The 270,878-nt window shown below is 52.3% G+C and overlaps 10 protein-coding genes and 1 long non-coding RNA gene across 61 annotated transcripts; 6 read left to right on the plus strand and 5 right to left on the minus strand.

Moving 5' to 3' along the window:
- The first annotated feature begins 225 nt into the window (after positions 1–225).
- PRRC2B (proline rich coiled-coil 2B) lies at positions 226–88,826 on the plus strand. Of its 10 annotated transcripts, none has more exons than XM_084797852.1 (32): positions 226–510; positions 29,439–29,608; positions 30,102–30,279; positions 32,557–32,659; positions 34,374–34,446; positions 37,753–37,896; positions 39,927–40,168; positions 40,556–40,677; positions 44,035–44,174; positions 50,055–50,145; positions 52,402–52,594; positions 57,076–57,394; positions 60,364–60,608; positions 62,290–62,485; positions 66,299–66,515; positions 67,127–69,202; positions 70,241–70,440; positions 70,823–70,968; positions 71,458–71,599; positions 73,045–73,127; positions 73,579–73,770; positions 73,882–74,079; positions 74,410–74,496; positions 75,427–75,531; positions 75,676–75,868; positions 76,594–76,691; positions 77,722–77,849; positions 78,252–78,492; positions 80,490–80,645; positions 81,202–81,293; positions 83,581–83,662; positions 84,913–88,826. In XM_084797852.1, the coding sequence occupies exons 2-32, from the start codon at positions 29,494–29,496 to the stop codon at positions 85,042–85,044; spliced, it is 6,729 nt and encodes a 2,242-aa protein (XP_084653978.1). In that variant the 5' UTR covers positions 226–510; positions 29,439–29,493; the 3' UTR covers positions 85,045–88,826. The 10 variants fall into 10 exon arrangements, with proteins under 10 accessions (XP_084653978.1, XP_084653981.1, XP_084653984.1 ...); XM_084797855.1 differs by having other exon boundaries at positions 73,582–73,770; XM_084797858.1 differs by having other exon boundaries at positions 62,305–62,485.
- A 3,399-nt stretch (positions 88,827–92,225) lies between these two features.
- POMT1 (protein O-mannosyltransferase 1) lies at positions 92,226–111,058 on the plus strand. Of its 3 annotated transcripts, XM_084797903.1 has the most exons (20): positions 92,227–92,398; positions 92,985–93,136; positions 96,202–96,308; positions 96,442–96,492; positions 97,677–97,823; positions 99,188–99,299; positions 99,936–100,001; positions 100,090–100,183; positions 100,435–100,590; positions 101,822–101,952; positions 102,294–102,389; positions 103,776–103,868; positions 104,866–104,962; positions 107,025–107,117; positions 107,307–107,427; positions 107,766–107,863; positions 108,382–108,498; positions 109,252–109,378; positions 109,498–109,675; positions 110,351–111,058. In XM_084797903.1, exons 1-20 carry the CDS (start codon positions 92,363–92,365, stop codon positions 110,523–110,525), a joined length of 2,247 nt encoding a protein of 748 aa, XP_084654029.1. In that variant the 5' UTR covers positions 92,227–92,362; the 3' UTR covers positions 110,526–111,058. The 3 variants fall into 3 exon arrangements, with proteins under 3 accessions (XP_084654030.1, XP_084654031.1, XP_084654029.1); XM_084797904.1 differs by lacking the exon at positions 97,677–97,823 and having other exon boundaries at positions 92,226–92,398; XM_084797905.1 differs by lacking the exon at positions 109,498–109,675 and having other exon boundaries at positions 92,226–92,398; positions 110,351–110,526.
- On the minus strand, positions 111,052–118,366 carry UCK1 (uridine-cytidine kinase 1). Its single transcript, XM_084797912.1, has 7 exons — positions 118,155–118,366; positions 117,831–117,990; positions 116,827–116,923; positions 116,520–116,662; positions 116,335–116,429; positions 113,059–113,107; positions 111,052–112,260 (listed from the first exon to the last, which is right to left on the minus strand). The coding sequence occupies exons 1-7, from the start codon at positions 118,260–118,262 to the stop codon at positions 112,079–112,081; spliced, it is 834 nt and encodes a 277-aa protein (XP_084654038.1). The 5' UTR covers positions 118,263–118,366; the 3' UTR covers positions 111,052–112,078.
- Positions 118,367–125,389: 7,023 nt separating this feature from the next.
- SWI5 (SWI5 homologous recombination repair protein) lies at positions 125,390–136,165 on the minus strand (the record flags this gene model as incomplete). The annotated part of the gene is made up of 5 exons (XM_084798965.1): positions 125,390–125,724; positions 127,543–127,637; positions 128,744–128,865; positions 135,683–135,731; positions 135,975–136,165. Coding segments are annotated over 5 exons (522 nt in total), but the record flags the coding sequence as incomplete, so codon positions are not given.
- On the plus strand, positions 136,163–156,909 carry GOLGA2 (golgin A2). 7 transcript variants are annotated; one of them, XM_084797870.1, is made up of 27 exons: positions 136,163–136,475; positions 140,008–140,130; positions 141,164–141,244; positions 145,297–145,407; positions 145,635–145,678; positions 145,773–145,836; positions 146,173–146,229; positions 146,408–146,488; positions 147,430–147,468; positions 147,706–147,768; positions 147,848–147,941; positions 148,219–148,325; positions 150,481–150,539; positions 150,781–150,922; positions 151,531–151,620; positions 151,721–151,828; positions 151,952–152,039; positions 152,393–152,730; positions 152,974–153,087; positions 153,563–153,808; positions 153,888–153,963; positions 154,148–154,233; positions 154,426–154,644; positions 154,722–154,824; positions 154,922–155,028; positions 155,105–155,261; positions 155,363–156,909. In XM_084797870.1, exons 1-27 carry the CDS (start codon positions 136,392–136,394, stop codon positions 155,575–155,577), a joined length of 3,096 nt encoding a protein of 1,031 aa, XP_084653996.1. In that variant the 5' UTR covers positions 136,163–136,391; the 3' UTR covers positions 155,578–156,909. The 7 variants fall into 7 exon arrangements, with proteins under 7 accessions (XP_084653996.1, XP_084653998.1, XP_084653999.1 ...); XM_084797872.1 differs by lacking the exon at positions 146,408–146,488; XM_084797873.1 differs by lacking the exon at positions 145,297–145,407.
- A 521-nt stretch (positions 156,910–157,430) lies between these two features.
- Positions 157,431–203,686, minus strand: DNM1 (dynamin 1). 19 transcript variants are annotated; one of them, XR_014782366.1, is made up of 23 exons: positions 203,405–203,685; positions 191,139–191,212; positions 190,723–190,872; positions 190,282–190,485; positions 188,566–188,664; positions 188,328–188,488; positions 186,347–186,489; positions 186,095–186,230; positions 185,917–185,984; positions 183,015–183,153; positions 177,903–177,989; positions 171,977–172,047; positions 171,703–171,754; positions 171,487–171,498; positions 169,074–169,187; positions 165,471–165,580; positions 164,358–164,469; positions 164,091–164,102; positions 163,604–163,774; positions 161,866–162,081; positions 161,293–161,508; positions 159,610–159,646; positions 157,431–158,025 (listed from the first exon to the last, which is right to left on the minus strand). XR_014782366.1 is itself a non-coding variant. In XM_084797880.1 (23 exons), exons 1-22 carry the CDS (start codon positions 203,563–203,565, stop codon positions 159,625–159,627), a joined length of 2,556 nt encoding a protein of 851 aa, XP_084654006.1. In that variant the 5' UTR covers positions 203,566–203,685; the 3' UTR covers positions 157,431–158,025; positions 159,610–159,624. The 19 variants fall into 19 exon arrangements, 13 of the variants coding, with proteins under 13 accessions (XP_084654006.1, XP_084654015.1, XP_084654004.1 ...); XR_014782367.1 differs by having other exon boundaries at positions 157,431–158,606; XR_014782368.1 differs by having other exon boundaries at positions 157,431–158,609.
- Positions 199,804–207,013, plus strand: LOC311606587. The gene is made up of 3 exons (XR_014782370.1): positions 199,804–202,902; positions 204,129–204,367; positions 206,876–207,013. It is a non-coding gene; the product is annotated as an uncharacterized lncRNA (long non-coding RNA).
- A 6,763-nt stretch (positions 207,014–213,776) lies between these two features.
- CIZ1 (CDKN1A interacting zinc finger protein 1) lies at positions 213,777–230,347 on the plus strand. 13 transcript variants are annotated; one of them, XM_084797897.1, is made up of 18 exons: positions 213,777–214,089; positions 214,735–214,870; positions 215,093–215,208; positions 216,991–217,062; positions 218,527–218,747; positions 222,202–222,295; positions 222,410–222,506; positions 222,918–223,278; positions 223,378–223,540; positions 223,848–223,969; positions 224,492–224,689; positions 225,847–225,971; positions 227,371–227,458; positions 227,870–227,983; positions 228,115–228,273; positions 229,407–229,476; positions 229,617–229,738; positions 230,018–230,347. In XM_084797897.1, the coding sequence occupies exons 2-18, from the start codon at positions 214,740–214,742 to the stop codon at positions 230,234–230,236; spliced, it is 2,472 nt and encodes an 823-aa protein (XP_084654023.1). In that variant the 5' UTR covers positions 213,777–214,089; positions 214,735–214,739; the 3' UTR covers positions 230,237–230,347. The 13 variants fall into 13 exon arrangements, with proteins under 13 accessions (XP_084654023.1, XP_084654024.1, XP_084654025.1 ...); XM_084797898.1 differs by having other exon boundaries at positions 222,918–223,269; positions 223,369–223,540; XM_084797899.1 differs by having other exon boundaries at positions 222,918–223,269; positions 223,381–223,540.
- Positions 230,348–231,350: 1,003 nt separating this feature from the next.
- On the minus strand, positions 231,351–234,694 carry BBLN (bublin coiled coil protein). The gene is made up of 2 exons (XM_084797918.1): positions 234,476–234,694; positions 231,351–231,789 (listed from the first exon to the last, which is right to left on the minus strand). The coding sequence occupies exons 1-2, from the start codon at positions 234,552–234,554 to the stop codon at positions 231,617–231,619; spliced, it is 252 nt and encodes an 83-aa protein (XP_084654044.1). The 5' UTR covers positions 234,555–234,694; the 3' UTR covers positions 231,351–231,616.
- Positions 234,695–237,436: 2,742 nt separating this feature from the next.
- LCN2 (lipocalin 2) lies at positions 237,437–241,551 on the minus strand. 2 transcript variants are annotated; one of them, XR_014782510.1, is made up of 7 exons: positions 241,330–241,551; positions 240,745–240,881; positions 238,926–239,005; positions 238,698–238,812; positions 238,407–238,508; positions 237,732–237,758; positions 237,437–237,615 (listed from the first exon to the last, which is right to left on the minus strand). XR_014782510.1 is itself a non-coding variant. In XM_084798531.1 (7 exons), exons 1-6 carry the CDS (start codon positions 241,474–241,476, stop codon positions 237,739–237,741), a joined length of 606 nt encoding a protein of 201 aa, XP_084654657.1. In that variant the 5' UTR covers positions 241,477–241,549; the 3' UTR covers positions 237,437–237,615; positions 237,732–237,738. The 2 variants fall into 2 exon arrangements, 1 of the variants encoding a protein (XP_084654657.1); XM_084798531.1 differs by having other exon boundaries at positions 238,693–238,812; positions 241,330–241,549.
- A 13,595-nt stretch (positions 241,552–255,146) lies between these two features.
- Positions 255,147–262,073, plus strand: PTGES2 (prostaglandin E synthase 2). 3 transcript variants are annotated; one of them, XM_084798851.1, is made up of 7 exons: positions 255,148–256,001; positions 256,805–257,002; positions 259,536–259,594; positions 259,846–259,971; positions 260,360–260,560; positions 260,900–261,017; positions 261,485–262,073. In XM_084798851.1, the coding sequence occupies exons 1-7, from the start codon at positions 255,726–255,728 to the stop codon at positions 261,611–261,613; spliced, it is 1,107 nt and encodes a 368-aa protein (XP_084654977.1). In that variant the 5' UTR covers positions 255,148–255,725; the 3' UTR covers positions 261,614–262,073. The 3 variants fall into 3 exon arrangements, with proteins under 3 accessions (XP_084654978.1, XP_084654977.1, XP_084654976.1); XM_084798850.1 differs by having other exon boundaries at positions 255,157–256,001; positions 259,846–259,995; XM_084798852.1 differs by lacking the exon at positions 259,846–259,971 and having other exon boundaries at positions 255,147–256,001.
- The last annotated feature ends 8,805 nt before the right edge of the window (positions 262,074–270,878 follow it).

Consider the following 270,878-nt stretch of genomic DNA (forward strand, 5'->3'; position numbering starts at 1 on the left):
CAGTCCTCTCCATTGCACCCCTTTTCCAACCGGGCCCTTTTTTTTCCTATCAGGGCTTCCTTTCTCCACCGAGGCCCCTTCTCCGCCAAGGTCCCTCTCCAGCCCAGCCTCCTCTCCGTTGACGTCCCGCTCTCCGCAGCCCCTCTGCACCGCCGCCGCCCCAGCTCGCTCCCCGCGCCCTCCCTCCCGAGACAGGGGCGGCGCGGCAGGGGGCGCTGCGCGGGCCACCGTGCGGGCGGCGGGCGGGGGCGGCGCGGAGGCGGGGGCGGCGGCGGCGGCGGTGGGGGGCGGGGAGCTAAGCGCGGGCGGGAGGCGGCGGCGAGCCACAGCGCCGAGGCTCCAGCGAGCGCCGAGGAGCGGGAGGAGGAGGAGGCAGGAGCGCAGAGCGCAGAGCGCCGAGCCCCGCGCCGCCGCCGCCGCCGCGCAATCCGCCGCCATCCACCGCCCCCGCGCCCGGCCGCCGCCCGACCGCCATCGCCCGGGCCCCTCGCGCGCGCGGACGCAGACCAGGTGGGCCGGGGCCGGGGCCGGGGCTGGGCTTTGTTTCCACGGCGGAGCGCTGCGGCGGGCGCGGGGCTTGCGGCCTGGGCGGCCTGCTCGGGCGCTCTCCAGCTCGCCATTGTTGTGTTTTCGGCGGCCAGGGCGGGAGGACGGCGGGCCGGGCGGGGCCCGCGGTCGGAATGGAGCGGGAGGGCCTTCCTGCGCCCGGGGACGGCGGCCTCGTAGGCCGGGGCGCTGTTGGGGGCGGGGGGGGGGGAGGGAGAACACGGGACCCCGAGGCCGCCCGGAACCGCAGGCCGAGCGCCGCCCCGGCTCGGGTGGGTTCGGCTGCGGGAAGCGGGGTAGTGCTTTTACGGTACCCGGGAGCCGCTGCTAAAAATGTTTAATAATAAACAGGATGTCGTTGCGCGGGGCCTGCCAGATTGATTTTTTTTTTCCTTCGCCTACCTATTAAGAGAGGAATGCAGACCTATTGAGATGGTGGGCCTTCTTCTCTGTCTCTAGAGAGGATCTGCCTGCACAAAAGTGGACGCTGCTTTCCTTTCTTCTTTGTAAATATCGTGGGGAGACGTAGCCCACTGTTAGGCTAGAATAGGTGTTGTCCCTGTCCCCCACCCCCCCAGGCAGTGGTGAGCTTAAAGGAAGTGGGAGAAGGGGGGCGCCGATGCTCTCCGGAGTATGTCATTTGCTAAATGGCTGCTTGGGAGAAACCTTTATAAAAGCTTGTCTTTTTGCAGGATAGTTAAATTTCACCTACGGCTTTCCGTCCTGGAAAGGTTAGCGTGTATTTCGGTGTGCTGTCTGTCTGTCTGTCTGCGTTATGTATCTCATTTGGGCTTTCAGTCCGTCATTCTGAAGCCTTGGCGTCCTTTCTCGGCAGTACAACCGCAGGGGCTCGTGTTGTATCGTAATGTCTGCACCGTCGTGGTGCAAGCTGGGACCTGAGGGTGCGTACGGTACAGGCTGTGGAGTGCGATACCTGCTGCCGCCACCTCCAAACCGAGGGGACGCATGACTTGGCATGCGGTAGTCGGTGCTCGGTAGTTACCACCGTGCTGTCAACCTAGGACAGAAGGCTGGCCACTTGTGGTGTCGTCCATGCTGGGGCATGCATGCCACAGGTGCTGGTTTGAAGTGGCCACGTCGGAGGAAGGGCTTCAAAACGTTGGGTGGGGTAGGACTGCTGGGAGTTCCAGGCCAGCACTCGTTACGGGAGGCAGGAACCGGGGGAGTCTTGTCTTTGGAAGGTTAACTGCCTTCCTTGGGGATGGGCTAGTAATTGTTTGGGGAGCCTTTAGCTTGTTCGGGCAAGTGTGCCTCTTGGAGCCCTGTTCAGAGTCTCCTGAGTTACTGTTACCCAAGTCTCTCATCCCCAGCGCTTGCGTCTATAAAATAGGAAGAATCAAGACTGCTTCCAGCGTCTCTCCTGGGAGCCTCAAATAAGATCCGCAGCAGAGTGTTTCTGTCCTGGGAGGGTTGGTAGACTTGTTAGTTTCTTGATTTTTGCTGGTCCCCCCCTTTTTTTGTAAATTTTTTTGTTATTTTTCAATTTTTTATTAATTTATTCTTGTTACATCTCAATGGTTATCCCATCCCTTGTATCCTCCCATTCTCCCCCCCCCCTTTTAAAAAATTCCCGACTTTTCCTCCTATTGTGGCTCATGGAAGTGTGGGCCCCCTCCCAATGCTACCACCAGCAACTGTTTTGATATTTCATTGTCGCCCTCATGCCTAAAAGCGGGGCTGGCTTAAAGGTCTAGGGAGTTCAGTTAGATTCTGCTTCTAATGGGAGACCGTGGAAGAGCTGAGGATAATGAACGGAGAGGGAGGTCAGGATTGGTCTCACCCTGGGTGATGCCTAGGTAACTTGTGGTCCTTACTTGGGTACAGTGACCTGCAGTCCCCGGTGGGGTGTGGGTGGGTGGGGGTATTGTCTCCCTTCATTAGAACTTCCATGCCCCCCTCCAGACGTTTTTATTCTCATCCTAGCTGTCTGGTCTCCCTCAGCAGTCTGGTCCTGGCCTGCTTGTGGCTGGCGGATTACAGAGGAAGATTGGAGCCTGCTGTCCCTGCCCCCAGGATTTTAATTCCTGGGGCGTTCCAGCATTCACGGGAGCTGTTTGTGTGGCGCCCTGGTGGGGCCTGGCCTAGTCCATCCCACTGTTACAGCGGCCTGGGATGGGTGAGGGGAAATCCCAGGGTGCCTAGAGTCAAAAGCCTTGGGAGAGTGGAGTTTCTGGAATGGCTGGTCAGAACTGGTTCCTGAGCCTTGGGCTCCGCTGAGGGTTTTTTTTTTTCTTAACCACCCTCCATCCTGTTTGAATTTCAGCTCCCCTGCTGTTTCTTTTTCTCTGAAAGATTATTTTATTGTATTTTAAAGCCCCCCCCCACTCCCTTTGCCTCACACAAAGCACCAACTCATGTTGCTAATGGCAGTGGTTGGTTCTGCCTCCCATTGTTCTACCATCTAAGATTGATCATTTCGGTGTTAGTTTCTATTTCAAACCAGAACAGACCAGTACATGTATTCCTAAATTCTATAATGAGGCTCCTCTGCTGTCAAATGCTCGGATCGTGTTACAGGCCAGCAGGTATTAATAGGACCTGCCCATAGCGGGTCTTAAAACAGTATGTTTTTCTTAAAAAAAAAAAAAAGAAAGAAAGAAAATTGCCAGCAGACATCTGTTGGGCTCTGCTGTGAGTGTTGGGTTTTGTTTTGTTTTTCGGTTTTGAACCGAGTGTTCTCTACAGGCAGGGCATAGTACATTTAAGGCTATCCTTTTTCGAATTATAGTCGATTATATTTACTCTGTGTGTGTGTGTGTGTGTGTGTGTGTGTCTGCTCCTGTCCCGAGGTGGTCCTGGAACAACCTGTGAAAGTTGGTTCTGTCTTTCTGTGGTGTGGGTCCTCAGGGTCAAACTGAGGTGGTCAGGCTTGGTGGCAGTCACCCTTACTACTGAGCCTCTCACGGCCTTCAATGGATTATTATTATTATTATTATTATTACTATTATTATTATTATTATTATTATTATTATTATTATTATTATTATTATTTGGGTTTGCATAATCTTGGGAACATTTGGATGGGACCACACACTGGCCGCTAAGAGCGGCGGGGAATAGGTGGCTAGCTTCTTGGAGCCAGTGACTTGTTTACCATGAGCCTTCAGGTTTCACAGGGGCCCTTTGGCCTCCTCACCTGGGAGCTGACAGACCTGGGCCTCACCACAGGTGATGCTGCTGTTTACACCAGCGGGCCCAGGGGAAATCTGTGTGCCAGAGGGCGTTTGCCTTGGTGACTTGAGTCTTTGCTGTACTGTTTTCCCTCCTGTTGTAACCCGAGGAAGGCGCTTTCCAGAGAGCTTCCTGGGTCCCATAGCCACGCTAGTGAGTGAAGCTTCTCACGCGGCCATGCAGGGGGAAGTTCACCTATTGTCTGGCGTGTTTACCTCTGTCCCTCCTCCCTCACCATTGGTTTCTTCCTTTGGGAGAAGCTGATACTTATTTTTCCTTGCCATTGTGCAAAGCCTTTTAAAATAACCTTTCCAAAACCCTGCGGCAAAAGTGATCCCTGAAGAAAGAAAACACAGCCAATACAACAATACAACAATACAAATGTACCTTCACCCACCCTCACCAGCTAGACCAGAGAGAGCTACCGCGACTGTGTTCGCATCTTTACCTCTGGACCCATTCTGCGTACGTGCACTGTGCTCAGTTGACAACTTGTTTTTTTCCTGTGAATGTTGTATTTCATGTATCTGACATGATTTATTTATATATCTTTCAATTCGTTAGGCGATTTGGTGGTTGTTACCCATCTCTCCCCTCTTATAAACAAGACACACCTGTCTTTTTTTTTTTTTTTTTAATCTCTGGCTACCTTCCTGCAGTGACATTCCTCAGGTCAAAGGGTATGAGGCCTATTCTGGTTTTCTTTTCTTTCTTTCTTTTCTTTTTTTTTTTGAGACAGGGCTTCTCTGTGTAGCCCTGGCTGTCCTGGACTCACTTTGTAGACCAGGCTGGCCTCGAACTCACAGAGATCTGCCTGCCTCTGCCTCCCTGCCAAGTGCTGGGACTAAAGGCGTGCAGCACCACATCACCTATGCCCTTCCTCTTTTGTCTGGAGCCTGAGATGGCTTCTGTCATGAACCTCTGGGTTCTGGGTGGTTCCGTCGGGTTCAGGGTCTTTTTATTTCTATTATTTTTAGTTATGTTTATCTGTGACCATGCGCAGGACTCTTGGATACACCAGAGCTGGAATTACAGGTGATTGTTAGCCTGATGTGGGTGCTAGGAGCCATCTCTCGTCTCTGGTTCTTCAGTCCCTGGTTAAAGGTCTTCATCACCTGGTGGAGTGAGTGTAGACAGGCACGCATCTCAGACCCCTACTTGTTCTGGAGGTGGTGGTGGGGGCACCTGGCAGGAAGCCCCTCCCGAGAGAGGCTTTGTTGGGGACCATCTCAAGCCTGTCATTACTTACTTTCTTTTTTGATGTATGCAGATTAAAGTCATGAGCCACCACCCCAGCCAGAGGGTGCGTGTGGTTTCTATTTGAGGCAGAATCTCTTTTTGTAGCCCTCGATGGGACCTGGAATACCCTGTGTAGTCCAGGCCAGCCTCAAACGTTTCTGCTTGTTGAGCGCTGACTAAATGTGTGGGCCACTGGCTTGACTGTAACCCAGGCTGGCCTTGAAATGGCAATCCCGTTTCCACTTCCCAAGTACCAGGATTACAGTGTGTGCGGCCATCTTGGTTCTGCTTTTCTTTTTATCTTTTTATTATTTATTTGTTTTTTTTTTTTCCCAAGAGATGGGGTCTCTCTGTGTAGCCTTGGCTGTCCTGGACTAGCTTTGTAGACCAGGCTGGCCTCGAACTCACAGCGATCCGCCTGCCTCTGCCTCCCAAGTGCTGGGATTAAAGTCCTGCGCCACCACGTCCGGCTCTGGTTCAGCTTTTCTTTATCACTCATTTACAACTTGTAAATCATGTTTTTTAAAGGTACTTTTTACTTTAAATGTGTGTGCATATGTATGTGTACTGTGGACACACATATGTATGTGTGTGCGTGCTTGTGGAGGTTTGAGTTTGGTGTCACTCTGCACCTCAAGTGAGGCAGGGTCTCACTTGAACTCAGAACTCACTGCTCTGGCTAGCCTAGTTAGCCAGCCTGCTGCCTCCTGTGTGCACTGGAGTGCAGGTGGGCTGTTGTGCCCACCTGACCTTTGTGGGGTGCCCACTGGCCATTTGAACTCTGGTTCTTAAGCCTGTGCAGCAGGCACTGTATATACAGAACCATCTCCCTGGCCCCTAAAACAAAATTTTTGTTTTTTTTGTTTTTTTTTGTTTTGTTTTGTTTTTGGTTTTTTTTTTTTAGACAGGGTCTCTCTGTGTAGCCTTGGCTGTCCTGGACTCGCTTTATAGACCAGGCTGGCCTCGAACTCACAGAGATCTGTCTGCCTCTGCCTCCCGAGTGCTAGGATTAAAGGCATACGCCACCACACCCTGCTAACAAATTTTATTGTGCAAAAAAATGTATTGTTTGTAAGTGTCCGGTCAGTGGCACGAGGCGACACTACCAGCCATCTCCAGGTGGCATCATCCCCGGGAACTTAAAAGCCATCTGTTTAACCATTCCTCTTCCTCTAGCCTCAGGCAGCCATCAGCCCCCTTTTGTCTGCATTTGGCCATTCTGGGTACCTTGCATAAGCAGGATCACCCACCAGTCAGAATTTTATTCCTGGCTTTATTTATCATGCTTGCAAGGCTCATTCCATGTCTGTGGTGTGTTTCAGAACTTCCTGAGGCTGAGGCAGGAGGATCCAGAATTGGAGGATAGTCTGGGCTGCAGAGGCAGACCGTTCGGTTAAAAACAAACAGGACAGGCAGATGGCTCAGCAGGTGAACACGCAGGCCACCTGACAGTGCTAGCCGGATGACCTCAGTTTACGCCTTAGAGTCCAAGGAAGGCTAGGAGAGAACCAAGCCTCAGTAGTGTGTACACACACACACACACACACACACACACACACACACACGTACATATGTGCCCTACATTTTCTTCATTTGTCTATCCGTAGATGATGACCAGTAAGCAAGCACAGTTGTTTTTAATCTGCAGAACCAGCTTGCCCCAGTGTGTGTTGGTGTCCCAGGGTCACCCGTAAGTGGGTGAACTAGAGAGTTTTAAGAGGGTCTCACAAGAGGCCACCAAAGTCGGGTTCATTCAGCCTGGGAAGTTAGGGTGGTGTCTGGAGTTTGTGGCAGAATCGAAATCAGTACCCACGTGGAAGTAATATGCCGAGGCCTTGGGGTCTGTGTTGGGACCAGAACTGCGGGTCTCTGGAGACAGCTCATGCTTTTCAGGGTCCTGAGGCCCTTTGAATGTGGACATTTTGTAAATGCTCAACCTCCCAGCATGCCTTGAGTCATGCCTTTGTGCAGATGAAGGGGTAGACGAAGGGGCTGTGGCCAGCGCCCTTCCTTACCCAAGTTCCTTTGTGTTCTCCAGAGCTTTTTTTGGGCAGGTGGTGTTTACAGACAGTCCAGAGTTTAAAGAACAGCTCTGTTCCCACAAGGGCAGAAAATACAGGCCTGTCTGGGAGGGACCAGGTCCCTCTTGTCTGGGTGACCTGTCAGTGGGACTCAATGGGCGCAGTGTTTAGAAGCCACTAGGGAGAGTGGAGGGTTGTTTTGAGACACAATATGACATTTTCTCGTGTTTGTTTTCCTGATAAATTAATTATGAAAAAGTATATGTATACATACAGTACAGATTTGAACAAAAGAAGGAGTAGTAATGTGCAGAGAAATGCCAGCCTATTCCTCCCCAGCAGTAAGCACTGTTTACAGTTTGCTTTGTTTGCTCTGCCAGATTCAGTGCACTGGTAAGTGTGTGCTTAAGGGACTCAGGAAAAGGTGGTTTCAGAAAACAAATGGAGGGTTGCAATTGGGGGCTGGGGTGCAGCTGAGAGGCTGGGGTGCAGCTGAGGAGCTAGGGTGCAGCTGAGGGGCTGGGGTGCAGCTGAGAAGCTGGGGTGCAGCTGAGAGGATGGGGTACAGCTGAGGGTCTGGGGTACAGCTGAGGGTCTGGGGTGCAGCTGAGGGGCTGGGGTGCAGCTGAGGGGCTGGGGTGCAGCTGAGGGTCTGGGGTGCAGCTGAGAGGATGGGGTACAGCTGAGGGTCTGGGGTGCAGCTGAGAAGCTGGGGTGCAGCTGAGGGCCTGGAGTGCAGCTGAGGGCCTGGGGTGCAGTTGAAGGGATGGGGTGCAGCTGATGGCTGGAATACAGCTTAGCAGTAGAGCACACACAAGGTCTTCGGTTCTGCATCCAACACTGTGAAAAACAAACAGATCAGCAATGGAAATTGCCTGTCTACATATTAGTGTGTTATCTTCAAACATTATCCTGAGGGTTTCTCGTCATTAATAGAAACAGATATGCAGACATGACTTATTAATATTTTAGAAGTAATGCTTATTAGGTTTTTAAAAATGTACAAATATATAAAAACAAAATAGCTCAATCATCTAAAAAATAGCTCAATCCCATGGCCCAGGTATTCCCAGTAGATTTTTTTTTAAAGGTCTCACTGGCTTTGTAGACCAGGCTACCTTCAGCTCACAGAGGTCCCCCTGCCTCTACCTCTTGAGTGCTGGGATTAAAGACATAAGCCGCCACGCCTAGCTTAATACAAGTATCAATAGGCATGGTAGCAAGAGCCTTTAGTCTCAGCACTCAGCAGGCAAAAGTAAAAGTTGTTTAAAAAGCTTTATTTACAAATTATAAAGAGTATAGTGAGCTGGGCAGTGGTGGCGCACGCCTTTAATCCCAGCACTCAGGAGGCAGAGGCAGGAGAATCGCTGTGAGTTTGAGGCCGGTCTGGTCTACAAAGTGAACCCAGGACAGCCAAAGCTACACAGAGAAACCCTGTCTGGAAAAACCAAAAAATAAAACTTAAAAAAAAAAGTATAATGAAGAAGAAAAGCAGAACCAAGATGGTAGCACACAGTGTAATCTTGGTACTTGAGAAGTAGAGGCAGGAGGATTGCCATTCAAGGCCAACCTAGGTTCCCCCCCCCCCAAAAAAAAAACAGGGCTTCTCTGTGTACCCTTGGCTGTATTGGCCTTGCTTGTAGACCAGACTGGTCTTGAACTCACAGAGCTCTGCCTGCCTCAGCCTCCCGAGTGGTGGCACTAAAGGTGTGCGCCACCACCGCCCAGCTAAACCAGGTTATATAATCAAGTATGGTAGTGCACAGCGTTGACACCAGCACTGGGGAGGCAGAGGCAGGTGTTTCTCTGTGAGTACCAGGCCAGCCATGGCTACATAGTGAGAACTTGTCTCAAAAGTTGTGTGTGTGCAAGTGTGTGTAAGCATGAGGGAATGTGCCATGGTGCTGCAGTTATGGAGAGCAGAGGACAGCTCTCTTCAAAAGCATGACTTGTATTTAGTAGCCTTGAAGGGTATTTGCTGACTCCGCCCTTGAGCAGTGTTTTGTTAAGACCTAACCTGCCCTTTGTGCAGGTGAGGGATAGTGTGAGGGGTGGCTCGGGTGCAAGGAGTTTTGGGCCTTTTTGGGTGGTAGGTTTAGAGACTGTGCCCTGCTGGTCTGTTGCTCAGAACTGATTTGTGAATGTGGGTCTGCAGTGTACAGCCAAGGCTGGAGCTGCTCTGGTGTCAGGTGAGAGCCCATGTGAGGCCAGGAGAAGGGTGCAGGGGACACAGGGCCAGGGCCCAGTTTGATCTTGTTATGGGCTAAAAAGATGATCCTTGATGTTAACTTCTGGCCCGTACGGAGCCTGGTGCAGGCAGTTCAGAGGCAGCCGCTCTTAGGAGTGTTCCATGGCTCTTCTATGTCTTGTGGTCCTGATGCTGAGCCTTTTTGGAATCTCCTATACTGGCTGTTGCACAGACTTTTCCCAACTCTTCTAATTTCTATTATTAAAATGACTACATGCACGCGCGCAAGTGTGTGTGTGTGTGTGTGTTTGGGCCATGTGTGCCACTGCGCATGTGTAAGAGGACAACTTGTGGGAGTTGGTTCTCTCCTACCATGTAGGCTCCAGGGATTAACCTGGAGTTGTCAGGTTTGGCGACAAGTGCCTTTACCTGCTGAGCCATCTTACTGGCCTCCATTTTGAAAAAAATATATAATTTTTTGGAGACAGGGTCTTGTGTTGCTTCGGCTGGCCTTTTTTCACTAGGAAGCCGAGAGCGATCTTGGCTTTGGCTTGCTCTACCTAAATCGCTCTCACCCTCGGAGGCAGCAGAGCTGCTGGTGGTTGTCAAGGCAGCTGGGAAGGGGCCGGGCTCCAGGCTGCAGGTGCCCAGAGGAGGCAGTTGAGACTTCAGTGCTGTCAATCCCTGTGTTCTGTTCTTGTGAACGCAAACCTAGAAGTTTACTGGAAGAGAGAGGCATGGCTGCTAGCCCACCTGCTGCCCTCTGTGGTGGGTGGAAGACCTGCTTTCCAGTCCAGAAGTTCACTCCGTTCTGCTTGCTTGCAGAATGCTGTAGCTGCATCAGACCTTCCTAGAATGGAGGAGATTTGAAAGGTCAGGCACTTAGGACTTCAGAAGGCACCTGGCACGAGGCACGCAGGCTCTCAATAAACAGGAGCGCTATTAATGGCCCTGAACTCAGCACTCAAGGAGGGCCTAGGGGTTTGGAGTAGGCAGGCTGCTCACTTGGGACTCATTTGTTTACTACACGCTGAGGCGTCTAATTGTGCTAAGGTCCACTTCAGGCTCTCTCCTCTTCCATGAGCGCTGACCCCTCAGCCAACCTTGGCCTTCAAGGAAGCAGATGCCCCAGGCTCTTTCTGCCATTCACGTCACCAAGAACTGCACTGCCGTCTTCTCCGCCCAGTAAGGGCGCATGCCCAGGGATGGCGCCCTCCCTTCATGGAACCTTTTCTCTTGGGAGGGCTGAAGGCAGGTGTGAGGGCTGTAGCTGTGCGGAGGCTCTGCAGCCAGCTGGCCACAGTTCGGATTTGGTCTTAGCCCTCTCACCTACCTGCAGTAAGACCATGACTACATGGCCTCCTCGTAGTTCTTGGGGACTCAGTTTCCTTTGCCTGCTCTGTGTGAATACAGCCTGTGTCATTTCTCCGACTGTCACATTGTGCTGCTCTGCACACTGACACAATGCCTGACGTACTGGCACAGGCGGGGAACCCGGTCAACCAGCAGTGGTATATGCTGTGGGTTCACTGAGACCCCAAAAAACAAGGCATCAATGAACATCCAGGTTTGTTACAGAAACCTAAACACTTGCATAAAAAGGGAAGTAGAAAATGAAAGTCGTGGCTTCCTCCTTTCGTCCCTCTTCCATCCAGAGGACCACTGTCCTGAGAGCCGTGTCCAGCAAGGCCTTTAACTCTTGAGCCTGTGACACCCAGCATGCTCTGCCTTCATGTAAAATGCGTGTGGGATGTGGCTCCCTTGGGAAGAGGCCTCTGTGCTTCTTCGCATCCTGGACGAATCGCGGTGCCGGGCTGGCTAGGTTTACTGGGAGCAAAGACTAGATTTAATTAGCTGATGAGTTCTGCTCTCTTGAGATCGCAGGGCTTTCCATTTGATGCTTGACAGTCAGGTGTGGGGACAAGGCGGACTGGGTCTCCGAGATGCAGACTAGTTAGAATAAGATCTCATTGGCTCACTCAGGTGTGCTGGGGTGCTCTGTTTGTGCAAGACGTCTATGTGAACGCTGTGGTCTTCCTGCCTGCCTTCCTTCCTGCCTTCCTGCCTTCCTTCCTGCCTTCCTTTCCTTCCTGCCTTCCTTCCTTCCATTAAGTTTTGGTCTTTCTTTCTTTCTTTCTTTCTTTCTTTCTTTCTTTCTTTCTTTCTTTCTTTTTTGGTTTTTTGAGACAGGGTTTCTCTGGGTAGCCTTGGCCGTCCTGGACTCACTTTGTAGACCAGGCTGGCCTCGAACTCACAGCAATCCGCCCGCCTCTGCCTCCCGAGTGCTGGGATTAAAGGCGTGCACCACCACGCCCAGCTTAAGTTTTGGTTTTTCGAAACAGGGTTCCTCTGTGTAGCCCTGGCTGTCTGGAACTCACTTTGTAGACCAGGCTGGCCTCTAACTCTTAGTGATCCACCTGCCTCTGCCTCCCAAGTGCTGGGATTTTTTTGTTTGTTTGTTTGTTTAATGTTTAATGTGTGAGTGCCCTGTCTGCATGTACCCCTGCAGACCAGAAGAGGGCATCAGATTCCAGTATAGATGGTTGTGAGCCACCATGTAGTTGCTGGGAATTGAACGCAGGACCTCTGGAAGAGCAGACAGTGGACTATCTCTCCAGCCCCTCTTTAGGGATATTTAAAAATTTAAAAGTCTGTGAAACCATGGCTGGATTCATACTCAAAGCAGTTGTCCTTGGCTCTGCCTCCCTAGTACTGAGGTCACAGGGGTGTGCCTCTACTTCTGATGCATTGGGGTCCCATGGCAGCGCACTGCTAGCTTCTGCCTCTTTCAGCAGTCCAAGGTGCAGAAAGATAAAGTGGACTTTGTTTTGAGTGGAGGGGACGATGCAAAGCCTCCGGGGTTTTGCCTGGCCTCAGCACCATTCTGCACGTTTTCCTGCCCTTCAGTTCTTTGAACGCAAACTAAGAAAATGTGGTTTGTTGAAATGCCAGATGGTACACATGTACTGGTCCAGGTGCACAAGGTGTGGGGTGGCCTTTCATGGCTCCCAAGCTGTCCAGAAGCCAAGTGGCTCAGCAGGGGAGGTGCTTGCCTCTGGGCATGGTGTTGGGACTGAGTGAAATCCCAGGACACACATGGAGAAAAAGCCAATTCCCACAGGTTATGTGCTCTGACCTTCCAGACAAACACAGACAGACAGACACACAAGCACCTCCCCCAATAACAAACAAATAAATAAAATATAATACCAGTTATTATAGATTTTGAGACAGGGTCTCAGTGTGTCTCCCGAATTGGTCTGAAACTCACTGTATGGATCAGGCTGGCCAGGAACTCAGGTTTTGCCTCCTGAGTGCTGGGATTAAGCTGTGTGTTACCATCCTGCTTGTTTGCAAAAAAACTTTTTTTAAGCCACAAGAATTTTGTTGTTGTTGCCTCACAGGACTGAACCTAGGTCAGGCGCCTTGGGCCGTAGGTAATCAATCGGCCCCGCGCCACACCTCAGCCCTGGCCTCAGCTTTTGCTCTACACATGTAGGAGGTTACCACATTATCCCACAACTGGAATATTCTATAGTCATCTGAGGAGTAGTGGTCCAGGGTCAGCAGGTAAAGGCTCTTACAGCGAGTGAGCCAAGGAGTGGCTCAGACGGAGGACTTCCTGGTGGGGGCAGCCTGATCTTGGCAGTGCAGGTCCCACTGCGAAAGGCATGACCTTTATCTAGGGCCCCAGGAGCACTCGGAACTGGCCGCACTGTGGCCCAAGGCTGTCTTGTCCAGCACTTCCTCAGCGGATCAGCGTGTTGGGTTGACCTCATGGTTTCCCAGTTTCCTAAGTCCCGTGCCTGTGGAGCTCAGAAAAGGCTGGGCCCTGTGGAACTGGAGTTACAGAGGGATGTGAGCCACCACATGGATGTTGGGAGCTGAACCTAGGGCCTCTACTAAAACAACAAGTGATTGTCGCCACTGAGCCATCTCCCCAGTGCTTTTCCCTGACTTTTTAAGAACTGGGTGCTTGACATAATGCATTCTGTTAGGGCTTTTACTGTCTTGAGGCCATGACCCTTTCTCTGAGTTCACATGTGTTCTTAAGCTTTGTTGTATAATACCCTGTCCTGATGTGTAGCATTTTCTAGGGCTTCTGCAGGCCATGGCTTTGATTTTCTTTCTCTAATCGAGCCTGGGTGCTCAAGGAGCCTGGGAGACAACTGGACCCCCTGGAGCTGGAGTTACAGGCGACTGTGGGCTGCATGCTGTGGCTGATGGGAGTCAATTCTAAAAGCAGCCGGGGCTCTTACCTGCCAGAGTGCCTCCCCTTCATGTGGGTTTTGTGAGAAAGGGGTTGATACGTAGGTCAGTCAGGCTGGTACTCACAGCCCCCCTGCATCTCCTGAGTTTAGGATTACAGGTGTGACTGCACTACCAGGTTGTTTAAATTCTCTACTTTGAAATCTTTTTTGTTTGTTGAGAGAAGGTGTCTGTCTGTTGATGCCCTTGGTAGCGTGGAACTAACTCACTGTGGAGGCCAGGCGGGCCTTGAACTTGGGGTGGGTCTCTTGCCTCTGCTTTTCACTGACTCAGAGGTGTTTAGGAGCTGGGGGTGGAGCTCAGTGGTAAGGGGCGTGTCTAATATGTGTACCCTGGACACCAGCCACCCTGGGCTCCCCAGAAGGCTATAAAGAATTTTAGGTTTTCTGACTTCCTGCGGCTTTTCTGTTCTTCCGTGTGTAGCCCAGGCTAGTTTGGGGCTCATAGCAACCCTGTTGCCTTGGTCTCTTTCAGTGCTAGGACCGTGGGCAGGGCCAGGACACCCAGCTTAGTTCCTTATTTTAGGCCCCGTGGACGGAGATTTTGAATTTGGACTTTCCTTCAAGTCTGACAAATGTCTTTCTGAACACGACTGTGTTCTGCCTTGGTGAGCTGATATCTTTGTACCACTTTGAGTTGGCTTCGAGTACCAAGCTGTGGACATTTCCGTATATTTTCCTCTTTCCTGTTTATGACTCTCATCTTCAAATTGCTCTATTTAGGCCCATGTCAGCTATATTCTTTCCCGTGCATAGTGTTTCTCTGCTTTTTACTTAGGTCTCTCACCCAGCGTCACAGGGCTTTGAGTTCACTTGTTCTCACTGCCGAGTAGTATTTGGTTCTGTGAATACAGTGTTTACCCACTGCAGGGGTGGTGGGCGTCTGGCCTGTTTCCGTTTAGATCACGAGGCATCCACAGTCTCCGGTCTTCAGTGCGTGCGCATGTATGTATGTTCTGTCAGTCACAGGCGGGTGTGGCAGTGATGCAGTGCGTTTCCAGTCATGGCTTGATTAGCACAGCACTGGAGCTGTGGCCAGCGGGCCCCACAGGCTCGGCTGCCCGTGATCCTGACAGGCTGTAATTTTTGCCTAGACAGATCTCTAGATTCATGTAATTCCACGAACACTCTTCAGTCTGGTGGTCTTTTCTTGTTGGTATTTGTTTGTTTGGAAATAGACAAAGCCATTTCTTAAATTTCTTTGAAAACGCAAAAGGCCAAGAACGATCAGAGCATTCCTGAAGAACAGAGCTGAGGGGCTGTTCCTCCAGGTATGAAGGAAGTGACAGTAATGACGGCAGCGACATGAGGGCAGACGGAGAGGAATGTCTGGAAACCGACACACTGCTTTAGGTAGTCAGTCTCTGCCCGTGTGCTGGTCAGCTTCCGGTCACTGTAACACATTCCTGTGGTGAGTTGCCTCACAAGGACAAAGGTTTCTTTTTGGCTACACTTGTGCAGCTTCCAGTCCATGGCTGGTTGTCCCTGTGACACCAGCATGTGTTGATGGGAACATGTGACACGCGCCTCATTACCAGGGAGTAAAACGAGGAAGCAAAGCCAGCTGGTAGTGGCACACACATCGGAGGCAGTGCTGTGAGTTCTAGGCCAGCCTGGTCTACATAGTTAGTGCCGGGACAGCCTCGAAAGAAGGGGGGGCGGGGAAGACTGGGGCTCCACAGTCCTCTTTAAGGGCAGGGTTCCTTTGACCTGAAGACTAGCTGCTAAGCAGTACTTATTAAAGTGACACCGTAGTGTCACCTTGGGGCTGGGGGGGAGAGAGAGAGAGAGAGAGAGAGAGAGAGAGAGAGAGAGAGAGAGAGAGAGAGAGAGTGTGTGTGTGTGTGTGTGTGTGTGTGTGTGTGTAGGCTTTGATTCCTGCAACCTTGAGTGCCTTTCGAGGACAGTGGTCTCACACCCTGGAGCCTCTGTCCTGGTCTTCCTGGGCACTTTGTTTGCAGTACTACTGCCTTCTCAGGTGTCTCGTAGCTGTCATTCTGGGGTCTTCTTTGAGTATCTTCCTGAGCCCTCATTTTCTAGATCCTGTGCGCATGGGAAGATGTCTCATTTTCAGAAACTCAGGCATCCACAGGCAGCAACTGTCTTAAACTGTGAGAGTGATGTTCGCCCGATTGAGGCTAAGTCCAGAAGCAGGCAGCACTGGATTCGCTGGCCCAGTGAGTGCTTCTGCCCTCTAGGGTACCGAGTTAGCCATTGGTGGGCTGCGCAGCAACAGTCTGGTGATGTTTGTTGTTTGTTTAGAGGGCACCCCTGAGGGGGTGGAGGAGCCTCTGAGTCCTTGCACAGGAGTCTGAAACGCGTTTTTCTTCTCCCCAGTCAATCCTCATAACCCCTGCTGACTGTTGGATTCTAGGTTTGTATTTGTGACTGCACTGGTGGCTGCACCAACAGCAACAGGATGCATTTGTTGTGGCTCCCAGTTCAAGGGTGATGTGTTAGGTGAGACAGTCCTGATGTTTTAGGGTCACTGCTGTGTAGCCAAGACAGAAGAGAAGGAGATGACCGCTGCCGCCAAGCTCGCTTCCTCCTTCTCATTCAGTCCAGGACCCCAGCCCATGGATAGTGTCTCACCCTAATCTAGAATCTCCCTCAGACACGCCCAGAGGCTAGTTTCCATGGTGACTAACTGGCAACTGTCACAGGTTAGGAGTCATTGCTTCCTTTAATTCTAAGAGGGCCCATCTGGGTGGAGACAGACTCCAAGAAAACATGTCAGCTCTTACCTTTTCTCTTTACGGCTAGGAGTGTATGTGCGAGTGTGTCCCTGATAGTCTCTGATTTCTCAACTCTGGCAATTTTTCTTGAATTTTTAATTTTATGATTTTTTTCCACTCTTGGTTTGAGAGAGAGAGAGAGAGAGAAGAAGAGGAGGAGGAGAGAAACGAGAGAGGGAGGGCAGGGGAAGAGAGATTGATTGATTGATTGTGGTAGGTTGCATGTTCTGCTGGTGCAGACCCCGCCTTGCTGGGATGCTGGGGTGTGGGGGCGGACACAGGGTGTTCTCCCAGCTTCTCTGGCTTAGCTTCCTGTCTTGTTTAGTACCTCACCGCTTCCTGCCCCCAATGCCCTTTGGCCTCTCTTAACCAGTCTACTCAGTGGGGAATCTGGCAGACAACACTCGCTTGACCTCTTGCTTTCAGAGGCAGCCACCACTTCCTGGCACCCCAGGGTGTTCCCTCTCTTGAGCAACAGGGCCGTCCCTCTGTAAGCCCTCACCTTATAGCCACCAAAATTGTTCTTTATTCATCTTCCTCTTAGAGGGTTCTAGAGGAGTGTGTGGTCCTCCAGGGGAACACCCCGGGATGACTAGATGGTGTTGCTCTGAGTCCAACAGAATTCGACATGAGCGCACATGTGTGGATGACGCAGAAATTGGAGTTTCCCTCATGCCCCTGCTGCACTTCCCCTCCGTTCACGGAATGAGAACGTCTACCGTCTGCCGCCACCAGCATCGAGTTCTGTGGCCTCCTTACAAAGCTTGCCCTGCCCCTCTCAGGAGAGCCTAGGCTCTGTTCATTTGGGGTGCTGGCATGTCACCTGGCCACCGATTCTGAAGTAGCCATCTGTCCCATCTCCCTGGCTCCTCTTCGCTCTGTGTTCTGGTGAGATGCCTTTGCAGGAGCTAGTCCCCTGCCTGACACACCGCTTCATCTCTGTGGCATGGGAGTTCCTAGGGCGGCCAGGTTGTTTCTGTTTCTGTGGGTAATGGGGCGCTCCTGGGTTCTGCCCTCCTGTGCTGGATTGGGCTGAACTGAGGAGGCAGGGACCGTGTGACACACAGGACTGCTTTCTCCCAGGCTGGAGAAAGTTGCTTCCTGCCTGAGGCCCATAAGCCTCATGCCTGTGTGCCCAAATTCCAGCTTGCTTTGGATGATGTCATCCTCCGAGAGGCTTTGGGTGTAAACAGTCACAGCTGGGCTGCTCAGGGACAGCTGCAGCTGGCAGGGCTGAAGCCTCTGTTCCTCTGCTGTGTCTCTCTAGTTTCTTTTTTAAATTCCCCATATATACATGTACACACAAATAGCAAATCCTATTTAGAGCTTGGGTACAATGCTTTGTGGATGATTTTTTTTTTCTTTTAAAATTTTTCCTTTTTTTTTTTTTTTTCAAGACAGGGTTTCTCTGTGTTAGCCTTGGCTGTCCTGGCTTTGTAGACCAGGTTGGCCTTTAACTCACAGCGATCTGCCTGCCTCTGCCTCCCGAGTGCTGGGATCAAAGGTGTGTGCCACCACGCCGGCCCTTAAAAATTTCCTTTTATTTATTTATTTTTGGTTTTTCTTTCTTTTTTATTAGTTTATTCTCTCATAAATTACTGCACTTCCCCTCCCTCTCTCTGCCCCTGACCTCCTCCATCCTTCTTACCTCACCCCTACCCATTTACTCCTGTTGCTCTCCAGAAAAGGGCAGGCCTCCCAGGGATATCAGCCAAACATGGCCTATCAAGTTGCAATAAGATTAGGCACCTCGCCTCATATTAAGGCTGGATGAAGCAACCCAGTAGGAGGACAAGGGTCCCAAAAGCAGACAGAAGCTTCAGAAACAGCCCCCCCCCCCCCCCCCGTTAGGAGTCCCACAAGAACACCAAGCCACACAACTGTAACATACACAGAGGGCCTGGGTTAGACCCGTGCAGGCTTCCTGATTGTCCAGTGAGCCTCAGCGAGCTCCTGTGAGTACAGGTTTGTTGATATACTTATGTTTGTTTGTTTGGTCTGGTTTTGCAAGACAGGGTTTCCTCTGTGTAGTCTTGGCTGTCCTGGACTTGCTTTGTAGACCAGGCTGGCCTTAACTCACAGTCACAGTAACCTGCTTGCCTCTGCCTCTCGGATGCTGGGATTAAAGGCATGTGCCACCACGCCCAGCTCTGTTTGTTTTTTGTTCTTTTGGTTTTTTGAGACAGGGTTTCTCTGTGTAGCCCTGGCTGTCCCAGACTCGCTTTGTAGACCAGACTGGCCTTGAACTCACAGCGATCCACCTGCCTCTGCCTCCCAAGTGCTGGGATTAAAGGCGTGCGCCACCATGCTCTGCTGCTTTTTGGGTTTTTGAGATAGGGCTTCTCTGTACAACCCTTTGTGAGCCAGGCTGGCCTTGAATTCAGAGGTTTTCTTCCCTCTGCCTTCCAAGTGCTAGGGCTACAGGGGTGCACTACCATGCTCAGTTAAATCGCTTAGGGTTTGTTTGGTTGGTTTTGGCAGTTTCTCTATGTAGCCCCAGCTGTCCTGGAACTTGGTGGCTTCAAACTCAGTGATCTGCCTGCTTCTGCCTCCCAAGTGCTGGGTTTAAAGGTGTGCGCCACCACTGTCCTTATTTATTTATTTTTTTCACTTATATATCTTTAGAGATAGTTTCACTCTGCAGCTCTAGCTAGCCTGGAACTCTTTTTTTCTTTTCTTTCTTTCTTCCTTCCTTCTTTTTTTTGTTTTTGTTTTTGTTTGTTTGTTTGTTTTTTTTGAGACAGGGTTTCTTTGTGTAGCCCTGGCTGTCCTGAACTCGTTTTGTAGACCAGGCTGGCCTTGGAACTTAGCCTGAAATTCTGGAATTCTTTATGTAGACCTAGTTGGTCTTGGGCTCAGAGATCTGTCGAATGCTGGGATTAAAGACATGAGCCATATTCCCAACCTATAAATTTTTTGTTTTGAGTTTTGGTTTTTTTGAGACAGGTTTCTCTGTATAACAGCCCTACACTTTGTAGACCAGGCTGGCCTCAAACTCACAAAGATTCGCCTCCCGAGTGCTGGGATTAAAGGCATGCACCACCACACCTGGCTCCAACCCATGATTTTTTAAAAAAATTATTATTCTTGTTGTGCTAGGATGGAACTTGAGGTCGTGTGTGTTCTTGGCAAGCACCCTACCCCTGAGCTGCATACCAGCCCTCACTGACCTCTTCAAATAGGAACCCAAACCTTCAAATAGGAACCCAAACCGTAGTAGAACAGAGAGTCATAATTGGAGGCAGGTAACTTACATCATGGCACGGTGTTCCCGAGAGTCCAGATGGCTTTGCTGGAGATGGGAGATTAGGCCATGTACCTGGGAGCTGCTTCAGGGTCTGTGTGTGTGTGTGTGTGTGTGTGTACACATGTGTGCGGCTGTGTTACGTATTGTATAGTGCATGCATATAATTGTTGTGGGTTTCTGCTGTGACTGGTGTGAAAGCCAAGAGCGTGTTGAGCATGTTTTCCGTCATGTCTGCCTTAGTGCATTGCGTCAGTGTCTCTCACAGGTGGAAGGTGGGCATGCTGGTCAGGTTGGCTGGTTACCAAGCAATCCTAGTGCTGGGATTGCAGCGTAGGCATGTACAACCATGCCTGGCTTTTTACACGAGTGCTGGGAACGCCACAAGTACGTGGAGACTTTCATGCTATACTAAGTGCGCCCAAAGAAGAGCGATGTTATGGAAAGGAAGCCAGGCAGGGCTGGTGAGTACCGGCCTTCTTGTCCCTGTTCCGTGATGTGGGAGCCTTGGACCGACAGCAGCCTGGTGTTTACAGTGTGGCCACAGGGGCCTGCTGAGCCTAAGAGAATGTGCTGGCTTACAATACTCTCCTCTCCGCGGGCTCCTCCAGGGCTGACCCACAGGTCCCGTACAATCGCAACTTGGTCCTCAGGAGTTCTGAAGGTGTACACTAGTGTGGGGAGGGGTCTTGTGTGTTTGGAGGAGCAGGGGTGGGGGTAGCCAGAGCAGGTCTGCCCAGCACAGTGGGGCCGCAGGTTGGGCAGAAGCTGTCTTAGGGAAGCTGAGGCGGCATTGGCCGCACAAGAGTCTGGAGAGATGAGAGCTGCTGTGGGTGCACAGGGCAGGTGCTGGCAGTCTAGACAGAAAACAGACTCAGGCCATCTGCTGAAAGCCTAGAGCCAGAAGGTGGTGAAACCTGGGTTGTGCGTGGTGTTTATGCTCTGTATAGCTCACGGTTGCCTGAACCTCCATGTTTTCCTGCTTCAGGGCTGGGCTTTGTAAATCTCCACACCCAGCTCATTGTCTTGTTCCTTAAAGCAGACCTGTCAAGTTCATCGTGCATGGGTGTGTGTGTGTGCGCGCGCGTGCTTGCTGTGCTCAGTGCCCAGTGCAGGCCAGGCAGGCCCCCCGTCACTCAGCTGCACTCCCGGCCCCTTCCCTCTTCCTGAAGAATCTGGCCGTAAGTCTCAGCAGGTGTAAAACGAGTCGAGCTGCAAACCCAGTGTTTCAGGTACTGTGTTAAGATAAGGCTTGGCAGTGGGCTGCTGGACCAGGCAGTGGGATGGTGGACTGGACAGTGGGATGGTGGACTGGACAGTGGGATGGTGGACGGGACAGTGGGACGATGGGAAGATGTGTATGCAGTGTTAAGCGTGAGCTGCAACCCTGGTGGAAGAAAGACCCAGGATTGGAGATTGATGTGGTCAGACATGCTTGTGAACTCAGAGTGCAAAGAGGCTTTGTTGTCTCCTCCTCCTCCTCTTTCTCCTCCTCTTCCTCCTCCTCCTTTGTTCTCTTCTTTTTTCCTTTTTCCGAGACAGGGTTTCTCTGTGTGGCCCTGGATGGCCTGGATTCACTTTGTAGACCAGGCTGGCCTCAAACTCACAGCGATCCACCTGTCTCTGCCTCCCAAGTGCTGGGATTAAAGGCGTGCGCCGCCACACCTGGCTAGACTTTGTTTATTTTAGGTTTTGGTGCTTCTTTGGGCTCAGAGTCCTCTGGTGGTATCTATCATCTCCTGTAATAAACCCTGGCTCGTTAGAACTTGACTTTCAGACCTGTTTCCTCTAGGCTTATTATATGTCATCCATCCATCCATCCATCCATCCATCCATCCATCCATCCACACCAACATCCATACATCCATCTATTGAGACAGGGTTTCTCTGTGTAGCCCTGGCTGTCCTAGACTCTTTTGTAGACCAGGCTGGCCTTGAACTCAGAGATTTACTTGACTCAGCCTTTCAAGTACTGGGATTAATGGCATGTGCCACCAAGCCTGGCCTTACTTTTATGTATTCTTTTGTTGTTGTTATTGTTTGTTTGTTTTTTGTTTTTTTTGAGACAGAGTTTCTCTGTGTAACAGCCTTGGCTGTCCTAGACTCGCTTTGTAGACCAGGCTGGCCTCGAACTCACAGCGATTCGCTTGCCTCTGCCTCCTGAATACTGGGATCAATGGTGTGGGCCACCACGCCCAGCCTTACTTTTTTTGTTTGTTTGTTTATTTTTTGAGACAGGGTTTCTCTGTGTAGCCTTGGCTGTCCTAGACTCACTTTGTAGACCAGGCTGGTCTCAAACTTACAGAGATCCGCCTGCCTCTGCCTCCCGAGTGCTAGGATTAAAGGTGTGCGCCACCATGCCTGGCTGTAGCCTTACTTTTATATATTCTTGAACCTGATTATATCCTGGATTGCAACCAGATATGGAGGGGTGGTGTTGTGTGTGTGTGTGTGTGTGTGTGTGTGTGTGTGTGTGTGTGTGTGTGTGTGTGTGCGCGCGCGCGCAGAAATTAGCATTTGAATTATGTCTAATAAAAGGCTCTCTTACAATATCAAACTATATGTAATAACAATTATGACAGTTATTAGGTAAGATTTACATTTGTATATTTGGCACCCTTGGATACAAGTTTGCTACTATTTATCAATTTCTAGCATCCTAAACAATTTAAGCTTAACAGTGAGACTAGAACTATCTCAGAACAAGGATTGCTGGGAGACTTGCGGAGGAGGGGATTCAGAAGTCAGCATATGAATACAAAACAGCCTTATGCCTACAGTTTTTTTCAAGCAGGGTTCATATATGTAGCCCAGGCTAGCCAGTGTATGTAGCTGAAGATGGTCTTGAATGCTTTTTCTGTTTCTACCCCCTAACTGCTGGGATTACATGCATCACCACTCTGGCTCTGAGGCCTTACTTAGGCAGTAGCGCTCAGCGGCACGTCTTCTCCAAGTGGCCACTGTAAGGTCCTTCATCAGTCTGGGTGATGCTGTCCCCAGGACCTGAGGCGAAGACTGGGAAGGCAGTAGGTGGTACCAGCATCAGGGAGGCTGTGGAAAGAATGGGCTTTCCCTGATGAAAGTCTGGCTTGTGAAGTCAGGGTGTGAATTAGAGCGCTGTCATCCAGCACTGACATCTGTAGGCGGCCAGTGCAGCATCCGGGGTGACGGCTGTCACAATCCATCCGTTCTTTCCTGCCTGCTGTACCCACACCAGTGTAGCAGCAGCCACAGCCTGGAGTCTAGGCCCTGGGCCCTTCGACCTTGGACAAGATCTCTCTGTCTTGACAACTGGATATGAATGCCCTCATCTGTCCAACAGGCTGACACAGGGCTATCTTCTAAAAAGGGTGTTGTGTCGAGTCGGCACGTGAATCCCGTGGGTACCCACGGCTGCTGTGATCAGCTTGAGTGTGCAGCTGTTGCCTTCCCCCACCAGTCAGGCCGTCCTGGATTGCCTGGCCTGTCATCTGACGCTGGCTTATGCCCAATTGCAGAGTGGAGTTAATCCTGTTACCCGGAAATGGCTTTTGATAAAATAGTGTGCAGGGAGATGGACCCTGTGAAGGATAGACAGCCAGACCCTGCTGGACGGGCAGGCCTGTCTGGAGAGGCGTGGCCTGCGCGTCAGTGCCTTTGTTGGCCAGAATCTCCCTGGTGGCTTTTGTTTCAGCAGAGCCTGGGCCTCTGCTGTTTAGATCATGTGCCAAAGTGTGTGTACTTCTAAATGGCTTGTCTTTATTAGTTCTTTTCCAGAGCTGTCTTCGTGGGGATATTTTTTTTCCCCTCATCTGCCTAAAAGCAGTATTTTCTCTTCTCTTTAGTTGGTGATTTTCGCAGTGTATCTGGGCCCCATAGAAGTGCCTCAGGTGGCCGCTGTGGGACAGGACAGTCGCAGGTGGGCCACAGCACCTGCGGTTTCTAATTTTCTCTACGGTACTGAAGTTCCATATTAAATTTTGTTTGGAGACAAAACAACAGAGAGCAGCAGGCGGCTATGGCTGAGTGCCAGGCCAGTCCACACTCCCAGCCAGGGCCTGGAGTGTCTGGGCCAGTCCTGTCCATAGACCCAGGTGTGACTCAGGCTGTGAGGCACTGGGCCCTGACCTGCCCAGCAGGCCTCAGCAGCTGCCTGAGTGACAGGCACGGCCTGCCCAGGCTTGCTTCCTGCCATCCTGGCTTGCAAGCTGGGGGTGGGGGAGAGTGTGTGTGGATGAGTGGAAGATGGACAGATATCCGGAGCACACTGCCAGCCAGTGCTTCTGGCCTGTGCTGTGAAAACCAGCTGGTGGGCAGAAGAGCCAGGTGGGTGTGGCTTGGGCCAGGCCCCAAACACGGAAGGCTTTGGGGAAGGATGTGCAATGGAGGAATTCTAAAAGCTACAGTGGATGATGGCTGACTGAAAGAGTGTTCTAAGCAGGGGCTGTCAACATACTTTATAAAGCGCCAGACGTAGAGTGTTTCACCTTTTGGGGCGCACATGGCTCCTGTTGTCGATTCCTCTGGTGCTGTGTGCCTGGGCAGACCACCTCCCACCAGTGTGGTCTCCACCTGTGACTGTTGGAGGAGCACATGCCAGGCCCCAGCCTTGTGATGTGAGGTTGTTCCCATAGCACCCCCAATGCACGGGAAGAGATAGCTGATTTGACAGGAAAGTAAGAGTCACGTGGCTGTGCTTGGCTAGGGTTGGCCTGCAGTTGAGCGTTCTTGACCAGTAGTTGTTTGACAGTGAGGTGACGGAAGTCTGGCGATTCCAACCATGTGGCCAGCATGGGGCAAAACTAAGTGAAATGTGTAGCTGTGGTGGTGGCCTCGGTGTGGCCTGAGTTATGGCGACCAAGCACCCCGCTCCTCATACTCAGCCCATTACAGGGACACAGTGCCTCTTGAGTGGTTGCGTTTTCTGGAAACAATAGTTCAAGAAGCAGTTTGGGACAGACCATCACCTCCCGGATACGCTTTCAGTTCCCAAGAGGGGCCTGTGCCTTTCTCCTGCAATGGTGGATGAGTGGCTCCTCGCCTCAGTGATGCATACTGAGGGCACAGTGGCCTAGCCAGTGCCAGATCAAAGTTGTGGAGACAGACAGATGGCTGTGCTCATAAAGGCACTTGCGGTCAAGCCTGAAGACCCAAGTTCAGTCCCTTTTAGTTGTCCTCTAACACAAAAATATTTACCTTAGTGGGACAGTGGGCGCACGCCTTTAATCTCAGCACTTGGGAGGCAGAGGCAGGCGGATCTCTGTGAGTTCAAGGCTGTCGTGGTCTATAGAGTGAGTTTAAGGCTGTCGGGAGTATACAGAGAAACCGTCTCGAGCAAACAACATTTACCTTGGAACCAAAACCAGCCATGCTCACACAAGAATGGGTGCAGAGGCCTGTGTTCCCTTCTTGCCAATGCTCACTTTGCTTCTGTGTTTTTGTTTTTGACATAGGGTTTCACTGTGTGGCTCCGTTTTTAATGAATTCATTTGAATTTAAGCTAATGGTGCTAAGTGTAGCCCTGCACACATTGTTACTAGGAAGGAGGTGCCAGGACAGGGCATCACTTGTCATTGTGGTCAAGGACCACAGAAATGTGGCTGCCATTTAGTGTGTGTGTGTCCCTGTACCAGGGCCAGAAATTATGGCGTAGCCCTAAGCTGATTGTGAGGTTGGCCAAGGCCAGTTTGACCTCTGCTGTGTCCGAGGCTTAGCCTTGTGTTGGCTGTGTGGTAGGGTTAGCACGTGCATGTGTTGCCTTCTGTTTCTGAGGTAACTCGCTATAGATATTGAGAGGCTTGAAACAGATTTCTTCTCGGTCAGCTTCTGATGTTTAGAAACCTGAGCTGTGTTTCCCAGGGCTAACGCCAGGCTGCCAGCAGGGTTGCCGTGTGCTGAGGGCTGTGGGAAGAATGCATTTCCTGTCCTCGTCCAGCCTTTGGAGGCCTGCGTTGTGCGGCGCACAGTGCCTTCCTCTGTGTTCCCAACTGCCTCCATCTACCCACATCTCTGACTGGCCCTCCGCTCCTGTTTTAGGGCCCGTCATAACTTCATGGGACATCTCACGTCATGCACGCTGTTCTGCCACCCTTGGCCACATCTACAGCATTTTGTTGCCTCCAGGCTCTGGGAGTGAGGACTCTTGTTCTTGGTTGAGGGACCATAGAGCACTAAACAATCCCTGTTTCTAATCCATCTTGCTGCCCCTGGGCAGGTCCCCACTTCACCCTACCCTTGGCATTTACATTTCTTTAAAACAAATATTACCAAAAAAAAAAAAAAGCCACCATTTTAGGTTTGAGCGCACAGATAGATTATTGCTTTAAAAAACATTAATTTATTATTACGTATACAGTACTCTGGCTGTACATACACCTGCCGGCCAGAAGAGGGCATCAGATCACATTATAGATGGTTGTGAGCCACCATGTATGTGGTTGCTGGGAATTAAACTTAGAACCTTTGGAGGAACAGTCAGTGCCCTTAACCTTTGAGCCATCTCTCCAGCCTGTTCTTTTTTTTTTTTTTTTTTAACATACGTCTCATCACTTTAAAAAAAAGATTTATCTCTGGACACGGTGGAGCATGCCTTTAGTCCCAGCACACAGACTCACAGAGATCTACCTGCCTCTGCCTTAAATGTTTTATTTTATGTGTATGAGTGTTTTGCTTGTATGTTTGTCTATGTATGATGTGTCTTCCTGGTGTCCGTGGAGTCCAGAAAAAGGTGTTGGATTTCCCCTGGAACTGGGGTTAGAGCTGGTTTGAGCCCCCATGTGGGTGCTGGGTTTGAACCCAGGTCCTCTGGAAGAGCAGTCCATGATCACAGTCACTGAGCCATGCCTCCAACCCCGACATCTTTATTTTTGCCAGGGCAGCTGTGTGTTTTTCTAGAATGTGGCATGGCATCTCATGTGCAATGTGCGGCAGTTACATCAGGGTGGCTACCAGATCTGTCGCTGCAGAAGTTTATTTGGGTAGGAACATTCCATATCTTCTGTTTGCCGTTTTCAAATATTCCATTACTTGTTGTCCACCCTGGCTTTCCTGTTCCACTCTAGACTGCTAAGACTAACAGCCCAGCAATCTTCGTTTACTCCTCCCCCTCTCCTGCTCGTCCCCTCCCGCTTGCCAGCCTCCAGGAGGCTCTTCTCTTCCTTCTGCCTCTCTGAGGGCAACTTTTAAAAACCTCATGTGTGGGCTGGAGAGATGGCTCAGTGGTTAAGAGCACTGACTGTTCTTCCGGAGGTCCTGAGTTCAATTCCCAGCAACTACATGGTGGCTCACAACCATCTATAATGAGATCTGGTGCCCTCTTCTGGAGTGCAGATGTACTTGCAGGCAGAGCACTGTATACATAATAATAAATAAACAAATCTTTAAAAACAAAAACAGAAACCTCATGTGTTCATTTTACATGTGCATCGGGTGGGGACGTGTAACCCAGAAGGCACTTGGTGGGAGTTGGTTCTTTCCACACCGAGGGTTCCGGGTCTAGAGTTCAGGTTGTCCATGGCTGCAGGCACCATCTCGTCTCTATGTATAAGTCACCACGTGTGTAGTTTGCACACTTAACACAGTGACTTCCTTTTTTATTTGTGATGCTGCGAATGACAGCTTTTTTTTGTTTTTTGTTTTTTCGAGAGGCAGAGGCAGTCGCCTTGATGTGAGTTTGAGGCCAGGCTGGTCTACAAAGTGAGAGCTGAGCCTTCTCCCTGGTTTGGGGCCAGTGAGCGTTCTGGCCCTGTGCTGTCTAAGTTCTGTGCCCCGTAGTTCTCTGAGTTTGCCCACGAGTGGGTGTGGCCCTCCTTGTACTGAGTCCGTTTACTTTCAAATACCCTGCTCTTCCCAGACTGCTCTCCGCTTGATCACGGCAGTGGGCGGGGGTTAGGGTTAGGGTTAGGGGTGAGGAAGGGAATGGCTGTGATCACGTCAGGAGAAAGGGCTGTCTTTCTCTGAGGGGAGAGAGCCAAGATGGCCACAGAGGTGTCTGTATACATGAGCACCAACCTTCCATGTGCACCATGTGGTTGGTTGCTGGGAATTGAACTCAGGACCTCTGGAAGAACAGCCAGCGCTTTTAACCTCTGAGCCATCACTCCAGCCCCTGCACTCAGGTGTTTTAGGCTTGTTCAGGAAAGGCCTTTACCCACTAAGCTGTATCTGTAGCTGCCACACACAGTGATATTATTTCTTCTTCTTCTCCCCCCGCCCCCCCTTTATGGTTTTTGATACAGAGTTTCATTGCATAGTCCTGGCAGTCTTGGAACTCACTCTGTAGACCAAGCTGGTCTCCAACCCAGAGATCCACCTGCCAGCATCTCCTGCCTGCTGGGATTAAAGGCACGTGCCGCCACCACCTCCACGTCCAGCCCACTTCTTGGTTTTTCAAGACAGGGTTTCTCTGTGTAGCCTTGGCTATTCTGGACTCACTTTGTAGACCAAGGTGGCCTTGAACTTAGAGAGATCCACCTGCCCGCATCTCCTGACTGTGTGTTCGGTCATTCACCCCTGCTGCACCTGGCCAGTCTCAGGTATAGCCAGCGTTGGCTAAACGAATGAAGGATGTTAAAACCTGACTGCGTCAGAGCTGACACCTGTGCCTTTGATGTTTGGGTGGGGTGGGGGTGGGGGTGGGGGCCAGGGACACTCAGTGGGGTCCGCACACGTGTGATGTCAGTGGCTCTGTCTCTGCTCAGTTTGGTTTTGGTGCCTGTTGGAATTGATCATTGCAGCCGGGCGTGGTGGCGCACGCCTTTAATCTCGGGAGGCAGAGGCAGGTGGATCGCTGTGAGTTTGAGGCCAGCCTAGTCTACAAGTGAGTCCAGGACAGCCAGAGCTACACAGAGAAACCCTGTCTCAAAAAATAAAAAACCCAAAACAACAGCTTCCTGTGCTGTATAGTCGAAGGTCGTGGTGTAGGGACTGGATGCCGCGTGCCTCCCAGGGACACCGCTGCGTTCTCCTGGCCTGAGTGGCTTCAGGACAGAACCACAGAGTGGCAGGCCTCACGTGACGGTTGCCTCCCGGTCCCTTGTATTAGTCGCCCTGGGAAGCCATTAAGGACACGTGGCTGCGATGCTCGGTGGGTGCTCTTGCTTTCTGCTCCAGACCTCGCTGCGGTGTTAGGAAGCCGTGGTCCCTGCGCAGGCGTCAGGTTCAGCTCCTCTAGTCAAGCTGAGTGTGGAGCAGGAGGCAGGCGGTGAAGTCTGTCTTGGTCTCAGGGCCGTTGAGCAGAGCTCACAGATCCGGGAGGGCACTTAGTGTTGAGATGAATGAATGGGTGAATTAATGAGCAGATGGGGGGGGGAGGGGAGTGCTAATAGAGCCATTGAAAGGATGGAAGCTTCCAGGCTTCTTGAATGAGGTCTGAGTGGAAGGAAGGTGCTGGTGTGGATCCCAGGTCACGGGCTGTGGTGGATTTCCCTTGATGGGGTTTGCTCCTCCCTGACGTGGCATCTGTGGCTCAGGTGGGCTGTGCACCTCCCTTTGTCTAGTTTGCCACCTTTTTGTGTGAGCTAGAAGCCAGGAGTACCGTTTTCTGTCTTAAAGAGTTGTCCTTGGGGGCTGGAGAGATGGCTCAGCGATTAAGAGCACACTGTCTGTTCTTCCAGGGGTCCTGAGTTTAATTCTCAGCAACCATATGGTGGCTCACAGCCATCTATAATGAGATCTGGTGCCCTCTTCTGATGTATAGGTGTATATGGAGACAGAACACCGTGTATGAAATAAATAAATATTAAAAAAAGAGTTGTCTTTGACTTGGAGTGAGACTGAGTGTGTCAAAATCTATTTATAGTGTGGCGTGCCAGCTTGTCTCACCAACAAGTGTTTAATGGGGGTGGGGTAGCCCAGGCTATCGGCAGAGCCCGCCACCTGGAGCAAACACCTGTGGGTAAATGCTGAGGGCATTTCCCTCGGGACAGTCCAGAGCTGTCCTGCATCTTCAGGGTATCCTTGGTTCCTGAAGGTTTCGCTCCTCTGAGTTGGAGGACTGGTCACTGACCTTGTATTTCTATTCTAAAGGCAAATCGGGAGTGGTGCCGAGAAAAATTTCCTTACTAGATGACATTTCATCGCGATGTCCGATCGTTTGGGGCAAATAACCCAGGGCAAGGATGGGAAAAGCAAGTACTCGACTCTCAGCCTGTTTGACAAGTATAAAGGGAGATCAGTAGGCGCCGTCAGATCCTCAGGTAAGGCCCGCCCAAAGGCCCCCTTTACAATTCCCCGGCTGGGCAGCTGTGTGTTCCCATAGACTTGTCGGTTGGGGCTGGTGGGTGGAATGGCATGGCATTTGCTTGGCCTTCCCCCTTTTAGTTTTCTGGTTCTGACTTTGTGGAACCTGCTGGAACAAGTTGATGTAGGACTTGTTGCCACCCACAAGACCCTTCTGGGAGTTCTTGGCACAACCAGGGCCATGTCATGGTGTGGAGGTGGTCACTGTGGGCTGAGCTTCCTGAGCCTGGCTCCCTCCCTGGCGTGAGCACCTCCAGCTGCCTCCTGCCACAGTAGAAAGGGAGCCTGTGCAGATCCCACGGGCCTCTGTCTGCAGTCCTGCAGGAGGTGGCAGGCCTGGGGCTGGGCTTCCAGGCACTTGTCTTTCCCCTCGGAGTCTGAGCAGGGCTGTGAGTTGGCCTCTTTCCTCCTGTGAGGTGTGTGCTCTGTCCCGTGCACGTTTCCTTGCAGTTATTCCTAGACATGGCTTACAGAGTCTCGGGAAAGTTGCCACAGCCCGGCGTATGCCACCGCCTGCAAACCTGCCAAGCCTGAAGTCTGAAAACAAAGGAAACGACCCCAACATCGTGATAGTACCCAAGGACGGGACAGGATGGGCCAACAAGCAGGACCAGCAAGACCCAAAGAGGTGAGCAGCAGGGGAGTGGTGGCCAGGGGTCTGGGGGTCTGGGATGCCAAGGCATCATGCATCTTCTGTTCCTTGGGCGGCAGATGTGGCCCTGCAGAGGGAGAGCTGGGAGTAAAGAGTATGACGGCTTCTCTGTGACGTGTGCGCTCTTTGCTCCTTGGTTGTGCTTGGCTGAGCTGATAGCTTTTTTTTTTTTTTGATGACCCAAGGGAACGTGTGCAGGGATTCAGATCTGTCCCCACTCAGTTGGGGCAGAGCCCTGTGTGCTCCATGTTAGGAGAATGTAGCTTGGCAGCCTCGGCGTTAGCAAACACAGTCCTGAGCCATGAGTCTCTAGAGAGGCAGCAGGCACCTGGCCTGCACAGGCCCCTCACACGATGAGCCTTCTTTGCTCTGAGTCTCTGCGATCAGCCTCTGTTCCTCTCAGGGAGGAATCCGTGTCCTGGGAGGGGGCTCCAGAGGCAGAAGCCTCCTGGGGAGCTTGCTGCTGCTGTGCCCTCTTCATGCTGACTTAGGGAACTAGACAGTGAGTGACATTGTTCAGCCTGCCGTCCAGTCCCCATCTTACAAGCCTGTATTGGAAATGACTCTGAAGCTTTGGGAACGCTGCCCCTACAGCGTGGCGGAAAGGTGGTACAGTGTGAGGGACCATGCAGTCAGTTGATATGCTGTCGGAGTGTTTGAAATGGGTCCTGGGCTATTTAACAGCCTCGTGTGCTGTTTCCAGTCAGATCATTTGTGGCTTGTTGGGACTTCTGAACCTCAGGGTCTCACCTTCAAGGAAAAATAGTCCCTAACTCCAGGGTGTCTACCAGGGCCCTTTGAATCCATGGGATAATAGCCTGGCACAAAGGACATGGCACATGTCAGCTGTTTGTCACTGTCCACTTGAATTGCACCCACCAGCTCTGTGGTGAAACATGTGGTACAGTTCAGTGGGAATTCTGGTGCAGAGAGAAGACACCAGAAAGTGTTGCCCCTCCTCTTTGGTCTCCCAGCAGTGGCAGAGGCAGTGTGGGCCTGGTGTAGGCCACCTGCCAGGAGGAAGTGGGGATGGAGCAGTTGAGGAGGCTCCTTCTTGCCCTGGCCTGGTCTCCCCACTTGGAGCCACTACCTGGACGCTTCCATTGTAGGTTAGAAGGTGATGTGAGAGGAGGGCCTTCATTTTGTCATTCTTGTGACTGCTGAGTGACTGGCCTTAGGTGTATTTGGAGCAGTGTGTCTGGGGTTTGGCCATCAGGTGAAACCCTGGTAATGAATGCTTCTCACCAAGTGGGCTGTCAGGTGCCAGGCGCTGAGGCAGAGCGGAAGGCTCCACACAACCCTTTCCACTGTCCTCTCAGATAGGTGGGCACATGCTGCAGCCTGCGTGGAAGGCTCGGTGGTAGCTTTTTAAAAAAAATTTATTTATTTTTTATTATGTATACAGTGCTCTGCCTGCATGTACTCTGCGGGCCAGAAGAGGGCATCAGATCACATCGTAGATGGTTGAGCCGCCATGTGGTTGCTGGGAATTGAACTCATGACCTCTGGAAGAGCAGTCAGTGCTCTTCACTGCTGAGCCATCTCTCCAGCCCGGGTGGTAGCTTTTAAATTTCAAGACATCTTGGTCTGACAGCTTCATTTCTATGATCGTATGACTGAGTTCCTTACAGAGGATACCCAAAGACCCAAGTCCGTGTGTGTAAAATGTCTGCTGAAGTTCTGTCTGTAATGGGGATGAGGGAGGAGCAGAAACTAACCAGCTTACTGCTCACCCAACTGCAGTTAGAGTAAAGGTAGCTTATATCTAAAACGCTCTAACAGACTGGAAGGAGAGAGTGTGGAATCATATGCATGGGGCTATCTTGTGTTAAAAATATTATAGGCGCATATGTATAGGGAAGTCTGTGGGAATCTGAGCTTATGTCTGGGGTGATGAGATGGTAATGCCTGTTATTTATATTTGTATATTTATTTTTATTGAGAGCATGCATTTCTTTTATATGCTGAGGTAAGGTAAGAAGTCCATTTAGTGTCAAAGCAGTTGCCCTGAGTAGGTGGAGCAGAGCTCAGGACCTTCACAATAGCGACTCAGTTTCCCCATTGGCAGATCTTTTATTGCTTCTTTCAAGTTCATTTGACAACTGTTGGAAGCAGGCAGCAGATGGCTCCACATCCTGGGCAGCGTCATTGAGTCAGCCCAGACCACGGGACACGGTCTCGTCACTTTCACTGTTGTAGCAGGGAGATGACAATGCAAAGTCTGACCCCACTGTGCATCCTGCCCTTTTGTAGTTCCAGTGTGACAGCCTCTCAGCCGCCGGAGTCGCAGCCGCAGCCGGGTTTGCAGAAATCTGTCTCCAATTTGCAGAAACCGACACAGTCAATCAGTCAGGAGGTAGGTGCTGGGTCCCGTCCTGACTTCCCCAGGCAGCCCTCTTGCTGGGGACTGGTGGGTGCTGCTTGGAAAGACACAGAGTAGAGCACAGGCTAGCTCTGCTTCCTAATGTGCTCTGTGGACTGTCCAGAGAGCACAAGAAGTGTCAGGCTGCAGAACCGCCCCCCTTTTTGGGTGTGCTTGAAAACACAGCTAGCTGGCAGTGATGCCCCACGATTTTTGGGGGGGGGGCCCAAGGTGTTACTTAACTGTGTAGCTCTGGCTGGCCTGGAGCTCACAGAGACCCACCTGCAACTGCCTTGCTTTGCTGGGATTAAAGACAAGTGCCACTATGCCTAGCTCTGACCAGCTGTCTTGACGCCTTGAGTCTGCTTGGTGTCCCCTGGGTACAATGCTGTCATCTGCTGTGACTGGAAAGGGTGTGTGTCCGGGAGCCTTTGGCTTCTCCTGGACACCTCCCTCTCCAGTGCCAAAGAGTGCCCTTTAGACATACTGGCCGCAGTCCCCTGGCCTTGGGTCACAGTCGGCCTCATGTTTCCCAGATTTAAGGCTAAGTGATGACAACTTCAGGCTTAGCCATTTGGTAAACACACTTGTGCCCAGATCCCAGCTCTGGAACCCGGGAAGGGTCCTGGGGAACCTCGGTAATAAGGCCTGGGCTTTGATGGTTTTGGCCAGTGGAGGAAAGAGTCTGTCCTACACAGATCACTCAACTCTCCTTAGAGGCTCTGGGGTTACCCCGCTAATTGAGGGGAAAGGAAGAGGGGCACCCTATGACTCGTGACTTTCAGAAGGTCTTGAGAGCCTTTGTAACAGAAATCACCATCAGTATTGGCATCCCACCGCCAGTGTTCCTGGGAAGGGCTGTGTCACCCTGGGGCTATAGACACAGGTGAGGTTTTCCAGCATGGGGAGGGGAATGGAATGGCACCAGCTTTGGTGCGCCTCTGCTCACAAGACGCCATAGGCCCAGCGGCAGTGCCCGTGAAGAAGCCCTTGTTGTCTGTGCTCAGGACTAGGCAGACAGTGTCTGCATAGGGAGCAGTGGGTAGGCCTGGCTCACGCTAGTGCCAGGGTCCTATTTAGAATCTGACTAGACCCTTCCAGAGGCATGGTGGGATTTTGCTAGGTTCACACTTCACGCTTCACACTTCATGCTTCCCGGGTCCCTAGCCTCACCAACTTTCAGCAGAGGTTGCCTGTAGGGCGGAGCCTGAGCAAGTGTGGATACGTAGAAGAGGAAGACCAGCACTTGCTACAGAGTGGTCAGGCGTGTGTCACACTTACCAATGGTGCAGATTGGAAATATGTACTGAAACTGGGGTCGGAGCTTTGTCTCTGGAGTAAAACAGCACAGCTCTATGTGGGCATGGGACCGCCTGGCAGCGTTTGCAGAGTTCTGCATGAGGGCGGGCGTGGGTTTGAGTCTTCAGTGCTTGCTCATCTGCCGTGCAGCTCTGGGCTCCAAGCTCCAGACTCCGGCTGGGACTGCTACACCAAGAGTCCTGAAAGTGGCCATCTGCCCTCCACATGAGGCTTGAGTCTAAAATGCAGCTCTCACTCCGCCCTCTCTTCTCTTTGTGGTGTTGGGGGTAGAACCCAGTCCCATGCACACCAGGCCATGCTCTGCCGCTGAGCCCTGCCATGGTGCCACATTCCAAGGCATAGCATAGCATGTTGGCTGAGCTGACTCTTGTTTCCTTCCTCTTCCTAGAACACAAGTTCAGTGCCAGGTGGACCAAAGTCATGGGCACAGCTGAGTGGAAAGCCAGCCGGACACGAAGGTGGTAAGTGGGTGGGCAGGATGGGTCCGTCCTTTTCCAGACTATTCCAGTTGGGTTGGGGTCCTAGGAGCTGTGGCATCTTCTACAGAGGGCGCATGTTGGTTGTTGTACTGTCTCTTTTGGGTGGAGGTGGCTGCCAGTTCTGTGATGGTTAGTATTGGTTATTGGATGTGGTCTTCTTGAGCTGGGCAGAAGAACCCAGCCCTGGCCCTGGTGGTCCTGCTGGGGTAATTACTGCCAGTGTCATGCTGCCACCCGGCTGCTTCTCCCTCACTGGCCTGGCACGAGCCCCAGCTCCAGGCTTGAGTAGGGATGGAGCAGCTACACACAGACATTCACCCAAAGCCTGTGGAGGATTAGCTGGGCTAGGAAGAGCTGAAAAGGCCAGTCCACCACGGTCATGGAGACACAGGTGGGGGCACGATGTGCTGCAGGGAGCAGTGTTGAGAGCAGTTGCAGCAGCTTCCAAGGCCAGCTCTGACTAGGTGAAGAGGTTTGTGCGCAGTTCCTGTGGCTTGGAGGTGAGGCCTGAGTCAGCAGGTAGTCTTTTGTTTGTTTGGTTACATTTTAAAGATTGATTTATTTTTATGTGTATGGATGTTTTGTCTGCATGTATATCAGTCTGCACACCAGAAGAGGTCACCCGGTTCCCTGAGACTTCAGTTGTAGATGGTTGTGAGCTTTCCTGTGGGTGCTGGGAATTGAACCTTTGAAAGAACAGCCAGTATTCTTAACCTCTGGGTCAACTCTCCGGCCTCCAGCAGGTGGTTTTGAGAACATCATGCATCCAGAAGACTCCATGGGTCTTAAGTTTTCCACGTTTGCTGCTGTGTTTCTGACGCACAGTGCTGACCCGGCTCAGCAACCCGGCCTGTGAGGGAGTGATGAGGTGCCAGACATAGCTCCAAGGTGCAAACTGTTGGAACCTGAAGTTACTCTTTATTTGGGAAAGCAGCTTTGGCAGCCTGTTGTACTCTGCTTGTCTGCTGCCCTGGGGATGCTTTCCTACTCCTGTGTGCCCTTGTAAGCCAGGGATTTGTCACACTTGACCTCCAGTGGACATGGATGGCCAGCACGTGTTTCTGGCTGGACTCTATTGTGATGGAGAGGAAAGCTCACACTGGGCTACAAGTTGGTGCCCAGTGGCTCCCAGGGCTTCACTCTGCATAGTCGGCTCAGCTGCATGCTGTGAGAGCACTTTGCTGGTGGAGGTGAGGTGGATGGTGACAGCAGGGAGGGCCAGTGACTGGAGGGCGTCAGAAAGGCTGTGTGCGGGCAGAGCAGCTGCTGCACGGTCAGCTGGGTCCTAGCTGCCTGTGTTCTCTGTGAAGGTTCAGTGTTGGTGTGTGTGCGTGTTTCCCTGCTCATGTCGGGGTGGGTATGTCATGCTGTATGTAGGCACGTGGTGTGTGTACATATGTATGCATGTGAAGGTCAGAAGATAATTGTGAGTGTCGTTCTTCCTGAGTGGTACACCTCGTTTTTTGAGACAGATTCTCTGGCTTGAAGCGCACTGTCTTAAGTTACTTCCTGTCGCTGTGACAAAATACCAGTACCAAAAACAACTTGGAGAGGAAAGGGTTTATTTTACCTCACAGACCCGCATGGATAGAAGTCTGTACAGGTACTCCAGGCTGGCAGGGGGCAGGCACCGAAGCAGAAGTCATAGGAGGATGCTGCTTACTGTCTTGGTCGCCTGGCTGTTCAGTTTGCTTTTTTATATATGATCTGCCCATAAGTGGCACTGCCTCTAGTTGCCTGGGCCCTATACATCATCGGTAATCAAGGAAACGCCCCACAGACTTGCCTACAATCCTATGGATGCATTTCATAAGTAGAACTCCCTTTTCCGATTATAATTGCACACCATGATGCCTGCTGTTGACTTTTGTTTTTCAAGACAGGGTTTCTCTGTGTAGCCTTGGCTGTCTGGACTCACTTTGTAGACCAGGCTGGCCTCAAACTCACAGTGATCCTCCTGCCTCTGCCTCCCGAGTGCTGGGACTAAAGTTGTGCGCTACCATGCCCGGCTCTGCTGTTGACCTTTTAGAAGAAAGGGGGGGGGGAGTGTGTGTGTGTTTGTGTGTGTGTGAGTGTGTGAAGTGCCCGTGTGTATGTGCCACAGCGCACCTGTGTGGAGGTCGGAGGACAGCTTCCTGCAGTCAGTTCTCACCGTCCCCCTGTGAAAGCGGGGTCTTGTTTCTTCCTGTTCCCTGCATGCACCAAGCCAGCAGGATCATCCTGCCTACCTCCTCGGGGGTGCTGGGGTTACAGATCCTGCCATTGTGTCCAGCTTCTTGCCTAGACGCCAGGCTTCCACACTCAGTTCATCAGGCCTGCATTACCAGTGCTGGGGCAGAGGTCAAAAGCCATCTGCCCTCCCCTTGTGTGGCCTGACTGCCTTAGTGTCACGGGTTAACTGTCAGTGGGTGATGAATGTAAAGAGCTGCAACCTTAGAGATACTAGTGTGCTGCTGTGGGGTTGTGAGTTATCATAGTCTGCTTGTTCGTTCTTGTTGCTGTGATAAAATAATTTTGATAAAAGTGACTCTACAGGGAGCCAATTGGCAACACTGGGATAGTGGTGTGGTGCCTCAGTTCAGTTGTGGCTCAGCACGGGCTGCATAGTTGAAAGAGGACCAGTTCCCACCAGGGACCTCACAGGGCCTTTCCCTTCTGTTCATCCATGAAGCAACAGGATCTATGTGTCAGAGATGAAGTTAAAACAGGCCTGCTCTGCCGGGCGTGGTAGCGCACACCTTTAAGCCCAGCACTCGGGAGGCAGAGGCAGGCCTGGTCTACAAAGTGAGTCCAGGACAGCCAAGGCTGCATAGAGAAACCCTGTCTCAAAAAAACCAAAAAACAAAAACCAACCAGGCCTGCTCCTTGCAAGGAGTTTATAGTTGAGCAGCGAGTGACAGTTGAAGAAGGAGATGGTCTTGGGGTTACACCAGGAACACGCTTGGCTTTGCAGGGCTGGAGAAGGTTGAGGAGGTGAGCTTCAGTAGGGAGGTGAGCCTCGGAACTCTAGGCCACAGCCCTGTGGGGCGTCTGTTGGTGCAGCCCCATGTGATGCAGTCTACCACCCTGGACAGGCACCAGGTGACATCCTATTTCCTCATCCTGTGTGACTGCCCGCCAGCTCCTGAGGACAGCTAAGGGAGTCAGTATCGCTGCCTGCAAGTGCAGATGCCCCAAACACCGCCCTGTAGGCATGCCGGGCCATGTGGAGCTAGGAAGGCAGGCAAGGGGGGGGGGCTGGTTGGCTGTCTCACTCGCCCCTTGTGTCCTCTCTGCCTCTCTTGACAGGTTTAAGGGGCTCAAGCCGACTATTATCCTTCTCTCCCGAGGAATTTCCGACGCTGAAAGCAGCTGGAGGGCAGGACAAGGCTGGCAAAGAAAAGGGCGCCTTAGATCTGTCGTATGGGCCAGGACCAAGCCTCCGCCCTCAGAGTGAGTGAACATGGGCACCAGACCCCTTTCTTCCTTCAGCTCTTCCAGGTGGCCCCGGCTACTGGGCCTAGGTGTCAGAGCGTGGGAGCAGGTAGCTGGTTTGACATGTGGTCCTGAGTGCCTCTGGCCTCTCCCTCACCTCTGTCTCTCATCCCTTTGGCTGAGCCGGGTCTTGCCACCGTCCATTTATTATCTTTCATTACTTCCGCTAAGCGGGGTGGTGCTTCATGGATACATACAGGGTGCAGCGAACCTGACCAAGTCCCTGGGTCCGTAGCCTGTTCCCATGGCCCTCCACATGCGGATTGTAACCCCAGGAGCTTGTTCGAGTCTGGCTTCCACCCTTCCCCAGGTGGGTGTGCAGCAACCAGCACTGTTGCTCTCTCTGGTGTCAGGGTTAGGACAGGCCTGTGTGTAGTGCCTGGTGTGGGTGCTTGGCCAGCAGGCCCTGGCTGCGGGGGTTCTGTCTGGCCTGACCAAGGAAGCTGAGCTACCTTCTTTGTTCAGCTCTTGAAATTCAAGGGGCTTTTGCCTGCCTGTCTTGTTCAGTCCTGAGGCCGCTCCTGTTGATGGCGTACTTACGGCGAGTCAGGGGCACTGTCCCAAAGCTGAGTGACCACCGTGCCACTCTGCCGAAGCTGTGCTCAGAGTGGGTAGTCAGCCTCAGAGGAGCCCGGCCCTGACTAAGACGGCCACCCATGGGACTAAAGTGTGGGATGGTGAGAAGCAGACGGCCTAAGGGGTGACCCCTGGCTTCCCAGGATGCAACAGAAAGGGAGCGCCTGGCTGCCTGGCCTTCACGTGGCCGTCTTCTCTCAGGGTGGCAAGTGCTGGGTCCTTTCCTGTTTCAGCTCCTAGCCAGAAGTGGATGGAGAGGGATCTGGTTCCTGTGTGGTCCCCACCCTGTCTGTTGTTGTACATGGTGGCACTACAGTTTGAGTTACCCGCAGTGAGCCACACTTGACTACTTTCCTATACTTTTATTAAAGCAGGGCGTGTTCACACCATTAGTGTTTGTCTTCTTGTGCAATTGATTTATAAATTAATTTTAAGTGTGCCTAAGAAAAATTAATCTGGGCAGGCATGGTGACTCCTGCCTTTAATCTCAGCACTTGAGAGGCAGCGGCAGATGGATCTCTATGAATCTGAGGCCAGCAAGCTCTAGGCCAGCCAGCACTATATAGTGAGACCTTGTCTCAAAAAAGAAAAATCAGCCTGTTGGGTCTGGGAGTGTCCTTCCTGGTCAGTGAGCTCCTGCACTGACTGCCACCATGTGGCTATGAGAAGCACAGTCTCACAGGGATAGAGAGCGGTCAGGTTTTTAAGTTTTTAAAATACGTATTTTGTGTGTTGTTCATCGGGTAGGGGAGCACCATACTGTAGCATGCGTGTAGAGTCTGGGGACAGCTTGGGGAGGTTGCTTCTCCCCTTCTACCACAAGGGTCATCAGCTTAGCAGCAACCCACTGAGACACCGCCCCGGAACCTGTGAACCGAGCGTGTGCTCCATGCATGCCGCACGTGATGCATCACGTGGCACCAACACTCAGCCTGAGGCTCTTTGGGCAGTACTGCAGCTCAACCCAGAACGAAAGCATAGTGTCAGACTGGCCGTGGTTCCAACGTGAGCCCATGCCAGGAGTCAATGCTGCCCTTCATGGGTGGGCCATGGTGGCTGGAGGAGCAAGTCAAGCTGTCCTGGTGTCCCCATGTTCTGCCCTTGGGTAGGTGTCAGCCTTAGGGAGCCAGTTCTGTCATCTATTGTATCTCTCTGAAGCGGAACTCACTTTGTTCTTTTCAGGCATATATCTGATGCCCCTCAAGAAATTTTAGCTTCCTGCTCCCCACTTGCCCTGACAGCACTTAGTTTTTTGTTTTTGTTTTTTCTGTTTTCATTGTGATTGTGTGTGTGTGTGTGTGTGTGTGTGTGTGTGTGTGTGTGTGTGTTTCAAGAAGGGTTAGTGTCCATTGACCACCAGAACTTTACAAATCTCCCTCCCCTTTCTTCTTTTGTCCCTTTCCACTTTACAGATGTGACAAGCTGGAGGGAGGGCGGTGGGCGAAACATCATTTCTGCCACGTCTCTGAACGCCTCCCCAACAGAGCTGGGCAGCAGGAACTCCAGCGCAGGGGACGGAGCCCCCTCCTCTGCATGCACCAGCGATTCTAAGGACCCCTCTCTCCGCCCAGCCCAGCCCATCCGCAAGGGGGCCTCACAGTTCATGGGACATGTTTACCAGCCTCCCACATACCACGACATGCTTCCTGCTTTTGTAAGTCTTCGGAGCATCTTGCCCACAGCTGGCTGCTCCTTCTGGTCAGCAGAGCTGGCTCAGCAGCCACTCAGCCTGGGTAGCAGCCAGAGAGCACCGTGGCCTGCAGTGGAGTCCCACTCCTGCCCTTGTCCAGTCCACTGCCCCTGGCTTCTGCCCTTGAGGTGGGGATGCCATTATAGCTGTGGTTCTTCAGAAAAAGGAAAAGACAGGTGTTCCCAGCCTTACTGAACCCAAGGCAGATGGGGGTGCTGTGATTCATCAGAAAAGCTCTCCAGCCTTTGCTGTGCCCCTCACCCCCATTTTCCACTTTCCAAAATGAATTCTCATTTAGCATGTAATTGGGGCCGTTGCCAGAAAATCTTACTCATTGCTGTTGTATTTCAGATGTGTTCGCCGCAGTCATCAGAGAACCAGGGTACGGTGGAACGAAGCGCCTTCCCCCTTCCTCAGCTCCGCCTGGAGCCCCGTGTTCCTTTTAGACAGTTCCAGATGAATGACCAAGATGGGTAAGGCTGTGGCCCTGTGGTCATGTGTGTCAGTGTGTGGCGGCTCATGCATGGGTGTGCTTTGTGCTCTGGAGACTGTAGAGAGCATCCTGGCACGGCCGGGTGGGCGGCAAGGGTTGGGCCTGGCAAGGAGCTCAGTTTGCAGCGCTAAGTCTCTGCAGCGCCTGAGTTTGATAATGCGGTGGTGGGGCAGCATTGTGCATGTGGCACTGTGGGCTGTGGTGGGGCAGCATTGTGCATGTGGCACTGTGGGCTGTGGTGGGGCAGCAGTGGGCATGTGGCGCTGTGGGCTGTGTGGGTCAGCACTGGGCATGTGGCAGTGTGGACTGTGTGGGGCAGCAGTGGGCATGTGGCGCTGTGGACTGTGTGGGGCAGCATTGTGCATGTGGCGCTGTGGGCTGTGGTGGGGCAGCAGTGGGCATGTGGCGCTGTGGGCTGTGTGGGTCAGCACTGGGCATGTGGCGCTGTGGACTGTGTGGGGCAGCAGTGGGCATGTGGCGCTGTGGACTGTGTGGGTCAGCACTGGGCATGTGGCGCTGTGGACTGTGTGGGGCAGCAGTGGGCATGTGGCGCTGTGGACTGTGTGGGGCAGCAGTGGGCATGTGGCGCTGTGGGCTGTGTGGGTCAGCACTGGGCATGTGGCGCTGTGGACTGTGTGGGGCAGCAGTGGGCATGTGGCGCTGTGGGCTGTGTGGGGCAGCAGTGGGCATGTGGCGCTGTGGACTGTGTGGGGCAGCAGTGGGCATGTGGCGCTGTGGACTGTGTGGGTCAGCACTGGGCATGTGGCGCTGTGGACTGTGTGGGTCAGCAGTGGGCATGTGGCGCTGTGGGCTGTGGTGGGGCAGCAGTGGGCATGTGGCGCTGTGGGCTGTGTGGGTCAGCACTGGGCATGTGGCGCTGTGGACTGTGTGGGGCAGCAGTGGGCATGTGGCGCTGTGGGCTGTGTGGGGCAGCAGTGGGCATGTGGCGCTGTGGGCTGTGTGGGGCAGCAGTGGGCATGTGGCGCTGTGGGCTGTGTGGGTCAGCACTGGGCATGTGGCGCTGTGGACTGTGTGGGGCAGCAGTGGGCATGTGGCGCTGTGGACTGTGTGGGGCAGCATTGTGCATGTGGCGCTGTGGGCTGTGGTGGGGCAGCAGTGGGCATGTGGCGCTGTGGGCTGTGGTGGGGCAGCAGTGGGCATGTGGCGCTGTGGACTGTGTGGGGCAGCAGTGGGCATGTGGCGCTGTGGGCTGTGTGGGGCAGCAGTGGGCATGTGGCGCTGTGGGCTGTGTGGGTCAGCACTGGGCATGTGGCGCTGTGGACTGTGTGGGGCAGCAGTGGGCATGTGGCGCTGTGGACTGTGTGGGGCAGCAGTGGGCATGTGGCGCTGTGGGCTGTGTGGGGCAGCAGTGGGCATGTGGCGCTGTGGACTGTGTGGGTCAGCACTGGGCATGTGGCGCTGTGGACTGTGTGGGGCAGCAGTGGGCATGTGGCGCTGTGGGCTGTGTGGGTCAGCACTGGGCATGTGGCGCTGTGGGCTGTGTGGGGCAGCAGTGGGCATGTGGCGCTGTGGGCTGTGTGGGGCAGCAGTGGGCATGTGGCACTGTAGACTGTGTGGGGCAGCAGTGGGCATGTGGCGCTGTGGGCTGTGTGGGGCAGCAGTGGGCATGTGGCACTGTAGACTGTGTGGGGCAGCAGTGGGCATGTGGCGCTGTGGGCTGTGTGGGGCAGCAGTGGGCATGTGGCGCTGTGGGCTGTGTGGGGCAGCAGTGGGCATGTGGCGCTGTGGGCTGTGTGGGGCAGCAGTGGGCATGAGGCGCTGTGGGCTGTGTGGGGCAGCAGTGGGCATGTGGCGCTGTGGGCTGTGTGGGTCAGCACTGGGCATGTGGCGCTGTGGGCTGTGTGGGGCAGCAGTGGGCATGTGGCGCTGTGGGCTGTGTGGGGCAGCAGTGGGCATGTGGCACTGTAGACTGTGTGGGGCAGCAGTGGGCATGTGGCGCTGTGGGCTGTGTGGGGCAGCAGTGGGCATGTGGCACTGTAGACTGTGTGGGGCAGCAGTGGGCATGTGGCGCTGTGGGCTGTGTGGGGCAGCAGTGGGCATGTGGCACTGTAGACTGTGTGGGGCAGCAGTGGGCATGTGGCACTGTGGACTGTGTGGGGCAGCAGTGGGCATTGGCGCTGTGGACTGTGTGGGGCAGCAGTGGGCATGTGGCGCTGTGGGCTGTGTGGGGCAGCAGTGGGCATGTGGCGCTGTGGGCTGTGTGGGGCAGCAGTGGGCATGTGGCGCTGTGGGCTGTGTGGGGCAGCAGTGGGCATGTGGCGCTGTGGGCTGTGTGGGTCAGCACTGGGCATGTGGCGCTGTGGGCTGTGTGGGGCAGCAGTGGGCATGTGGCACTGTAGACTGTGTGGGGCAGCAGTGGGCATGTGGCGCTGTGGGCTGTGTGGGGCAGCAGTGGGCATGTGGCGCTGTGGGCTGTGTGGGGCAGCAGTGGGCATGTGGCGCTGTGGGCTGTGTGGGGCAGCAGTGGGCATGTGGCGCTGTGGACTGTGTGGGGCAGCACTGGGCATGAGGCGCTGTGGGCTGTGTGGGGCAGCAGTGGGCATGAGGCGCTGTGGACTGTGTGGGGCAGCAGTGGGCATGTGGCGCTGTGGGCTGTGTGGGGCAGCAGTGGGCATGTGGCACTGTAGACTGTGTGGGGCAGCAGTGGGCATGTGGCGCTGTGGGCTGTGTGGGTCAGCACTGGGCATGTGGCGCTGTGGACTGTGTGGGGCAGCAGTGGGCATGTGGCGCTGTGGACTGTGTGTGGCAGCATTGTGCATGTGGCGCTGTGGGCTGTGGTGGGGCAGCAGTGGGCATGTGGCGCTGTGGGCTGTGTGGGTCAGCACTGGGCATGTGGCGCTGTGGACTGTGTGGGGCAGCAGTGGGCATGTGGCGCTGTGGACTGTGTGGGTCAGCACTGGGCATGTGGCGCTGTGGACTGTGTGGGGCAGCAGTGGGCATGTGGCGCTGTGGGCTGTGTGGGGCAGCAGTGGGCATGTGGCACTGTAGACTGTGTGGGGCAGCAGTGGGCATGTGGCGCTGTGGACTGTGCGGGGCAGCAGTGGGCATGTGGCGCTGTGGACTGTGCGGGGCAGCAGTGGGCATGTGGCGCTGTGGGCTGTGTGGGGCAGCACTGGGCATGAGGCGCTGTGGGCTGTGTGGGGCAGCACTGGGCATGAGGCGCTGTGGATGACACTGAGCCCGATCTAGAGTGTCTTTAACTGCTCATTGCATATTTCTTCTAACATGGGCTCTGCAAGGTGGATCTTACTTGTGGGAAGTGACTGCTTCCACCTGTAAGTCAACATGAGCTCGTCATTCTTGTGTGTCTCACCAGGAAAGAAAGGCCAGGCGTGGCACGGCCAGTGCGCCCATTGAGGCAGCTGGTGGAGCGGGCACCACGGCCCACCATCATCAACGCAGAAAACCTGAAGGGCCTGGATGATCTGGACACCGATGCAGATGATGGCTGGGCAGGTGGGTGACAGGAGGGACAGCAGACTGTGGCCCCAGTGTGTACTGTTCTTGGACAAGGCAGGCTCACTCACCATGCCTTTACGTGCAGCCAGACCAGAGGGCGCTCCCTGAACAAGCGGAATCTTCATTTGGTCTCTTCCCTTAATTGGAAAGCATGGGAGATTGTGCTACTGAGTTTTAAAAAGAACTTTCTGGAATTACAGTATGGTTGGCTAGAAATCCCCCATCCCATGCTGAGGATCAAACCCACATGTGCTAGGTTGTGTGCTTACACAGCCCCAAGGGGCTCCCCTTATTTGAGATTTTTTTTCCTTATGGACATTCATTTATTTACTTGGTATATATGTGTGTGTGTGCTTGTGGGCTTGCATGCGGTAAGAGGATGTCTTTTGGGAGTTGGTTCTCTTTCTGCCGTGTGTGTCCTGGGAATTCAACTCGGTCATCAGCCTTGGGAACAGGCACTTTTATCTTGCTGGACCAAGTCCTGGCGCCCCCTCCCCCCCCCCCCCCTTTTTTTTTTTTTTTTGAGGCAGGGTCCTGATACATAGTCCAGACTGACCTTGGCTGCTGTGCTTACTTCAGCCTTCTAAGTGCTAGGAGTGTAACTAAGAGGTTACACCTACATGCTCTTACCCCTGAACCATGGCTCCAGTCCCTGTTTGTGTTATGTGCTACGGGCTGGCCTCAGCGCCTGCGCTTTGCTCCACCACCTCCTGAGTGCTAGGATGACGCCATCCTACCTGCTCCAGTGGCTGTGGCAGAGCGTCAGCTCAGTGCGGCCGGCGTGTTCTGCTCTCAGCTGACATTTTGATATTCAGCAGCATTTATTTATTTATTTATTTTAATTTTTTGGTTTTTCAAGACAGGGTCTGTCTGTGTTAGCGTTGGCTGTAGACCAGGCTGGCCTCGAACTCACAGAGATCCTCCTGCCTCTGCTTCCCGAGTGCTGGGATGAAAGGCGTGTGCCACCACGCCCTGCTACACTGGCTGCTCTGTTCCCAGCACCTATATGGCAGCTCATAACTATCTGGAACTCTCAACTGACACCTCTTCTGTCCTCCACAGATGGGCAAAACCACACATTAAAACAGAAAAAAGGCAGCCTAGCCTAGTATGGAGCAGGCCTTTAGTCCCAGTACTCAGGAGGCAGAGGCAAGCAGATCTCTGTGAGTACCAACCAGGCCAGCCTGGTCTCAGAGTGAGTTCCAAGACAGCCAAGGGCTAGAGAAACCCTGTCCTAGGAGAGGGGTGTGTGTGGGGGGGGCGGAATTTAAGGTACTGATATACACCTGAGTATTAATCCTAGTACTCAGAAGCCAGCCTGGGCTACAAAAGTGAGATCCTGTCTCAACAAAACAAAATAAGAAACAAACAAACAAACAAACAAACAAACAAACAAACCCTCAAACAGAAGTAGGGGCCAGGCATGGCTAGAGAGATAACACCAGTTAAGAGCACTCACTGCTCTTGCTGAGGACCTGGGTTCAATTCCCAGCACCCATGGCAAGTGGTTCACAATGACCAGTAACTCCTGGGGATCTGAATCCTGCTTGGACTTCATTTAGGCACACATATGCACACATAACAAATAATTAAAAATAAAGAAATGAACATTTAATAGGCTGCAGAGGTAGTTCAGTGGTTAAGAGCATCTCCTGTTGCAGAGGACCCACCTGTTACCTCAGCTCTGGGGAATCTGATGCCCTCTTCTGACTTCCATAGGCACTAGATACACATGACATTCACTCACAAAGACACATGCATACATATGAGTAAAAATAAAACAAGTTTTTCTAAACTGCCCTTTGCATCCAATCCAAATATTCTTTGCTTCTCTTGAGGATAGTGACGTTCCCTGGTCCCTAACAGTCCTGTTGCCTTTGCTGTTGGCCCACCCACTGTTTCCACTTATTGAGACGGTCCCGTTGAATTGGTTTGGCACCATGTAAATCCTTGTGTATTTCTGGATGCTGTTATTTCTGTGGAACTGTTTGTTCAGCTGTTGCAGTTGTAGTAAAAAACTCAGATGCTGTGAGCTTGTAACCTTGGGTCCTTGTACGTTTGACTGCTCAAATTATTTGTGGGTCTGCAGATTTGGACTCAGCCCTGCCAGTATTTAGAAACAGCCTGCATCTGTGTCAAGGTCAGCTGCTCAATGTTGACTCTTAAGTCCCAAGATCCTGGTGAATCTCTCTAGGTCCCTCCTTTACTCTCATCAATATTCTGTAGTTGGTCAGTGCAAAAGTTTTTTTTTTTTTAAAGACTTTATTTTTAAGTCTATGTACGTGGCTATGTGCACATGAGTGCAGATGCCCTCTGAGGCCAGAAAAGGGCGCCAGATCCGTTGGAGCCATAGTTACAGTTCTTGGAAGCCAAACTTAAGTTCTCTGTAAGAGCTGTACATACCTTAACTGCTGAGCTCTGTCTCAGCTCCCGTGGAGAGGATCGCAGTGTTTTCTGGTAATTCTATTCATGGATAGAGGGCCTGCTTAGCACATGCAGGGGAGGTGCTGAGTTTAACTGCGGGTTAGATGCTCACCCGACCCCAGCGCACACACAAGCTGGAAGTGCAGGTTCATCCTGTACTCCTGGCCTCAGGCTCACTTTACCAGCCTGGGCACTATACACAAAACCTGGTCTGTTTTTAACAGTGGTAGTGGGGGCCGGGTGTGTGGCTCAGTTGATAGAGTGCTTGTCTGGTGTGCAGAGACCCTGGGTTCAGTCCACCTCCAGCATGTGATGGGCTGTGGTGGCAGGGGCATGGCATTTTGACTATATAGAAAGTTCAAGTCCAGCCTGCAGCACATGGAAAATGTCTCCTTCATAAATAAATAGATATAGTTTTCAGGTACTTTATGTTTTAGATACTACTGTAAATGCAGCTTGCTTGCTTATTTATTTACATTGGTGTTTAGCTACATGTATGTCTGTGTGAGGGTGTCAGAGTTATAGACAGTTATGAGCTGCCATGTGGGTGCTGGGAATTGATCCTGGGTCCTCTGGAAAAGCAGCCAGTGTTATTAAGCGCTGAGCCATCTCTCCAGCCCTAAATGCAATTCTTTGTATTTTTCAATCACTTTCAGGTTTTTGAAGATTTATTTGTTTATTGTATGGGTGTCTGTATGTACATATGCACATCAGGAGAGGACATCAGATCCCTTGGGACTACAGTTGCAGACAGTTATGAGCCACCATGTTGTTGTTTTTTTAATTAATAAATTTATTTATTGCATATGAGTGCTTTATCTGCAGAAGAGAGTATCAGATCACATTATAGATGGTTGTGAGCCACCATGCGGTTTCTGGGAATAGAACTCAGGACCTCTGGAAGAGCAGCTGGTGTTCTTTTTTTATTTTACTTTTTTTTTTTAATTTATAACAGCCATATTTTATGTTTTTATTATCAAATTGTAATTATATATCATAATATTTTTTATTAATTTATTCTTGTTACAGCTCAATGGTTATCCCATCCCTTGTATCCTCCCATTCTTCCCTCCCTCCCGTTTTCCCCTTACTCCCCTCCCCTATGACTGTTCCCGAGGGGGATACCTCCCCCTGTATATGCTCATAGGGCATCGAGTCTCTTCTTGGGCAGCTAGCGTTCTTAACCACTGACCCATCTCTCCAGTTCCCCCTTCTACCCTTTTTTTTCTTAAACAGTTACCAGCTGGGTTTTCCACCTGACTTTGAAGAACATGCCTGTTAGTCTTACTATTTTGCTGGACCTAGACTTTCTGTATGAACTCTCATGTCACTTGCAGATGAAGGCAGTGTGGTTTTATGTCGCTGGAGAGCAAACCCAGGACTATGCTTGTGGTGGACTGACGCTCCACCACCAAATTACATCCCTGTTCCTTTAGAAATACATTGCACATGCCTGGTGCCACGTGCACGCCATCAGCCCAGTGCTTAGTGGCACACCGGTGGAGCTCTGAGTTCTGGCCAGCCTGGTCTAGCGTGAATTCCAGGACAGGCAAAACAATCAACAGACATAACCTTGTTCATATTAATTAGTTGCTGGATTTTCGTGTTACCTTTTCTGTGGTGTTGGGGCTGGAACTTGGCTTCAGGCATGCCAAGCAGATGCTCTAGCTGAGAGCCTCACCATAGCTATCATTTTTGCCAGTTTTTCTGCCTTTTTCTTTTTCTTGTTGTACACTGTGGTGTTTCTAGGGTAGTGCTTGACTCAGCGTCTGTGCCGCTCAGAGGTGAGATGCCGACAAGTCAGGGTGGTGATCTCCTTTTTGGTTCTGGTTTGCTGAGCATTTTGGGTTTTGTTTCTTAACAAATTGGTAAATGGTAGGTCCCGTGCTCGTGTTCATAGGACTTTTCTTCTTTGTTTTGACAGCATGTCAGATGCGTTAATGACCCCCCACCTTTTATGTGCCCAGAGTCAATTTGCTAATGTCCTATTAACATCGCAGTGTTTGTGAAGGTCTTTAATTTTCTTTTCATATCTTTGAGATGTGTGTGTGTGTGTGTGTGTGTACTGTTTGCTGGGGGGGGAAGAGGCCAAGGTGACATAGGATGTCTTCCTCACTTTTCTACTTCTTTAGTTTTTTTATTTTTTATTATTATTATTTTTTTTAAATTTATTTATTTATTGTATATGAGTGCTTTATCTGCAGAAGAGGGCATCAGATCACATTATAGATGGTTGTGAGCCACCATGTGGTTGCTGGGAATTGAACTCAGGACCTCTGGAACAGCAGGCGGGACTCTTAATCACTGAGCCATCTCTCCAGCCCCTAGTTTTTTTATTTTATGTGTATAAATGTTTTATTGGGAGCTGGAGAGATGGCTTAGTGGTTAAGAGCACTGCCTGCTCTTCCAATGGACCCCGGTTCAATTCCCAGCACCCACGTGGCAGCTCACAACTGTCTGTAACTCTTAAGATCTGACACCAACACACATAAATTAAAAAATTAAATAAAAAATATTTTTAAAATGTTTTATTGTCATGCATGCCTATGTACCATGAAGGTGCTTGTTGGATTCCCCTGAGAGCTGGGGTTACAGATTGTTTTGAGTCACCATATGAATGCTGGGAACTTTTTTTTTTCTCCTGAGACAGGGTTTCTCTGTGTAGCCCTGGCTGTCCTGGAACTCACTTTGTAGACCAGGCTGGCCTCGGACTCACAGCGCTCCTCCTGCCTCTGCCTCCTGATTGCGGGGATTAAAGGTGTGTGCCACCACCGCCCGGCTCAAATGCTGAGAACTTAATCCTGGTCCCATGAAAGAGCAACAAGGCCTCTTAACCTCTGAGCCAGCCCTCCAGCCCTCCCTGAACTGGAAGGCCACCCCCGGGGTTCCAGCTGTGTCCACCCCTCAGTGTTGGGGTTACAGGCATGCACTGCTATGGCCGACACTTACTCGGATACCACTAGTTCATCGTGTTTGTGCGCTGACCTCACTGAGCCATCTCCCTGGTCACCCACGCTCATTTGGATGATCCAGTAAAGCTCTGCTGTGTGGACCTGCCATATTTCAGTGTCCATCAGTTACGGGCGCTTTCCCTGCCTGTGCCAGTCGGCGCTTGGGGCACGGGCCACTAGAAGTCCCCGCAGCTCTGCCTGGCTCCCCTTCTGTTGCTCTGAGTTAGTTCCAGGCTGGCTGTGGTGATGCACGCCTGCAGACCCGGCGCTCTGAAGGCAGGGCAGCAGAGTCTGGCTACCTGTGTGTGAGAGGGTTAGTGTTGCCAGTTCATCTCTTCCAGGAACCCAGGATTCTTGAAGGGGCGGCAGGTGGGTGGGGTGAGCAGTCCCTCCCCACAGTGGGGGGCACCACAGGCTGGACTCTCAGACGGTCTTGGGGTGCCCCGAGAGACACTGTGGTCCTCGTGTTTTCTCATCTTCCTGGGTCCGTCTGATGTTGCAGGCCTGCATGAGGAAGTGGACTATTCTGAGAAACTAAAGTTCAGTGACGATGAAGACGAGGAGGAGGTCGTGAAGGATGGCCGGCCAAAGCGGTAAGTCCCCCGGCCCCAGCTCCTAGCACGGGGCTGCCAGAAACCCACACAGGCCTGTTAGTGCTGGTGTACTGTGCTGGGGCCATTCTTGGTTTCCATAGCAGCAAGGACCAGGTCGGCTGAAGTCAGCATGCAGGAACGGTCAGGCTTTGCATCCAGGCTTGACCGTCTGGGTCCTGTGCCCTGGTCCTTAAGCCCTCTGCACCTACTTTCTCACTGATTGTTGATGGGTGTGGCACCCTGAAAAGCTCTTGTGGGATGCCACCACAGGGTCATCTTTTGATCCAGGAACTCTCAGAGGCTGGGCTTTTCAGCTGTACACTGTGGCGTGCACGCCAGACGCCCTGCGTTCATTCCACGTTCTCTCTCTTCTTGGATCATTTCCATTAGACTCCTTTTACTTTTAATGTCCTTTGGGAAATACAACATTATACTGCCTTCCTTAGATTTTTATTTTTATTGTTTTAAAAGTGTGTGTGTGTGTGTGTGTGTGTGTGTCCCTGTAGAGGATAAAGGCATTGGTATCCCTGGCGCTGGAGGTACAGGTGCTTGTGAGTCACCCTGTGGTGTGGCAGTGCTTTTAAATGCTGAGGCATCTCGTCATCCTGTCTTTATCAGTGGCGGCTCCTGGCCTGGCATTTCTGCACATGACTGCATGCCCTGCTTCCAGGAAGCACTTGCAGCTTCTGAGTCCCTGATGTCTTTCCTATGCCTCATTGTTGGCTTCTGGAACCTCTTCCGCTTTATCTCTAGGGCTCTTGGGGCCCTTTCTGTCTGGAGCGTGGGTCAGTGCCTCCTTCTGATTGGCCTGCCTCTTAGCGCACATCCTTCACGTTGCCGTTCTCATCGTCTGAGATCCCAGGTTGGTTCTAGGCCAATACCATTTCTCAAAAGTCAAGTCATAGGTCACTAGCAGGTTTTGTTTTTTTAAGCAGTTCCTTTGGTTTTGTTTTGAGGCACAGAAAGGGTCTCACGGTGTAGCTCTCCCTGTCCTAGACTTCACTGTGTGTAGACTGGGCTCTCCATGAACTCAGAGTTCTGCCTGCCTCTGTCTTCTGAGTGCTAGGATAGTGCTGTGCTACTATGCGCAGCTCCATTAGCAGTTGTTAATCTTTCTGCCTTCTTTCTTTTTCTTTTTCCCATGTGTCGTGTCCAGTCCCGTCCCCCCCACCTCCCCCCCCCCCCACAGGGTTTCTCTGTGTAGCCTTGGCTGTCCTGCACTCACTTTGTAGACCAGGCTGGCCTCAAACTCACAGTGATCTGCTGCCTCTGCCTTCCTTAAAGGCGTTTGCCACCACGTCCGGCACTTTTTCTGCCTTCTTGTGTGCTTCTCTAGCCACCAGTCACAGAGGGTGTGTGTGTGTGCGTGTGTGCGCGTGCGTGCGTGCGCGCGCGCAGGTGTCATATGGTTAGCTCTCCTGCCTTCCTGAATACTGATCCTGAGTGCCTTCCTGACACCAGTGCACGTATGGCTGTGCTGTGTTTGGCCCCAGCTCTTTGCTCTGCTCAACAGACACTTCCTTCCACAGCGCCTTCCCTGCAGCCCAGTTGGGAACCGTCTCCTTTTGTACAGTGGTAGGCTTTCTGTATTCTCGCTGTTCACTGTGGTAGGCTTTTAGCATCTCCCTTTGTTCCTTTGCAGAGCTCTCTTTGGGCACCTGTCTGGTAGAGCCAAGGAGGGAGATGGGGTGCCCTGAGGTAGAGTCCCCATTGTCTGCCCTCTGTCTCCTGCTGCAGCAGCTCCCTTCAGGTGTCTGAGGCCAAGTTCCCAGCTCTCTTTTATCATTTTTTATTTTATGTGTGTAGGTACTTTGCCTGCATGTATGTCTGTGCACCACATGTATCCAGTGTCTGGGGAGGTCAGAAGAGGGGTGTTGGATCCCCTGGAACTGGAGTTGTAGGCAGCTATAAGCCACAATGTGGGCTGCTGGAAATTGAACATAGGTCCTCTGCAAAGGCAGCCAGTGCTCTTAACCACTGAGCGAGCTCTCCAGCCCCGACTCCCAGCTCTTTAAGTGCGAGTGGGCAGGCCTGGTCAAGGCTGGGGGCTGAGTTCCGTGTCTCCCAGCAGCTTTATGACTGATAAGCGCTGGGCCTGAATTTTGTAGTTCACACATAGGGTGTAAGTGCAGTGTTGAAGGAAATTGTCTATAAATTGGTGTAATAACTGGCTTCCAAATTCCCAGAGGCCCCTGACCAGTGAGGTCAGACGGGCCTGACTATCTGGGGAAACTTAACAGGTGCCATTTGTCCTAGGAACAGCTGGGACCCAAGGCGGCAGCGGGAGTTGTCACTGAGCTCTGCAGACAGCACTGATGCCAAGCGCACTCAAGAGGAAGGAAAGGACTGGAGCGAAGCAGCAAGTGTGTCCCGCGTTGTCAGGAAGGTGCCAGAGCCTCAGCCTCCTTCCAGGAAGCTTCACAGCTGGGCATCTGGCCCCGACTACCAGGTCTGCGCATGGCTGTTTTCCTGGAGCCTTGGTACATGCATGTGAACTTTAGCGTGCATGCTCGCGCGCTCTCCCCCCCCTTCTCTCTCTCTCTCTCTCTCTCCCTCCCTCCCTCACTTCCTCTCTCCCTCTCTCCCATCCCCTCTCTCCCTCTCCCTCCCTCCCTCCCTTCTTTTCTCCTTTTACACATACACAGCAGTCCTCTTGAGCATTCCTGAAGGCAGTGGGCCCTCCAGACACTGCCCTGAGTTTATGCTATGTCAATGTCAGTGGCTGGGTTTCCAGAAAGTGCTAGGACATGTTTCTTCTCCTCCTTTGCATTTTAATTTCAGCGTGGTATGTCACATATGTCATAGCATGCATGTGGAGGTCAGAGGACAAGTTGAGGAAGTTGTTTTTTCTCCTTCCACCTTTAAGCGGTTTCTAGAGACCCATCTCCCGATGTCAGGCTTCAAGACAAACGTTCTAGCCCTCCCTTCTTTGAAACAGTAATAAAGGCTATAGGGAACTTGGAATTAGACAGAAGATGGATTGGGTGTGGTGACACACCTGTCATCCCAGGACCCAGGAGGCAGAGACCGGTGATCTGTGAGTTCAAGACTAGCCTAGTCTAAATAGTGAGTTCCAGGCCAGCCAAGGGCTGCATAGTAAGACCCTGCCCCCACAAGAAATAAACAAACAAGTGGGCCACCGCCTGGCTAGGCTCTAACCGCAGGCTGCGCTGGTTGCTTCCTACTGCACGGGCAGAGCCAAACCTGGAAACATGTGGTGCTGCCTCACTGGCACATCGCCAGGCAGCCATCCCACAGAAGTCCTTATGCATGATGCCACCTGTGACTCATTTGGCACCTTGCTCATGGTCAGGTCTAAGGCTTCCGTCTTTGGCCAGATTCTCTGGGCCATTTTCTGGACTTCTGGCTCCAGTGATTGGCACTTGGGTCTCTTGGTGAATGGGATGTTGCCAAGGCTCACACTGACAATCCTTTTCTCCACTGTGACTGGTGAGAAACGTGGGGAGGACGTTGACTGGCTAGCCTCTTATCATATTTAAAACTGTGTGTGTGTGTCAGAGAGAGAGAGAGAGAGAGAGAGAGAGAGAGAGAGAGAGAGAGAGCGAGAGAGCGCGCAATATGTGCGAAGGTCAGAGGACACTTTACAGAGTCAGTCCCTTATTTGCACCGTAATGTGTATCTGGGGGTTGACCTGGGATCGCCAGGCGTGTGCAGCAAGCACTTTTGCGCCTGTGCCATCTCGCTGGCCCCCACTCATCACACTCTCAATCTAGTCATTTCAGCACTTGATAATCTTTCCTCGTCTGGTCTAAGGATGAAATTAGGCTTTTCCCCCCGTGCCTGGCGTGGGTCCTCTGTAGTCTCTGATCTTACTTTGAGCTCTTCCTTACTGTCTAGGGAAAAGCTCCTTCAAAGCTCGCCAGGCCTGGCTCTCCTGCTGTGCCGGGCGACCCTTGGTCACTGTTAGGAGTACTCGTTACTACTGCGGTGTCACTGGGCTCGGGCCTTCTCAGCGGGGAGAAGCGGGGCTGACACACAGGCGTCTGTCTTGATTCTGCCCTATCTCCATTCCTATCTGCCAAGAAAACCTGAAATGTAAAGGGCTTTCTCTTAGTTCTAAGGAACATGTTTCAGTGTTTTCTCATATTGTATGTGCGTGCTCGGGAGCTCAGGTCCCACTGTCTGCCTGTGGAAGCTGGTGGACGGCTTTGGTGTCCATCTTTCCTTTCCGCCCCATTTTTAAGATAGAGTCTTTGTTGTTTTTGTGTCACTAGCAGGCCTGAGGGATTTCTCCAGTCTCCGGTTCACCTCTCTCCTGTGGGCACACTGGGGTCACGGGCACTCTTGCTGTGCATCTGGCTTTTACATGGCTTCTGGAGTTTGGACTTGGCTCCTCACACCTTTTTGCCCTTTTACCCGCTGAGCCATCTCCTCAGCCTGCGATGGTGTGTGCGCCTCCTTCCTCCACCAGAAATCCTGCTGTCCTAACCCTGATGCTTCTTTGGTCAGCTGCTGGGTGTGAACAGTTTGCCTTGCACAGATATCCTCCCCAGCCCTCAGAGGTGTCACCTTTACTCCACAGTGCCCTCCCTGCATTCCTGTGCCATGCCCTTACCCTAGGATAGTCGCCAACCAAGCCACCACTCACACTGCAAACCTTGCACCCTGCAGTGCTCTGGCCACCCACACTGAGACTGTGGCTCCCTGGCAGCTGACACACACAGTGATCTGTGCGTTAGCAAGTGCTGGGGAAGAGCAAGGCAGTGTTGGGAATTCTCCTGGGAGATCCGTGGTTTGGGCTTGCGCTTTCCCCTCCTCTCTTCACTGTGTTCCTGGGCTCTGGGCTGGCCACACAGGACACAAGGGAAACAACATGGTACCTTCCCATGTGGAGACCTTGTCACTGAAACCTCCACAACGAATGTGGCCCCTTTGAGTCTGTTTTAGTTCTGTGGACAAGAGATAGTCAGGTTTAAGAATACATAAAAGTATGGCTAGGCTTGGTGGCGCACGCCATTGATCCCAGTATTCAGGAGGCAGGGGCAGGGGCAGGGGAACTCCAGCTTCAGGGAGAGCTGGGTATCCCTGGCTTCTCCTGGAACATGCTCTCAAGTGTACATGCCCAGCCCAGACATGAACAGAGATCAACAAAAATACATCTTTAAAAAATTTTATAAGTGTGTGCATACATGCTTGGTGCCATGGATGCCCTGGAACTGGGCTTACAGACAGGTATGTGCTGGGAATTGAACCTGGGTCCTCGAGAGGAGCACCCAGTGGTCAAATTGCTGAGCCATTTCTCCAGCCCCATACAAATAAAACTTAAAAAAACAAAAAACCAGAATGAACAAAATTGGGTTGTCAGGATGGTCTGCTATCAAGCCTGATAACAGTTCTTAATGGCCCAGATGGTGGAAGGAGGGGGTGGACTCCCCAAAGTTCTGACATAGAACGTACACACAAATAAATTGTGTGTGTGTGTATACATACATACATACATACATACATACATACATACACACACACACACACACACACACACACACACACACACACACACATTTACATGTAATTTTAGTGTAAGGTCCCGGAGAGATGGCTCAGGTGTTAAGAGCGCTTTCTGCTCTGCCAGAAGAACTGAGTTCAGTTACCAGCTCCCATGTCCAACAGCTCACAGCTGCCTTCAGGAGACCTGATGGCGTCCAGGGGATCTGATGGCCTCCAAGGCACCTGCACTCACATGCAGATACACACATAAAAACTTTTTTTGAGGGTTGAACAAGGGTTTATCTGTGATCAGGTGGCCTATGAGGTGAGCTGTGAAATGGTCAGTAGGCAGCCATCTCCAGAGCATGGGCAGTTGTTCCGTTTAGTTGCAGAGTGAAAGAAAAGTTCATTCTTGGTCCATTGAATAGTGTGTGAGATGGTACTGGCCCTTGTATTTATCCTCCTTAACCCTCACAGATGTGCATATCTTATCTAGAAGTATGATTAGCCTACAGGAGAAGGAGGGGCCTTGCCATTTCTGTTTGATCATCTCGGACTGTGGCATTCACCTGCCTGGCCTAGGAATCAGCTCCCCCACTGCGGTGTCCTCCCCTCTGTGCCTTCAGCAGCATTGGTTACTCCCTATAGTGGACAGATGTCTGGTGTTGAGAGGTTTCCCTAGGGCATCTCCACACCTGCTTATATTGGAACTGACAATCAGCAGGAGACTCAGGGATGGAGAAAATAACCAAAAGAGGCGTTTGCAGTCACGCCTTCTTACTACTTCAGAAGCATTGATTTGAAGTCACAGTGTAGGGCTTATGTATTCTCACGGGAGCCCTTTTGTGCCTTGGGAATGAAGCATGTTGCATTCTCCTCCGGCGGACTCACAAGGTCTATGCCCCTCGGAGACCCTGAGAGCATCATTTACAGTCTTCCTAGCCTCAGCCCCTGTGGGAGGGTGACGGAGACCAGCTCTGAGAACATCTTGAGTACAGGCGGACTACTGCTCTGATGGCAAGTAGCCTTGAACAGGCGGACTATTGCTCCGGTGGCAAATAGCAATGGTTTATTTCTTAAGTACAGCTTTTATACTATTCTAAAGTAGCATATTTTTGGCTTGGCGCGTAACGGTAGTTATTCATTAATATTACCAATAACGAACTTGGTTACCATACCTATTAGACTAAACACATTCTGAGAATCAGTCAAGGGAGAAAATTTCACCAACAAGAAAGAAGATAACTATAAGCCTTCCCTCACCTTGAACCAACAACTGTTTGACTTTATCAAGAAGTTCACAAGGAGTTACTGCCAAGACTTCTGGGAGCAGAGCCAGAGCCACCCAACCCTTCCAGGAGGGGCAGCCCCTGAGCTCTTCCCCAGAATCCTTAGTTAACCCTTTCAGGCCGATACTAAGTAGCAGTTCTCCTCAGGAGGGAAGCAGCCGTTGACCCACACCTCACTCCCTCCCTCTTTCAGCAGAAGCCCACCATGGGCAGCATGTTCCGCCAGCAGTCTGTTGAGGACAAGGAGGACAAACCGCCCTCACGGCAGAAGTTCATCCAGTCAGAGATGTCCGAGGCTGTGGAACGAGCCCGAAAGCGCAGGGAGGAAGAGGAACGCCGGGCCCGTGAGGAGAGGCTGGCTGCTTGTGCGGCCAAACTGAAGCAGCTGGACCAGAAGTGCAAGCAGGCCCAGAAGGCCAGCGAGGCCCCCAAGTCGGTGGACAAGGAGGTCCCCCGATCTCCTGGCATGGAGAAGGCCTCCCCACCAGAGAACGGCCCTATTGTCCGCAAAGGTAAGAGACTCCCTATCCCACAGCTGGGAGTCTTGAACTATTGTCCCCACATCACTGGCTATGAGGTAGCAAAACATGTGGCTGAAGGCAGACACTGGGAAGCATCGGTCCTTGGCAGTGTAGGCCTGGCCGGGAGTGGTGGCAATCACTTACCTCAGCACATGGGAGGCAGAAGCAGGATCACCTTGGTCTATATAGAGAGCTCCAGGACAGTTAGATTGTACATAAAGAAACCCTGTTTTGCAGGCGGATCACTGTGAGTTCGAGGCCAGCCTGGTCTACAAAGCGGGTCCAGGACAGCCAAGGCTACACAGAGAGACCCTGTCTCGAAAACCTTAAAAAAAAAAAAAAAAAGAAACCCTGTTTTAAACACATGCACACGCACACCTGTGTACGCGTACCACGTGTGCACTTAAAACTGTAGACCTGGGTACTTATTTGGTCCCAGCTCAACTTTTTTTCTCTCTGTAATGTTTAATTTGTGTGTTTGTGCCACAAAGCATCTATGTGGAAGTCAGAGGACAACTTTGTGCAGTTGACTCTCTCCTACTTTTACATGGGGTCAGAGGCTGGACTCAGGTCCCTAGGCTTCTGTGCTAAACTCCTTTACCTACTTAGACGTCTTGCCAACCCCATCTCAACTTTTTTGTTTTGTTTTGTTTTTCAAGGCAGGGTTTCTCTGTGTAGCCCTGGCTGTCCTGGACTCACTTTGTAGACCAGGCTGGCCTCGAACTCACAGCGATCCACCTGCTTCTGCCTCCCGAGTGCTGGGATTACAGGCGTGCACCACAGCGCCTGGCCAATCTCAGCTTTTTAAATTAGTTGAGTAAATGTCTTGCATATCTGGAAATTGTGCGTTCCTTTATCAGGGAGGCTGGGCTGAGGATCTGGTCATAGAGTTTTCTTCAGCCTTTTGGAGGCTAGCTGAGAAAGGCTCCTTCCTGAGAACCAGTCACGAAGAAGGCCTCTGGGCAGGGAGGGAGCGCAGGGCAGCTGTGCACAGCTGGATTGAGACAGTGGGCATCTACGTCCCTTCCAGCAGGGGTAGGGAGCCTCTGCCTTGTGAAAAGCCAGGTAACTGACCACACTTGATTAAAATAAAGACAGTCAAGAGTCAAAGAGCTAGATTTTAATTCACTAATCTTAATCATAAGAAAAAGAAACAAGGGCAGAGAGCTATGGAGGGAGAAAGGGAAAGTGCGCCCCAAACCTTCACTCTCTGGGGTTTTAAACCAGGGTACCTGACTAGCAGGAGACACTCCCAGGACACATCTTATCTCCAGAGAACCTTTGATATGTTTTTCTTGAAAGAGCCAGCTTTTGACACCTTTTCTGTGTGTTAGTAGAGTCTGCAAGGAACTAGGCTTTTAACACATTTGGGTCTGGTAGGTTGTTATTAGCAGGGAGACGCTCACCTACATCCGATCACTAAGCTTACCTGGAGGGAGCAGCTCCTCCGCCTGCAGACAAGGACCCACAGCAAATCATGTCAAATGTAGTAGGGTGGCCAGGTGGCTCAGCAGGTAGAGTGCCACCAAGCCTGACAGACCAGTAGTGAAAGGGGAGGACAGAGAGGTGAAAGTTGTTCCGGTTGCCATTGCTGTGGTGGTGGTGGTGTGTGTGTGTGTGTGTGTGTGTTTGTACTCACGTACCTTTGCGCCTGCCCGTACCCATGAGCACGCATCATCTTACACAGAACATGAGAATACATTTATTTGAGAATGTGACGGCTGGAAACACAGCTCAGTGGCTTAAGAGCCCTAACTGCAGCCAGGCGTGGTGGCGCACGCTTTTAATCCCAGCACTCAGAGGCAGAGGCAGGCGGATCGTTGAGTTCGAGGCCATCCTGGCGTACAAAGCAAGTCCAGAACAGCCAAGGCTACACAGAGCCCCAGCTGCTTTCATAGGGGACCTGGCTTTAGTTCCCAGCACTCACATGGTGGCTCACAACCATCTCTAATTCCGATGCTTTTTTTCTGATCTCCTTGGATACCAGGTGCACACACAATACGTGCAGGCAGATGAACTCGTACTCATAAAATAAGTGAATCCCCTCGGATGTTTATATACATGTGTGTGTGGAGGGCCAGTGTCAGGTGTCTGCAGAGAGGCAAACTTGCCATCACTGCTGCTACTGTCACTTCCTGTCCTGCCCAGACAAACACAGGACCTAGAACCTACCAAGAAAGGAGAGCATTGTTTTACAGGAAATGAAAAGAGGTCTTAACAAGTGTTGGAGTATACTCCAGCTGGCAGCAACAGTCGCACAAGGAGTGGCCGATGTGGCTTCTGTAGAGCATCGAACAGTCTGTGTAGTGGGCACCGCACGACAGGCACTCTCCAGAGAAGCCATCAGCTCAGTCACCTTTGTTAGGAGATGCCAGCCTCTGTATATGTGGCAGTCTGAAGCTCCCAGTGCCCGTCTTATGTCAAGGAAAATGCAGCTGTCCTTGTGATGTCATCTCTTTACAACTTGAGGGAGACTGCCAGCCTCATGGTGTGTATGGAGTTGGCAGGACAGAAACCGCTTCAGACATAGTTAGTCAGTCCCTGTTGAGTGCGCGACCACGTGTGAATTCTCACAGCAGCTTCGTGGAGCAGGCGTGGCTGTCAGTGCTTACAGCAGCATTGGACAGGGGAGGCTGAGGGAAGGGCCGTCAGGTTGCCCGCCTGTGCTTGCCCAGTTCCTTCTGTTTGGGTGGTCACTGCCTTATCCCTTATCCCAGGCCTTACTCCACCTCTCACGATCGAGTACAGTTCTGAGCTGACTCAGCATCCTCATCTATTTTTTGTTTGTTTGTTTGTTTGTTTGTTTGTTTGTTTTAACCTGTGCTTTGTGGGGATCCACAGTCTGGTCCCCGCCAGTGTAGTGCACATAGTGGCACAGGAGCACTTGCTGTTCACCACCACATGGTTGGCCGAGCTCCTGTGAGCTCACTGTAACGTATCTTTGCCTGCCTGTTCTCTAGGCTCCCCAGAATTTCCTGTCCAAGAAGCACCCACTATGTTCTTGGAAGAGACACCTGCCATGTCCCCTGCAGTGGCTCAGAGCAACAGTAGCAGCAGCAGCAGCAGCAGCAGCAGTAGCAGCAGCGAGGAGGAAGCCAGGGAGGCTGGGTCACCCGCACAGGAGTTCAGCAAGTATCAGAAATCCCTCCCTCCCCGTTTCCAGCGCCAACAGCAGCAGCAGCAACAGCAGCAGCAGCAGCAGCAGGTAACCTGATGGACATGACCACAAAGCCTACTTAGCTCCAGTTTGAAGAAAAGCAGTACCCTTAATTGTCAGTTCTGAATTTTCCTTCCTTCCTTCCTTCCTTCCTTCCTTCCTTCCTTCCTTCCTTCTTATGACAGGGTTTCTCTGTGTAGCCTTGGCTATCCTAGACTCGCTTTGTAGACTAGGCTGGCCTTGAACTCAAAGAGATCCTCCTGCCTCTGCCTCCTGAGAGCTAGGATTACAGGCATGCACCACCACACCCAGCTCCAGTTCTGAAACTTTCAAAGGGACCTGCATTTTTGCTCTGTGTCTTGGAGATGCCCTCTGCTGGTGGTACCCATCAGCAGCTGTGTTCCCTGGAGAGTGGTAGTCAGTGGGACTGGGGTTGTGGCTGAGTGGTAGAGCTTGCCCAGCATGAATGAGACCTCGGTGTAGTTTTTGGTACCCAGCAGAGGAAATGGCAGTGTTCCTAGGAACCGTGCATTTTGATGGGGACTGAGATGGTGGGACTATTACTTGGGAGCCCAGCAGCTGGGTGTATAATGTTTTCATCTAAAATTGGTACGCTTGGAGACCAAGGATCTCCTTTAGTTTCCTATGACCCCACCCCGGTTTCTGTGCTTTGGAGTCTTGTGATTCCCGTCAGTCAACTCCGTTTATGGTATTGGTCTGTGAGTCACTGAGTCTGGGAGTTGGACGTACAGTGTTAATGGGCAGTGTTAGTGGTTGCACCTGCTGAACAAAGCGGTTACTCCAGCAGCTCTTTCTAGGGACAGGGAGGCAGCGGGGCTGCAGGGCCTGGCTGGTCTTCAGGGCCTGCGACTGAGCCAAAGGGTGTGGTGACCTCCTCCGTTCTTTCCATCCCTGAGCGGCCGTGACTGTGTGTTCCTCAGAGAGATGCTCTGAGCGCAATAGAGCCACCCAGATGAGTTGCCACCCAACAGCAGGCTGGAAGGTCCTGCTCTTCTCGGAGTGGGGCGGACAGGCTCAAGGTCTCATACTGAGCCTATCCTTGAGCCTGACTTAACGCATTGGTACTGTTTTAAAGTTGGGCTGGGTGGGTGGACTGAGTGTCTCCTTGCTGAGTAGTCACTGATGACTTGTGTGTTCAGCACAGTGCCCTAGCCAGCTGCTGTGAGAGCAGTGAACAGAGCAGTGCACATCTGGTGGCTACTTTCTGGAGGGACTGTGCTTATGCTGAGAACTCACTTGTAGACGAAGGAGAGAGGAGGGAGCATCATAGTCAAGGCTCAGGGTCTCCCATAGTCTGCCAAGGGCCCAGTGTCATGGAGGAGTGGCCAAGGAGGCAAGATCTAGCAGAACCCCGTAGGCCCCGCCGGTAGCCCTGTGGTGTCAGGTCATTGGGCACAAAGCTGGGAGGCACTAATCCTTTAAATCTTGGGGCCAACAAATATAACATGTACGGGGTGGCTGTAGACAGAAATCGGCCGTGTTCCTGGGTCCAGTTCTGTGAGGTGTTCAGTCAAACTGTAATCCTCACCTGATGGAGGTGGCACAGGTGCACACAGCTCTTGTGGTGACACCACCATGGCTGTCCATCCAGCTCAGAGGGACCTCAGCCTAAAAGCTGTCACATACCTCGGACATCCTTGACGCTGGCCTTCTCTTAGGGCCTTTTTTTGTGCCCCGCCCTCGTTCACTACTTGCCTTCTTCCACCAGGAGCAGCTATACAAGATGCAGCACTGGCAGCCCGTGTACCCCCCGCCCTCCCACCCGCAGCGCAGCTTCTACCCACACCACCCCCAGATGCTGGGCTTCGACCCCCGGTGGATGATGATGCCCTCCTACATGGACCCACGCATCACACCCGCCCGGACACCTGTGGACTTCTACCCCTCAGCCTTGCATCCTTCAGGTGAGCATAGGGGACGCCAGTGATTGGACAGTGAAGGGAGGAAGTCACCAGGAGAGTTAGACCCACTGTAGTCCGCTCTGGCCTCTTTGTCAGGTCATTCAACTCGTCTTCAGTTTTACAAACTTAGATATAATTTTGCTCCTGTCAGAAGTCACTGGGACCTGAGCGTGGGGTGGGAGACACGTCTGTAATTTCAGCACTTGAGCGGTTTTGAGACAAGAAGATGGTGAAGTTGAGAGCCACCTGGGCTGTGTATTCAGACTCTGTCTCTAAAAGAAGCAAAACAAAACTAAAGTTGTTGGGATGAGTATGAGCTCATGTGTTGTAAGTGGCCTGAATTCCGCTCACGTTTCTCACAGCCACTGGCCCCTTGCATCCTTGCTTCCGGGTTTTTTCTAGCCATGATTATTCCTTCCCACAGTTTGTCTAATGCCTTTAATTAAAGCCATATTTGGAGTTTGATCAGCTCTTTGTCTTACTGTACATTCCTTTAGTAACTAGCACTGTTGGGTGCTCATCTGTTTGTTTTTCCTCACTTACATATAACATGCTCTTTATAGTGTTGTCCTCAGCATTGCCTTGCTGGGGTCAGGGATGCCGTCTTCTATTTACCTCTCTGTCAGGTGGTCCATACCACAGGCTAGACTGTCAGGTGGTCCATACCACAGGCTAGACTGTCAGGTGGTCCATACCACAGGCTAGACTGTCAGGTGGTCCATACCACAGGCTAGTCTGTCAGGTGGTACATACCACAGGCTAGACTGTCAGGTGGTCCATACCACAGGCTAGACTGTCAGGTGGTACACACCACAGGTCTAGACTGTCAGGTGGTCCACACCACAGGCTAGACTGTCAGGTGGTACACACCACAGGCTAGACTGTCAGGTGGTACACACCACAGGCTAGACTGTCAGATACATACTGCGGGCTAGATGACCAGGTGGTCTCAATGTCTTCTCTCTAGTCATATTGAAGTAGTCCATAAAGTTGGACTTGTCAGTTGTGTTACACAAATACATATATCACTAGTTTTCTAAAACCCCCTGCTCAGTTACTGACAGGTGTTGAAATTGTTTGCCACATGGTTGGAAGGTTAACCTGGTGGTAGAACACTTCTATAGTGTTCTCCACTCCAGCACAAACTTGTTAGTAAATAATTATCCCCGTGTGGCTGGGGCTATATAAACTTCTTATAAGCAGAGGTGCTTGTTTGTTTTTGTGTTTTCTGTTTTGTCACTGTGTAAACCAGGCTAGCCTCTAAGTCACAAAGATCCACTTGTCTCTGCATCTTGCTGCTGGGATTAAAGTTGTGAGCCACCACACCTGTTTTTTTGGTTATTGTTGAAATATGATCTCTCACTGCAGCTCAGACTGGCTCAGGACTCACCATGTATCTCAGGCTGCCCTCACATTCACTTAGGTCAGTTTTCCACATGATCAGGAATTGCCCCTCCTTCTTGCCATCACTGTTTCTGCTCAATATTTGGTTGTGTTTTCTGTTTTTGCTACTTTGGCTGGAAGTAACATAATTATTATTGGTTTCTTCACTATTTATTTGATACTTTTTATTCCCGCGTTTTATGGTTGACTTTTCTGGACCTTGATTTTTGCTAGTGTATCACTCTGAAAGTCTTTATCTTTTTATTGCCATAGCTAGCTCCTTTAGGTTTATTGGGATGTTGGTGTGATGGCATGCAAATTTAATCTCAGCACTTGGAAGGCAGATGCCGGGGGATCTCTGACTTGGAGGCCAGCCTGGTCTACATAGTGAGTTCCAGGACAGACTCAGCTACATAGTGAGACCTTTCCTCAATTGCTTTCCATGCCATCCCCCTTCCCCCCCAAAAAGGATCACTCTCTTTGTAGGCTGGAGAGGTGGCCTAACAGTTAAGAGCGCTAGCTGCTTTTTCAGTTCCCAGCACACACATGGTAGCTTTTAGCTGCCGTAACTCCAGTTCCAGGGAGTCCAATGCCCTCTTCTGTTCAGGCCTTTATAGGCACCAGGCAAGCATCCATGTTCATATGTACATGCGTGCGTGCATGCATACATATATGCAGTACCTAGGTACATATATGCAGGCAGAAATAACAAACTTTTTTTTTTCTTTTAAGCTCTTCTGTTTGTCTTTGGTCCCTGTGTTGGTTAGGTGTTCATCCCCCCTGCCCTGCCTTCATCCCCACCTTACTATGCTATTGAGTTTGGTCCAAAACTCGTTACCTTGTGTCATCCCTGCTCGTCCTCTGGCTGGGATGTAGTTGATCCTTTCTGTATTTACTTTGCTTAGTGTCCATTTCACGTAAAGGTACCAGCACTGTTGCAGGGTGCGTTTGCTCCCAGCAGGAGAGACAGGAGAGAGGAGGGAGCGCACGAGTGGGAATGAGGAGCTTGCCTCCAGGAAGCGGGCTGGGCCCTGGCTGCAGCTCAGTTGTCCCTTCACCAGCATCTAATCTGACATTTTACATTTTAGTGACTGTAGATTTTTGGAAAAAGAATTTGTTTCCCAGGTTGTTGTCTTGTTTCATATTTTCTGTTTTCCTCCTCCATTTTTTTTTTTAACATTCATTTACCCACTTTGAGAGCAGCACGTGCACAGCACGTTTGTGGAGTCAGAAGGTCTTCTTCTGTCATCTGGGTTCCAAGGAACTAACTCAGCTTGGGAATGAGCACCTTTACCCTGTCAGCCATTTCACAGCTCCCATTTTAAAGTTTTTTTCTTTGTTTTTAAAGCCAGGGTCTCTCTATTACATAGCCCTGGCTGTCCTGGGTTTGTAGACCAGGCTGGCCTTGAACTCACAGAGCTCTCTGCCTCTGCCTCCCGAGTGCTGGGATTAAAGGCGTGCACCACCACATCCGGCAGGAGCTTCATTCCTTCTTCTACACCTTTGATCATTTAAATAACAATTTTTAGTTCTAGATTTTGCTAGGAAGTATCTAGCCACAGTATGCTACATTCCACACACATCTGGATGTTTAAGTTCAGGTTCAAGATCTGGTAAGGAAGGACCTTTTGCTGGGGGCTTTATGGGACTCCCGGCCATCTTTCCAGAGCATTCTCGCTCTTACACCCGGTTAGTTTGAGAGATGTCTGCATCATTCTGGGAGGCAGGAATTTGAGCACACCTCTCCTCTAAACCCAAACAAAGCAAGCGTGTTGTTCTGTTCTTACCACCCCTCCCCCAACCCCCTAGCCTGGGCTGAGATAGGCGTCCAGGTGGGAATCCCCTGTACACCACAGGACTTTCTCATGTTTAGTGGTATTTCAGATTCCTGGTTCTGGAGGGTGCAGAGGCCAGGGAAGCTCGGTAGAGCTGGTAGATTCACATTGTCCATATCCCAGTCTGTCTGGGCCACTCACTCCGCGCTCTCCCTCCCCAACAGCCAGGGTTCCCAAATGCTGACTGTCCGTCTTCCCTTAGGGATAGCAGGTAGTGAAGCCATTCCCATGTCTAAATCTTCCTGGGAGGGTCTGGATCAACTGGACGCTGCCTGGCTGGTGGGTGGGTGCCATCGGGGATGTGGCTCATCTCCAGTCTACGCAGCTAAGCAGTGTCGGGGTAGGCTCACTGTCTGAAATCTGGCTTCCACTTACTGTTTTCGTTACCTCCCCAGTGGATTCTTGTTCCGGGAATCAGAGTCGGCTCCTAAGGCTGTAAACAGGTCAGATGGTGTGCCTGTGTGCCAGCAGGGCCCCCATCCCCTGGAGCGAGGACTTCTGCTGTGTCCGTGTAGCGTTAGGACACTTAGGCTTTGCTTTGAGGCTGTTGCCAGACATCGTGTGTTAGATGAGAGAGGTTGATCTTTGCCTTCTTCAGGACTGATGAAGCCCATGATGCCCCAGGAGTCCCTCAGTGGGACTGGCTGCCGCTCTGAAGATCAAAACTGTGTGCCCTCGCTCCAAGAGAGAAAAGTGACCACCATCGACCCGACTCCTGTATGGAGTCCAGAGGGCTACATGGCACTGCAGAGCAAAGGCTACTCACTGTCCCTCCCGAAGTCTGCTGACACTCTGGCCATGGGCATGCACATCAGGTGAGCTTCCCTTTGCAGCCGAAGGAAGACTCCGCAGTTCCGCAGGAGGGCCCTAGGAAGAGGCCCCATCTCAGCAAACCCTGCCTGGGGTGGGCGGGGCGGGGTGTAAGCAGGTATGCTTGAATGTTTGGTACGAGTGGCTATTTCCGATGGTCAGGCCGAGACGCAGGAGGAACCCTGTGGTCGCCGAACTGAGGGCATGGGGTAAAGGGGCAGCGGGGTGGGCTCACAGGCCGGTGGCTCGAGATTGGGGTCTGGGTTCGCTCCTCTTGTGCACGTACAGGAGCTAGCCCTGCCACCCCAGGCCCAGGCTCCCAGCTCCCAGGCTCCAGCTTGTTCACTGCTCCAGGGGACCGCCAGCTCCTCTCTGTCTCCAGGGTGGTGCACTGAGCTGCCACTGCCATCTCCACGCTTATGGACTCCAGGGGCCACCGAGCAACGTGTCATAAGCTAGAGCAAATGTTTTCTTGTGTTTTCTTTTCTTTTTTAAAAAAAAAAACTTTTTTTTTTTCTTTAAAAAAACTAAAGAAAGCAAAACTAAGCCGTGTTCAGCATGGAGACCAGGAACCAAGCTCCAATCACATTGACTGATTTTTCTGGTTCCTTTTCAGGAATGAAAGGTCTTACTCTGCCTCCCCCGGAAGGTCAGGGGGCATAAGTGCCCAGCGCGATCTCTTTGAGGAGAGAGGGGAGGAGTACTTGAGTGCTTTTGACAAGAAGGCCCAAGCAGACTTTGACAACTGTATTTCTTCTCAAAGAATAGGCCAGGAGCTTTTATTTCCACCCCAGGAAAATGTTCAGGAGGTGGGTGCTCCTGGGGGTCGTACCCCAAACCTCAGGTGTTCCCCATTGGAGCCTGACTTTGTCCCAGCTGAGAAAAAGCCAGAATATGGCAGTTGGGATGTTGGCCACCAGCCAAAGGCTGCCGACACAGCCACCAGTGCCGAGCTGGAGGCACCCCAGGAGGAGCCATCCTTTTGTGTTTCCTCCTGGGAGAAGGAAGGGAGCCCCAAGAAACAGCCAAACCCAGAGCCTGAGTGGACGCCTGAGCCTGAGCCCCGCAGCTCCAGCAGCCAGCACCAGGAGCAGCCGGGCCGGTCCCGGAGGTCGGGGCCCATCAAGAAACCCGTCCTCAAGGCCCTGAAGGTGGAAGAGAAGGAGAAGGCACTGGAGAGGGTCAGGCAGGGCCCTGGAGAGGAGAGCTCACAGCTGGCCACAGAGAAAGAACCCACGTGCAGGGCCGAAGAGGACGAGGACGAAGAAAACAACCCTGCCCTGGCCAATGCCTCCTCTGCCCTGGAGGATAAGGCCACTGCCCGCGCTGGGTTTGGCCACGAGGCCAGCAAGCTGGATGAAGATGCCAAGGCCGATAAGACCTGGGAGAACAGGCCCTCAAGGGAGGCCAGTGACATTCCTCCAACCAAGAGAAACAACTGGATCTTTATTGATGAGGAGCAGGCCTTTGGGGGCCGGGGCCAGGCCCGTAGTCGAGGTCGTGGCTTCAGAGAGTTCACCTTCCGAGGCGGCCGGCCTGCGGGAAGCAACACAAACGGTCTTTGCGGCACAGGTGTCCTCGGGGCTCGCAGCATGTACAGCAGTGGCCAGCGCAGCAGCCGAGGCAGGGGCCTGCGCGACTACCCTCCGCCAGAAGACTGCCCCAGAGCCAAGCCCAGGCGGCGCATCGCCAGTGAGACCCACAGCGAGGGCTCGGAGTATGAAGAGCTGCCCAAGAGGCGCCGGCAGCGGGGCTCAGAGCCTGGCCACGAGGGCGTGCTCATGGAAAGGGACGACGGTGCCCTGAAGAAGGACTCGTGGCGTTCCAACAGGACTTACACTGAGGACCAGGGTGGCCTAGACGCCCGCAGCCGGGGACCCCGGACCTGCGGGAGAGCCCTCCCCCCTCGCCTGAGCAACTGCAGCTATGGCCGCAGAACCTTTGTTGCCAAAGAACCTCCTCACTGGCAGAGCAGGAGCCCCGGCAGCTCCTGGCAGGAATATGGCCCCTCTGACCCGTGTGGTCCAAGGCGAACCACTGACAGAGACTACATCCCAGACTCCTACCGACACTCTGACGCACTCGGCAGCAGGGCCTTTGAGGACAGCCGCATGGAGGACAAGAGGCCCTTTTTCCAAGATGACCACGGGGCAGATTCTGAAAGCGCAGAAAACAGGCCCTTCCGTCGGAGGCGACCCCCTCGCCAAGACAAGCCCCCTCGCTTCCGGCGCCTCCGTCAAGAGCGGGAGTCCCTGGGCCTGTGGGGACCTGAGGAGGAGTCCCACCTGCTGGCAAGCCAGTGGCCAGGCCGGTCCAAACTCTGTCCTGGGGACAAGAGTGGTCCTGGAGGTCACAGATCCCCAGAGCTCTCCTATCAGAACTCTTCTGACCATGCCAATGAGGAGTGGGAGACGGCCTCCGAGAGCAGCGACTTCAGCGAGCGTAGGGAGCGGCGAGAGGGCCTTGCAGCTGAGCCCGAAGCACAAGGGGACGGTGGCCTGTCTGGGGCTGGCTTGGGTGAGAAGAAGGAGCTGGCCAAGAGGAGCTTCTCCAGCCAGAGGCCCCTGGCTGACAGACAGAGCCGCAAGCTGGAGCCGGGAGGGTTTGGGGAGAAGCCTGTTAGGCCAGGTGGGGGTGAGACTTCCCCCCGCTGCGAGAGCCAGCAGAGTGGGACACCTCTGAAAGTCAAAAGGTAACGCGGCAGCACCACCTCGGGTCCTTGTCATTGTCCTGTTTGCAGCAGCACCACCGAGTCCATGCATGCACGCCCCGCCAAGCCAGGCGGCCCCAGCCGCTGTGTGTGAGAGTCTCCATCACTCGCTCCCGCATTGCTTGTCTGCTTCCTCATGGTGTGTCATTGTTGATGTTGTTGTTGTGGCTTGATCAACTAAACCCAAAGTTCCTCGTGCCCTATTCCCCAGAGGCCTTCTTGTGACTGCTGTTATAGCCCATGTCCCTAGAGTCCAACCTCCAGATGTATTCTTAGCCTGCACTGATGGCTGTTGCCTGTGTTGGTGCCTGGTGAGCTCTGGCCAGATTACCCACTTGTTCCTGCTTGGGGCTGGCCAGAAGGGACCGCTCACCTTTTGGTTATGTGAAGGTAGCTCTTGCCCTTAGTGGCCCTGCTTCCCTCTTGCCACCTGGGCATGGCTGGAGCCACCAGGAACAGAGGGGACCAGGCTGCTTACAGCCCATGAGTCTGCTTTTCTAGAACTGGAAGCTTTCAGGGTAGACGGGTCTGTAGGGTGTTAGCCCATCGCCCAGGCTGTCTATAGGGAGAATATGGGCTTGCTGCCCAATCGTTTCCTCAGATTTGGGGTTCAACCCCTCCTGTCTTTAGAATTCAGGATTCACACCTCGGGTACACATACCCCAAAGTTGACTCAGGAAAGTTTCTGTTCTTTTAAGTGCTTGTGTGACCATACTCCAGCCCCAAAAAGGCATCAAGGATGTGCTCAGGAGCCCTGCAGCTGAGAAGTCCTGTGCTGCTCTGTTCTCTGGCTCAGTGCAGGAAGGCTGGTAGCCCTCTCTTGGACGTGTCCACAGAACTGGCCCAGCACACGGCACGCACGCTCGGCAGGCTCTCCTGCCCCCTGATGGCTCAGTAGAAGGAGCTGGAACTTATAGCTGCTGTGTCTGTGTGTGGGCCTTGTGCATTCAAACTTCTTCCTCATCCCTCCTTCCTAGCCTTTGAGTGCTGGCAAATTCACGGGCCTTCCTTCCTTTGCAGGGCTCCAGATGAGGCCTTGCCTGGGGGCCTTGCTTGCAGCACTGGAAGCCACTCATCCTATACCTTGGAGCGGACCCCTCATGCCAGCTCTGATGGTCCTGAAACCACCAATACGAAAGCAGAGAAGGAGGCTTCTTTGGCCGCACAGAGGGCTGGTGAGCAGGATGAGGCCCGGAAGCAGTTTGACTTGGCCTACGGAAGTGAGTCGGGGCTAGGTTCTGGGACATGTTTGTAGTGGGAGCGGGGATGCAGAACGGCTCAGACTGCTGTCTTGTGATGCTTCCAGCCTTGCTGAGCCCCCATGACATCTGTACAGCTTCCCAGATTTAAAGGGGGTATCCAAGGCCACGTGGCCAGCAAGAAGCAGAACTGCATCTTCAAAGGCTGTTATCTCCGCCGTGGTGCTGCCTGAGCACCACTGGGTTGTGCCTAGAACGTCCCGGCTCACATGGGCTTGTGAAGGGTGGGGCGCCATAGGTAGATTGCTATAGGCTCCTTAGTAAGCCGACTTCTGAGCCAAGCACCTGTTGGATAGCGGGTGCCTGTTGTCTCCTGCCTTATTCTTTCTGTGGCTTCGTTCAGATGCCATCATTGACAACTGTGGATCCAGCCCTGGGGAAGAGAGTGAAGTAGGCCCCATGGTGGGTGAAGGTTTCATTGAAGTCCTGACCAAGAAGCAGCGCCGCCTGCTGGAGGAGGAGAGAAGAAAGAAGGAACAGGCTGCTCAGGTGAGGGCCTTAGGCCAGGGGACAGCCCTGGGTGGAAGGGAGGAGTACCTGTCAGGCACGCACTGTCTCCCAGTGCCTGGTACCTGTCACTACTGTCCTGCAACAGACAGACAAAAATGGAGTCACAAAGAGGCTGACCTGTCCAGGATCCAATAGCCAGAATGTGACCCACTAGGTCAGAGATCAGCCTCAGCACCCTACACTTCCATTTTCCTCAGCGCCCTAGCCTGGCTGGATGATACCTGTTCCTGCAAGTCTCAGGAACCCTGTGCAAGGAAGGCTTGAGGCTGGACACTGCATTCAACCACTTCTGTCAGCCTGCTCTTAGGGCCAGTCTGGCTGCCTGGCAGTACACCTTGAGCCGTTGAAGACAAGCGTCCGGCATCTCAAGCTAGTTCGGGTGGTGGTGTGAGCCAATATCCTTTCCCTAGGAGACTTATGTCATCAGTCGTGTCTTAGGCCAGCCTGCATCAGCTCTTCTTCCCTTAGGTGCCTGTCAAAGGTCGAGGCCTTTCGTCACGAATTCCTCCTCGATTTGCTAAAAAGCAGAACAGCCTGTGTCTGGAGCAAGGAGACGTGGCTGTGCCTGGCAGCAGCCTGGGCACTGAGATCTGGGAGAGCAGCAGCCAAGGTGAGGTGGGTGCCTGGCTCAGTAGAGGTGGGACTCTTCCCAGAGAGTCACGCCTTTGAGCCAGGAATATAAGTGGATCGTTACCTATGTCCTGGGCCCCAGCCAGAGCCAGCGTTGAGCAGTCTGAACTGACTTGCTGTGGCAGTCAAAGAAGGGTGGCACCCGAGGGGAAGCATCACATTGCCTTACCTAGGGGAAGAATGACCTGTGGCCAGTAGGGAGTGAGGGGTGGCCTTCCCCAACACAAAGAAAACCCTGGGAGTCCCTCCCTGATGTTTTCTGTGGAAGGGCAAAGGTCAGGCTAATTCAAGTGTTCCTTCTTGAACATTTTATTTCCTTAAAGACTTTTTATTTGCTTGTTTATGTCCACGCAAAGCTATGCTTCTGCTGAGCTTCTGCTTTAAAACACAAAGCCATTCCAGTTGACCAAGTTCTTCTTGAAGGTCGGCTGTGAGGGGCCTGCGCTGCAGCCCTGGAAGGTTGTACTGTTGACTGGCATGTAGAGGAATGTTAATTCAGAGCGCGGCTGCTCTAGCAAGAGATCAGTGCAGAGATCTAGGTCTGTGTGGTCTGGCTGGATTACAAACACACCTTTAGGCCGGGCGTGGTGGTGCATGCCTTTAATCCCAGCACTCGGGAGGCAGAGGCGGGTAGATCGCTGTGAGTACGAGGCCAGCCTGATCTACAAAGTGAGTCCAAGGCTACAAAGAGACCCTGTCTCGAAAAACCAACCAACCAACCAAACAAACAAACACACCTTTAATCCAGGAGTCGTGGCAAACAGATACAAGTTCAAGACCAGCCTAGTATAGAGCAAGTTTCAGGTCCAGGCATGGTGGTACATGCCTTTGATCCCAAATGAGGGTAAAGTTAGTTTGTAGAAGGAAACACCCATGTTTGAAAGTGATGTCCAAGTCTAATTGAGTGGCAGAAAGGTGACAAATCAGCCAGTATGTCGTGGCACATGCCTGTAATCCCAGCACTCAGGAGACAGAGGAATTCAGTGGATCTCTGAATTCAAGGCTAGCCTGCCTGATTTACCGATTACGTTCCAGGACAGCCAGGGCCACACAGAGAAACCCTGTTTCAAAAAAGCAAAACAACCCAAAAGAAAGAAAGAGAAAGAGAGAAAGATGATAAATCAGAGAGGACTTGACAGACTAGGATATGCCCAACTCTCACGAGAAGAGAGAGGAAAGGGAAGCTACTTAAGAGGCAGTCTACCAGGACAGTACTAGAGAGATGGGTTGCAGAGAGAGAGAGAGAACCCAGGTGAAGATGGGATGAGACAGAAAATGAAAAGAAGCCAAAAGATTAGAGCTTTCCGCAAGCTTGTCTTTTCAGTTGGTGTTCATTCCAGTGGAAAGCAACTCACAAGCTCGTGTCTTCCCAGACTGCTTGTCCCTCGTTGATGCTCTGACCCTTGTCTCTCTCTTCCTTGGCAGCCCTCCCTGTGCAGGGCGCTGCCAGCGACTCATGGAGGAAAGCTGTCACTGCCTTCAGCAGCACAGAGCCTGGCACCTCAGAGGTGAGTGCCACCATGCATGCCCGGTACTGCAGCTGGGCTTGTACAGGACGCCCTACTGTGGTCCCTAGCTTGCCTCCTCTTCAGCCTTGGTCTCTTGGTTTATGTGTGGTGCCTGCATGAGCACAGAGACAAGGGAGAGACCCAGGATAGGGAGTTGGAGTGAGAGCCACCTTGGAGCTGGTCTTGGCTGGCACCTGTACGCTGTTAGTGAGATGAGTTTGGTAGCCTTGGCTGAGGTCCATGCAGTGTCTGCTAGTCGTGATAGGGTAGGCTCGGTGCATTCATTAAGCTGGCTGTGTGCCGTGGGCCACTGTCAGGAGGTCAGGCCTGGAGTTTGGAGTGGAGATTGGTGGCTCAGAGGAATGCTGGTGCTGCCCACAGGCTGGCCTCCTGGATGCTTGGGTTTGGCAGTTTGGCGGCAGGGCTCTAACCCCTTTTGTGCTCTGCACAGCAGGGTTTTAAGAGCAGCCAGGGAGATAGTGGCGTTGACTTGAGTGCTGAGTCTCGGGAGTCATCTGCAACCTCCTCACAGCGCAGTTCCCCATATGGTACTCTCAAGCCAGAGGAGATGAGCGGGCCTGGTCTGGCGGAATCCAAGGCCGATGGCCACAAGGACCAAGCTCAGAAGCAGTCTGAGCACAAGGTAACCTGGAAATCCCCTCCCCGGCAGCCGGGGCCCGGGCGTCTTTGTCTTGTCTTGATGCCCGGTGCACGTTGGGAACAAGAGTGTCTCAGCCTCTGTTTTCCCACCAAGGATGCAGAACAAGGCTCTGGACAGAGTAAGGAACACAGACCAGGACCCATCGGCAATGAGCGGTCTCTGAAAAACAGAAAGGGCTCGGAGGGTGCCGAGCGGCTGCCAGGGGCTGTCGTCCCACCTGTTAACGGGGTGGAGATTCATGTGGACTCCGTGCTGCCTGTTCCACCCATTGAGTTTGGAGTCAACCCAAAAGTGAGCTTCACTTCTTGTTTTCTTTCTTTTTTGTACTTAGGTGGGCACCTGGGGTTGTCTTCTTAAAAAAGGAAGGTGGGAGCTGAGCATTATTTTATATAGAGTATTAGTACGGCGTCAGGGATGGACAGGAGCTATTGGGTTGCTTTATGGATGGCCTTTCTGGCTCTGGCTAGGCTCAAAGAGACAAGTCAGGTGGCTTCCTTTTGTGTGTGTTCATCTCCATCTGCTATGGCTCTGGTGAGCGTTGCTGGTGGACAGTCGCATTGATGTGGGGCCCAGTGACAGGAGAGCTGGGCGAGGCTTACGCTGTGTGTCCTTCTCTTCCAGGACTCTGATTTCAGCCTGCCACCTGGTTCTGCTTCTGGTCCTGTAGGGAATCCAGTTGCCAAGCTTCAGGATGTCTTGGCTAGTAATGTAAGTCAGCACATCTCTGCCTGTGCTCCCATGCTGGACGTCCTCCCCCAGCTCTGCCTGTGCTCCCAATGCTGGACATCCTCTCCCAGCTCTGCCTGTGCTCCCAATGCTGGCAGCTCTGTGGTTTTGAGACCTTTGGCTGGAGGTGATAATCAGTCCTTTTAAGGTCTGGGTCATTTGGTTTGCTTTGGCTCCAGTCTCCAAGCTGTGGTGCAGAATACTCTTCCTAGGGAGGAAACTGAGGGCAAGCACTCTAACCCTGAACCACATCTCTCACCCCCAGAGGATCCTTTCAAGGCCAGTGGGCAACCCTGTTTAAGCAGGAGGTGCCTCCTGGAAGCCAGTATGCCTCAGCCAGTGTGTGAATGCCATGGTCCACTGGGTTCTGTGCACTCAGGAGAGAGATTCAGCATTGTGAGCCACTTGGAAAAACAGCCAGCAGCTCCATTCATTGATCTGTCCTCTGTAGTCTGGTGGATGAGGGAGGACATCCAGGCAGCATTCCCAAGAGGGCCTAGAGGAGAGCGGCTCGTGCTTCAGAATGTTGCCAGGCACTGAAGGAAAATAGCTGGGGTTTAGTGTCTTTGAAAAGCCGAGTTAGCCAGGCTGTTACAATTGGCAAATTAGCCTGGTGCTCTAGGGTCCAGTCTTGGCATTGCCCACCTGTGTCAGGAGGGACAGCCACCAACCACTCTTTCCTGTCTGGACCTGGCTATCTCCAAGCCAGGCGGTAGGTTTCTGCCAAACCAGGTGCTTCCTTCTTGCCAGCTGGTCCTTTTGTGTGGAGTGTGTGTGTGGAGGTGAAGTCTGTCGTGGACATTGGCCTAGGCAGCCTGCTCTATCTGGGTCCTGCTTGTGGGGGTGTATTTGGATGAGCAGTTGTGCCTGAGCCCAGCCTGTGCCCCCTGACTTTCTTCCTCCCGTCTCCAGGCAGGACTGACGCAGAGTATCCCCATCCTCCGGCGAGATCACCACATCCAGAGAGCCATTGGCCTCTCTCCCATGTCTTTCCCCACCGCAGACCTCACGCTGAAGGTAAAGGCAGGCCTGAGCCGGGCTGGGCCCTCACCAGCACCGCAGAGGTGGAGGTGGACCTCCTGTCCCCGCAGCTTAGACCGCTGCTCTCCCCTTTCGTCCCTGGTAGTAATTTGCATCCTTCCCCTCCTCTTGCTTCCAAAGATGGAGTCTGCACGCAAGGCTTGGGAAAACTCCCCCAGTTTGCCGGAGCAGAGTTCTCCAGGAGGTGCAGGCTCGGGCATCCAGCCTCCATCCTCTGTGGGCGCCTCCAGCGGCGTCAACTACAGCTCCTTTGGAGGAGTGTCCATGCCACCCATGCCTGTGGCTTCTGTAGCGCCTTCTGCTTCGATGCCAGGTATCACATCCCCTGAGCCAGGCTCGGGAGCCTTCTCCATGCACTGTCGAGAGAAGCTGGATTGACAGCTCTGTGCTTTTCACTTACAGAGCGTGACACTCGGTCTAGGTCAGGGACTTACAGACCCCACATGCTATGGACAGCCTCAGTCCTGCCCTACTGTGGGAAGCAGGACTGCCGCGCCATAGGGAGGCACTTGGAACCGCCAGAGCGGAGTGAGCCAAGATGGCTTTGAGCCAGACTCTAGTCAGTGCCAGATCCCTGGTGAGCACTTATCTCTCAAATAAGGCAGGCCAGCGACACTGTGCTGTGGGCAGCCGCGCCCACCGTCACTGTAGCGGTCTCAAGTCTTCCAATCACCATGCTTGTTACCGGGATTCTGAGGGCCCAGCTGCCGAGGTCTCAGTGATGTGGTTCCAATAGATCCTTCTGACCCTCCACTGTGGACTCAAAGCAGGGACATGAGGAGGACAGTGACTGAGAGACCCAGGCAGCTCTCTTCCATAGTAACTAGCCCACCCAAAGGCCCAGCACAGCTGGTGAGCGGTTAAGTGCTCAGGTGCTTTGCTCTGCACCTTCCTAGGTTTCCTGAGGTGTGTGCTGTAGCAGAGAAACATGGCCTCTGCTCACACATGCCCTTAGCCCCACCGAGTCCCCAGGGAAACACCCCTGTGTGCAGTGGAGAGACTTGACCCTTTTATCCTTTGTCTGTGTTCTGTCTCTAGGCAACCACCTCCCACCTCTGTACTTGGATGGCCACGTGTTTGCAAGTCAGCCCCGACTGGTTCCTCAAACGATACCTCAGCAACAGAGTTACCAGCAGGTGAGGGTAGCAAGCCAGGAGACCAGAGGTCAGAGGCAGACCACAGCTGTGGTCACTCTGCTTTTCTTTTGCTGGTGATCTTCCTCCTGCCCCATGTGATGCCCACTACTGGCAGACATGGCACCTAGAGAGTGTTTGGAGAAACAGACATGAAGTGGACACTGTTTCTCCGTTTCAGAGTCCTCGCTTCTCTTAGTTAAAAATCAGTTGTAGTGGGGTCACACTGGTAACTGGGGTCCCCAATTACAGGTGCATTAGAAACAGACAGTTTTAGAAGCAAACAGGGTGTTGTCTTTGCACGAGATTGGAATTCTGTCTGTCTGGGGCTCCCTCAGAGGCTGGTGCTGGCCTCCCACACACCCTGGCAGTGTTTTTCCTACTGCCAGGTCTCCAAACCAGACGTGATGGGGCTGCTCTCAGCTCTTAAGACGTGGTGGTGTTAGTTTTCTAAGATAATGATCCAGCTAAGTGGATCTTAGTGTCCCCCCATTTTGTTTGTGTTTCGTGTGTATGAGTGTTTTGCCTGTATTTATGTCTACGTGCTATGTGCATATACTACCCCCAGAGGCCAAAATGTGTGGGATCCTGTGGAACCGGATTTAAAGATGGTTGGTAGTGGGTGCTGAGAACTGAACCTAGGTCCCCAGCAAAAACAAGTGCCTTTAACCACTGAGCTAGCTTGATTTTCCAGTTTCACTCTGTAGTCCAGGCTATAGTAAGTGTGAGACACCACACCCAGCTTACATATATCCTAAAAAGGGTACTCAAGGATTCACCTCCGTTGACATGGGTGGATGGACTCATTTCTACTGTGCAGCAGTCCTGTGTTCAGGCGACACCGTGCCTTGTTCTCACCACTGATCTTTTGCTGTGCGAAGCCAGATCAGATGTGCTGTGAGGTGGCAGCCATGTTCTGAATTAACATTCTTGTACAGTGTGGAGCTGTGGCCTTGGCCCACCGGGTCAGGACCGGGTGGAGGTGGGGAGGCATGTGTGGGCAGTGCAGTCATCACCTGGCTCCTGTTCACAGGCTGCCACTGCCCAGCAGATCCCGATATCCCTGCACACATCTCTGCAGGCCCAGGCGCAGCTTGGGCTGAGAGGCGGACTCCCCGTCTCCCAGTCCCAAGAGATCTTCAGTTCCCTGCAGCCTTTCAGGTGAGTTAGCCCCGGTGCCACACCTCCGTGCCACCCTGCTGTGGTTGTGTGTGCTGCTCTGGGGCCATGGACCAGGTCATCAGATGCCCTGCACTCCTCCCCAGCCCACCACAGGCTGCTGGGGGTTCCTGTTCCCTCTGCCCGCTACACTCTCCCCAGCTTACTCCTTCAGTATGCGAGACGGCTTCAGCCTTGGGCATCATTGGGTCTTCGGAGCCTGCCACAGCTTGTGTGAGCTCATGGTCCCCAGGACAGCAGTATCAGGGCCATGCAGACCCTCTGAGTCGTTCTCTCTGGGGAAGCAGGGATCTGTTAGCAAGTCCTCGGTCCCTGTGCTCACCGGTGTTGAAGACAGCTATGTACCTTATTCACCTGATGCTGACCTCCATCTGGCTTTTTCAGGTCTCAGGTGTACATGCACCCCAGCCTGTCACCACCCAGCACTATGATCCTCTCTGGGGGCACGGCCTTGAAACCCCCGTACTCTGCGTTTCCTGGCATACAGCCCTTGGAGATGGTGAAGCCACAGTCTGGCTCACCCTACCAGCCCATGAATGGAAACCAGGCCCTGGTCTATGAGAGCCAGCTTGGCCAGGCTGCCGGGTTGGGCACCTCCCAGATGCTGGATTCCCAGCTCCCGCAGGTCAGTTTGGTTTCTCGCTAGTCTCCTCCTTCCTCTTGTGTGTGCTGGTGTTGAAATGTGTATCTCAGCTGCAGAGACTCTTCTGGTAGTCCCCACACCACTGTGCTCTGCTGGCCTTCCCTTCTTCCAGAGCTGTTTGCAACCCCCAGATGGTAGCTGTGGAAAGGGAAGTGGGCAGGTGTCTTCTTGTGCCCACTTCAAAGCCTGAGGCAATGCCCTCTCCACATGTTGGCGCTTCCCACTGCCAAATCTCATTGCACCCTTCCTTCTGTTGGTCCCCTGGCTTGCCCTCTTACTGCATCTCCATGCCTTTGTCCATGCCAGTAGTGCAAGAATCATACGGTCACCAGCTCTGCCTAACTAACAACTCTGCACTGCTCCTAGAACCTGTTGTTGTTTCCTCCTCAGAAGCAGACCCTCGGAGCCATGTGCTCTCTCTCTGTCTCCCATCTGTTGTCCCCCTTTCCTCCCCACTCCCACCATTGCCTTTCTTCCTGTCGTCAGTGAAGCAGGCCTTGATGGTCCACAGAGCCCATGGCCACATACCCCTGCCTGTGTGCTTCTCACAGGATGATGCCCCTCATCCTGCAGGCCACCCTGGCAAGTACCTTCTCTTTCCTATCAGTATAGAAGTAGGCTCAGGTCTATCCTCTTCAGCCACCCCATCACAGCATCACCTAGTTACCCCTGACTCTTAAGATTTATTTATTTAGTATACAATGTTCTGCCTGCATGTGGACCTGCCCGCCAGAAGAGGGCACCAGATCTCATAGATGGTTGTGAGCCACCACGTGGTTGTTGGGAATTGAACTCAGGACCTCTGGAAGAGCAGCCAGTGCTCTTAACCTCTGAGCCATCTCTCCAGCCCTGCCCCTAACTCTTAAAATCAAGATGTTATTCCCTGGCTCTCCTGTCCCCTCAAACCTTCTTCCTTCCTGTTGTGTATTGTCCCTCCTACGCCCCATCTAATTGTGGGCGTCCCTTCGTTCCTATCTTTGCTCTCCTTTCTGGTCACTATCATTCCTAGATTTCTTCTGCTGTGGGGCCCCTGCCCAGCACCCTTGCTTTCTCTGTCATGGCCGCTCCAGCAGGCTGGTTCTAAGACATGGATGGTTTCCCTCCTCTTCTGTTCATCTAATCTACACTATCCTCTGTCCTGCTTCTCCCACTCCTCCTAATTCTGGCCCTTCAGCTGCTCCCGTTACCTCTGCCTCCCATCCTCACTACCCTGCCCCATGTTGTGCTGGCTCTGCCCCACTTTTGCCCTTGGTCCTCGATAGCCTGGGCACAGTAGCCCAGGCTGCCCTGTAAGGCTAAGAGCCAGGCCATACCCTGCCCAGGCATCGCTCCCACCTGGCCTTACTCTGTCCCTGCTGCACCCCACTCTGAGGTCCCGCTGCCCAGGTCTCTGTGATGTGGTTCCAATAGATCCTTCTGACCCTCCACTGTGGACTCAAAGCAGGGAGATGAAGAGGACAGTGACTGAGAGACCCGGGTGGCTCAGGCTGCCCTGGCGCTTAACCCCCTCCCCCCAGTGTTGTTCTGGATCTGGGAAATTTGGGCCCTGTGGCTGCTGCTGTTCTGCTGTTTGGCGTGCTCCACTAGGGGCTCTGAGGCGCCGGTTTGGTCTTGTTTTCTGCCATCTTTGATGCAAAGAGTATTCTTCCCATCTTTGTGCCACACAAAGGCTGGGAAGAGAGACTTCCTGTGCAGCTGTCATTTGGGGGAGCTCTGCTGTCCAAGCCCACACCCTAAGTGGCATACAGCTGTGTGAAACATGTCACACACCTTGCTCTGGCATTTCCACTGCTCACGTGTGATGACACCCTGTGGCTTCCCCAGCACCCTTTGTTTGGTGAAGGCTCAAAGGCCTGCGGACACAGAGTTACCTGCAGGTGCAGAGACAGACTCAGGAATGCTGTGTAAACTCTCGGAAGCGTGTTTTAGCTTTTTCTCCTGTGCCCCTTCTGCCCCCTGACTGTCCTGTCACCCAACAGCTCACAATGCCGCTGCCTCGGTATGGATCTGGGCAGCAGCCACTGATCCTGCCACAGTCCATTCAGCTGCCTCCAGGACAAAGTCTCTCAGTTGGCGCCCCCAGGAGGATTCCTCCACCTGGCTCCCAACCACCAGTCCTGAACACCAGCAGAGAGGTAAAGGTGGTCCCAGAGCGGGGGCTTTGTCCAGCCACAGAGTTACCATTAGAGAAAGTGCACACTCCCGGTCTCAGTGGACTGTGGTCCCTCGCACTGTAAAGGCCTCAGATGCCCAGATGCCAGAGACTTCTTGCTTATGTGTAGTCAGGAAGATAGGTGCTGGCATGTGCCACACAATCAGGCAGCAAGGAAGATATGCAGCCAGTGCCTTAGCCAGTGGAGCCACCACAGACGCAGGGCCCAGACTCTAGAATAAGGACAGGAGTATGCAGGTCACTGGGGCGCTGATGTGACTGGTATCTGGGTATCCAGTCCCCCACAGTTGCACACAGTTACCTCTCCTGTCCTTTCAAGGCAAGAGTCTTTGTACTCTTTTTACACTCTTGTCATCCTGAGAAAGCCGAGATGAAGGGATTGGAAGTTTAAAGACAGCCTTAACTGTGGAGTAAACACTAGGAAGTGCCCTCCCCTTGAGCCTGGGGTGGGGCCCGGGCCACTGTGGGGTAGGCTGCCTGGGCTGCTGAGTGACTGTGTTGCTTCTTGCCCACTCTAGTCCGCTCCGATGGAGCTGAAAGGCTTCCATTTTGCCGACAGTAAACAGAATGTTCCTACCGGAGGCTCCGCACCATCCCCGCAAGCCTACAGGTACAGATGATCCGTGGGAGTTAGGGTTCATTGCTGACTATTCCATGAGTCACTCCAGAGAGCCCCGGGGAGGACTGTGGAAGGGCACCGCAGCGTGCCTGAGCGTTACCGAGGCGTCCCTGTAGCATGCTTCTGCTTTAGTTAGCCATGGCAGAGGGAGTCCACGGGAAACTGGATTTGTTTCTAATTGCAGAGTAAGATGCTCTTAGGTGGGAGAGAGCTATCTAGGGTGTCAGCCACAGCCCCATGGTCTCATGCATCCACTTACCCCTATCAGAATATTTTAAAGCTGGGCATGGGTGGCCTTTCTTCCCAAACCTTAAACTGGTCCCTGCTGCTTGCTTCCTTGGTGTGGGTCCTCTACCTCTAGTAACCGTCCTGGCTCTCTTTGGCTTGATTCAGAGGTATCTGATGGCTCATGGCAGGGGCTCTTGGTCCCCCATGCTTGGCTGGGGGAGCAGCTCTGTGCCTGAGCCTGAGGGTATGTACAGCCTGATACCTTCTGTTTTGAGTGGGGCCAACAGATCTGCAGTGTCTTTTTAGAGGTCACCCAGCAGCACACACTGTGTGTCGAGTCCTACTGTCTGTGTCCCACCTTCACTCTTCACCCAGCCTGGGGTGCTGGGCTGCGGCTGCCCATCCTGTCCCTCGTGCCACTTTCACACAGAGGATTATTCCTGAAGACCCCTCAGTTCGTCTTATTTTATGCCCTTGCTGTTGTGGCGTTCATTTGTGCATGAGTACATTCCATTTTGCTGCCATTTACATACCAGAAGGCCCGTACAGCAGAGCTGCGTGGAGGGCAGCACAGCACAGTGTGCATGGGGAGGGAAGGAGGAAGCTTCAAGAAGGAGCACACACCGTAGTTCTGCCCGCCCAGTGGGATTGCCATAGCCTGGGCTCAGTAGGTTACATGGAGAGAAACAGTCTTAGAAGAAACTGTTGGCACTTTGTCCACAGATTGACAGATTTGGGAGTACAAAGGGACCAAATATGGGGTTTGTTTTTTTGTTTGTTTGTTTTTAAAGATTTATTTACTTATTAGGTATATAGTACTCTGTCTGCATGTACCCCTGCAGGCCAGAAGAGGGCACCAAATCTCATTAAGATGGCTGTGAGCCACCATGTAGTTGCTGGGACTTGAACTCAAGACCTCTGGAAGAGCAGTCAGTGCTCTTAGCCGCTGAGCCATCTCTCCAGCCCCAAACATGGTTTCTTGTTATCATTCCTAAGCAACACAGTGTAGCTACTATCTGCATAGTGTGTGTAAGCAGCCTAGAGAGGGAGCTGAGAGTGGATCTGTTAGAGAGTGCATGCTTACTTAAACTTATAAGGCCCCTGGCTTCATACCCAGAACAGTAGGTAGGTAGATGGACGGATATATAGATGATTTGGGAGGTACGGGAGCGGGGGGGGGGGGGGGAGGGGGAGAGAAGCAAGCCACAGAAACACAAATAAATAAGTAAATAAATAAATAGGCCATGCTGGAGCACATGGCTAGGTCACATGTAAATACCATGTTACCTGTCTATGAGGGGTTTGAGCCTCCATAGTTGTCTATCTGTGAGGTCATGGGAACAACCTGCCACAAGATGGCAGGGTTGCTGGGTGTAGGAAACACAAGCATCACGGGGATTAGAGCGATCGCTATCTCTTTTGTTATATATAGTTTCCCAAGATTCTCAGGAAATGGGGAATGGGGCAACTGAGATACGCCTTGCAAAAAGGAGTCCTCGATCAGAAATTCTGGGGATGTGCTGTCCCAAGATCGCCTCTAGGGGTACAGTGGTACCTAGCACTATAGAGCCCCACACCCAGGAAACTCGCCGACCTCTGCACAGTACTCTTTCTGACGTGAGACCTTTTTCTTATGAAACATATAAAGGTCCTGGGACTAAAGTCAGTTGTAGATTCTCTTCTTCCCCCGTGAGTCCAGATGAGAAGACCCTGGTGTAGTTCCTAGTGCTGTCTGCAGGCCTTCATCTGGGCCCCGCATCCCCCTAGTCCAGATGCTGCACAGCCCCGCGGTGGCCACTGTCTGTCTGTCTGTCCACAGCAAGGACGGCAGCCCCTCTCCTGGGTGTGTCTCCTACAAGTGCTGAGGGGCACTGGTGAGCACGCCCCTCCCGTTTGCATTCTTAGCTGTCTCGGGTCTGTGTTCTGTCTGCTAGGGTCTCTGGCCAGAAGGCCCTTCCTGGCTCCGTCTGCCTCCATGTGCTGCTAGGCTTTGACCCCCATCTTTGTGGTGACACACGTGTATTCTCAACCCTGCCTTTGGTTTTTTCAGGCCTAGCTCTGCTAGCCCCAGTGGGAAGCCCTCTGGATCAGCAGTTAACATGGGCTCTGTGCAGGGACACTACGTTCAACAGGTAGAAGATGGCTTTCCACACCCTGTAGCCCTGGACACTTAGGCCTGTCTCCCAGCGCCAAAGGAGAGGGGACTGTCCAAACTGATGGATGCTTTTTATTAAGGGAAACATGCCCTAGTGCTTACAGCTGGGCCACCTGAGTTTCTCCTGGCAAAAGCACTTCTCTTGATGAGTGTCTGGATCCTTCCTTGTCCTGCGGAGAAGGGAGGAGACTGGTTCCCACAAGAGGTGATGCCAGGAGTACCATCCCCAGCCGTGTGGGGCTGCCATGGCGCTCTGGGAGACACAGTTAGGCCTGGGTTAGCTCAGAGGCTGGGGTGCACGCGTGCTAGCTCTAGTGAGTGGTGTGGCATGCCTGTCTGCCAGGGTGGGATCAGAGGCAGGTTACAGCTCCCCCACTGAGGGTGAGGATTTCTCAGTGTCTTTCCCTGGAGGCCCTTTTCTCTTCCTATAAAGCTGGGCTGGGGCTCCACAGCTCAGGACCTCGGTCGGGCTTGGGGCTTAATAAATTTGTCACTGGCAAGTGGCGACTGTGAGGGTAATGACTCTCTTTTTGCCCCCTTTCCCAGTGTTCCTTGGGGGGAGGGTCACTGGTCCAGCTGTGGGATGGGTTTCTAACCCTTTCTCCTAGAGCTGAGGGCATAACTCAGGAGCACAGCAGCTGTCTAGCATGTGTGAGGTCCTGGATTCCATCCTCAGCTGACAGAAAAAAGAAAAGTCGCCTAACAAAGCTTCCCCCAGTGAGGAGCAGAATGGTGCTGGTTACCCTATGCTGGCCTCCACTGTGCAGGGCTGCAGGCTAGCAAAACCCTGACTGGGAAGCCTGGCGTCAGATGAGGTCCTGGGGAAATGCAGTTGTTCAGAGGCACTTGGGATGGCGCCAAGATCTAGGAGGTCCAAGTTGACCCTACCCTGTACAATAGGTGGTACCCAGGCCGGTGGGGTAGATTGGTCTGCTGAAGGGGCTGTTGGCTTGCCAGTGGGGCACAGGGTGCACTGATTTGAAAGGGCCCTTTCCATCAGCCTTGGGACCTGAGATGCTTCACCCAGGATGTGCTTCTTCTGATCTCTGATGAGGACCCACAGTCTGACTGCCTCTCTGAATCACTGCACTCAGTGCCCGTGGGAGCAACACCAGGCTCGCCCTAATCTTCTGTGTGTAGCTTTTAGTCTGACTCGGGCAGGGAGGGAGTGATCTCTACGTATTTTGCCTTGCAGTCATTTTGATTTTCCTGTCCATCTGTCCAAAGGCAAAGCGAGTGGATGAAAAACCTGGCCTGGGAGCCGTGAAGCTGCAGGAAGCCTCTTCAGCCACCTCCCAGATGAAGCGAACAGGAGCAATCAAGCCTCGGGCAGTCAAGGTGGAGGAGGGCAAAGCCTGAGGGGAAGAGAGTAACCTGAAGGTGCCTGCATCTCCTGCCTCACCCTAACAGAGATGGTGCGCCACCTCCAGCTTGGACAGCCACCACCTGGCCTGGACAGAGCTCTCTCCCACTCCCGAAAGCTCCTGAGAGTTCCATCGTCAGCCAGCCCGCATCGTGGACATGTGGCATTGATCTGCTTGCTTTGGTACACAAGAGCAGCCTCCCTCCTCCGCCCCTCTGCCCAGTGACTGTGGAGTGAGTCTCCTGTGCAGTGCAGACCTGCCCGCCCACCCCATTCCCCAGGCACAGTGGTTTGGCAGCAGTGTCGTTTTAGCTGGAGGCTTTTTGTTTTAAAAAGCAGCTAAGGTTTTTACAGAGGGGGAAGGAGAACAAAATGCTGGCTACGTCTGTATAGCTAAATTTTATATGTTCCTTGCTGTCCTCTCTGCTCTGCCTTCCCCAGTGGTCTCCTTCTATCTCTGTCCGGTTAGACATGTCACAGCACTACCTTAAGAGGTGATTCTTAAGAGTCACACACACACACACACACACACACACACACACACATTTGGCTAACCTTTGGGGTTATTGAGGATGTGACTGGACCCTCTGGTTGGCCCCTCACCCACTGCCTTGGTCACCATGAGGTTGGTGTCTGAGTTCAGTTCCAGCCCCTGGCCTGGAATTAATGTTTCGGCGTAAGAATTGCCTGTTCTGGGCCCTTCTGCTGTCAGTGGACACCCAAGTATTGGGAATCAGAGAGAAATTGTGGAGTTAACACAGATTGGCTGAGGTGGCCAAGCCACAGACCCCACTCGGGGACTGTGCACCTGAGGCTCCAATCCCTAGCCCTCTGCGTGGCTATGTGCCCCACTCACTTCTCTTCCTCTTCTTTCTGGAGCCTTCTGTGTCCCTCTGGATCCCTGTCCATCCACCTGTCACAGCTTATCACCAAAATCAATACAAGGACATAGATGGACACCCATTAGTCAAGTTTGCAACAGGAAAGGCTATGGAACATTCATCTATGTCCTTCATGCCTAGCATCAGAGCAGGGTGTTGGGGGTAGGGTTGCCAAGCAACAGGGATGTTCCTCATCCTTAGGGAACTGGGCAGGGTCAAGGTCTAAGTGGCCTGCAGTGCAGCCTCCGTAAAAGGGTGGTCTCAGGACTGTCCTTGCGAGTTTGTGTGAGCTCCTATGTGCTGGGCTTCTTGTTTTCACTAAGAATGAGGAGATTTTTCCATCACTAAAAGGAAAGTGCAGGGGGGATTCCAGGCTGCTCTTTAGGATCCCCACAGTGGTGGCAGGGCTAGGACAAGCCTGTGGGTCTTGTCCTCAGTGTGACCATAGGTGTGAGGCAGGGAAGCAGCACCTTAGGAGCTCTGATGGGGCTTCTTGCTGACTTGTTTGTTAGAAGGGAGCAGAGTGCGCTTCCCCCAGCAGGTAGTGCTACACTGTTCCCAGGGTTACCTGGACCGGGCAGTCTTAGTGGGAAGCATCATGGCGCCTGCAGCACTCTGCTCCACTCCCTTCTTAAGCCTCTGCGCGCCATCCTTTATCCATGTGTCGTTGTCCCATCTCTTTCTTGCCCCGCCCCCAAAAGCACTGCCCACTTAGGAGTCCCTGTGCCCCTCATCTGCTGTTCCACTCCCCTGAAGTGTCTGGTCCCAGGGATTGAGTCCTCTGCCCCACTGCCAAGCTCTACCCTGATAAGTCTCAGTCAGAAAAAGCCACACACAGTCACCTCTACCCATCCTCGCTAGAAATGCGGTCAGACCCACCTTACCTAATGCTTGGTGGGCGTATGTGTCAAAAGAAACAAACATTTTCTCCTTCAGAATTTCACAGGATGCTGTTACAAACTCAAATGTGCCCTTTAGGTGAACCTGCTGTCGGATGGCAGTACTTCCTGTTTGAGATGAAAAATTAGGTCACCTGTTTTCAGTCCTTTCTCTCACCCTGTACTTCCCTCCTGCCTCCCACCCTAAATAAAAACAAGAAACACTAGAATTTATTTATATGTATTGATGTTGTAGGTCTAGATGGAAAAAAAAAGTAAACGTCCCACTGCTCTGTCTATATACTGTCTGAGTTCCCTGTGCAGGGAAGGCCAGGGAACTGCATGTGGAGTTTGGTGTGTGCACACCTCTGCCATCTCGGCTGTGGGCTCTGCCCTCTGAGATGCACATTTGCAACTAGACTCTGGGGCCAGAGGGCACGCTTAGAGCCAGATGTCCCTCCCCTCAGATGATCTGGTCAAGCCAAGTTTTAGTGCAGAGATGTTTAAAAGGTGCAATATCTCTTCATGTGGTTTTTAGAGTCAGGTTCAAAGTGTAATAGGACTTGGGGTCTTATTTTGGTTTCAAACCCCCATCTTCAGATCACAGATAAAAAACACAGGAGCGTCTGTCAAGGTGCCATGGCCTTTGGTGGGAACAGGTAAAACCCAGCACCTGCCCTTTCTACTACTGCTGAGATGGATGGAGATGGGGCAGAATCTTTTACTCTTGCCTATAGAGGTCACCTCCTGCTGGGGGCTTTGTTGGGGGCCACCGATGGTGCAGTCCGTGGTCTGGCAACCATGGACTCTTCGGTACTGGTGGTTTATGTTCAGCATGCAGCATCCATTGGCTAAAGACTTCTGCCAGCTGCATTAAGTCCAGTTTCTTAACAGTTACTTTCCACGTCTTATTCCCAAGTTCACCATTTTCAAATTCAGAGTTCACAGAGCACTTCTGGGTCTCAGATTCCTTAAGGGGGAAAGCAAAGGATGACTGCATTACACATTCAGGAAAGTTGGCTCATTTCCAAAGCCACGGTCACTCTGCTTCCTCTAGAGATGACACTTGGATAGTGCGTCAGAAGCAACTTGGCTGTCTTGTCCTCGGGAGCCACCTTCCAGATGGTCAGAGATGAAGTGGTGTATGACTGACACTCAAGAGCCCAGGGCACCAGCATGTGTCCGCTGAGGCCATGAGGGAGCTCTGGCTAAGCTGCCCCCTGACAGCTGTTGGGTTCCCCTCTGCCAGGTACCTGCATGTTGCCTTTCAGGTCCATTTTGCCCACATTCCAGCAGTGCAAGTCCAGGTCAGAGGGTCTGTTGGGAATCTTTTTACAACCAAGGGCACAAAGGTGTGTCTTCTGTTGTACACTCTGATGAGTGGGAAATGGAGCCGTCCAAGTGAGATGGCTCTAAGGCAGGTTAGGTCGTTTGGAACAGAGCGGCTCAGTGTCAGGGTGAGCGGTCGCCCAGCTGCGCTGTCCACCTACCAGCTCTGGCTGGTGGTCTTCCAGGCGCATGTCACCTGCAGCTCCCAGTTGCCCGCTTCAGACCTGCAACATCCCCAGGCCTCATCTTCGGCATGTCACGATCCTGGAGCAGCAATGCTGTGAAGGCTCTGCAAGGCTCCTCAGTTGTTGAAAGGGGCCCTGTGCCCTCAGCTTTCGACCTCATACCTTTTATAGAAAAGGATTTGGGGGGGGGGTTCTTTCTTTTTGAGGGTCATTTTGTTTCTTTTTGCTTTTGTTTTGGCCTTTCCTCTGTCTTTTCACTTACACCAGATATTTGAAAGGGCAGACGATGCTAAAGGTGTACTGTGCAGCTTGTTAGACGTGATTTGGAGAACCTCTTACCTCGGATGGGAAATGGAATAGTGAATACACCCTCCCTTCCCTCCGGTTCAGTCCCTGTTGTTTCTCCTTTCAAATATGTGATTGTACTAGCTCTTTCCATATGAAAGAACTCTCCTTATTTAAATAAAAAAAGTATAAAAAAAATAAAGCCAAACATGCTTTCTCAGGTTGTGTCAGTTTTGTTTCTCAGTCATTGGGAAGAAGTGAGAGTTCTACTATTTTTATAGCTTACGTGGGAACTGGGGGCAGCTGATATGCCTTAGCTAAGTGGAGCAATGTGGTAGGGTTCCAAGGGGACAGTCAGCCAGGCAGGCATCTTCAGAAAAGCTGCTTCTAATTACACTAGCAATTTCTGTGGGACTCTTTTATGGCTTTTTATATGAGACTTTTGCTTCTTTGTCTCCCATAATAATTGTATTGGTTATTTTAAAACCTTAAGATAGGATTCTAAATATATCCCCAAAGTAGACAGAGACTACAACACATGACAGTCTCTGTCCTTCAAGGTCTCTGGGAAGGCATACTAAACAAGGAAGGGATTGCAGATTATACAAAGTAATGTATATTCAAGGACATTAGTTGGCCTCCATGGAAATCTCTTTTCCCCAGGACCGAGGGACCCTTACCATAGCATTGAGGGCTGCAGTTAGGTGTGTCTTGAAAATGGGCAGCACCAAGAAGCCCTTTCCTCTCCCTGTGGGCCAACCCATCATGTGGAGCCTGTACCTCCCTGCCTGCCTCCTATCTGGATTTCTACAGGGACTGGAGGAGGAGTGGTACCCAATGTGGGGCTAAGCGGCATGGGACGTTTGATTTCAAGTACCGTAGGTCAGAGGCTGGAAGAGGAGGGATGGCTGTTGCGGGGATGGATATACACCTCATGGTTTTCAGCAGAAGTTTTTGTTTTGTTTCTCTCCTTTTCCTTATTTTGGGCTATTTTGTTTATGAAAAAGTTCAAACACTGGCTGGACTGGAAAAAAATACAGGTAGAGATAGAGAAACTTGGGGGGGAAAAAAACAAGAAAAAAGGAGTGGGGGAGAATAGGTTCATTCTCTATGACAGAACCAGATGGAGGGGAAGGAACTATATCAAAAGGCATCCATGTCAAATAACTGGGAAAGCAGAAGGGCGTTCAGATGAAACAGAGTAAACCTACAGACCCCATTGAGACAGACAGTCCTGGACACGAAATCACCAACAGCATTCCCAGTAGTTACACAGCATAGGCCTGCTAATGGCGATAATCCACAAGGTTATGACAAAATAGGATGACGTCCTATAGAAATGACATACTTAAGGCATTTTAAAGAGGCAGTGATGGATGTCTTACCGGATGCACTCACCCAATGTGAAACAACCTCTAAATAACTGGGCTACTCCAAATAGTATTCCCCAAGAGTGGAGGGGATTGGTAACAGCTGCACTAGAGTCTAGTCCTCAATTGCAATGGTTGGTATGGAGAATCTGGGATAGCACAGTAGAGTGAGGGGAATTAATATAGTGAGGGACCGGTTAATAATAGGGGGAAGTCAGTATGATTATGTACAAGAACAAGTTCAGTTTGAAGACACAATCTTAGGACAATGTCTTTTAAGAGCTTGGGAGAAAGTTGAGCCAGGAAAGACGTCCATGTCATTTATAAAAATCATACAAGGCTCTGGAGAGGCCTTCAGTTACCCCCCCACCCACCCACCCAAAGATTGGTCTCATCTGTGAACAAGACCAATTTCTGACCCTGATATGAGACAAATGCTAATTGAGACCTTGGCATTTGAAAACTTAAATATGGAAAATGAAAAAAACATTATTAGGCCATAAAAGGCAAGGGCAGTACCTACAGAAGAGTGGATCAAGGAGACGACAGAGATTGGTTTCAGCGAGTAAAATGCCGCAATAACTGGGCAAGCCATAGCTAAAGGTTTTAGATCTCCAAATGCATGGTGCTTTAACTGTGGAAGATATGGCTGGCTCAACTTTGGAAAAAGACTGTGACCATGCCACTACTGGTCTCAGAGCTCAAAATGCCCAGTGCTTTAATTGTGGAAAATATGGTCATTTGCAACAAGATTGTGAACAAGGATGTCTAAGGGCAATGGTTTTTCTAAATACAAACCAGAAGGAAAGCCTAGGCTTCCAGGGGTGTGCAGGAGATGTGGCAAGGGTTGCCATTGGACCAATGAGTGTAGGTAGGCCCAAGAGAGCATCCAAGGCAATTTCTTGACCTCGGGGAAACAAAATGTGGGCCTAGTTCAAGGCCCTGCAGCAAAAAGTATGAGTCTCTTGTTTGCCTTTTGTCAACACAGAAATAAGAAACTGGGGGGAAAGCCTCCTCAACATATACTGCAGCTCTAACGCACGCCACTGCGGGCAGTGCTGCTCTAGACTTGGCCACAGATAAACATCTTACTCTATCCCTGAAAACGCAATGTTATAAAATAACCACTGGAGTTTATGATCCTTTGCCCTCAGGGACAGTATGGACGATCTTGGGAGGGACCAGTTTGATTTCACAAGGATCCATTGTGTATCCAGGAATTATAGATGAATAGTTCAAAGGAGAAATTAAAATAATGGCTTACATGTTTAAAAAAAAAAATAAGCACGTTAACGCAGGTGATAGGATTGCTCAGCTGTCACTGTTTACCTGTATTAAAGGCAAAGCTGCTCCAGCAGAGAGAACAGGAGGGTTTAGAAGGTATTGGCAAACAGTTGTTAATGATCAGAGACCAAAGTGAAAGTTGCAGATGAGTGACACTGAAATAAAAGGTTTGGTGGATACAGCAGCTGATGTAAACTATCACTTCACACACACACACACACACACAAAATCTTGGAACTCAGAACAGCCACTTCAAAAGGTTCATACCCGGTTTCTAGAAATTGGAAAGTTTATCTCAGATAAAACAGTGTGCGGTGGGTTAAGTGTGTGGGCCCAGAAGGTCAACGAAGAAAGTTAAGGCTTTATGCAGCTGACATAGGCATAAAGTTAAGGCTTTATGCAGCTGACATAGGCATAAAGTTACGAGGATGAGCAGCGGGGGACAAGATTTATTTGCCAGCTAAGCCCTTCCTGAATTTGATCCCGAGAACCCACCTAAAAAGGCATGCTTGTAATTAATATCTGAGCTGGAGAAGCAGAGGCGGTGGAATCAGAAAATCAAGGCCATGCCCCGCTACAGTGTGAGTAAGAGACCCTGGGGGAAGAGTTGAGGGAAAAAGCCGATCCACCATTCCCTCTGCCCGAAGCCCTAGGAGGCTTCGTGCACTCAGGCTTGAAAGCGCTTACCGGTGCCCTTCATCAGCCAGCGCGCTCCGTAATGAGAACGCTGCGGTCGGCCTGAGGCCCGGAACCGAGAGCTCCAAGCACGGGAGGAGCTTGTGGGAACCCGCTGTGCTTTTTTTAAAAACCGCAACGCGAGCGCTTAAGCCCGCTGAGGGAAAGACGGTCGCCGCTTCCCACATTCACGCCGGCTGAGCTTGCCGCCACCTTCGCGCTCCTGCCGCGCACGCGCGCCGCCACCTTCGCCCTCTTGCTGCGCACGCGCGCCGCCACCTTCGCGCTCCTGCCGCGCACGCGCGCCGCTGGTTGTAAGCCGCGCTGGAGCAACCAGTTGAACGTGGATCGGTGGGCGGTGCGGAGTGTCGAGCGGCCTCGCCCCCAACGGTCGAACCTGCCAGGCGGTTTGCAGGCGTGTCCCCACATGGAGAGCCGCTCAGCGGGACTCGAAGAAACGCTAGTAGGTTTTTGGAGAGCCAGATTCGAGAGTTCCTGCCAGGGCTCCGGGATCCGGATCGGGGGCGGCGCGCTAGGGTCGGTGGATGTTCCGGTCTTGGCTGAGCATGGGCGGTTCCAGGGCGGCCTCCAGATGGAAAAGAGCCGGGGTGTGCAGAGCTCTAGAGGAAAAAAGGGGCTCGGGGCAACTCTGGGAGGAGAAGAAAGCCCCCGGGAGAGGACGGGAAGATCCGTCTAGGTCACTGGGCTGTAACGGTGCCCAGAGCTCACCGGAGTTGGGGTTAGTTTTCGGCCACTGTAGGACGGCATAAGAGAGGCCACATCTTTCATTAGCAGCCTCGCTCCTAGCAAGAGCCCAGCAGGTGTTAATGGAATGGCTTGTACAAGTTCTGAGATTCCTCAGTTCATCCCTCAAATGTTTTTAAGGGGACCCTGTGCTTGAACACAACATTAATCCTCCAACAGGTATGTTCTAGAAGAGTCGTTCTGTCTGACCCTTCAGGCTGCTTTAGGATCCTTGTAGCGTCTTTTGGACCTTTGCAGGCTGCTATCTATTTACTGTTCATGGTAGCTCCTCCCCTCTTTTCCAGGCTGTCCTCCCAGGCTTGCTTTTCTGCAAAATGTTGAGATTTTTGAAGCGGCCTCTAGTGGTGACTGCTGACATCAACTTGAACTTGGTAGCTCTGACTGCCCTGGGACTACTTACCCGACTCTGGCAACTCTCCTACCCTCGGGCTGTGGTGTAAGTAGAGATGGGGGAGGAGGGTGTGCGATCCAAGAGGCGTTGTTCTCAGTGACCCGAAGCGCCTTGCTGAGGAGAGAGAAATTTTTTTTTAAATTTATTTATTATTTGTTCCGTATTCTGCCTGCGTGCCAGAAGAGGGCGCCAGATCTTATTATAGATGGTTGAGAACCACCATGTGGTTGCTGGGGATTGAACTCAGGACCTCTGGAAGAGCAGCCAGTGCTCTAAACCTCTGAGCCATCTCTCCAGCCCCTCTGGGCCTCTTGGTGATGGATGTTTTAGCAGAGTATCACTCAGGGTTCTCTAGAGTAACAACTTATATGTTGGGGAGGGAGGGCAAGGGGGTTGCTGGAATGATTTAAAAGGCTGCAGTCCAGCTAACCCAACAATGGCTGCCTGTGAATAAATGGAAAGTCTAAGGATCCAGTACTTGCTCAGTCCACAAAGCTGGACGTCTCCGCTGGTCTTCAGTATATGCTAGAATCCTGGAGAAGTAGGCTCTGATGCCAGTGAAGGAACGGAGTGCTGGCAAGGCGGGGGCAAGCAGGCAAGGAGGAAAAGCCTCCTACTTCTGGGGCCTCATACAGACTTTGAGCAGAAGATACGGCCCCAATTAAAGAGCCGGATTAAAGGTGGGGGTCTTTCCTGACCCGAAGGTCGGGACTAGAAGTGGCTTCACCCACCTCAGAGCAAGCAAGACCTCACAGGTGTGCCCTCAACTTCTGCATGGTAGTTCATTCCAGATGTAGTCACAGTGATAACCAGGGACGGTCATCTCAGGCAGTGTGGGCGTGGGGCCCTGTGGCCTGTACCTTTTAGGTCTTGCATTGAGGACTGTAGTAAGAGTGGCTCAAGTCAGGTGCAGTTTCCTTCTAAATTTGAAAGGAGGGGGTTTGGTGGATTTGGACGGGAGCCTTGCTTGGTTCATAGGGGAAACATACTATTACTGAAAGGGTGTTTATTAAGTAATTTGTTACAGATGTTAGATATGTTTACAAATAGAATAAGATCCTTCTGTCAGTACAGTTGTTACCCAGCCTCTACCCTTAAAACAGATTAATTTGAGGCAAATCCTAAGATACTATATTTCATTTATGATTAATTCAATATATACTTCTGGAAGATGAGAATTATTATTATTTTTTATTTTTATTATTATTATTATTATTATTATTATTATTATTATTATTATTATTATTATTATTATTTTGGTTTTTTGAGACAGGGTTTCTCTGTGTAGCCTTGGCTGTCTTGGTCTCACTTTGTAGACAAGGCTGGCCTCGAACTCACAGTGATCCACCAGCCTCTGCCTCCCAAGTGCTGGGATTAAAGGTCTGTGCCACCACGCCCAGCCAATAATTATTTTTTAAGAGAGAGAATGTGTGTGTGTGTGTCTTTGCCTGCCTGTCTGTCTGTCTGCGTGTGCCTTCAAAACCAAAAGAAGGCTTTCGATCCTCTGGAGCTGAACACACAGGTCTTTGAGAGCATCCTCACTTGAGTGCTGGTAGCTGGGGAGAGGGTGAGGTGGAATTAGCCTCAAGACGCATGAGGTAGTTCAGTAGCTTGGCCAGGACATCCCTAAGTCAAAAGCTGTGAGGAGGACTGGGCAGGTGCCGCGCCAAGTGTGAGGACCAGAGTTCAAATCCTAAGCACTCACTCAACTGCCATGTGGGCATTGTGTCTCATCTGTAATCCTAGTGTCCTGCCAGCTCAATCAAGGACTCTCTGAAGCAGGCTAGCTAGCCAAACCAGCCAAAGGGGCAAGCTTCAGACTGAATGAGAGGCCGTCTCAGGAGATAAAGTGGAGAGTGACCAAGAAAGACATTAGATGGCAACCTTGAGCCTCCACATATATGTACGCACACATAGGTATGAACCTCCCCACATGTACTCTCACACACATAAACATGAATACATGTTCTGTATACCACATACATGTCCATGCAGGGGAGAAAAAACTAAAGAAATAGATGCCACGCGTGGTGGTGCACGCCTTTAATCCCGGCACTCAGGAGGCAGAGGCAAGCAAATCATTGCAAGTTTGAAGCCAGCGTGGTCTACAAAGCAAATCTAGGACAGCCAAGACTACATAGAGAAACCCTGTCTCAAAAAGAAAAAAGAAGAAAAAAAGGGCTCTGCACAAGGCAGGCAACCCTAGTGCTCACTCGGCCTGGTGAGTTTTCCACCACGCTCCTGCGGGTTCTGGGATGCTGTATTGGTTATTTTAACATTTGTGATGCTAAGTGTCTTAGTGTTTGGGGGCTGAATGCAGGTGGAACAGGATCTGACCTTGGCTTTTCACTCACCTGAAGTCAGTGGAAACATGAGGTTTTATTCTCCTGTCTGTGTTTATAGTTAAGATTGTTAGCTGGCTGGACACCTGGCTCAGCACTTAGGAGCACTGGCAGCTCTTGCAGAAGACCTGGGTTCAGTTCCCAGCATCTGTATGGGACTCACAACTGTCTCCAACTCCAGTTCCAGAGGATCTGATGTGCTCTTCTGCCATCTGTGGACACTGCACAAGTGTGTACAGACATACATGCAGACAAAATACATGTTTAAAAAAAAAAGTAATTTTATAGGGCTGGAGAGATGGCTCAGAGGTTAAGAGCATTTGCCTGTTCTTTCAAAGGTCCTGAGTTCAATTCCCAGCAACCACATGGTGGCTCAGAACCATTTATATTGAGATCTGGTGCCTTCCTCTGGCCTGCAGGTAGACGTGCAGGTGAAAAACTATACATAATAAATATTTTTTAAAAATTAATTTAGGAGCAAGTCCAGGGCAGTTAAGGCTACACAGAGAAGCCCTGTCTTGAAAAAAACAAAAACAAAAAAAAATTTTTTTTTATAAAGCTTAAGTACCAGTTAAGATTTCTATTTGGGCCTAGTGTGGTGGTGCACACCTTTAATTCCTGAAGGCAGAGGCAGGTGGATCTCTGAGTTCAAGGCCAGTCTGATCTACAAAGTGAGTCTAGGACACCTAAGGCTACACAGAGCAGAAACCCTGTCTTGGGGGAAAAAAAAAAAAGATTTCTAGTGGGTGGTCTTGTGTTTGTTTGCAGCTTTGATGAAGTGTATTATGGGCAGTACATTTCCTTTTACATGAAGCGCATCTTCTTTCTGGATGACAGTGGGCCACCATTTGGCCACATGCTACTAGCCTTGGGAGGTAGGTAAGAGAAACAGTCTTTTAGGTCCTGAAATATATTAAGTTTATCAAGTAAAATTTCTCAAGGGCAGAAATCGTGTCTTGTTTTCTCACCTTGTTTGGTCTGGTCTGTATTCCAAATTTTTTGTTTTAGGTTACTTAGGAGGATTCGACGGTAACTTCTTGTGGAACCGTATTGGAGCAGGTAAGGGTTTTCGCTCTCCTCATTAGTCTGTACATGAAAGAATAGAGACGCGGTGCCTTCCAGAGACCCAACAGTTACCTCTTACTGGTCTGAACCGGGTTATAACTGGTTATTTGGGTACAAGTGAACGTCTTTTCAAAGCTCTGGATGAAGGAGCTGGAGTGATGACTCAGCAATTAGGAGCACTGACTGTTGTTGCTGAGAACCAAGATTTGATTCCCAGCACCCACATGGCAGGTCACAGCCATCTGTAATCTAGTTCCCGAGGTTTGACACCTACTTTTGGCTAAACATACACAGTCATATATGCAGACGAAACACCCATAAAATACAGAAAGAAAAATGACAAAGAAGCCGGGCATGGGGGTGCACACCTTTAATCCCAGCACTCAGGGAGGCAGAGGCAGGCAGATCTCTGAGTTCAGGGTCAGCCTGGTCTACAAAAAAATGAGTCTAGGACAGCCAGGACTGCACAGAGAAACCCTGCCTCAAGAAACTAAAACAACAAACAAAAAAATAAAAAGAGAGTAAGGTATGGTAAAGTGTGTTTGTGTGATTGTTAATTATTTTGTCCCTGGCTCTTGGTACTTGTATCCTGTGGCATTTGATAGCCACTGGCCCTTATATGCATAATCTTTGTATGTGGCCATAGCTACTTGGGGTAAATATTATATTAAGTCACCATTAATTTCAGAATCCTTGCTTATCATTCCCGTGCTCAGTGAGAGCTGGTCCCTAGACGGCAGAGCTCATTTCAAAGCAGTTTGGGTACATGGTAGTTTATGTTTATAGTCCTAGCTTCCCAGGGAGGCTGAGGCCAGAGGATCACTTGAACTCCCGAGTTTGAGAACCTAACTTTTTTTTTCTGAGATAGGGTCTCACCAGGTAGTCGTGACTGTCCTAGAACCCACTATGTAGACCAGGCTAGCCTTGAACTCACAGCAGTCCTCCTGCCTCTGCCTCGCTGGGATTTACAGTGTGCATCACCATGCTCAGTGGTGAGACCCCGTCTCTGAATCTACCCACCACAAAAATGCTAAGGCTGATTTCAGAGTCTTGACCCCGTGTTTGCACCCTCAGTTGCTTATGTGCCTCCTAGCTTTATAGAGTTACATTTGAGTGTCTGTGAGCGGCTGTGTGTCAATACGCATGCTCTCACCTCTGCTGTGTCATGCCCTTTCCAGAATACAGTAGCAATGTGCCCGTGTGGTCCTTGCGTCTGCTGCCAGCCCTTGCCGGGGCCCTGTCAGTACCCATGGCCTACCAGATAGTGTTGGAGCTCCACTTTTCCCACTGTGCTGCCATGGGAGCCGCCCTGTTGATGCTCATTGGTAAGCCTTGGTTCCCTGCCTGCCTGCCTGCCAGCGTGCAGGAAATGCCCCTCTGTGGTATTTCAACGTGAGGCTTGGAGAGTGGAGCCTGGTGTTGATGGGTGTGCTTCCTCGTGAGCACATCTGCTTCATCCAGGTTCCAGACTGGCCTCCACTCCCGGGCTGCCCCCTTTGATGCAGGATGGACAGACTGTGGGGTCAGACTCTTTTCAGAAGTGGAAATGTGGCCATGATGGCATATTAAAGGTGGGGGCTGCCAGACCGTGTTCAGGGGCGTATATACACACCATGGCATACACATTCACACACATACATTTTTTTAAAAAAATATAATATGAGGGCCAGGCATGGTGGCACACGCCTTTAATCCCAGCACTCGGAAGGCAGAGGCAGGCTGATGTCTGTGAGTTCCAGGCCAGCCTGGTCTACAAAGCTATTCCAGGACAGTCAGGACTACAAGAGAAACCCTGTCTAAAAAAAAAAAAAAAAAAAAATGGGGTTGGGGATTTAGCTCAGTAGTAGAGCTCTTGCCTAGCAAGCACAAAGCCCTGGGTTCGGTTTTCAGCTCTGGGGGAACAAAAAACTAATATGTAAAGACAATAACCCTGAGCTTGGGGATGTAACATAGTGATTGGGCCCTGGCCTAGCATTTATGAGGCCCTGGGTCCATTCCCATCCCCAAAACAGGCACACCCCATGAAGGATCTTGCTGGGCCTGTAACCTCAGCGCTTGGAAGCCTGAGGCAGAAGCATCTTAGTGTGAGGTGAGCCTAGGCTATAGCAAGAGTTTGTCCCTTTTTTTTTCCCCCCAAAACTTACTTCTGTACTAACTACATAAAAATGTTTTTCTTGGAGACTGGAGACCTAGCTCAGAGGTTAAGAGCACTCATGGGTCTTGTAGGGGACCTGAGTTTGGTTCCCAGCTTCCAAATGGTGGCTTATGACTGTCCATGGCTCCAGTTCCAGGGAACCCAACACTCTGTTTTGACTTCCACAGGCACCAGGCACCTACATAGTATACACATGTACACACATGTAGGCAGAACACATACACATTAAATAATTAAATCTTCAAAAAGGAAAAGATTTTCCCCCTTGTTCCCTTAACAAGACATTAAACTAACTATGTGCCATTTACCTTGTATGAAGGGTTTTAGGTAATCCATAAATGACTTAAATTATGCAGCCAGCTTGGTGCAAAGTTTATACAAATGCCTGGCTTTGTATAGACAGGGACTGGCATCCTCAGAGGGGGTCCTCCTCTCTATGGAGAGATGGCTGTCTTCATCTCTCTCCTGTGACTGGTCTTGTATTCCCAGCAGCCTGTGCGGCTCCGTACTGATAGCCGTTTGTCTCTGTAACAGAAAATGCCCTGATCACCCAGTCCAGGCTCATGTTGCTGGAGTCCATACTGATATTTTTTAATCTCCTGGCCGTGTTGTCCTACCTGAAGTTCTGCAACTCCCAAGCACACAGGTACAGAAAGAGGGGCGTGCCTTTCTGGTTAGGAGAGAAGGGCTCCCAGGCTGGGTGGCCTTTGGTTTTTGGACGGTCTGGCTGTGGAGGCCTAGTGGCTGCCATCCCTCCACCTCAGCCTCTAGAGTGCCAGGGTTCTGGGATGTCCCTGCACCTAGCCCTGGGTGACTTCTAGTGCCTTTTGCCTTGAGGAGCTGCTTGCAGAATGCCTTTTGGGTATGTGATTTTATAACCTCATCCTATTTCTACTTTAACCACAGTAAATTTTTTTATTTCTTTTTTTGTTTTGTTTTTTTGGTTTTTAGTTTTTTGGTTTTCGAGACAGGGTTTCTCTGTGTAGCTTTGGCTGTCCTGGACTCGCTTTGTAGACCAGGCTGGCATCGAACTCAGAGCAATCCACCTGCCTCTGTCCCTGAGTGCTGAGATTAAAGGCGTGCGCCACCATGGCCCGGCTCAAATTTTTTTTCTTGACAAAAAGAAAAGTTCTTCTGAGACCCACACGGGAAGGCGGGTTCTTTGTATTGTGGCTGGGGCCCAGAAGGACTGAGCAACTTTGAGACTGCTCAGAGAAGCACGTGCCATCCCGACCTGTAGGATGAGTCGTGTGACTGCTCCCTTGTTCTCTTTGTGTCCCAGCCCTTTCTCACTGCACTGGTGGCTGTGGCTAATGCTGACCGGGGTCTCTTGTTCCTGCGCTGTTGGGTGAGTTAGAGCCCCCGATGTGACCAGTATTCCTCCTGTCTGTGGGGTTGTCGGTCTTGTAACCTTATTTCAAGTCTGTCTTTTTCAGTATCAAATACATGGGAATTTTTACCTACTTGCTCGTGCTCAGCATTGCAGCTGTCCATGCCTGGGACCTGATCGGAGACCAGACCTTGTCGAATGTAGGTGCTCATGTCTGCAGGGTTTGGGGTTGGGGGGCGGATGGAGCTGGCTTAGGGAGGAGTTGGCTTAAAGAAGTGGGTCCTCCAGGCTTCAGGAGGAAGTGGGAGTCGGGCAGCTCACCTTGGAGCCTCCCCAGTGTACGCACGGGAGATGGGGCTTCTCAGTGACTTTCCCTAAGCCTGCATGCAGGATCTGGAACCGCACGCACCGCTCTGCAGATAGGAAGACCTTTCCTCTCTTCCCCTGGCAGATCCGCGTGTTCGGTCACTTGCTCGCCAGAGTGGTGGCTCTGGTGATCATCCCTGTTCTCCTGTACTTACTGTTCTTCTATGTCCACTTACTGCTGCTCTACCGCTCTGGGCCCCATGACCAAATCATGTCCAGCGCCTTCCAAGCCAGCTTGGAGGTAAGAAACCTGGTGTCCAGGTCGCTGCAGAACAAAGAGGGCCTCAGAGTTTCTGTCTAGCAGGGTCAGATCTGGCCGTGGTGGTACTTGGAGCCCTCAGGAGGAAGAGACAGATGGGTTGCCGCAGGTCAGGGCCAGCCAGGGCTCTGTAGCAACACCTTGCTTTAAAAAGCCAAATAAAAGCCTTTAATCCCAGCATGCAGGAGGCAGAGTTAGGCAGATCACTGTGAGTTCGAGGCCAGCCTGGTCTACAGGGTGAGTGAGTTCAGGACAGCTAAGGCTACACAGAGAAACTCTGTCTCGGAAAAAAAAAAAGGGGGGGGGGGGCGGGCCAAATAAATGACAGCCATGTTGGGGTTTTTATTGTTTGTTTGTTTGTTTGTTTCTTTCTTTCTTTCTTTCTTTCTTTCTTTCTTTTTCAAAGACAGGGTTTCTTTGTGTAGCCCTGTCTGTCCTCGAACTCACAGCAATCTGCCTGCCTCTGCCTCTGCTTCCCAAGTGGTGGGATGCTGGGATTAAAGGCGTGTGACTGCGCCTCCCAGCCCATGTTGGTTTTTAAAGGAATTCTGAAATCCTGATTGCGCAGTTAAATGCCTCATGAGAGAGACCCAAGTCCGGTGAGAGTCACGAGCTGCAGACACACGCAGGTTGAGCACCTTAACATGGAAGTCTGCAGTCAATGTGTTCAGATCTCCAGAACATCTTGAGTGCTTGTACGACACTCGGCTTCACATGACAGAGAGAGCATTTTGCATTTTGGACCTTCTGAATGTGGGTGGCCCCTAACCCCCCCAAACTGGAACACTGTGCGGTGGTGAGGGGTGTGGTCTGGAGCAGATGGTCACATTTGCATGTTAGCACAGCTGGTCTCATCTCCTCGGCTCTCAGACACGAGCGCCTGCCTCTCACAGGAGAGATACTTGTAAAAGGAATCTCTGGTGGAAAAGCCACCTGAATACCTCACCAGTAAGTGAGCACACACCCACTTAGGATTTGTAGCTCAGTAGGACCCAAGTCTCTGAGAGCTAGTTACAGCGAATTATATGATCATATCTGCCACTACCCCCATCCGTCACCAAGGCCAGGCTAGGATTGTTGGTCTTGGTCCGATGAGATGGCTCCACAGTAGGGGCACTGCCGCTGAGCCTGACACTTCTCCATCTTGGGACCCATGGGGAAGAAGGATGGTTAGTCTCCTGAGCTCACCTGAGACCTTTTCTCTCTGTCTTAGGGAGGGCTAGCCCGCATCACCCAAGGCCAGCCCCTGGAGGTGGCCTTTGGCTCTCAGGTCACTCTGAGGAACGTCCTTGGCAAACCCTTGCCCTGCTGGCTTCATTCCCACAAGAACACCTATCCCATGATGTAAGGAAAGTGACCATTTTAATTTGCAATCACAAATGTTTTGGAAAAAAAAAATATCTTGCTTTCTCCAGTTTGCTTGTGCTAAGACCTGTCACTTTCTGTGATCAAGTTTAGAGAGAGAAAGGCAGCCAGGCTCCAGGCCCAAGCTCATGACTTTAGTGGTATCCAGTGTGAAACCCTGAGGGCTATAGAATGCCATGGCCGTGCCTCCTCTGACAGACTCAGTATTGTCGGGTGATACGTCCTACTGGGTGGTCTCTCCAGAAACCAGGGGGGAGCAGAGCAGCCTGTGGGTCCTGGCTGCCCACTTCAGGTCTGTTCTTTGTTGACATCTCACACAGATATGAGAGTGGCCGTGGCAGCTCCCACCAGCAGCAGGTGACCTGTTACCCCTTCAAAGACATCAATAACTGGTGGATCGTCAAGGACCCTGGGAGGTGAGTGTGTGTCCATCGGAGCCCCCTGCCCAGCACGGCTGGACAAGGCCTTCTGAGTCCTGGGACTCCCTTCTGTGAGTGCTCCCTGGCCAGGGCCTCATTCAGCCTTGGAGCTGAAGTATCTGCTCTAAGCTATTATGATGCGAGGCCAGGCCCTGGTCCAGGTCCTTAGGGACCTGCCTTAGCTTCTCTTAGGGGTTGTAACAGGGTCCAAGGTGTGCTGCAGAGCACTTCCACACCTTCCGCCCTCAAGAGGGCCTTGTGTGGGGGCCTCTCTGCACTCCTGTGTCTAGGCCTACGGGGTTAGCCCGTAAATGATGTGTTCCCTTTGACTAACGTTGAGCTTCCGCCCTCACTCCCGGCCAGCATCGGCAGCCTCTAGGAAGCCTTCCACTAGGTACCTTCTCGAGTGTCCTTGGCCTCTACACTAACTCCTGCTGGGTACTCCTCCAACAATCTCACGGTCGCCAGGCCCGGAGCCATCCTGCACTCGCCCTTCTTGCCAGGGATGTGAAGGCTGGATCCTTGGGGTGGCCTCTTAGGCTGGTCCATCTAAAGGTGTCCCCTCCTCTCCTGTCACTTTGCCCCAGGCTGGCCTGTGTCCATCCACATAGGTTGCTGGCTTGGTTTGTATAGCTGCATATCTGTTTTTCTGACTCATTGCAGTGAGTGAGGCCAGCCACCCTGACCCCTGTCTGGCCTGCCAGGCCATTTACCTAGCACTAGTTCAGTGCTGGGGACTTGATAGGTTCTAAGAGTTTAGATGGCCTTTCCCCCCTCTTGAACAGGGTTCCTCTGTATAGCCTTGGCTTTCCTGGACTTACTCACTTTGTAGACCAGGCTGGCCTCAAACTCACAGAGATCTACCTGCCTCAGCCTCGCCAAGTGCTGGGATTACAAGCGTGCACCACCACACCTGGCTTTAGATGGCTTTTTATTTGGCTCGTTTTAGTGTGTTTTATTCTTTATTTTTCCTATTTTGTTTTTTTTTATTTGTTTGAGAGAGTGTCTCTCCTTATAGCCAAGCCTTGACTCAGACTCCCAGACCTTTTGCCTTAGTGCTGGGATTACAGGTATACAGCACCTCACGCAGCCTGATAGGCTCCTTTTTTTTAGGTAAAAAAAAAAAGAATATGCTGTCAACATAAGGATTTGGGGGGAGGGACCAGTTAGTGTATTCTTTATAAACAAGTGTGACAATGGCATATAGAGTCACATTTGACAATTTGGAGAGTTGAAAAGAGCTAAAGAGTCACTTCACGCAAGAAGTACATACATTGGGGGTGTGTACTCCCCAGCGTCTGCAGGGAGACCTTGGAGCCTTGGCATCCCAGAGAGCTTACAGTAAGTGCGCTGAGTGTCCCCCTGACAGTGCTGTCTTCCTAGACACCAGATGGTGGTAAACAACCCTCCTAGGCCTGTACGACATGGAGACATTGTACAGCTTGTTCACGGCATGACCACCCGCCTCCTTAACACGTGAGTGCGCCCCGATGCTTGCCCTCCACCACCCACTCAGCCTGTGCCCTCCATCCTGACTTCCTGCCTCCGCCTCACTCCCCGGCCACACTGGGCGCTAGAGAGTACAGAGTGGGCTTCATTGCTTCGCTGCCTGCCGCCCTCTCTAAAACTCGCTCAGCTCTCCTGAGTGAGGCTCCTAGTGACCCCGACTTGTGTCACCCCCATCCTTTGGCCTCCCTGCTGGTCCTGAAGTAAGCAAACAGCACCTCTTGGATTCCACACTCTTCTCTCCTGCTACAATATTCCTAAGGTTACCTTTCCAGAAACCCTGCCTGGGTACTGTCCCTCCGACTGAGTTTTTATTCTGGTGCTCTGTCTGGCAGTCCAGTGTCCATAGCACTGGAATGTTGCTGCTGATACTGCGCCCTGTGGGCTGCCTGCTGCATCCTGTGACGATGTGAGTCCTGCCTGAATACACTGTGGATGGCAGGCTGCTTCTGGACACTGAGGCTGAGCCACGCAAAGCAGCCTGCTCTTGCTGGCCCAGCGCCGACAATACTGCTTTTCTGATTCTGTCAGACCAGTGCCACAGCAGGGCCAGTTCTTAGACGCATACTTCCAGCCCTGTGACACCATCTAGTCATTGGACATCAACTCTGGACACACACAGTCAAGATGATCCCTCACAGATATGACAAGAAGGTCCCTCACAGATATGACAGCAAGACAGTCCTCACCGATAGGACAGCAAGATGTCCCTCACAGATATGACAATAAGATGGTCCAAACTGGGCAGTCCCTCAGTTGAGACTCGCTTTCAGATGACTCTAAGCTGTGTCATGTTGACCATGAAAGTTCACCTTGGAGCAGCCTCCATCACTGGATGTGTGACCTCTGTGGTTGCTGCCTTTCCAGCCAGCTTCCACAGCCTCAGCGGGCAGAGCCAGCTTTGTTTGGAAAGGCAGCCTTTTCCCCTTAATGACACGTTAAGGATCAGCTCTGCTCTCTCTTCCAGGCATGACGTTGCAGCCCCACTGAGTCCCCATTCTCAGGAAGTCTCCTGCTACATTGACTACAACATCTCCATGCCCGCCCAGAACCTCTGGAGGCTGGTGAGTTCCACGTGGAGCGCTGGCCTGGGTGCCCCAGGGGCTGTGGCTGTCAGTGGCAACACCTGATTTCTTCTTTTGTTTTGTTTTGTGGAGTTGTTTATTTGTTTGTTTCAAGACAGGGTTTCTCTGTGTAGCCTTAGCTGTCCTAGACTCGCTCTGTAGACCAGGCTGGCCTCGAACTCACAGCAGTCCACCTGCCTCTGCCTCCCGAGTGCTGAGGTTAAAGGCACGCGCCACCACACCCGGCTGGAACACCTGATTTCTACCTCAGAACATCCAAATGCCTCTTCAGATAATGGAGTCAAATGTCAAATGGGATAGGGAGCTCTTACAAAGCAAGTCTGAGGGATTCCCATGGGGAGCAGTCACTGGGGCCTCAGGGATGGACTGGGAAAGTTCCAAATGCTGTGTCTGTCGTGTGAGGCCTTTGGGGTCAGGCGCTGTCCCAGCTGGCCTGCTTCCTGGACTGTTGACTTTTTTACCCTCTGCTCTAGTTTCATTCTGTTGCTGTGCCAAGTACCATGACCCAAAGCAACTTAGTGGCAAAAGGGTTATTCTACAGACTTCCCTGCCCGAAGTCAGGGCAAGAACTCAAGCAGGAACCATGGCGGAACACTGTGGCTGGCTCCAGATTGATGCTTAGCTCGCTTTCATCCAGCAGGGTCACCTGCCCAGGGAATGGTGCCGCCCAGTCGGCTAGGCCCTCCCACATCAAGTAACAGTCAAGGTCAATCCCTCACAGACACACCAACAGGCCAGGCCAACAGGGACTGTCCCTCAGTTGGGACTCCCTTACCAGGCGGACACTAGGCTGTATCACATTGGTGATTAAAGCTAATTAAGACACCCTCCCACCACAGACATGGCCTCCAGCCACCTTAGCCAGTTCTCACCCATATAGGAGCACAAGCAGTTGCCTGGCCATCAGAGGGTGATTTTATTAGGGCAGTGCTCTTTTTGTGATGGTCACTTGTTCCCCTTGCAAAGTCAGGTCCCCTGGGAAAGGTTCTGTGCAAGAGCTCTGTTATTGAGCCCACGGACTGAGTATGAACAGCTGCAGGGGGGGATCATTTCCAAGGAGGCCACACTGGCCTAGCTTCTGACTGGCTGCAGGAGCCCTGATTACTCAGTTTCCCTCCTATTTTGAACCATACCCATTTGATACCGTTTGCCCCTTGCTGGTTTCCTCAGCAAAGCTCTGTCCTTGACGACTGCTTTTCATGGGCGTATCTCATCCATCTCTGCTCTGTTCCACCTGGTCACAGCTATCTCCAGCCTCTCCTGTGTCCTGGGCCTCTTCCTGGGACACTGCCTCAGTGCAGTGGCACTGAATCTCCCTGCGCTCCCTCCCACCTGGCTACTAATGGCTCCATTGCTGATCCCTTCCCCTGCCCGCCTCCTGGCAGCCCTCTGAGTACCACCTGCTACAGGTCAAATAATTGCCGGAGAGGGGCGCAGGCTTCAGGAGGGGCCACCTGGTCCAGGATGTCTTACCCCTGCTCAGCCTCTTGAGGTCTGTAACTCTCATCATGAGACATCACTGAGGCACATCAGGCTGTAATAGTGCTCCTGGGCCCAGGACCTTCCCTGAGCCAGTCTCAGGTGGTCTGACCTCTAGAACTATCTTACACTGGCCAGTCTAGGAAACTTTCCTGTTTTGGCTAGAGTCCATGTCCTCTTGGGACTGAATAGGGGGCTTTTAAGCCTTGGTGGGAAGTGCCTAGCCTGCAGCCTCAGACAGGCTGGCTAAAACGCTGTATTGTGGGGATCATGGAGGGTCCACGGCACCAAGGCCAAGCACTAGCATCATGTCTTTCCTTTGCTTGAGGACTCTTCACCTTAGCAGAGACCCACACTGGCTTCAGAGCTATGTGACCGGATTTCTCTCATCTTAGGCAAAAAGCAGAAAAGCTATGGGTATTTGCTCTTGCCGTTGATATTTAAGGCTGTCTGAAAAGGGGTGTGTAACTGACTAGACATATTGAGGTTTATATTGGTTTGTGGTGCTGGGGACAGAACCCAGGGCCTCACAAACACTGGCTGACAGGAGCTGCTCTTGCAGGACATTGTGAATAGAGAGTCCAGCCGAGATACCTGGAAGACTATCTTGTCGGAAGTGCGCTTCGTGCATGTCAACACATCTGCCATCTTGAAGGTAAAGGGTAGCTCCTGGTCAGCCTGTCAGGCCCTAGCCTCCCCCAGACTATGCCCACACGCTAGCCATGTGATGAAAGTCACCCTGTGATTATAGTACACGTAGGCAGGGGAAGAATCGTAGGAAGACCTGGGGCAGGGCTCTGCTATACAGCAGCGTGACGTGCATTGTCTTTCTTGGTTTGGCCAGCTGAGCGGGGCTCACCTCCCTGACTGGGGGTTTCGGCAGTTGGAGGTGGTTGGGGAGAAGTTGTCACAAGGCTACCACGAGAGCATGGTGTGGAATGTGGAGGAACACCGCTATGGCAAAAGTGAGTCACTAAAGCCCTGGGTCCTGGGCATCTGGGTGTCTCTGTGGATCTCATGGCACTCAGGAAGTACCAAAACAACACTTGATTTGGAGGGACCTAAGCCCCGCTCTTCTATTTGGCTGAGTCCCTCGCACTGATCCACGATTCCATTGAGGTGTTTGTGCTGGGGGACTGTGGAGGCGGCTGTATCCCAGGGTACACTAGTCCTGACTTGGCTGAAGAGTTTGGGGAGTGGGAACCAAGTGGGGTGATGCAGGTTGGTGAGGCGTCCTTGTGGGTTATTGGAAAGGGTTGGTGGCAGCTTCAGCCTCAGTCTCTTCCTTGGTGTCCACTGCCAGGCCAAGAGCAGAAAGAGAGGGAGCTGGAGCTGCACTCTCCCACTCAGTTTGACATCAGCAGGAACCTCAGCTTCATGGCCCGGTTCTCGGAACTGCAGGTGACCAGTGACAGAGGGACGCCACCCACCCTTGCTCAGTAGGAACTGACTTTTACCCATGAAGGCTCTGTGTGCTGCTGAGCCCTGAAGTTCAGAGTCCCTGAACCCTCAGCAGAATGAGCCTCTCTCCAGGCCCCATGGACATGCACCCACGCAGAGTTGGGGACACGGAGGGTCTGCATCTGTGTGACATTGTAATAAAGTCAGGGTGTCTGAAGGCCTCGTATCAGGCCAAAAGGGGCTCCAGTCAACTAGCGAAGGCCTGGGTCAGTCAGGCAGAGACTCAGAGTCCATGATGTGACTCCTGTCACGGTCTGCAGAGGATAGCGCAGTCCATGGAGTCAGACTTCCCAAGCCAATGGCCCAGGTTTGCATGCAGGGCTGCTACTGCAGCACTTGACAGAGGAACTTAGGCTGGGCAATCAATGTACAAGGGACAGCAGTTTAGCAGCACACCTCGACATTATGGTAGCTGGAGGCGTGGCCATCCTCTGCAACCTGTGTTCTGTTCTGTGCAGTGGAAGATGCTGACGCTCAAGAACGAGGAAGACTTGGAACACAAGTACAGCTCCACCCCACTGGAGTGGGTCACCCTGGACACCAACATTGCCTATTGGCTGCATCCCAGGACCAGTGTAAGCAAGCATGTGCAAGCCCCAGTCGACTTCCTGTAGGTGTCCTGGGCTTCTCCAAAGCAAAGGCTGGCTTTTGTTTGGATACCAGGCAGTCCAAGGCCTAGACTGCTCATTGCCAAAGAACAAGGCCTCCCTGTTGAGGGAATCTCACTGCTGTCCCATTCCTGTCACACAGAGTTGTTGCCTCTTGCCACAGCAGAATGGAAGCAAACAGCATGGGGTTGCTTGGGGGCAGTGTTGCTCACTGAGTAAATACTAAGACTTCCCTAGCACCCACCCATATCTAGTGGAATCGAGGTCAGTCACTACAAAGTGAAGGCACATGGAGCAAGTCCCAGGGCTGTCCCACAGCACAGCTGTGTGTGTGTGTCTGTGTGTTTCCTTCCTCTTTCTGGGTGTGACCTTCCTATGAATCCCAGTGCCAGGCATGGTGGCGCTCATGTCTAAGCTCAGGAGGCTGAGACAATCACAAATGAACTAACTGGGCTGTGGGTAGCTCAGTGGCAAGGTTTGCTCAGCACCCACAGCCCTGGATCCACGCCCAATGCCCCGGATCTCCATTACTCCTATTTTCAGTTTTGCAGATGGCACATTAGTTGTCGGGATGTGTAACACAGGCATCCAGGCTTGCCAGAAGGTTAGCATGCTCCCAGCCTGCCTATGTGGTCTTGAACTCTGCTCAAGTGCACTGGTTTTCTCCCATGGCCCCTGCCCTCCGCTTGCAGCGAGACTCCTAACTGCCTGTGCTTTCAGGCTCAGATCCACTTGCTTGGAAACATTGTGATCTGGACTTCCACCAGCCTTGCCACAGTGGCCTACACCATACTCTTCCTGTGGTACCTGCTCCGCCGGCGAAGGAGAATCTGTGACCTCCCTGAGGGTTAGTGTCATCCATCAGTCCACTTAGTCTTGGGGTTGGTGAGGTGCTGGGGACAGTATGTGACTTAGCAATGTGTCCACGGCCCTCCCAGAGCTGCTCTGAGATACACCTTCCCACAGATGCCTGGTCCCACTGGGTGCTGGCTGGAGCCCTGTGTACTGGCGGTTGGGCGCTCAACTACCTGCCCTTCTTCCTCATGGAGAGGATGCTCTTCCTCTACCACTACCTGCCGGCACTCACCTTCCAGATCCTGCTGCTCCCAATTGTCCTGCAGCACGTCAGCGACCACCTGTGCAGGTGCTGGGACAGTGGACCTTAGGGCTGTGGCCACCTGTGCAGGTGCTGGGACAGTGGGCCTTAGGGCTGCGGCCACCTGTGCAGGTGCTGGGACAGTGGGCCTTAGGGCTGCGGCCACCTGTGCAGGTGCTGGGACAGTGGGCCTTAGGGCTGCGGCCACCTGTGCAGGTGCTGGGACAGTGGGCCTTAGGGCTGCGGCCACCTGTGCAGGTGCTGGGACAGTGGACCTTAGGGCTGTGGCCACCTGTGCAGGTGCTGGGACAGTGGGCCTTAGGGCTGCGGCCACCTGTGCAGGTGCTGGGACAGTGGGCCTTAGGGCTGCGGCCACCTGTGCAGGTGCTGGGACAGTGGGCCTTAGGGCTGCGGCCACCTGTGCAGGTGCTGGGACAGTGGGCCTTAGGGCTGTGAACCGGGGAGAGGCTTAACACCGTGAAACAGCTCACTGCCCAGACGTGGTGGGATGTGGTCACACCTCGGCCATTGTGGGAAGAACCATGGCAAAGCCAGAAGCGGGGGTGAGGGTCCTGTGTGGGTTGGGGGGCACAGAAGCAGGGAACACCCAGGTAAGTCCACAGAGGTCAGCAGGGATAGCAGCTTCCTGGGAGATGGCCCCGCGAGGATGCTGTGGGGAGGCAAGCCAGGTGCTCCAGCTTCACTCTGCCCGGCTGCCCACAGGTCCCAGCTGCAGAGGAATGTCTTCAGTGCCCTGGTGATAGCATGGTATTCCTCTGCATGCCATGTGTCCAACATGCTACGCCCACTAACCTATGGGGACAAGCCACTCTCACCAGGCGAGCTGCGGGCCCTTCGCTGGAAAGACAGCTGGGACATCCTGATCCGGAAGTACTAGAGAACAAGAGCACGGAAGACAAGCATGCAGGACAAAAATCTCACAACCGTGTTTGTCTCCCACCGCAGAGGCCTCAGAGGCAGGACTCACTAGCTGGGTACAGGAAAGACTCAAGGAATTACGATTCCGCCTAAGAGCCCTGTCCACTGGTTCCTTTTCACACAGTGAAGAATGTGGCCTGCCACAGCATCACCCATGAGGCTTGACTCTGACCCAGCCAGTGTTAGAGCTGCCAGCGTGGAACCAAGGCAGGCAAGAGTGCTCGGCCAGGCGCCTCACCCCAGCTGTGGCCTACAATGGGGTCTCAGCCCTGCCTTCCGCCAGGCCTGCTGTGGGCAGGCACAGCTGCCCTATGTAAAGCCTGCTTGGGATCTGACGGTCCTTACAGCCAGACTCCTCACTGATCTGACACTAAAGACATCTCCTGGGAGATGTCACCAGGCGTCTCTGCCTGACTCCCACAGCTAAGTCACCCTCCATACACTTCCTTACCTTTAGTTTGCCTTCCCTGATGAAAATAAACAAATTGATAACTTTTGAGCGTTATTTATTGATTTTCCCTCAACAAAACCAGTACAGCACTAACAGAAAGCAGCCCGAGCCCAGCACAGCTTAGCTGCTGTCATGGCCACGGGCGGGGACCACAGTTGTATTTTAACAAGAGATGAGAAGTGCCCATGCCGTAGCTGTGGCAACAGCCAAGGACACTTCTCCAAAAGGGCCACCTGTGGGAGGGAAGACAAACTTGACAGCACAGAGGGGCCATTTGTGGAGCCACAAGCTTGGGGTTGGCACACAGGACAACGGCTGGCTTTAGGCAGCCACGCTCACCTGACTGCACTCCAGTGCTCCCCTGGCTGGACACAGCCTGCCCTGGCATGCCAGCCGTGAACTGGACCCAAGGGCCTTGTATACAGACAGCTGCTTGGGCTCAGCTTTCTGCAGTGCTGTGGAGACAGCTTTAGCCACAAGAGACCCCATGGCCTGCTCCCATCGATGCCATGATCCAGGCCCCAGGATACCCAGAGTTCCTGCATCAAGTGTGATGCTTCTTAGAGGCATGTGGGTAGACCTTAGGGTTCCTGCTCAGGCTCCTCAGACTGGACTATAGCCCAGAGGTGTAAAACTGGGTTCGTAAGTCACAAACAGCCCCGCCACAAAACAAGGACATCTAACATATCTCTTCAACCCTCTGCAGCATGTACATGAACCTCATCACACTGGGAAGCACTTCTCTGTGGCTCACTAGCAACACCAGGCCAGCCAGTGTCCCTCAGATGCCCGACAGTGTGTGTCCTGCATCTCTCTGGAAGCCGGCACCATGGCCTTACTATGCAGTTTGGGCACCGAGTGATCCAGAGATATTGGCCTCCTCCAATGACTGGAATGCTCTGTCAGCATGAGGCTGCCCTCCCGGGCAAGGAAGGCTTTGGTCCTGCTGCTACCCTAATCACCCTCAGAGGAATCCCTGACTGTGCTTTTAGGAGACAGTGGTTGTCCCTACACCCAGACCCTTAATCATTGGGCTGTGGGGAACCTACATATGCTGGTCCTCAATGGGGTCTGCTGCTAGATTCCAGGTGTGAGCGCTTGCCAGTGGCCAACACCCCAGGGTGATCTCCCGACTCAGGAAAGGTCCTCTTGTAGTTGCGCCCATTAGGCCCTCCTCGGTGCCGCTTGCACAGGTCACCGTTGAGAATGTCCTGGATGTGCTGCACGATCAGGTTGATGGCGACTGCAATGAGCCATGGGAAATGCTCAGCATGGACACTCCCAGCACCCTCACAGCCTGCCCGCAAAACACTCACCACACGCCTTTAGTTAGTCCCAGCACTCGGGAGGCAGAGGCTGGCGGATTGCTGTGAGTTCGAGACCAGCCTGGACACTCACTGCACTGGACAGCCACTGTGCCTTCTGCCTCACAGCAGTCCTGAGCCACCCGCCAGCCTCATGGCTCAGCAAATACAAGGCATCTGACTGCACATGTGCAAAGGAACTCCCTAGCTTTGTCACTGTGAGGGCTGATGCTGACTGAGCCAGATTAAAACGCATCTCAACAGCCTGCCAAAAACAAATAAGGATAGCTAACATAGCTTCAAACTTTACTTCTGCAACGTGTACACAAACCACATCACACTGGGAAGCACGTCACTGTGGCTCACTATCAACGCCAGAACAGCCAGTGCCTGGCTGTTTCCTCAGTTGCCCCATGTGTGCCCTGCATCCCTCTGGAAGCCCCCCCAGCTCTTTTTATTCCCCAAAAAACAGGGTTTCCATGTGTTGCCTTGACTCACTTTGTATACCAGGCTGGCCTCGAACAGAGATCCACCTGCCGCCTCACTTCCCAAGTGCTGGGATTAAAGTATGAGCCACTACCACCCGGCTCCCCACCAGCTCTTAAATACTTGGGAAGTGCACATGAACCCGTGTCCCAGATACAGGACCCATGCACACACTTGGGGGGCCTCGGCAGCCGAGGCCGGAGCTGGCAGTCCCTGCTTCATGGCCTGGAGTGGGGCTGGGGTTTTCTTACCCATATTGTCAACGCCTCGTGGGATGATCACATCAGCATATTTCTTGGTCTGAAAGACACAGAGAGCTCGCTTGAGGCTGTTTCCTTCAGGGTAACTTGAAGGTGCTCAGCAACAGGGGACGAGAGTCTGGATGTTGGTGGCACTGACAGGCTGAGGACAGCCACAGACAGGTGAGAGATGGGCTCTGAACAGTGAAGCAGAAGACTGAGCCAGAGCATGCTAGCATGCCAGTGCCCCGCTGTGCCTGCCTGGTCACAGCTTAACTGCTGGGCAAGGTAGGTGCACCCACCTCCCACAGTTCCTCTGAAATTGGGACTGAGGCCTGCAAATGTCCATTAGGAGTGAGCGTGACAGACAAGAGCTGCGCCACCCGTGGGCCCTCCACTGCATGGTGACATACACGACGCCTGCCTCACAGGTGCTCACTAGTTGTTCTAATGGTGGTGACACTCCAGCAGACACCACTGAGGAAAACAAAAAGATGTTGCTGAGGGAACATGGTTGAGCTAGACAAAGCCCAGAGAGGGTGAGGGCATTCTGTGGACCCAGAAGGGTCCTGATGCTGCAGACCTATGGGTTTGGGTCAAGGAGGCCTGTCCACTGTGACAGAAAGGCTGCTGAGGGCAGTAGAGATCCTTCCCATGAGAGGCAAGCGCAGGCCTGAGCTGGTATCCACTTTGGCAGTATCATCGCGTGGGGTGAAGAGGGGCTGAAACCCACTCCCCGCCCACCAGCCTGGGAGATGCCCCCCAGGGGCTGACTGGCTTGCAGAGCTGAGTCAGTGAACCCTGGGGAGGTCAGCAGCACCACAAGCACCAGGGAAGAAGGCAGCTGTCTGCTCAGGCACTGGTGAGGTGCACGGCCACCCACCACCTCCTCAGCTACAGGCAGCGAGTGAGAAACCGCAACAGTCTGTGCTTCCCAAACGAGCACTTTCCAGAACTTCAGAGGGCATGAGGATTAAGGAAAACACTCTTTTAGCCAGGTGTGGTGTAGAGGAATGTTAATTCAGAACATGGCTGCTCTGGCAAGAGATCACACCCTAAGACCTTCTAGGTCTGTGTGATCTGGCTGAAATACAAACACGCCTTTAATCCAGGAGACAGAGGCAAACAGATCTGAGTTCAAGGCCAGCCTGGTATAGAGCAAGTATCAGGTAAAGAAAAGCTTAGGTCCAGGCATGGTGGCACATGCCTTTTATCCTAAACAATGAAGTTAAAGTTAGTTTGTAGAAGGAAGCACCCATGTTTGAAAAGTGATGTCTAATTGAGTAGCAGAAAAAGTGATAAATCAGAGAAAGATTTGACAGAATAGGATACGGTCAACTCTCAAAAGAAAGGGAAGTTACTTAAGGGGAAATGCAGGCTGGCCTTGAACCCAGCGATCCGCCTGCCTCTGCCTCCCCTAGTGCTAGGATTACAGGCATGAAACACTGTGCCTGGCTTACCTTTTTTTGTTTGTTTGTTTTTTGAGACAGGGTTTCTCTGTGTAGCTTTGGCTGTCCTGGACTCACTTTGTAGACCAGGCTGGCCTCGAACTCACAGTGATCCACCTGCCTCTGCCTCCCAAGTGCTGGGATTAAAGGTATGCGTCACCACACAAAAGGGGCAAAATGCTACTATACTTGTTTTCTTTCTTTTTCTTTTTTCGGTTTCTCTGTATAGCCTTGGCTTACTATGTTTTTCTTTAAATCACTCCAATCTGACATTGAGTGTGATGGCTCACACTTAAAATCCCAGCACTCAGGAGACTAAAGGTAGAAGACTGCACTGAGTTCAGGGCCAGCCTGGGCTACAGTCCTGCCCTCCCCATCACCTCACTTCTGTAGAGATGACCTTCATTCACACTGTATTAAGTGTGTCTCTGTGTATTCGGTTGTCAGTGCTGAACCTGCCGTGAGCTGAATGCTAACAGGCTCTGGTATTGTCATGGCTATTGAAGCATCTCTTGTCTCAGTGTTGTGTAAAAATTGTTCTCCATCATCTCTGATTGGTCAATAAAGAGCTGAACAGCCAATAGCTGGGCAGGAGAGTTAAGGCAGGACCTGCAATCCTCTGGTGAGGGTCCCAGGTGAAGGAGGTGAAGGTTGCCAGCCACGAGGACAAAGGTGGAGCCAGAGGGGCCAGGGTGAGACTAGAGGACATGTAACAGGGCACACAGCTGGAGAACAGGCCAGACCAGCGTAGACAGGCTAGAACAGATGAGCATCTGCCCAGCTGTAGTGCTTTAAAGCTTATTAACAGATGCCACGGGTCTCTGTCTCATTAACTGGGAGAGTGAGCAGAGGAAAAAAACTTTAAATCCTACATACTCCTTCCCTGAACTGGGCAGAGGCACAGTTGCCTCTAACCCCAGGACATACAATGAAACCACAGCAGAGTCCTCATGAGTCTACCGGGATCTTAGACTCTGATGCAGAGCAGGCCAGAGGGCAGGGGCCATGGAGAACGGGCAAAAGTCAAGTGAGCAAGACACACAGGCCAGGCTTGGAAGGGAATGGCCAATGCAGGTGCGTGGGGTCCAGCCTGAGTCAAACAGGCAAACAGTACAGACAGGGAGAGGTGGGCACAGCTGGGACCCATTTTCATTTTTTATTTTTGTTTTGTTTTGTTTTTTTTGACAGGGTCTCTCTGTGTAGCCTTTGGCTATCCTAGACTCGCTTTGTAGACCAGGCTGGCCTCGAACCCACAGTGATCCACCTGCCTCTGCCTCCCAAGTGCTGGGATTAAAGGCGTACGCCCAGCTGAAAGCAATTTATTAAGACTGGAAATGAGTGAGACCCTCTCTAACAGCCTGCAGCAAAACCCAGGAAATGCCACTAAAAGGGTCTAGACCGAGCCTGTGGTTAGGAGCTTCCTGAAAGAGGCTTTGAGGCTCTAGTTGAAGGCTGGAGGCAGGAAGAGGCTAGGGGCTTGGGACAACTTGAGAGAGTTTGTTTTTTCCTACCACGTAATGTTAATGGCTGGAGAGACAGCTGTGAGTGCTGGTAACCAAACTCTTCTTATATTTTTGGTTGTGAGCCTACCCTTTAATGGCTAAGCCATCTCTCCAGCCCCCACCCCTTTAAAACAAAACAAAACAAAACAAAAAAAACACAGGGTTTCTCTGCATTATCTTGGCTGTCCTGAGCTCACTTTGTAGACCAGGCTGGCCTCGAACTCACAGCGATCCATCTGCCTCTGCCTCCCAAGTGCAGGGATTAAAGGTGTGCAGCGCCACCGCCGCCGCCACCACGCCTGGCTCCATGTTCATTTTTTAATAGATAAAGGCAATACCGGCAGGCAGAACTCCTCGAACGCAGGTTTCACAAAGGTGGTGTACTGGGTCAGAATCTGCTCCAGGTCCCGGCCTCGCTGCACGTCCCGGAGAACTGTGGTAACAGGAGCACGGCACCACCATAAGCCTTCCTTGGGAATCCCAGGAAGGCCTTAGCCCCAGCCAGGCACCCGGAGGCCCTTACCTCTTCGAGACAGCCGAACATCAGAGTCTGTGTCCACAAAGAGGCGCAGGTGGAACATGTCTCGGATCTCCTGAGTGTAGAATACCAAGATGCCCTCGAACAGAACCACATCAGCTGGGTAGACCACCGTGGTCTCTGGCAACCTGTCACGGAGAGGCCAGGCCAGGGCTTGCTTTATGGCCCACGCTAGTAACAAGGGCTCTCACTGGAGGACAGTCCAGGGAAACAGACAGGGGTAGAATCCGCCACAGGACTGTGTGTGTACACAGCCCCATCTCACCGGCCCTCCCGGGAGCTACCTGCTTACCTTGAGTGGGTCACGAAGTCATAGGTGGGGACCTCGACAGTTTTGCCTTCCACAATGCTTTTCAGAGTCCTGTGCATCAGGTCATTATCAAAAGCATCTACAAACACAGGAAAAGGCCCAGGCTACTCCCGTTGCCCCAGTACAGCAGACGACAGGGGACAGCTGCCTCCGCCCAGGGTTGGTACGGCTGGGAGCCAAGCTGAGGACCCCACAGCACACCACAGGATGAAGGATAAAGTTGTCCCACCAGAACCTGGAACAGAGACTTTCTGATTGGCCAGACCTGGGCCTCTGCTCCTCTTTGTATGCAGGAAGAGACGGTTAGGACCACTGTTCTCCAACCTTCATGTGTCCCTAGGAAACCTAAACCTTCTAGGAACGGCAGGCACCTTCCAGACTAGGAAACAGCTCCAAGGTGGGGGGGGGGGGGGATTGGTGCCAGATTAGCCTAGGCTTCTACAACTGGCCTCTCTGAAGGCTGCCCCCAGGTAGCTTGGGGGATCCAAAGTCATGCAGGAAAAGGGTGTAGCCTTCAGTAGCAAAGTGCAGGGACAAGATTCCAACACATAGAGAAGTCATCCTCAAGATCCCTCCTCCAACTGCTTCCTCTCCAAGGGGCTCTAGGCAAAGTCTTGAAGCACCCCAGTCCTCCTAAATGAGGGTAAAGCTGCATGGAGCCCTTGTTGCTTCTGCATTCCAGTACAATCCCCACCTTGGCAGCTGGTATCCAGCAGTTCTGGCCCGTACAGCCTCAGTCCGATACCCTGCATCCTACATACACATTTCTGGACTGCCTCCCTCGGCAGTCTGCATCCAGTAAACACCTCCAGTGTGGCCCTGGTCTGGCAGCCTGCATCCCACCAGCATCTCCTCCAGCCCTGATCCAGCAACCTGCACCCACACCCGTCTCCGTTACCTGGCAGTCTGCAATCCCCGTAGAGCCTACAGCGCAGCAGTCTAACCTCTACCCCCACCTCTCCTCCAGGCAGGCTTTCTGCATGTACCTGGGTGGTCAAAGTTGTACTGTCCCTTCAAGGCCTTGGCCTTCTGCTCGGCCGTCAGAACCTTATAGAAGCAGTCCTGGCTCAGAATGACCAACTTGCGCTGACGGCGGTCCACTTCGTTCTGTCCCAGCAGCTCCATAATCTTCTCACACACTGTTGACTGGGGACAGAAAGTGCCGGAATTGGGCTTGTGCAGTGACCCGCCAGCCCCTGGGGGCGGCCCCTTGGCTGCTAGCAACAGGTGCCGCGGCTAAGCGGGAGGCCATGGCGCCTCAACCCGCGGCCCGGCAGTCCCTCCGCGAGGCCCGGGCGCAGGCTGCTCACCTTGCCGCTCGCCGTGCCGCCGCTCACGCCGATGAGGAACGGCCGCGGCTGGGGGCGATCGGCCTCGGGCGCGGCGCTCTCGCAGCCGCCGCCTCCCGCCGAAGCCATGTCGAGCGCGTCGGCCCTACATCCACTGACTCTGCTGCCTCCCGCCGGGACGCAGGGGCGGACGCCGTGCGCAGCGCTTCCGGGGCCAGGGGCGCATGCGCGCAAGCGGCGCGGCACTCAGGGCTCTGGCTCTGGCCAGCCCCAGCGACTCCGGAAAGACCCGGTACCTGGAGGCGGGGCCAGGATGGGGCTCCACCTCCCGCCCAGAGCTCTCTCAAGTTTTGTTTTTGTTTTTGTTTTTGTTTTGTTTCTCTCTCTCTAAAGGTGTGTGCCACCATGCCCCGCTTCTAACCAGTAGTTTTACTTTGCTTTTTTCCCTTATGTTCTTTTACTTCCATCCATACCCTCCGTAATTAATATATCAATTATCAATATTCTCAATGTCTTTCTGCTCCCTGGAATTATTGCCGCCTAAGAGGTGGTTATTTTTCAGTCTGACTGGATTGTCATAGAAGGCCTACCTGGACAGTGACTGCTGTTGCAGACATTAGTTTACTCTCAGGGAGGATTGGGAATTGAGCCTGCTTCCCTAAAATCAGTCTGACCAAGGAAAATGACACCACAGCCCTACTATACAACCTACATTGTCTTGAACACTGCAAATGTTTCCACTGAATAAAGAAAAGGAAATAGAATTTGAAAAAAAAAATACTACCAATAATACTGGCTGCACAAGTCCCCATAAAAGAAACCTTAAAAATCAAGACATGTTTCTCCCTCAAATACCAATTCCATCATAGTGTCCCACACAAGAGCAGCTTAGGTGAGATTTCAGACAAAGTATTTAAAAGAATGGTTATAAATATGTTGAAAGAAATAAAAATTTACTCCCAAATAAATTGTAAGAGAACACAAATAGCTAAATGAAATATAGAAGTCAGCTGGGCATGGTGGCACACACCTGTAATTACACCTGTAATCCCAGCACTTGGGAAGCAGAGGCAGGTGGATGGATCACTGTGACTTCAAGGGATAGCCTGGTCTACAAAGCAAGTCAAGGACAGCCAGGACTACAAGAGAAACTGAAACCCCTGTCCTGAAAAAAAAAAAAGACAGAAAGAAAAAAGAAATATACAAGTCAATAAAGGATATGAAAATGGAATTCCACACAGAGAAAAATACTGAGGTAAAACAAACTGAAACCCTGGAACTGAAAAATTCATTAAGTCTAGTTGAACTGAGTCACCAATAGAATGAACCAAGGGGAAGATAGGATCTCCAGGCCTGAAAACAAGGTGGAGCAATTAGAGCATTCAGTCAAGACAAAACGTTACTAGGAATGTACAGGTGGAACATGCTAGATATGGGGGCTCTATGAAAAGACAATAGAACATAGAAGGAGAACTTCATGCCAAAGGGTAAGAAACATTGCAATAAATTCATATACAAAACTTTTACCAAGCCGGGCGTGGTGGCACACGCCTTTAATCCCAGCACTTGGGAAGCAGAGGCAGGTGGATCGCTGAGAGTTCGAGGCCAGCCTGGTCTACAAAGTGAGTCCAGGACAGCCAAGGCTACACAGAGAATCCCTGTCTCAACAAAACAAAAACGAAAACCTTTTATCAAATCCTCATCCAGGTCCAAGAGGCATTTAGGACACAAATAGACAAGACTAGAAAAGAAACTTCAGGCCTCAAGTTATAGTGAAAGCACTAGATATACAAAATAAAGTATATTGAATGCTGCAAAAGAGTCACATATAAATGTAGGCTCCTGATAATAACAGCCGATCTCCCAACAGAAACTGAAGGCAGAATAGCTCAGAATTATGTATTTCAAGTTTTGAAAAACCACAGCTGCCAACCCAGACTATTATACTCAGCAAAACTATCATGCTTGAGAAAAAAAAACTTTCCACGATAAAAACAGGCAAAGGGGATTTATGAAGACTAAGCAATTTCTTTTTATTTTTTTTAAGATTTTATTTATTTATTACATATATAGTGTTTTGCCTGCATGTACACCTGCAGGCCAGAACAGGACATCAGATCACATTATAGATGGTTGTGAGCCACCATGTGGTTGCTGGGAATTGAACTCAGGACCTTTAGAAGAGTAGCCAGTGCCTTTAACCTCTGAACCATGTCTCCAGCCCAACTAAGTAATTTCTATAGAGAAAACTCACAAGAATAGTTTGTGCTGAAGAGAAAGATAAACACACCTGAGAGGCTACAGGAAAGAATACATGATGCTAAAAAGAAAAAGCAAACTGTTGCAGGATTTTTTTTTTTTTTTTTTGGAGATAGGGTTTCTCTGTGTAGCCTTGGCTGTCCTGGACTCGCTTTGTAGACCAGGCTGGCCTCGAACTCTCAGCGATCCACCTGCCTCTGCCTCCCGAGTGCTGGGATTAAAGGCATGCGCCACCATGCGCTCCCCCCCCCCCAGGAAGATCTTTCTTTTATTATTTTTTTAAAGATTTATTTATTTATATAGTATACAGTGTTCTGCCTGCACATACTCCTGCAGGCCAGAAGAGGGCACCAGATCTCATTATACATAGTTGTGAACTACCATGTGGTTGCTGGGAATTGAACTCAGGACCTTTGAAAGAGCAGACAGTGCTCTTAACCTCTGAGCCATCACTCCAGCCCCCAAGGAAGATCTTTGAGAGAAGGGTATTTAAGACAGTGTAGAGAACAGGGGGAACTTTTTAGCTTTTAGGCTTTAAGCTCTTGGCTTTTTCCTCCTGGGCTGTCAGCTGAACTAGCAGGGTCTTTGGCTTTTGCCTTTTCTCATCTGGAACGTGATCTGGCGGGAAAGTTAACTGGGTGCTTTCTCTGCCTGTCTGAGCTAGCAAGTTTTCACCCCAGCATCTGGCTCCTAAGTCTTCATTGGTAAAATCAAATGTTTGGAATTTTCTTTCATGATGACAACAGCAAACAGCACACAATCGGCAGGTATGTACCAGCATGTCAGGCTCAGAGTGGTTCTGAAATACTTATGGTTCTATGTAGCTAAGAATGATCTTGAAATTGCGATCCTCCTGCCTCCCCCTCCTAAATGCTGGGGTTGCGGGCATGTAACACTCTGCCTGGTTTTTGTGGTCCTAGGGAATCAACCCCAGTATGGTAGGCAAGCACTCTACCGACTAAGCTGCCTTTCCAGACACAATAACTTCTTTTTTTTTTTTCTTTGTTGTTTATCTTCTTCTCTTAGAATATAAACTCTAGGGCCAGGCCTAGTGGCACATGCCTTTAATCCCAGCACTCGGGAGGCAGAGGCTGGTGGATCTCTGTGAGTTCGAGGCCAGCCTGGTCTACAAATTGAGTCTAGGACAGCCAAGGCTGCACAGAGAGACTCTGTCTCAAAAAACCAAAACTAAAAATAAACTCCACAGAGACCTGAGTGTGTGTCTGTTTTGTTCAGTAATTCATTCCCGGAATTTCGAGCCCCTCTCTTCCCCCCAAGCACTCGGTGAATAAAGGAATGAACAAATGAATGAGTGAACGGATGAACTACTCAGAATGGTGGTTGGGTAGCAATAGTTTCACACTCCTCATACTCCAGCCCACTTCCGTCTCAGTCCCAGACCTTCAGGGTTATTGGCTCCCAGGGCCGGAGATGTGCTGAGAACAGAGCATCCTCACCGCAACCCCCAGCTGACGGGTGTTCGCCAGTCATTTGACATCCTTCGTGAAGGTGGAGCCTTCTGTGAAGGACATCCCCCGGCATCAGCTAACCAGTTTCACAAGTGGTAAGGTCCTGTGTGTCCTGTGTCTGTGTCTGTGCACACCACGCTGAGCTTTCCTGTTCAACCATAGATTAAAAGCAAGCAAAAACCTGAGCATGTCACTTTTATTGTTGCTGTGACAAAATACTTGGGGAAAGGCTGCTGGGAAGGAAGGCTTATTTGGCTCAGGGAAGGCACTGTGGTCACATTACACCCATAATCAAGCAGCAGAGAGATGGATGCTAGCGCCGCTTTCCCTCCAAATTCAGTGTGCGATCCCCTCCCATAAGATGCTGCACTCACATCCAAGGTGGGCCTTCCTCTTGTCTTGGTTAAACCTTTCCAGAAACACCCTCATAGAGAGACATCCACAGGCATTTCCATGGTGATCCTAAATCCAGTATGTTGACAATGAAGGTTAACCCTCACAGTTGGCATGGTGCTGCACACCTACAATACCAGCACTCCAAGTGTGAGTCAACTACACTTACATAAGGAGACCCTATCTCAAACAAACAGACAAACAAACAAAAAGGGGGCGGGGCCTGGAGAGATGGTTCAGAGGTTAAGAGCACTGGCTGCTTGTCCAGAGGTGTTGAGTTCAATTCCCAGCAACTGCATGGAGGCTCACAGCCATCTATAATGAGATCTGGTGCCCTCTTCTGGCCTGCAGGTGTACATGGATAGAACACTCATACACATAAAATAAGTCTTTTTTAAAAAACAGGAAAACAAGCGGGCATGGTGGTGCACACCTTTAAGCCCAGCACTGGGGAGGGAGAGGCAGGAGAATCGCTGTGAGTTCGAGGCCAGCCTGGTCTACAAAGTGAGTTCAGGGCAGGCAAGGCTACACAGAGAAACCCTATCTCAAAACACCAACCAACCAAACAAACAAACAAAAAACCAGAAAAACAAACTCACATCCACTATCACATTATTATTAGCACATTGGCAGCCCCACTAGCTGACCTCTAGAGACCTAGCAACCTCTGGCATCATCACCTAACCCTGCTGGGTGCAGGCTGGATAAAAAAGGACCTGCCAGTCTCTTTCTCCTGCCTGCTGTCTCTGGGTTTCTCTCACTCTCTGTCTCTGTCATGGGTGGCCCCCTCTTCTCTCTTACTCTCTGTCTGGTTCTGTTTCTCTTGATCTGTCTCTCTATTTCTTCTGTCTGCCCTCATGGCTCTGTCCCCGTCTGTCTGCCTACTTGTCCACATGTTCAGTGCCCTTCCTCTCCCCCGGCGCCAAGTAAGCTTCCTTACAGCAGATATGTTACAGCATGGGATAGTTATCATATATTATAACAATTATCAGCACTGCACTTCCTCTGCCGCCTTCGCTCAGTCCGTGACCAAGCCCATCCTTTGCACAGCACAGCAGGAAGTGGCATTCTGAGTGCTGAGCCTGGGGAGGAGGATGTGAGGCAGCGGGTGGAGGCTGAGACAAGGACTGGAGAATGATGACCAGCATGTGATTATCGGACGGGACTGCTTTGGGGCCTCCTAGTTCCTTTAGGGTCGGCAGAGCAGGCAGGCTGAAGACTTCCTGCCTCAAATCTTCCTTCAGTGGTGCCACCTCTATGACTTCTGAATACTGGCAGTGTTCCTAATGAATCAGAGTTTAGAAGAGTCTGGAGATGGCACAACAGGCCCAGCTACTTCCTGGCAAACCAGCCGGGTAGGTTCACATTACCCTGCTATGTTCCTTTCTCCCAGAATGGTGGGTAACTGCAAAGTCCCCAAGACTATATCCTAGCCAATCAGCTTAAAATGCTTTGTCTAGCTACCTACCTAGATACGATGTACTCAGATTATGCTTAGCTGGCCAATGTGCTGGGATTAAAGGTGTGTGCCGTCATCACCAGGTTCACATACAAATCTTTTTTTTTTTTCAAGACAGGGTTTCTCTGTGTAGCCTTGGCTGTCTTGGACTCACTCTGTAGACCAGACTGGCCTCAAACTCAGAGATCCACCTGCCTCTGCCTCTCCAGTGTTGGGATTAAAGGCGTGTGTCACTACACCCAGGTCACAAATCTTTTAAAAATTTATCAAAGGCAAAGCTCTGGGCCTACAATCTCGGAATTCCTAAACATTGGGGACCCACATATCAAATGCTTATTATTTTGTGGTATTAAAGATTAAGCTCAGGTCTGTATGATCTAGGCAAATGCTCCAACACTGAGCTACATCCTTAGTCCTCTACCTCCCAAATGCTGCCTTTTAAGCCAAGGCCAGATGCAATTTCTGGGAAACGTACATAGAGGTTTGTGGCTAAGATATTGGACCTAGGGGTTCAGAGAGCTCTGGATTTGAATTCTAGGTCCTCCCTAAACAGTATGGTGTTGCACACACACAATTATCATCTCAGAGGCAGAGGCAGGAAGATGAGTTTTAGGCCAGCCTGGGCTATGTTAGAACCTCAAGAGACACCTCCCCACACACCAGCTTCCCTATATACCCAAGGCTGGACCTAAATTTAGCAACCCACCAGCCTTAGGGCTTTTCTGGGTGTTGGGATGGTACAAGTCATCATACCTTCAAGAGAAGCAGATTCTCCCTTAGGAGCCAGGAGAGGACTCATTGGTACTTCCCCACCAGTCAGGCACAGGCAACTAGGATACTTGTCACATCTTGTGCATCAGAGCCAGTAAGATGCTGCAGGTGAGGTGCACAGACCATCCCATTGAGCAGAGTTGTGCGCAAATACCTAGTTACTGCAGTAGCTAGCCCTTATCTGATGAAACCTCTGGCTTGTAACTAATTTGGATGTGTGGATATCACCTTTCACCTCCTCCCCTGTCCCTGCCCACACGCTGCCCAGCCATTAAGCACACCTCTGAGTGGGGACTACCCCAAGAGCCTGGTGCTTGCCAATAGCACATTGGAGAGCCATTTTCACACCGAGCTGGACCTGGAGATATTTTCTTTCCTGGTGCTCTCCTTGGGCACTTATAATTGATGCAAATACAGAGCTAGTTAAGATGGGCTTAGGTGAGACCCTCATCTCACACCACACGTCCAAGTAGCCCGTACTGCCCGTCACAATCCCGAGTCACTTTTTTTCCCCCTGAGTCAGGGTTTCTTTGTGTAGCCTTGGCTGTCCTGGACACGCTTTGTAGACCAGGCTGGCCTTGAACTCACAGCGATCCACCTGCCTCTGCTTCCCAAGTGCTGGGATCTTTACCACATTTGCTACTTTATGACCCTGGGCAAGTCACCTTCCTCGAGGTCAATGGGACACAATAAGAATTCTCATGGGCGGGGGGTGCAGGTAGGACATGCCTTTAATCCTAGCACTCAGGAGGTAGAAGCCTGTTCTACAGAGCAAGTTCCAGGACACCAGGGGCTACACAGATAAAAGAATTCTCATGGATGCAGAGGTAGCAGCTGTGAGACTCAGCAGGACTGAGCTGATGTGATCAACAGCAGGCATGATTGGAACTAGTAGAGGACAAGGATCAGAGACACAGACAGCTCGTGTTTATTAACGAAATGGACAACCACACATATCCAGTCACAAATTTAGGAACCTTAGCACTAACAAATCTGACCCCTCCCAATACCCCTCTTCTCTAGGACCCACCCCTGACTGTTTGAGTGCTTTAGAAATTTTTGGGCTTCTAACCCTGTTTATCTGGAAACCATATGAACGCGCTGTCTGGGCTCTGTTCTTCATGTCCCCATCCACCCGACCCCGTGGGCTGTGGGTAAAATCTCCATGACTCTGCTCAGTCACTCAGGTCTAGATCAAAATCTGGATAGAGCTCCTTGGTGGTGACACCTCGGGTCACAGCTGAAAGAAAAGAAAACTGAATTACTATCCCATGGAGAGAGTCAAAACCCAAACTAAGGCCACTGTCCTGACCACCCAAACCCCACCCTGGGGCCCAGATTCACACCTTACCTAAATGGCAAAGGTAATCTAACTCCCTCCTCCCTGCAAGCCTGGCTGCCCCACACGCATCAAGCATTTCAGCATGGCCTGTAGCCAGCCTTTCAGCCTGTGGCCTAGGTGATCCTGCCGCTCTCGCTGCTCTGCTTAAGAGACTTGTCCTTTTCTCCACTGGGAAGGCTCTCCTCAGAGGTGTCTTCTCTTGTTCTCTCCTGCCACCATCTTCAGACCTCAGTATTCCTTCCCATCTCTGCTGTTTCCTTCATTGAACTTAACACACCGTAGCATTTCTGTTCATTTACTAAGGGATCATTTTGCCCACTATCAACACTAACACCCAAGCCACATATGCCACCACTGTTCCAGCACCATGGAGAACCTACAGAGGAAATGCTCAGTAAATATTCAATGAAAAGACAGGAAAGTGCCAGGACACTGGCTCTAGGTCATATGACCTAGAGGTGACACGTCTCTACCAGAATTCTAACAATAACACTTTTATTACTGTTGTTGCGACCAGGTCTCACTATGGAACTGAGGCTGGTCTTGAATTTGTGTTTTTGTTTGTTTGTTTGTTTGTTTGTTTGTTTTTTGTCTTGAACTTATGAACGTCCTGCCTCAGCCTCCAGAGTGCTGGGATTTCAGGCATACACCACAACACCCAGCCACATCCTTTTTTGGCTCTGATCACTCCTTTGAGACACTTTCGTTTCCCTCCTATTTTCTGTTCCCTCCGCTGGGACCCACTCCCAATGACACATGACTCCTCTCTGCTGTGAACCTGAGTTCCCCTGGGCTCTGGGAGCTCAAATGCTAGCAGGGTTTCTGAAACAAGGGCTAAAACTCAGGCAGCAGCAGGTCAACATGAAACACTATGCCACTGGCTGCAGAATCTCAGGGTGCACCACTGTGGGTAAAGCGCTACCGAGCTTACGTAAGATGAACTACACAGTATCTTAGCCCAAACCAGCCTGATTTCCACGGCAGGCTGCTCTAATCATCCCAAACATATAGGTATCTACTTGGGTTCAAGACTCTGAATTCAGCTGGAGAAGGAACTAAATCCCACTGTTTATTATAAAGAGCTGCCCTGCTCCTTGCTGCCATTCAAGCAAGTCGGTCACCAGAGGTATCCATGGTATTTTATTGACAATGGCAGGCCATGGAAGAACAGGGACCCTTAGTCCAGTCTTCTAAGTGGTTAAGTCCTGTTCAAACTCACTCCAAGGGGCTGGAGAGATGGCCCAGAGGTTAAGAGTACAGCTTCCTCTTCCAAAGGTCCTGAGTTCAATTCCCAGCAATCACATGGTGGCTCACAACCATCTATAATGAGACCTGGTGCCCTCTTCTGTCCTGCAGTTGTACATGCAGGCAAAACATTCTATACATAATAAGAAAACAACAAAACAAAACCAAAACAACAAAAAACTCACTCCAAAGTCAGACATGTGCTTGAGATCCTGGGGACTAAAGCAAGAGCTACACAACTGCTCCGCTGGATACCCAGGGGCAGCAGAGACTGGGGAGAAAAGTGGTTGGGGTATTCCAGGAGCAGGGTAGCTTATAAGAGTAGGGCAGTTGTGCTTGCTTTGGCAGCACATATACTAAAATTGGATTGATACAAAGAGTGGGATAGTTGGCAAGGCAGGTTTTACCAAGGAATAAGATCCAACACCCCCAGAGAGGGGAGGAACCACCTTCCGACCCCTTGAGACTCACCCAGCTTGCCTAGTAGCATCTGTGCTACATCCTTGATGTCATTGTACTCATGGAGGAGGGCGATGTGGTCCTGCAGTTCAACCACATGGTAGCCCCTGGGGAAAGCAATGGACAACAAATATGATTAGATAAACTGAGAATGTCCCAAGTGAGACATTTGTTTAGCATCTAGTTAACAAATATTCACTATAGTCCTACTAGGTGCTAGGCCCTGGGGAAAGTGATACAGGATGGAACCTGCTTTCCTGAAGCTTATAATGGGTAGAAGATCTGATACCCCTTCATTCCTGGCCAAGCTGTCTTGTCCCTTAAAGGGGTGGTTTTTAGACACATGACTACAGATAAGCACATAATTTAGGTCACCAGGCAGATTCCCTCCTGTGAAATAAACAAGCCAGTACAGCTCAGCCTCCACCCTGAGGAAGCCTAGGAGTTGTGGAGAAGCCAGCTTCTCCTAGGTGCTGAGACTCCACACTGAAAGGACCCATGGTAGTCAGGTGTGCCTAGAATGGAGGGGAGGGGTGGGAAAGGAGAGGAGAGGAGAGGAGAGGAGAGGAGAGAGAAAGAAGAAGAAGGAAGAAGGAGAAGAGGAGGAGGAGGAAGAGAGGAAGAGAGGGAGAGGGAGAGAGAGAGAGAGAGGAGTAGAGAGAGGGGGAGAGAGCGGGGAGGGGGAGAGAGGGAGAGGAGAAGAGAGAGACACTGAGACCAAAATAGTCACTGCTTCCACTTCCAACAGCTTTCTAAACCCTGGTTCTAGGCTCATCCTAACCTGACTTCCCAGAACAGTTGCAAAAATACAGAGTCCAATTTTGAATATTTCCTATGCCAAGCTAGTGCAGCTGGGTTTCTGCTACTAGGCACTAATTAGAAGTTGAGAATGCTTGTGTGTGACTTAGGATCAACCCCTGGCCTTATGGATAGCAGATGAGCACTCTGCCAGAGCTCCACTGCCCTTTGGTTTTCTTGCAATGGGGATGGAAAGCAAGGCTTTATGCATGTGAGGCATTTCACAATTGCCTCAAAGTTACCCTAACCACACACGGGAGTGGCAGCAAGACTTGCTCAAAAAACTAGATGTGGTTGCCATTGTCTGTAATGACTAAGAGGACACAGGAGGCCCAGTCAATGTTATCCTCCACATAGCAAGTGCACGGCCAGCCTGGAATACAGGGTCTCAGAAGACAAAAAACCAAGGACTTACTCTGTTACTAGCTGGGTGATCTCCCTGTCCAGCATGTCCTTCTTCTCCTTCAGTTTCTGAATGTCGGCCTTCAAAGACTCCTCGCTCACCTCACCAGCCTCTTCAGACTTGGGAGATGGCCGCTGAGTGGCAGGAAAAATATTGTCAGCTGGACTGACCAGTTATCCACAAATCAGAGCCTATGTCCTTCCAATCAATCGCCAGGCCCTATTTCTGCGTAGTAATAGGTCCCCGACCCTCAGAAGGCCACTTATGCCTCAGCTTTCCTTGGAATTCGGTGTGGCCATAGTCAGAAGTGTGTAATGTCCAAGGAAGGTCTTTCCAGGGATGGCACATACCTAAGCCTGGCCTTTCCCTGCCTGAAATGTTGCCGTAATGCTGGGGTAGACCAGCAGCCTGGGATGAGGAAGCAGCCTCATGGAGGCTGGAGGCTATGACAGCAGGTACCTGGGGTTTTATTCCATCTAAACCTAATCCTAAACAGATTGGCCTGCAGGCTGATCCCACGTCTACGTCAATGGATTCATCTCATTGGACAACAAAATCTTTCCCTAAGGCTACACTTCGATCTTTGCCCTTTTTGCCTCTGAACTTATGAAACAGTGATTCTCAACCCATGGGGGGGGGTGTCATATTGGGCATTTGCCGTACATTATGACTCATAACAGCAGCAAAATCAGTGATGAAGTACCAACAATTTTATGGCTGAAGCATTATTAAGGTTGAGAACCATTGCTGTAAAGGATGGCATTTGGTGCTCAGCTTATCTTCAGGAAATGTTATTTTGGATGAAATGCCAGAAAACACACAGGAAGCCATGGTCCCTGTTCTTAGGTCTCTGGCTTGTGATCAGTCACTGCAATGACGAGTGAGCACTGTCTGCCAGCACTGACAGGAGCCCCAAGAAAGATATCCAAGGGGACACACAAAGCGAAGAGAAGGGCCTGCAAAGTGGCTCAGTAACACTAACAACCCAGAACCAGGCCAGCATCGGGAGGTGGAGGCAGGCAGATTGCTGTGAGTTCAAGGCTAGCCTGGTCTACAAAGTGAGTCTAGGACAGTCAAGGCTACACAGAGAAACCCGGTCTCAAAAAACTAAACCAAACAATCCTCTGGGTGAGAGAGCTGGACCTGTCCCTCACCAGTTACAAAACAGGAAAGCATTAACTGCATCTTCCCTGGGAGCACAACAGAGTAGGCCCTGGGGGCATGGGAGTGGGTGAGCCAGCCCTCTGAGGGCAAGAGGTTAGCTTTGCCCCCCTGCCAGCTGAGGCATAGGGTAGGCTAGCTGGGGGAGTGCTGGATAGCGCCCCCTGGTGGCGTGGGCGCAGGAGAATTGGTGGGCTGACCAGCCAGGCCCAGATCCAGCACTTTGAGTTGGCCTACCCCAACATCAATCCCAACTATGAGCTGCTGAAACTCATGAAGGGGCCAGTCCTGCAGATCCAAAGCTGCAGAATCTTGACAGGACAGCAACAGGATATCTGAGAGGTGTCCCTATGAGGCTCCAGAACTGACAGCAGACGCCAGAGGCCTCAAACGAGACCAACGACTCATTGCAATGAACATTTGCTTTTTTTTTTGTTTTTTCAAGAGAGGGTGTCTCTGTGTAGCCTTGGCTATGCCTGGACTCACTCTGTAGACCAGGCTGTTCTTGAACTCAGTGATCCGCCTGCCTCTGCCTCCCTAAGTGCTGGCATCCCAGGCTTGCGCCAACACACCCAGCTTTTATTTGGGGAAGAGAGGGTCAGCAGGGTGGCTGCAATGACCATTTGCAAGTGAGTAAGTGAAGACAAAAGGATATACTGTGGAACACAGGGGACACACTATAGCTTCCACAATGGCATTTATTTTTCTTTTTTGGAGGAAAGTGACAGGGAGATGAGTGGGGTTGGGGTGCATGATGTGAAATCCACAAAGAATCATAAAGCTAAAAAAAATTTTTCCCTCTGACCTACACCTACACACACACACACACACACACACACACACACACACACACACACAATATCCAGGCGTGGTGGCGCATGCCTTTAATCCCAGCACTTGGTAGGCAAAGGCAGGCTGATCTCTGTGAGTTCCAGGACAGCCTGGTCTACAAAGCAAGTCAAGGACAGCCAGGACTACAAGAGAAAGTGTCTCAAAAATAAATAAATTTTTGAGGCTCAGCCATTAAGAGCACTGACTGCTCTTCTGAGAGGACCTGGGTTCAACTCCCAGCACCCACATGGTAGCTCACAGCTGTCTGTAATTCCAAGATCTGACACCTTCCCGTGGAAGCAAAAGACCAATGCGCATAAAATAAAAATATTAAAAAGAAAAAAAAGAAAAGCTGGGTGTGGTAGTGCATGACAGTAATCCCAATACTCAGAGAGGCAGAGGCAGTTGGGGATCTCTGTGAGTTTTAGGCCAGCCTGGTCTATAGAGTGAGTCCAGGACGGCCAGGACTACACAAAGAAAGCCTGTCTCGAAAAACAAAAACTGTCCTCTGACACACACACACACAGTACATTAAAAATGTTGTTTCAAGCTGGGCGGTGGTGGTGCACACCATTAATCCCAGCACTCAGGAGGCAGAGGCAGGTGGATCACTGTGAGTTTGAGGCCAGCCTGATCTACAAAGTGAGTCCAGGACAGCCAAGACTATACAAAGAAACCCTGTCTCAAAAAAAAAAAAAAAAAAAAAAAAAAAAAAAAAAGTTGTTTCAGAAGGGCCAAGATGGCTCAGCTGGTAAAAAGTGTTTACTAACAAACCTAACAGATCTGAGTTCTATCCCTAAAGCCCACGTGGTGGAAAATGACTCCTTCCACATGCATATACCTCATTGCAGTGGTTTTGTTTTCTTTTTTTCCGAGACAGGGTTTCTGTGTAGCCTTGGCTATGCTGGAGTCTTTGTAGACCAGGCTAGGCTCCAACTCAGTGATCTACCCACCTCTCCCTCCCAAGAGCTGGGATTAAAGGTGTGCGCCACCATGCACAGCTTGCAGTGGTTTTCAATCCTCCTTTAATACAGTTCCTCACGCTGTGGTAACACTCACCCATAAAATGTATTTCATTGCTACTTCCTAACAGTAATTTTGCTACTGGTATGAATTGTAAGTATCTGAAATGCAACCCTGTGAATGGGTTGTTCAATCCCCAAAGGGGTCATGACCTACAGGTTGAGAACAGCTGTCATAGTGCCTCCAGCCCCAAATAAAGCACATCAATTTTATTTTTACTCTACAAAAAATGGGGGAAGGGTAGACAAGATCTAACTTTATCTCATTTTAAATTATCTTTGTAGGGAGTATGTACACCAGTGCAGATGTCTATGGAGGCAAAAGGCTTTATATCCCCCTGTAGCTGAGTTCTAGGAGATTGAGCCACTTGATATGGGTACTGGAACCTAAACTTTGATCCTCTCTGCTAGAGCAGTATACACTTAAAAAAAAAAAAAGATTTATTTATTATGTATACAGAGCTCTGCCTGCATGTATGTCTACACACCAGACGGGGACACCAGATCTCACTATAGATGGTTGTGAGCCACCATGTGGTTGCTGGGACTAGAACTCAGGACCTTTGGAAGAGCACACAGTGCTCTTAACCTCTGAGCCATCTCTCCAGCCCCAGTATATATATATACTCTTAACCAGTGAGCCATCTGCATGCCTAGTGTCTTCTCCACTCCCTCTCTACCTTATTTTCTGAGACAGGGTCTCTCTTAGCACTGATTTTGCTAGACAGCTGGCCAGCAAGTCCTGGGGTTGTTGCTGTCTCCGCCTCAGTACTGGGATTATATGCATGTTCCTTTTTTTGAGACAGGGTTTCTCTGTGTAGCCTTGGCTGTCCTGGACTCACTTTGTAGACCAGGGTGGGCCTCCAATTCAGGCGCTCCACCAACCTGCCTCCCAGTGCTGGGATTAAAGGTGTGCGGCACCATGCCCAGTTTATATGCATGGTTCTGCATGCAATTTTCACATGGGTTCTGGTAGGCCCTTTCATGGCAAGCCCTTTACCCATTGAGTTATCTTTCCACCTATCCTGAGGTTTTACATCATTTCTCATTACCTGACACGTACTTTTTTTTTTTTTTTTTTAATTTTTGGGCTTTCTTTTTTGTATGTTTTTTCAAGACAGGGTTTCTCTGTGTAGTCTTGGCTATCCTGGACTCGCTTTGCAGACCACACTGGCCTCCAGTACATTTCATTTTTATGTTCACACCACTGTGTTCTTGGTAAATTCCAAGGAAACAAGGACTTTGTGTGTTTGTCCACTGCTGACACCACAGTGCCTCCAACAGTAGCTGGGCACACAATAGACAATATTTATCAAGTGAGAGAGCCAACAACTAATTACAAGTCTAATAAAAGCTTTGAAGAACAATGTGCTACGGAAGCGTCTAACATTGCTAGAGCCAAAAGTAAGGGGTAAGGCTTTGGGAAGACGCTGGACTTCAAAGGGCGAGTGGGCGGCAGCTGGGCCAGCCTGACAGCTTCTCAGGTGCTGCAGCTCAGGTAAAGCTCAATCCAAAGCTTTGTCAAAGAAAAGGATTTCACGAGCTGGGCACGGTGACACACTCCTGTAATCCCAGCACTCAGGGAGGCAGAAGCGGGCGGATGGATCTCTGTGATTTCAAGGCCAGCTTGGTCTACAAAGTGAATCCAGGACAGCCAGGGCTACAGAGAGAAACCCTGTGTTGAAAACCAAACCAAACAAAAAACAAAAACCCCACAAAAAAAAAAAAAAAAAAAAAAAGAACAAAACTACCCAGAGAAAAAATGAGACAAACTCAAGTGAAGGTATGGGCTTCCAAAGGAGACTGGAGTTTTTATTCTTACTTTAGGTAGCCCTGTCTTGAAACTCACTACTATGTAGACCAGGCTGGTTTTTAACTCACTGAAATTCATCTGTACCTGCCTCAGCCTCCCAAGAGCACCTGGTATTAAAGACAAGGGTCACCACTCCTGGCCACATTTCTGTCTAAACAAATCACATATAGGTGACTTATAAAATTACTCAAAGGTTTGCTAAGGAATTTGAAAGTGATTACAGGTGGTTCCACAGCTCCTGACACCTGCCTGACAGGTTTACAATGAATAATTAGAACCCTACATGACAACGATGCAGAAAATTAAGATATCAACTTTACTGTAAACAAAGTTCTGGGTGAAGAGTGAGGTCCTACCCAAAGTCTAGCTTTAAGTCTGGCTTACTGCTACTTTAACAGTCCTATTTGGAACTATTTTTCCCTAAGAGCATTATTGGAAGCCATGGTACAGTTCAGCTGGTCAAAGCCCTTGTTGACTAATCTAATGACCTGAATTGGATCCCTGGACTCACTGTAGGAAGGAACAGGCAAAGGCTGTTCTCTGACCTCCATCTGTACTCTCCCACAAACACACACTAAAAACACATTTTAAAGTGTAACTTTAATTAAAAAAAATAATAAAAGGCAGGTGTGGTGGTATAAGCCTTTGTTCTGTTATTCACCCTGTCTCAAAAAACCAAAAACTATTAAAAAAAACAAACAAACAACAACAACAACAAAAACTGTCTTTTGGGGCATGGTGGCACACACCTTTCATCCCAGCACTCTGGAGGCAAAGAGACTTCCAGGATAGCCAGGGCTACTACACAGAGACAGCCTGTCTTGAAAAAACAAACCAAACCCCAAATCTTTATGTTGTAAACATTTGCAGCAAGTGTTAACTGTGCTGGCACCCCTGATTCGAAAATTAAGGTAATTTTTTTTCCCCGAGATAGGGTTTCTCTGTGTAGCTTCGGCTGGCCTTGTACTCACAGAGATTCGCCTGCCTCTGCCCTGTGGGTGCTGGGATTAAAGGTGTGGGCCACCACAACCCTGCCCAAGGTGCTCTTTTTTTCTCATGTCCCCACAGTTTCCCCTGGCAATTTATCTTTACTCTCCAGCATTTGGGGAGTTGCTAAGGCAGGAGGATGAAAAGTTTGGACTATGTAGTGAGACCACGCAAGGGCATCCTTGAATACAGATTTGAGTTTGGGACTGCCTGGGAACACGAGACTGTGAAGAACCAGCCTGCCTCCATCTTAGGCTTGAAAGCCATCTTGTAGTAAATACAAACCAAGCTCGGTTTATGATTAGACCTGTTTCTCAATAATTGGGTATGTCCCACCTGTAACCTTAACCACAAATGGCTCTGTGCCTCCTGTTCCAGCAACGGCAGTCGTGACTGTTCATGCTTATGTTCTGCTCCTGTAACCTCACCTATTTTTCCTGCCAACCCCCCTCCCATTTGGAAACCCCCTACCCCTGAGCTCTAAAAGCCTGGTCTTCCTCACATCCGAGGCTGACCTCTCAAGCGCCCCCTTTGCGGGGAGGGGGGAGGCAGCTGGTGAACATGAAGGAAAAAGCTTGCTTTAACTGTTTGACTTAATTGACCTGGCCATGATGACTTGGGTCGGTGGGCTTCCTCCTCCCATCTTCAGATTTAACAACTGTCTCAGAAGGGGGTAGGGCGGATAAGGAACAAAAGGAATTACTAGAAAGGAGTGAATCATAATTTCATCTTAAAGAGTAATTAAAAAAGATTATTATTTGAGGATGTGAAATGAAGGATGGTGAGTTTTGGGGGTGACGCGGAAAAAGGAGATAGTACTACTGGTAGTTCAGGGCGTGGCCTGCGTAAGGAGAGATTCCTTGATTGGGAAACTATGGGGGAAAGGCAGGCGGGGGAAGGGGAGACAAAGCTGCGAGCAGGAGGAGGCTGGGAAAGCGCAGGCATCGGGCAGGAAGGAGTGGGAGGGCAGGACCCCTCTTCCGAGGAAGGAAAAGGAAGGAGCGGGCTTAGGAAAGGACTAATTAATGCTTCAGATCAGCTCGGCGGCGGAAGGCTCTCGAAAAGGGAGGAGATGGGTGGGCAGGTGTTGGGATGCAGAGGGAGGGAGGGAGGGAGGGGTGGGGCTGACATACTCACCGGTGATCGGAAGGGCGCATAGCAACCTTGGTTAAATTCTGACTCAGTCCTGGGGAGGAAGCCGGGGAAAAGGCTGATGAGGATGGGGCCAATGAGGGGGCGCGGGATGTTGCTGCCGGGGCATTACTTGAGCTACCGGGATGGAGCAGGGCTTGGAGGTCGGGGTTCGCATTGTGGGGAGGGAACTGTGCAGGGAACGGGTTACAAGGGGCCTGGTGAGAGGTGGTCAGGGGCGAGGCCTGAGGAGTCGGGAAAGAGCTGTGAAATGGAGCGCTGCGCGCTCGTCGCCCACCTCCTGAACCCTGAGGTCCGAGGTACCCTGAGCGGGGACCGAAATTCCTCAGAAGGGTCCAGGGTTAAGGTTAAACGGTTGCCTTGAGCTAACGAGAAATCCTCGACGGAGACCGCCGACCAACTCCCGTCAAGCTGCGCGCGCACCAAGCTAGAGAGGCCCCGCCCCTTCCTCCGATAGGCGGCCGCGAGGGGTCACAGCTGCGCGCGCAGCTCTCGTCGTTAACTCCACCCGTCGCTCCCGCCTCGCGGCGACGTGGCCACACCTCCCTGTCAGTCATCGTTCTCATCAGCCAATGGGCTTGGAGAATACATGCCACGCTTGGCCTAGTGGCGCTCTGCACCCGCCTTCTCTGGCACTTACCGAGGCGATGTAGCTGCCGGAAGCAGTTCCGCGGTGGCTGCCGGGATCGTGGTGATGTGGCCCCCCCGCTTCCCCCCTCCCCGCCCCGGGATGTCGGAAGAAACCAGGCAGAGCAAATTGGCTGCGGCCAAGAAAAAGGTAAAGCGCTCCGGGTCGCGGCCCCCTGACCCCACCCGAGCTCCTCCAACGGCCGAACCATAACCAGAGTCCTAGCCTTTTCCGAGGCACACGGGAGGAACCCCTCTGTGCCCTGGGCTCCCCTAGTAAAGTCTTCTCTGCCAGCCCCGCCCCCTCAACAACCCAGCCCCCGCCCTCCCAGTCGCCCCTAGGTGACTTTGGCCAGTGTCACGGAGTCTCTCGGTCCTGGACTCCAGACGCCCCAACCCAGACTTCCGTGGGCTCCTGTCCCCGAGGACCTCGGTCTTGGCCCTGTGGGCGACTCGGGCGTTGGTAGTGTGGAGTGGAATGTAGTTACGTCACAGCCCCCCTCGAAACTGTCATTAGTACCCGGAGTCCGATCTTGGATCGTCCCACCTGCTCACCTAATGCCTTTTCCTGTTTCTCTAGTGGAGCACCTATTCCTCCTACTTGGAAGGGAGCTCGAGGATGGAACCTAGTGCGGAGATGCTTTGGGTGCCCACACTCCCATAACTTAGCATTAATGTGAGCACAAAACAGTCAGTGTCCCTTGCTGACATGGAAGAACGGGTTTCGGTTGGCTTGAAGTTTTTCAGTTTTCTACTCTCTGGGGAGACTGAAATCTCTCTGGAGCAAAATGCATGTTAGCAGTGTGGATCGGTTTCTTGGGGGTGGGGGGCGGGGACTGAACTTAACAGCGTAAAATTCCACCAGATTATGTTCTCTCAAGCTGGGGTGATGAGAGCCACAGCATAAACACGAGGCATCTCTCTCTGAAGCCTCACTTTTCCCACGATTCTTTTGAGATACAGACATTAAAGGCCAGGAATGACGTTTTCATAGGTCTGTAAAGACTTCTCTGAGATGGTGCTTAGACTGTGTGCTGATCCCAAGTTCACTAAGGCTGTGCCTTCATGGTTTCTGCCCTTGTGCCATGTTGTAAAAGTTTAGGAGGTACTGCTGTGTGGCTTTAATATGGGTTGATAAAAAGAGCCCCAGTGGGGTTTGGCTTGTAGCTAAGTTGTTAGGGTGTTTGTCTAGATCATACTCAGATGGCAAGAGTGCATGCCTAGCATGTATGAGGCGCTGGGTTGGATCCTGACACAGCACTGACTGGGCATAGCAATGCATGCCTGTGTTCCCAAGACTTTGGAGGTAGAGGTCTTCAAGGTTATTTTTGTCTATATATGGAGTTTGAGACCAGCTTGCTATATGTAATACTCCATACTTAAAGAAAAATTGTACTAATGGGAGCTGGAGAGATGATTCAGCAGGTAAAAGCACTTGTTTGATCTTGTAGAGGACCTGGGTATAGCTCCCGTCACCCACGCTGCGTCTGATGCCCTCTTCTAGCTCCTTAGCATACTGCATGCACATGATGTACATACATGTAGGGAAAAACAAAACAAAAATCCTCATACCACGTAAAAATCATCTTTTTAAAATTTAATTTATTTTTTATTTGTTTTGAGACAGGATATAGTAGTCCTGGCTGGCCTCGAACTCAGAGATCAGTTTGCCTCTTCCTCCCTAGTGTTGGTATTGCCTAGCAATCTTTTTTTTTTTTTCAAAGGAAGATATATACATGGCTCAGTAGTATGCTGGCCTCTTGTGCATAATGCTCCAGGTTCAATCCCCAGCACTGCCACATACACACACACACACACACACACACACACACACACACACACACACAGAGGAAGGGAAGACAGAAAAGAAGCCATTGGCTTGAGGTTGAATTGACAGTACTTTAGCTTTTGACAATGAGATGGCCACACAAACAAGAGGACCTGAGTTTGAATCTAGACCCCACATAAAACCAGACATGGCAGCATGAATCTAATCAGCCCAGAGACAGAATTCCTAGAAACTGAAGGGCCATCAAGCCTGCTATCTGTGCTAACAAAGGACCCTGTCTCGCCTCAACTCGTCACAGACATCCATCTGCCTCTGTTTTGAGTGCTAGGATTAAAGGTGTGTACCACCTGTGCTCGGTAAGATAAAATGTTTTGCATGGGCCTTTAATCCCAGCACTCAGGAGGCAGAGGCAGAGGTGTGGATCTCTGTGAGTCCAGCCTGGTCTACAAAGTGAGTCCAGACAGCCAGGGCTATTATAAAGAGAAACCCTGTCTCAAAAAAAACAAAACAAAACCCAAAAAACAAAAGCAGAATCCAGACAAACAAACAAAAAAACACAAAACAAAACAAAAGATGTTTTGACAAGCAGAGGGGGTTTGAAGTATAGTTCTTGTCTGCTGGGTGCTTTGCTTCATTTCTTCTGAGTCTGGGTATATTGCCGTGTAGCCCAGGTTGGCTTCACTCTCACTGCTCTTGCCTCACCCTAGACTTGGGTTACAGATAGGTGACAGCACACCCAGCTAGTCCCTGGGTGTATTTACTCTCTGAGCTCTACCTCTAGGTTTTTCCCTTTGGGAGCTGCAAAATCCAGAGCTGGGAATCAGAAGATTGAGCTTAAATTTTGTGTTGTGTGTGTGTGTGTGTGTGTGTGTGTGTGTGTGTCTGTGTGTCTGTGTGTGTCTGTGTGTGTCGAGGAGTGTGTGCTGCTGGGGAAGGAACTCAGGGCTTCTTGACTGCTAGGCAAATATTCCACTGAGCTGCATTCCCAACCCAATTACTGCCTTCTTAGCTATGACATTTCTTTTGCCACTAAGAGATCATTATGAGCCAGGTGTGGTGGCGCACGCCTTTAATCCCAGCACTCAGGAAGGCAGAGGCAGGTGGATTTCTGTGAGTTCGAGGCCAGCCTGGTCTACAAAGTGAGTCCAGGACAGCAAAAATCAAAACCAAAAACAAAACAAAAAAAGAATTGTGAGGCCATTACAGGAGACTTGTGTGTGTAAGAGAATTTTTATAGGAGGCTGGAGCGATGGCTCAGCAGTTAGGACCACTGATTGCTCTTCCAGAGGACCTGGGTTCAATTTCCAGCACCCACATGGCGGCTCACAACTGTCTATAACTCTAAAATCTGACACCCTCACACAGACACACATGCAGGCAAAACACCATTAAAAAAAAGAAGCCAGTCATGATGGAGCACGCCTTTAATCCCAGCACTTAGGAGGCAGAGGCAGGTGGATCTCTGGGTTTGAGGCCAGCCTGGTCTACAAAGTCCAGGACAGCCAGGACTACACACAGAGAAACCCTGTCTCCAAAAAACAAACAAAGTATTTTTATAAAAACAGCATAGGAGGAAACTGGTGTGGAGCTCAGCTGTAGAATGCTTAACTGCACAAAGCCCTAGGCTTGATCTGTAGCATGGTGTAAACCAGGTGTGGTGACGCGGACTTGTAATCCTGGTGCTTTTAGAGGGTCAAGCAGGGGGATCAGAAGTTCAGAGTCATCCACATTTGCATAGTGAGCTGGAGCCCAGCGCAGCATACCTGAGACCCTGTCTCAAACAGACGATGCATATAGAAACACAAGGGAAAAGCCTCATCAGACTGGAACCGTGGAGTACAGGCTGTGAGTGTGGGGCAGGTGCTTTCATTTCTTTCTGCTCTTCTTTCCACAGTTGAGAGAGTATCAGCAAAAGAATAGCCCCGGTGTTCCCGCAGGAGCAAAGAAGAAGAAAAAGATTAAAAATGGCAGTAGCCCCGAGAGAACCGCCGCCAATGATTGTCAGTCACCAGGGGATGTGAGTCTTGGCTGTAGATTTCCTGGGGATTGGGGGGGGGGGCAGGGAGCGGCAGAGGGGAGGGCTGCGGCTCAGATGGATGTGTCAGGCACTGGTTAAAAATTCTGGCTTTGGGGGCTTGGAGCCTCATTGAGTGGTAATGAGTTAGGTCTTGCCTCACAAGAGACCCTGAGTTTTATCTCAGCACAGAAAAGTAAGGCCTGGGTCTGAATCTTACCTCTCCATCAGCTAGAAATACGATCAGATTTAGGGCAAGTTGTTTCAGTTCTGAGCTACTTTTTACATATCTATAAAATAATGGTAATATTGTTTAATGTAAACTTATAAAGTTAAATGCTGTTTATTTCAGTTGTTTTTATGCTGATTTCCCTAATAGAAAGTGTGTTGTAGAGTTAACAGTGAGTCAACAATAGGGGCTGCTCGGTTTTCTTGGTTTGGGGTGGAAACCAGGCAGGGCAGAGGGAGTCCCTTGTTCTCAGGCTTTCCTAAAATGCAGCATCAGTCAGATAAGATGTAAGTTTTAAGTCCATTGTTGTCCTGAGCTTGCTCGATTACCTTAGGAAAGCACCCCTACCTCACCCCTGACCAACACACACACACACAGACACACACACACAGACACACACACACACTTTCTTCATCCCGCAAGATGATGGTCGATTGGCTTAGTGTCTCACACACACTTGCTTTCTATCTGCACTTAGCCATGTAAAAGCGAAGCCTTATCTGAGTCTGGCTTTGAAGGTGGACTTGGGTCAGGGCCTCTCCACATTGCTCCCTGCAGCCCTGGGTCTGTGGAAAGGGTCTCGTGTGCACGCTGCACTGCTCCAGAGACCTGACTGCATCCCTTGGGGACCCCTGGCGAGGGCTGCCTCTGACCCTTAGGCAGCAGCTGGCTGTTTGGAAGGACGGCGCAGGCCTGGGTGCTGACCTCTGCTCTCCAGTACTCCATTTCCCTGACTCTTCTCTTCTTCCTGCCCTGACTTTCTTGCCTCTCTCTCCCTGCCCTTCTTTTCCCTCTCGCCTGCTGTAGATTCAGGACATTCTGAAGGTGTTGGTGTCCGACCTTAACCGTTCCAATGGGGTCTCGCTCCCCCCATTAGACAAGAGGAAGGTGAGGCAGTGCTGAGATTCCCTCTGGCTTGCTCTCCCAGTTGTGCATGCCACGGAGGCCTCCCTGCTTTGAGGGACCCTCTGCCACTGGCTTACTTTATGTTGCCTCAGTTAACCTACCCTCAGCCCCTGTGTCTGCTTCTTCAACTGCTTGCTTGCTTGGGGTTTTTTGAGGGTTTTGTTGTTGTTTTTCAAGACAGGGTTTCTGTGTGTAACAAGAGCCCTAGCTATCCTGGTCTCACTTTGTAGACTAGGCTGCCCTCGAACTCACAGAGTTCCACCTGCCTCTGCCTCCCTAGTGCTGGGGTCAAAGGCATACGCCATCCCCCACCCCACCCCCCACCCCCGACCCCGGCTTGATTGGAGTTTTCTTTCTTTTCCTGTATCATTTCTCGTCTTAGAGAAGATGAGACTCACCTTGAAAGTTAAAGCTAATTGGGGAAGTACCTTCCAGATCAGGTGTGTGAGACCTCGGTTTATGGAAGCCTAGCACAGTACTGTTAGACTGGGACAGATAGGAACACAGGTGCACACCCTTTAGGTCTTCCTGCCCTCTGGACATCTTTCTCCAAAAACTAGGCCACAGACATCTGTGATTCTTTTTTTTTTTTTTTTTTTTTTTTTTTTGAGACAGGGTTTCTCTGTGTATTCTTGGCTGTCCTGGACTCACTTTGTAGACCAAACTGGCCTTAAACTCACAGAGATCCGCCTGCCTTTGCCTCCACCACACCCGGCTAACTGCTTCTAACTAAGGTGGTGGCACACACATTTAATCCCAGCACTGGGAAGGCAAAGGCAGGCGGATCTCTGAGTCTGGGAGAAAATGGCCATGCCTGGTCTACAATTCCAGGACAACCAGGGTACACAAAGAAACCTTGTCCGAAAAAACACAAAACAAACAAAAACAAAAAGAAAAGAAACTGTCAAAGAGGTAAAGTCTGAAAAATCAGGGGGCCCTTGATAGGAAAGGCACTTTGATAAACAGTGACAAAAATAGACGAAGAGGCCAGGTGTAGTGCCACATGCCTATAAGCCCAGCATTCAGGAGACTGAGGCAAGAGGATGGCAAGTCCCAAGACAGCCATGGCTACAGAGTGAGACTTTGTCTCGAACAAACACCAGGATAGACAAGGTGTTATGTGATCTCCAGGATGCCTAATACAGCAACAGGAAAGCTGCTTCCCAGTGGCCTCCAGGCTGGAGAAGGAGGCGTTGGCAGCTACTTTGATGATGAAAAATGGGTCATGTTTATCCACATGGAGAGCTGGGAATTAGGGGAGCAGTGAGCTGACAGGCAGGCACCTTTCAGAGACGTAGGGAGTCCACTGGGACAGGACCTGCCTTCCCAGGGCTTAGAGATGGCCTCCTGGACACAACTTTGTACTGCTTCTACAGTAACATGTGCCAGGGGACATGTGCCAAACAAAAGGAGCGGGCTTCTGCCAACTGAAGGAGTGACTGAGCCACGGCCACACCCTGCCAGACTGGGCATGGAGCAGTGAGGACTCACAGTAGAGCTGGACTCTTCCAGCCAACAGAGCCACCCCTGGCTCTGCACAGGGGCTGTGCCTCAATTCTCAGCTCAGAGGTGGCACATTGCATGTGGGGACGGGTGTCACATATTTACAGTCACACAGAGAGCCAGGGCCTCAGTTTCCTCACTGGAAAACACTGGAGTACCCAGCCCTTCTGTTCAGGAAAACACTTTTTGAAAACTTACGTTTTTAAAAACTTTCTGGTCTGGGCGTGATGGCGCACGCCTTTAATCCCAGCACTTAGGAGGCAGAGGCAGGCAGATTGTTGTGAGTACAAGGCCAGCTTGGTCTACAAAGAATGTCCAGGACAGCCAGGGCTACAGAGAGAAACCCTGTCTCGAAAAACCAAAGGGGCAGGGGAAGAAACCTTTCTGGAATTAGTTAACTGGTTTTCTTTTTTAAAAATATTTTCCTGAACATGTTCAGGTTTTAAATTTTTTTATGTATATGGATATTTTACCTGTATGGGTCTGTGTATGACACGTGTGTATGGTGCATATAGAGGCCAGAGGAGGGCATCAGGTCCCCTGGGACTGTAGTTAGACAGTTATGAGATGCTCTGTGGGTGCTGGGAATTGAACCCAGGTCTTTTAGAAGAGCAAACAGTGCCCTTAACCACTGAGACATCTCTCCAGCCCTAGTAACTATTTTTTGTTTTGTTTTGTTTTGTTTTTGTTTGTTTGCTTTTTGGCTTTTTGAGACAGGGTTTCTCTGTGTAACCTTGGCTGTCCTGAACTTGTTTTGTAGACCAGGCTGGCCTGGAACTCACAGTGATCTGACTGCCTCTGCCTTCCGAGTGCTGGGCTGAAAGGTGTGTACCACCACACCCTGCTCCAGCCACTGATTTTTGAATGAGGGAGACTTGGGATTTCCTGAGTAGAGATGAAACAGAAAGTTGTGGAAAGATAAACGTAGTTTCTGATGGGATAGGACATTTTGAGTAGAGTGAAAACTTTTTAAAAACTCTATGCTTAGCTGTAAGACTTAAAACTGGGAAGTTATTTGAAAGTCCCCCAACAGTGCATGGTGTCCTGTCCCTGTAATCCTACTCTTGGGAAACTAAGACAGAAAGATGGTCTCCAGTTTGAGGTCAGCCAGCCTGGGCTCTATAGCAAGTCTGAGGCAAGCCTGACCGTCAGAGAGACCCTGACTCAAAACCTGAAACTCAAACCAAAAGGTGCTTAGAAAAATACGTGTTTGTTGTCTCTCTGAATGGTGCCAGTCTTAGAGACCTTTCTAAGGTGCCCAGGAGGATGTATTGCTGGGAATGCCACACCCCCCAGACTGTCTTAGGCTCGGCCAGATGCCACTGTGTCCCTGTTCTTACTATATTCAACTGTAGATGTTATCGAGGCAACGCCTCTGGGTGGTTCAAAGCTGACAGTCACCATGGTATTCTAGGGACTTGGCCATGGTAATCCTGAAAGAGTGAGGCTCACCCCTGGTTCTCAGAGGTTCTTTCTCACTTGTTCAAAGGAGAAAGTTGGGTCAGCATTTCAAGAGGCTTGAGACTCAAGGCTACAGAAAGCAAGGAGCCCTCACTTTAGAGAAAGGCATGGCCACTCCCTCCCAGCCCCGCCTTGCTGCACAGGCCTGGGCTTCCTGTCCGTCTCCATGTGTCTTCCCATTCTCTACTCATCTGGCCTGTTGGACATTAGAAGATTTCTAAGCCAGAGACATATTCTAAGAGTGAGGCAGTGGTGGCACACACCTTTAATCCCAGCATGCGGGAGGCAGAGGCAGGCGGATCTCTGTGAGTTCGAGGCCAGCCTGGTCTACAAAGAGAGTTCCAGGACAGCCAGCGATACATGGTGAGACCCTGTCTCAAACGAAACAAAATAAAACGTAAGAGTGAGGCCAGAGCCTGAGGAGAGACTGGGTACAGCTGGGCAAGCAGGTGTTCCTGCCAGGGAAGTGGGGAGACTTCCAGAAGCCCTCACATCCTAAAGCCTAGGATTGGTCCCTGGCTGCTGTTCCTGGGAGGGTCATGTGATCACCTGGATTGTTCAAGCCAAAGAGCATCCACTGATCCCTGCTCTATCCAGTTGTTGCTGAATCAACAAACCCAGCCAGCATGTGGGTCTAGGAGGAGGGAAGGCAGGAACGCTAGAGGAAAAGGGGAGAACAGTTATGTTGACCATGACAGCTAGTCCATCCCAGGAGCAGGGCCCACAGTCAGGGGCACAGTCAGGCAGCCGAGCTCTCTGGCTGCTGGACGTGGGCACTTCCTCCTACCTGCTGCGGCTGCCACAGGTCAGAGCTCCAGAGGGAACAAGGTCCTGGGGTGTTCAGGAAGGAGACCCTGCAGCCCCTGCTTTGCTCTCTGGCCCTTCAAAATGCTACCAAGTGGCCTGAGGCCTGGGCAGGCCATGTCTTTACCCCAGGAGCTCCCAGCATGTGTGACTGTCCTGTGCCTGCTGCTGTGCTACCCTGCTTGCCCCATCACCTCCCGTCCATGGCGGTGAGGCGCCTCTCTCCCGCATGGTCTTCTAACTCCCCCTGCTCTGTTCTATGGCAGGCGCCCACAGACCGCACCGCTCCTGCACCGCCAACTGCTGCTGACGACACTATGTTTCTTGGTGTTGTCCCCTCCCCCGAAGCTGATCTCACTAGCATGGCATCACCTCAGGTTTGTGCTCTTTCCCTTTTGCCGGCTGCCCTCCTGTCTACTTCCCGAAGGACTCTACCTTCTCTGAACGCTCTTCTCTCTTCAGGTAGCTTGGTCCAGGGAAGGCTCCTGGAGCCTGGCATGGGGAGGGGTGGAGATGGGGGGTGGATGAGCTTGGCCCGCCCTGTCCCTGTGTGATAGTGAGGGGACGCTGAATTGTGGTGCGTTATTTCTTTCTGCTCACACAGAGCCATGATGCTGGCAATTGCTCTAACCTCATGGAGGAGACCAAGTAAGTGTCCCCTACTGAGGCAGTCAGGCCTCTGCCCTGTGAACCCCAGCCCATCCAACTACCTGCACCCCTGACCTTATGTCTCCTTCCTCAGGACTTTCTCATCAACTGAGAGTCTGCGACAACTTTCTCAGCAGCTCAATGGCCTTGTGTCTGAGGTACCACAGGATTGGGGTCCAGAAAGAAGGCAGCGGGGAAAGGAGAGTTTGGTAGAAACTGAGGCAGCAAGTCTCAAGAGACTCTTGTCATACTTGGAAACAACCTGGGTTTGGACCACAGGGCGAGTGATTTTATCCTGGTGTGGAAAGTGTGAGATGACAGCTGTTGAGGGGCGGGGCTGAGCCATGGCGGGGTGAGAACCATGAGGAGAGATGCACAGAGAGGGTGTGAGGTACAGCAAGGCAGAGTCTGCTAGTTGAGGGGACACAAGGAGGCTGGAGGGATTAGACACTGAGGGTGACGGGCGTCTCCACGTGAGGTATTGTCTCTCCTAGTCTACCTCCTACATCAACGGGGAGGGCCTCACATCTTCCAACATGAAGGAGCTGGAGGTGAGTGGCCTTGGAACGTGGCCCAGAGACCCTTTAAGCCAACCACCTATCTCCTCCTACAGTGGGACCTGGGTGCCCACCGCCAGCTGAGACAGCCCACCACCCCCAACCCTAATGATGCTCTCTCTACCTTTCCCCCCATCCTTCCTCCAACTCCTCCTCTCTGCATGCGCCTCAGAGCCGGTACCAAGAGCTAGCAGTAGCCCTGGACTCCAGCTATGTAACAAACAAACAACTCAGTAGCACGATAGAGGAATTGGTAAGAGTCTAGTGGGGTCCCTGATTCTTGCTGCCAGTCCTGGGCTTCAGTTTCCCCTTGGGGCTCTGAAGAAAGGGACTAGGGGCCCTCTGGGACCAAGGGGGAATGGGAAACCTGGGGCCTGAGTTTCAGCTGGAGCACCAGAGCACAGAGCATGCAGCATGGCTCTTGTTGCTCTGTGCCTGTTTTGTACCGCAGACCCCCTGCTGAGTCCTCACCCCCCCCCCTCCTCTTGGCCTGAGCTTGGCCCCTCCAGTGGAGGGTTGTCAGGATCCCTGTGTCCTGTCCTGACTTAGGTCCGTATTTGCTCTTTGATTTTGGCCACACCATTCCCTGGGTTTGAGTTTCCTGTTGAGGCAGAATTAGAGGTTGGTCAGAGACCTCTTTCCATTCTCAAGAGGCGAGAGTGTGAAGTCTCACTGAGCTGTCAGAGTCTAGTGCTCTCCCATTCCTCTCTTGGTTGTCAGTTCTTTTTTTGTTCGCTCATTTTTTGTTTTGTTTTTCGAGACAGGGTTTCTCTGTGTAGCCTTGGTTTTCCTGGACTCGCTTTGTAGACCAGGCTGGACACAAACTTACAGAGACCCACCTGCGTCTGCTCCCGAGTGCTGGGATTAAAGGCGTGCGCCACCACGCCTGGCTTGGTTGTCAGTTCTTAATTCAACACACTCTTCCAAGTCCCAACCAAGTTAGCAGAGGGTAGTCTTCTTTCTCGAATGTGTTTCTAGAGTTACTGTCCTTTAACTTGGACACAGGCTCAGACCTCTGTTGCATAGCTGTGAGCCAGAGGCAGCCAGAACACAGACTGTAGTTCCTTGGGAGCTTGAGGAATTTGTTAGTTCATCTGCCCATGCGGGCTGAGTACCTTTTTCAAGTCCTTCCCTCTGCTTGGGGTGTCATGAAAGGGGCCAGCCCCAGTCAGCTTCCTTTGACTCTTCCCACAGAAACAACAGAACCAGGACACTCTGGATCAACTGGAAAAAGTAATGGGATTTCTGTGTTTGCTCCTTTTTGTGGCGATAGGGGTGGGTGGGGCCTCAGAGTTGTAGGCCTTGGTCTTGCTTACTTCTATCGTGCGGAAGGCTCATTCCACATGTTATTACTCCTTGATAACATGGCCTCGTGGTGCGTCTGTCCTGGGCCTTTGGTATCTTTCTGGGGACTTGCCCCTTGGGCATCTCTGCTTCCCCACTAATAGCTGCATTTCCCCGTGCCTGCAGGAGAAGAAGGATTATCAGCAGAAGTTGGCAAAAGAGCAGGGAGCTCTCAGGGAACAACTGCAGGTGAGTGGCCTGTACAGTGTTCCATGTCACCTGGAGAGCGTTTCTCTCCTTTCAGCACTTGTGGGCTTTTCTCCCAAAGGTTCACATTCAGACCATAGGCATCCTGGTGTCTGAGAAGGCAGAGTTACAGACGGCCCTGGCCCATACTCAGCAAGCAGCCAGGCAGAAAGCAGGTAGGACCAGGACAGCCTTCGGCCTGGTGCTGATGCTGTGGGTGCCTGAGAGGGTCCCTGGGGCTCCATCTGATGCCTGATGCCGTGGGTGCCGGAGAGGGTCCCTGGGGCTCCATCTGATGCCTGATGCTGTGGGTGCCTGAGAGGGTCCCTGGGGCTCCATCTGATGCCTGATGCCGTGGGTGCCTGAGAGGGTCCCTGGGGCTCCATCTGATGCCTGATGCCGTGGGTGCCTGAGAGGGTCCCTGGGGCTCCATCTAGGCCTCTCTCTTTCTAGGAGAGTCGGAGGATCTTGCCAGCCGCCTACAGTCTTCCCGACAGCGTGTGGGAGAGCTGGAGCGGACCCTGTCTACTGTGTCAACACAACAGAAACAGGCGGACAGGGTAGGACAAGTCGCCTCCCTGGCCATCAGCCACTTCCTGGTGGACAGTGAGCTTCAAGGGCTTTTCAGCATGGTCCAATGTCTTGCTGCTGACAACTCAGCACAGGCTGTTTCTTGCTGCTTTTGGTTGGTAGAAGCAAGCTGGGGATGAGTCCACTGATGGGTACCTGGGGGCTCTACATGTGAGCACTGAATGCAAAACCTAGAGGCAGGTGCCTGCTGTGACCTCAACTGGCTCTGTGTGGCCTTAGCTAAGAGCTAAGAGATGGGATATGGTGCTTGGGTCATAAAAGTAAAGAAAAGTTTAGCATGGTACCATTTGTGGAGAGGACAGTGTGCGTGCGTGCATGTGTGCGTGCAGTATATATAACACATGTCTGAGAAATGGATAAACTCGGGGTCGGGAACAGGGTGACTGGGAGGCACTTTGCTTCTGTACCCTCCGAGGTTTAGACCGTGTAAATGAACCATCTGTTCAGAGGAGAGCACAAGACTCAAATAGAAGTTAAACTTCCTCTCCTTATCTGCAGCCCCCAGGGAAAGGACATAGAGATTTAGACACCCCAAAATGTTCAGGTCACAGCTCTCTCTGCCTAAGTAACTTGAGACCGGCACTTAGCCTTTGTATACTCTGTTTCTGCCTGGTGTGTGTGTGATAGCAACTGTTCTAGATGGGTGAAGATTGGATGGGAGTGTTAGCAATGGTGCCTGCTAGAGTGCTCAGTGAACAATATTTACAACACTAGTAGGGTCTGACAGTTCCTGATCCAATGCTAGCCTGCTGTAAATGCTTTTTTTCTTTAAGTCCATGGGTCAGGCAGTGGTGATGCACACCTTTAATCCCAGTACTCTGGAGGCAGAGGCAGTCAGATCTGTGCAAGTTGAGGACAGAGCTGGTCTATATAGTGATTTCCAGGACAGCCAAGGCTGTGTATCGAGACCCTGTCTCAAAAAGTGTTAAAAAAAAAAAAATCATCATCATCAAAACAAAACAAAGGAGTAAACTAGATGGGGTGGCACATACCTGTAATCCCAGCACTTGGAAGAGAACAGAGGAAGAATCTATGGTTAAAAGCCAGCCCCATTTGCATGAGACTGTCTCATAAAAACCAAAATGAATGCTAGGCAAGGCAACACATGCCTGGAGCTCAGTACTGAGGAGACTGAGGCAAGAGGGCCAACTTCGGCTACACTGTAAATTCAAGACTTGCCTGGATCGCTTCCTGTTTGGGAAGAAAAAAAATAGCTGGTGGGCTGGAGAGATGGCTCAGCTGTTAAGAGCACTGTCTGCTCTTCAGAGGTCCTGAGTTCAATTCTCGGCAACTACATGGTGGCTCATAACCATCTATACTGTGATCTAATGCCCTCTTCTGGCATGTTGGTGTGCATGCAGATAGACCATTCATATAAAATAAATAAATCTTTAATAATAATAATAATAATAATAATAATAATAATAATAATAATAATAATAATAAAAAAGGAGCCAAGCATGGTGGCACACACCTTTAATCCTAGCACTCCAGAGACAGAGGCATGTGGATTGCTGTGAGTTCGAGGCCAGCCTGGTCTACAAGGCAAGTCCAAGACTGCCAAGGCTACACAGAGAAACTCTGTCTTGAAAAACCAAAACCAAACAAACTAAAGACTAAAAACAAACAAATGACCCTGAAGGTTATGACTGGTGGTGTGGACCTTTGGTTTCAACTATTGAGGAGGCTGAGGCAGTGAGGCCATCTAAGCCCAGGAGTTTGAAGTCAGCTTAGAAAACATACTATGACCCCACCCAAAAAACAAAACAGGCATGCACACAGAAACACAAATGAAACCACAGGCTTAGAATTGCTTTGGGAGCCGGGCGTGGTGGCGCACACCTTTAATCCCAGCACTCGGGAGGCAGAAGCAGGTGGATCGCTGTGAGTTCGAGGCCAGCCTGGTGTACAAAGTGAGTCCAGGACAGCCAAGGCTACACAGAGAAACCCTGTCTCAAAAAACCAAAAAAAAAAAAAAAAAAGAAAAAGAAAAAGAAATGCTTTGGGAAAATGTCAAGTGTGATTAGGAAGAGGAAACGTCACTGTGGAATATCACTGGGGCTGGTGTTGTGCCAGCTGCTCCTTCAGCCTGCCAATGTCCACACTCAGCTTTCTTATCTGCAGTACAACAAGGATCTAGCCAAAGAGCGAGATGCCCTCAAGCTGGAGTTGTACAAGAACAGGTAAGGATGGGAAGGGTTGGGCTACCTGCAGCCTTAGTGTGGAGTATGGAGTCATAGGAGCTGTGCCCTAGTCCCAGCCATGCTCCTGACTCAGCTTCTGGCCCAGGTAATGCATTCTGAGGCTTGTCACTTGTGACTTGATGCTATGTCCTGTGGCTGTGGGCCAAAGCTCATGTGTCACTCTAAAATATGGTCCCTTTTGTTCTTGGTTCCTTCCTTTCTGCTCTGCCTCTGGCCCCAGCAAAAATAACGAGGATCTGAAACAACACAACTCAGAACTGGAGGAGAAACTTCGAGTCCTGGTGGCAGAGAAGGCAGCTGCACAGTCGGGGGTAGAGGAGCTGCAGAAGAAGCTGGAGATGTCAGAGCTGCTGCTACAGCAGGTGGGAGGCGTAGCCCACATTCCTAAGGCCCAGGCACACAATCTCAGCGTCCTTGGGGTGCAACCTGAGTCCCGGGTACACAATCTCTGTATCTGTGGAGGCAACCTACAGCCAAGCATTGGACAGTTGCAGCCTCCTCCTGGTCCTGGGGTAGAATTCTAAAGTAATTGTTCAACAGTGGAGCCCTGACCATACCTGTAGAGCCATAATCTCTGTGAGGGTGATGTGGCTGCTACATTTTAATTTTTTGAAGGGTCCTGATTGAAAACATCTTTTTATTATTTATGTTGACACAGAATCTATCAGTTGCCCAGGGTGACGTATAACTCCCTAGTAACCAAGCTAGCCTTGAACTCATGGTAATCCTCCTACCTTCGTCTTCCAAGTGGTGAGGATGCAGCCATGAGGCACCATGCCCAGCTGAAAAGCCATCACTCTGTTTAATATAAACGGCCTATGCAGGAGTCTGTTTACCTCGTCCTGGCACTTTTCTCATATGGCAATGACCCTGAGTAGTCCATCAATCCTAGCTCACTCTCTTGAGGGTGTGAGCACTGCAGTGGAGCAGCATAGGCTCCCCAGGCCTACACCCTCATTTCCTCACACAGTTCTCTAGCCAATCAGAGGCCTCTGACAGCAACCAGCAGTTACAGCATGCCATGGAGGAGCGGGCTCAGCTGGAGACTCATGTAGTCCAGGTGAGGATTTGTAGAGGAGGGGAAGGGCATGACCCCAGGTGGCCAAGGGCAGGTGAGGACCAGTGCCAGCCTTTCCTAACTTGTGCATTGACCGATGCAGCTGATGGAGTCGCTGAAACAGCTCCAGATGGAGAGAGACCAGTATGCGGAGAACCTGAAGGGGGAGAAGGCCATGTGGCAGCAGAGGCTGCAGCAGATGGCGGAGCAGGTGAGGCCTGGTGTCTTTGCCCTTCCTGAGCGGTGGAGGGCTTAGGGACTGCGGTTTTGCAGAGGTGGGACAGGGAATGGATGGTGCCTGGGGTCTCCAGCTCTCGCCCTGTGCCTTGGGCAGGTGCACACACTGAAGGAAGAGAAGGAGCACAGAGAAAGTCAGGTCCAAGAGCTGGAGACCAGCCTGGCCGAACTCAGGAGTCAGCTGGGTGAGTAGGGAAAGGGTGACCTGAGAGCAGGTGTGGGTCCAAGGGCCATGAAGGTGGTTCCCAGTGCCCTGGGGAGGCGGGTGGGTGTAACGGCATTATAGCCGAGGGCAAGAGGTCTCTGCCAGGACCAGGTGGCGAGTCTTGTCATCTCTCTGAGCATGTGTCCCTCTGGACAAGGCAGGGTGGCGATGCCTACTGCTAAGCGCTGCAGGTGACCTAGCATCACAGAACGGTACTAGACTGTCTTGAAAAGCTTACCTCGTCTGAGACCCTGACAGAAAAGCCAAGGCTTAGGGCAGGGAGCCTGACAAGCCACGAGTGGAATCTCTCACTGTGCTTCCTACCTTCCTCAGAGGAGACACCCCCGCCAGAGACTCCAGCTGGGCCCTCCGAGGCGGAAGAGAGGCTACAGGGAGAGGTTGAGCAGCTGCAGAAGGAACTGGAGAGTCTGACGGGACAGCTGCGGGCCCAGGTGCAGGACAATGAGAGCCTGAGCCATCTGAACCGGGAGCAGGAGGGGCGGCTGCTGGAGCTGGAGCAGGAGGCCCAGCGCTGGAGTGAGCAGGCCGAGGAGCGCAAGCAGATCCTGGACAGTATGCAGAGCGACCGCACCACCATCAGCAGAGCGCTGTCACAGAACCGCGAGCTAAAGGAGCAGCTCGCCGAGCTGCAGAATGGCTTCGTCAGGCTGGTGCGGAGCCTGCAGGCCCTCCTTACTCACAGGGAACACACTCACCTTTCTGGTCGGCACCCACAAGGGATGGGTGCTTTCCAGCTCACATGAGATGGTAGTGGTGAAGGCACCTTGCGACCCAAAGCCCTAGGGTGTGTGGGAATGACCCAGCAGCCCTCCCTGGTCTGTGGGAGGAGGTACACATGCAATTCTGGGAACCTCAGTCACATTAGGTCCTGCTGACTGCTGCTCTCTGTCCAGACCAACGAGAACATGGAGATTACCAGTGCATTGCAGTCAGAGCAGCATGTCAAGAAAGAGCTGGCCAAGAAGCTAGGCGAACTGCAGGAGAGGCTGGGAGAGCTGAAGGAGACGGTAAGGCCACACATGTAGTGCCAGGCACTTGCAGAGGTGCAGAGGGAGTGCTCAAGGCCCATCCTAGATCAGCTGCAGCCTTGGGACAGGCAGCCCAGTCTTGCAAAGCAGCCAGTGACTGTTTATTAGAGATAGGTAGCCCTGGACTGCTCTTCATCTGTGCCAAGGCCAGAGGCCGCCTTTTTATAGCTGGAGGTTATACAAGGCCCTGGGTTCAGGCTGGATTCATACCGTGTACTCAAATGTTCCCGTCACCAAACCTGTTTACTGAACTTAAAGGAGGAGTTTCCTCATAGAGGTGTTGAAAGTTAAATGAGAGAATATGCATCAAATATTGGGCACTAGTAGCTGTGCAGAACAGAATGGGTTGTTCATCTGCTTTTCCATTCTTGGGGCCTAAAGTTCGGAGAAAGGTGACTGGGTGTGGGGCTGGGTGCAAAGGCTGTGCCTGCTCTCAGGCCTAGCCTCCCCGCAGGTGGAGCTGAAGAGCCAAGAAGCACAGGGTCTGCAGGAGCAGCGGGACCAGTGCCTGTCGCACCTGCAGCAGTATGCCGCTGCCTACCAGCAGCACTTGGCTGCCTATGAGCAGCTGACCTCTGAGAAGGAGGCCCTGCACAAGCAGTTTCTGCTGCAGACACAGCTCATGGACCAGCTGCAGCACGAGGAGGTACAGGGCAAGATGGCAGCTGAAGTGGCCCGCCAGGAGTTGCAAGCAGCCCAGGTGAGGCAGCTCTTGAGGCTGGGTCCCAGTGGGAGGACTGGCCACCTTTGTACCTTCTCACTCTTTCCCGGCCCCTTAGGAGCGCCTAGAAGCCACCAGCCAGGAAAACCAGCAGCTCCAGGCCCAGCTGAGCCTCTTGGCCCTCCCTAGGGAAGGTAAAACCATACAGGAGGAGAGGAATAGATTGACATATTTGGAGAAGCTTTGATTGGGCATTTCCTAGTCCTGGCCGCAGGGGATGCAGTGGGAAGACAGAGGTGCAGTTCCAAGCTCTTCCCCTGGCCCACTCTGTCTGCCTGCTGGGATTATTAGAGGACACAACCTACTGTCTGCCCCCAGGAGATGTGGACCAGGAAGAACAAGACGAGGAGGTTCCTCGGCCCAGTCTGACCATCCCAGAGGACCTAGAGAGTAGAGAGGCCATGGTGAGCTGGGCTGTGCCCTGCCCCTTCCCTTCCCGACCTCCGTGCTCCTTGGTTTCCTGCCCTCTGATTTCTTCTGATTACCATGTTGTGCCTGTGATGAGTCTCCCATCTGGGACCAGGTGCTCCCACTCTGCCTCCCTGCCCCTTCGCCCTGAACATTCCCTAAGAAGCACGCCTCCCTCTTTGGTGCAGGTGGCATTCTTTAATGCAGCTATAGCCAGTGCCGAGGAAGAACAGGCCAGACTCCGTGCGCAATTGAGAGAGCAGAAAGCACGTTACCAGAGCTTGGCTCACCTGGCAGCCCCAGTCCAAAGCAAGCTCGAAAAAGAGGCAGTGGTCCCCAGGAATGTGAGTGACTCTGCATCTGAGGAGGGCAACCAGGCCCTACGTGTAGCCATGGAAAGGCTGCAGGTGAGTATGTCTTTGGGGCTGGGAGGGTGGGGCCAGCCAGGGCTCCTGAGTCCCTGAGACGGCTGTGTCGGTTCCAGAGCCGCTTCCTGGAGGTCATGCAGGAGAAAGTGGAGCTCAAGGAGAGGGTAGAGGAACTTGAACACTGCTGTATCCAGCTTTCTGGGGAGACGGACACCATTGGTGAGGCAGAGCCCCGCCTAGGGCGGCGGGGGCTGCACATGGGGCAGGTGGGGGAGCCAGTGTGTGAGCCGTGTCCGTCCACCTGCCGTTCCCACAGGAGAGTACATCGCCCTCTACCAGAACCAGAGAGCAGTGCTGAAGGCTCGGCACTTGGAGAAGGAGGAGTATATCAGCCGGCTGGCTCAGGACAAGGAGGAGATGAAGGTAGGCCTCACGCTTCTGTAGCCCAGCCCCCGCTAGCCTGGGCTGGGGCACTCCAGCTGAGCACCTCTGTCTCCAGGTCAAGCTGCTAGAGCTGCAGGAGCTGGTGCTGAGGCTTGTGAGCGAGCGCAATGAATGGCATGGCAAGTTCCTGGCGCTCTCTCAGAACCCTGCTCATGTGCCCACCGCAGTGCCCACAGGCTCCCAGGAACTTGGGGCTGCTGACCAGCAGGGTGGTGAGTAGAACCCTTGTCTTGGGTAGGCACAAATGGGAGGACTCCCCTGGCGTGCAGAGCCATGACCCCCCCCCCCCCCCCCCCCCCGTTTTTCTCTAAAGACCTTAAGGAGGTGAGCCTGGCTGACAATGCAGAGCCTGCACAAGGAGAGGCTGGGGTACCCGCTCCCCATGAGAACCCCACTGCACAGCAGATCATGCAGCTGCTGCGTGAGATCCAGAACCCCCAGGAGCACCCAGGCCTGGGTAGCAATCCTTGCATCCCCTTTTTCTACCGTGCTGATGAGAATGACGAGGTGAAAATCATGGTGGTCTAAAAGACTGCGGCCAAAGCCTCACCAAGGGCAGCCCAAGGTTCTGCCCCTACACCCCCTCCTCAACCACCCTCATCCTTATAATAATGAAGTCAGACTCTGCCCCCTACAGCAGCTGAGGCTGTAGCTCAGTTGGTAGAGTGCCTGCCTGCCATGCACACAGCCCTGGGCCCCATGCCCAGCACCCTGAAACTGCTGATACCTGTAATTCAAGTCCTTGGGAAGTGGAGGCAGGAGAATCGGCTGTCCTCATCTACCTACTAAGTTTGAGGCAATACTGGGCTACATTGAGACCCTCCCTGTCTGGGGAAAAAAAAACCAGACGCCCTATCTTAATGGGAGTACAAACAGGTCTTACGCTGTCTAAAACAGGGAAGTTTTACTTTCTAAACTCCTGTTAGAGAAAGTACCAGAGACTCAATGACAGAGCAGACTGGGTAGCCTGGTAGCTTTCTCACAAGTTTGTCTTGCATTTGGAGGGCCTCTTACTCAAGACACTCTGGGCCAAAAGGATTTGGCAGCATTTTCACGGCCCTTAGGCTAGGTGCAGCATGGGTTGGTAAATAGTCTACCTTTCAGCAGGGCTCCTGATTTTTTCACCATCTCAATCCTTTCCATGACCCTTTTCTTCCCCACCCCTTTCATCTTTATTTTCTTTGGATACTGTCTCATGTATTCCAGGCTAACCTCGAACTCACTGCACCTTGAACTTCTGATTCCCCGGCCTCACCACTGTGCCCAGTGTTGGGCAATGCTAAGCAGGCATTCTACCAATTGACTCACGCCCAAGCACTACCTACCTTTTCCCTTATGTGGTGATGCTGGGGGTGGAGCCCAGGGCCCAGCACATCCCCAGACCCAACTCCCATCTTCTTAGAGGCACTTTAGGGCAGTGGGCTGGGCCGCATTTCCGTGGGTCCTCAGGCAATTGGGGCTAACTGCCTCAGGAAGGCATCCCACTTAGGAGGGCTTCCATCTTTTTGAGGCACTTTGTGACAGGGAAAGTGGGTACCATTCTCTCAGGCCTTATGACAATTGGGGTAGCTGTACGCCAAGCAGGACAGGCTTCTGGGGTGGGGTAGTCTTCCCCTCCCCCGGTGTACATATTGTACCTGTGTACCATTTTGTATATTCCGGGGTCGGGACACCCCTGTATCATAGTGGAGGTTGGCGCTGGCAAGTGGGAAGAGGTTCTAATAATCATTTGGGATGGGAAACTTATTTATTGGTAGTGTAGGACAGAGGACAGGAGGCGGAGACGGGGTTGTGGCACCCTGCTGATGCAGCTCCTCTTTATTTTGCTTTTTACTTGGGAAATAAATGGATTTAGCCATACTGCTGGGCCTAGGGTGTTCTTGTCACTGGGTTCTGGGGTTAGCGTCAGGTTGGCACTGAGCTCCCTGCGTGTAAGCCTGGAGAGAGCAGGCTTCTGGCCTGTGTGGAGCCCAAGGTCTAAAGTGCCTAGCAGGGCTGACTGGCACCCACCTGTCTGCACACTGTGTATTGAATCCGACAGGGTGGGGGTTGTGCCATGGGGCTACAGGGGCAGGCCTTCCTTGTTGGGCACCGGCCAAGCCTGACTTGTATGTAGGTGGGACTCAGGTGTAGCACCTCAGGGTGCTGACTTCCAGGCCAGCCCTTTTCCATTCTGTCCCCCTTCTCCCTGAGCCTGTCCATACATGGGGCTTGTGTTCTTCCTCAGCTCATAGCCTCCTGGCTGAGCTCATGACCCTGCCCCCTAGTGGTGGAAGCAGGGTTCACAGGGTGAGGACCTGCTAAACTCACAGCACCCTAGCGCCAATTTACACCTTCTCTCCCCAGCCCCAGAGAATACAAACCAGCAGAGGGACACACAATTCCCCTTCATCCAGAAATGGGTTTTATTCTCAGCCAAGAAACAGCAAGACTGGTGGCCGTCAGAGAACCCCACAGCTGCTGGTGCAGCATCCCCATGCTGCAGGGTGGGGATGGCCGAGGGGATGGATGGCTGTCCACAGGCCAGGAGGACAGGGAGGCTCACTGCAGGTGGCACATTGGGGGGTGGGGGTGTCAGGGTGACAGCGTTCCCTTGTAGTTGGACCACAAGACTCCACAAGGACAGCATGGTGGTTGATTCTGACACTACAGGCGAGGCTGTGTCAGCCATATATATGTATATATATATATAGGTATATTTATAGATATTTATAGAATGTCGCAGGAGCAATACCACAGAGGGGCACAAGTTTTCACCAACATCACATCTGGATGTGTCAGCTCACCACTACAACAGACTAAGTCACGGATGATGAATAGGACGCTTTGGGGCCGGGGGAGCCACTGTCAAGTCACAGAACAGCTGTCCAGGCAGGCTTGGTAAGGGAGGTCTCCGAGGAGTAGGAGGGATCTGGTTAGAGGTCGAAGGGGGGCCTGGGGCTCTCAGGACGGGACGGACTTGCCTGACCCGATCGGCTGGCAGTTGGAGAGAAAGCCAAGAGAGAACCGGAGAGAGAAAAGGAAGGAGAGCTGGTAAGGCGAGAGCAGCCACCCCAGCAAAGGCAGAGGGGTGAGGCAGGTGTGGGCTTGGGCAAGGTTCCCAGAAAAGAGACGGACAGTTGATGAATGAAAAAGGGAAGATGGGAGGCGCTGGGCCATAACTAACAGATAGTCTGGGTGGAGGCTGGGTGGCCCTCTCTTGCCACACACACGGCCTCTCACACACCACCCAGGCAGTGCACCCACAGGGCCTGCCTCTTCTCTGATCACTCTTTCTCACATCCCACTGGCCCAGGGCCACCCCAAGCCTCAGGGAGTCCCATGTAATAGCCATGAGGCCAGAAGTGCTTGAACCAAGAGAGCGGAGCTAAAGGGGGTGGCTGGAGGGAGCGCTTGAGGCCCCTCGGGTGGTCAGAAAGCCCAGGAGTCCTCTGTGGGGACCCTGAGGAGGCTGGGAGGCAGGCAGCCGGCGCCTGTGGCCACAGACTTATAAGTCTAAGAGGGGAGCCTCCGCTGGTCGGGGGGCTGCAGGTCGCGTAGGTGAGGCTGGGCCCTTCCTGCTGGGGAAAAGCAGAAGGGTGAGCGTCAATGGCTGCAGAAGAGTTGGGCCAGGGTAACTGAGATCCTGTGGCCAGCCAGTCAGAATCCACGCTGACTTGCCTCGTCAGTAGAAGCTGCAGCGCCTTCAGCTAAAAGGCGCAGGTCACTCTGAGAGCAGCTCAGGTGTAGGAGAGGATGGGTTGGCTCTGTATCTGGGCCTGAGGACATGGCCATTAACGGCAGGTGTGCAATGTCAAGGAGGCGTGGAAAGGGGCTGCTTGTCCTTGCCTTGCTGGTCAGCTAGTATGGGCTGACAGAATGGCAAAGGATCTTTTTTTGGGTAGGTGGAGGGTTCGAGGCCAGGTTTCTCTGTGTAGCCTTGGCTGTCCTGGACTTGCATTGTAGACCAGGCTGGCCTCCAGCTCACAGACAACCACCTGCCTCTGCCTCCCTGAGTCTAGGATCAAAGGTGTGTGCCACCGTGCCAGGCTGCAAAGTGATCTGAAATCTTCAACCAGTCATAGCCCTGGCTCAGCCAGTGTCTGCTTGTCTTGCTTGCCCTCTGGTGGATTCTGTTGCCCATGCTCGCAGGTTGGGAGCTGAATGCTGTATCTTGGCAGCACAGTTCAGACTAGGTATGAAGTCCCAAGGCTTCTGGCCCCTTCAGAGGCTAGCCAAACACTCTCCTCAAGCTCTCAGTCCCTACACTTGTCAACAGTGAACCTGGTGTCTGACAGCTTCAGGGGGCACCCACATCTACCAGCTTGGGCATGGAACCTATCCCAAGAGCCCTCAGTTTAAGCAAGAAGGCCTTGAGTAGTGGCGCTGAGTCCCGAGGCTCACTGGGAAGGAAAGTAAGAGCCAGCTGGCAGAGGACAGGAAGAGGGAGTCTAGAGCTGCAGCAGGAGGAGGAGGGGCCTGGCTCAGAGGTCCCAGGTGTGTCCTCAGCATGGAGCTGGTGCAGTGAGGAGGGAGGGGGCAAACACACTTTTCATGCAGCAGGCTGAGAGCATAACCTACCGTAGCTGACACTCCTCAGGGGTCACTGATAGTGATTCTGAAAGACAGCACGAAATCAACAGGGCAGTTCACAAACACACAGGTGGCCGGGCCTGGGGTTAGGGGCACACACACGCACACGCCTGGGCGTGCACACACATGCTGTGAGGCCTCAAGGCCCTGCATGCCCACGCTAACACACATGCCCACAAACACGCATCCACCTCCCCTCCCACCTCCCAGTGTCCAGCAGCACTGCCGGCCAGTACGTGCAGCACGGATCTGGGACATGCAGCCACTGGGCACACGGAAGCACAGGCATGAGCTGCCACAACACAGAAGCTCGCCTGCACACGAAGGCCTTTGCACCAGCTCCCTGCACACTCAGGCCTGGTGTGCTGACAGGGTTACCACACTGCTCTGTAAGGGATAGGGCTTACATTCTAGAATCCAGCTGTCATTGCTCCACCCAGAACCCTCCCATGGCTCCTGTCGCACTGAGTCTTCACAGCGTTGCCCACCCTACAGGCACATTTACCATTAATAATAGCAGCCCATTGTCCCTCCAGATCTGACACTGCCCTGGGAAAATGGCAGGGTGCTTATTTAGGAGAAGGGAAACGGAAGCCCTGGGAGGTAAAAATGACTTGCCTAAATGGAAGTGAGCCAGCATCTGTGGGCTGCCAGTCCCGTGACATGCTGCCTGTCTATGCCCTGCTGTTTCAGTCATCAGAGCCCCACAGAGTAGTCCTATCCCTGCCTAGCTAGGTGATGGGGGCTAGACACCCCCAGTTCTACCCTTCATCTGGATTCCCAGACAGATGCTACTGGTCTACCTGATCACGTGTTCTTTCTCAGAGCCCAGCCGTGGTCAGAGGAAACAGTGCAGACCGAGTCAGCTATTCCAGAACTTCCTGGAAAGCTGGTCATGGATGAAGAAGACAAAGCCAAGGGATGGAGGGATCTTTTTCCTGGAGATCTCTGACAGGAGGGTAGCCTTCAAGTCCTGTCCCTACGTCATACCCACTACCTGGTTTCAGACCACCAAATTGACCATGATTCCCAGACCCCTTCCCCAGCCCTTTCTATCCTACTCCATGCCTGGGTGCCACACTCACACTCACACCTGTGTGCACGCCCACATACACATCACACACCTTGCTGGTCACACAATCACAGCCTGGCCTGATCCTGTGGGCCCAGAGGTTGGATACCACTCTGGGACAACTCAAAAGAATCAGGGCTGGGAAGTGGGGCATCAAGGTAACTCTGAATGTAACGGAAGAGATCCACATGGTTCAGAGAGAGTGTCTGGGGTCAGAGACCTAGACCTGAGGTAGGTTCTCCAGGAGCTGGGCGGGGCGAGTGAAGGGTGGAATGGTAGAGGATGGAGGGCCAGGGTTTAAGAAATGCAAAGTATGGAGAGAATGGAGAGAAAATGAAAGAGAGGGAAGCGCCATGCAAGTGCTAAAAAGGAGGGGGCAGGTGGTTTGAGCCCAAAGTCCCCCTCCCCAGAAACGACCGCCTCCGGAACTCAGCGCCCCCGTGCGGCAGCACGTCCCTTGGCCTAGCACCACGACCCCAGCGCCTGGGATGGAGAGGTCCGCTTCTGCTGCTAGACCGAGGATCCTAGAATCCAACCCCACCTCTCTCCCGGTCACGCCCACCTGCCGGTCTTTTCCACCGCCTTAAGCCCCTACTCACCTGGGGACCCCAGGTGGGGCGCGGTTGGGGCGCGAGGGCACCTGGGGAGGGGGGCCGAAGGGGTCAGGGGAAGCCCCCGGCCTGGAGGGCACGGGGGGCGCCCCCCCCAGGGCGGATCCAGCAGGCGGAGGCCCAGGAGCAGGGCCCCGCGACCCGGGCCGGGCTGGGGGCACGGCGGGGGCTCGGCGCTGCGGCGTGGGGCTGGACGTGGGCGATCTAGGGGCGACAAGGGCCGAAGAAGCACGGAGGAGAGATGAGCGGCTCCGCCCCCAACAGAGATCCCGCCCTCAGCCCAGGCTGGCCCCGCCCATGCAGCAAGCCCCGCCCGCCGCGGCCGCAGACAGCGTGGGAGCCTAAGCGCCACCCGCCCTACAGCCAGCGCTCACGGCAAGCCCCGCCCCGCGACAAGCCCCGCCCTCTTCTAAGCTCCTCCCCTCGCTCCAGGTGGGAGCCCCCGAGACCCGGGCGCGCCACTGCCCGGTCCCGGCCCTCCTCCCGTGGGCCCCGGGCTGGGGGGCTTTGGGGCCGTGGGGTCCGGCCCTGGTACCTGCGTCCGGTTGGTACGCTCTGCACCTGCAGCCAGGAGTCGTCCACGGGCGGGGGCATGGGCGTGCTGACGGTGGTCGTGTTGATGTCGCCAATAATGCTGAGCGCCTCCTTCAGTGCGTGGTACATGCGCAGCATCTCGTCGCGCCGCTGAGCCTGCTCGGCCGATTCCTCCATCAGTGTGTTCTGGTCCCCGCAAGAGTACAGGTTGGCCAGCAGCTCGGAGAAGATAAACTCCTTGGTCTGTGCACGGACAGAGAGGGAAAGGAGACTAGAACCTGATGGCTTTGTCAACCCGTCGCTGGCCAGAGCTGCTGGGACTGGGTGCAGAACTGGGAGCTGAGGTTTGGCATTTCAGATGCCTACTTCTGCTTGGTTCCCTAAACTTGCAAGTCTCTTCAAACCCCATCTAATGTCCTTTTCTCAAACAAGAATACACAGGCAGATAGGGACGTCACCTGCTCTCCGTGTCAGATCCCCGGGAGGAAACTCAGAGCCTGGTATGCCACTAGGACAACTGCCTATGTTTATGAGCCTTTCCCAGGACCAAAATAAGAAGGTAGTTTAAAATGTCCTGAGCCCCAAAGAAAGAAAGCAACAAAGATATAACTATAACGTGTGCTTGTATTGAACGAGAGGTGTCTCTGTGTGTCTGTGTATGTGTATAGTGGAGGTTTAATGCCCACTTAATTCCCCAGGTATTATTTTTAAAATATACTTTATTAATTTATTCATATTATATCTCAATTGTTATCCCATCCCTTGTATCCTCCCATTCCTCCCTCCCTCCCATTCTCCCCTTACTCCCCTCCTCTATGCCTGTTCCTGAGGGGGACCTCCTCCCCCTGTACATGCTCATAGGGTATCAAGTCTCTTCCTGGTATCTCCGCAGGTATTATTATTCTATCTGGTCTGGGGCAATTTTGTGAGTTGCCGGCGTCATTGCAGCTTTACTCCAATCTCACTGACTCCTGTTCCAAAAATCTACTGAACACCTGCCGTGTGCCAGGCTATGTGTTGCTCCACACTTCATAAGCAGTGGCACAAGCCTGTAACCCCAGCACTTAGGGAGCGAGAGGCAGGTGGATCTCTGTGAGTTCGAGGCCAGCCTGTTCTACAAAGTGAGTCCAGGACAGCCAAGTGGCTACACAGAGAAACCCTGTCTCAATAAATAAATAAATAAATAACCCCCCAAAATTAAGAATTTGGGGACTATGGGGTGGCTTAGTGGGTAAAGGTGCTTGCTGCCAAGCCTGATGACCTGAGTTCAATCATTAAGAGCTACATGATAGCTGGGCGGTGGTGGCGCACGCCTTTAATCCCATCGCTGTGAGTTTGAGGCCAGCCTGGTCTACAAAGTGAGTTCAGGCCATTGAAGGCTACACACACAGAAACCCTGTCTCGGTTGTGGGGGGGGGGGGGGAACAAAAACAAAAAAAACTACATGGTAGGAGAAAACAAACTCCCTCACGTTGTCCCATGGTTAACACACAGAAACAGTGGCATGTGTTCCCCTGCCCTGTGCACATATAAATAAGCCAGCTGAGTGTCAGGCGGTGGTGGTGCACGCCTTTAATCCCAGCACTTGGGAGGCAGAGGCAGGCGGATCGCTTTGAGTTCGAGGCCAGCCTGGTCTACAAAGCGAGTCCAGAACAGCCAGGGCTACACAGAGAAACCCTGTCTCAAAACAAAACAAAACAAAAAAGAGTGAGCTGGCTGCTGTGTCCTACACAACCCCCTGCACACACCCCAACTATATACATACGTTGTTAATCATGAGGTGCATGATGGTCTTAGGCATAAGGTCCCGCACAGTCTTGTTGACAATGGCCATGTACGAGTCTACCAGGTTCCGAATGGTCTCCACCTGCCGCTCCAGCTGAGGGTCCATGGAGTGCATGAAGCTGTCAGAACCATTCTCCTCGGTCTCGCTGGCCTGCCATCGGGAACACAGGGCATCAGTGTGCCAGGGCCTATGCAACCAGACTCCAGGGATCGCTAAGACCCCAGCTCTTGCAAAGGGGTCCTGCCACATGAAGGCACTGAGGGCAACTTGGGGGACTCCAGGCTCCCCGCTGTGCCTCTCAGGAGACTCCTCGCACCCAGCTTTGACTTGACTGACCCTAGTGGCTAGAATGCCTCCATTTCTCAGCCCAGACGTTGGAAGAGAACGTCTCCAAGCTCCCTCCCTTGGCCAGAGTGGGCGCCAGAGTGGAGGAGCCGGGCAGGAGGCAGGGGAAGGCTACACTTACTTTCTCCTTGTCCTGAAGGCCGCCGTCACATGAGCGTTGCCAACCGCCACAGCCAGGGAGCACATTGGAAGGAGACACAGAGGGAAAGGGAGGGAATTGCGTGAGCCTAGGGCTGTGTACACCGCCACCCGTGAGAGAGGGAGATGCAGGAAGGGCAACCGGTGTCTGAAGAGTACAGGAGGGTCTCCTCTGGCTAGGATGAGAGGTGGGGGGACCAGAGAGCTCTGTCCCAAGCCCCGCCTCCCACCCCACCCCCACCCCGCTCACCCCAACACGCTCAGGGTACACGCCAGCCCTCAGGAAGGAAGCCTTCCAGCTGTCTACTTCCTCCTGTGTCTCACAGGCCAGTTCCAGCTGCCGATAATCCTTGTAGACATTCCTGCAGGATGGGGTAGGCAGGAGGGAAGATGAGGTAAAGCCCCACCCCGTTGAAGGATAAGGGACGGGTGTGGGCTTGAGGGGCCCTCGTGCCTCGTATCCATCCCTGGCTTTGGCCACGCCCTCACTGCTCTCACTAGGATGGAGGTTGGCAATGATTCCTATCTGCTGTGGCCATTGGGATGGTTCAGGGATACAAGTAGAGGGATGTGTAGAACGGGGGCTGAAGCCAGGCACAGCAGCACACACTAACGTCTGAACTAGAAAGGCTGGGGCAGGAGATGCTTGAATACTACATAACTGAGTCCCTGTCTTAAAAAGCAACAAAGGAAGGAGACAGGCAGGGCAGCACAGCCTTGGCTTGCGTCTCAGGACCCTTCAGCACCCTTCCCAGCTTTCTGGAGACTTTCCAGATAGTAGTTGTTTGAGACTCTTATTTCTGAGTAGGAAAGAACCCACGCACATAAGTGCCAGCCTGGAGCCTAGCAGTGGTGGCGCACACCTTTAGTCCCAGCACTCAGGGAGGCAGAGGCAGGCAGATCTCTGTGAGTTCAAGGCCAGCCTGGTCTACAAAGCAAGTACCAAGACAGTCAGGGATTCAGGGAGAAACCCTGTCTCGGAAGAAAAGAAAAACAAAAGAGAGGCAGCCTGGAACGGGAAAGTGAGGTCTAGTCCTGAAAGCCCACCCCAGAGGAGACAGGGTCTTTATACTTTTTGTTTCCAGCACCTGGCAGAGTGTTTTGTGCCAAGGTAGGTAAGCAGCGGCTATGAAAAAGAAGGAGGAAAGAAAAGAGGAAGGGAGGGGGAGGGGAGGGGGGGAGGGAAAGGAGATGCTTCCACATGGACCTAGCATTTGGGAGAAACTTAGCAACTGTAGGGTGACAGGCCCCTGGATTTGTGTAGCCATTTTCTACACAGCAGACACGGTATGGGGCTTGTGGGGTCTGGGGTCCCAGCAGCTCAGCCGGGGGGTGGGGTGGGGGGAGGCAGGCAGGCAGGCACCTCTGCTCTGTGTTGAAGAGGGCAAAAATATGCTTGCTTGACATGAAGCCTTTTTCCACATCCCGCAGCTTCAGGTTGTCCACGGACAGCATGTACTTCTTTTCTTTCTCCTGTTGGGAGGGGTAGGGGCACGGGGGTCAGTCCAGCACTGCCTGCCTCCCCATCCGTCAGAGTGGTCCATGTTGGAGCCCCAAAGTCATCCTGGGCTTTCGCCCTTCCCACCTTACACGTGGTGCTATATAGTACAGCCTGGCCGTGGAACCCTGACTCCTTGCGGACAGCACCAGCACCCTGACCTCCATGGCTTTCAAGCCGATGCCAGCAGCCACAGTTTAAGAGACTGGAGAAGGCAGGGAAGCTGAGGGGGTCTCCCTCATCCCACCTTAAGTAAGTCCTGGAGACAAGCCAGGCTGGGCCTCAGGCAGGGATGGCTCACACGAGGCTCTCTCTCGCCTCCAGCCTGGCTGCCTCTGACTTCATTTCCTGACTACAGAGATTGGGGGCTGGGGGGGGGGGGCACACTAGCCTCGGAGGCTTCAAAGGCCTGGCTCAGCGCAGTCTCCCCCCATGCCCTTGCCCCGTCTCCTGCCTCCAGCCACCCACGTGTTACCAATCAGACACAAGGCACAAGCCTAGAAATTGTATGTCTGTAAACACATGTGTGTGGTTGTGTGGTTGTACAAGGCCAAACAAGTCCGTCACCGTTGTGTGTACTTGCGCCTGCCTATAGGACATAGGTGTGTGTATGCACAGGACTTTGTGGTAATGTGCCGGTGCCTGTCACTGTGGGTGTGTGGCACGTGTGAACAGAACCTAAGACTAGGGGGCCAAATGCTTGCAGAAGGGTTGTGCAGCGGGCTAGACCTGTGTTGTTTTGTGGAAGAAGTTATATAAATCTGTAGACAGATATGTCTGGGTCTGTAGGCTCTATGTCTCAGGGACCCTGGGTGGAGGCATTCCAGATGGGCACTAGGGAGAAGGAGAAGTTACTGCTGCCTGTATCACACTGGCCCACCCAGTACCATGGAACCTATGCAGGAAGATTGGAACTCCGTAAGCTTTGCCTAAGATCTCAGGTGGGGGCTGGGTTTCAGGAGGACCTTGCTTTCCCACCCTGGCTTCATCTCCACCCTTCTTACCGCCCCCCCCCCCCCCGCAACTCCCCAACCCGCCTGGCCTATGCGGCCACATAAAGCCCTCTTTATGCCAGGCGGGTGGCCGGGAGCCCCAGAGGGCGGCTGGGGGAGGGAGTGGAGGAAGTTGCACACACGGCCAGGGAACATCTGGAACCCATCTAGGGAGGCCCCGCCGCAGCCGCCTTGTGCTCAGGGTTGGACACTAGGTAGGAGTGGCCTCCTCCCCCAGCCCTCCCTTCCTGCCGGCCCCCTCCCCAGGCCCCTCCTTCCCAGCCCAGCTCCCGCTCACCCTTGCCACGTCAAAGGAGGCAGAAGGGGAGTCGGGAGCAGAGAGAGAGAGACCACGGCTGGCTGGCTGGGGCTGGGGGACACGGGCGCCGGGGCTGGGTGCATCCTCTCTCTAGGGCATGGGACCAAAGCTCCCACCGGATGGACAGAAGCTACTGCCTGGATGGACCAGAGGACACCTCCACTCCGTCTACCCAGTGTTTAGACTACCTGTTCAGGACTCCCAAATTGTACAGTAGTCTGCACATTGGTTAGGCTGGGCTGGGTTAGACCCTCGGCACCCACCGTCGCTGGAGAGCCGCACCAACCCCGCTGTCTTCTAGAACCAGAGCCTGGACCTGGGGCAGGGAGGTGGGGGAGGGCACAGGGTGGGCTGGGAGGAGGCGAAGAGCTATGGGGCAGCCAGTGTTGCGCGGGACAGATGGGAGGTTGTGGTGATGGGGGAGGGCATCGAAGGAAGCCGGAGACGGTGGGGGGGGGGTCGTCGGAGCTGGTAATGTGGGTGACTGCCTGTCAAGAGGGTTTCCCAATCGAAAGGCTAGAGGGCAAGTGGCTGGGCAGCGGAGACCAGACCCCTGCCCAAGCTCAAACTCCAGCAATCCTAGTGCAAAAATGAACTCACATGCCGGCAACACACTCCAGTGCTCACACTACCATAGCTCAGAGGCACACGTGTGCACTCCAGCTTTAAAGCGCACATCCATGCCCAGGCACACATACAAACACAAATTCACACTCAAGGACACGCATTCGCACTCAGCCACACAGCCTCACAATGGGAAGCTCCCTTCCCCCATCTTCACATCCCAAATGCATACATACACATATTCTCAAATATCCCTACTCACATGCTGCGTCCTTCAGCCCACCCCCACCCTACACGCAGTACAGTGAAGTCTCATGCAAGTACACAAATTCACACCTAGGTGTTTACACCCCAACACACTCACAACACAACACCCCCACAACATCCATAAGCCACACACACACAAGCCCACCTCTCTATATACACTACTCAGCCAGTGTCCACATACAACTAAACTCAAATCTATATACAAAACTTAAAAAAAAAAAAAAAGACACAATCCGGGTACACTGTGCCCCCTTCAGTTTGGCTGGCCCCAGTAGCCAGATGTGGGGCCGCCATCCTCTCAACTCTGTATAAAGATCTTAGATACGGGAACACGAGAGCCATTGGCGGGGTGGGGTGGGGGCTGTCTAGGGGACTGCCGGGTTGACAGGGTATAGGAAACCACCTCCCAGCCCCACACCACCTCACTCTCCATCCCTTCCAGGGGCCCCTGGGCTGGAAGAGAGGCCAGGGTTGGGGTAATGAGGTCCAGATGGCTTGGCGCCCCCGCCAGTGACGACAGAGGACCCCGCCCAAGGTGGGGAGGTGGAGCCCCTTCCCAAGGCAGGCTTAGAGGAGACAGTGATTGAGGAGGGGACCTGGTGTCCCAAATATAGGCCCCCCCCACTCTAAAATGCTACCACCCCCATTGAGAGCACCCTGTCTTATGGTAGCTCCCTCAGGAGAAAGAGGCTCCCTTCCCCCAACCCCTTGGCCAGCTGGAGTTCATTATCACGACACCCCCCTGTCTGTCCCCCCTCCCTCATTCTCGCTGGTCACCTCTGGAATCCAGATGTGAAAGCCAAACAGACTCATTCTTAAAGGAGCCCAGTAACAGGAGGGGAGTGGTGGGGGCCTCTGGGTGCCCCAGCAGGCAGGGGGTTAGTCTGTGGAGCGGCTCTGTAGGCCGTCATCACTACTGGTCCCTTGACCTGGAGGTACCCTGAGCAGCTTGCCTTGGTTGGCAGGGGCTGAAGGCACTGGGGTGCAGGGGTTAACTAAATGTCTGGCAGCCGAACGTGTGTGTGTGTGTGTGTGTGTGTGTGTGTGTGTGTGTGTGTGTGTGTGTGTGTGTGTCATGGTCCTGCAAGGGCCACAGAAGAGGCGGCACGCCCTGGAGTGAGAAAACAGGAAGGCCACTGGGCTGCTGTGTCAGGGAACTTAACCCAGCACCCCTGCCTACCCACTCCAGGGTGCTTCCGAGCGCGGATGAATGGGTACCTCCCCAGTTGTACATCCTACCCTGGCCCCTCATACAGTCTTATCAGTACTCTGCGGTGTGGTCTAGCCCACTGTAAGGTCTAGCCCATGGTATGGCCCTTGCCTCACCTCATCATCCTTGTACCAGGACAGATTCTCAGCAGTCAGCACAAACCAGTACTCCTTGGAGCCTCCCTTCATGATGCCGATGTTGTTGATGGTCAGCCACCCCTTTCGAATGACCTAGAACGGAGAGTGGGACAGGAGGTCGGCGGCCATGGGCCAGGCTTCCCCCGTGGAGGGTGGGATGAGTTAAGAGGCATTCAAGAGCCCCTTCCCCGATTTTCTGAGGTCTGCCTGGTCAGAGACAGTGGGAGTGGGGTGGGGGGGGCCAGACCTGGCCTGATTTAAACCACAAGTGAACAGAGTGGAAGACAGGAAAGCAATGGTCAGCTCGGGATAGAGAGCCTGCGAGCCAGGGGTTGGCCACTTTGGTGGAGGGTGAGTTCCCTGTTGCCAACAGTGTACAAGCAGAGGTTAGCGGCTGTTTGGATAAAGCAACTCCGAGTATCATTTGAGGGTCTACTCTGACACATCTTTCTAATCTTAGGAACTTGGGACTTGCTGCAGTCGCTTCTCTTCCCTTTTTTGCCTGGCATATACCTCCTCGCCCTTTGGTATCAGCTCAGACTTACATGGTGAGCTGCCCTCCCTGCCCCCCACCCCCACCCCATGTCAATCAGGAGAACAGTGCCGGTCTCTACTCAGTCTCTTATGCTTGCTTCTGTAACAGAGACTGCAATTTTAGCCCTGCCCCCTCAGGAAAGGGAAAAAAAAAAGGGTACCATCCACTTAAGCAACTTTTCCTGCTAGTGCACGAATTTTCCTGTGCCCCTTATCATCTTGTCGAGCGTTTCCATCAGTAAGTGATGGATAAATGCTTGTGGTGACATGAGTAAATGACCACCGAGCTGTTATAGTTCTAAGAGCCTCCGAGGCAGGAGGGAAAGGCAGAGTCATACACTATCCAGGCCTGAACTTCCTACAAGAAGTCTAGAATAACAAGCAAGAATCTGGTTTCAGAGCAGCGAGCAGCCTATCACCACAGACCTTGGTCATCACCTCCAAGGGCAGGATCATTGCCCAGACCCTGGCCCTGAGTGTGACTGACGAAAGACTTGCTCCCTCCCTGGCCCTGACCTCACCAGGGGCTTCTCTGGAGGCCCTGCATGCACGACTTGCTTCGAGGCTTTCCTGACCCCTCTCCGGCTTCCAAGAACCTCGCTGAGAATTCAAATCACAGCACCGGAGAAGAGGGGAGATCACCCCTGCTGAGGTCGGTGAACTCGGTGGCAGGAACCAGGCACCCCGCCAGCCTTCTCCCGCCCTGCTGGTGGATCTGCTCAGTTCTTGCCTTTGGGACTGAGTCCATCCCTGTCCCAGGATCTGGCCAGCAAGCAGCCCATCGTACACTCTGCTTCCAGGCTGCCTTACAGCCTGCTCACCTAGCTCCCCGTCTACAGTCCCTGAACTGGAGACTCTCATCCTGCCCAGGGCTCTCAGAGGCCCTACTGGGGCCCTGTCTATAGGTCCAGGTCTCCAAAGGGGCAGGGGCAGGGGCAGAGGCAGAGGTACACTCTAGACTCCTGTCCGGGCCCCAACACCGTAGGCCATGGGACGCAGTCCAAGTTGAACATCCCTGACATACAGTTTCTTTAGGCCTTCCTTCTCTGAGCACCTACTGTGCACTGGGACCCAGGACCTGGGGCAGGAAATAACCAAGGTTTATGCCTGGATGGGAAACCACATTAAACCAGCCACGGCCTCTGCGAACTATGTGGGAAGTACTGAGGATTACAGCGCTCATGAGTACAACTGGGTCGAGCAAGGGCTGCTGGGAAGTGTCTCTGCAGACACATGAGGCATGGAACAGGAAGCTGGGAGAGGAGGGACCGCGCTCCTGGCTTTTCTGTTTGTTTGTTTTTTGTTTTTTTCGAGATAGGGTTTCTCTGTGTAGCCTCGGCTGTCCTGGAACTCTCTTTGTAGACCAGGCTGGCCTCGAACTCACAGAGATCCACCACCTACCTTTGCCTCCTAAGTGCTGGGACTCATGGTGTGCACCACCACACCCTGCGGGGTTCCTGATTTTTCAATATCTCTTAACTCTCTACTGGAGGTCACCGTCTGCTTCCTAAGAACATGCCTGTCTCTGATCCACTCACCCAGCCACCCAAACATTCCTCCTACAGGCGTTTGAAGAGCATGTACCTAGTGCCGGGCCCACCCTTCCCCACGTAGTCTAGCTCCGCCTGCAAGGTGCTTGCCGTGCGCATACCTATAGCCGGGTTATAGGACTGTGAGCGTGGGCTGGGCTTTTCTCTGTCCTGTGGCCAGGTGTGGAGTTCATGTGCTGCTATGTCACAGGGTGTCCTCTGCCCCCTCAACCCCCCCCCCCCCCGCCCCTTGTAGATCCCACTTCACCAACGAGACTCCACCTCCCCTCGCTGCACAAGCCAAGACCTCCCCCAGTCCTGGTACTCACCAGAATCTCATCCTGCAAAGGGGTAACCATAGCAACCAGGAGAAGCATTGGGGGAGAGAGGAGAGAGGATTACTGAGGCAGAGTGAGAAGCTTGTGGCCGGCAGATGGCAGGCTCTCTGGGCCCCCTTTGCACCTTTCCCCGTGGGAGAGGGGGGTTTCCTCAGAGTCCATCCAGCACCCTTCATCCCTGGGGCTGGGGCACTGGGGCCCACTCACCTGGTTCCCCGAAGTCTTCTTCTTGTTCATCTGGTTGCTCCTCTGCTGAGCACTAATGGGAGAGAGGGAAGGCTCTCACGGATTCTCTCAAGAGGCTCAGCCCCATTGCCCACGGGTCTTGGGGCACAGGACTTAGAGGGTTCAGCTGGCGGAAGTGGGATCCACACACACGCACAGACACACACACACGTGCACATACGCACGTGTGTGCACATACGCACGTGTGTGTGCACACACACGCAGAGGGTCCCTCCACAGGCCTGGGAGCACTCACTTGGCAAAGCCTATGAAATCTTCATGGTTGGTGTTCATGTAAGCCAGCTCGATGTCGATGAGCAGCATGACCTGCGAGGGTCCACGCGTTGGAGAGCAAATAGAAAAGATGCCACAAAGTGTGAGTTTGCATGGCACGCTGGGAGAGAGATGCTTTCAGGACATAGAGAAGGTCAGTATCCATACTAAGTAAAAAGTCCCTACAATCAATAACTGAAAGATTAAAACACACACACACATACACACACACACACACACACACACACACACACACACACACATACAGGTCAAAATGGTGAAAGAACATGAATGAGTCATAGAAGACATGCAAACAGTCAATAAGAGTATGCAAAAACTGAAATCATTATTATATGCAACTGATATATGCTAATAAAAAGGTTTTAGGGGCTAGAGAGATGGCTCAGTGGTTAAAAGCACTGCTTGCTCTTCCAAAGGACCCGGGTTCGATTCCCAGCCACCACATGGCAGCTCACAACTGTCCGTAACTCCAAGATCTGACACCCTCACACCAATGTACACAAATTAAAATTAAATAAACTATCTTTTAAAAAGTTTTTAGAATATGTATGCAGAAATCTTTCACCCTTGTTTATAATGATCTCTTTGAGTTCTTAGTTAATAAATTTCTTTTTCTTTTCTTTTTTCCCTTCTTTTTAGAGAAAGGGATTCTCTGTGTAGCCTTGGCTGTCCTTGAACTCACTTTATAGACCAGACTAGCCTCAAACTCACAGAGATCCGCCTGCCTCTGCCTCCTGGGTGCTGGGATTAAAGGCGTGCGCCACCACGCCTGTCAATCCTTCTTAACCCTAATAATAAACGTTGACAAAGGGTTAGGCTAGACACATACACAGGGCGATGGGACTGTAGTTCTCTTCCTTGTTTAAAGATGTATTGATTACTATTTATGTTGTGTGTATGTGCTTTCCCTGCATGTGTGGATGTGCACCATGTGCATTCAATATCCACAGAGGCAGAAGAGGGCATCAGATCCCCTGGAATGGGAGCTGCATGGCTGTGAGCTTCCATGTGGGCACTGGGAACTGAACCCTGGTCCGCTCTAAGAGCAGTCAGTGCTCTTAGCCTCTGAGCCGTCTCTCCAGCCCCAGAACTATAATTCTTCTTCTTCTTCTTCTTCTTCTTCTTCTTCTTCTTCTTCTTCTTCTTCTTCTTCTTCCTCTTTTTTTTTTTTTTTTTTTTTTTTTTTTTTTTTTGTACTGTTGAGGATGGAACACAGTGAGGCAGGAGCTACTACTGAGAGTAATCAATGTTTCTGTGAAGGGCAATTTGGTAATGCTTAACGTTAAGGAGAACATACACCTTGCTAGGATTATATCTCAGGTAAGCTCATCAAATAAGCAAAAATTTAAAAAAATAAAATAAAAAAAGAGCCAGACATGGTGGCACACACCTGTAATCCCAGCACTCAGGAGGCAGCAGCAAGCAGATCTCTGAGTTTGAGGCCAGCCTGGTTTACAAAGAGAGTCCAGACCAACCAAGCTATACAGAGAAACCTTGTCTCAGAAAAAAATAAAAAGGAAGGAAAGAAAGAAAGAAAGAAAGGAAGGAAGGAAGGAAGAAAATAATTTTTAAAAGGTGCCAGAATGTTCAAGGCATCTAAAGTTTTTTCCCTTTTGTTCATTTGCTCTTCTATCTATCTATCTATCTATCTATCTATCTATCTATCTATCGGTTGTTCGAGACAGCGTTTTTCTGTGTAGCCTTGGCTGTCCTAGACTCACTTTGTAGACCAGGCTGGCCTCGAACTCACAGAGATATGCCTGCTTCTGCCTGGAATGCTGGGATTAAAGGTGTGCGCCACCACGCCTAGTTCTCAAACTCCTTATGTAACTGAGAATGGCTTTGATTGCCTGATCCTCCCGCCTCCACCTCCAGAAAACTAGGATTCCAGGCAAGTGCCGCCATGTCCAGCCTTGCCTCTTGATGAAAGTGACTTCTGGGTCCAGCCCCAAGTCCTCTCCTTCCTGTGAGCATGTGGCCTGTCCTTCCTGAGGCCCACATTCTGTGAAGGAAGCGTTTCTGCCCCCAAAGGACTGGCGAAGACACATAGGGGGAAGTGAGTCGCTCATGCAGCATGTCAAAGATATTCATACACAGTAAGAATATGGTTCCTAAGGGCCTGGCGTGGTGATGCACACCTTTAATCCCAGCACTTGGGAAGCAGAGGCAGGCAGATGGCTGCGAGTTCGAGGCCAGCCTGATCTACACAGCGAGTCCAGGACAACGAAAGCTAAACAGAGAGACACTGTCTCAAAAAACAAACAAACAAACAAAACAAAAATGAGAGAGAGAGAGAGAGAGAGAGAGAGAGAGAATATGGTTCCTAGAGGGCTGGAGAGATGGCTCAGAGGTTAAGGGCACTGACTGCTCTTCCCCTGAGTTCAATTCCCAGCAACCACATGGTGGCTCACAACCATCTATAATGTGATCTGATGCCTTCTTCTGGTCTGTAGGTATGCATGTTTAGGCAGAGCACTGTGTTTATAAAAATAAACAAATCTTTAAAAATTAAAAAAAAAGAAAAGAAAAGAAAAAGAAAAACCGTGGTTCCTGGAGACAGAGGTGAAGCTGGGGCTGAGGCTCAGGTGACAGAGTCCTCGCCTAGCACGCAGGAAGTCTGGCTTCAGCCTCCAACACACCATAACCCGCATGGTAGCTCATTCCTGTAATGAGTATTCAGAGAGGAGGAGACAGGAGAAGCAGAACGTAAAGAGGTGGGGGAGGGTTGGAGGGAGAGAGAGAGAGGAATGGAAGGAAAGGGGGGCGGCAACCCCCCCAAGTGATTCTGTGGGAGGAGGTGGGTGAAGTCATCAGTGTGTGTACCACACTGTGCATACGGAGCTCAGAAGATAACTGAGTGTCCTTCCTTGGCTTTGACCTTGTTTGAGACAACGTCCCATTGCACAACCAGGCTAGCTGGACTTTGGGCTTCCAGGGCTTGCCGCCCCTGCGCCCCACCCCCGTGCCTCCCCTGTGCCCCTTCGAGGAGGGTTGTCAAGACAGGGTGCCACTGTGCAGCCCTGGCTATCCCAGGACTTGCTATGTAGACTAATCTGGCCTCAAACTCAGAGAGACCCTCCTGCCTCTGCCTCCCGAGTGCTGGGATTACAGGCGGGCGCCACCACACCCTGTTTGTTTGTTTTGAAGCAAGGTCTCTGTATGATGGCCCAGGCTGGCCTCAAACTTTTGTTCCTCCTAAATCACCTCCTGGGAATGTGGGGGTTACAGTTGTTCCTAAAGGGGGCTGGAGAGATGGCTCAGAGGTTAAGAGCACTGACTGCTCTTCCAGAGGTCCTGAGTTCAATTCCCAGCAACCACATGGTGGCTCACAACTGTCTATAATGTGATCTAATGCCCTCTTCTGGCTTGCAGGTGTGCATGCAGGCAGAACACTGTATACATAATAATAAATTATATATATATATATATATATATATATATATATATATATATATATATACAGTTGTTCATAAAGGCATTTGGCATAATAAGGCTTTAAAACCCATGAAAGAGAAGAATCTGAGTGACAGGGACACTGTGGGAAAGAGCTATGCGAGGGTGGGGGTAGGGTGGGAGGGCAGGAAGTTAGAGCACCAAGATGAGTGCAGAGAGGTGACAGACAACCAAAGAAGAGGCAAGTGGCGCACACCTTTAATCCCAGCACCTGGAAGGCAGAGGCAGGTGGATCTTTGTGAGTTCGAGGCCAGCCTGGTCTACAGAGTGAGTTCTGAGCCAGCTACATGGTAAGTCCCTGTTTAAAGCTTCAGGGGGTCCAGAATTGGCCCAAATTATCTCTGCTCTTCCAGGCCCAAAGACAACATCTGGTGTCTAAATTTGTGAACGAATGAATATTTCATAAATGGAAATGCAGAAGAAAGAGTGGCTGAGAGGGGGTATAAGGTTAGCCAGAGACATAGCAAACAAACAGAGGAAGGCCTCAGGGGAGCCGGCCGGACAGAGTGCCAGACAGGCTAAGAAGAAGGGAAGATCTAGAGTCTGGCTGCAGCACTGCATGGTGAGCACTCCAGAGGATGAGGCAGGAGGATCGTGGGTTTGTGGCCAGCTTAGGCTACATAGTGAGATTTCAGTTAGGGGGTGGAGGGCAGATGGGAAGGGAGGAGCGGGAAGGAGGGAGGAAAGGGAGAAACGGAAGAAAAAAAAAAGGGGAGAAACAGAGGGAGGGAAGTGGAGAATGCCGGAGGAGGAACAAAGAAAGGGAAGAAGGGGGCCCGGAGAGATGGCTCAGTGGCTAAGAGCACTGTCTGCTCTTCCAGAGGACCCAGGTTCAATTCCTAGCCACTACATGGCAGCTCACAACTGTCTGGAATTCCAGTTCCAATGGCTCTGACACCCTCACGCTAAAATAGAATTAAGTAAATTATTTTTAAAAAGAAAGAAAGAAAGAAAGGGAAGAAGAAGAGATGACCCCGAGGGGGGGGGGAGGGTAGGAGAGTAGAGTCAGATGGTGGTCTCTCAACTAAACAAACAGGACTTGGGATGGAGTGCGTGCTTAGCATGTGCTTGGCCCTGCACTCTATCCCCAGGACCACTAATAAAAACATGGTAGTGGCTGGGCCTGGTGGCGCACGCCTTTAATCCCAGCACTCGGGAGGCAGAGGCAGGCGGATCGCTGTGAGTTCGAGGCCAGCCTGGTCTACAAAGTGAGTCCAGGACAGCCGAGGCTATTCAGAGAAACCCTGTCTCAAAAAAACAAAAAAAAAGGGGGGAGGGAATACCCAAAACAACAACAAATATGGTAGTATCATTACTATATGATCTACCAAGTAGGGACCTGAGTAAGTATTTGCATAGCCACATTTATTAGCAGGATTGTAGACAATAGCCAAAAGATGGCAGGAAAGGGCTAGAGAGATGGCTCAGTGATTAAGAGCACTGGCTGCTCTTTCAGAGGACCCTGGTTCAATTCCCAGCCCCCACCCGGCAGCTCATGAACTCCAGTCCCAGGGAATCCAATGCCCTTTTCTGGTCTCTTGCGCACCAGGTACAAAAATGATGAACAGACATACACACAGGCAAAACACCCATACACAGAGAAAAATTAAGATTTTATTGATGTATTTTATGTGTATGAGTGCTCTATCTGCACATACACCTGCATGGCAAAAGTGGGCACCAGGTCTCGTTATAGATGGTTGTGAGCCACCATTCGAGCCAGCCATGGTTTCTGGGAATTGATCTCAGGACCTCTGGGAGAACAGCCAGTGTTCTTAACCACTGAGCCATCTCTCCAAGCCCCACAGAAAATATGTTAAGGTGGAAAAGTCTAAAATAGATAAACAAAAATACAGTATATAGTCCACAGAATATTCTGGTATGCTGCAATATTTTAGAAAAACCTTGCTGGGGCCGTGGTGGCACATGCCTTTAATCCCAGTAGTTGGGAGGCAGAGGCAGGTGGATCCCTGTGAGTTCGAGGCCAGCCTGGTCTACAAAGCGAGTCTAGAACAGCCAAAGCTATACAGAGAAACCCCGTCTCAAAAAACCATAAAAAAGAAAGAAAGAAAGACAGACAGACAGACAGACAAACCTTAATGCTAATCAAAATAAGCCAGACGCCAAAGGATCAAAATACTGTCCGATTTCACTTAGCACAGGAACCTAGATAAATTCCTAAAGACAGAAAGACTGGTGGCTGTCAGGGGACTATGGATGGCGAGCCCAGAGTCAGCTTTTCAAGACACAAAGCCTTCTGTGGATGATGGTGACGGGTACCAGGATGTTAGGGTGCTCAATATCGCTGAACTGTGTGCCTGCCCTTCAAAACGGCTACAAGGACCCACGTTATGTCAACTGTATCATCCCATAAGAAAAAAAGACCAGAACGTGCCCTTGACAAGAGGAAGTGGGATGGGAAAGCACGGGCTCACCTGCTCCTTGGTGCGGCCCTCACGTTCCCGGATGTGGGTGGTCACGATTCGCTCCATCTCCTCCCGTAGACGCGGGTATTGCTGAAGCTGGAGAAGGGCAGGAGGGGAGAGAGCCACGTACACACAGGGCCCGGGCATCAAGCGCCCAGATCCCACCTGAGTACGGGGACCCAGGGGCGTGGGGTGGGAGGGGCGCATGGGAACACCAACCAGGCCAACAAGAGAGCCCTGGGGCCCCAGGAAGCTGATGGCACCAAACCACGGCCGCTCCTTTCACCCATGTGCACCCTAAATGGCAGTTGTTCAAGGGTCTTCCGGGTTTCAGGGCCATCTTTACTGGCCCACCCGGGCAATTTCAGTGGGCAGAAGGCACGGGGTGAACTACGGAAAGAACCAGGGGCCGCCATCTTGACTGTGGCCGTCTTGAAGCCTTTGAGGCATCCTTGGCTCCCAAGGCAATTTCACTGACCCTCAGGGTTACTACCCCTTTGCTTTCCTAAAGCCTTTGAGTGACAATCAGCAGGGAGCAGCGTCCAGAGACTTCTCCCGGAGAACCTGGGGGACGGGAGGGCCCATGGTGCCAGCTGACCTCCTGAGTCAGGCTGGGGACAGGCAATGCTCCTTTTTGTCAGAGCCGGGGGGAAGGAGGAGGTCCAGGGGAAAACAGAAGTCACACCACAGGACATGCAGGAGCTACAAGGGACAGGCATGCAAGGACACAGGGGGACATGCAGAGACAGGGTCTTAGCAGCATGAACAGAACCCCGCGGGGGGCCTGGCTGGGCCCTAGGCCCACTTGGTCTAAGCCAGCCGGTACCGGCTCCTTTGGTATGCCTGTCTGTCCCCATCATCTCAAGCTACATCTGCCCAGGTCTGAGACCCAGCGCCCACTGTACTCTATGTAGCTGAGGGTGACCTTGAACTCCTAGAAACGCCGTTCTCAGCTCAGCCGTTCTGTGGCTTCTGGATGGAGCGCCGAGAGCTGCGTCTGGGGGCCTCCCTGTTCTACCTCAGTCTCTTGCACCTATCTGGGTAGTAATTGTCCCCCAAGAGCTGTGGCAGGGCGGGACACCAGCAGTGCTCAAAGAGAGCGTGTTGGAGGAATGAGGAAATGAATGGAAGATGAAGGTCTTTACTCTCCGTGCCTCTGGCTTGGAGCCTGTGTTAGATAGGGTTCCTCAGCGCACTTTTGAAAGGGAGAGCCTACCCACCAGGACAGCGCTTCCTCCAGGGTCATTAACCCCTAGGTTAGACAGCTCCTGGTCCCCTCCCTCACCGCCCCCCCAGCCCACCGCCATCCTTGGGCTGGGTCAAGACTCTCAGGGGATCCTGTGGGAATACAGCCAGGCATCCTGTGCCTGACGCTAAGGATGGGAAGGCAGACAGGGCAGGAAAGTGGAGCTCCGAATGCTAGTCCAGGAAAGGGTGACTTGAAACAAGAGAAGCCCATGTCCAACCTTCCTGTGGTTGTGTCAAGGGAGCAGCTGAGACAGCCTAGCACAAGCGGCTTGCGAGGACCAGCCTGAGACCTCGGGCTGGTTGGAGGGGTCTGTCAACCTGTGCGAAGTTTGTTGTTGTTGTTGTTTGTTTTTTTAATGTAGCCTCTGAGTCTGGACAGAAATTTGGGTCTGAGTCACAGTTACCAAGCCTTTGAGGTGGTCCATGGCTCCCTCCCAGGGCGGGGGCGGGGTGGGGGTGGGGGTGAGGCTGGGAAGGAGGCGGGAAGGATTTGCCACAGAGCATGGCCAACTCCCCACTAAGTGCCTGGACTACATTTCTCAAGTTTTCCACATGTCCCATATGGACAGGGCCGCCTCAGCCCACTCAAGAAGTTCCGCTCCTTGCAGCATCTTTTTCCATTCTGGCTGCCTCAGAGTGCTTCCAGGACTTTCAGCCAGCTTTGAAAACAGACCTTTTTCGCCTGGCCCTTGGCTGAGTGGAGTAGCTCGCCTGGAGGCCAGGAGGATAGGGGTCAGGGATGGAGCTCCTGAAGTCATGAGTTCACAGCCAGCCGCGCTTTCCGACCTAGCCAAGCGCTTTGTACGTCAAAAGAGGCGCTTCCCTTTTTAAGGGAGCCTATCGTCAAACACTAAGCTGTGTCCAGAGATTCAGTAAATAAATAAATAAATAAATAAATAATCTAATCCCAGCAGGGCGAGGAGTAATGCCAAATTTCTGTCAGGAGTGGTTTACAAAACAGGGGTATTTAAAAATAAATAAACAAAAAGCACAAATATGGGTGGATTTTGCCATATAAAGAAAATAACTGTTGAAGTTTAAATCATATGGCAAAAATATGGCTGTCCCTTAAGATCAGTGTTCTCTGGGAAGCAAGCTTCCTGGTTTGCTCTGCTCTCAGGAACTGCCACCTCATTAACCACAAAAGACATAAATGTGAAACAGAAAACAGCATCACATTCCTTTCTCGCTCTCAAAACAATGGTTAGCCTTGGCTAAATGTGGCTTTGGATTTTCAGTATTCAGCACCACCTAATTTCCTCCCCGAAGAGCTACATACGCTCTTTCCTGCAACGTGTTTTCCACACTCCCTTTACATCATAGAGGCACATGTGGACAGAAGCACACAAACATGTCTCGCATCTTTTCTTTTGAGACAGGGTCTCACATAGCCCAGGCTAGCCTCTTACTATGTATGGGAGGGCGACCTTGAATTCGTGACCCTCCTGTCTCCACTCCACAGGGCTGGGATTGCAGCACGGATGACCACACCCAACTGCCCTTTAAATGGCCTCAGTCTTCCACTGTGGCTGCATTACTTCAGCTATTGATTGCTTCTTGGCGGACATATGGATCCTTTTCAGAGTTTTTTTTTTAATCACTCTCGATGACTGCTTTCCTCGGGAACGCAGCTCAGCAAAGCTTCCTGCAGCTTTGGAGTGTTAGTGTCCTAGCGGGCTGTCTTCTAGGAATCTATCCTAAGGAAACCACTCGGGAGCAAGAAGCATAACGTGGCTTCACACGCTGACGACCAGCAGACTTTTTGGTGCCTGTGGCCCCGTACATGGGCATACGCACCGGGAGGCCGGAAGTCAATGCTCCTTGGCCACCCTATGTCTGAGATGGAATCTCCAACCAAACCTGGAGGCAGGATTTGCCTAGACTAGTGAGCCAGCCCGCTCCGGGGCTCTGCCAGGCTGACTTCCAGCCCTGGGACCACACATGTGTTGCTGCATGTGGGCACTGGGGATCTGAACTTGGGTCTTCCTGCTTGTGTGGCAAGCACGTTACCAACTGAGCCGTCTCCCCAACCCCTGCTTCTTGTTTGTTTGGTTTGGTTTTTTGAGACAGGGTTTCTGTGTGTAACAGTCCTAGCTGTCTTTATATATATATTTTAAGATTAAATGTTCAACAACGGGGAAATTGTCAAGCAAATCTATTTAGTGGTGCCAGGTAGTGAGTAGTGCACGACTTTAATCTCAGGGAGGCAGAGGCAAGGGCTCTCTGAGTTCAAGGCCAGCCTGATCCTCAGAGTGAGTTCCAGGACAGCCAGAGCTACTCAGAGAAACCGTGTCTCAGAAAAAAAAAAAGTTTATATAGGCTAGGTAACAATTCTACCCAGAGTGTGGAGAACAAGAAAAGCAATGTATGGATTCAGTGTCCACATGGTTAAAATACACAAGCCAATTAATTATTCTGTAGAAACAGGAAAGTTTTTGAAATTGGTTATTTTATTTTCTTAACTGTGTGTGTGTGTGTACATGTACATGGTATGTGTCGGGTACACACATGCGCAGCGAGTGCTTTACTCACTAAGCCACCTGACCAGCCTGGAAGTATAGAAGTTTCTAAAGGCGGGTGTAGGGCCCATGCCTTTATTCCCAGCACGCAGGAGGCTGTGACAGAAGGCCTGTTGCCATGGAGTCTAAGTTAGCCTGGGCTACATTGTGAATTCTACGCCAGCCTGGGCAAGAGAGTGAGGCTATGTCTCAAAACACAACAAACAAACAAAAAACCAAAAACAAATAAATAAAAGAGGAAGGGGGGGGGTGAGAGGGGAAGGCCAGAGAGGAGGGGACAAATGAACAACAAGAACGAAAAAGTAAGAGCTGGGCCACGCTACGTGCCCATCGGTGGGACTCTGGGGACACAGACCTTACGTAGACCTGGCAACCTTGTGCTGTGGATTGAGCCCAATAGACAGCGGCCCATGGACCAGCCTCTGCACCCAGAACAGGGCCTGCACAGCACAGGGCCCAGAGACAAGAAGTGGGTGATGCTAACTAAAAACCTGAAGTCAACGCAGTTGTGTGCCCCGCACTTATACCTCAGCTTAAGGGACATTTTCAGATTCAGGCTAAGCTGGCTTCAGTTCTAAGCCTGGCTCAGTCCACTGCTGGGGGTGGGGACAGAATGGGAATTCCTTCTGGCAAAGCCTCCACTGCCAATGGGTCCCCTTTTGCATGCTGAAAGCAAGCACTACTTTGGGTGACCTGGCTAGAAATCCTCAGAATGGCCCAAAGTGCACAGATAGGAAAAAAGACATGAAAAAGGTCACAGACACCCCAGAAGAGGCTGCCCATGTCTGACTCATGCAGACTGCTACCACTGAGCAATCCAAGATGCCTTAGGGCAAATTGGTTTTGAGGTCCTGGGATGGCTCTCCTAACTCAAGAGGCCCTGACTCCCTGGAATCTCTTCCTAAATCTGACTCGCACTCTGCTTTTCCTTAGATCTGTTTGGTCACCTGTAAAGCAAGGATAATGATGCTACCCACTTAAGAGTTGTTGAGAGAATTAAGTCCGAGAGCGAGGCCAGCACTCAGCCCACTGGAGCACATAGTAGTTGCTCAATAAACAGCCGCCACCCCCTGCCATCACTGTGGTTGTCACTCTACAGTTATCCTTACCACTGGAAAGGAGAGACGTGGGGTGGGATTATAGCCCCTCTGGGAGGGACAAGGGGCAGACAGTGAAAGTAGTCCCAGGATTATGATGAGACGGTGGGAAATCTCAGGCCAGTGACTGCCTGGGTCCCAATGGGAATCCAAGAGGCCATACCATCTGCTTGGCAGATGATTCTGCCCACGGGAAGCCATAGCCACCAGGAAGGGGTGACGGCGGGGGCCCAGCCCCTCCCAGGCGGCCGCCGTACCTTTTCGCTACACTTTCTGATGGTGGACGTGAGCTCACTGACTACCATGTCCACACACTTGATACTGGGCTCTTTGAGCTTCTGCACTTGCTTTTTCACTGTGGCTTCAAAAGCGAGGTCAGGTGTGAAGAGGCCCGTCCTGCACCCGAGGAGGAGGGGGGTTAGGGGGCGGGACGGGGAGCAGCCAGGTGGGCAGAGGGGGCGAGGATGGGAATGGAAGCCAAGCGGCCAGGCTCAAGGGTGGGTGAGGATGGTACAGGCATGGGGAGGGAAAAGAGAGAAAGAGAGAGAGAGAGACACCAACAAAGAGAGAGAGAGAGAGAGAGAGAGAGAGAGAGAGAGAGAGAGAGAGAGAGAGAACAGAAGACAACGTGAGCGTGGGACCCGGCCCCCTCCCCCACCTCTCCCAGGGTGGCACCTGCCAGGTGCCGACAAGCACCCCCTCCCCCAGGGCTCTGGGGGTATGGCCAAAGGTGTAAAGGACCAAACCCTTGTTCTGAGAGAGCCTTTCCCAGCTCAGATTCTCCACCCTAGGGATGCCCTCTAGAAACCACACACCTCAACAATACCAAGACCAAGCCTGCTCTTTTCTGGTGTCCCTTGGGTCCTCCTAAGGGCCTGACCCAGACCAGGACATGGCCATATATATATCTTGTGCAAATCTCGGCTTCTGGATGTTCCTGAATTGCTTTAGCCTGACTCGAAAGCCGGGCCCCACTGGGCTACCTCTGCTAAGGTGCTCGGCTGCCCAGTGCACCCTGCGCGTGCGCAGTCTGTGATGCAGCAGTCAGACCCTCCGATCCGACCTCCCCGGGTCCACCCCTGCTCCTCCCTTCCTCCTCAAGGGGCATCCCCTGCCTCTTTTCCTAATGGGCCTGTGGGAAACTCAGCTCCAAAAGACAGAAGCGAGAGAACAGGAAAGACAGAAAGAGGGCCGGTGATTGAGAAAGGCCAAGGCAGCGGTGGGAAGGAAGGAGGCCTGGGTGGAGTCAATGAACGCTGGATTTAGAGTCCACAGCCTCAGCTTCCAGCAACAGCTCTGCCCAGATATGGCCGCCGGGGGTAAGTTACTCAAGGCCTTGAGCCTCAGTTTCCACTCCCTCGCGTCCCAACCTCCCCCCCCACCCCCCACCCCCGTGAGAAATGAGCACCATCCTCCAAGCCCTGCCTTCCTGGGCAGTTCTGAGAGGCTGGCTGCCTGGCAGGAGACAAGCTCTGTCCCTGGAAAGCTGAATGTGGAAAAGAAAGGGTGGGGTGAGTAGCTGAGTGACAGTCCCCAAAAGAGAGTGGAAAGATGGAGAGGATGAAGGAGATGTGGTACCTGCCAGTCTTAGCCCCCCCCCCCCGCCGCTGCACCCCCTCTGGCTGCACAACACCCCAGAAGGTCTTGCTCCTCACAATTCCCCAGGCTATGGCTTCCCCAAGACCCTCCTAGAGCCCTGGAGAATTACCAGACTCCTGTGGGCAAGGCAGGGGCCCAGGGCTCCCTTAAACACCGTTCTTTCTGAGCCAGGGGAGATCTCTGGGGATCAAGGTGTGGGTGAGGCCCCCCTCAGAGGGCTCCCCGGTCCAGATGCATCATGGTCGCCTTGCCTTCCCCACCCCGCTGAGGCCTGTGCATGCTACCGAGGAGGCAGGAGGCGTGGGATATGTGGGGAACGAGCGACTGGCTGAGCAGTGCAGGGAGGGACTGGGGGCGGGGCTGAGGGCGGCGGGGCTGAGGGGGGGCTGGCCGAGGGCTGCCTGTTACCTTCTTAGTGCACTGCCTAACGGTGCTGATTAGCTCCGAGATAACCATGTCCACACACTTGAGACACGGCTCTCGAATCTTCGTCACCTGCTTTTTCACAATGGTTTCAAAGGCCATGTCCGGGGTGAACAGCCCCGTTCTGAACGCCCGAAGCAGGAGAAGGGCACAGTGTCACAGGCTGGCCCTGGCCTGCGGGGTGGGGGTGGGGGGCAGGGACAGGGGCGGGGTGGGGGTGTCCTCCCACTACCCTTTCTGAGCCTCAGTGTCCCCATCCAGTCAATGGGTTGGGGTTGGGGGGGCGGTTCTAATGAGAGGCTTTCCATTAATGATCCTTGGGACAGACAGTTCTGCTTGAGTGTCCACTGTGCTTCCTCTTGTGTGGCTGCAAAAGGGTCTATGTCCTCAAACTCCAGAAATTACAAAACTGAGGCCTCCTTAAGAGCTGGTCTGGGAACTGAGCTATCCTCATCATCGTCATCACGACCACCACCATGACTAGGAGACAAGGTCTTCCGTCTTGGCCAATGCAGTTATCAGATTGTAAATTTCATGCCGAGCCTACAGGAGCACTGGGCTCCACTGTCTTGTTTACAGAGGTGTCAGATGAGCTTAGCGCTCTTCAGGGACTGGGTCCCTGAGAAGGAGGAATCTAAGCACCCGGGGAGCTGTCTCCTAGCCCTCCTTTCTGCACCGAAGAGTGACTTAGGAGGGAAGTAGGTAGAGTGGGTGGGTTAATGGGAGTCGGGGAAGGTCTGGGAAGTTGAACCCCTGCCCCCAACCATAAAGCGATGTGTACAGAATCCATCTGGGTGCTATGCCCCAAGCCCTAGCCAGTGACCCTACCCTTTGCTCAGCTACCTGGGTGGCACTGGGCAGAGTTGTTGCACCCTCGAGAGAGGGGGTCCCCAGCCCTATAGAGAGGGTGCGACCGTTCAGGTACATACTCCCCGAGGCTGCCAAGGAGGCCAGAGGATTGCAGGCTGGGGGGTAGCCCAGGCCTCCCGGCTACATCCCTTAGCTAGGAACCAGAAAGTTGAGGCTGAGGGGGACTGAAGACCAGGACTCTCAGGCCCTTCCTGATGGAGGTTCCCTCAAGCCCTGTGCCCCTTGCCTAATGGTGTGCGGCCCCCCTGCCCTGGTCCCAGTACATGCCTGATGCCATGAATGTTCTTGATGGCGTAGCTGATCTCCCTTCGGAGTTCCTTCTCATCAAACTCCATCTGTGGAGGACAGACAGAAGGCTGGTCAAGGTCAGCCCAGCCACCAGGAGGTAGGGGCGGGGGATGGGGGGGGGGTGCCCTCCCTCCTGTCTGGAACTACCGCTCCCTACCTTAACCAGCTCAAAAGGGAAGCGTTCATGGAAGATCCGGTTAATGCGGGCTCCACCCGACAGTTCGTAAGTGTCGATCTGGTCTCCGGAACCCTCGATGCGCTTCTCAAAGTCCACTGCAAACTGCTGGACCATCCTGTGTGGGAGAGGGGCGTGGCCTGAGGAGGCAGAGAGGAGGGAACCCTGGGCCCTGGAGGGTGGGAGGGGCTAGAGTAGTTCAGCCCTAGAGACTGGGGCTAGGAGGAGCCTTACTGCAGCAGGGCCTTGGTCTTGCGTGCTGGGTCATCCGGTCGGAAGTTCTTGTATTCATCCACCTCTTTCTCAATGGACAGCAGCTGGCTCTGCAGTTTGTTCCGAAGCCCCGGCAGTGTGTCCCGGATGTGGTTGGTCAGTTGCTGGGCGTGGCAGGTAAGGAGAAGGTTAACGCCAAAGTCATAACCCTAGATGCCCACTGGGCCAGGCTGAGCAAGGGATGGATGGGGTGAGAGGCACAGAGCTGTGGAGGACCAGGCCGGACGCTGCAAGTGGTTCTCAACCTCCCTAACTCTGTGACCCTTTAATACAGTTCCTCATGCTGTGGTGACCCCAACCACAAGATTATTTTTGTTGCTACTTCACAGTTGTAATTTTGCTACTGTTATGAATCGTAATGTAACTATCTCCTATGCAGAGCCGAGGAGACGGCGGTGGCACACGCCTTTAATCCCAGCACTCGGGAGGCAGAGGCAGGCGGATCGCTGTGAGTTCGAGGCCAGCCTGGTCTACAGAGTGAGTCCAGGGTAGCCAAGGCTACACAGAGAAACCCTATCTTGAAAACCAACAACGAAGAAGAAGAAGAAGAAGAAGAAGAAGAAGAAGAAGAAGAAGAAGAAGAAGAAGAAGAACAAAGAAAGAAAGAAAAACCAACCTCCCCTCCAAATCTCCTATGCAGGATATCTGATGTGCAACCCCTCTGAAAAGGTCAGTTAACCCCCAAAGGGGACACAAACCATAGGCTGAGACCGAGTGCTGCAGTGGGCAGGCCTAGAGCTCCCCAGGTGCTCACAGAGATGAGCTATCAGAATTAATCTGCTGTAACTCAATTTCTGACAGAAGGCAGGAATCTGGCTTCTCGGTGCTGCCTAACTGAGCAATTGAGTATTTCTAGGTACCAGAACCCAAGAGCATTTAGTCAGGGAAGGCTGGTGGACACCCTTCCTTGCGTCCTCTGGGCTCCAGTGACCTAAAGGAAACTCTCAAGTTCAAGTTATTAAGTCTGCTGCGTTCCCATACACCCTACCTCCCCGAGCCGTCATGGGGGCAACTATGAAACAGGGTCTGGGCACCACCATTCTCTTTTTAGAGGTAGCGGTGGATCAGAGAGTTAGTGTCCCGGGGGGTGAGTGATGAAGGTGGGATTGGAACCCAGATCTCAGGCGGTCTCGACTGCCTGTGACACCGCACCCTAGAAGAGGGACCATGCCAGGGAAGCGTCAGCAGTGTTTGTGGATTCTGGGTCGGCCTCTCTGGATCATGACAAAAGGACCAAGATGTTCAGCCGAATACATTGCAGTCGCCACTAGTCAGTGCCGCCACCCGCACAGAATCCTGGTCGCCTGTGCATGCTGGGAGTCCCGGGGAGCCCTTTCCAGGTCCCACACCGAAACGGTCAGCAAGATCCTTGTCACTCACTCCCCGTGAGACAAATGGCTTCCTTTCTCTGGGTCTAGGATATTCTCTATTAGTGGCCGCTAATCTCTGTCAGTCACCCCCTTAAGATGCACTGCGAAACTGGGCTGGAGAGGTTGCTCAGCAGTTAAGAGCATTGACTGCGCTTCCGGACGGCCCGGGTTCAATTCCCAGCACCCACATGGCATCTCGCAACCATCTCTAACTCCAGTTCCAGGATCTGATGCCCGCCCTTCTCTAATTTCTTTGGGCACCAGACACAGACAAAACAGCCACACATATCAAGTAAAATAAAACTTAAGGGGGTTGGAGAGATGGCTCAGCAGTTAAGAGCACTGACTGCTCTTCTAGAGGTCCTGAGTTCAATTCCCAGCGACCACATGGTGGCTCACAACCATCTATAATGTGATCTGATGCATACTGTATACATAATAAATAAATCTTTAATTAAAAAAACTTAAACCACACACACACACACACACACACACACACACACACACACACGAAAAGATGTACTTGAAATTACTCTTCACATCCCAGGCCCTGGCCTGGCCTGCTTCCCTACCTGGTTGAGGACCTTCTGCAGGTAGGGTGTGCCCATGCGGTCAGCCAAGTGGCGGTAGGACGGGTGGGAAAGGAAGAATTTGCGTTCCGCAGCCAAGGCGGCTGTGATGTCCTTTTTGCCGTCTATGTCCTTCTGGCTCCTGTTCACCACACCAATGTAGCCTGTGGACCGGGGTCAAGGTCAGGGGCAGCCAGCCTTCCTGGCAGGCGTGGCGAGAAGGCGGGCGGTGTCTGCCTACCTCTGCGCAGGGGGAGCAGCTTGTTCTCCAACACATCCCGGGCATCGGTGCCCTCGTCCATCAGGTCCAGCTTGGTGATGACGCCAATGGTGCGCTGACCTGGGAAGGGACCACGGGCGGACTGTCACGGAAGCTCCAGCCCTCACCTGGGGATGGGGGGGGGGGCGTGCAGGGGGCTTCATGCAACCTCAAACCTTCCACACTATTCCTTCATCTTCTGTCCACTTCTTCACCCCACTCAGCTACTCCTCTTTCGTGATCCAAAGTAGCCAAAGCAATTTTAATTTCCTGCCATTTCTTTGTGAGAGGGTTCTGCCTAGGAAGCTCAGGCTGGCTTCAGGCTTGATACGTATAAGGGCTGGAGAGATGGCTCTGTAGTTAAGAGCACTGGTTGCTCTTCCAGAAGATCCCAGTTTAGTTCCCAGCAACCACATGGCAGCTCACAACTGCCTGAAACAGTTTCAAGGGATCCAATGCTGTCTTCTGGACTCTCCTCCACAGGCAAGTGACATCATGCCAGCAAAACATCCATACTAACAAAATACCTTAAATTATTTTGTAAAAAATTTGAGATATATAGCCTGGCCTGACCTTGGATTCATAATCTTTGTGTTTCCACCTTCTGAGAGATGGGATCCTGACTGTGTGCTACTATACTGGTGCCAAAATCATGGGTTCGTTGTTGTTGTTTATTTTTGTTTTTTTTTTTCTAAACAAAGTTTCACTGTGTAGCCTTGGCTATCTTGGACTCGCTTTGTAGACCAGGCTGGCTTCGAACTCACAGCCATCTACCTGCCTCTGCCCCCCCTTCCCGAGTGTTGAGATTAAAGGCGTGCGCCACCATGCCCAGCTCCAAAATCATGTTTTATAGTATATTATTGGTTTTTTTTTTTTTGAGACAGGGTTTCTCTGTATAGCCCTGGATGTCCTGGAACTCACTCTGAAAACCAAGCTGGCCTTGAACTCTAAGATGTGCTTGCCTTCACCTCCCAAGCGCTGTGATTAAAGGCGTGCGCCACCACACCTGGCCAAAATGATGTGGGTTTTGTTGTTGTTGTTGTTTTGGTTTGGTTTTGGTTTTGGTTTTTCGAGACAGGGTTTCTCTGTGTAGCCTTGGCTGTCCTGGACTCACTTTGTAGACCAGGCTGGACTCAAACTCACTGTGATCCACCTGCCTCTGCCTCCTGAGTGCTGGGATTAAAGGCATGCACCACCATGCTGGGCCAAAATGATGTTTTAATACATGATGCTAAGTAAGAACTCTAGCCCTGAGTTCCATCCCCAACCTGGCTAAAATGTTTCTTTGGGGTGGGGCTTTAAATATCATACTTGCTTATTTACTTATGTATGAATGTGGGTGTGCCCATGCAACCACAAACAGGTGGGGGTCCGAAGACAACGTGCAGGGGTCAGGGGTCAGTTCTCCCCTTCGACTCAAACTCATGGCCCCATTGGCAACAAGGACCTTTTCCCACGGAGCCACCTTGAAGGCTTCTTTTTAGCTTTTTGAGACAGGATCTCATGTAAACCCAGGCTGTCCTCCAACTTGTCATGTAGCTAGTATGGGCCTCAATTCCTGAACCTTCTACCTTTTAAGGTGAGGTTCCACTACACCCAGCTGAAATGACTCTGAAGGTTCTACTTAGTCTCTCCAGAGAGACCCCTACACTAAAACTAGACTGCGGCTTGTGCATCAGCTTCCAGGCGGGAACCTACCCTGGGGGTCCACCTCCTTCGCGATCTTGAGGGCATCAGAGTTGGCCAGGTCCGAGTTGGCAGGGGACACAGCCAGGATAAGGCAGTTCTCCTTAGTGACGAACTGCATAAGCATGTCCCGGATCTGGAACTCGATGTCAGGAGGTTGGTCCCCAACGGGGACCTTGGTCATTCCAGGCAGGTCCACTAGAGTCAAGTTCAGCACTGGACAGAGAGGCAAAGAGGGCGGGCTCACGGCGGGGGCGTGGTCTGGTGGGCGGGGTTAAAGAACTTAAAGGGCATCTACTGGCGAGCAACGCCAAAAGTGGGAGGGGTTATGCAGGTGGACCTGTAGGACCACAGCCTCAACAAGCATGAGAAATGTGGGGCCAGAAAAATTGACTCAGGGGGCGTGGCTGGACAAAGAGGTCAGAAGAAGGGGGCGGGACCAGGTCTTCTCACCGTGGGGCGAGTAGACGCGCAGGTTGATGGGCACTGGCGAAATGCCCTTGTTGGTGCCGGTGACCCGGTCGGTCTCAGCCTCGATCTCCAGGCGCACCTCTTCGAAGTCGGTGAATTTTTTCCCCTTGCAGTGCAGAAACTCGGCATATTCTGCTCCAAAAGCCGGCAGGGGAAGGGGAGGAGGCATCAGACCTAGCGAGCCCACCTAGTGACGCTGGTCTCCCGTAATCCACCCTTTACCTCCAAAGACAGCGATCCTTGTCGCTTTATACCCACTATCTAGATCGAGCCCCAAGGAGGGGAGGAGGACCTTGCTTAAAGTCACTCTGCAAACCGCTGCAGTAGCTAAGGCTGGGCTTCACACCTTGGGGAGGGACCACGCCTGGCTGCTGACGGAGGACACAGAGGACACGAACCTGTGGTAGAATTAACCAGCTGCAGGACCAGGGGACGCCGGGTGACGATGCCAGATCCTCGGGGCAAGAAGTCCCTGTAATGAGTTGGGGATCCGAAGAGGGTCAAGTCTGAGGTCAGCTGCCTTCCCACCCAGGGAGTACCTGTCCTGCTATCAGGTGACACAAAATCCCCCTCAAAGGGCAGGCCCCACAGCATCTTACAGAGAACATTAAGTCACTAAGTGGAGGGGGGTCCCCTGAGTCAGTCAGTGCTCCAGGCCACCAAGGGCCTAGACCAGCAACTCCTCAGAATTCTCTCAAATATATACCGTGTTGATTCTGAGCCAACAGAAAATCCCCAGCCACAGGTTTTTGGTTTTGTTTTGTTTTGTTTTGTTTTGTTTTTTAAATAATTTGTTTGTTTTATTTGCATTGGCATTTTGCCTACATGTATGTCTGTGTGAGCATGTTGGGTCCCCTGGAACTGGAGTTACAGACAATTGTAAGCTGCCATGTGGGTGCCAGGAATTGAACTCAGGACCTCTGGAAGAGCAGCCAGTGCTCTTAACTGCTGAGCCATCTCTCCAGCACGTTCCCTGCCCCCCGCCCCCCGCCCCCCACCCCCAGCCACTGTTATTCTGCCTAGGAGAGAATGTAGCACAGGGTAGCCCAAGTGACTTATAGCTAGTTAAGAGCAGAACTGCCCTCCTCTCCGCCCCTCTGGGCAGGGAGCGCCTCAGTCCCTCTTTTGCAGCCTCCATCTGGCTAGAGTTGAAGCCGAGGCAGACGCAGCCAGGAGGAGGCAAGGGAACAGAACTCAGCCTTCTCTTGTGCCTACTCCATGCCAGCTGCTTTGTGGGCAGCAGCTCATGGGCTCCAGAAAGTAGCCCCGGGAGGAGGACGTGGTTACTGTCCCCATTTTATAGATAGAGAAACATCCTTGGGGATGTTTGGGTAGCATGACATAGCGGATGAGACCCTGGGCTAGACCCTGGAGGAGACCCTGTAAAAGCTCCTGACCTCCAGGCCCTGTGGACTTAGCCCCTTCTATAGGCCTGCACAGGGGGCCCCAAAGTCTTCCTTGTCCTGAGACCTGACAGTCCATACCCAGCATTTGCTCCTGCTCATGTCCCCTCGGCTGACCTTTTGGCCGAATCTCTGTTGGTCAGCTGTTCTCAATTCCCCCACCCATGCCTCTTCCACAGGCTGGCTAGAGGGTGGAGGCCTCTCGAGGAAGCAGGCTGTCGGAATTAGCAGCAACGGGGTCCCCCAGAACCCAGGAAATGAGGAAGCAGACCAGAGCCTGAGGGACCATACTGATGCAGCCAGTCATCTCCTGGGAGAGACCCAGGGGAGACCCAGAGGGGACCAGATACTCAGACGCAGCTCCCAATGCTTCCCGCACCCCAGGCTCAGGGGCAGAGGGTTCAGGGAGAACAGACAGGCTCAGGGGCCTCTTGGGGCCTTCTCCTGTGCCACCTCTAGAAAAGCAGAGGCTGCTGGGGGTCAGCGGGCCACTATCCTGGGGAAGGGGAGGGGCATTTGGCAACCATTACTCCTGTGTAGGTACCAGGCAAATGCATTTCCTTCTTGCTCTGTTAGTCTGCAAAGGGGCGGGGTGGGCACTTTCCGCCCACCACCATATACTGTGCCCAGCCCCGGGCACGAGATGCTCAATGCTTTCTAAGGAACCCCCAAGTCATCCAACGAGACGCTCACAGAAGACTCTCACTTTATGGATGAGGCAACGGAGGCTCAGAGGGGGGAAGTGACTCACTCACTCAAGGTCACACAGCAGAGCTGTGCTTCACGTGAGTTTGGTTTTATTCATTTGGATTCTGGTGTGCCTTGGGTCTTAGTGTTGTTTCTTTTGTTCCTCAGGGCTGGACTTCAAAACCAGCCCTTCCTATCTGCTAGGGTACGTGCCATGGGGCTAGACTCTACCACTGGGCTCCACAGTCCAGCCCCCGGTCTGGCATTCGAACTCAAGTGTCTGTTGGACCCCTAGGGGCTAGAAATGTCCTCCTTCCTGCTTTGCCACCGCCCCCCCCCAAACCCAAGGAGACAGACTTAGCTTTTTATATAATTGAATTGACTCTGCTCTGTGCCAGGCCCTGTGCTGGGCCGTGGGGATAGGAGATGAGTCACCCAGCTCCCCACCCGAGGCGAGGCGCTCACAGTGCGGTGGAGACAGGCAAGTAAACAGATCACACAGCAAGCCTGTGGTAGGACAGAGCTGGCCAGGAAGGGAGGGAGTCCCAGCCCAGGGGATTTCCTGCCTCATCGTCCCTGCCTTTACTCAGTGACTCCCTTGGGGAGGGTCACCCCTCTGTTTGGGGGCCACAGACTTGTGGAAGTAGCACATTTGTTTTCTTGCTTCGGTGGCTTTGGTGGGTGTAGGGGCCTCGGGTCCACCCTCTTCCTCACCAGCTGCTTGCCAAGCAAAACCATGGCAACAGCAGTTGCTGTGGAAACTGCAGGAGGGGCTGAAAAGGATGGACTCCCCATAGAAAGCCCTCCCCATGTAGAGATGTGGACCTTCCCTAAAGTTACTCCTTGAGAGGCTTCCCTGTGAGCAGATGGGTGGCAGGCTCTGGAGAGCGTGGGGATCCTAAGGCCCACCTGAGGAGGTTGAGGGCTGCTTAGGGGCTGGCCCAAGTCTCTGCCACCTCAGAGCTGAACCCTATAGGCCACCTCAGAAGCCAAGACCAAGCTCTTAGAGGTCCAGGTAGATGTCAGGAGCCCAGGCTTTCTAAACGAGGCCCACTCAGCCTGTGTCAGAATCCACACGGCCACTTGTTAAAAGTCCTGGTTCCTCAAAGTGCTGGGTTCAAATCTTCAAGGCTAGGCCACCAGTTCAACAAGATCCTGCATGGTTGGCATGCTTCCTTTCACTGCAGCCTGCTTGCTTGTCTTAGTGGTTAAGAGACAGTGCCAGATAGAGGCTGTGGGTTCAAATCCCACCCCTGCTTCTCCCTCGCCTGGTGCCCTTGGACTCATTCCTTCACTTAAGAGTCAGTATGTGCTCAGCTACTCTGGGACATCACACATGGTTTTTATTTTATTTTATTTTATTTTATTTTGGTTTTTTGAGACAGGGTTTCTCTGTGTAACCTTGACTATCCTGGACTTGCTTTGTAGACCAGGCTGGCCTTGAACTCACAGTGATCCACCTGCTTCTGCCTCCCAAGTGCTGGGATTAAAGGCGTGTGCCACCACCACTGGCTTTATTTTATTTTTTATTATATTTATTTATTTATTTTTGGATTTTCAAGACATGGTTTCTCTGTGTAGCCCTGGCTGTCCTGGGCTCACTTTAAAGACGAGGCTGGGGGGCTGGAGAGATGGCTCAGTGGTTAAGAGCACTGACTGCTCTTCCAGAGGTCATGAGTTCAATTCCCAGCAACCACATGGTGGCTCACAACCATCCACAATGAGATCTGGTGCCCTCTTCTGGCATGCAGTACATGCAGACAGAATACTGTATACATAATAAATAAATAAAATATTTAAAAAAAAAAAACAAAAAAAAAAAATAAAGACGAGGCTGGCCTCAAACTCACAAAGTTCCACCCGCCTCTGCCTCCTGAATGCTGGGATTAAAGGCGTGCACCACCACGTCTGGCCACATACATAGTTTTTAAAGAGTTTGTAGAGCCTCTCAGCAGAAAGACTGAGCCCATGTCCAGGGCATGAGGACCACAGAAGGGTCCCTCATTTTCAGTCTCCTTGAGGGGGACCCCCCAAATTTCAGCAAGAGATCTGAAACCTCACAGAAACCTCTGCCTCAACGACTCTGGGTACCAAGTCCTCATGAAATGCAAGATGAAAAGAAGGCAAACGAGAGCAGAGAGCGCTCCACTGTCCCACCACTGTCCTGAAGGTGGGACAGAGAGGGTGAGGATGTGCGAGGACACCCAGCAGTGGGGGGAGGGGGCTGAACGGGAGCAACCCAGGAAGCCTCACACCTGGGCAGACAGCCAACCGGACCAGCCGGTCCCCATGTGCAGACACAGAGCCTGACATAGACTAGGTGTCCAGAGACACCAGAAGGAATGGCTTTGTGGCTCTTTCCTGCTACCTGGATGCCCCGTCCCACTGTGGCTCTCTGTGAGCGGCCAGCGTCTTTGACCCAATCTCCAGTCAGAGCCACTATCGGCACCTCCTGTTTAGGCCGAGGGACGGCAGAGCAGGTGTCTGGGGAAAGTGTGCTGGGCTCCTTAGCACCAGAGGCCGGTGAGGAGCTCAGCATGGGAGGGCAGCTGGTGGCCTGCCAGCTCTCCCACTCATTTTGAGCAGATGGCAGTTTCGCGGGGAGGCCTTGCATCGCCATCTGTAGAGACACCTTCAAACCTGAGACACAGAAGGGACAAAACAGACGCCTCTCAGGACCCCTCCAGCACCACCTACTTCCTAACTAAATCAGCACTGTCATCCCCTTCCCAGGGAGGCTAGAAGCACCACACCAATGTGCCATCGTGACACCCCCATTCCTACTCCAGAACCAGAGGCTTGGAGCCACAGCGTCCTGATTTCTGGGCCCTGCTTGGGTGCAAATGATGATGAGAATTAACTTGTCTGTCTTCTGTTTCTTGGGCTCCGACAGGAGACAGGTCTGATGCCGTCACTTTTGGGCTGTGGACAAGTGACCATCTCTCCTCACCAGTGCAATGGATGCCTCCGGGGGTCTACTGGAGTCTAAAGGCTGGGCAAGCCACAGCTATTATAGTGCATGGCTGATCATTCCTGGGAGAGAGGTAGGAGGTGGGTTTCCAGCCTGGCTAGGAGAGTAAGGGTGGCTTGGAAGAGCAAGAGGGATTTCAAGGACAAATGGAGCTCCTGAAGGTGGCAAGAGCAGGGCTGGCCGTGCTCCAAGGTGGCCTCCGAAGCATTGATCTGAAGTGATGGACAGAGATTTTGTCAGCCAAGGAACACACAGGGAGTAGGTGAGGCTGCCGCAGGCAACAAGTGCTTCTCTGTTCCCAGGGCCCCAGGAGACCCAGGAGGCCCAAGGCAGCCCACATGCAGCCGCTTATAAATATCAACCTGATGTTTGAACGTTTCAGGGCTGTCTAGCCTTGGCCTCCCTTCACATGCTAATGGTCCCAGAGGGACTGGGTGGGACCTGCCTCTGTATCCCAGAGCTCAGGCTGAGTGAAAGGCGAGGCGGGCACTCAGACACCCTGCTGAGCAAATTAAGGTTGGGTGAGGAGCTCTCCCAGTCTCCACTTACAGCTCACTGGACGGCAGGGGACACTAAATCACAAATAGAAAGTTGTTGTACAAGGTCACGGTGCGAATCGGTGACGGGTTGAGACCTCTCGCAGCAATGCACGATGATGGGGTGGGACCCCTCGCGGCAATGCTCACCTTTCCTAGCTCCCCATTCCCTCTCTTTGTCTTTCCATGCATGCAGCCTTCCTCTCTCTGTTTTTCCTCCCTCTCTTCCTCAATCCTCCCCTTCCTCCTTTCTTCCTCCTTCCCTCTCTGTGTTGATTACACTAGGAAGTTACATTTTCTAAATGGAAATAGTTTCCTTCCCACCACCCAACCTAATTAAAGAATTAAGATTTTAGCTGGGCGGTGGTGGTGCACACCTGTGACGCCAACACTCAGGATGCAGAGGCCGGGGGATCTCTGAGACAGCCGCCCTAAGCATCCCTAACGCCAGTGGTTGCTGACTGTTGGCCAGCCTCTGCTGGAGCCCTGAAATCTGCCACATCCTGAGATTTCTTTTGGGGGGTGATGCAAATGTTCTAAAATTAGTTTATGATGATGGTTGCAGAACTCTGCAAATACACTAAAAAAAAATCGTTGAATTGTGCACTTACAACGGGTGGGTTTTATGGGGCATAAATCACACAGCAATAAGGCTGTTTAAGAATTCATCATCCACAAGGCGAGGTGGCACACGCCTGTAATCCCAGCACTTGGAAGGCAGAGGCTGGTGGATCTCTGTGAGTTCGAGGCCAGCCTGTTCTACAAAGCGAGTTCAGGTCAGCCAGAGAAACCCTGTCTGGGAAAACAAAAAACTAAAACAACAAAAACTCTCTACCACATGCACTGACTGCTCATATGGCTGGCTAAGGTCAGTGTGCTCAGTTTCCCCAACTCACAGGGGGAAGAAAATTTAAGGCTCACGGGGCAGAAGTCACATAACCCTCAACTGGAATCTCTCTAGAGACATCTCACAGGACACCTGGTACTGCCTCTGGACTGGTATGTTTCTGCCACAGCAGCTTTCGGAGAAATCTCTGGCTTCACTCCCAGAAGTGTGTCCCTGCTCTGAGCCTCAGTTTCCCCATCAGTGGAATGGGATTCAGTGGCTCTGTTCTAGGGCCCTTGAGATGATGCCCTGAAAGCCCGACTGTGGAGGACCTAACCACGGGGTGTCCACAGGGGGCGCTCAAAACCCGGCCCTCTTCTGGCTCTGTGCTCTCTGCAGGAGTGCTGGGGACTCACCTACTGACATTTCCCTCCCCGTTCTGGTTGTTGCCTCTCTGCCCCTCTAAGGGCACTGAGAGAAGAGTGGAGCGCTAAATAGTTGCTGTCTCCGGCCGCTCTCAACTTCCTTTCTTGTATGCTCTGAGGGGAAACAGAGCCCCACCCTGCAGATGGAACCGAGCCAGGACAAGGAGACAGGGCATCGGGAAGAGCATCCAGAGGTGCTGACTGATGGGACTTGGAGGCCGGAGCCAGGAAGGAAGACGGGAGCCGAAGAGCAGGAAGACAAACTGTGTCAGAGACCTTAACCCATGACCTCCACGAACTGCCAGCTAGTCAGGAGACCTGCGCTCGCTGGCTGAAGTTGATGAGGCCTCCGGGGCTCAACTGGGGACCTGGGGCTCAGTTTGGGGGAGGGGCAGGGTCCACAGAAGCCTTAAGAAGAAGGATATTAGGTGGGGGGAGTGCTGTAGAGATCCCTGCTGGAGGCCAAGACCAGACCTAGGGAAGTTAGAAGCCACTGCTGTAATGGCTGGCTTTGTGGGCCTTGGGGACCAAACTCTGGATGTGTTGGCTGGGGAAGCTGGTCCTGGTGATGTTGTCCAGGGCACTAGGCCTCTACCACTTAGGAATCTGCCTGAATGCCCAGCAATGGTGTGGTGGCGCATGCCTTTAATCCCAGCACTCGGGAGGCAGAGGCAGGCGGATCGCTGTGAGTTCGAGGTCAGCCTGGACTACAAAGTGAGTCCAGGACAGTCAAGGCTACACAGAGAAACTCTGTCTCGGAAAAACAAAACAAAACAGAAAACAAAAGGAATCTGCCCAAAGCACTTCCTAAGACTAATGAAGCCGGTTCCTTACTGCCTGTAGGAATCCCAAGCCTCCTAAGCTGGGTTGGTCCTCAGACTTAGAAGGGGTAAGAGTCACGGAGACACCAGAGGGAGGACAGAGCCGGGGCTTCACAAATGGGGGGTGTGTGTGTGTGGGGTGTGAACAGCACAGGGGAATGTCTGGCCTAGAAGTGGGAGACCTGTTGGCTCTTCCCCTGCCTTTGGTCTGATTGCTGTGTGACGTCAGGCAGGACTGCGACCTTCTCAAGGCTGTTCTGAAAGCCTGAGGTGACAGTCCACTTTTCCCTCGATCCCAAAAAAGACGGCAATCAAGGCTGTCCTAGGGCATGGGAAAGAGGGGACCCAACCTCCAGCGCCATTATTTCTGTGGGTAAAGGTCTGCAGAGTCCAGGGGAAAGTGGCCCTCATTTTAGGGGTTGCCATGAGAGAGATCTTTTCTGGAGCCACAGATAATATGACAGTTAAGGAGTTTACACGTGAAAGCAGAGAGCTTTGTGATGCAGGATGGGTTGAGAAGAGACAGGGAAGCTGAGAGAGGGGACACCCGTCCCCATTTGAGGTGGGTCAGCCTAGGGCTGACTGTACTGCCTTCAGCGGTTCCTTGCCCTGATTTATGACAGCAATCCTTAGACATATGGCAGGTGGGCCTCTGGCTCTGCTCTTGCCCACGCCCGGCAACACTGTGCCCACACCTGGCTTTCTGCGCCGATGCCCTACCGGGATACTCACCGCCTGAGGAGCCAGGGTTCCCACCCTCTGACCCCAACCAAGCCCAGGAAACTCTACTCTCCTGGCGCCGGGATCAAATGCCCGTCTGCCAGGGTCACCTTTCATCCTTAGCTCTCTGGGCCACCAGGACTGCGGGAGGGGATACGGGAGATGAGACTGGCCTTTGGCGGAGTCTAAGCCCCGGCTGTGAGCTCCACACAAGGCCACGAGTGCTCTGAGGAGACCATGGGTGGGGGGTAAGGGTTGGTGACTGCCGCTTCTAGAAAATTCTCTCCACACCTGCTGTGGCTCTTCCCTTTCCTCCAGCTTCTCTGTCCTACCTAGTGTTAATTTAGGTCAGCCTTAGGGCCACTTCCTTGGGGTGAGCCCAGGACAAGTCCCCTTTCTCTGTCCACCCCAGGCTAGGGATCCCTTGTCTGGGATGTCCATTACATCCCCTCACTCTTTTCTGTTGGGCTGCCGGCAGGAGCTTACTTGCCCCCTCCCCTCCCTCTGGCCCCACCCTGGATGGAAGAAGACATATCTCTATTACACCTGTGTTTGCTCAGCCCTCAACAACGTCTCACGGAGGACATGCAGTTACCGTACCCATTTTACAGATGTGAAAATAACAGCTAGCCAGGGATAGAGAAGAACACACATGGGCCTGTTGCGGATGCCTCGCTCTCACTGTTTCTAACCCCGCCCCCCGCCCCCCGCCCCGAGGAATGCTGGGCGCGAGGGCATGTAGGTGGCCCTGCACAGTGCAGGGAGCACACTGACACATCTGTTCAGGAAACACTAGAGAGTCCTGGGGTCTCAGACACTCCTCCAGCTGTGCTACCCGGGGGTGGGGGCGGGGAGCTCATCTACTGTCACGGGACTAGATTCCACGTCTACAGCAAGAGCTTCCAAATGTTTATCTCCTGCGTGACCTCCCCACAGCTCCCCAACACCACCAGGAGACTTCTAAGGCATCTCTGGTCCAATAAGCACAAGACTGACTCCATGCTGCCTTTAACCTACCCGCCACCCCACCGGCCCCTAAGGTCAGTTCTCCCAGGCTCTCCTGACTGCACTGACAGCATCTACCCTGACCTGGAAGTCACCTTTGTGTCCTTCCCAGCCCCTCCCACTCGCACTCCTGTCTGTCCACCAGTGGGACCCGGCTTCAGACAGATCTAAGGCCACAGTCTTTGACATACCTGGAGGAGCCTCCTCAGTCCTGTCTCTTGCTTCCTTCCTGTCACACACTTGTCAGAATCATCTCAAGTCACACGTCTCACACACACACACACACACACACACACACACACACACACACACGCGCGCGCGCGCGCTCGCCACTCAGGAGCCTCCAAGGAGAATGGAAACAAAGCCAATCTCCTCACAATGGAGGCCCTGCCTATGCCTGTCCCATTGTTCCTGCCTGGGCAAATGCCAGCCATAGTGGTGCCTGTTTGTGTTTTCAACTGATTCTTTCCTGCCCCAGGCCCTTTGCACTTGCGGTTGCCTGGCCTGGGGCTCCCTCCAGCTCCTTACACAGCTTGGCATTGTTGGGTTCTCCTAGGTGTGACCTTCTTCTAAGCCCTCTATGTGGAAAGCGGCCCTGCTCCCTCCAGGAAACTGGCCTCCAGTTTGCCTCAGTTCCTCTCTCTGGAATACATAACTCTGCCCTCACCCAAGACTCTGCCGTGTGACCACCGTGGACCCTCCAAGAATGACGGCTATATGCCTGAATGACTTGGCTTCGGTTCCCCCATCTGTAAAAGGGTAGTGAAAGAAATAGCATAAACTCAAACAAATGCTAGAAGGCTCCTGGGCAGCTGCTGGGTCGCCTCTATTACAGAGCTGACACTGGGTCCTCCCCATGCCTGGGAGCCTGGCTGGCCTGGATTAGCTCTGTGTCCTCTGGGGAGTTTCCCACTTCCTCTCCACGGGGGATTGGTGCTTTGGAAGCCCCAGGAGAAAGAGCTGTTGTTGTTACCATGTTCACGGGTCTGGTAGAACAGTCGGGAACCCATGAGGGCACAGGTAGGGCTGGCTGGAATCTAACCCCGCCCCTACCCTCCCAGCCCTGGCCTCTCCGTGAGCTTTTAGGGGTCAACACTGCTTCCCCCTTGCTCCTCTAATTTGGGAGCAGTCCTCTTCCTCTTCTGCCCCAGACCTGCATTCTCCTGGCCCGATGGACTGAGGCCAAGGGCACTGAGATACAAAGGGCAGAGTCCAGGCCCTGCTCTGCCACTGACAGGTAAACAGCTGTGTCTGTCTCTCCGCGCAGACCTGCTACTCTCCAAGAGGGCAGGAGCGCCACAGATAGGTTCCCAGGATAATAGTCTCTCAACGACTCTCTTCCATGGATTTAGTGAATGGCTTGTGTACCATTTTAGGAGGTCAGGGTAAGCTTCTGGGGTCCCCATCCTACAGATGGGAAGGAACCCAGATGTCTACACTCCCATCAGTCCCCCGTGACCAACGTAGGATCAAGATGGAGTCGAACAGGTCAATATGTGACCTTGAGAAAAGCATCTAAGTTCAATTGGCCATCTATATGGTGGACACCACCGTGTCTGCTTCATCGGGGCTATGGCAAGGCATGGGAGGGGCTCCGTGGAGTTCTCCAGTCTTCACCCCTGATCAGAGCACACAGTCTGTCTCACAGCGGTCCGGCAAACACTCAGTGGACGGGAAATGGGACCACGGTCTACACACTCAAAGTGGGCTGGGAATCATTGCATGCCACTCTCTCCAGGGCGCCATATTCCCTGACCCCCAACAGCCCTGACTGCTGAACCCTGGGAGGGGGCTCATCTGTATGGTTTCTTGCCTGTATCTGCAGCTCTGGGGTCACATGATCCAGAGACAGCTGCTTCTCTCTGCTGACAGGACAGACGCAGCCACTTCTACTGTGGCATGGCCACATCCCACGAATACTCAGGTCCTTTTCCTACCCCAGGGTGGATTTGCCGTGGCTTCCCAGGACATGTGGCATCAACCAGTCAGTCTGTCCATACTATACTGAGGTTCGATAGAGAAAGGTAACTTGCCCAAGGTTTTTCAGGAGAACCTGCCTTAGACCCTGCTGTCACCCTACTGAACACTTCTTCCTCTGGAAGGAGGGGCCACTGTTTCCCTCTCCCTCATGCCAATCATCTCCTCAGCCATGAAGGTCATTGCAAGAAAGCAAGACTTTCTAGAAAGATGAGACAGAGAGCCCTACGCAGGTGAGGGGTCAAGGTCAGTTCTCCTGTCTCCTCTCTCGGCCTGGCAGCCCCCTCCCCATCCTGCACTTGAGCTCATAGAAGGATTTGTTCTAAGAACCAGAAATGCCACCTCAGTCGTCCCTTGCTCCAAGGGAGCCTGCGGGGGGGGGGGGGTCACGACCCTACCTGAGTCCCTAAGTCCAAGACCCTTTGTCTCTAAGGCTGTCCCCCAACTCTGCCACCTGGCCTTCCCAGCGCCTTGTGGGATCAGAGGCCTGAGGAGGATTAGGTTCTGCAATGGCGCACCCCCACCCCCACCTCCGCGCCATCCTGCCTCCTGGACTTAGTCATCTCTGCCCTCTGCCGCCTTTTTTCTTCATCACAACCCTTCTGCCAGGCCAGGGGAGGACACTGACAGGCAGCCCCCTCCCAAGGGGCAGCGAAGCCAGGGGCCCGCTGCTCTTCCGTAAAGGGTCATAAGCTGCTTCTTCTCCCGCTCCCCCCCTTCCCTTCCTCGCACCGCAGCCCGCGCCTCCCCCTTCGCCGCGCTGCGCACGGATGGCGGCGGGAGCCGCAGAGGTGTGTGTGTGCGTGTGTGTGCGCGTGTGTTTGTGTGTGTCTGCGCGCGCGTGTGCGTGTGCGAGGGAGGGGGAAGGCTGTGCCTGGTCCCCGATGCCTATGGGGCTGTGTCCTTTTCTAGGGACTGGGGGGAGGGGGCCGTCCCCTGTCACGACCAGGAATTCCCACGGGAGCAGAGCGGGTTCCACGGAGCCTAGGAAGGGGACACTGTCCTCCTGGTGCTGTCAGCTCCCAGCTAGGCGCTGAGTAATGCGGGCCCCCTCGGTGAGGGTATTGGTCATCAAGGACAGCCCTCTGCCGGGGTCGCCCTGTGGAGGATGGGGTGAAGGAGGGGGCGTGAGTGGGGGACTCCACCGATGTCTGTAGGCTGGCGGAGGCGCTGAGGACCCCGGTACTTGAGTGGGGGGCGGGGGCGCTCGGTCCGCCGGAGCAGCGCCCAGACCGTCGGAGCCCGGGGCGGGGACCCGGGAAACCGGGGCGCAGGAGTCCGTGCAGCTCCTACCTGCCCACGAAATTCTCCAGCACCGAGCTCTTGCCGGCGCTCTGGCCGCCCACCACGGCGATCTGCGGCAGGTCGAGGTCCGCGTTCTGGCCGATGGCGGAGAAGGCGTCCTGTAGCCGGTTAACCAGCGGGATGAGGTCTTCCATGCCGCGGTTGCCCATGGCTGCGGCGGGCCCGGCGGGCTGCGATCCCGGCCTCCGCTCCTGCTCCGGCTCTTGGCCCCCGGCTTCGCGGCTGCAGCCGAATATCCCGACTGCGTGCGCCGCGGGTCCCCCGCCCCTCGGGGATCCGAGCGGAGCGCTTCTCCAGGCCGCCGCTAGATGGCGCGCGGGGCCCGCGAACTGGTCACCATGCGCAGTCGCAGTGCGGAGATCCCTGGGTGTTGTAGTTTTCCCCTTCTGCGGCTTTCAGTGCGATTTACCTGTGTCTCTGGAGTGTGGATGCTGCACCAAAGATATTATTTTTGGTGATGAGAGGTGATGATTAGGGGTTCTAACTCTAGAAACGTGCTATTATATGATGGTCATGATTACTTCATTCCAGCAGTCATTTCCAGGTGGAGAAACTCAGGCCTTAAAAGAAAGATCTGACAACCTTAAGGTTGCGGTCAGCGGACCAAAATCAGCCCTAGTACACTTAACCTTGGCTGCTTTCTATTCTAGGTCCTGGCACTAATTAACAACCTGCGTCATATTTCTTCCTATCTTTGTGTTTCTGTTTCAAGATGAAAGACAGAAGAAAGACTATCACCAGTTCAATGAATTACCAGGAAGCCGCGATAAGCCAGGCTCCATCCTAAGCTTACGGACACAACGCTAGACAGAACAGCCAGGGTCTCTACACTCAGAGATCAGATCTGACAGGCGGTGGGAGAGAAAACGCAGAAATCATTTGTACTGGGAGAAATGGAGAGAAGGAGTCAAAGGTTCTCTGAGGATGTGACCTTTGAAAGGGGAGTAAATGGTATGGAGGGCCGGGCGCGGACAGACAGGGGAGAGCACGCGGGCAGGACGAACAATGCGAGCAAAGGCCCTGGTACTTAGGAAGTCCTGCCTGGGAGACGCGAAAGTTGTTTTCTGTTTTTGTTTTGTTTTTCCTTCTTTCTTTTTCTTGTTTTTGTTTGTTTGTTTTGTTTTGTTTTTTGTGTTTCGAAACAAGGTTTTTCTGTGTAGCCTTGGCTGTCCTGGACTAGCACTATAGACCAGGCTGGCCTTGAACTCACAGTGATCCACTCGCCTCTGTCTCCCCAGTGCTGGGATTAAAAGCGTGTGCCACCACCGCCCAGCTCTTTTTTTTTTTTTAATTGTTTATTTTTATGTTACATACATCGGTGTTTTGGCTGCATGTATGTCTGTGTGAGAGTATCTAATCCCTTGGAACTGAAGCTACAGACAGTTATGACCTGCATGTGGGTGCTAGGAATTGAACCCGGGTCCTCTTGAAGAGAGGTCAGACTCTTACCCTCTGAGTCATCTCTCTCTTTTTTTTCTCCTTTGAACACTGTCTACAGTGGCTTTATTTTCACTCCACTTAGAGGATTGTACCCATTGTGGTTTCTTTGCTCATTTTCCTTTGGCTCCACCTTTTTCTTTTGAAATTGGCCTTTTCTAAAGCTCTTTGCATGACTCCAGATGCTCTGCAGCCTTCAGAGTCCAGGAGGGTGTGAGGTTGACTGCGCACCGCCCCATGGCTCTCATCTTTAGATTGAAAGTTCTTGCCAGGCGGTGGTGGCGCACGCCTTTAATCCCAGCACTGGGGAGGCAGAGGCAGGTGGATCTCTGTGAATTCAAGACTAGCCTGGTCTACAGAGCGAGTTTGAGAGAAGCTCTGTCTTGAAAAAGAAAGAAAGAAAGAAAGAAAGAAAGAAAGAAAGAAAGAAAGAAAGAAAGAAAGAAAGAAAAAGCTATTGTCTTAAATTCTAGGGTTCTAAAAGGATGGTGGTGGCCAGGCCCAGTGCAAGAAGAAAGTGGCAAATGATGAAGTTCAAACCAAGGGCTCTTCCAAGTGTACTTGTCGGTCCCTTTCACTCAGAGATGCCATTGGGCACCATGCCTAGCTACCTCCTTTTGCATCCAGAGGGGCTTAGTTAGGACTCCCTACAAGGAAGCCAAGACAGAGAAGGTCTGCAGGTCGTTTCTGTGTGCTGAGACTACGGGAGTGTCCTAGGAATTGCAGACTGTTCATTTTCCCCCACAGGCATATATGCTAGACCTCGGAGACAAAGCAGTGAAAATGGTCCTTACCTAAAAGTGGCTCATCACTGAGTGGAAAGGGAGGGGTTAGATCCAGCTAAGGCAGTGAACATGCCCCTGTCTGATGGTCATGAGCAAGGAGCAGGGCTGGGGCAGGGATTGTGTTTTGTTTTCTTTCTTGTTTTTGTTTTGTTTTGTTTTGGTTTTGGTTTTTTAAGACAGGGTCTCGCAGTGTTAACCTTGGCTGTTCTGGACTCGCTTTGTAGACCAAGCTGGCCTCGAACTCACAGCAATCCGCTTGCCTTTGCCTCCCGAGTGCCTGGCCATAGTTTTGGTTTTTTGAGACGGTTTCTCTGTGAAGCCTTGGCTGTCCTGGCCTCACTATGTAGACCAGGCTGGCCTCGAACTCCTGCCTCCTGAGTGCTGGGATTAAAGGCGTGCGCCACCACGCCCGGCTAGGGATTGTGTGTGTAGTTACAGGATACAGATGGCAACGTGGGAGCAAAGACTAAAAGTAGGTGGACAAGGAAGCGAGTGAGAAAGGATTTTCAGTTAATTGGGAAACCACCTGAGCCTTACCTGCATGTCATCTCTGGGTCTTAATTATCCAGTCTGGAGAGTGGACACGATGACAGAGCAGGTTGTGCAGACCTAGTGCTCACCGACCCCCGTTTCCCATGGCAACCACATCAGAAGTCCAGACAATGGAATCACCCCTCACCCAGAGCGGCTGCTCTTAGCCAACCTGTTGTTATGCTCTGAGGACCAGAGAAGGCAGGGATGTGAGCTGAGGTGACCGGAGCCATCAATATAGGCACAGGGTACAGTTTGAAAATGTCTGTCTTGCCGGGCAGTGGTGGCGCACGCCTTTAATCTCAGCACTCGGGAGGTAGAGGCAGGTGGATCCCTGTGAGTTCCAGGACATCCTGATCTACAAAGCAAGCTCAGGACTGCCAGGGATACACAGAGAAACCCTGTCTTGAAAAACCAAAAGAAAAGAAAAGAAAAGAAAATGTCTGTCTAGACTATTGCAACTAGATTTTTGTTGTTTTTCTTTCTTTCTTTCTTTTTTTTTTTTTTTTTTTTTTTGGTTTTTTTGAGACAGTGTTTCTCTGTGTAACCTTGGCTGTCCTAGACCCACTTTGTAGACCAGGCTGGCCTCAAACTCACAGAGATCCGCCTGCCTCTGCCTCACAAGTGCTGGGATTAAAAGCGTGCACCACCACACCCAGCCATTTTTCTTATTCTTTCTTTTCTTATCTTTTTTTTTTTCCTTCAGAGGAAAGTGTGACTGTAGTCCACCACAACAAGTCATGCAGTTGAGTTTTCCATGTTTGGGGAAATGACGGGGTCAGCACACAATGGATGAGCCCACGCTGGGAAAACACCTTCCTGACCATGGCATCTCTCCTGCCAGCTGAGTATTCTGATTTTTTTTTCTTAAACACAATAGTGAAATCATTGTAAAGCCCAGACTTTGCAGAAGTGGTTGAGAGCCTTGGGCTGGCTTCCCATGCACGGAGCAACACTACAGCTGTGAATTTACTCTGTGACATCTCTCTTACCTTTACAAAATGGGATCGTGCTAAATGCCCTGCAAAACGTGATTTCTGGAGCCACTGGTGAAGGAGAGATAAACCTGTTTTTTTAGGATCCCAAGTGCGAGATTGGAACGGTCTCGTGAGAGAACAGGTGAGGTTAATCCACTAGAAGACCCACCACCTCCTGCAGGAGCTTGATTGTTGCCAGCTGAAAAGATCCCGTGAACAGACTCTGGGAGGAGATATGTAAATGAGCCCAGAACTGGAGGTGGGGCTTTTTAGAGACTTGGGATAGTTTGGGCTGTTCATCACTGCCCTTCCTAGAGAGAACCACTCGAGGGAAGGCTTTGGGGCTCCGGTTCCTACTGAGGTTCTGGGTTCTGGTTACTCTAGGTTCCAGCAGAAGAAATCCTGCAGATTGTGCCAGGAGAATCGTTCCTCGGAACTGATATCCTTACGGTTTTGTTATTGTGTCCACTAATCCTCATTTCCTATAGTTTTGGTTAGTCGGGTTATAAGTGACGTATGCTCGGTCACTAAGCTGTTAATAAAATATATTGGTTAAGAAAATTGAGCATACAGGGCTGGACACAAAGGTATTCTCAGAGGTTTGGGGAGGTGCTCCCCACGAGCCTGGGAGAGGCTGGCTGTCCAGGTGAGGGATGGAGCAGAGCATCAGGTGTCCTTCCTTTCTCTACATCCCATTCTCTGGCCACTTCACCTCTGGGCGCGTCAGCTTCTCCAACTGGGATGGATAATAAAAATCCCCGAGTTTCAGGATCTGGTGATAGAGTGAATTAGAGTAGAGGACCAATGCAGCAGCAATTAGCACAGCTGGAAGGACTACCTGCACCCCTCCCCCACTGTACCCTCCAACAGGACCCTTGAGTCTTAGGGAGGTAGCAGAGGGTGTGACTGGACGTGATGACAAGGCATGTGAGGAAGGGAGGCTGACACCCACAAGTCAGTTCTGCCCAGCAGAAATGACCAACCCGAGGCCTGTAGGTCAGAAGGATTCTTGCTCCAGCGGAGAGGGAAGGGCACAGGGCAGTGCCCACACAGCTTGTCCTCGCCTCTTTCCTCTAGCTCTTCTCGCACCATATTCGTTTCTAGGAAGAGGCACAGGTGCGCAGCAGCCACTGGGAAGGCCATGTGAGAAACACGGGGCCTCACAATCGCTCCGCCTCCTGCGCAATCTGGACGTCTGCTGAGCAGGGCTGGTCCCCGGGAACTCTGAGCTGGCGTGGCAGGTGGCAAGCCCACTCCGCTGTCTGTGTTTGGCAGGCTGTGCTGGATGCCTGGTGGGGGACTCTCCTCTGTAGGAGGCTGTATGTGGGGATGTCAAGCAAGGAAGAGCTGCCTGGAGGGCCACCAGCCTGGGGACAGAGGGAAGTAAATGAATTCATGTACCGGAATCCTCCATCATTGACCCATTCATGTCATTGACAAGTGTGGTGAGCAGAGAAGAGCTGGATCCCAAGGACATGGGGACAATTCAGCAGCACCAGGGACAGAAATAATGGGAGCTGGGGAGGTAGCAGGTTACAAAACGAAGGTGCCTTGGTCAATAGCCAATGAGAAAGTAGTGGCAGAAGTCACTATAAAAATTGTACAGCCGGGTGGTGGTGGCGCACGCCTTTAATCCCAGCACTTGGGAGGCAGAGGCAGGTGGGTCTCTGTGAGTTCGAGGCCAGCCTGGTCTACAATGGGAGTCCAGGACAGCTAAAGCTAACGCGGAGAAACCCTGTCTCAAGAAAAAAAAATTGTACAGATGCTGGCGTGTGTGTGTGCGCGCGCGCACGTGTGTGTATGTGTGTGTGGGTGCCTGCAAAACTAAGACACAGTGCAAGGCTTCAGTGACCTGACACTGGCAATGTTATTGCTAGCATCATCATTGTTTTGAGCAGGATCTCTTGTATCCCAGCTGGGCTTGAACTCCAGTTAACTGAAGACTTGTACTCCTGATTCTGCCTTCACTCCCCAAATGTTGGGATTACAAGCATGTGCCACACAAGGCCCCGCTTTGTGCAATGCTAGGATAAAATGCTTTGGGTATGCCAGCTGAACACTCTACTCAACTGAATGACATCCTCAGCCCACCAGCACCACCACCACCATCATCAACGACATCAAGCAAGGCCCTGTTGACGTAGCCCTGCCTGGATAGAACCCTCTATACAGATCAAGCTAGCTCCCAATCTACAGAAATCCTCGGGCTTCTGCCTCCCAAGGGCTAGGGTTACAGGCACAAGGCTCTGCGCTTGGCTTGACTTCATGAGCCTGAGAAACTTAGGGTAAAGCCCAGGGAGATGGCTCAGCAGTTACAAGCATTTGTTTTTGCTGGAGAAGCCAGGTTCGATCCCCAGCATCCACGTGGCAGATCACAACTATCTGCAACTCCAGTTCTGGGGATCCAGCACCCTCTGTGCTGCACGGACATACATGTGAGCAAACCATATCAAATAAATCTATTTTTTTGTTTTAAACTTAGGGCAAAAATGACAACTTCTCTCCAACTAAAACACATTGTTTTGTTTTGTTTTTCTTTTTTTTTTTCAAGACAGGGTCTCTCTGTGTAGCCTTGGGTGTCCTGGACTTGCTTTGTAGACCAGGCTGGCCTCGAACTCACAGCGATCTGCCTCCCAAGTGCTGGGATTACAGGCATGCACCACCACACCTGACTCACATTTTAAAATTTCTTAAGACAAGATTTCTCTGTGTTAACAGTCCTGGAACTCACTCTGTAGATCAGATCTCAAACTCACAGAGATTCACCTGTCTCTGCCTCCCGAGTGCTGGGATTTAAAATACACGTAAGGGGGCTAGAGAAATGGTTCAGTGGTTAAGAGCACTCTTCCAGAGGACCTGAGTTCAATTTCCCAGCAACTACATAGTGGTTCACAACCATCTATAATAAGATCTGGTGTCCTCTTCTGGCCTGCAGGTGTACATGCAGGTAGAGCACTGTATACATAATAAATAAATAAAAATAATAAAATACATTTAATACAACATCAGTCAAACTTCTGGTTGGATTTTAGAGGCAGGGAGGGGTTTAACAAACATTTATATTCCATCTGAAAAAAAATACAGGTCCAGGACAGTCAAGGACACACAGAGAAACCCTGTCTCGAAAAAACAAAAAACAAAACAAAATAAAGCAAAAAAACAGGAGCTGGAAATGGTAATTACTTTCTGACTTTGTAATTCATGGGACATAACCAGAAGGAACAGGTAGGACCATGGAACGAAACAGGTGTTGATATGGATCCACTGACTATAGGAATTTATTCTTTGATAGAAGGAGGTAAAGGGCCAGAGAGATGCCTCACTGAGGGAAAGCACTTGCCCAAAGCTTGACGATCTGAGTAGGACCGCTCGCGCCCCGCCCCCGCCCCGCCCCCGCCCCACCCCTGCCGCGCCAGAACACGTGTAAAGGTGGAAGGAAGGAGGGGACAGACGCCGAACTGTGGGCCTCTGACATCCACACCCACGCTAGGACACACATATTCCCCCATAATACACAAAACACACTGTAATAAAAATAAAAATTGGGCTGGAGAGATGGCTCAGAGGTTAAGAGCACAGATTGCTCTTCCAGAGATCCTGAGTTCAGTTCCCAGCAACCACATGGTGGCTCACAACCATCTATAATGTGATCTTGATGCTTTCTTCTGGCCTGCAGGTGTACATGCAGCCAGAACACTGTATACATAATAATAAATAAGTAAATAAATATTTAAAAAATTAAAATAAAAAAAATTAGAGCCGGGTGCAGTCGCACAGGCCTGTAATCCCAGCACTCTGGGAGGCAGAGGCAGGAGGATGGCTGAGTTTCTGGACAGCCTGGTCTACAAAGAGTCCAGGACACCCAAGGCTAGGCAGAGAAACCCTGTCTCAAAAAAATAAGAGGCAAGAAAGAGATCTCAATGTATTTTTAAAGCCTCTATGAGGAAAGTCTTTTTTTAAAAATCTCTTTAGGGGAGAGGGAATTCTGCCTGTAAGAAAAATTGGTCAAAGATAATTAGCCCCAAACAGTAGATGCAGAGCCCTCCTACCCACAACCTTAGCTGGTCTTTAAGGCTCGAGATCACACATAATTAATTAAAAAAGAAAGTCTGTCATCCCATGGTCAAGATGATCATGTCATCCAAGCCAATCATTGCAAATTATAGGGGAGGGACGGAGAGAGAGAGAGAGAGAGAGAGAGAGAGAGAGAGAGAGAGAGAGAGAGAGAGAGAGAAAGTGAAAAACCTCCTTTTGAGTCCATGACACAGTTATCTCCTGTCCCGACAAAACTCAGATCACAGTGGATGCAAAGCTTGAGAACATGCAGCGCTCAGATCATGTCGGATGGTGAATGTTTAATATCCTTTGAAGATCTCATTTCTGAGGACTTTTTGCTTCCTGTTTCTTGAGGCAGACACCATGGCTTATTTAGCTTTTTCCCTGGGAAGGTGACTGCTTCCAGGCTGCTTTTATAAATAACGTTTCCAGGAACAAATCTACTGGCTTTTAAAGTCTCTTTATGGATCGTTTTCCTGGACTACGTTTCTACCAGGGGGTTAGTCGGTCAAAGGACACAAAGGTTGTTTCTAGAGCAGCGATAAATGCTTGGCAGGTGCGTGTCTGCAAGGTGCGCATGCGCAGTCAGCTCGCGCTGGCTTTGCTGTCTTCGCCAGCACCCGCATTATTTTTAGTGTTTTCACTTTAGCAACTTGCTAAGCTCGCTGTGTCCCAGTGTCAGTGCTAAGCATTATGTAATGTCATCTTCATACACACCCCCAGGAGGGGACACTTGTTTTGCAGAGCAACAAACCGGCTGAGAGGATTTATTCCGGTCCCTAAGGACCCAGAGCCCGAAAGCTTTGACAATCCTGATTCCTCCATCACTACCTGCCCCTGGGTTCCCACACACTATCTGTCTGTCTGTCTGTCTGTCTATCTATGTATCTATCTATGTATCTATCTATCTATCTATCTATCTATCTATCTATCTAATCTATCTATTTATTTGCCACAAGACTCTCACTAGTCCAGTCCGGCTTTGAATTGGAATTCGGTTTCAAATTCTGTCCGGTGCCTCTGTCCATTTTGCGCTAAAGTTATAGGCTGGGGTCACTAGGTCGGGCCAAGCTAGAGTGCGTTTTCTTCAAATTAATAATAATTGTTATTTTGACCCAAGATCTTGCTGTGCCGCCCCAGCTAGCCTGGAACTAGCGATCCTCCTCCTGCCTCCCTCGTCCTGGGTTTACGGGAGTTTCCCGACCTCTGATTTTATTCCTGCCACTCCCTCCCATCAAGGATGAAAGCCCCATCCCCTCAGCTCGATGTTCTAAGCCCCAACCATCTGAGCTTCCTAAACACACATCCCCTAGCCGTGGCCTTCTCAGCGCGCTCCCGCCAGGTTGAGCCTCTTTAGCGCAAGTAACTCCAACTACTGCGAAGCAGGTCCCGGTGGAGTGAAAACACCTGAACCGGTTGCACCAGGGCGAGTTCAGAGGTTGGGTTGGGGGGGGGGGGGGAGATGAGCGCAGTCACCTGACTGCGGGGATAGTGATTTGTCCTCTGCGGTCCCTAGCGCCACCGTGCGGCCTGTCCTCAGTCTGCGCTGGGCGTGAAGTGTGCGGGTGACCTGGGCAGGGAGCAAAGTAAAGGGAATTGCCAAGACTAGCGTGGGTGAGGGGAGTCCTAGGTGGCAGGACCGTTTTAGGGGCAGGATGAGAGCCACTAAAGAAAGTACTGGGCCAGATGTGGTGGCAGAGGCAGGCGGATCTCTGTGAGTTTCCAAATTAAGGTCTGGATAGCTTGCTCAGTGGTTAAGAACATTTGTAGCTTTTCCGGAGGACCCAGGTTCAGTTCCCAACACACAGACACACAAACACAGACACACACAGACACACACACACACACACACACACACACACGATGGCTCACAACCACCCATAAACGCCTTCCTAGAGGACCAGATGCCCTCTTTAGACCTCCGTGGGTACTAGGCACACACACAAAACACATACATACCTGCAAGCAAAACATTCATACACATGACACATGAAATAAAAATATACTTTTAAAAAATGGGGGGAGAGGTGGTTCAGTGGTTAAGAGCACTTGCTCTAGTGGAGGACCTGGGCTCGGTTCCTAGCACCCACAACGGTTCACAAACTCTCAGAACTCCAGTTCTAGGATGCACATGATATATTAATGAATAAAACATTCACAGCCAGGCATGGTGGCGCACACCTTTAATCTCAGCACTCGGGAGGCAGAGGCAGGGGCATCTCTGTGAGTTCAACGTCAGCCTGGTCTACAAAGCGAGTTCAGGACAGCCAAGGCTACACAGAGAAACCCTGTCTCGAAAACAGCAACAACAAAACATTCATATACATAAAACAAATCTTTGGAAAATGTCATAAGAATATAAAAGAGAAAATGAATGAACAACACACACGCGCGCACGCGAGCTCCCTTCACGCGCTCCCTTCACGCTCACTCGCTCCCTTTGGTCCCAGCCCTAAGCTGGGTCGGGATCAGTGGTGGCCTCGGGGAGGACAGCTGGGATATGATCCTTCTTGAAGCCTCGCCCCTTTTCCGCTGCCCTTCTCCTCCCTCTCCCCGCCCCCCCCCCCTCCGCCATGTGCTTGCGGGATAAACTGACAGCCCTGGGAGATCAGAATCGCCTCTTCCCGAGCCTGCTGGGTGCGGCGTCTCCTAGCACCGTGACAGCCGCAGCCCACGCGACGTGACCTGCGCGCCAGGCGGGTTCCAGCGGCTGCGACGGCCGCGGTATGAAGCCTCCGGACCTCCAGGGGGCGCTCTGCGCGGGACTGGTCAGCCGCTGGGCCTTCCGAGTGTCCAGCCCACAGCCGGGTTCCGAGGAGCCCGCGAACGCGAGGCACCAAGTCCGCGCGTGGCTTTCACGTCTTCGGCTTTCGTGGATTGCTGAGAGGTGAGGGGGAGCCAGCGAGGTGCCCTCCCGGGGAGGGTGGACTGCAGCGGTAGCTGCTACCTGCGTAGACGTTGCTGGCTTTGTGGACAGGCGAGGCCACAAGGACCAGATGCGTGGCGTTGGAGTCATCTGTAGAGGAGGGAGGTGGAGGAGTGAGGGGCAACGGAGGATTGTGTGTGGGTGTGTTTTGTAGTGGAGGGAAGCTTTTCCCGTGCAGGGTTCACGGATTTAAGTGGAAGGCTGGGTGTGGGCGCCGATGGGAAGTTAGTGACACAGTTCAAGGAGAGGGTAGCGGAATCCAAAACTGGGAGGTGTGCGCTTGGGAGGGGCTGGAACCGGGAAGTGATAAGAAGAAAGATAGGCAGAAGGTGGGGGTGGGCTGAGAGTGGGAAGGCGTACCTGTTAGAAAGGGTGGCCCGCCGGAGGTGAAGAGACGGGAGGGGAAACAGGGATTTGAAGGCAAGAGCGCTGTTTGCCTGTATCCTGTTCCTGGCATCTGACTGGAAGAACCGGGAGCCCCGGAGTACAAAGGTGGCATGCTCTTGGCAGGGCTGGCAGTGCCTATCAGTGCAGGATGCTGGGGTGGTTGGTTTGGGAGGGGAGAGGAGCTGGTGACCCTGACCGTACCCACTTTCCTTCCCTCAGCCACCATGTTCAACCAGCAGCTCCAGCAGCAGCTGCAGCTCCAGCAGCTCCAGCAGCAGCAGCAGCAGTTACTGCAGCTTCAACAGCTGCTCCAACAGCCCCCAACACAGGCGTCCTTGCCCATGCCTGTCAGCCGGTGAGTTTCCCACTTGGGAGAATGGAGGCTGTGGTGTGACATTTACACTCATGTTTTGGAGCCCGTCTCCCAGGGCATCCTCGTTTGAATATTAAATGTCATCAGTTTCCACCTGGGAGGGGATCCTCCATCTTGCCATTGAGAGGGAGAGAATGGAGATGAGAGGTCTCCAGGTGGATGGCTTTCCCAGCAACCCTCTGACACCCCGATCCCATCACACAGGGCCCTCCCTCAGCAGTCATCCCCGCAGCAGCTTCTGAACCTCCAGGGCCTCCACTCGACCTCCCTGCTCAATGGCTCCATGCTGCAAAGAGCTTTGCTACTGCAGCAGTTGCAAGGTATGGCGATTCCCAGCAGCCCCCAGTCTCCTCCTACCCCACTCAGTCTTACCAAAGCACACGGTGGCCCCGAGAGCATCCTTACAAATCCGTCCACAGGCTACTCTGCTGGCCATTCCCGACTCTGCTGACAGCCGTAAGGGGAGGCACACCATTATCATTACCCCCTCTACACATGAAAACAATGGCAACCCGAGGCCCAGAAGAGGGATTCCGTGCCCATAAGTCACAGCACAGGCAGAGGCTGGCCGTCACTTGGCTGCCCTTCAAGCTGACTTTCAAATGATGCACGGGCCGGGCATGGTGGCGCACGCCTTTAATCCCCAGCACTCGGGAGGCAGAGGCAGGCGGATCGCTGTGAGTTCGAGGCCAGCCTGGTCTACAAAGTGAGTCTAGGACAGCCAAGGCTACCCAGAGAAACCCTGTCTCGAAAAACCAAAACAACAACAACAACAACAAAAATCAAATGATGCACGGATAACTGGGGAGAGAGAAATCCCATAGCAGGTCACATAGGTACACATATACGCCACCTTTTCTCTTGTCACTTAAAAGTTATGCTTGTCCTAGTGACGATAACGTGTCAAAATAGAAAAACAACAAAACAAGGGAGCTAGAGAGATGGCTCAGTGGTTAAGAATGCTTGCTGTACCTTTGTTGGATTTGTATAAACAGTTGTACAAAAAAAAATCCAAAAAAAAAAAAAAAGAATGCTTGCTGTTCTTCCAGAGGGCCCAAGTGCGGGTCCAACACTCACGTGGGGCAACTCATGACGCCTGTAACTCCAGCTCCAGGGGACCTGTCACCCTCCAATACAGGACATAGCCATACCTGTACATATACACAGAAATTAAAATGTAAAATAAGTCCTAAAAAATGAGGTCATTGAAAACCAAAAAAAACCTCAGAGGTAGCCGGGCATGGTGGCGCACACCTTTAATCCCAGCACTTGGGAGGCAGAGGCAGGTGGATTGATGTGAGTTCGAGGCCAGCCTGGTCTACAAAGCAAGTCCAGGACAGCCAAGGCTACACTGAGAAACCCTGTCTTGAAAAACAAAAACAAACAAACAAAACAGCACGAAAACATTCACACATTTCTGGGTGAAAGTCATAAGCCAATATTTTGGTATATTTCTTTCCTTTTTTTTTCTAGGAAGAAGCTTGGGTAGTTTGGTATAATTATTATGATTAATACAAAAAGAAGGGTCTGTGCCTTGTTTTTATTTTGTATTTCGCAGTGCTAGAATTTTTGTTTGTTTCTTTGTTTGAGACAGGGTCTTACTCTGTAGCCCTGGCTGGTTTAAACTCAGGCTGTAGACCAGGCTGACATCTTACTCACAGTGATTGGCCTGGCTCTGCCTCCCTAGTGCTGGGATTAAAGGCGAGCGCCGTTATATTTGGCCTTGCTTTGAGACAAGGTCTCACTTGGTACCCCAGACTATCTGAGACTTAGTATGTAAGCCAGGGTGCTCTTGAACCCCGTCTTCCTACCTCACCCTCTAAGGACTGGTATTATCGGCGTGAGCTGCCACAGCCAGCCAGTGTTCTGGTTCAATCCAGGTTATTTATGATAGTTTTTAATTTTTCACTGGAGGAGTGTGCCCATATGGAAACCTCAATTATCTGTTTTTTTTTTCCCTTTTCCATCCTAAACACCAGTGGGATGGACATAACATCCGAGGCTCTTTTCTCACATTAGATTCCCAACATAGAATGACTGTGTCGGGGGACGGATATTTGATTGATGGCTTTTGATAAGTATTGCCAAATTACTTTCCTAAGGACTGGACCAGTTTGCAATGCCACCAGCCACGTATGACAGTGCCAGCCTCACCATGCCTACGGCAGCATTGGGTATTCTATGCTTTTTTTTATATACCCATGTAAATATGTGTGTGCATGTAATTTACTAACTTGGTTTGCAAAGGCTAAAGCGGTGTCTCGGATGTCTTAATTCACATTTCCACATGCTCAGTGCAGCTAAAATCTCTTTGCGCTTACCTATTTGCATTTGCGTTCATTTTGTGACATGTGTCCATGTTCTCGGTCCATTTCTGTTTGAGGGCATTCGTCTTCTGTCTTACTGCTTGGGGCCCCGGACTGTGTCTGTGCTTCTGCTGTACCTGTCTGTCATTCACTAATGCATGCCTTTGAGTCCTCATGTGCCCGATGAGGGGAGGGGGAGCTGGTTTGCTCAGAGTGCAAGAGGCAGTGCTGCAGAGTCTGGATTTGAACTCGGCTCTCAGCACAACTGACCTATGCCTTTAAGCTCGGGCTGCACCCCTCCTCCCTGACATTGCCCCAGAATCTGGGCATGGGTGCCAAGTCTCTTTCACACTCTCAGCCTTCTCTGGGTAAAAAGAGCTGAGTCGGAGGCGATGTAGCAGGAAATAAGATGGCTGGTTCTACGATAGAGGTCTCTAGTGACATAGACATCAGGGAAGGCCTCCTGGAGGGGACATAGGAAAGACTTAAAGGGAGGCCTGGAGGATGCTGGGAAGTGGTGGAGCATCACAGCTTCCACAGAGGGCACAGCAGGTACAAAAGCCCAGAAACAGGGTGATTGAAGGACTGCTCAGGAACGTGTTCCTACAGCACCGTGTAAGGCCTGTGAGGAGGTGGGCGGGGCCAGGCCTTGCTTTAAAAGGACCAGGGAACTATAGCAGGCTTTTGGCAGGGATGAGGCCAGAATGTAGCTTTAGTTCCAGCGAGGGACGAAGTGTTTGCAGGAGAGGGAAGGCCTGGTTGGAAAGGCACGTGGGTGGTAGAGCTGCTGGGACCTGGTGATATCCTGGTGTGGACAGTAGTTTAAGGAGGAGTGACAGAGCTAGCAGGTGTCCCACAGAGATCCTGGGCGAGCACTTTCTCTGTTTTGTGTCTATATTTGGTCAGCTATAGAAGTAGCTACCGTCTTCCTGGTACCTGGCAGGCTGGAGGGCTGATACAGTGAAAAGAGTACCTAGCTCAGCGCCATGGCCTTCCCTCTCCTTGATAAAGAGAAGCTGGTGGGGGGATGCTGACCTGTCCGTTGCTGATTCTCCTGTGGCCCTGTGCTGGTTCTCTCACACACCTAAGGGCCTTAGAGCATGTCTGAGGGCTAACTAAGGCAGCTCACACACCCAGATGGAGCAGAAAACCTGCCCTGAGTCTTTTCTCACTAGTGCCCACAGTGGGCCTCATCTTGGCTTTACTGTCCCTCTGCTGCCCTGGGTAAGAAAGTCGCCTTGGAAATTATCTTTGATGTTCCCATGATATTTGGGGGGCTGAACCCCTGGTATAAAAGTCTTGACCCCTCTTCTCACCTCTCCTTCCCCACAGGCAACCTCCGCACTTACAACATGACAGCCCCAAGCCTAGCAGCTCCCAGCCTTACACCACCCCAGATGGTCACCCCAAATCTACAACAGTTCTTTCCCCAGGCCACTCGCCAGTCCCTGCTGGGCCCCCCTCCTGGTGGGGTCCCCATGAACCCTTCTCAGGTCAACCACTCAGGGAGGAAACAGGCCAGAAACCCCTCTTCCATCACCCCCAGTCACAAGGTGAGTAACACTTTGAGTGGAGTGGTGGTCAGAGTGGGTCAAGGGTTACCCTGGCGTCCGCCCAGCTCTATGCGCTCTGGCTCGCCTTGGCCTTCGGGCAGGTCATGCTCCCTCAGCGTCTAGCATCTCTCGAACTTGAGATGCCTCCATGCTCTTGATGAGGCTTTAGCCGTAGCATAATATTATTACTATTATCTATGTACTATTTTCTCTCTTAAACAAGTTTTTTTTTTATTACTTGATTATTATCACGTGTGCCAAGGTTGGCACGTGGAGGTCGGAGAACAGCTTGTATGGGCCGGTTTTCTCCTTCCACCCTATGGATCCTAGGAACAGAACTCGGGTTCTTCGTTTTGGCACCAAACACCTTTACCTGCTGAACCATCTCTCTGTCCCTTAATGATATTTCTTTACATCAGCAATGTCTAGCAGAAATAAAATGAGTCATGAATCTGATTTTTTAAAACTTTTTAAAAGATTTATTTATTATTTATACAGCATTCTGCCTGCATGTACACCTACAGGATAGATGGTTGTGAGCCACCATGTGGTTGCTGGGAATTGAACTCAGGACCTTTGGAAGAGCAGACGGTGGTGCTCTTAACCTCTGAACCATCTCTCCAGCCCTGATTAAAAATTTTTGATAACCACATTAAAAAGATAAAAGGTCAAGCTATAATGACTAATAACTGGCACCCGTAACCCCAACCCTTGAGAGGCTGTGGTTGGTAGATTGTTGTAGTACATTCCAGATCATTCTGAGCTATGGAGAAAGACCTTCAGATTTTAAAAATAAAATTAAGAGGTGCACATAAATTAGTTTTACTGCCAGGTGTAGTAATGTACACCTATAACCCAGCACTCTGGAGATAGCAGAAGAGGGTCACAGGGTCAAGGTCATCCTCAGCTACATAGTGAGTTCCAGTCAAACAAAAACTGAATGCAATGAGATAAACTTATTCGTGGGCACGGTAGGACACATCTTGTCTTTGTTTTTTTGAGACAGGGTTTCTCTGTGTGTAGCCTTGCTTGGTATGGCCTGGTGGCATACACCTTTAATCCCAGCACTCGGGAAGCAGAGGCAGGTGGATCACTGGGAGTTCAAGGCCAGCCTGGTCTACAAAGTAAGTCCAGAATAGCCAGGGCTACACAGAGAAACCTTATCTCAAAAAACCAAAAATAAATAAATAAATATTTCAAAAACGTGCCATCTTCACACACACACACACACACACACACACACACACAGGCAGGAAAACTACAGCTGACTGACTGGAGTGGTGAGGTAGGCACAGGGTCTGGGCCCCTGACTCCCTGTGTCTTACCAGGGAACAGCTAGGTGTTTGTAAAGGGTCTAGAGTGCTGACTGTGGGGTACAGATGTGTCTCCCACCAGGACTAGAGGCCTTAGCAGGAGGTAGGGTGGTACCTGGGGGCTTCCCAAGCTGCCCAGGAAATAGGTGGAACCCTGTACCTACTGTAGGCTGATGGTCAGCAGTGCAAATGTGGCATCCAGCCTGGCCCTTCTGTGGGTCTCCGGTGTGTATGTGTAAGAGATATTAATGCAATAACACGAAAGCTAGTTAGATAGATAGTTAGTTAGTTAGTTAGTTAGTTTTTTGAGACAGGGTTTCTTTTTCTTTCTTTCTTTCTTTCTTTTTTTTTTTTTTTTTTTTGGTTTTTCGAGACAGGGTCTCTCTGTGTAGCCTTGGCTGTCCCGAACTCACTTTGTAGACCAGGCTGGCCTCGAACTCTCAGCAATCCACCTGCCTCTGCCTCCTGAGTGCTGGGATTAAAGGCATGCGCCACCCCACCTAGCTGAAAATAATTTATCAAGACTGGAAATGAGTGAGACCCTCTCTCACAGCCTGCAGCAAAACCCAGGAAATGCCACTAAAAGGGTCTAGACCTAGCCTGTGGTTAGGAGCTTCCTGCAAGAGGCTTTGAGGCTCTAGCTGAAGGCTGGAGGCGGGAGGAGGCTGGAGGCGGGAGGAGGCTGGAGGCGGGAGGAGGCTGGAGGCGGGAGGAGGCTGGGGGCGGGAGGAGGCTGGGGGCGGGAGGAGGCTGGGGTGGGAGGAGGCTGGAGGCGGGAGGAGGCTGGAGGCGGGAGGAGGCTGGAGGCGGGAGGAGGCCGGGGGTGGGAGGAGGCCGGGGGTGGGAGGAGGCCGGGGGCGGGAGGAGGCCGGGGGTGGGAGGAGGCCGGAGGTGGGAGGAGGCCGGGGGTGGGAGGAGGCCGGGGGTGGGAGGAGGCTGGGGGCGGGAGGAGGCTGGGGGCGGGAGGAGGCTGGGGGTGGGAGGAGGCTGGAGGCAGGAGGAGGCTGGGGGCTTGGCCAGAGAAAGGCCAGCAAGGATGCGCTGAGACAGGCTAAAGGTAGGAGGAAGGCTGGGTTCAGAGGCGGGAGAGAGAGGCAGAGGGCCAGGGTATGAAAGTGGGAGGAGTGGACAGCGCCTGGCTCGGCCTTAGGAGAGCTCCAGGACTAGGAGGCCCTGGGAGGGTTAAACCAAAGGCTTTCTCTGGCTGCTTAACGAAACGGGGTGGGCGCCTAGGATGACCAATGGAGCCAAGAGAGTTTGTTGTGTCTCCCCAGCCAAGATCCATATAGCAGTCAGGAATCTAGCCGGGCACCTCAGACAGTGACTCTTGAGGTGTTAAATGTCGTTTGCCCTCCCTGCCTTCAGCCAGGCCCCTTCAGTCTCGTGAGATGCAAACCTTGTCTTCTGAGACAAGGGTTCTCTATGTAGCCCTGGCTGTCCTGGAACTCACTCTGTAGATCAGGTTGGTCTTGAACTCATGGAGATCTGCCTGCCTCTCTCAAGTGCTGGGATTAAAGGCATGCGCTGCCACTGCCTGGAAGTGACAGTCTTTTATGAGCAGGAGGGTGTTTGCAAGTGGGGTGGAGGTTAAAAGTGGTTTCTGCATGACCCTCCCCCCAAAATGGTTTCTGCTCTGCCTGCTCTTCCAGAGGTCATGAGTTCAATTCCCAGCAACCACACGGTGGCTCCATCTATACAGCACTCACATACATTAAATAAATAAATAAATATATACGTGTGTGTGTGTATATATATATATATTTTTTTTTTTTTTTTTTTCCTGAGACAAGGTTTCTCTGTGTAGCCTTAGCTGTCCTGGACTTGCTTTGTAGACCAGGCTGACCTCGAACTCACAGAGATCTACCTGCCTCTGCCTCCCGAGTGCTGGGATTACAGGCGTGCGGCACCACACCTGCAGATAAGTAAATCTTTTAAAAAAAAAAAAATTGGTTTCTGAAGCCAGGTGGTGGATGTTCACATCTGTAGTCTCAGTACTCAGGGGCAGGGACAGGCAGATCTCTGAGTTCAAGGCCAGCCTGGCCTACAGAGTAAGTTCAAAGACAGCCAGAGCTACACAGAGAAACCCTGTTTTGAATAGTGCTCCCCCCCCAAAAAAAAATATGGTTTCTAAAAAGAAGCAGGATTCTTCTTCCCAGACGGTGCCTCTGGAAGACAGGGAAGACCCCACAGAGGAGTCTGAGGAAGCCACAGAGCTCCAGATGGACACATATGAAGGTGAGACAAGGGCTGTTGTTCTGCACAAGCCACCCCAAGGGCAGGGGAAGTCTTGGTGGCGAGGGAGCCAGGGCCATCTCCTGGAGCTGAATTTCCTCACCTGCGCCATTGCAGACCCAGATTCAGTAGTCTGCCCGGATGGCATGGCGAGCGACCCCCCAGAGCCTGAGCCCTTTGAGGCCTTGGAACCACCTTCCAAGATGTCGAAGAGGTGAGTGATGGATGCTGGCCACGTGTTGGGGCTCAGAGACCTGTAGTTCACACTTGTAAAGTTAGGCCTCAGCCTCAACTTGGGGGAGGGTCAGATTCACTTGAGTCTACCTGGGGTTAAGCATGTGGAGGCCGGGCTGGGCAGCTAGGAGGAAGGGGTCCTTGCAGAGCACACAGATGGTGGCAGGTTTATAAGACGAATTCGAAACACATTGCAAGGTGGAGGTGGGGAGTTAATGCCCCTGAGATTCTTTAGGTGAGACAGGCCGGGGCAGCTTCGGAGCTCCCCAGATCCACATTGTAAGTAGAGCTGGGACTGGGAACTGCGTCATAGGCCTCAGAAGATAGAGATTTGATCTTCTTTAATCTGCTTTTGTTTTTGTTTTTTTTTGACCTGGGACTCACTATGTAGACCAGGCTGGCCTCAAACTCTCAAGAGCTCTGCCTGCCTCTTCCTCCTTAGGGCTAGGATCAAAGGCGTAGAACATCTCAACTGGCTATTTGATTATGTTTGGATCTTTTCTAGCTCAGAGGAGTCCACAGAGAAAGGCCCTACAGGGCAGCCACAAGCCAAGGTCCAGCCTCAGATCCAGATGACCGCCCCAAAGCAGACACAGACCCCAGATCGGCTGCCTGAGCCACCAGGCGCCCTGGTGCTGCCCCGTCTCCAGCCACAGGTTCTGCAGAGCCAGGTGCAGCCAAAGCTGCAGAAGCAGGCACAGACACAGACGTCTCCAGAGCACTTAGCACCAGAGCAGAGTCAGGTACAGCCACGGGAGACAGACCCACAGCAGCAAGCTCAGGCACGGAGCCAGCCTCAGCCCCCATGGCAGGTACAACCACAGAAGCAGGCCCAGACACAGACACATCCGCAGGTGTCCAAGCAAGCACAGCCCCAGGAGCAGACATCAGAGAAGACCCAGGAGGAGCCTCAGACGTGGCCACAGGAGTCAGTACCCCCACCAGCACAAGTGTCAGCTCTGGCCTGTGCCATGGAACCACAGCCATCGTCTAACGCTGCAGAAGCTGGTAGAGGTGGGAGAGGGAGAGGGAGGGAGGGAAGGGGAGAAGAGGAAGAGAGGTGGGGGGTGCGGGGGGGAGAGCAAGAGCACGCAAGCTTGCACTCTCTGAGAGACCCAACACTGTCGAACCCTTCATTCTCCAGTCTGGTATTGTCTAGTCTCGCATGGGGCTTGGGCCTGGAGTCCACATCTCGGACCATCCCCATCCTGACCTCAGCCTCAGGGTCATGGTGTGGACAGGGAAGGCAGCTCTTGGATCTAGATCTTTCTGGACCCCAAATGGTAGACACTCCGGGAAAGAAACATATGTGTCTTTTCAGGCCCAGAGGAGGCCTTGCCAGAACCAGGAAGTGCTCAGGACTGTGAAGACTCGAGCCAGGAGGCATCAGCTGGTGGCCTGGATGTGGGAGAATGTGAAAAAAGAGCAAGAGAGATGCTTGGGGTACGTACAAATCTCCTTGTAGGATTTAAGTCCCAACTCTGTAACAAAACTTTAAGACAACCTCTGTTCCTTGGGTCTCAGTTTCCGCATCCATCACGTGAGTGGTGGCATGGGTTAGACTTTAGAATTAAGCAGAGCTAGGTCGGGAGGGGTGGTGCACATCTTCAATCCAGCCCTGTGGAGGCACAGGCAAGCTGATCTCAGCGAGTTTCAGGATAGCCTGGTCTACAAAGTGAGACAGATATTTGATCTAGGTTCAAATTCTGGCTACCTTACTCTCTGTGTAGGTTTGGGCAGTCATACCCTAGGGCCGGGCGTGATGGTGCACGCCTTTAATCCCAGCACTTGGGAGGCAGAGGCAGGTGGATCACTTTGAGTTCGAGGCCAGCCTGGTCTACAAAGTGAGTCCAGGACAGCCAAGGCTACACAGAGAAACCCTGTCTCTAAATCCCTTCCCCCCAAAAGAAGCATACCCTAACCTCACCCAGATATTATGAAGTCTTGTCTTTGCATCCACTGTAGATGTGGGGGGCTGGGAGCTCCCTGAAAGTCACCATCCTGCAGAGCAGCAACAGCCGGGCTTTCAACACCACACCTGTCACATCTGGACCTCGCCCTGGGGACTCTACCTCTACTGCCCCTGCCCTTGCCAGCACAACCTCCAAGCAGACCCTCCAGTTCTTCTGTTACATCTGCAAGGCCAGCTGCAGCAGCCAGCAGGTACCTAGGGCTGGCAGAGTAGGAGGCCTGGCCCTTCCGGGCTTGCCTTTCCTACACTGCCAAGTGGCTGGACATCTGCTTAGACGTATTTCCTGACCACCTGGTGGAGCAGGGTTTTCTTTTTAGGGTCAAGCAAAACCTGGTTCAAATCGGCTGTGAGCCATCATGGTCTCCAGAAGTAAATTCCACTCTTGGCTCTTTTCCTCTTGTGTTCAGTGAGGACAGCCAAGAACTTACCTCACCACGCGTCTTAGGACTCAGCAGTTGACATTGAAGGTCTGGGCCCAGGTCTGGCTCAAGCGAGTACAGCACTAATAGCAATAGTAGTCTTAGCTGGGCTAATTCCAGTCACTTGGGAGGCTGAGGCAGGAGGCTAAGGGCAACCTGGTTGACTTAGTGAGAGCCTTTCTCAAAATAAAAAGAAGGAAAGTGCAGCTGTGAGAAGCAGAGTAAACAAATGAATAGTGGTCTTGGCTGGGACTGTCCGTTGCTCCCAGCTGCAGGGGGTTGAAACTGGAAGATCATGTGAGTACGTGAATTTCAGATCAACCTGGGCAAAATAGCAAGAACTCAGTATCTATCTTTAAATTAAAAACAAACACTTGAAAAAAAAAAAAGGTTGTTTATTTTCATTTTATGTGTATAAGTATTTGGCCCATATGTCCACATGGGTCCACTGCACACAGCCAGAAGAAGGCATCGGGTCCCCTACAACTGGAGTTACACACGGTTTTGAGCCACCATATAGGTACTGAGAATCGAACTCAGGACCTCTGGAAGAGCAGCCAGTGACCTTAACCTCTGAGCCATCTCTCCAGCTCCCCCAGTCTCTTATAATGCTCTTATAATATTACCAGTAGTCAATCCTACCTCTGTGACTGTGGTCCTTGTCCGAGCAGGGCCACATAGAACCATGTTCCTTCTCATTGAAGTACTCACAGAAACGGAGGTGTATCTCTCTATGCCTCAGTTTACCATCCGTGCCCTGGCCCACACTAAGCTGTATAAAATAATGCCAGTTGTGGTGGCACACGCCAGTAAGACATGCAGAAGAAACAGAGTCAGGAGGATCAGAGATGAGGGTGGCCATGACGTCTGGCGTGGTCCTCCCCTGGGCTGCAGCTCATGAGCTCACTTCTGGCTCATTCATGCCACAGGAGTTCCGGGATCACATGTCAGAGGCTCCGCACCAGCAGCGGCTTGGGGAAATGCAACACTCGAGCCAGACCTGCCTGCTGTCCCTGCTGCCCGTGCCTCGGGACATCCTGGAGAGAGAAGCTGAGTAAGTAGGGGCTGGCAGGGGTCTGTGTGGTTCAGGCAGGCCAGGAGTTCAACATTGTCCGGCACGCCATTAACTCTAACCTTGGTCCTCAGTTTCTCCTGTGTATAAAATGCCTTGATGAGGCCGGGCTTGGTGGCACACGCCTTTAATCCCAGCACTTGGCAGGCAGAGACAGGCAGATTGCTGGGAGTACGAGGCCAGACTGGTCTACAAAGTGAGTCCAGGACAGCCAAGGACACAGAGAAACCTTGTCTTGGGAAAAAAAAAATGCCTTGATGAGGGGCCCTAAGGTTCCTCCCAGATAAAAGCAGTGTGACACTCCTGTGGAAGAGAAGAGGGTTATAATACTGAGCCCTGCTCCTCTGGTCTGTGTGCTGGCCCCAACCGTAGAGGCAGAACAGTAAGGATCGGGTCATCTTGTGCCCTGGGGTTAGGCATTCCCTGCTCCCTCCTTCCATCATCCCGGGATGTGATTGGTCTGAAATGGCGACCCTGGACTCTGGAACCAGCACTTGGTATAGGAAGGCTCGGCTGGGAGCTGTAAGAGCTGCCAGGCTGCAGTGGGGTGTCTGTCACAAGCCTGCAGAGCTGGGCAGTGTCACTGGAGAAAGCTGAACTGTATAGATTTGGGCACTGGCAGATACAGGCTGTGTCCCTGGGGCAGCTGCCGCAGTACTTGCCAGAGCTCCCAGCCTTTTAGGAGAATCAAGCCTCCCAATTGCAGAGTGTGGACAACAAAGCCAGACGTGGTGACACCCACAATCCCGGACCTTTAGGGGGCTGAGACAGAGGGATCAAGAGTTTAGGGCTGGGCTGGAAAGATGGCTCAGAGGTTAAGAGCACTGTCTGCTCTTCTAGAGGTCCTGAGTTCAAGTCTCAGTATCTACACAGTGGCTCACAAACATCTATAATGAGATCTGGTGCTCACTTCTGGTGTGCAGGTACACATGCAGCAGAATACTGTATGTGTAATCAATCAATCAATCAATCAGTCAATCAATCAATCTTTAGAGAGAGAGAGAGAGTTGGTTAGTTTAGGGCCAGCTCCATGGTGAGATGTCAGAGTGACTTACTCAGAATTAGAGTGACCTGGCTGAAGACAAATGAAACCCTTTCTGGGGTGCAGCCGTCTGAGTCAGTGGTCGGGAGTTGTACTGAGGACGAGGAGCTGGCAGGGACTCTTGGCCGCTCTACTTTTTTGCCTGGCAGACAGGGAGCGCGTGTCTGTCAGCTCTCTTAGCAGAGTCAGGGACCCCCACTCTGTCCTTCATCTTCTTGGTGCTGTGACTGGGGCCCCGACCCCTCGTTGCAGGCGCGTGCTGCTGATCCACACCTAGTTTCCCCTTCTGTAGCTCTCTAGAATAAAGCTTCATGCCCTGCTTGTTTTTACGGTCATCAGAGATCCTCCACCGAAACGCTGGTGCAACACCTGCCAGGTGTACTACATGGGAGACCTGATCCAACACCGCAGGACACAGGAGCACAAGGTCTGAGAGCCGCCTGCGTGTACCACGTCCAGCCGAGGCGGGGGGAGGGAGTCCGGAGTGGGAGTGGGAGGTAGGGTCTATTTTTGTCTCTGTGTGACTGTCACTTGTGTGGCTTCCGGTGAGTCAGTCATGTTCCTCTTTGGGCTTTTCTTTGCCCATCTGTTCAGTGTAGGCACCACCTCACCCTGCTATTCAGCCCTTGCCTCTTGGGGTGTCTTTGGCACAGTTCTCTTATCTTTTCTCCGTTGCCACCTGCCAGCCCACGTAGTGAACAGAAGTGATTTTGCATGTCCCAGTACAGGGGCAGAGCTGAGCTGGGCCTGCAGCTATGAGAGGCGTGGTCCCATTGGGCCACTGGCAGGGTGGCTTGTACCTGGGGATGCACCACATGACCTGCTTTCCTTCCCCCAGAATGCCAAACAGTCCCTGAGGCCCTTCTGTACCATATGCAGCCGTCATTTCAAGACCCCTCGAAAATTTGTGGAGCATGTGAAGTCCCAGGGACACAAAGACAAGGCCAAGGAGGTAACCCCAGCTGTCTCAGGACAGCGTGAAGCCTTCCCCCCAAGATCACATAGCAGGTCCTACAGCCCTTGGGTGTGTGGTACCTCAGCTGCCCATAGCTGACCTAAGCCCCTCACGCATGCCTTGGGCAGCTAAAGACGCTTGAAAAGGAAGTAGCCAGCCCCGAGGAGGACCACTTCATCACGGTAGATGCCGTTGGCTGCTTCGAGAGTGACCAAGAAGAGGACGACGATGACGACAATGAAGAAGAAGAAGAAGAGATCGAGGCTGAGGAGGAATTCTGCAAGCAGGTGGGCGGGGTGGGCTGTTCATGGCTCCTGGAGCCCACAGGGGCTCTCCTGCTCCTTGAGGGGCCCAGACGCCATGCTGGCATTTGTCGGTCCTAACATGATGCAGTTATGGGCTATGTCATGTAACCATGGAAATAAGCACCGAGTGACAGGTGAAATATGCAAGGGCCTTAAAGGCTGGCTGAGATACTGTGAGGGGAGGGGGGCATTGAGGGAACTGTGTTTAGCAGGCACAGAAAGCATGTACAGCAGACTGTCCACAGTCCACGAAGAGGCTTTGTGTAAGATTTTCATGCAGTTTCTGGGCAAAGTAAAAGAAATTCGGGTAGATTGGAGGTGGAGGCGGGGCAGGCAGAGGACTGGAAATTATAGCCCAGTGGTAGAGTCCTTCCTTGCCTAGCACATCCAAAGCCCTAGATTCAGTCTTCACTGCCCTGGGAGATGGGGGCGTAGAGGCTCCGGCAGGAAGGAGCTGGAGGCAGGAGGATTGAGAGCTCCAACCTCTCTGTGCTATCAAATCCCTGTCTTAAGGGGGGGAAAAAGGATGGGCAGATGGCTAGGTGGTGAAAAGCATGTGCTACTCTTCCAGGGGACCTGGGTTCAAGTCCCCACACCGATGTCAGGTCACCTGTCACACCACTAGCCTCCTCGGGTACCCACCCACGCCCCACACATACACACTCAAATGGATTGAAAATGCAGCCTAGGGCTGGAGAGATGGCTCAGCGGTTAAGAGCACTGACTGCTCTTCCAAAGGACCCGGGTTCAAATCCCAGCAACCACATGGCAGCTCACAACTGTCTCTATCTCCAAGATCTGACACCCTCACACAGACATACCTGCAGCAAAACATCAATGCACATAAAATAAAAATAAATATTAAAAAAAAATGCAGCCTAAGAGAGGAAGGGCTTTTGGCCTCGGGGAAGGAGCTAACTGGAACCCACAAGGCACACATCAGAAGGACATTTGGGAGACAGGACCAGCGCGTGCCAAGGCTGAGACAGCCACCCTCAATGACCTGCAAGCTGAGGATATGATCGTGCTCTGGAGACTGTGGGTGGGCTACAGGTCCCTGACTGTGACCAGACAGGGCCTAAAGTACCACCTCTGAGTCCCTGCTCTATCTCCAGGTGAGGTCAAAAGATCCATCTTCCGAGGAATGGAAGGGCTCAGAGACTTACAACCCCAACAGGGCATACGGTAAGACCCCAGGCTAAGCCCCCAATCTCAGCTGCAGGACTCCAGCCAGGCAGCCCACCCTCTTCTCCCACCTAGAGCAGGTGTGACATCCCACCCTGGGAGGGGCACTTAAGTATGCAGACCCTGGTGTCTGTCCCCAGGTGTGGACTTCCTGGTGCCAGTGATGGGCTATGTCTGCCGCGTCTGTCACAAGTTTTACGACAGCAACTCAGGGTTGCGTCTCTCCCACTGCAAGTCCCAGGCCCACTTTGAGAACCTGCAGGTGAGTAGTAGTCTGATTGCCCTGCCCAGGGGCACAGCCTCTGTCCATGCTGATGGGCATGGCCAGCAGCTAGGTGCTATTGTACCAAGACAGTTCCCAAGCACACAGTAGGGAGAGACGCAGACTTGGCTCTCCATGTGCGTGCCTGCATGTGTTGGGAGGCTCGGGCTATGGTGGGGGTTACTCCAGAGACTATTAACAGTTTTGGCCCAAGTTAAGAAGCAGCTGATAGCCAGGAGTACCCTAGGCTAGGCCTAACTTGAAAACTTTTGTATCCAGAAATACAAAGAAGCCAAGAACCCCAGCCCTGCTACCCGGCCCATGAGCCGCAAGTGTGCAATCAATGCTCGCAATGCCTTGACCGCCCTGTTCACCTGTGGCAGTGGCGGTGCCCACCAGCCCAGGCCCCCAGACACAGCGAAAATACAGAGCAAGGTAAAGCCTGGATCCCACAGCTCTCCTCCTCCACTTCGGCGCTCAACTCGCCTCAAAACCTAATAGCGGGAGCTCTGGCCACCCAGAATATGCTAATGCTCTCTGGGTATCTGTGTGGAAATGTTCATGTGGTTGGTGTTTTCACTCAAAAATACAATAAAGTGTAGCCGGGTGTGATGGCGCACGCCTTTAATCCCAGCACTCGGGAGGCAGAGGCAGGTGGATCACTTTGAGTTCAAGGCCAGCCTGGTCTACAAAGTGAGTCCAGGACAGCCAAGGCTACACAGAGAAACCTTGTCTTGAAAATCGCCCCCCCCCCAAAAAAAAGTAATAGTCTGTTGTTTGACTCTGCAGTCCCCACCAGCACTGTGTCAGGGTGGGTGGGGGAGGGGCACCTAGTCTCTCCGGACAGTGTGGCAGAGGACCAGGGAAGCCAAAGTCAAGCTCCCTGAGATACAGGGGCTCTGGGATAGGACTACAAGGCACGTCCCCTCACGGAGCCTCTGTTCCCCTCTTAGTGTATCCTAGGAAGGACACTTGGGCGAAAATCCTTATACCTAGTGACCCTAGCAGATGGTCTTGCTCCTATCCCCAAGTTGCAGATGAAAAAAACAGAGGCCTTAGCAGGGTCACCAGACTTGGCAATAGTCACAGACTGGCGAACAGCCGGGACTTAACACTAGATGTGAGTTCTGTGCTCTTGTGTTGGTCTCTAACCCGCCGCATCTCACAAAAGCCAAAGTCAGGCATGGAGTTAGGATTAGGGGTGTCCTCGCAGCTCTTAGTTCACCAAGAGGGCAAGGCCCTCTTAACCCAGAGACAGATCAGCAGCGACGGGGCCCATCCTTAGCTCTGCTAGAGATAAGGCAGCCTGGCTCAGATAGTGCCAGCTGGGAAGACTGAGGCTACAAGTGGAAGGTACCGAGGTTTATCATCAAATCCTAGCAGCAGTCATCTCAGTAAAAGGCCCTAGTGCCCAGAGAGACAGACTGTATCTCACAGTCACACTGGGAGGCAGCTGAAGAGGACAGCACACCACAGAGGGAGAAAGCCCTGACCTCATCCATGCCCTCTGCATCAGAAATGAAAGATGGGCCAGATCAGTCTGTGCCCCATCTGCCTCCAGTGGCTACTGGGGTCCTTATTCCCAGCACAAAGAGAAGACAGGGGCAGTGAGTGGTGTGGGAGACCTCTTTAATATGGACGCTTGGCCCTAGGTGGAGAGGAAAGGGACCAGGGGCTGGGAAGGCAGAAGTGGGTGTGTTGTAGGAGGACCACGCCTGGCTCAAGGAGGGCAGTGGGGGAACTGGTCCAGGCTGGTTAGAGCCACTGCAGGATCTGAAGGCCAGTACCTGAGATGGTGTCTAAGCCAATTAGGTTCTACCCAGGCCAGATCATGGCCTAAAGAGGCAAGAGTGGGGCCTGGCTGGGGGCTCCCCGCACCTAGGAGCTGGCATCGCTGGGGTCCTCCCCAAGCTGTTGCTGGAATTCCAGGCGCGTCTGCCGGTTGGACTCCAGCAGCTCCTGGAGGCGGGCATGGAGGTGGTCGTTCTTCTCCTCGAGGTGGTCCAGACAAGAGTTGATCTGATCCAACATGGAGTTGATGGCCGCGTACTCTGAGGGGAAGGGAAAAGACAGAGGGAAGGTCTTGTGTCTCCTCAGGGCTGACAGACACACCCCAGTGCCCCCAGCTCTCCCCTGAGAGGGCTTCGGGCACATCCCCAATCCTTTTTTGATTCTTAGTGTGAAAAGTGAGCAGGTACCACAAGAGGAGATGTTTCAGAGAAGTCATCCCTAACACCATCTTCTCTGTGGGATTTTAGTGTGGTCCTGGGACAATCTGCCAGCAACCTGGCCGGGTGGCCCTACCATGTGCCAAACTTCCTCTGCATTTCCTTCTGTAGCTACCTAGAAGTCAGAGCCCACAGCGCAGAGCTGGGCAATCAAAGTCTCTGTTCCAGGCATGGCTCCATGCTGGGTCCCCCTGTGGCTCTCTGTGCCTTCACAATAGTCTCCGGCAGCTTCTAGACCGGGCCCTCTCCTCACCTCTCACACCCAGCATCTCAGGCCCTTTGAATATACTGATGGCTCTTCCTGGAATGCATGGCGGGTGGGGGTGGGGTGAGGGTGGGCAGTACTCTTGTCTTTCCCTCTGGGGCGAATACCACTTATACCCTTGGCTGTCACCAAGGGGTGCCCTCTCAAGGTGCCACACCAGATCAGGCCCCTGTCCTGACCCTCCAGCCGCCACCTCTCCACCTTCAGGCACTGCTGTGGTCGCCCCAGTGCCCGCGACGAGGACGACGACACACATGAGCACTTAGTGAAGGGATGAATGAGTGAAGGAGGCTCTGACTTTGCAGCCCCTGCCTTTGCTCGGCTGTCTACCATCTAGAATCCGTCCACCACAGCAACCCTTCAAGGACCAGCTCAGAATAACCCCTCCTCGAGGTCTTCCCCGCCCTCCTTCCTCTACAGTGGCTTCTTGACCTGCCTCTTGGCAAGGCTGTGTCCCTTAGGACCCAAGGTCTGGGTCCGTGCCCACTGCGGGACCCAGTTCTGAGCCAACCCATGACTCAGACACACTCAGCTGCCAGCTTGGGAACATAGGGAAGTAGCTGGTGGATTTTTTAAAAAGGCCCCCACCCACCCTTGGGGGATGTTCTGGGATGAGTGTATATTTGCCTACGTTTGGGGGATGGGTCCTATGACCCAGAGAAGGCATCCTTTGACAGAAGACAGAGCCTTGAAGGCTGCTGGATTTTGTTTTGTTTTGTTTTGTTTTTCGAGACAGGGTTTCTCTATGTAGCCTTGACTGTCCTGGACTCACTCTGTAGACCAGGCTGGCCTCTAACTCACAGAGTTCCACCTGCCTCTGCCTCCTGAATGCTGGGATTAAAGGCGTACGCCACCACCCGGCAAGCTGCTGGGAACCCAGATAGGGAAACTGAGGCCTAAGAGGGAAGGAACTAGCACAGCTTCCTATAGCCACTTGACTGGGCCAAAACTCAGCCCTGGAGGTCAGAGACCTTAGGTTTGAGTCTGAAATCTGCTCTGCCCCAGCAACCCCTCATTAAAATGGGGTGGGGGACTCTGAGGATTACAGACCACTAAGAGCTCAGTTGGGGTCTGGCCACAGCAAGTACTTATTGGATAGATGTTACGATCCATCCTTCCCGTTCCAGGCTACCAGAAGGGCTGAGAGACGATGTCCCCAGGCTAGGCTCATCTATGTCCAGGGTACTTCCTAGCCATGGCTCCTGTCCTGGGACACATAGCCTGTCCCCACCATCCCAGTGTCATCAGTGCTATACTCCCCACCCCCACCCTCATGATGCTCCCACCATGGTGGCCAGCAGTCACTCACTGCACGTTATCACTGCTCCCCAACACTGCCCACTGGAAGCCTAGTGACCCACCAGGCTGGAGGGCAGCCTTTACTAAGAGCAAAAACCAGATGAGGAAAATATTCTGAACCTGTTGTGTCAGTGGATATCTGTGAGTATATGAAAACCTGCGGAACTGTACAGTGTAAATGGGACTATTACAGCTCAGTAAAGCTCTCATAGCAAAACAAAAGCATACCCCATCCTTACTGCACAGTAAGTCCTGCCCTAGGTAAGCACCAGACTTAACTACATGAAGAACAACCCCCCACAGGCACTGTGCACGTTCAGAAGGAACGCATGCACTAGACTCTTAGAATCGAGTCATTTTCCGTCCCGTTTTCCCTTTAATCCCGACACATCTCAATACAGGAGACAGTGTACCCCATATTACAGATGGGAAAATTGAGGTTCCCAAACATGCAAAAGGGAGTCTGTGGGCTGATACTTCCCCTGAGGTCCTTCTGCAGGACTGTGCGCCCAACACAGTGCTCAGTATGCAGGTCACATCAGCAATGCCAGGTGGCTGGGGTGCTGACTCAGCACAGCAGGGCGCCCACCGGGTCAACACCTGCAGAGCCAAGCAGGATCCGCCCCCGCCCTTCAGCGAAGAAAGTGATTGAAGCAAATCCCAAACCGACAAGCTTCTCTGAGGCTGCCTCAGTTTCCCTATACGTAACCAGGGCTGGTTAGCGACAGTTCTACAGTACTGCAGCGTCCAGGGATCCGTTTGCTAGTGCTGGCCATTGCCTCCAAGGTGGCTGTGGGGACAACTCTAGAGCCACCCAAGGGCGGGGTGGGACTTCTCTTCAGTGCCTCCCACGCCCCCCCCCCCATCCTGGCCCGATTCCATACCCCAGGACCATACCCCTGGCAAAGTAAAGGTCGCCTCAACAACTCCCCACCCCCGGGTCACCTGCTTCTCCGAAGCTGTCATTCTCGCCTTCCACGCCCCCATCCACCGGCATGCCTAGGTCCCCGTTGGGGCCCGACATTGCGGGCTCGGGCGGGCGCCACAGAGGCCACGCAAAGATGGAACTCGGCGACCGTCGCGCGGAAAGCCGGCGCTGGGAGGAAGGTGCAAGCAGCTGATGGAACGCCGGCCGGAAGGGTGGAACGCGGCAATGCACCCGGGTCCTCCCAGAGCCCTGCCCCCAGCCCCGCCCCGAGGCCTCGGCTCGACCACGCCCTTAGGCAAGGCTCCGCCCCGTCCGCCCTCAGGCCCCGCCTTTCTCGCTTCCGAACCCCGCCCCCTCCTGCTCGCTGTGACAACAGAGCGCGCGCTAGAGCTTGGGATTTACGTATACGAAACGCCATCCTGCTGCTTCTGCCCCTCCGCATGGTCGGAGTCAGACAGGCGGTTTCCAAAGTCTTCTGTAGCTTCGAGAACTCTCAGCACCTCTTCTCCTCAGTTACCAGGAATCTGCCTTTTTCCCATCTCCCTCTCTTGCTACCACAACCCCTGTTCTATCTTGGCCAGTCTTGAGTTTCAAAAGCCACATGACTTGGATTGGGAAGGAGTGTGAGGCTCTTCTCAAAGACCACCAGGACTGTGCGTCGGGTTTGTAGTACAGAAAGGGCTTGCTGGCCTGGAGAGATGGCTCAGAGGTTAAGAGCACTGACTGCTTTTCCAGAGGTCCTGAGTTCAATTCCCAGCAACCACATGGCGGCTCACAACCATCTATAATGTAATCTGATGCCCTCTTCTGGCCTGAAGGTGTACATGCAGGCAGAGCACTGTATTCAGAACAATAAATAAATCTTGGAGGAGGAGGAGGAGGAGGAGGAGGAGGAGGAGGAGGAGAAGGGGGAGGAGGGGGAGAAGGGGGAGGAGGGGGAGGAGGGGGAGGAGGGGGAGGAGGAGGAAAAGAAAAGGCTTGCTGTACTCTCTGGTAGGTGCACCTGGGGGCTGTGGGAGGTCAGTGTGCTAAGTGGCCCTGCTTGTGGCTATCCATCATGGAAGGCTTCACGCTAAAGTGCCCCAGCAGTCACACGCCCCACTCCATATGCGGGGTGGGGGAAAAGGAGGCCTGTCCAGTGTCACCATCTAGGACCAGGACTGTCGATTCACCCTAGAAGAGCAGTCCAGAGTTCAGCACAATGTCAGGGTGGTGTCTCAGGGATGCTCACTTACCAGGATTCCGATGGCTTAATGGCCGGGAGACCCCATGGCATCAGCAGCTTGGTGTCACAGTGGCCATTGCAGGATGCAAGCTGTTCTCAGTCTGGGGGCTAAAAAAAAGTAAAGCTGGGCGAGTCAGGGAGCACAACCCTGTGGGCACCAGGAAACTAGTGCAAATTTGGGCATCAGGAACTGGAAGAGAATACAAGAGGCTACCTTAACTGTCCACCGAGTGTTGCTCCTATCCGCCTTAGCCAGGGAAAGGATAAAGCCCTATTTGTCCCATGAGAGTGTGACTTGAAGGGCTCAATAGGAGCAAGAGGCTGTGGGAAGCCTACTTCTTGGTCTAACACAAGCAGCTGTATCTATGCTGGAGAGATGGTTTAGCAGTTAAGAGCAGATAGTACATTTAGCCCCAGTTCAATGCCCAGTACCCACATCGGTCAATTCACACCCACCTGTAACTCCAGCTCCAGGGAAATTCAATGTCTCTGGCCTCCTCGGGCACTTAACACATGTGCACATACTCGTACACACACAGACAGACCATTAAGATTTATTTATTAAGTATGCAGTGTTTTGCCTGCATGTAATCCTGCACACCAGATCTCATTATAGATGGTTGGGAGCCACCATGTGGTTGCTGGGAATTGAACTCAGGGCCTTTGGAAGAGCAGCCAGTGCTCTTAACCTCTGAGCCATCTCTCCAGCCCCAGACAGACCATTAAAAGTATAAATAAATAAATAAACAAACAAATAAATAGAGACAAGGGTGGTGGTGGTGGCACATGCCTTTAATCCCAGCACTGGGGAGGCAAAGGCAGGTGGGTATCTATGAGTTCAAGGCCAGCCTGATATATGGAACTAGTATCAGAGTAGCCAAGGCCACACAAAGAAAACCTATCTAGAAAAAAAAAACCAAGAAGAAATAAATAGGTAGGTGATAATAATAAAGAATTATATTTATTTATAATATATAAATATATATAATATATAAATAATATATATTAATATGATAATAAATAAATATAAAAATAAGAGCTGGAGAGTTGGCTTAGTAGCTAAGATCACTGTCCTGAAGGATCAGGGTAGTTCCCAGCACCCACATGGTGGCTCCTAACTGTCTGTAACTTCAGCTCCAAGGGAACCAACTCCTTCTGGCCGTCCTAGGAACTGCATGTATGTGGTCCGCACCCATACAAAGAGAGGTGAAACATTCATATAAATTGAATAAATAGAAATAAATAGGAAGCTGGGGGTGAGGGTACACGCCTTTAACCCCAGCACTCAGGAGGCAGAGACAGGCCCCCGTGTGCCCACCTACCCTGGTCACAGACTCCCACTCATCACAGGATCCAGGAGTGGCAGGCAGCATTGAGGTCATGTCCCCTCCAGGCTCTTCCAACCTCCCAGTCCTAGAGGGGTTACTGCTTTGGGACTTGTGGCAGGTGACCAAGGGCAAGCCAGTCCTTGGAGGCAAGGGCGCAGAGAAGCTTGTGCTGCTCCTGTGGTGAGCCCAGGGTTTGAACCCTCAGTGGGTGTGGTATTTATTCTGTATAGGGGGGACTCGGGCAGATGGTGGGCATGATGGTGGAGCTGGAGGGGAGGCTGACTGGGACTTTCTCTTCCCCGGGCTTTCTCTCTGCGGCTCTACCATCACGCTGCAATGATACTGGAGTGAGCCCACCCTTGGCCCACCCTTGGCCCTTCTGCTCCTCACCGTTATGGGGTTAAAGCAACACAGACTCAGAGAAGTGCAGGCATGTGTTTATTTAGCAGACAAGGGAGCTCCATCAGCGGGGCAGCTTCGGGACAGGTGGATGGGCAGTTCCTGCCCAAATAAGAAGATGGAGCTGGTGCTCACTGTTATCAGGTGTTCCTCTAGCGACAGGAAGATGGGCTGAGCAGTCAGACAGGAGGCACCTGAGAGATGACTGTTGAATGGAGACACCACAATTCAAGAAAGGAATAAAGAAAAGCTGGAAACCTCAGTCCACTGTGCCCTGGCCCCCCCATCAGGCCCCAGCCCATCACAGTCCAACATACTCACCGTCTGTTCAGTTGTCAATGCATTGGTCTGTAGGAGAGAAAAGTTCATCAGAACAGAGGGCAGGGGCAAGCACGTGTGTGCTCTCTGGCTGCCAGGTGCCTGCGGCTTCTTTCAGGGTTGGCACAGGCGAGGGGCAGTGTGAGAGAAAGGCCTAAAGGGTTACTGTGTAGGGTAGGGGTGTGAGGTCCATGTCGGCTCAGGTACCTAGGTTTTCTGCCTGTCCACCTGCTAAGCCTCGGTAGCCTCTCAGCTGGTGGCTCTGTGTGGCCTGGCTGGAGCCTCCTGCCCAAGTCACTTGAAAGCAAGGTGTCTCCCAAGTTATGGGATGGGGCGAGGCCCAAGTCAGCAAGGTTCGGGGTTTGAAGAGGAAATAGCCTTCAACGGTGGGAGGAGGCAGCTTGGAGCAGCAAGGCTGAGAGAGCGTGGACATGGGCCTGGAATCGCCATCTGAGCATGCCCTGGGTCAGCTGCCAGAAGGAAAACCGGCAGCTGAGATCCCTAAGGGCTCCCTAGAACTCGGGGTGTCACAGGGTCTCCCAGACATCAAAGTGGATCCCAATGACTAAGGCAGGGAGTTGAGTCTTCCCTTTTGCTGGTGGAGTGGGTATCAGTCTGGGTGGTCCCCACATCCCCACAACCCCACATGACCTCCCCTTCTCCCTAACTGGCCATTACCGTTAGGGACGGGGAAGATGACTTGGTTATCTGTGAGGCCCAGAGACGTGGCAAAGCGCATAAATTGATCCTTCAGCTCAGAGGACAGTTTCTTGGTTCTTCCTGGAAGCAAGATTGCCAGAGAGTAGCCACAGGACACCCTAAGCATCACTGAACTAGCAAATGGGGCCCCAGGCTTGTTTTCTGCAGACCTCTCCTTGGAGGGGTTGGGAGCTGAGACCTTGAGACCCCCCCAATCCTGAGTGTAACTTGAGTGTGAGTCCCTAAGGGTCAGGCGAGAACTCACCGTACAGGGTAATTTTGAAGTATTGCTTGTTCTCAGTAGTCTTCCGGAAAAATACCATAGCAAACTGGTTGTAGTCGGTAGTGGCCACTTGTACAGTGTAACTTTGTAACCCAGGATAACCTGAAGGCAAGGAGAATATAGGGATGGTCCTGCCCAAGCTGGGAGAAAGGAGAGTTGTCCCCATCACGAAATGTGGGTGGAGGGACAAGGACCCCACCCAACTCAGGACTCACGCTGCATGTTTCCCAGGGTGAACTGGCCAGGCTTGGAGCTTGGAACAAAAGTTCTGGTCCAGTAGTCACAGTCCTGGCCCCTGTGGGAGAGACAGGAGTGAGCAGGGATATGTACAATACAGACTGGAAATGCCCTTTGGATTCTGGTGGCCCCCAACGCCTGTCCATCCAAACCCGGCAGGAGGCCCCGCCCACCCATCTTAAATACACTTGGGCCTTCCCCCTCTGAGTTTGCTGAGTTTGCCTCACCCTGCTGAGATCCTTTCCCAGCACACACTGTCCCCACTCCTGGTGCCTTTCCTGGGTGGCCTCCCCTATTCACCCATAATCCAGGCCCCAAACAGTACCCCTATTGTTTTTTTCTCTATTCCCTCTCTTGCACCTCTCTTGGCAGTTAATTCTGAGCTGCCAGCCTGCTCTAAGCTAAGCACTATGCTCCTAGCCCTTAGGCCAAACGTGACCTTTCCCCAAGTCCCACTCAGTCAGTCCCCTGGACCCTATAGCTGAGCTTTCATCTACGCTTTGCCCCTCAGATCTTTTGTTGTTGTTGCTGTTTTTCGAGACAGGGTCTCTCTGTGTTAGCCCTGGCTGTCCTGGACTCACTTTGTAGACCAGGCTGGCCTCGAACTCACAGAGATCCGCCTGCCTCTGCCTCCTGAGTGCTGGGATTAAAGGCGTGCGCCACCACGCCCGACCCTCTCCTCAGATCTTTTGCTCCAACTGCAGCCTACCCAGTTGTTAGAATCAATACCATACTGCACGTGGTGGGCCCTGGCTCCTCCCTCCAGGGCCTAGCCCCACTACTGTCATCGCCCCAGCTGACTGCCTGACCTTCCCACTCTCGTAGCACCCTCTCCCATCCTCCCTTGCTCCAACTGAGCCAAGATCGTCCTTGCTGGAGCCCCAGACCAAGCCTTGGCATAAGGCGATGTGACCTAGAAACTGTTCCACTTACACCCTGTTGCCCATCAACCCTTGTTTGGGTGGCCATGCCAATGGCTTTACTGCATCTTAAAGGCACAGCATCTGACACAGCCCCACCCCCCACCCCCCATCCCCACCCCGGCTCCTGTCGTGCACACTTCTGCCTCTCAGGGAGGCAGAGGCAGTGAGTTTGAGGTCAGCCTGGTCTACAAAGCAAGTCCAGGACAGCCAAGGCTACATAGAGAAACCCTGTCTCAAAACAAACAAACAAACACAATTATTATTGGTGTTGGGAATTTAGCTCAGTGGTAGAGCACCAGCCTTGCAAGTGCAAAGCCCTGGTTTTGGTCCTGTGATGTGTGATATGTACTTTGTTGGTGTGAATGTCTGTGCTGCACTTGAGTAAAGGTGCTTGTGGAGGTCAGAAGAGGGTGTTGGATCTTTAGGAACTGGGGTTACAGACAGTTGTGAGCTGCCATGTGGGTGCTGGGAATCAAACCAGGGTACTCTACAAGAGCAGCCGGTGCTCCTAAACGACTGGCCGAGCCATCTCCCCAGCCCCTCCACCTTATTTTTGAAACAAGATCGCTCACTGACCCTGGAACTCGAAGACTGGATTAGACTGGTTGTCCAGCAAGTCCCAGGGATCCTGACTCCACCTCCCCAGGGCTGGGATGCCACACCCAGCTTCTCAGTGTTGATTCTGGGGCTGGAACTCAGAATCTCAAGCTGATGTGGCTTGCACTCAGTGGACCGAGCAGCGCCCCAGCCTTTCCCCTCTTGATTTCTATGCACTGTGTGCCCATTCCCCTTTGGCAGAAGACAGGATTGGGGGTGGCTGGGGGGGGGGGGGGGAGGAAAGAGAAACAAATGTCCTTGGATAACAGGGCTTCACCTGATCAGGATGGAGGTGACGTTGTAGCTATTGTCCCTTTGTAGGTCGTAGGTGGTGCTGTACATCATAAATTGGCTGCCTTCTTTTTTCTCGATCGCATTGCCTGCCAGGCCCACAACGTACCATCTCCCCTGGAACTAATGACAGAGGCTGGTGACAGATGGGGCCAGGAATGGCCTCACAGGCTGCTCTTCCTGCCCTGTCCCTGTTGGTACCCCCAGGCACCCCAGCTGGAGGGCAGCAGGGTCCCAGGCTCACTCTGTCTAGAGATACTAGCAGGAGTCTTGGGGTTGCTGTACCTCCATTTCCTCTTCAAGGGATTCCCCGCCTTACCTAAACAATGGAGACTGTGGGAGAGGAGACAACCCTGTGAAGATCTGTCAGAGTGGCTTTGGGAGTGGACAGAGGTGTGGCACGCAGGGTGACGGCCAGCTGAAGCCTGGGCTCCACACTCCTGGAACCCTAGCCATCCTACCTAGCGCTGCCCGCCCCGCAGGTCAAACCTTTGGCTTCTCCTCCCTTCTGCGCCCCCCCCCCTCACCGTTTCTCTTTGCCCCTCCCAGAGCTGCCCTTTCAGGCCCCTACCTGATCATTCTGGAAGTTTGGCTGCAGGGGGACCCTGCTCAGATTTGGGGCAGGGACCATGTTCTCAGTTGAGATCCAAGCCTGGCTCTGCCAGACTCCAAGCAGGAAAATGCCCAGACAGAGGACCCTGGGAGCCATAGGTTTCATCAGTTACGGGATCCAATACGTAGAGGAGGAAGAGGAGAGAGTGAGGAGGACGTCCCAGGGGCAGGCTTTATGGGCCACCTGGCTGCCAGCCCCCACCCCCCCCCCACCCCCGGGCGGGGAGGGGAATCCATCATTTACCAAGTCCAGGAAGCGTGAGGCAATTGCCAGCACATCCTGTTGAAATACTTGGCAAGATTTCTGTCCTTCTCTCCCCCAGGTCGGGATTGTGCAAGGCTGAGCTACTACAGGAAGGACTGCAGGGGAGGCCAGGACAGGAGGGACATTCCCAGAGCTCCCGATTCTGGCAGGCACTAGGGGACTGCCCGTGGGTCAGTAGCTGAGATCTGGACAGTGTCCCCACCCCACCCCACACCCATGACCCCACTAGGAGTCCTAGCTCATCAGAAAGTCAAGATGGTGTGCGTGATAAAGGTCCAACTCTGTACCCAACTGAGGTAAACCAAAAAGGTCTCATTATACCAGACCCTGTGCGGTTTCCTTGTTTAAGGAAGGGCAGGGCAGCGAGAGCAAATGATCTAGAAAGGAAGAATAGGACACACTGTTCTAAGCCTGCCAAGCTCACACTCGGTCCTGGCACAGGGTGAGGTGTCCAAAAGACTTGCCTGCATGTGGCCAATACCTTGCACCCTTTCACTTTCTCATGATCCCACCGCCATGGACAGGAGCACACAGGGCAGCAACTGAATTCTCAGGGACCCCACCCCGAGCTCACCTCCTGTACTGCACAGTCCTTGCGTATGTGTAAGGTCCATGGTGCCAACTTACCATGGAGGATAGGGGGATCATGTGAAGAGAACACCAGCCCCCTGGAGAAAGTGGGTGTCGGGGCGGGGGGATGACTCCACACTGCCCTATGTTTCCAGCTATTTTGGATCAGAAGGCAGGGTTCCACCTTGTCCTTAAGAAGTCATCTTCCAAAAAAAAAAAAAAGTCATCTTCCCAGCCGGGCGTGATGACGCACGCCTTTAATCCCACCACTTGGGAGGCAGAGGCAGGTGGATTCGATCTTTGTGAGTTCGAGGCCAGCCTGGTCTACAAAGTGACCCTGTCTCAAAAAACCAAAAAAAGGGAGCTGGAGAGGTGGCTCATAGGTTAAGAGCACTGTCTGCTCTTCCAGAGGCCCTGAGTTCAATTCTCAGCAACCACATGGTGGCTCACAACCATCTATAATGAGATCTGGTGCCCTCTTCTGGCCTGTAGATGTACACTGTATACATAATAAATAAAAATTCTTTAAAAAAAGAAATCATCTTCCCTGGAGAAGACATCCCTCTGTCCTTGGCCATAGCCTTGTGCAGAGGAAACTTGCCTCAGTGGTCTCCCTCCCAGCTGATTCCAGCCTTGTCCTGGAGGAAGCCATTTCCTCACTGGGGCTTGGCCAGCATCCGTGGAAGGTAGTGATGGATCCCAGGGACTATATTGTGTGCCCCACCCTCCAGGTAACCTACTGAGCTGCATCTCAACATCTAACCTAGGCTAGACCAAGGTCCTCTGGCCCTGCACAGGACCAAAGGGCTCAATGATCTACCTACGTAAGCCCCTGGCCTCCCACCTCCCCTCTGCTACCTGAGGCCCAAGGGAAAGAGCCTACACATACACACACACCTAGGATACAGTCTCTCACACAAACACACACACACACACCTGGGATGCAGCCTCACCCCCCTGACACACACACACCTAGGATGCAGTCTCACACATACACCCCTAGGATGCAGACTCACACATGCACACACCTAGGATGTAGCCTTACCAACACACACACACATACACACACACATACCCCTAGGATGCAGTCACACACACACACACACACACACACACACACATCCCTAGGATGCAGTCACACACATACACCCCTAGGATGCAGACTCACACACACACACCTAGGATGTAGCCTTACCAACACACACACACATATACACACACACATACCCCTAGGATGCAGTCACACACACACACACACACACACACACACACACACACACACCTGGGATGCAGCCTCACCCCACACACACACCTAGGATGCAGTCTCACACATACACCCCTAGGATGCAGACTCACACACACACACACCTAGGATGTAGCCTTACCAACACACACACACATACACACACACACCCCTAGGATGCAGTCACACACACACACACACACACACACACACACACACACACACACATCCCTAGGATGCAGTCACACACATACACCCCTAGGATGCAGACTCACACACACACACCTAGGATGTAGCCTTACCAACACACACACACATATACACACACACATACCCCTAGGATGCAGTCACACACACACACACACACACACACACACACACACACCTGGGATGCAGCCTCACCCCACACACACACCTAGGATGCAGTCTCACACATACACCCCTAGGATGCAGACTCACACACACACACACCTAGGATGTAGCCTTACCAACACACACACACACACACACACACACACACACACACACACACACCTAGGATGTAGCCTTACCAACATACACACACACACACACACACACACACACACTTAGGATGCAGACTCACACACACACACACACACACACACACCTAGGATGTAGCCTTACCAACACACACACACACACACACACACACACACTTAGGATGCAGCCTCACCTTCCCACATACACACCTAGGATGCATCCCTCCCACCCTCACCCCCTAACCCCACACTCCTATCCCCACGCACCCCCACTCCCCCACCCACCTCCACCCCCAGCAGAGAGACTACTGTCCTAGAATCTGTCCCTCAGGCCCCTGGATGATGAAAGAACAGGAAGTGAAGCTGAGCCAAGCTTTGGGGACAATGTGGCCATCACAGCCTGTCACTCTTGAGGTACCAGAGGCCTCCCCGCCTGTCCAGCCCTTTCTAGCTCAGTCCTAGGGGGATCTGTCTACCCTCTGTGACCTTAAAAGGTGTCCACCAGCTGGGGAAGTAGCTGTGGTGGATGGCTCGCTCAGCATGTGGGAGGCCCCAGGTTCTATCTCCAACAGCAAACGCACAAAATAGGCTTTCCAATTTACTAAACACATTAGTTTAAAAGGTATCTTTGAGAGCCGAGTGTGGTGGCACACTTTAATGCCAGCACTCGGGAGGCAGAGGCAGGCGCATCGCTGTGAGTTCAAGGCCAGCCTGGTCTACAAAGTGAGTCCAGGACAGCCAAGGCTACACAGAGAAACCCTGTCCTGAAAAAAAAAAAAAAAAAGAAAGAAAGAAAGATAGATAGATAGATAAATAAATAAAGGTATCCATGAGAGCGAGGTGTGGTGGCTCTCACTTTTAATCCCAACACTTAGCAGAGGCAAAGCATCTCTCTGAACTCAAGTCCAGGCCAGCCTAGCCTACATTGGGAGTTTGAGGCAAGCAAGTGAAGGCTGCATTACAAGACCTTTGTCTTAAAACAAACAAACTAATATGTAAATTAAAGGTACCCTTGAATCTTCGGTGACTATTGGGTGTCTGGGAGATTGGTGTGGACAGAGACCCCAAGAATTTTTGGTCAGGAAAGACAGAGCCCAGAATCTCAAAGGAGCTGGTGAGGGAGAATATTCTAGACTCTGAAAATCAAGGTGCTGAGTGACCAACACACTCTAGAGTATGAACTGGGGCCGAGAGCTGGGTCCTAAAAACAAAAAAAGGTCAGAAGTGAGGCGGGAGGGGAGATGGCCTAGCCCAGGCCCCTGGGTGCTCCAGGTACAAAGCACGAGGCGCGCTCTGTCGACTCCTGCTGTGTGAACCTTCCCCGGGATTCTGCTAGGTCTCTCCTGACAGCTCCCCACCCCCAAACAGGATCCCATGTAGCCCAGGCTGGCCCGAGACTCTCTATATAGCCAAAGATGACCTTGAACTTCTCATCCTCCTTCCTCCACCTCTCACCCAGTCTGTCTCCTTCCTTCCTTCCTTCCTTCCTTCCTTCCTTTTTTCCCCTCCTGTTTCTACCTCTGCACTGTTGGCACAAGTCACCAACCACCTTATTTATTTATTTATTTATTTATTTATTTATTTATTTAGATATCAGGTCTCCTTGTGTAGTCTTAGCTGACACTGAATTTAGTACCACCAATGTCTGGTTCACACTCGGATTTTCTGTGGTCATAAACCCAGAGAACGCTGGCTGCTCTGCAACCCTCACCCAGGTCTAACCCCTAGGCAATTGCATCTCAGGAATCCAGTCAGACACCCTGATCTGGTCTCCAGAAGCCTGGCTGGTGGCAGTGGTGGGGTGGGGGAGGGGCTAGGGGGAGGGGCGGTTGGGGGAGTGGGGAGGGGTGGACAAGTAGTGGGGTAGGGGGGGCCAGCGCTATTGCAGCCCCACCCTCCAGCCTGGGCCTCAGGCCTGCTTGCAGAGTGCTGGACTAAGAAAGAAGCAGGCTTCTTGATGCGTGTCCGGATGTCACTGTTTCTGCCATGCATGGCGATATGGACCAAAAGGAACAAGATGTGATCATGAGGGATTCTGGTCTGGATCTAGCAGAGTATTGACTACCACTGACCTGTTGGCCAGAGGCCTTGATGTGCAGCAGGTCGCTTTAGTCATCAGTTATGACCTTCCCACCAACAGGGAAAACTACATCCACAGAATTGGTCGAGGTGGTCGATTTGGCCATAAGGGTGTGGCTATTAATTAACATGGTGACAGAGGAATACAAGAGGACTCTTCGAGACATTGAGACTTTCTACAACACCTCCATTGAAGAGATGCCCCTCAATGCTGCTGACCTCATTTGAGCGGCTGTTCTGCTACTTGACCCTAGCCAGAGTTCAGTCCTTGGGGGCTGAGCAACAGCTTGAGGGGGGAGGGATGGGAGCCAAGGGATGGGCATCTTGTTGTTGTTGTTTTTTGTTTGTTTATTTGTTTTTTTCTCTCTCTTCGAATAAATGCCACATTTTGAGGCAAAAAGAAGGAACCAGGAACGTTTTAGACACCCTTTTCTTGGGGGTAGGCTCTGCCCCAGGCACTGTCTCCTTGCCCCCCCAAAACACTAACCCATTTCCTTAATTTAGTCACCTGATTCTGAAGGCTTTCCTACCCCAGCCAAGTCTCCAATAGTGAGTCTAGGGGCTAAATGTCTGGCCTCCTTGGCTGGACCAAATCTACCGGGAGAACCTCTGAGTGAGGTGGTCCAGGGAGTTGCCCCCAGGTGAGGGGAGCAGGGGAGAGAAAATGGTAGCCATTTTTACATTGTTTTGTATAGTATTTATTGATTCAGGAAACAAACACAAAATCCTGAATAAAGTGACTTGGAAACTGAAAAAAAAAAAAAAGTAGGCTTCTCAGAGCCAGGGCTGCCTGGAGGAGCCCTGAGGCAAGAGCCTGGAGAGGGCTTAGGAATACAGCTCAGGTGGTAGAGACTTGCCTAGTGTGCCAGGGCCCTAGGCTCCACCCTCAGCTCTGCTAAATAAGTAATAAACAAATAAGCAGCCCATCAGGAAATCTTGATGTCCACAGACAGGTCCAGTGGCCCCTGCTCCCAGTCACCCTAGTGGGGAGCAGTGGCCAGTGGGACATGCTCACTTCTCCAGGACCTTGACTTTCCAAAAGTGGAGTTTTTGTTTGTTTGTTTGTTTGTGTAGCCTTGGCTGTCCTGGACTCGCTCTGTAGACCAGGCTGGCCTTGAACTCACAGTGATCCACCTGCCTCTGCCTCCCAAGTGCTGGGATTAAAGGCATGCACCACCACCACCACCCGGCCCAAAAGTGTTTTTACACCAGATGCTCCAGGGACCTAGAGTCTCCTGACCCCTGTCCCTTCCACGTCACAGGACCCTGCTCTGGAAAAGCTCCAAATGTCAGTCCCTCCTAACATTCCCCATGCACCCACTGGATTCCCCCATCTGGGGAGGGGTCTACCAGGTAGGAAGCAGCAGGCCTTGCTGCTTGAGGTCTGTCAGTGTCTGGCCCAGAGTGTGCCTTAAAAGAAGTGCTCCATCTGGTAATTTCAATTCCTTTCAAAGTGTTTCTCTCAGCATATTTCATTTTGTTTTTCTTTTCTTTTCTTTCTTCCTTCCTTCTCTTTCTTTCTTTCTTTCTTTCTCTCTTTCTTTCTTTCTCTCTTTCTTTCTTTCTTTCTTTCTTTCTTTCCCCTGTGTAGCCTTGGTTGTCCTGGACTCGATTTGTAGACCTGCCTCCGCCTGCCTCTGCCTCCCCAGTACTGGGATTACTGGTGTGCGCCACCAAGCCCAGCTCTTTTTTGGTTTTTCAAGACAGAGTTTCTCTGTATAGCCCTAGCTTTCCTGGAACTCTCCTTGTAGACCAGGGCTGACCTCGAATTCACAGAGATCCACTTGCCTCTGCCTCCTGAGTGCTGGGATAAAAGACGTGCACCACTACATCCAACTCTCTAAGCATATTTTAATTATACAGGACGATGGGCTTCAGTATGGTGTACATGTGTAAGGCACTTTGATCATATGCACCACAATTACCAGTAGCCTCTCCTTGACCTCTACTCCTGATGGTCCCCTTCAACTGTCCCACTATTCTCCCTCCTAACTTTCAGGAGTTTGTTTGGGTGTTGCTGTTTTTTTGTGTATGACCCAATGAGTTTCATTAGGGTTGTTACAAGACCATGGAGGGACCATGATAAATGGGTGGAGGGTTATTTACAGGAGTATGGGCAACTTACTAGTGGTTACACAACTGAAGAGAATATCTCTCTCTCTCTCTCTCTCTCTCTCTCTCTCTCTAACTTTTACTTCTTTATTTATTTAGAGACAGCGTCTCACATAGCCTAGACTGGCCTTGAACTGACTATGTAGCTAAGGGTGACCCTGAACTTCTGTTTATTTTATTTATTTGGGGTTTTTGTTGTTGCTTTGTTTTGGTTTTTGGAGACAGGGTTTCTCTGTGTAGTTTTGGCTGTCCTGGACTTGCTTTGTAGACCAGGCTGGCCTCGAACTCACATCAGTCCTCCTGCCTCTGCTTCCCAAGTGCTGGGATTAAAGGCATGAACCACCATGCCCAGATTACTTGGTAGTTTTGAGACAAGGTCTCACTATGTAACCCTAGCTGTCCTGAGACTCACTATGCAGACCAGGCTGGCCTCGAACTCACGGCGATCCACCTGCCTCTGCCTCCTAAGTGCTGGGATTAAAGGTGTGCGCCACTACATCCAGCAAGAAAATAGCTCTTAAGCTAGGCATAGCAAGACCCTGTCAAAGAAGGAGGAGGAGGAAGAGGGGGAGGAGAAGTGTATTTCCTCTCTTAGCAACCATCACCTGCCCATAGATCCTTGTGAGCCTGTCTGAGAAAGCCAACATGACTACAGGTTAGGGGACTGGAGGCCGCAGCTCTGGACAGGGTCTGCAGCAGGCACCGGGCATCCAGGAGGCAGTGGGTGGCTACTGAGCTCAGCTGGGCAGAGTGGTTCTGCCTAGCAGGATAAGACACCTGCCCCTAGCACCCCAAGTTGCACAGGGGAGGGGCATGTCCAGGGCAGCCATTCCTTGGCCCCACACTCCAGTTCCCTGCTTACCATAAAATGTCGCTTCTTTCTTGTACCCTGACAACTCAGGACAAGTCAGGAAAATGTGCAGCCCAGGAGGCAGGAGCGTGGCTGGAATTGGTCAAAGACTAGGTGTCTGAAAGCATGTCTCAAACTCCAGAACCATGGCAACCAGGCTACTACCTGTAGGACCCTGGATGCTCTGAGAGGAGCGAGACCGTTCTGTGCCAGTGCTGTCAGTGGCTGAACCCTGCCCTGGGAGAAGAGGCACAGGTGAGCCTGTGACAGGCAGAGAGGCCAGGGCAGGTTTCATGGCGCCAGTGTGTCTACATTTACATAGGGCTGGCCTGAGCCGGTGGAGAGATGGGTGACAGACAGGAAAGGCGGCTCAAGGAACAGGGTAGAGCCATGTTGACAAGGGCCCTCAAGATCTTGGCCTTGGCCTGGCTACTGTCCTCCTTGGTGTCCTTCTCAGGAAACCATACCAGGAGACAGGAGTGAGTCCCTGGGGACAGGGCTTACGCCAGAGTGGCTACCTTCCCCCAGGGCTTTCAGAACACTTCTCAGGACAAAACTTTCTGTGTTGGTGTGATGGACAGACAGAGGACATAGGACTGGGTATCTCACTCTGGACCCACGGTCCCTCAGGCCTCCCAGGTGCTCTTGTTGAGACGCTCGGTCTTAGACAGCTGGAGGCAGCACCCTAGGTCCCCTCCAGACACACTTGTTCCATGCCACCACCCCATACTTCTGGGTTCCCAAGACTGAGTCCACTTCCTCCCCACTTGTTGCGGCCTCCCGTGTTGGTCCATCTCTTCCTCCATCTGTAGGTCTGGTGTTGGCCACATTCAGTCTTCTCTCAAGAGCAAAGTTTTCTAACTGTATTTCCCGCCAATGGCTTCCGCAATTGGGAAAGGGTGAGAGTTTCCCAAATCACCGTATTACAACAGATTACTACATTTATTGGCTTGGAATCACGTCTTCCAGAATCCAGAAGTCCAAAATCAGAAGCATAGTGTGTACAGGGCTAGGGAGGTGGCTCTGTGGGTAACGCACTGGCTGTGTAAGTTATGAGGGGCCGAGTTCAAATCCCTAGACGCCGGATGTGGCACCACGTGCCTGTAGTTCCAACGTTCCTGTGGTGAGATGCGAGGTGGAGACGGGATAAACCTCAGAAGCTCGCGGGCCTGCCAGCCCGCCGCAAGCAACTAAGACCTCCTCAAACAAGGTGGGGGGTAGGGACCGACTCCCAGGGTGTCCCCCACCTCCCCAAGTGTGTGTATATACTGACATTCTCTCCTCTCTCTCTCTCTCTCTCTCTCTCTCTCTCTCTCTCTCTCTCTCTCTCTCTCTCACACACACACACACACACACACCTCACACATATACATTTGTACACAAACTAAACTAAACTAAACTAAACTAGCTCGGCGCCTATAATCCCAGCACTCGGGAGGCTGAGGCAAGAAAATAGCTATACCTGGGCTGCACAGTAAATTCTAACACAGTGTGGATTATAGCGTGGGGTCCTGTCTTTTGAGAGAGAGAGAGAGAGAGAGAGAGAGAGAGAGAGAGAGAGAGAGAGAGAGGAGGTAGGCAAGGTGGCTCACTGGTTGGCTCTAATCTTGATATTCCTGAGCTCTGTCCCTGGAACCTTCAGGGTAGAAGGGGAAAGCCAACTTCCAAAGTTATCCTCTGATTTTCACACAGCGTGTGTGTCCTCCCTTCACACACACGTGCACACACACAATAAATAAATACATACTCCTTTGTTTTGCTTAGGTTTTTCTTTTTTCTTTCTTTCTCCTTCCATGGGTCCAAGAATTAGCTGTGTCTAGCATCTTCCAGCGTCAGTTGCCTGGGGTCCCATCACTGTCTTCCATGGTGTGGCCTTTCCTAATCTCCTTGTATCCACGACAGTTCATTTCTATTAAAATATTGGACAGTTTAAAGGAAGGAAGGCTCAGGGTGTCTCACAGTGTCAGCCCATTATGGCAAGGCAAGTGCACTGTGGAACCAGTAACAGTCGAAGGCAGAGAGCAGAGTAGAAACCAGGGGCTTGAGACAAATTTCCAAGGTCTGCCTTAGACTTTTTGTTTGTTTGTTTGTTTGTTTTTGTTTTTTTGTTTTGTTTTGTTTTTTCGAGACAGGGTCTCTATGTGTTGGCCTTGCCTGTCCTGGACTTGCTTCATAGACCAGGCTGGCCTCGAACTCACAGCGATCTGCCTGCTGGGATTAATGATGCGCCTTAGATTTTTTTCTGAGCATCTGTGGACTCTAGCCCACAGCTCCAAGATCACACAAGCCATTCCCCTTTCAAGTGCAGATCAAGTCCCACCCTATCCTCACAGTGTGCTGAGCACGTTAGCCACCCAGAGGGCTCTGCCTGCTATTTGGGGCTCTGAGGATCTTCCCACAGCTGAGTTTCTGTCCCTCTAGCTGTAAATTGTCCCTCTCAGGAGCTAGGGTGGGTCTGGAGAAGGCCCTTCCTTACCTACTTCTGTAGCCCTTATGTCTTAGAGCTGTAGGCCAGAGTCAGACTGTTTGCCCCAAGGTTGGGGTCCATCTCCTGGGGCCAGTAGACATCAAAGAGAACCCATTTGAAAAGCAGTCCAAGCTGAACACCAGACTGCACTTTGAGGGCCCCTTTCTCCCCTGAACACACCAAACCAGGAAGCAACAGACTCCTAAGGACCTGTGGGACTCACAATCCACAGGGACATTTTTAGCTTTAACTGTGCATGTGTGAAAGGCTTCATATAGCCTCCGCACTTAGGAGGTCCAAAAAGGTAGACTGATCCAGGCCATGGACTATAAAGTGAGACCTCATCCACAAGCAAAATAAAACAAAGGCTGGAGTGATGGCTCAGTGGTTCAGAGTGCTTGCTGCTCTTGCAAAGGACTGGGTTTGGTTCCCAGCACTCACATGGCAGCTCACAACTGTCTGTAAGGTAGTTCCAAGAGCAGAGTAGAAACCAGGGGCTCGGGACAAATTTCCAAGGTCTGCCTTAAACTTTTTTGTTTTGTTTTGTTTTTTGTTTGTTTGTTTTTCGAGACAGGGTCTCTCTGTGTTGGGTGATGGGCTCCTCAGGCACCTGCAGGCATGCAGTGCATGTAACACACACTCTCTCTCTCACACACACACACACACATACACACATAATTAAAAATAAAAATAAGGGCTTGGAGAGATGGCTCAGCAGTTAAGAAACACTTACTCTTTGATTCCTAACACCAGCATGGTGGCTCACAACTCCCTGTAACTCCAGTTTCAGGGGAACACACTCCCTCTTCTGGCCTATGCAGGTATTGCGTGTACATGGTACACACTTAGATGCAGGCAAAACCACCCATACACATAAAATAAAAAGATACAGAACTGGCCAAGCATGTGGTGCATGCCTTTAATCTCAGCACTCAGATCTCTATGAGTTAGAGGCCAGCCTTGTCTACAAAGAGAGTCCAGGACAGCCAGGGCTACACAGAGAAAGCCTGTCTTGTAAAACAAAAAAACAAACAAAGATCTAGCTGTTTAGTTGTTGTTGTTTTTGTTTTGTTTTGTTTTTGAGACAGGGTTTCTCTGTGTAGCCTTGGCTGTCCTGGACTCGCTTTGTAGACCAGGCTGGCCTCAAACTCACAGCAATCTGCCTGCCTCTGCCTCCCAAGTGCTAGGATTAAAGGTGTGTGCCAGCATACCTGGCAAACAACCAGATCTTTAACCAAATGGAAGCATATAGTAAGTACTCTCTATAGTCTGTCTGTCTATTTATTTATTTATTCATTTATTTATTGAGCCAGGGTCCCACACTGTAGCTCTGGCTGCCATGGAACTCACTAGGTAGACCAGGCTGGACCCACATTCACAGGCCCGTCTGTCTCTGAGTGATGAGATAGCTGGGCTTCTCAGTCTGCCCAATTCTTTTGCAAACAAGCTTTGCGTGGGTTCTGTGTGGGAGGAGACTCAGGTGAGGAACTCTGGAGTCTTAGGTGGCAGGCATCTGAGGCACAACAGAGTGTGGGTGGGCTCTGGTTCCTACTTAGCCACCAAGACGGGAGCAGAAGGTGAGAAAGTGGCCAGGAGGAAAGGCTGGCACATTGGTGTGCCTCCGTTGAGACGGCTATGGGCCAAGTTCCAAGTATAGAAAAGGCGCATGGAAAGCCAGGCCTGGGGTCAGGATGGGGCCGCCCTGAAGCCACAGGCTCGATTCCATTCCTGCTACCCTAATAAATGGCACAGACTGAAGATAAACGATAAGAGACTGGCTTCTCACAGCTCTGGAGGCTGGGAAGTTCAAGATGGAGGTATCAACAGGTTTGGAGTCTGGCCAGGTCCCCATAGTTGGTACTGTCCAGGCAGCCTTGCATCTCAGAAGACAGTGAAGGACAGACGGTCTAGTTGGTTCCCTGGGGCCCTTTGGTAAAAGTGTTCATTGCATTTCTAAAAGCTGATTTAATCACCCCCTAAACAACTCAGTCATTATTATGACTGCTCTAGCCTTAAGTTTCAGTTTATAGATTTTGGAGGGATGCAGGCATGGGATGAGTTTTACCTGGCCGCAAAGGAGGAGGCTGAGCCTACTTCCTGAGTCCTTGGGGTTTTTGTTTGTTTGTTTGTTTGTTTGTGTTTTTTTATTGTTGTTGTTTATTTTTTCAAGACAGGGTTTCTCTGTGTAGCCTGGGCTGTCCTGGACTCGCTTTGTAGACCAGGCTGGCCTTGAACTCAACAGCAACCCGCCTGCCTCTGCCTCCCGAGTGCTGGGATTAAATTCAGTCTTGTGCCACCGCCGCCACCTGGCTTGCTGAGTTCTTAGATGAAGCCCACTAGGGCTTGAAGGTCTGTAGTTAGGACGAATGAAGAGGCAGGACAGAGGTACCGAGGGTAGTAGGCCAAGCTGAGCACCCCACAATACGACGGAACAAGAGAACTCTGCCAAGTGTGTCCACAATATTGGGCTTCCTTGGCAAAGGCTGGCTCGTGTATGTGAAGATCAGCCCTTTGCCCCTCTTTCCAGGGACTGGCCTATTGATAGCTTATTTCCATTCAGCTCTCAATTTATTTATCTGTGATGATGAAGAGGAAGAGGAGGCAGGCTCAGTGTGTAGCCTAGAATGGGCTGGCCTTAGCTACCTGCCTAGCTCAGCGTCCTGAGCGCTGGGATTGAAAGGCTCTCATAACTCAAACACAAATTAGAGTGTGGCGGGTGGTAGGGTCAGCAGGAGATGCCAGTCATCACTTCTGTGTCCCAGGTGGGAAAACTGGGGGTCGTCAAGGAGACAAGCGAGCCTGTGCTTGCTGCTTCTCCACCATCCGTCATGCAGTTTGCTTTGTAAACATGTCATAGCAGGTAGGGAGCAGGTTTCAATCGAACCTGCCAAACTCCCCCTCCAGCTCTCCTAAATTGCCCTTTAAAGGGCTAAATAAGTTGCTGGAAAAAAAATCTAACGTGGGCGAGTATCCTTGAAGCTGCCTCGTTTTGCCCAACTGTAGAACGAGATTGGTTTGCACAGTTACCCAGGTAGTTCTAGGAGTTGGTTCCGGGATGCCGTCCCGGCTAGTCTCGGGACTGTTCTGGGACAACTCCTGCCCAACTCTGAGGTGGGATTTGAGCCGGGAACCTCGGTGTCTTTTAAGCCCATTATTTTCATCCTAGCTGGGTATTCACATAAAAGCACCTTGGGGTCACCTGACCCTTTTTGCTCGCCCAGGCCTGGAGGCACAGGATCCAGCTGCGGCTGGATAGTGTGGGCACTGGAGCTGCCAGGCCCTGGAGAAGGTGAAGGAGGCGGATCCGATCGAACCCCGGAACGCCACAGCCATTTCCCCCCACCCATCTCCATCACCCGCCCCGCCCTCCCCCCGCCCACCCAGGAACCCCGCCTCCGTGTCACGCCCACTTGTAAGCCCCGCCTCCTGCCAGCCTAGGGAAGGGGGCGTGCGGGGGCTGTCCGCGGAGAAGCCCAGGAGGTGGAGGTCGGGCGCTCGCTTAAAACCGGCGAACTCGGCCAGGCGTGGTGGCACACGCCTTTAATCCCAGCAATCGGGAGGCAGAGGCAGGCGGATCGCTGTGAGTTCGAGACCAGCCTGGTCTACAAAGTGAGTCCAGGACAGCCAAGGCTACACAGAGAAACCCTGTCTCGGGAAAAAAAAAAAAAAAAAAAAGACCGGCGAGCTCGGCAAAGACGAGGGGCGTCTAGGAACCTTCGCTCGGTCCCTCTCTGCCCCTGAGGCCTCCATGTTGGAGAGCCGGGCCCTCAAAGTGAGCTATTTCCGCCGCACGTGGTTTCCCAGGCCCCCGTTGGTTTTGAGAAAAGTTTATGGTTCGTATCACAGCAGAACGGTATAGCGTTGCGGGAGGGCAGAAAGAGTCTGAGATGTTGAGACCTCCAGCTGGAGATCGCGTCGGACCTCCTCCGGGGAGTGCATGGCACGTTAGGCCGGCGTTTTTCCAGACATCCTTTTGAATAGATGCACGAAGTGGAAACGACTGACCATGAATCACACGTCACCGCTGCACACACCCCCCGCCCCAAGACAGCAACGTCAAGCTACTTCTAAGGGCCCTTGGGATGTGCCCCGTCTGCCTGATGGGCGTGCGCTCCCAGTCTCCGCAAAGGCCTCTGTTCCTGCTTGGCGTCATCGTTACCCTAGGCAACACGTGGGGCCCGGGGTCCTGTCTCTTTAAGGCACTCTGGAGCCTTGGCCATTTTGGTTTCGCGCGCCCGCCCGCCCGCCCGTCGCGCCGGCAGGTCGAACATGGCCCAGGCGGCGCGCGTTGCGTGGGTGCTCGGCTCGAGCAGGTGCGTCCTGACGGAGGGGCTGCGCACACGACCCTGGCTGCCACTCTCGGCCCAGAGCCGTGCTGGCTTCTCCAGGGCGGCGGCCGGAAGCCGGGGCGCCGCGGTCAGCAAGGGGAGCCCGCGGTTGCTGGGGGCGGCGGCGCTGGCCCTGGGCGGCGCGCTGGGGCTGTACCACACCGTGCGGTGGCATCTGCGTTCCCAGGACCTCCGCGCCGAGCGCCCGGCTGCGCAGGTAAGACTTGGCTGGCACGGGGCCGCTGACGGGGAGCCGCCGGGGTCAGGAGTGACCGGCTTGTGACCTTGGGCGAGTGTCTTGGCCATAGGAGTCCGAGGCATGGCACGGTCTCTGCTGTGTTTTGGGGGTGTGCGGGCACCGCGAGTAATCTTTACGGGACGGGTGAACCTGACTCTATAGCCAGACCTAGAGGCGTCTCCAGCCTTTTAACATTTCACGAGCTGCAGAGTCAAGTAGCCTTCCTCCACTCTGCCTCCCATGCTCTTTTTCTGGACGCAGGAACTGGAAAGGCAGTGGGCGTCCCCGTGGCTCGCTGCTCCCTTTCCTGGCCATCCGGGGAGTGGGCTGCAGCTGTAGCCAGGTTCACCTGACTTCAGAGGAGCCAGATGCAGCCAGCCTCCCTCCACTTCTGGAGATCTGAGGTGGACCTTACTTCCTGGATGCCGCCACCTGGCCACTTGGTCAGCTCTGACCCTTACCCAGGAAGGGTTGGAGAAGTGGGGGTGAACCTTAAGGACTCTTGCAGCTATAGGGAGACACACCCTGGGACTGTCTTCTGTCCCCTTTGGGACAGGAGTAAGATGAACTCATTCATACACTACTACCACCACTACTACTAACACACACACACACACACACACACACGTCCTCCACAAATGCTGAGCCCTGGCCCTGTGGTGTACCAGCTGGGCACTTGGAGCTGCAGTGACTCCCTGAAGAAAGACTTGCTGGGGCTGTGGGGGATGGAGCAAGAGCTCTGGGCCTCCAGGTGACACAGTCTCTCTTTTTCTCTCCCCAAGCTGTCCCTGTCCAGCCACCTGCAGCTGACCCTGTACCAGTACAAGACGTGCCCCTTCTGCAGCAAAGTCCGTGCCTTCCTCGACTTCCACTCCCTGCCCTATGAGGTGGTGGAGGTGAATCCTGTCAGAAGAGCTGAGATCAAATTCTCCTCCTACAGGAAAGTGCCCATCCTGGTGGCCCAGGAAGGAGACAGCTTGGTGAGCCTTGGGGACCTCATGTCTGCTACCTGGGAGTCTTCCTGTTCTGACTCTGCTTTCTACTTTTAAAAGACCTTGTGACTCCTGGGTCTCCACTGGGTGGCAAGAGCTGGGGTGGAAAATGGTCCGTGTGCATGGCCTGGGCTGGGCAAGCCTGTGGGTACGGTTGCTGAGTCTTGGGGGTGACGAAGGGATGTCCTTACAGATGAACAGACTGGCTGGGTCTGGGTCTGAGGTGTGGCTCTGCCACACACTAACTGTTAGTTACTAGGGTTTCTTTTTCTTTCTTTTTTCTTTTCTTTCTTTCTTTTTTGTTTTTTGTTTTTTGTTTGTTTGTTTGTTTTTTGTTTTTCGAGAGTTTCTCTGTGTAGCCTTGGCTGTTCTGGACTCTCTCTGTAGATCAGGCTGGCCTCGAACTCACAGCGGTTATTAGGGTTTCTTTTGCTGTGATGAAATACCAGTTTAAAGGCAGTGAGGGCAGGAATTCGTGCAGGGCAGGAACCTGAAGGCAGGAGCTGATGCAGAGGCTGTGGAGGGGTGCTGCTTCCTGGCTTGCTCCCCCATGGCTTGCTCAGCCTGCTTTCTTACAGAACTGAGGACCACCAGCCTATGGATGACACCACCCACAGTGGGCTGGACCCTCCTCCATCAGTCACTAAATAAGAAAATGCCTACAGCCCAGTCTTACAGAGGCATTTTTTTCAATTGAAGTTCCCTCCTTTCAGATAACAGTAGCTTGTGTCAGGTTAACATAAGACCAGCCAGCACACTAGCCCTGCCAGCTTCCCTGCTTTCGCCTCGATGGGCTGGCATTTTGTTGTGTTTTGTTTTGCATAGAGTCTTGATGTGCAGCCTGAGCTGCCCTAGAACTCAACATCCTTCTGTCCCCGTGAGTGCTAGGCAGATGGACATTGCCACCGTGCCCAGTCTTCTGACCACCACCTGTGGCACTCACAAAGAAAACAAGATGTAATTTGAAAAACAAAACCAAAAAAAGCTTTATCAGGCACAATGGTGCACACTTTTAAGCCCTGCATCTGTAAGACAAAAATAGGAGCCGGGCGTGGTGGCGCACGCCTTTAATTCCAGCACTCGGGAAGCAGAGGCGGGCAGATCGCTGTGAGTTCGAGGCCAGCCTGGTCTACAAGGTGAGTCCAGGACAGCCAAGGCTAACACAGAGAGACCATGTCTCGACAAAACCAAAAAAAAAAAAAAAAAAAAAAGGAAGGTGTCTGTGAGTTCAGGTCACATGGGCTACAAAATAAGACCCTGTCTCCAAAAAAAAAAAAAAAAAGACAGGGTTTTCTGGGTAGCCTTGGCTGTCCTAGACTCTTAGACCAGGCTGGCCTCGAATGGTGTATGCCACCATACTTGCCTTCAAAAAATTTTTTTTCAATACATTTTTGTTTGTCTCTGGATATCATGAGACACCCTAGTTCATGAGTTATTTATTTATTTTGGTCTGTCTTTCTTTTAAGATTTATTTATTTATCATATATACACAGTGTTTTGCCTGCATGTACACCAGAAGAGGGCACCAGATTACATTATAGATGGTTGTGAACCACCATGTGGTTACTGGGAATTGAACTCAGGACCTTTGGAAGAGCAGACAGTGCTTTTTTTTCTTTTTCCCCAAACAGTGCTCTTAACCTCTGAGCCATCCCTCCAGCCCTTATTTTGGTTTTTCAAGACAAGGTTCTCTGTGTAGTCCTGACTGTCCTAGAACTCACTCTGTAGACCGGGCTGGCCTCGAACTCAAAGATCTACCAACCTCTGCTTCCTGAGAGCTGGGATTAAAGGCTTGAGCCACCACAATGCCCTGCCAGTCATGAGTGTTTTGAGACAGGGTCTTAGTCTGTACCCCTGGCTGGCCTAGACCTACCCTTCTTTCCATACGCAGGGATTATAGATGCGAGCTACCTTGCAAGGATTAGAGTTGGCCTCTCTTTTGTTTGTGTGTTTTTAAGATTTATTTGTTTGTTTTATGTACACTTGCAGGCCAGAAGAGGGCATCAGATCCCTGTATAGATGGTCGTGAACCACCATGTGGTTGCCAGGAATTGAACTCAGGACCTCTGGAAGAGCTGTCAGTGCTCTTAGCCCCCGAGCCATCTCTCCAGCCCCCTGGAGCTGGCCCGGGCCCTGGGCTGTGGGGACAGTAAGGATTAAAATCCTGCCACTGGCCTTGGTACTGTGTGCAGCCCTTGGTGCCAAGAGGCCAAGTGAGTCATGGGTTAGGGTCAGATGCCAAGGCCCTCCCAGTGGCCGTTCTTGGTCACCCTTACTCAGAAAGAGGGCCCCAGTGAGCTCAGGACATGGGTTTTGGGGGGAGCATCTGTGATGGATCAGCAGTGCCCACATTTAAGGACTAGACGTCTTGGGTGTTGTTTTAGTTTAAGGAGGCTGACACCGCCAGCCGCCAGCCGAGCCTCTGATCCAAACCTGTCTTTTGGGCAAGGGCGTGGCTTAGTGTCAGAGGCTTGTATGCCCAGGAGGACATCACAAAAGATGGCCGTTTCCTCTCTTCCAGCAACAGCTGAACGACTCCTCAGTCATCATCAGCGCTCTTAAGACCTACCTGGTTTCAGGGTAAGTTGCTCCCGGCCCGGGAGGCCCTTATCTAAGGGAGAGGCTACTAGAGAGAGTTCTAGACCAAACCAACGCCTGCCTGCCTTAGCTCCCGCATCATGTCCCATTAGGAAGGCATCCCTCCTGCCTAACCTAATCCCTTTGACTGCAAGTGAGGGAGGTGCCCCACCGAGGCTGGCTTGGGGTGGGTTGGTAGGCCAGGGGGGCAGGAAGAGGGGTCCTCTTCCTGAAGCTGTAGCCCTCCCCTGAAGGCAGCCCCTGGAAGAGGTCATCACCTATTACCCACCCATGAAGGCCACGAATGACCAGGGCAAAGAGGTGACCGAGTTCTGCAACAAGTACTGGCTCATGCTGAACGACAAGGAGGCGCAGCGGATGTACGGCGGGAAGGAAGCCAGGGCGTGAGTGGAGCTGTGGCTGCAGGAGGGCTGCGTGGGCCAGGCTAGGCCGGGACTCCAGGGCAGTGGCTCTCCACGTGTGGGCCTTGGCCCCCCTTTTCAGGGTTCAAAGACCCTTTCGTAGGGGTTGCATATCAAATACCATGCATATCACATATTTACATATTCATAGCAGTAGCAAAATTACAGTTATAAAGTAGCAATAAAATGATTTTATGGTGGGGGGGCTCACCTGTATGAAAGCGTTTGCAGCATTAGAGAGGTGGAGAGCCACTGCTCTGGGGAGTCTGTGGGAGGCTGAGTGCTGGGGCAGAGCTCTGGCCCTGGCTCCGGGACAGCACAGCACCCTGTCGTCCTGTGTCTGCAGGGAGGAGATGAAGTGGCGGCAGTGGGCGGATGACTGGCTGGTGCACCTCATCTCTCCCAACGTGTACCGAACACCTGCCGAGGCCTTGGCCTCCTTCGACTACATCGTCCGCGAGGGCAAGTTTGGGGCTGTGGAGGCCGCCATGGCCAAGTATGTGGGTGCAGCTGCCATGTACCTCATCAGCAAGCGCCTCAAAAGCAGGTGATGGCTCTCCCCCCCGAATCCAGGCATGGCGGAAACTGAGGCCTGGAACAGACAAGCCTGGCCTGGGACCAGCACATCTGTCACTCCCCAGCCCAGGCTTTGGGGTTAGAAGCTGTGGCCCTGCCCTGTGCCCTCTGCTTCTGCCTCCTTGTCAGGGTCCTGCTCATCCTCGTCCTGAGACACACATCCCTCATCGGGGGTAGGGGCTCTGTCATGTAGGCTCCATGCCCTCACCTAGGGCTACCTAGTCACCCAGCCTTTCTGCTTTATACAGAGGAGGCTGTGCTCATGTGGGCTGGGGTAGGCATTCCCTGACCAGCCTCTGTCTCTACCCAGGCACCACCTGCAGGATGACGTACGTGCAGACCTCTATGAGGCAGCCAACAAATGGGTGACAGCCGTGGGCAAAGACCGGCCGTTCATGGGGGGTCAGAAGCCTAACCTTGCTGACCTGGTAGGTGTGATGGTGATAGCGAGGCTCCCCCTTGGGATGCTGGGGAGGGAAAGCCCAGGCAAGGCCTACCTTGTACAGCTCCCCGCTCCCCAGAGGAACTGTGTCTGTTCCTGTGTGCATGTGTTGTCTGGGTGGGGGTGGGGCAAACAGCGCTTTCATGGTTCTCGTACCTGAAAGGGGGATAGTTTCGGGCTGGGCAGGATCCAGGGGCCTGAGTGGCGATGGCAGGGCCAGGCTCCCCCTCTGATTTCCTAGCTCAGTTGCAGCGTTCATGGGTTCCAGGTTTTCCCTGGCAGTCACTGGCCTGGCCTTAGGCCCTATCCTTGAGCAGTCCTGGAGCCAGGGAGCCTAGATATCTCTTCCCGGAAATCCTACACAATTGGCAGCATGGATGCCTGCCCTCCTCATCTGGGGCCTTGGTGCCCTCATGGGCCCAGTGCAGTGACTGTCCCTTGACCCCTCCCTAGGCAGTGTATGGCGTGCTGCGAGTAATGGAGGGTCTGGAGGCCTTCGATGACCTGATGCGACACTCACACATCCAGCCTTGGTACCTGCGGATGGAGCGGGCCATTGCAGAAGCCCCCTCGATGCATTGAGTCTCCCCTAGCTGCAGAGACTAGTTGCTAGGGGCTCCAGACCTCTGACCAGCCCCTGGCAATGCTGGCAGGGAGCAGAGCCATTCCATCTCGGCTCTACCTCGCCACCCACCCACCCCCACCCCCAGTTCTCTGTTTCCATCGCTGGACATTTCTAGGGCCCTTGACATTGAGCACAAGGCTCAAGCTTACAGCTGTTTTGGGGGTAATGGGTCTGAGGTCACAAAGGACTACCCTCCAGCCCCAGTTCCAGGGGCCTGATCTCCCAGTAGGGACTTTTCAACTCTGGCCACTTGTTGGCAGGGATCAGACCAGCTCCTGGCGTGGACAGGGGTGGGGTGGGCAGTCTGGGCTAGGGAAAGCCCTGTCCCCACTGTCTCCTGGCTCCAGCTCTTCCCAGGTGCCCCTGGGACTAATGTAATAGCAATAAAGGTGAGGTCTGCTGCCCCCCTCTCTGGCAGCCTCTGTTCTGTGGTCTGGTCTGTGCAGTAGGGGCTGCTGAGGCTTGTCAGTCAAGGGAAGCCAAGGCGGCCTGCCTTAACCCTGCCTCTGCCGTGCAGCTGGTGCCCACTGGACATCACCAGAATCCTGGCCATGGGGGTTATCCTGGTTACGTCCCTCACTGACTGTGGAGCTCCGGGCAGTGACATGTCTCCCCAGGCCTCCACCTGTCAAATGGGCAGATGGGTAGTTCTACCTCTGAAGAAGTTGTGGAGAAACCATCGTCCCCGCTTAGCAAGGATGGTAGCACACACGTGTAATCCCAACAACCAAAAGGCTGAGGCAGGGGCACCAGGAGTTCAGCCTGGGGCTGCATAGTGAGACCTTGCCTCCAAAATAATGGTGAGGCTGGAGGTGCCGCTCAGTTGGCAGAGTGCTTAGGCAGCATATAGAAAGCCCTGGTTTCCATGGCAGGGAAGTCAGACGTTCAAAGTCCCCTTCATACACAAGTGTATTGAGGCCAGCCTCAGAATACAAAACTGGAAATCAACAAAGTCACTATGGGATGAGAAGGGGGGGGTGTGGAGATACCAAGCTCACAGGGCCAGGTGTACAAACCTACAGATGAGGGGCTGCACTTTAGAGACACTGCTGAGGGTCCCTCAGGCAGCCAGTGGTCAGCCCTGGCTGGACAGATAAGCTCTTATTTTTTTATTTGTTGGGGTTTTTTTGTTTGTTTGTTTTTTTCCGTTTTTTGAGATAGGGTTTCTCTGTAGCCTTGACTATCCTGGACTCGCTTTGTAGACCAGGCTGGCTTCGAACTCACAGCGATCCACCTGCCTCTGCCTTCCAAGTGCTGGGATTAAAGGTGTGCACCACCACCACCCGGCTTGTTTTGTTTTTTAAAAAGTGTGTGTGTGTGTTTTAAAAGATTTATTTATTATTCTGTATACAGTGCTGTCTGCATGTACACCTCCAGGCCAGAAGAGGGCATCATAGATGGTTGAGAGCCACCTTGTGGTTGCTGGGAATTGAATTCGGGACTTGCAAGAGTAGTCAGTGCTCTTAACTGCTGAGCCATTTCCCCAGCACTAAAATGTTTTTTTAATGTGTATGAATGTTTTGCTTGCATGCATGCCTGTGTACCATGTGCATGCTTGGTGCCTGCAGAGGTCAGAAGAGGCTGTTGGGTCCCCCTGAGACTGGAGCTAAGATGGTTGTGAGCCACCCAGCATGGGTGCTAAAAACCATAAGGGTCTACTGGAGTCATCTCTGTAGTCCCCAGCAGTCCATGCTCTTTTTTTGCTTTTGTTTTTCGAGACAGGGTCTCTATGTAGCCCTGGACTCACTTTTGTAGACCAGGCTGGCCTCGAACTCACAGCAATCCCCCTGCCTCTGCCTCCTGAGGGCTGGGATTAAAGGCGTGCGCCACCACGCCTGGCTGCAGCCCGTGCTCCTAATAGCGTCCTGTAAGCAGGTGAGGCGTAGTGTGCTGGCAGGGATGGGAGAGTGGAAGAGCCTCTCCCCAGGCCATTCTTCCTGCAGTGTCCTCCAACCTGCATCCCTGTCCTTGTCAGCATGTGCCACACTGGCTCCTCTTTGCAGGGCACCTGTTCAGATGTGCCATGGCCCGTTCGCCCTTCCCGCTTACCCTTTGGGGTATCAAGTGCCAGCATGTGGGGCTGTGGGCAACATGCCTGGCACAAGATGATATGGGGGTCCTCTCTAAATGTGGAGGCCCCAGAGCCACAGTTGCTCCCAGTTACTGTCACAGCTTACGTGTGAGGAAGTTTGGTCCAGAATAGTCCTTATGGACCCCAGAGCACCCACAGCAGACAGAAACTAAACCAATAAAGCTAAGGGTGACAGGGACGAGGCTCCTCCGTCTTCCCATTTGCTGCATCTCTCCACCCTCCATCCAAACATCTCTTTATGCCTTCATCCCTCCATCTCCTTATCCTGTATCCCTCTTGCCTCTTGAGGCCTCCATATCTCCATCCCTGCATCTATTTCTTCATTCCTCCACCCTCCCATCCCGCATCCTACCGTCTGCACTCACCGCATCCCTGCATCTCTGTGCCCTCACCTCTCCATCTTTGCATCCCGGCTTGCAGCCCCCTCCTGTCCCCTTCTCAAGACCCTGTTCACTGATGTGCCTTGGAACCTGCCCACAGAGGCTGACTCACTTCTCTCAATGCCAGTTTTCCTAAAGCAAGCAGCGGGCATCCTCAGACTGTGGCAAGATGTCCAGCTTCACGCTAGGACACCGTAGCCTGGGGAATCCCACTGCTCTCACTGGCCCTGCACTGGCCATCTCTGTATCTGGCCTTGCCACCTTCCCCTTGAGGGCATCTGAGCTGGGAGGCAGGGCAGGCAGGTTGTGTCTCAGCTGTTAGACATAGCCCCTCTCTCCTCGTCTTCACAGGCACGTGCATGTTTTCTTCTGTCTCTCCATTCTGCAGAAAGCAGTAGGTGTGGCAGAGCCACGGGGGCTCCAGGGAGTGATCCTGAGGGTTTCCCCCAGGGGTTGCTGTAGGTGGGAGAAGACTGCATTGACTGGCAGGTGAGGAGAGCTCCAAGGACTGTGCTAGCCAGACTGGCTTCCTATGCCTTTGATGAAGAAGGACTGAAGCTGCCACCATCACTACCTAGGCCTGGCTTCTTCCGTTCCCTGTGCTTCCCACAGCCACCAGGAGGCGCTAGAGAGCCTACAAAACCAGCAGGAGATGGGAACGGCATGAGGCTGCCGCCACCTTGTGCCCAATTCGAGGTTTGATTAGTTGGCTTTAGCGGTTAAGCATTTGGAGAAGAGTATCGGGGGTCAGAGCTGCCCCAGAAACCACTGCTTGATCATTGTCACACTAAGTCCTCTGTAGCCCAGGCTGGCCTGACTTTGAACTGTGGCCTCCTCCAGCCTCCTAAGTGCTGGGATTATAGATGCGCAGCACATCGCCCGGCTTCCCCTATGGCCTTGGCAGAGGCAGAGGCCCGAGTTTGGGCCTCAGTCCTCTCTTGGCCGTGAGCCTGGGCAAGCCTCATCCCTCTGGTGAGCTGGCATCAGCAGCCGTCTCAAGAGCTGGTGAGACTAGGGTCTAGAGGTGCTCAGAAGATGCTAGAGGCTTGTGTGATCAGTGATGTCAGCTGTCTACCTCAACAGCATCCCTATGGCTTCCAACACCAGTCAAGGACTCTAGGACATAGGACTGGAGAACCCTGAGAACAGACACCTCCTCTGTGGTAGTCAGAGAGCAAGGCCTCAGGGAGGAGTCTAGATTTATTTATTTATTTATTTATTTTGGTTTTTCGAGACAGGGTTCCTCTATGTAGCCTTGGCTGTTTTGGATTCACTTTGTAGACCAGGCTGGCCTCGAACTCACATCGATCCACCTACCTCTGCCTCCCTTCCCACCATCCCCCAGCAGTGGGTTTAAAGGTGTGTGCCACCATACCTGGCCTGATTCTAGATTTGTTGCTTTTATTTCATTTATTTGACACGGTTTCTCCAGTAGCCTTGGCTGTCCTGGACTCACTTTGTGGACCAGGCTGGCCTCGAACTCACAGAGATCCACCTGCCTCTACCTCCTGAGTGCTGGGATTATAGGCATGCGCCACCATGCCCAGCTTTATTTCCTTTTTTTTTTTTTTTTAAGATTTATTTCATTATATATAGTGTTCTGCCTGCATGTGTGCCTGCCCTGCCAGAAGAGGGCACCGGATCACATTATAGATGGTTGTGAGCCAACATGTGGTTGCTAGGAATTGAACCCAGGACCTTTGGAAGAACAGACAGTGCTCTTAACCTCTGAGCCATCTCTCCAGCCCCTGCTTTTGTTTCTTAAATTTCCATTTAAAACTCTTGGAGAATTATTAAGTACTGTACATGTGTGCACGTGCTTGTGTATATGTGTGCGTGCACACACAAGTAGGCGAGAAGCATCCATTTTCCCAGAAGCTGGAGTAAGAGGCCATTGTGAGCAGCCTTGACGCAGGTGCTGAAAACTGAACCGGGTCTTCTGCAAGAACAGCTTTGTGTTCTTAACCGCTAAGCCGCCTCCCCCCCCCCCCCCCCACTTCCATTTTCTTTGGGATTAGGGGGATGATGAATGCTTGTTCTCCATAGAAACTATTCTGGGTTCAAACTTTTTTTTTCCTCACCAGTTTCAACAATTGTCTGATTTCCCGGTGTGCCGCATTCCTTGGGCATCACGTGTGCTGTTCTTAACCAACAGGAAGGACTTTGGTGGGTGGAAGTGTTTGATGGCACCACAGAATGAGCGCCTTTTTGTTTGGTTTTGATTTTTGAGACAGGGTCTGTCTGTATTTCAGGCAAGTCTGGAGTCAGTGTGTAGCTTGACTCGCCTCATACACATGTTAAGCCTGCTGCTACATCCTCCTGGGCGCTAGGGCTACTGGTGTGTGCTCACAACCGGCAGGGAACTGTGTGTGATGTATGTGTGTAGATGTGTGTGTGGTATGTGTATGTGGTGTATGTGTGTGGTATGTGTGTATGATGTGTGTGTAGTGTGTTTATGTGTGTATGAAGTGTGTGGTGTGTGTGTGTGTAATGTGTGTGTTGGGGAGCAGTGCCAGCAGCTGATTCTCCATCTCCAGAACCTGTCCCACTTGATGGGTACAGGGAACTTATAGGTGTGACCAAACTGCAGACTTTGAGATGGGGAGATTGCCTAGGCAGCCCCTAAAAAGGAATCAAGAAAGGCAGACAGAAAGCCAGGTGGTGTGTCACAAGCCTGTGATCCCAGAACACCAGGAAGTAAAGGCAGGAAGATCAGAACTGAAGGTCATCTTCTTCCTCCTTCACAAGGTGGGTATGGGGCCAGGCTGAGCTACATTAGAAATATAAAGCAAACAGAAGCAGATGTGGTGAAAGACAGGATGCGCCTCTGTGTGGAAGCAGGGTGGCTGGAGAAGTCAGAAAGGGTCATTAGCCACAGAGCACAGAAGCTTCCAGAAGCTGGGAGACTGTCCTGGAAGCCTGCAGGAGCCAGACCTGCTGACACCTTGACTGACTTTGGACTTCAGGCCTCCAGAAACTGGTGCGTTCTGAGTCACTGCGTGTGTGGTTAGTGGTCACAGTGGCCCTGAGATGCTTACACAGATGCTACACGAGGAAGGTAGGCAGGGAAGAGAAACGAGGGAGGGACCTGGTACAGAGCAGGTCCCTGGTCTCCTGTGTCCCCATCTGTAAAGATAGGGAGAAGCAAGCACCCCACATGGCTAATGCGGGACCAGCTCCCCTCCCGTCAGCCGCAGCAAGTGCTCCCTCCTGGACTGGGTGGGCCCCAGTGACAAGAAGAGCTCTCTTCATCGGCTGCCCCCCAGTCTGACGGCCCTGGCAGATTGACTGGGGAGATCCCCGCTGCCCCCCATCTCAAGTTTACTCCTGCTCTGCCTCCTACAGTTCCTCCCATCCAACCCAGATCAACCACGGCCACGCTGGGCTGGCTGGCTCTTGGGTGCAAAGACCAAGGTCCACCTGGGCAGCTGGGCCCAGCAGGAAGCCTCCTCCCCTCCCACCTTTCCCCTACATTCCAGTCCACTCAGACTGGTGAAATCTGGCTTGGGGACAGCAGAGCACAGGCCTCCGTGGCAAATAAGGTCAATTTCCCCTTCTTATATGAACTGAGACATGTCCTTCCCTTTCAGGACTATAAGAAAGGTCCCATGCGCTTCTACTGGGGGCATTGAGGTTTGGCACTGCAGAAGCCACGCCCAACATCCTGCCACGCTGGCCTAATTTACCTTGTAACCTAATCTGAAGGCAGTGCAGGGGCAGTGTAATCCAAACCGCATGTGCGTGTTAACAACTCTGGGCTCCGGGCATGCATGCGCAGCCGCAGAACAAAGCCCTCAGCACGAGTGGATGGCTAAGAGCCGAGAGAATGAAATTAATCAGATGACATGTCCCTGGCAGCAGGACAGGGAGAAGAGGCCAGGGCAGGTGGGGAACAGCCGAAATCTAAGGCAGGCAGGCAGTGGAAGGTCTCCCAAAGATCAAACCCAAATACACAGGGCAGAGGGACAGAGGAGGCTGGTACCCCTAGCAAGGCAGGCGGGGTGAGCGCTGCACTGTGCCCACCTCACAGAGCCTGGCAGGCCAGTTCAATTGCTGGTAAGGCCTCTCCTTCTGGGTGGCTGGGAGGACAAGGCTTGAATGGGTGGAAGAGCAGGCTCGGGGGCTGGGGCCAATCAGCTAGGACCCAAACTTAAAGAAATTATCCATCTGTTGTCCTGGTAATAAATTGCTGACCTAAGTGGTGTACTAATGTCCCAGCCAGTTCCCAGAAGCTTGGATGGCAAAACCCACAGACAGTAATTCTTATACAGCTGTAGGTGTGGGCAGGGCCAGCTCCGTCTCCAGAGGTGGCTGCCAGCAGGGTCCTAGTTGTTTCTTAGCTTGTTTTTTGTTTTTCGAGACAGGGTTTCTGTGTTGCCTTGGCTGTCCTGGACTCGCTTTGTAGACCAGGCTGGCCTTGAACTCACAGCGATCCACCTGCCTCTGCCTCCCAAATGCTGGGATTACAGGCGTGCGCCACCACTCCCAGGTTTATTTATTTATTGTATATGAGTGCTTTACTGCAGAAGAGAGCATCAGATCTCATTATAGATGGGTGTGAGCCACCATGTGGTTGCTGGGAATTGAACTCAGGACCTCTCAAAGGGTGGGCGGAGCTCTTAACTACCAAGCCATCTCTCCAGCCCTGCCACTTTTTATTCTTGTAAGGACACTAAAAATCAGTGGATCTGGGGCTCCCGCCCAATCCAGAATAGGCTTGACCCACTGAGAACCACCCAAAGGACAAAGGGAAGCGGACTCCAGAGCCCTTGGCTTGTTGAAGCTGAGGTGGCTTGAGCGCCTGAAGCCCTCTGACAAGATGAGGCACTAGGCACCAGGCTGTTCACCCACACCTGGGAAGATGAGGCACTAGGCACCAGGCTGTTCACCCACACCTGGGAAGATGAGGCACTAGGCACCAGGCTGTTAGCCACACCTGGGAAGATGAGGCACTAGGCACCAGGCTGTTCGCCACACCTGGGAAGATGAGGCACTAGGCACCAGGCTGTTCACCCACACCTGGGAAGATGAGGCACTAGGCACCAGGCTGCTAGCCCACACCTGGGAAGATGAGGCACTAGGCACCAGGCTGTTCGCCCACACCTGGGAAGATGAGGCACTAGGCACCAGGCTGTTCACCCACACCTGGGAAGATGAGGCACTAGGCACCAGGCTGTTCACCCACACCTGGGAAGATGAGGCACTAGGCACCAGGCTGTTAGCTCACACCTGGGAAGATGAGGCACTAGGCACCAGGCTGTTAGCCACACCTGGGAAGATGAGGCACTAGGCACCAGGCTGTTAGCCACACCTGGGAAGATGAGGCACTAGGCACCAGGCTGTTCACCCACACCTGGGAAGATGAGGCACTAGGCACCAGGCTGTTAGCTCACACCTGGGAAGATGAGGCACTAGGCACCAGGCTGTTAGCCACACCTGGGAAGATGAGGCACTAGGCACCAGGCTGTTAGCCACACCTGGGAAGATGAGGCACTAGGCACCAGGCTGTTCACCCACACCTGGGAAGATGAGGCACTAGGCACCAGGCTGTTCACCCACACCTGGGAAGATGAGGCACTAGGCATCAGGCTGTTAGCCACACCTGGGAAGATGAGGCACTAGGCACCAGGCTGTTAGCCACACCTGGGAAGATGAGGCACTAGGCACCAGGCTGTTAGCCACACCTGGGAAGATGAGGCACTAGGCACCAGGCTGTTCACCCACACCTGGGAAGATGAGGCACTAGGCACCAGGCTGTTAGCCACACCTGGGAAGATGAGGCACTAGGCACCAGGCTGTTAGCCACACCTGGGAAGATGAGGCACTAGGCACCAGGCTGTTCACCCACACCTGGGAAGATGAGGCACTAGGCACCAGGCTGTTCACCCACACCTGGGAAGATGAGGCACTAGGCACCAGGCTGTTCACCCACACCTGGGAAGATGAGGCACTAGGCATCAGGCTGTTAGCCACACCTGGGAAGATGAGGCACTAGGCACCAGGCTGTTAGCCACACCTGGGAAGATGAGGCACTAGGCACCAGGCTGTTAGCCACACCTGGGAAGATGAGGCACTAGGCACCAGGCTGTTCACCCACACCTGGGAAGATGAGGCACTAGGCACCAGGCTGTTCACCCACACCTGGGAAGATGAGGCACTAGGCACCAGGCTGTTAGCCACACCTGGGAAGATGAGGCACTAGGCACCAGGCTGTTAGCCACACCTGGGAAGATGAGGCACTAGGCACCAGGCTGTTAGCCACACCTGGGAAGATGAGGCACTAGGCACCAGGCTGTTAGCCACACCTGGGAAGATGAGGCACTAGGCACCAGGCTGTTAGCTCACACCTGGGAAGATGAGGCACTAGGCACCAGGCTGTTAGCCACACCTGGGAAGATGAGGCACTAGGCACCAGGCTGTTAGCCACACCTGGGAAGATGAGGCACTAGGCACCAGGCTGTTAGCCACACCTGGGAAGATGAGGCACTAGGCACCAGGCTGTTAGCCACACCTGGGAAGATGAGGCACTAGGCACCAGGCTGTTCACCCACACCTGGGAAGATGAGGCACTAGGCACCAGGCTGTTAGCCACACCTGGGAAGATGAGGCACTAGGCACCAGGCTGTTCGCCCACACCTGGGAAGATGAGGCACTAGGCACCAGGCTGTTCGCCCACACCTGGGAAGATGAGGCACTAGGCACCAGGCTGTTAGCTCACACCTGGGAAGCCGCTCCTCCCTCTGCGCAAGC

Source organism: Acomys minous, assembly GCF_964271855.1.
Source record: "Acomys minous genome assembly, chromosome: 10".
Lineage (NCBI taxonomy): Eukaryota > Metazoa > Chordata > Mammalia > Rodentia > Muridae > Acomys > Acomys minous.

Coding starts and splice junctions, on each gene's coding strand:
- PRRC2B (XM_084797852.1), top strand. CDS start 29,494: ATGTCCGATCGTTTGGGGCAAATAACCCAGGGCAAGGATGGGAAAAGC. Junction 52,595..57,075: donor CATCTGGCCCCGACTACCAG/GTCTGCGCATGG, acceptor TCCCTCTTTCAG/CAGAAGCCCACCATGGGCAG. Junction 70,441..70,822: donor GTTTGACTTGGCCTACGGAA/GTGAGTCGGGGC, acceptor GGCTTCGTTCAG/ATGCCATCATTGACAACTGT.
- POMT1 (XM_084797903.1), top strand. CDS start 92,363: ATGGAGAGCCGCTCAGCGGGACTCGAAGAAACGCTA. Junction 96,493..97,676: donor GTGGAACCGTATTGGAGCAG/GTAAGGGTTTTC, acceptor TGCCCTTTCCAG/AATACAGTAGCAATGTGCCC. Junction 107,864..108,381: donor CCCGGTTCTCGGAACTGCAG/GTGACCAGTGAC, acceptor TGTTCTGTGCAG/TGGAAGATGCTGACGCTCAA.
- UCK1 (XM_084797912.1), bottom strand. CDS start 118,262: ATGGCTTCGGCGGGAGGCGGCGGCTGCGAGAGCGCCGCGCCCGAGGCC. Junction 116,924..117,830: donor GTACAACTTTGACCACCCAG/GTACATGCAGAA, acceptor CTGTGTTTGTAG/ATGCTTTTGATAATGACCTG. Junction 116,430..116,519: donor TGTTCGGCTGTCTCGAAGAG/GTAAGGGCCTCC, acceptor CTGTTACCACAG/TTCTCCGGGACGTGCAGCGA.
- GOLGA2 (XM_084797870.1), top strand. CDS start 136,392: ATGTGGCCCCCCCGCTTCCCCCCTCCCCGCCCCGGGATGTCGGAAGAA. Junction 147,942..148,218: donor AGCAGCCAGGCAGAAAGCAG/GTAGGACCAGGA, acceptor CTCTCTTTCTAG/GAGAGTCGGAGGATCTTGCC. Junction 154,234..154,425: donor TAGAGAGTAGAGAGGCCATG/GTGAGCTGGGCT, acceptor TCTTTGGTGCAG/GTGGCATTCTTTAATGCAGC.
- DNM1 (XM_084797882.1), bottom strand. CDS start 203,565: ATGGGCAACCGCGGCATGGAAGACCTCATCCCGCTGGTTAACCGGCTA. Junction 177,990..184,764: donor TTAGGCAGTGCACTAAGAAG/GTAACAGGCAGC, acceptor GCCCTTCTCCAG/CTTCAGCAATACCCGCGTCT. Junction 172,048..177,902: donor AGGGCCGCACCAAGGAGCAG/GTGAGCCCGTGC, acceptor GGACCCTCGCAG/GTCATGCTGCTCATCGACAT.
- CIZ1 (XM_084797890.1), top strand. CDS start 214,740: ATGTTCAACCAGCAGCTCCAGCAGCAGCTGCAGCTCCAGCAGCTCCAG. Junction 225,972..227,370: donor ATCCTGGAGAGAGAAGCTGA/GTAAGTAGGGGC, acceptor TACGGTCATCAG/AGATCCTCCACCGAAACGCT. Junction 227,459..227,869: donor GCAGGACACAGGAGCACAAG/GTCTGAGAGCCG, acceptor TCCTTCCCCCAG/AATGCCAAACAGTCCCTGAG.
- BBLN (XM_084797918.1), bottom strand. CDS start 234,554: ATGTCGGGCCCCAACGGGGACCTAGGCATGCCGGTGGATGGGGGCGTG. Junction 231,790..234,475: donor TGACAGCTTCGGAGAAGCAG/GTGACCCGGGGG, acceptor CCTTCCCCTCAG/AGTACGCGGCCATCAACTCC.
- LCN2 (XM_084798531.1), bottom strand. CDS start 241,476: ATGAAACCTATGGCTCCCAGGGTCCTCTGTCTGGGCATTTTCCTGCTT. Junction 238,509..238,692: donor CTTCAAAATTACCCTGTACG/GTGAGTTCTCGC, acceptor TCTTGCTTCCAG/GAAGAACCAAGAAACTGTCC. Junction 237,759..238,406: donor CATCTTCCCCGTCCCTAACG/GTAATGGCCAGT, acceptor TCTCTCCTACAG/ACCAATGCATTGACAACTGA.
- PTGES2 (XM_084798850.1), top strand. CDS start 255,726: ATGGCCCAGGCGGCGCGCGTTGCGTGGGTGCTCGGCTCGAGCAGGTGC. Junction 257,003..259,535: donor CCCAGGAAGGAGACAGCTTG/GTGAGCCTTGGG, acceptor CCTCTCTTCCAG/CAACAGCTGAACGACTCCTC. Junction 260,561..260,899: donor AGCAAGCGCCTCAAAAGCAG/GTGATGGCTCTC, acceptor GTCTCTACCCAG/GCACCACCTGCAGGATGACG.